This window comes from Dama dama, chromosome 7, assembly GCF_033118175.1.
Source record: "Dama dama isolate Ldn47 chromosome 7, ASM3311817v1, whole genome shotgun sequence".
NCBI classification, from domain to species: Eukaryota; Metazoa; Chordata; class Mammalia; order Artiodactyla; family Cervidae; genus Dama; species Dama dama.
In genome coordinates this window covers 13061324-13306636 of record NC_083687.1, presented here as the reverse complement: position 1 = coordinate 13306636, position 245313 = coordinate 13061324, and the positions used below count along the sequence as shown (strand labels likewise).

Genomic DNA, 245313 nt, shown 5'->3' with positions numbered 1-245313 from the left:
AACCAGTGCCCTTCCACCTTACATTCCCATTTAGTGTACCATGGACATCAGGCCACGTGTGACCCTGAGATCCTGTGTGGGCACCAGCATGACCAAGATGGTATGATTTAGTAGACATCACAGAAAGGCAGGGATATGTCGTCATCGGTCATGACACTGAGGGTAAAGGGCTATGAAAGCAGACTGCCAGGCCTCAGAGCCCAGCTTCAGCACTTAGCAGCAGTATGATGAACTTGTTCCTTAGTCTCTCTGTGCCTCAGTTTCCTCAAAATGAGGGCAATGGGCCTTACCTCATAAGGCTGTTGTGAAGATCAAATGAGCTGGAGCAAGTATTTAGAACAGGGACGGGCCTTTAGGAAACAGCTGTCCTTCGCACCGGTGGTCCTCAGAGCCACTGCACACCTCTCCTGCCTCTTCACCCCAACATTTCAGCAGCCTGAAGTTGCACATCGCTTCCTCCCACCAGGCTAAACTCCGAGAGCAAAAGCCCTTGTCTTATTCCTCTCTGGGAGCCCCCTCAGCACCTTATGCAATTCTTTGAGAGGTTATTACTGAATAAATCAAATTAAAAATTGTTCTCTGTCAGGAAAAGATTGAGATCCATTTGCAGAAATAGCTTTACCAACCCAAGCTTTAGCTGGTACAGCAGCAAAGCCTTTCCACTAAGCCCTGTGGAAGTCCTCAGCTTGATTTATTTTTGGATTGCGTCTCCAGAATATGTCAAAATAGCTTTCCCTGCACACGGGAAACGATTCCTACCCCCAGATCCTCGAGCCAATCCGAGCTGTCACTGTGGCCCTTCTGGCACTACAATTCTTGCAACGTGTGGAGGAGGAGACATTGGGAAGCACATTTGTGTAAGTGGCAGGGTTTACTGCCTACAAAGCACTTCATGGCCTTAGAGCCCTGTTGCCTATAGAGTAGATTACTATTCATGTCGCTACCAGGACAGGAGATTGTCCAGCAACATTTTTAATTTTTTTAACAGATAAAAGAGGGGAGGGGAAAAAGGAAGCAAAATGTGTAGGGGAAGAAAACAGGGTCTCACGCTAAGGCTGGCTTGGTCTGATTTTGAAAAAGGGCCCTTATTTGTTCGAGTAAGTAATTCATGATTCCTAACTGCATCCCTAAAACCACAGAGAGCCAGTTTATGGACAGTGAGCTGTAGGGCTTTTGTGTGACCATTGGACAAATCACTTTACCTCTGAGACTTGTTTTCTCATTAATCAGGTGAAGATCAGAATGAGGCCCCTATTAACCCTAAGTTTCTAAATCTAGGTCATTCGGAGAAGATTCCTTCCACTGCCAACTTTCCATTGAGCATGCTGTTTTGGAAATTTGCCACTAGAGGCCAGTGTGAATACAATTTAGCCTTACAGTCTCTTTAGAAGGCAGAAGCCTACCAATGGCTTTCAGGATTGATTCTAAGCCAGGCCAGCCACCCCTTCGATGTGGAAAACCAGTGACTGCTGGGACTGCATGGGGCCAGGATTGAGATGTCAGCCTGGCACTAACAGGCCTGGGAAGGCTCTCTCTCCTGTCTACAGGACTAGATGGAGGAGAAGTCCACCATGCATAGGAACGGAGAATGAACCCCGGTGGCCAGGGCCTGGTTCTGTGATACGCCTCATGGTAAAGAGCCAGGTCCTTCTTAGCCACTTAATATCCCTCAGCAAGTAGCTTTGGAGCCCTCTTTTAGGCCCAGCAATAGCAAATGTTTTCATAAAGGCAACCAGAAGGAACCTTAGAAGAAAAGGAGAGGTTATTGTTGCCGTTTCTCTGTTCCATGGTCTGTGGAAGCTGCTTATGTGTATTTTTCTCTTAATCCCCAAAACCAGCCTCTGAGGTTGGCATTCAGGATGCCCATTTGCAGATGAGCCAACTGAGAGCCAAAGACAAGTAGAAACCTTGGACAGAATGAAAGGACGCACAGAATAATGGACCCAGGTGGCATGGTTAGTGAAGGGCAGGGCTAGGTCTTGAATCTGAGAACTTCTGATGCGAAGTTCAGCCCTTTTATCTCTACGTTTGACATACAGAGGAGGAAGATGAGGTGCAGAAAAAAAGAACGATCTAGGTGCAGGGCACAGGTGAGGACCCGAATCTCCTGCCTTGCAGGCTGTCCTGTCCATCTGCTCCATCCTAGAGCATCCTCAGGTCAAGTTGGCTGGGAAGCCCCAGCCTTAGCCATCTTCTCGAAGGCCCTTCCGAGCAGAGCCTGCCGCAGTCCTGCCGAGGTTCAGCAGGAGGAGGCGAGGGAGGGAGGGAAGGAGCACAAATGACCCTAATCAGTGTGTTTATTGGATCATAACTGTATTAGCCTCACCACTCAGCTAATCTCATAGAAATCACTTTCCTCTCTGTGAGGATCTGGCCACAGCTCCATTAAAAGCTGCTGGCCTGAGTACCTGCGAGGGAACTCTCATACAGCAGAGGCAGTGGGAAGGAGGGAGAAGCAGTATTTCTCCTTCCTCCTTAGGCTGATGGGGAAAATGGCCATTTCACAGCCACTGTGTAAGGAAAGCCCCCGAAGAAAAGGAAATCCAAGACTCACAGTTGTCCTTTTGGCAATACTCACCTCTAAGAGAAAACGTTCCCCCTTGTGCCTCCCCTTCTCAAAAGCACTTGTGGTAGTTGTGTAAGACAGAAGACGGTAAGGAACTCGTGTTTGGGGAACGTGCCACCTGCTTTACACGTATTACTCCACTTAATCCTCTCCAAAGGCCTGTGAACAAGACATCATGATGTCCGCTTCAGAGATGAAGGCTCCGTGTTGATTGACTGGGTCTTGGCAGGGCTGAGCTTCGGGCTTTGGGTCTGCTGTCTCCCTTGGTCATACCCGAAACTCCCCCAGGAATGGTTTCCTTACCATTCTGTGCCCCCGTCTTCTCTCCAGTTCAGACGACATGGAAGCTGGTTATTTCAAGCCAGATTGTTGCGTGACCTTGGCAAGCGTCTTCCATCTGTAGGATGAGAGAGCCAGACTTGGTTTCTCACCATGCCGTGGCCTAAACTTGGGCAGTTTTATGATGGTATTTCCTTCTAGCACATCCTCAGCTAATTGGAATCTCATACCAGTTTGGAAGGGATGGGCGGAATGGGTATTATTATCCCCTTTTTTTTAAGCTGGGAGAACCCAAGAAGCAGAGATAGGATGAGGGGTTCAAGGTCACAACGTGAATGGTCGGAGTGGAGACAACCCTGCGTGCCCCCTTGCCCCCAGGCAGGCGGCCAGGCGGGCCCTGAGAGGCCGTCAGCAGCCGCTTCCAAAGCCTGACGCCTGAGCCTCAGCCCGGCTCCTGATAGGCTTATCGGAGAACAGGGGACACATACTTCCCGTAATCAGGGCAAATTTTCTTAGCCAGGGGTGGAGGAGGAGGCAAGATGCGAAGTGTGTCTGACGAGCAAGGCCCAGAGTTAATAGAACTCGGGGAGGGGAAATCGCAGCAGGCAGCTGGAGACGCAAGCAGGCGTGCCCCCCGGGGCAGCGCCACTGGGACTTCAGCTTCCACACAAAGCCAAGCTCCTGGCATTTCGTGCATGTTTCCTTTTTCTTCCGCAGCCAGGCAGGCAGATACAAGCAGTTTGGCATGAAAATGAATTTAGAGCATTTTTTTAAAAAAAGTTTCACCCTTGGTGGCTTTTCAGACTGCCCCAGTGCAGGTCCAGCCAGGGGACGTGCTGAAAGAGCAGCAGGGTAGGGAAAAATCCGAGGGTGGGGGTGGGATGACAGCCCCCCTCCCTACCCATCTGCCTGAGTCCTGAGGCCTATGCAGACCCTCAAGCAACCACGCCAGGGGGAGAAATGGGAGGCCGGTTGGGGAATAGACTCAATCAAGGCTTTCAATCCAGCTGTTTTATCCCGCCCCCCCGGGCCAATCAGGCCCTTCAAGTGTGTTGGTGGGAGGCTGGGACTTCAGAAAGTGACATAGGCTGCTTTTAGGCTTCTGAAGATTCAAATGCGAGAATTCATTCTCCATTTCCCAAGATGCGCAAATAAGAGGAAATGGCTGAGATCAAATGAAGAGAGAATTCAGGAGGCCCAAGAGCAGACTGGCTGACTCAGAAGTAATATGTTCACGTGTAATTAAATCCAGCAAAAAAGAAGAGAGGGAGGCTGAGGCTGGGAAAGGCCAGGCTATGGAGGACCAAGATCCAAGGACCGAGGCCTTCAGGGTACACCCCCTGTTAAGTAGAGAAGAGAGAAAAATCTACCTAAGAGAAATGTTTTGGAGGTTCAAAGGAAGGAGAAACTTGGTGACCTTGGGTGAATCCAGGCTGGCTTCCTGGAAGTGATGATACCTGACAGATGGGTAGAATATGGGCCTGGTAGAGAGGAAATGGCAGAAAGAAAGGCCAGGGCCAACCACGTGGCTGCTTCTGGTTGGGTGTAAAAAGCTGATGGTGGGGGTAGGAGATGGAAGTTTACCTTGGCCCTTATCACAGAAGGCCCAGAAATGGCACAATTGCATTTATAAAGTCAAGGGGACCCATCCTTTCTTGAAGGAACTAAGGTAAGAGAAGAAAAGATCTAGGAGTTCATTCTAATCTGAACTCCTGTTAGTTTTTACCTCCAGTTGCTACTTGTTGGCAAAACAACCTCGGCCAATTTCTTTCCCTCCCTAGGACTCAGCCTCCAAATCTGTAAAATCAAAGTGAGTTGCATTATCTTTCAAGTCCTTTGTAGCACTGAGGTTTCCAATACCACAATAAAGAGCTAAGTACTGGGTTATATGTTGGAGGGGAGGATCGAGGAGGGCAGATAGTGACGTGCCGTGATGTCTGTGCTGAACAGGGTGAAAAGTAAAAGGGACAAGGCTCTGAGCACAGATCACATCGCGCCAGACTAGGCCCCACGGCCACACAGGGGGCCACGTTGCAGACACCGAGACTCCTCGACAAGCCCCGAGTGAAGGCTGGAAGGAGTCGGCCTGGTGTCAGGCGAAGACGGGGCTGGGTTTGCATCCTGTCATCGGCCACTTGTCATGTGAACCTGGGCAAGTTAAGACCCATATTCTATAGATTCCTAGAACGTAACTCAAAAACAAGTGCTCCAGCTCTACTGGACAGAGCTTCTGAGGAGACTGGATCTCCCTCCTATCTCTCTCCCTGGTAGTGAACTAGCCCGGCTCGTGGCACAGAGTTTATCAAATGGGACAACAGCGTCGTAGAGTTACTGTGAGGATTCAGTGTGTGATGGGTGTTAAATTCATATTGCTGTGCTTATTACATGGTAGGTTCTTGGTTCTCTGTGCTAGTGGTCACGGAGCCCAGAGAGTCTCAGTCTGATAGTTGTCAATGCAACAACTGAATTCATAATAGATGCTCGATAAATGCGGGATGGGTGAAGGCTAGGTGTGAGATGTATGTGGTGGTAGCCCTGTTTGGGACTGCTCAGTAGAAGCCAAGGGTCCTCATTGAAGGAGTCAGTGTTTCAGAGGGGAGAGATGAACTTACGAACTTTTCATATAGTCATATTGAGGAGCGGATAGATGGGCCCCAGGGTGAGCAGCTGGGGTTCGTTCCCTGTGGACAGAAACTCCAGCAGGAGCGAGAGAGGAGGCTAGGTCCTGCCCCAGGAAAGGATAAGAGACCACGTATTTCTCATTCTTGAAATCAAGGAGACCTTCCTGACTATAAAGCTCGTTGGAGGTCAAAAGGGGAGTGATATCAGCTACCCATAGGCCTCTTCATTGGAATCCATCTTGACTAAGACATGCCCACGCGCACATGGGAAGTTTCTGAGATTTACCAAATATGGACTCAGAACCAGGCAAATCAAAATGATCGGTCAAAGGAAACCCAGAAGAAATGCCCCATGGAAGTGATTCAAACTACCACGAGGTCACAACACTGTCGGAGCCTGCCCACCTGTCTATCCACATAGACTCTTTTCCTCCTAATAAACACTTTACTTGTTTCACTACTTTCTGTCTCCAGGTGGAAATTCCTTTCTGCACAGCTGATGGGCCAAGGCCTTGCCACTGGCCACTGGTCAAACAGCTAGGATATAGCCTCTCACTGCTGCTACCCAACCCCCATCTCTGGCTGGGAACCAAAACCCTACTTCAAGCTGCTGCAGGCCAAGTCCAGCTGAGATCAGTATGATCAACTAAGCACCTGTTATGTGCTAGGCACTATTTAGGAGCTGGGAGTGTAACCACAAACAAGGCAAGGTTCTTGCTGGTATAAAACTTGTATTTTAGTGGGGAAAACAGAGAAGGATACTGCTCTGAGGAAAAATAAAGGAAGATCGGGGGCAAAGAGAAACAAGGCACTGTGTTAGGTATAATGGCCAGGAAATCCCCCTGCAGACGGGGCATTTGGGCAGAGACCTGAGTGCCCCAGGGCCAAGTGTGCTAGGCTGGGGACTTCCCTGGTGGCCCAGGGACTAAGACTCCGAGCTCTCAATGCAGGGGGCCTAGGTTCAATCCCTGGTCAGGGTACTAGGTCCACATGCTGCAACTGAGACCCAGGGCAGTCAAACATAATTTTTTTTCTTTTTAAAGTATTCTAGGCTGAGTGAACAGCAGTATAAAGGCCCTGAGACAGGAGCCTGCAGGTCAATAAGGAGGCCAGTATGGCTGGAGTGAAGACTGTGATGGAAAGAAAGATGAGCTGAAGTCAGAGAGATCACAGGCCTTTTGGTCCACAGCCCACAGCCCATCAAGTCTTCTTACCACAGAGGGAGATGGAGCCCAGGGCAAGGTCTCAAATAGGAGTGACACAGCCTGACTCTGGTGTCAAGTGGATCTCCTGCTGCTGTGAAGATTCTAGTAGCTAGACGGGGAGGCCTCCCTCACTTAGAAAAGCAGGAGGGGCTGGAAGGAAGAGTACAAGAGACACCCAGGGGTGGGGGTGGGGGCACAGCTGGGATCCGAGGGGCTAGGAAAAGCAGCTGAACCAGCAGCAGGAGCGCCCTGGGGCTTCCCATTGCCCAGATGACTGAGCTAGTGGTGTGAGGAGAGGCAGAAAGGAGGGGCGGGGTGGGGCTCTTGGTTGGGATGGTGGGGCAGCTCCAGGAGGAATGGGGGCTGGAGGTGCAGAGAGCTCTGTGGCCAGCTTGCACCCCTGCCTTCAGCCCCACAGAACAGGGCTGCTCCCAGACCTTCTCAGGCAGGTCCGCCTTGCACTTGGGCGTCTGACCTCACTGTTCCTACTGGAGTGTCTTATTGAGGGAAGAGGCGGATGACCTTGATTCCTTTAGTCCTTTAGACTCAAGTCCTTGAATCCTTCTCTAAACGTTTTAGTGAAAGAAGGGGTTTAATCTAGATGATCTCCAATCAAGCCCCTTCTAGCATTTCTAGGAATGGATGGAATCAGACACTGCATCTCCCTTACCTCTACTGCCAAGGTGGTTTCAAGTTCCCGCCAAGCCCTCTGTCTTTCCCTGTCTCTCCGGGACTCCCATGCACCATGGTGCAGGGTCTTCACTTCCCAAGGGCACCCAGCCAAGGGAATAAGCAGAGGCTCAAATCCAGTCCACACTCTGTTCCACGAGCCATGTGCCCTGGCTGGCTCAGGACGGCATTTACCCAAAGGCCTTTGTCCAGCTTGTTCTAAGATGCAGTATGGACAGCCCTCACTCCCTGTCCCATGCATGTGCCTTCTTCTGCTCCTTTGTGTTCTTTTCCTCTTATCATCCCCAGCCTTGTACAGGGCGGATCTGAGGGCAGTGTTTACATGATGGGGTGTGGGGGCGGGGGGAGGCAGACGGGCAGCAGCTGCCTTCTCTGCGAGCCCTGCCTCCTAAGCCCCATGGTGCTTTTCCTCTCCTTATCAATGCTGCGGGTTGCCTCTCGAAATTGCTCTGCCATCATTAACACTGCAGATTAGGTCAGATGAGAGAGTGTTTGCAGTCTTGGATGGCAAAGGCAAAACGCTGATGCTGATTATTCCACATCTTCTGGGCATGGCCCATTCCGTGCTCACAGTCTGTAATCAGAGGGACAAGGGCTGGCTACGTGGTGGGGTGGGCAGGGTGGTGGTTGGCTCTAATCCGGCTGCCAGGCCCAGACAGCAAGACTGCAGCCCCTTCTGTCCTGCCGGCTGGCTTCTCTGAACTCCACAGGTGACTTCAATTACTTGCCACCACTATCATAGCCCTAGAAGGAGAAATGACCTCTCCAGTGGCAACGCCCAGAGGCTGCTTTTGAACCATCAGCAATTCATTTGTGCAAGGACTGTGAGCATTTTGCCCCAGGCCTGATCAGCGAGTTTTGTATTCTGGGGTCACTGGTTAACCATGGAGCTAAGGGGTGTCTTTCAGACTCCCCCTCCTCCAGGGTCCCGTCCTGAAAAGCCTCAGTGCCCAGAGGAGGCCAAGGCCCATGGCCTTGCATCATGGCCCCTCACCTCCTGGCCTCACATTCTATCTCTGCCACCTTCATCCTGCGCTCCAGGGTCTCCAAACACAGCTCTCTGGCCCTTAATCTTGCTGGTCCCCTGCCAGAAGCACCTGCTCAGCCTTGTCCTGCAGGCAGAAGTTCATCTTCTGTAGCAGCTGCCTTCCTGTCTGTACCCTCACCTTTACCATTTCAGCGCGCTCCAGCCCCACCTCCTGCTGTCTCTGCCTGCTGCTTTCTCTGGCTTCTGGAAGCTGCACTGCCGCTCTCCGCTGGTCAGGTTAGACGTGCCAGGCAATGAGCACTCTCCAGAGGCCGCACTCAGCCACTGAGCCTGTGACTGATGAAAGCTGGTGTGTCCACACACCCACCCCCGCTCCCTCACCCCTCTGGTGGGCTGAGCGTGAGGTGTGTGCTGCAGCGCCTTGGTGGGAGTGAGCCTAGTTGCCCGCAGGGATAACCGGTTTGATAAACCACCCTCATTGGCTGCCTGCCCCTCCTCACCTCCACACTCCCCACGTGGCATTTCCTTCATCTCCCAAATAAACTACTCACATTTCAAGCTTTCTCTCAGGGTCAGCTTCTAAGGGAAGCGAACAGGCATCATCTCCAATGTCCATCTCAGTATCACCTCGTTTTTGCAGTTTCTTCTGAGCCTCCCTTGCACCCACTCCTGGGGAAGAACTAGTGGCCACTCTTCTTTGTGGCCCTGGCCCTTTATGTCTACCTCATCAGCACTGCTCTTGCTGCGCCGTGATTTATTTTCTGCATGTCTTGGGGTCCCCACTGGCCTGGGAACTCTCTGGGGACAAATACTATGTCCTTTTCATCACCTTTTTATTCTCTGAGACTGAGATGGCGCCTGACACTAAAGAAGTTGCCCAATATAATTTTTTCCCCCAAAGAGCCACGATGGAAATGCAATAACTAAGAGAGAGTAAAAGAAAAATAAACACCATATCTTAATGCATATATGTGGAATCTAGAAAAATGGTACAGATGAAACTATTTGAGGGGCAGGAACAGAGACATAGATGCAGAGAACAGGCATGTGGACACAGTGGGGGACGGGAGGGTGGGATGAACTGGGAGATTGGGATTGACATACACAGACTACTGTGTATAAAACAGATCGCTAGTGGGAAGCTGTTGTATAGCAGAGAGCTCGGCTCAGCGCTCTGTGATGACCTAGAGGGATGGGATAGGGGAGGTGGGGTGGGAGGGAGGCCCAAGAAGGAGGGGATATATGTACACATAAAAATGATTCATTTCGATGTACAGCAGAAACTAGGGCTTCCCGGGTGGCTAAGTGGTAAAGAATCTGCCTCCGATGCAGAAGACACGGAAGACATGGGTTCGATCCCTGGGTCAGGAAGATCCCCTGGAGGAGGGCATGGCAACCCACTCCAGTATTCTTGCCTGGAGAATCCCATGGACAGAGGAGCCTGGAGGGCTACATTCCATAGGGTCGCAGAGTCGGACACGACTGAGCACGCATGAACGCACAGCAGAAAGTAACACAACAGTGTAAAGCAATTATATTCCAATTTTTAAAAAGTATTTTAAAAAGAAATAAATCAGTGAATAAAACAGGGAAAAAAAACAAAACAAAAAGAGGGAATGGAGAGAAACAAATTCCAGAATCTTTCTAGAACGAGACACAGGGGCTGCTATGCTCAATGCTGTAACATTACAAGGTTATATGGTAGAACTTCAGTCTCATCATTCACCTGCTCAACAATCTGCAATGACATCCACTGTTGTCCTCCTCAACTGGACCCAATCTCCCGGATGGCTGTTTTTTAAAAATATTTATTTATTTATTTGGCTGCACTGGGTCTTAGTTGCAGCATGTGAACTCTTTAGTTGTGGCATGTGGGATCTAGCTCCTTGACCAAGGACTGAACCCCGGATCCCTTACATTGGGAGCATAGAATCTTAGCTGCTAAACCACCAGGGAATTCCTATGGATGGTTTTTAAGACCCTTCAGCACCTGGCTCCATCCTAAGAGACAATCAAGACTTCTGCTCAGAGTCAGGCTTTGGTCTCAACGGCCAGGGTTCAAATTCTCACTCTGCCAGTTCCCAGCTGGGTGATTGTAGGAAAGTTACTTAACTCCCCTGAAATAATAATATCTCACACCTATACTTATTTTGAGAATTTATAATCATGCACAGTTCTTGTAAGTATATTAAAACCATTGAATTGTATACTTTAAAATGGTGAAATTTTATAGTACACAAATAGTATTAAAAAAAATTAATCATGGTGTCTGGCCCAGGGTAGGCTCTTTGAAAACAAAATGGTGGTTATTATTGTTACCAAGGAAGTTTCCCAAGGGAACCTAGCACCTGGTCAGACGCAGAGTGGGTACTCTGTAGACACTGGTAGAACCAATGGATAACATATTTCACAAGTATGTTTGGAGCATGTCTAGGACAGCTATGTGGTGGAAAGCAGGGAGTGGAGGACACAGAGATTGCAAGCCCAGTTCTGCATCTCTTGGGAAAGGAGGCCCAACTTATTCTTGGTGGAGACAGGGTCTTAAGCCCAAACCAGAGAAAGGGACCTTTCCATCCCGCAGCAACCCACCACCCTGGGCATCTCCTCTTTGTTCTTGCTGTCGGGTCCCAGGTCACAGAACCTAGCCCAGCTGATTCTGAGCCATGGGTAAACGGAAAACACTTAACCCAGGCTGACGAATGTGTTCTTATATTTATCTTTGACTCTGGCTGTATCCGAGGTTCTGGGAATTGACTTCAAACAGAATCTCCGAGCGTGGGTTAAGGCCCAGCTGCCACAGCCAGGCCTTGAGGGCGCGGCTTTCCCAGAGCCGGTCTCAGGCTCTCATCCCCCCAGGACCCTTCCCCGGCGGAGAGGCGCGTCCGCTCCAAATGCCGGGGCCATGGGGAAGAGGAGGTTCTAGCTCAGTAAAGCTGAGATTCAGGCTGAGGAGGGGCCGCGGGAGATTTCCTAGGTTAGAGTCTCTCTGAGAAGCGTTGGAGAGACGCCACAGCGCTGCAAACCCAGGCCCACCCAGGAGGGCTAAACCGGGGCAGAGTGGAGCCGCAAGGGGCCAGGCTGGGAGCGGGGCCTCCAGAGAGAGGTCTCAACTCTCTCCTCGCTCCCCTGACTGCGATCAGAGCCCGGCACACAGCAGGCGCCTACCTGATGCAGGTTGCAGAGAAGCCCTGGGAGCTCGGGCCGCCCTCTGCCTGCTTGGAGGAAGCTTCTAGACCCGGGGGCTGGCTAAGCCGTGTGGTCACGACGGGCCGGGGGTGGGGAGGGCGCTGTCGCGTGGCTTAGGTGGCCGACTCCGCGTGGCCAGGCCCGGCGGGGGCAGAGGCGGATGGGGGAGCGCCCGGGTACCCACGCTGCCTAGGCCTAGGGACCCTCACTGAGGCGGCCCCTCCGGGCACTGGGGTCGGCCCCACACGCTTCCCCAGGGGATGTAAAATCTGTTTCTGGACTGAGACCCGCCCCCTCCCCCGCGTTGGGGCGCACCCTCAGCAGAGACCCCCCCCCAAACCTCTGGGGGAGATGCTGTCTATGGGCATAGGCCCCTCCCCACCCCCGCTCCGCAGAGACCCTTCCCAAACAGATGTTCCTAGGTTCAGACACCCCTCTGGCTCCCCGGATACCGAGACCCTCCGGGAGGTGGGGAGTGGAGCGCGGGCGCAGACGAAGACGCGCACGGCCGAGACAATCTCTAGCCGTCACCCCCCAGGCTCCCAGCATCTGGAACCGCGTCCCCACGCCCGCCACACGCACACACACACAGATTCACACGCTCGCACACACACACTCGCGCGCAGACCCCGCCCGCGGCCCCGCCCCGGCCCCTGCGGGCGCCCCCTCCGGCGCTCGCGGACCCCGTAAGCGGCCCGCCCCGGGTGGCGGGAGGCGGCGGCTTCGGGCAGATTTGATTTTCCCGCAGCCCGGGCGCCCCGGAGCCAGAGCCCGAGCCGAGGAGGTGGCGCTCGGAGCCGCGTCCCCAGCCTCGCCGCCGCCCGCGCGGAGACCCAGCGAGTGGCGCCGCAGCCCGGGCGCTCCGGGCTCGCTCCGCGCTGCCTGAGTCCCGCCGCCCCCGCAGCCCGAGCTCCACTCGACCCCCCACACCCCCTCTCCCTCTCCTGCACCCCTTCTGCCCCCACCCCGAGCTCCCCGCCCCTTTCCCGGTGCTCTCTCCACCACTCCGCGCGTCCCTCCCGGCGCCCTCGCCTCGCGCCCCTCCGCCTCTCTCCGCTGCGCCCCAGCTCCCTGAGCGCTTTGCCCCTCAACACTGGGTCCCCAGCCTCCTCGCGGCGTCACCCGCACCCCCTCCTCTCTCCTCGGCCCCCGCTCCCTCCGCCCCCTTCCCTCTCTCACTTCCCACGCCCCCTCTTCGCTCTCCTCTCCCCTCCCTTTGCCGCCCAGCCCCGGCTCCGGAGTTGGGGGGAGAGCCCAGGGTTTCCGTTGCTCCGGAGGAGGCGTGAATCGCGCAGGGATTGACTAATTTGGGGTGGGGGGCGCGGTGGGCTATGGAACAGCCCGAGGACATGGCGTCGCTGAGCGAGTTCGACTCCTTAGCGGGCAGCATCCCGGCCACCAAGGTGGAGATCACCGTGTCCTGCAGGTGAGCCGCCCACTGTCCGGGTCCCCCTGCCCCGCCCCTGGAGCCGGAGCCCCGTCTACCTCCGTGCGCCCCCTTCCAGAGCGTGCTCGTCTCCAGGACGCCCCTCTGCCTGTCGGGCGAGAGCCCCTGCCCAGCCACGGGTGGCGAAGGCGGAATGGGAAGCCAGGCTCGGGGTCTTATCCGGGAAAGTTTGCACTCCGGGCTGATGTTGCGAGGAGATAAGAAGACACGGGGGTAGGGATCCGGGAGCCCGAGGGGGGAGAGGGAGGTAGTGAACGAACACAGCAGGGTCTTCACGCCGTCTATTTCTGATCGTCCCCTCCCCAAGTGGGGAAGAGAGGATTTGCCTCATCCCTCCCAGGCGTGCCCAGCCGCTGCCTTCTGCGCCCTCCTTCCCTGTCTTCTCCCCGCTCCTTTGTCCCAACACACCCACCCTCTCCTCCCTCCTTTCCTCCCCCCCACCCCCGCCCCCGCTTCTAGACCCCAGGATCCTAAAGCCTTTCTTCACCTCCAACAGCAAAACCGACTCTTGGGAAAGGATCAGATTGGCTCACTCATGCTGAGCTGTGGATGACTGATAACAACTCGAAGTGGCACCATTAAAAAAACAATAACTGGGGTACAAAATCTTAAGCCAAAGGACTAGGACACTGAGTGTGGAAGTTTAGAGTCCAGCAGGGGAGGGAGAGGAGAGTTTTTGTGGGCTCCCACCCCTAAATCCTCAGCCAGGTCACACAGGCTTTGGGAGTCACCTGGGGTGGGGGCCATCGGAGCTGGGTCTCCCCCAGGTTCTTCCATTTGAGAGGAAGGCTGCCCCAAGCAGTGAGGGCACAGGTGGGCTAGGGGGGATTCTCCCCTAGTGCAGTCACCCTGAGACTGGCCTAGGGTCACTGCCTTGCGGGGGCTGTGAGGAGCACTGTGGTCGGTGCAGACCCCACCTCTGCAGGAGATGCCATTCCCCTGCCCAGAGTGACCAACAGCATCTTTGGGGTCCCGGGTGTGCACTTGTCCCAAATTGCCTGCCCCATCCTCTTCCAGGCCTCTCTTTGGTCGGATGTTTCACCCATTTTTGTGGCACCCCCCCCCCAACCCTGTATTCCCAAGTTGTGGCCCTGGGGAGGTGTATGTAGATGAACCAGAGGAGCTGGGCTGGGGTGTGAAAGAGGAAGGATTCGGGGAACAGGAATGGGGGTTAGGGGAGTAGGAGTGAGAGCTGATGCGGTGGAACATTGCTGTCCCCTAGTGTTAAGGCCCTTCTGGGGGCTCCTGTGATAACTCGCACCTTTCTGCCCCATGGTCCCACACAGTTTTGTCAGAATCATCTCCCAAGACCATTTGCATCTTGTCATTACTCTGCTGGAGACTCCTGATGGCCTGTTACTTGGGTCTCAGCTCCTCAGCCGTCCACAGCTGCCCCAGCCCACCCTCGCCTCCCCTGTGGGCACATGGCCTGACACTCCTTCCCAGCTCAGCCTTCAATCATGCCTTTGTCAGAGCTGTCTCAGGGTCCTTTTCACCCCAGAACCTCTGAATGGCACCTTCTCCATCAGATCTCACGCGGTTTTCATCTCTGCCAGTTTATGTCCCCGCCCCCCATCCTGAAAAGCATGGCCTCATGCTCCCCACTTCCAGCCATCCTTCTCACCCATGGGACACCCAACTCAAATCACTGCCTCAGGCGTCCACTGAGTCCTGAGCACTCAGCCTGGGCCAGGGGGTCTCTCATATACTAAGCCCAAAACCTCTGAAGACATCTCAGGTGTATAGACTTCATTCCTCTTCCCCTAAAGTAACTGTTTTTTTTTTCTTTCTTTCTCTCTCTTTTTTCTTTGTGGAAGTGGGAGTCCCCACTCTGACTCTGATTCATGAACCATCTCCTTCCAGGGCAGGGAGAGGAGGCAGAGGGCAGAGGGCACCGTGGCTTTGGATGAGACACCTTAAGATGGAATCTCCTCCACCACCTGGGGCAAACTTTTAGCCTCGATTTCTCCCATTTGTCAAGTGCAAACCACCTGCAGCCCTAAGAGGTTCCATATTCTTTGAGAAACCTTACTTGCCAAGGTAGTCACATGCTTGGAAGCACGGCTGGCACGTAGCAGATCCTCAATAAATCCTGTTGGAAGAATTAACTTACAGGAGTAGAGGATCATGAAGGATCCAGCATGCTGCTTTCCATTTGCTTCACATACAGTAGGTGCTCATTAAATAGCTACAATGATTACTGTAAGGCAGTAGCACTTGGCCCCTCCTGTTTACTCTCTGAAAGTCGAGGTATCCAAAGACTCAAACCTTTGGCCTAGGTGGTACCCAGGGATGCAGTTGAGTTCCTGGGGGATGTGGTTCTGGGATCAACCCTGATGCTTATTCCTTTTCATAGGATATCAGGCTGGGGAGGGCATGACCCAGGACCTGCTCTGCCACCCTCCCCGAAGCCAGAGGGTGGGGAAAATGGGGTTCTGGTAGGAAGGGGTGAAGGGAGGAATCACCTGGAACAGAGAGGAGGCAAGAGCACAATGTGGGTGGGCTTGAAATCGTCAATCCATCTCTTTGCCTCAACCAAGTCCAACTATCCAGTTTCTAGAACAGATTGAGAGAGGGAGAGAGAAGAAAGGAAAAGGAGGAGGAGGGGGAGGAGGGAGAGCTGCACCGAATGGCTTTCTCCAGCATATTCTATATCCCATGGCCACCAATTACTGGAAGTCCTGGCCTCTCCCGTTGCATTCCATGGTCAGCGTTGACTGAGCCCCAGGGGAGGAGGAGGTTATGGGATGCCCCTGCCCTGAGCATCTAGGTGACAGCTGCTGTGGGCAGGGAATAGTAGGGCAGGCAAAGGTGTTGATGGACTGAGTTCCAGAGGGCTTCAGAGCAGGCATCTCAGGATGAGGGGGCCAGTGTTTCAACGGAACTGGAAACTGTCCTGGGAGCTGGTTCCCTTCCCTCTCTGCTTCTTAGGAAGGCCCCTGCCACCCCTGCAGCCCTCGGAGGTCTCTGCTGTTGCCTGAGGGAGGAACTGACCCTGCACCATGCCTATCCTAGGACACTGCTAGCTGAGCCGCGCTGCTTGGCACGGGGACACGTGTAAGCCCCAGCCCAGGACCACAGTGGATGCCCACCCAAGCCTCTGCTGCAGGCAGATGACACTGTGGGGTGGACATGTTTCGGCCCCTGATTCTTCGTGTTGGTACTTCCTGGGCTAATCTATAGTCTGTGTATGTGTGTTTTTGTTAGTCACTCAGTCTTGTCCAACTGTTTGTGACCCCATGGACTGTAGCCCACCAGGCCCCTCTGTCCGTGGAATTCTCCAGGCAGGAATACTGGAGTGGGTTGCCATTCTCTTCTCCAGGGCATCTTTCCTACCCAGGGATTGAACCCAGTTCTGCATTGCAGGCAGGTTCTTTACTGTCTACTCCCAAATAACTGTTTTGACTGATTTTGGAAATGGTGTTGTTTAGTTGTTCATTCACATCGACCGTTTGTGACCCCATGGACTGCAGCGTGGTCCCAAGGCTTCCCTGTCCATCACCATCTCTCGGAGCTTGCTCAAACTCATGTCCACTAAGTCAGTGATGCCATCTAACCATTTCATCCTCTGTCACTCCCTTCTCCTTCTTTGGTAAACTCAGGGTCAAAGATTTTAAAGCCTCTTTTTATCTGGCTTAGTGCTTAAGACCATGAGTCTGTGGGGTCTGTCTGCCTGGGTTCAATCCCTGTGATCCTGGGTAAAGTACTTAATTTGGGCCATGGTTTCCTCATCTGTAAAGGAAGTGTAATAATCCTTATCACAGTAGAAGGATTCAATGGATTAATCCAGGAATAGTAATTTATGTGCCTGTTATTTGACACCTGAAAATAAATAAAAATCTGTCTCTATAGCTGGTTTGTGTGGGTCTTGGAGATCTGATCCATCTAGGAAGTTCTATTTCCCCCACTCCCAGCTTTATTGACATATATTTGACAAACGGTGTGCATTTAGAGACTCTGAGGAGTTGTTTTGGGAATAATGGTTTGTGAAACCGGATTCCAGCAGACATCGTAGAAAGTGTGAGCCAGGAGCTTCTCCCTCCTCTGATGGTCTGTTTCAGACCTTCCCTGACTTTAGCAGTCTCCCTGCAGACCCAATCAAAACTTACCTGTCAAAAACAACATAAAAACCTCATCTGTCCAGTGCCCTGTTCCCAAGGCCCCCACTATTTCTCTATGCCTCGTCTGATGCAGGGATCCAGACCAGCGTGTTGGTTAGAAAGGGCAATTTGCATTTTTTATGTAACAGAAACCTGTGCACTTCCCCGGGGTCTTGCTGGCAGAAGCAATGCACAGTTCTACATGGCAGGGTTCCTGACACCAGCAGGAGAGGCAAAGAGGGGACAGCCTAGAGGCGGCTGGTGGCTTAGCCCTGCTGGGGTTGCCCAAGCAGCTGCCCACGCCCCTGCAGCAGACGTGGGGCTGGTGGGCAGCTGTTGCCTCTGCCCCAGAGATGTTGTTTTCTGCTGTCTGTTCAGGTTGGCATTTTGCTCCCCTAGGGCTAGAGAGGCAGCCTAGCTCCAGAGCGGTGCCCTCAGCCTCTCAGAAGGGGTGTAAATGGGCTCAGAACGCTGTCTTCTGACAGGCAGGGTGAGGGTGGTTTTGGGGAAGGAGGGGGCCTGGGGGCAGTGTGGGAGCTGTCAGAGCCAGTGCTGGGGAAGAGATGTAACCAGCCACTGAATATGTCAAGATACCATTTAGAGGAGCCAGGGGAATAATAACGGTGGGATTTATTGAGTGCTTACTACATGCTAGGCACTTAACATCTGTATTAAGCTGAACCACATGCAGTTGCCTAGACTCAACTGTTTTTAACCTACCCAAATAGCAATTTGGTCCAAACTCAGATGATTTTTATTAGTTTTCAATTGCTGCGTAACAAATCACCACAATCCTAGGGCTTAAAACAACGGCCGTTTATTATCTTACCGTTTCTGTAGGGTCAGCAGCTCAGATACAGCACAGCTGGCTTCTCTGCTCTGGGTCTCTCCAGGCTGAAATCGAGGTGTGTGCAGGGGCTATGATCTCATCTGAGACTTGGGGTCCAAGCCAAGCTCTTTTAAGTTGTTGGCAGAGTTTAATTCCTTGCAGCTATAAGATGAAAGTCCTGTGTACATTTTGGTTATCGGACTGGGGCTCTTAGCTCCTACAGGCCACACTCGGATCCTAGCCATGTGGGCCTCTCATAGCATGGCAGCCTGCTTCTTCAAAACCAGTGGGATAAATCTCTCCAGAGTCTGTGACTTAATGTAAAGTAACAGGAGTGAGTATCCTATCATATTCCCACTCACACTCAAGGGGAAGGGATTGTGCAGGCTTTTATAGCAGGCGTGGGAATCTTGGGGACCATCTTGAATTTCTACCTACCACAATGACTGCATCTTTTTTAACCTTACAACCATCCTGTGAACTGGATAATAGTATTTTCCCTTTTCGCTGATTAGGAGATCAGGGCTCAGGTTCAGGAACCAGCCCAAGGCTGTGCGGTTAGTGTGTTTTAGAAAAAGGGATCCAAATCCAGTTTCCTCAGACTTCAAAACCTTGAGAGCTTCTTCACGTTGAGGATTAGGGTGTCCAATGATGAGGATTGCAGTAGGGCCCGGGTTCCAACCATTGTAGATGCAACCAAGAAGTAGGTACTCTATCTCCAGAGATGAAAGAGGCGTTCTTGCTCAGTGATGCCTTTGATTCTAAGAGGCAAACCCAGAGGAATCTCTAGGGAGCAGAGGCCAGAGAGAGTCACAGAATGGCAGCTGGCTTTCCACGGCATCCAGACTATAAAGTAGCAACTTATCATCTGTCCTCTCCCAGCCCCCTGTTCTCTCTGCTTAGACTTAAGGCCATCTCTAGAGATGACCTACCACTGGGGAGAAAGAGTGGAGAGGAGGTGAGGGGAATAGGTGGAACAAGCTTTGGGGCACAGAGGAATCAGGTTTAGTTAGGAATGCTTTGGCTATAAGTAACAGGAATTCTGATAGTGGATCAAACCCAAAATACCTTTATTTTTCTCAAATCACAAGGAATCTGTAGGAAGGTCTTCTCAGTTCTGGTTTGTCTGCTCACTTTGCCTAAGCACCCAACTGCCCTTCTATCTTGTCATCATCCAAAAGGTGGACCTTGTTGTTACGGAATAATTGCCTCTGTTCTAGGCATCACAACAGCATCCAAAGACAGGAAGCAAGACATAGGGCCAAAGACCTCTCTTTGAAAAGTTCTTTTTTAATCTAGAAAGCACAATCCTTCTCAAAAATGTCTCAGCAGACTTTCCCTTCTATCTCAGTGGCCAGAGCCAGGTTTCATGTCCACCCCTAGACCAGTATATTAGTCAGTTTGGGCTGGCGTAACAAAATACCATAGACTGGGTGGCTTAAACAAGAGAAATTTGTTTCTCACAGTTTTCAAGGATAGAAGTCCAAGATCAGGTTGTCACATTCTGGTGAGGACTCTCTTCCTGGCTTCAGATGGCCACCTTCTCATTGTTCTCACATGGCAGAAAGAGAAAGTGAGAGCTAGAGCAAGCTCTTCTTATAAGGGCACTAATCCCATCATGAAGGACCCACCCTCATGACCTCAAACGACACCAATTACCTCCTAAGACCTCGTCTCAAATACCAGCACATTGAGGGGTGGTGTTTCAGTGTATACCTTTTTGGGGTTACACAATCAGTCAACAGCAACAAGGGACAGGAGCCTACCTTCTCTGACTTCAGGGCAGCTGCATCAGATACCTGAACCTGTGTGGATTCTGTTAGGAAGGAAGTGAGGAATATTTGTAGATTGGACAGCCGTGGCCTCTGCAACAAGGAGGAGGCTTTCCAAGTGACCCATAGGTTCCCTGAGATCCTTGAGGCTAAAAGGGGCCTAGAGTTTGGGGTCCTCAGATTTTCCTGTGTTTAGTAGACAACCAGTGTTAAGTGACTGGGGACTGATTTTCCAAGCATAGCTTGGCTGGACTCTTGACAACGTCTTTTTCTGCCAGTTTCCTGGTCAAGACAAAAAGACTTTAGGGTGATTCCAAAATATTGCAAGGTGCCTCTGTCCCCTAATATCTCCTCTGTCTCCCCACAGTCCCCTCTGCTGGCCTTGCATAGTGCCTGAAGCTCCCAATAGGAGAAATTTTAAGACTTGATGAATGGGATAGGAGGGGGCATAAGGAAGTACTGCCTACATTTCTATTGTAAGCTACTGGCTTCACAACTTCACAGGACAGGTATGTGACTGCATGCACTGATGAGGAAACTGAGGTTAAGTAAGTAGCTTGTTCAGGGTCACAGAATTACCATGTGGCAGTGTGGAGATTCTAGTTTGAATGGATCTGAGGCAGAGCTCAGGCTCTTTTCCTCGGTCACGCAGCTTAGGAGGGACAATTATTACAATAATTAATAATAACAAAAATGCAAATAGCTCCAGGAAGGAGAGCTCTCTAAGCCATGTGAAAATTGCTTTTTAGACCTTGGCGAGGTTGCTTGGCACGGAGACAGTGCACGGGCGTGTGGAACAGGATCTGAAAGGGGAGATGGGCGAGTGCCAGGGGCTGGGTGCCAAGGTCCCTCTCCTCCCCAGCTCCCTCCTTGCCTTTCCTGAGATTACTTCTGCCTGTTAGGACAGGGAGCAGAGCAGGGAGAGATGGAAAGCCCTCCACTTCTCTTCAGCTGTTCCTTTGCGAGCAGCCCTGATGAAGCTAGGGGACGGGAAATCGGGGAGTGAGGCTGTGAGGGTCACTGCTGGCTGGGGTGGGGATTTGAGAGACCCTGGGTTTTGGTAACACAGGCACCCCCGCCTCCCCATAGCACCTCTGAAGGGGCTCCAGCTTCAGAGTTCAATCTCAGTGCTCCAGCTAAGCTGGGGGACACTGGCACACCTCAGCCCCAGCTATCTTCCCTATAAAAGGAGACAATGTCTGCCTCCCTGCATTGCTACGTAGAGTGAATAGGGTGTCACAGGTTAAGTACCCAACAAAGGATTTGGTGCAGATTATATCCATGACTGGGCTTCCCTGGTAGCTCAACTGGTAAAGAATCTGCCTGCAATGCAGGAGACCCCGGTTTGGTACCTGGATCAGAAAGATCCCCTGGAGAAGGGATAGGCTACCCACTCCAGTATTCTTGGTCTTTCCTGGTGGCTCAGATGGGAAAGAAGCTGCCTGCAATGCGGGCGACTTGGGTTCGATCTCTGGGTTGGGAAGGCCCCCTGGAGGAGGGCATGGCCACTCCAGTATTCTTGTCTGGAGAATCCCCATAGACAGAGGAGCCTAGTGGGCTACAGTTCATGGGGTCGCAGAGTCAGATACAACTGAGAGACTAAGCACACACACATATCCATGGGTAACGTGGCCCTCTCGCACCGGCTGCCTACTGGGGGTTGACCAGATGTTTGGTGTTGAATTGTTCAATAGAGAAATAGGGTGCTTCTAGCAGGCCTCTCCAGCTCTGGGGTCTCTCCAGCCTCTTTAGGATTCCTGTTTCTCCCTGATAGTGACTCACTTGCCCCAGTCTGCTCTCCTCCGTGAAGGAGATGGGCAGTGATGGGCCGAGGACATGCAGGTGCTCACGGTCCTGATCAAGCCCAGCATTTAGGGAACAGAGAGGGGAGAACACAGGGAATCCCTACAAGACACCTTATCCTCCATAGGGCTTTTGTGAGCACTTATTGTATGCCTGTGTATTAAACAGCACAGACATCACTTTGCCCACAAAGGTCCATGTGGTCAAAGGATCCAGTAGTCATGTATGGATATAAGAGTTGGACCATAAAGAAGGCTGAACACAGAAGAATTGGTGCTTTCAAATTGTGGTGTTGGAGAAGACTCTTGAGAGTCCCTTGGACTGCAAGGAGATCCAACCAGTCCATCCTAAAGGAAATCAGTCCTGGGTGTTCATTGGAAGGACTGATGCTGAAGCTGAAGCTCCAGTGCTTCAGCCACCTGATGCAAAGAGCCGACTCATTGGAAAACACCCTGATGCTGGGAAAGATTGAGGGCATGAGGAGAAGGGGATGACAGAGGACAAGATGGTTGGATGGACATGAGTTTGAGCAAACTCCGGGAGATGGTGAAGATCAGGGGAGCCTGTTGTGCTGCTGTCCATTGGGGTTGTGAAGAGTCAGACATGACTGAGTGACTGAACAACAATAACATTGTATGCCAGGCACTGAACTGCAAATTACTGTGTGCCGGACACTGTCCTGTGTTGCATATATGAACTCTATTAATTCTCAGAAAACTCATAGGAGAGACGGACTGTGATTTCTCCCACTTTACAGATGGGGATACAGAGGCACAGGCAGACTAAGTGAGGTCCTAGGTAACACAGAAAGAGCTGGGTTCTGGACCCAGGATTGAAGATGCAAGTTATGTGCTCATCACCACCAGCTTTTTGCCAGAGATTGCAGGGATGCTTAGGGAGGCTGTTGGAAAGAAGCTAAACCATATTTCCCTGGCCTTTTGAACCTCATGAACCTCTTTGGGAATGTGATGAAAACTCTCCAAAAGAAGGATGTGTCCATACGGATCAATATGCCATATTTTGCTAATAGTTTAAAGGGATTCATGGACCTCAATTAGGGACCTACAGTCAAGAAAAGCTGAGATACATCCTCTTGGAGTGTTTCCTTCTATTCTGTATCAAGAGTTATTGCTAGTAAATCCATGGAGCATGTATGGGCTTTGTCTGCATGCATGCCTAGTCGCTCAGTTGTGTCTGACTCTTTGTGACCCTATGGACTATAGCCTGCCAGGCTCCCCTGTCCATGGGGATTCTCCAAGCAAGAATACTGGAGTGGGTTACCATTTCCTCCTCCAGTAGAGCTTCCTGATCCAGGGATCAAACCTACATCTCCTGGGTCTCTTGCATTGGCAGGCCGATTCTTTACCACTGAGGCACCTGGGAAGCCCGTAGTAGACTTTGCTTAAAGACTGAAGATGTGATAATCAGTTCTCCCAGCAATTTAGCTCAGAGGAAATGTGACCACCCCCTCAGACTGGGGCTCCCTGAGGGCAGGGCTGTGTCTCCCCTCAGACTGGGGCTCCCTGAGGGCAGGACTGTGTCTCCCCTCAGACTGGGGCTCCCTGAGACAGGACCGTGTCTCCTCTCAGACTGGGACTTTCTGAGGCGGGGCTGTGTCTCCCCTCAGACTGGGGCTCCCTGAGGGAGGGCCGTGTCTCCTCTCAGACTGGGGCTCCCTGAGGATCTGGCTCTGTATCCTCTCAGATCTGATCTGCCTGAGGCTGTGCTTCCTCTCAAATTCAGGCTGGGTGAAGCAAGACTGTTTCCCCTCCGATGGGGCTTCCTGAGGGCAGGGCTGTGTCCCCCTCTCAGATTGTAGCTTCCTGGCGGCATTGCTGTTTTTCCTCAGACTGAGACTCCCTGTGTCTCTTCCTCTTTCTGACTAGAGAGCCTCACCTTCTGTTCTGACTCTTTTAAGCCCCTCCTCAGGAAGGTGTCCCCCTCAGGCTCCGTCCTTTAGTACTTGGCGGGAATTCTCATTTTGGCTTTTCCAGTGTTTTCTGTCTTTGCTTGGGTCTTCTCCCCTCACTGCCCAGTGCATGGTCATTCTTCCTGCAACTGTTTCAGAAATTATTCTGAGGGGAGAGCAGTGAGGAAAAGAGCGTTGGCCTCGGCTCCTTGACCTTGATTTAAGGAACAAAAGAAGCCAAGCTTTAGGTTACAGCTTGGACAGCTGAAGTATTTTATGCTTTTGGGGAAAAAACACATATTTTGCCTGTTGGAAAGAAAGTCTCTGTGAGTTCTCCAATGACTGGAGAAAAGCACTTGTGGTCTGGTGTCTTTGTGTTCTTGCAGTTTGAGCCCTGCTTCATGGTAGAAGATCTGGTTTTTTTAGCCCATGGCTCCTTGCTTCCCCTGCGCCTGTAGGCAAGTCAGTCACCATGTCTGAGCCTTGGGCTCTCAGCGCATCAGCCCCATGGGAAACCGGGAGTGTATGTGATGGGATGGGCTTCCTTGGACCTCTGAGTGTAGAAGTGGCTTGTGTCGCTCCTCCTGCCCCTCCTTCGTCATCAAGTGAACCTGAGCGCGCACCAGGAGAGTGACCGCTGTGCTCAGCACCAGGCCGACGATGTCTCAACTGTCTGATGAGCCTCATCATGTCCCAGGGCGTCACAGCAGTTCTAAAGGCGGAGCTATTTATAACTCCATTTTACAGATGGGGAAACAGAGGCACAAGGAAGGCAAGTGACTTGTTCAGAGGGGGGATGTGAACCCAGCTCGTGTGACTGCAGCCCACACACTTAACCCTCAGACTCTGCAGCTAAGTGGAAGTACAGGGGCCGGCCCTGAGCGTGACCCTGTGGGGAGACAAGAGCCTCGCTCACCCGTCTGGCCATTCCTTTTGGTTTTCCTTCACCCACCCGACTTGCCAGGGCCCTACTCTGAGTCCAGTGCTGGGTTGGCCTGGAGCAGAGCTGGGGTCCCTGCCCATGTGAGAGACAGTGTGTGTGTGTGTGTGCCAAGGGACTTCAGTCGTGTCCAACTCTCAGTGGTCCTTCGGAGCGTGGGAGACAGAGGCACCCTGATTTTGCAGTCCAGGGTGTGCCGAGTATGGTCATGGGTCCTACAAGCCAGAGAATGGCACAGTACAGGCCAGAGAACGTTCCAAGGAAATAGTTGCCGGTCAGTGTCTGCCCAGGGAAGGCAGAGTTTAGAACGAATAGGAATGCTTCTGGAAGGAGGGTGAGGATAATCTCAACAGAACAGAGGGAAGCAGGTGTGCATTATCCTCAGGACCATGGCCAGGATGACCCTGAGTCTCAGTGAGAGTCCACGGTCACTGGGCAGGGAGCCACCAAAGCTAGGTGGCTGGCTTCTATTTCTTAGTCCAACTGGGTGCACTCACCAGGAGAATCCCCATCGCCCAGGCAGGCCCCATCTGCTTCTCTTGGAAGATGAAACTCCATATCTGTGTCTCTTTCTCTCACTTTCTCTTTCTTTCATGTGCTCTCTCTCTCTCTCTCTCTCTCTCTCTCTCTCTAACACACACACACACACACACACACACACACATGCCCATATCTAGGCTGGAATCCAGAGTTTCACTCTCTCTCTCACCTAGACATGACTGAACCTGAGTTCCAGAACTAAACTTGAAGGATACCTAGAAGTCAGTTGCCTTCTCTCTGAGTCTCACATTCCTGATTTATAAAGGAATTAGAAAAGGTGACCTCTGAGGTCCCTTCTAGCTTGGACATTCGAGGACTTTATGTAATTACAGAACTTCATTATAGAATTCAAAGATACCTGGTGCACTGGGAGGACCCGGGGGAATCGGGTGGAGAGGGAGGTGGGAGCAGGGATCGGGATGGGGAATACGCGTAAATCCATGGCTGATTCATATCAATGTATGACAAAACCCACTGAAATGTTGTGAAGTGATTGGCCTCCAACTAATAAAAAAAAAAAAAGAATTCAAAGATAAACCTCAGCACTTGCTTGAGAAGAGAAGTTCCCCTACTTCCCCACCCCCCAATCTTCTTTATGACTTTCCGGCTTCTCACCGTGCCTCAGTTCCACCGCTGCAGAGTCATCTTTGGACTTTAGGCATTTTGTATAATTCCAGACCAACACTCCTGCTCTGATTCTAGCACAGGGAGGAGGGGAGGGTCCACCTGGGAACAGACCAGCCCACCTCAGTGTGGATGAGCACGTATATATACAGGTGGTGTCTTCCCTGTGGCTCCTGCTGCCTGCTTTTCAGAGCCGCCTGTATGTGTCGTTTCAGCTGATGCTCACTGCAGAGGGCTGGGAGGTTTATCAGATGGTTTCCAAAGTGACCGCTGCTGGGAGCAGGTCTGGTAGAGGGGCAGTGGGGGCCAATAGAGGGGTTCTGTGCCTTTGGGGTCCCGGAGGGCTAGCAGGGTAGCTACCTTTGGGGAGAGGCCCCTGAGTGAGGAGACTGGAGCAGAGGATGGGAATCTGTCGGGAACCAGAGCTGAAATGATGGGCCTGCACAGTCTGGGCCTCCCTGGAAGCAGAGCATGCTGTGTGCTGTCACTAGGAGGCTGCTGCGTCTGTCTGTCTGTCTGTCTGTGGGTTGGTCTCGGGGTCCCACCTCAGAGTGGGGGGTGGGGCTGGCTGTGGGTCAAGGTGTCCAGACAGGATGTCTCTGCTGATGGCTTCAGTTTTGGTGACTTGGGGGAAGGTCTCCTTCTAGACCTCTCTGGCTCTACCACTGCTGGCCACGCCCTGTCCCTCCCTGGGTCTCAGTCTCCCCTTCCTCAGGGAGAAGATAATCCTGAAGGTTTATCTGTGATCTGTGATCTGATCACAGATCACAGATAAACTGATAACAGATAATCCGGCTCTGATACTGGGAGTTGGCTGGCAGGAAGCCACACAGCCCAGTGTCTGGTTTCTCCTCTCTGGGGAAAGGGTACAAGGGGCCTGTTGGGGGGAGTGGGGCATGGGAGTGGAGAAGGGGGATGACAAGAGCCCCGGACATCTGAGAGGGAGGTGGGACATGGATGAGGTGGTTGGCACGGGCAGAGCGTGACTCTAGGGCAGTGTAGGAAGGAGTCAGTAGCACCAACAGGTGGGCGGCAGCGGGGGTGGGGGGCGGCTCACAGGAAGCCCCTTCAACAAGGAAGCCCTTGTCCAAGTCAACAAGCGTCTTCAAGGAGCAGGTCTCCCGGCGGGCCCCTCTGGGGAGCTGTGTGGGACACAGAGCAATCCCCGGGGGGTGGCGGGGAGTGAGGAAACTGGGCATTGATGCCGCAACTCCTGCCCATCTTTCGCTGCCCCGGGGAGTGTCAACTCCCTGGTTATTTGCAACCCTGTCCACCTGGGAGAGCCCTTGGAAGAGAAGCAGGAGGAAACTGTGGATGTGGACGGGGACTCTGAGGGTTGAGGAGGGAGGGAAGGCCGAGCATCAGCAACCTTCAAAGCTGGTACTCGCTGCTGTACAGATGAGGAAACCGGCCCAGAGAGGTGGAGTCACTTCCCAGCCGGAGACCAGGTTTCCATCGGGCCATGTTGTTTCCTACACAAGGACAGCAGCAGGTCACTGTGCAGTGAGGGACACGGACATGCAGGCTTGCCCAATTGCCCCTGTTAGATGGGATCCTGCCTCCCTGGCACTGACCTTGCAAGACCCCCAGAGGATTGGGAGCTAATATTTGCCCAGCACTGAGCGCAGTGCCTGGGGCTCAGTGAGTGGGAGCTGTGATCGAACAGAGGCAGGGTGAGAGGGGGATCAACACCTGTCTCTCTGCCCCCAAACACTGTGTCCATTTTTTTTTTTCATTTATTTTTATTAGTTGGAGGCTAATTACTTTACAATATTGCAGTGGTTTTTGCCATACACTGACATGAATCAGCCATGGATTTACATGTGTTCCCCATCCTGAACCCCCCTCCCGCCTCCCTCCCCATCCCATTCCTCTGGGTCATCCGAGTGTACCAGCCCTGAGCACTTGTCTCATGCATCCAACCTGGACTGGCGATCTGTTTCACACTTGATAATATACATGTTTCGATGCTACATCATCTTTTTTTGTTGTTGACCATGCCACATTGCTGGCAGGAGCTTCGTTCCCCAACCAGGGACTGAACCCTGGCGATGAGAGCACCACGGAATTCCCTGTTGTGTCCATCATCTTACTGCATGACTTCAAGTCTGATTGTTAGGGCCATGTGTGCGCTCTGGCCTTGATCACCGAGGGACCCTGTTCAAATGAGTCTGCATCTCCTGGGAGGTGTCATTAATTAATCCTTAGGCACAGGGGAGATGATTGAGTCAACTGCCTCTAAGTAGAGCCCTGGGAGAATGGAACAGTGAATGGAGAAGTTTTGATGGCTTGATCTCGTTTTATTTTTTCAGAGACAGAGAAGTGGTAAAAGGAGAATTTCTAGAACAGAAATTTTAGAACATTGGGCAGGTTGGGATTTGACCCAAGAGCAAGGTGCTGTGCACGCTCTGGTACCGGGGTCCACAGGAGTGCGTGGGGGTGGGGGTGAGAGGTAGGGAGCAGCAAGCACCCTAGGAAGGCTGAGCTGAGCAACCTCATGGGCCCACCCAGCTCTAATGAGCCCTACTAAACCATGCAGGGGCAGCCTCCTGCTTCCTGTTTGCCTGAAGCCAAGCCCGAGGCTGCCTCTGGGTCTCAGTAACAGCCTGAATCCCCTGAGATCCCGGGGCTGTGCTAACTTCTGCTCTCTCCCCCTCTTTCAGGAACCTTTTGGACAAAGACATGTTCTCCAAGTCTGACCCACGTAAGTCCTGCTCTGACAGTAGTAACAGTAGCAACAATAAAAACTGCATTATGTTTGGTTTATTTTGTTCTTTTCCATGATATTTTATTATAAGATAGTGAATATACTTCCCTGTGCCCTACAGTAAGACCTTGTTATTCATCTCTTTTATATATAGTAGTAATCCCAAACTCCTGATTTATCCCTCCCCTGATTTACCTTTCCCCTTTGGTAACCATAAATTTGTTTTCTGTGTCTGTAAGTCTATTTCGGTTTTGTAAATAAATTCATGTGTATAATTTTTTAGATTCCATGTATAAATATTATCATATGATATATGTCTTTCTCTGTTTGGCTTACTTCTCTCAGTAGGACCATCTCTGTGTTGCTGCAGATGGCAAACTTTCATTCTTTTTTATGGCTGAGTCATAGTCCATTGAATATATGTACCACATCTTCTGTACCCATTCCCCGTCCATGGACATTTAGGTTGTATCCATGTCTTGGCTATTGTAAATAGTGCTATAGTACATGTACTAGGGTGCATGTATCTTTTCAAATTAGAGTTTTCTCCAGATATATTCCCAAGAATGGGATTGCAGGATCTTACATCAACTCTGTTTTTAGTTTTTTAAGAAACCTCCATACAGTTTTCCATGGCGGCTGCACCAATTTACATTCCTACCAACAGTGTGGGAAGGTTCCCTTTTCTCCACAACTTCTCCAGCACTTGGTACTTGTAGACTTCTTTGTGATGTCCATTCTGACTGGTGTGAGGTGACACCCTCACTGTAGTTTTGATTTGCATTTCTCCGATACTAAGCAATGTTGAGCGTCTTTCCCATTGGCCATCTGTATGTCTTCTGTGGAGAAATGTCTATCTAGACCTTCTGCTCAGTTTTTGATTGGGTTGCTTGTTTGTTTTGTTATTGAGCTGCACGAGCTGCCTGTATATTTTGGAAATTATGCCCTGTTGGGTCACACTGTTTGCAAGTATTTTCTCCCAGTCCATAGGTTGCCTTTTTGTTTTGTTTATGGCTTCCTTTGTGAACAATGGCATTAAGACTACTACAGTGGCCGACACGGGGGCCAGTACTGAGTGCTTACTGTGTATGAGGCACTGTTCCCGTACATCAAGGCTGTCTGACGTTTCATCAACGCTGTCTGCAGAAAGAGAATTGATAGGGCGGGAGGGTGTGAAGCCTCAACACAACCAAGCGGGTGGGGAGGACTCAGGGTGTTTGGGGCCAGAAGGTCTCAGTCCCAGGGAAACCTGTGAATTTAAGAGCCCCAAATGTCTGTGGCCTAGGGGCATGAGCACTGGTTTTGGAGCCCAGGGTTCTAGCTCTAAGCAATGCCGCTCAAGTATATGACCTCAGACAGGTCATTGGCCTCCTCTGATCCTCAGTTTCCCCATCAGGAAAGAGGGACTGATGGTAACAATAGGCCTCATGAGGCCGCCTTGGGCTCTAAAGGGACAGACAAGTCTCAGATGCTCCCTCCTGCCACATCTCTGCCGCTCAGTCCTCCTTCAGGCCCACCTGTCCACCTGCCTCACACTTCACACTTGCTCTGGCCTAGACTCGAGTGGCCCTGACCCTCCTCCCAGACCCCCATATTCTAGGCCCTCTACTCCAAGCTGACCTCGCCCCCAGCCAGACCCAACAAGGCTAACCAAGACAGTGTCCTGAGATGCTTGACCCCCCAGAGCCCTCCCCGCCTGGGGCGCACATCTTCCTCTTGGCCTGGAGCGTTAACCCTCTTTTCTCTCCTCTCCTCACAGTATGTGTCATGTATACTCAAGGGATGGAGAACAAGCAGTGGCGGGAGGTAGGTACAGCCCCTTTCCCACCCTGGAAACGCCAGCCTGTCCCTGATGGTCTGTCTGTCTGTTCATCTAACTCCGGAGTCCTCCCACCTGATGACTGATTACCAACTCCAGCGTCTCAGCTCCCGAGGATAGTAAGGCATGCAGAGTCTTATCCCTGCTGATGCAAGCAGAGACTGAAGGGGGTGAGAAAGTTCCTGTCCTCAGGGAGCCCCGGTCTGAGCAGGGAGACAAGGAGTTCTGGCCCACCAGGGTCGTGGCCTGAGGCGTGGGTACGGTATCTAGCACCATTTGGCTGCCACAATGACTTTCCTGTGGTTTTTGACTAACATGAGTGAGCGTGGCTTTAGTTAGGTGACTCCCCTCTGCTTTGAATCAACTCCCAACTCCTTAGTCTGGCTTCCAAGCTCTGCCATAACCCAGGATGACCACGTTTCCAGCCTTGTTTCAATTACATTGTCCCACCAGAGTCCATATGTCTTCTGTCCCTGGTGACAGGGGGTCTAAGGAGAGGGCAGACTTGAAGGACTTACTGTCAAGAGTCACAGAGACTTTTAGTGGGTGGGGGCTAGATACCTTTAGTCTGTTCCTCACCCAAAAGCCAGAGGAATCCTATTAAAACCCAAGACAAACCCTGTCCCTCTTCCAGTCGGAGCCCTCCAGCAGCTCTTGCAAAACCGCAGTCTCTGTGGTGGCCCACCAAGCCCCGTGGAGTCTGACTTCCTTGAGCTGTCTGACCCATCCCCTGCTGCCCATCCCCTCCATCACTCCACTCCAGCCCCGCCTGCCTCCTCCTGCCTCAGGGTCTTTGCACTTGCTGTTCCCTCTCTCGGGATGCTCTTTTCCCAAATGTTCATGTGGCCTCTTCACAATTCCCTTAAATCTTGACTCAGACATCACCCCATCAAGGCCTTCCCTTGGCTACCCACTCTAACATTTCAACCTCTCTAGCACATATGCCCTTTCCTGCTTAATTTTGCCTCCCTGCCACTTTCCTCCCCGCCCAACACCCCACAGCATGTGTGATCTCAGTTCCCCGAACAGGGATCAAACCCACACCTCCTGCATTGGAAGCTCAGGGTCTTAACTTCTGGACCCCCAGGGAAGTCCTGCCTCCCTATCACTTTTCACTCTAAACCATAAAATCAGTGAAAGTAAAAGTGAAGTTACTCAGTCGTGTCCAACTCTTTGTGACCCCATCATGGACTGCAGCCTACCAGGCTCCTCTGTCCATGGAATTTTCCAGGCAAGAATACTGGAGTGGGCTGCCATTTCCTTCTCCAGGAGATCTTCCTGACCCAGGGATTGAACCCGGGTCTCCCGCTTTGTAGGCAGACGCTTTACTATCTGAGCCACCTCTAGTAGGTGTTAACAAATGGTTATTGGATGAGTGACTGGATTAGGAAAAAGAGACGGGTGACACAGGCCAGCAAGGATGTGGCAGCTTTTGTCCCATTCCTAACTCTGCTTCCTTCTTCCCTGGCACCTTCCATGCCAGCTGGTTTTTAGGTGCAGAGAATAAAAGGGGGAACAGGGTCAAGGGAAGGGTCCTGGTAGCCCCTGGCTCCTGTCTGAACAAAGAAGGGGCAGACCTCCTTACTCTTGGAGAAGAGGGTCTGGCCAAACAAGGATGATGTGAAAGTCTGGGAGGTGAAGAATGTTGTTTTCTGCCATGGTTGAGGAGGTGGGGGTGAATTTATCTGGAGGTGGTTTTCCGTGGTCTTTGTATTGTGCACTCTGAGCTCGCTCCTGCTGATCAGAACAGGATCCAGGATGGCGTGAGAGGGAGTTTGACCTTGGCAGCCCCACCTGTGCCCTTCACGCGACAGGGAGGGAGGAGGCCCGGAGCTCTGAATAGACTTGGCTTGGGGTCTCCACTGAGAGAGGCAGGTGCTCTATCTAATGGGACAGAGGCAGCTTCAAAGAGCAGAGCGACACAGGTCTGGCCCCCGGGGCCTGCCGAGAGGGGAGGAAGGGAATGGTGCACGAGAAGAAGAAGTCAAAAAGCCAAGAGCCCGCAGGGGTAGGGGTCCCCGGTGACTTCGTGAGAATGAGGGACTGCCAGGCCCGTAAAGGTTCAGTAATTCAGACTCTTAGTCATGAACCTTTGGTAGAAGTCCTGAACTCTGGAGGAAGTCATGAACCGCTTCCTCGTTGGTGGACTGGCCAGAACATCACCTGTCCTCCTCCCTGCTCCTCCCTCCTTCAGATTTGGCAGAAGCAAGTGGCTGAAGCAGGTAAATTTTATCCATAAAATGTATGGGCAATATTTCCCCAGGGACTGGGCTATTGTTGACTTTTTTGCCCTCTCCAAGACTCTAAACCAGTTAAAGTCTAAAGCAGATTGCAGGGGAAATGTTTGGCCTAAATGAACTCATTACTTTTGAGGCCTTTTGGCAGAGCTTCACAGAGAGCAGGAGTGTCCTAACATCTCGGTGATTCATTCAAGAAAGTCCGGAAGGGCCTCTTCAGAAGGGCGCTGCTCCATGAACCCTTAATTACACTCTGTAATGAGGCTTGTCTCATTTGGGTCAGGGTCCCCAGTTGTCCATGTTGCATCTTTTTTTATTTTTGGCCATGCTTGGGGCATGCAGGATAGTAATTCCCCAGCCAGGGACTGAACCCATGCACTGGAAGCATGGAGTCTTAACCATTGGACCGACAGGATTGAACCGATAGGGAAGTGCCCACATTGCATCTTGTTATCACACACACCACAGGGTGACACGGAGGAAAGGAGACAGGCCTTGGAGTCAGATACACCTATGCATTCACTCCTGGCTCCAGCCCTTTCTGGAACAAATTTCTTAGCCTCTGTGTTTCCACACATGGAGATATTACGGGGATAACACCGAGCTCACAGGCCTGTGATGAGGGAAGGGCAAAGTGGATATAACGTGCCTGCTCTGTAAATATTATTCTACAGCATCGGCCAGATTGTTGGGCCTTACTGGTCCATCTTCAGTCAATATTTACAATAGGAAGCATCCATGAGGTGCTGAGGGAAAGAGGGAGACAGGCCAAAAGAAGAGTTTCACCGAAAACACAGATGGAACAGGGAGTTTTCAGCCTGGAAGGGGAGATCCCCGTGCATGAATAATGCGGAAGGAGGATGTGATGCGAGGTATTGATGAGAACAGAACGGGAGCTCAGAGGAGAGAATGTTACAGCCAGGCTGTCATTCGGGTTTTTGATGGAATTGGAACCTGAACACGTCACCTGTCTAAGGGGTGCTTGATGGGGAGCAGAGGAGACTGTGGGTTGGAAGGAACTTTGGGACTCAGCAGGTTCACCCTCCTCGTCCTGTAGCGGACGGGGACTGGCCTCGGCTGTTGGAATCGGGGTGCTCCACCCCAGCGCAGCGGGAGCGTCCACTTGGGGGAGCTGAGTCAAGCTGGGTTTCAGTGAAGCCGGGAGACATGGTGCTTGCAAGGGCCCAGCAACAAAGATGGAGGTGAAAGCACAGGCTTGGAGGGGACAGGAGTAAGCAGGCCAGTCTAGGTGTTGGGTAGTTGAGACATATGATAAAAGGCTATTTATAAAGGAGTGTGTGGGGCTCAAGGAAACCAAGGAGGGCTGGTGAATCGCAGAGGCTGGCAACAGTGGGACCTCTCCAGGCCTGAGGCGGTAAGGGGAGGGTGGGGGTGGTTCCTGGAACCCCAGGGGAGCTTCTCTGCAGGGGCAGGGCCCTCAGTGAAGGTGCGAGGTCAGCCCGGCCACCCTCACTCTCCCCACCTTCTGCCCTCCTGCCTTCACCTCCCTTTGGTGGAACCTCCTGGGAGACTTGGGGCTGCTGATCCAGTCCAGATAGGTTGGCCTCCCAGGCACAGAGCAGGGTGGGGAAGGGCTGGAAGTGCATCCAGAGGGACAGACAGACTGTCCGGACAGACAGCGAGCGAAGAGGGTGTTGGGGGTAAGATACAGGAAGAGACAGCTGAAGGGAGCTCATGACCCTCATACTGAGGACTGCTGGGCTCATAGGGTCAGAATGTCAGAGAGGAGGCTGATCCTGTTTATAAGATCCATCAGGCCCATGTCCAGCCTTCAGGGGCGATGGTGGCAGAGCTCTGTTGCATGGGCTACCCTGGGACACAGGCTTCAAGCCACTTCTAGAGAAGGGACGTTTCCCTCAAACACATCAAAGGCCCTACTGCTTTGCCTGATTCTTTGTGTGACCTGCAGAGGAAAATATCGGGAATAGAGAGGTTAAAGAATAATCCAGACCCACCTCTATGGAACGGCCCCTGCTATGGAAGACTGCTTTCCCTGGTAAACACAAACCCATTCCCATGGCTCCACATTTCAGTGCAAAATGTCCCTGCGTGAGCTTGGATCTTGGCCGAGAGATACTCGTCCCATGGCTGGAGGGTGTCAAGTGCGGGCACAGCAGTTTCTCCAGGCAGGGTCCAGACCTCCCTGTCTGCATAAGGCCGCAGAAGGATGAAAGCTGCTCTCACAGCCCCTGGCTGTTGAGTTCCAGCTGATTTTAACTGTTTGGGTCATTTTAATGCCTTCTGAGAAAGCTCCATCTTCCCAGCGCCTAAATCTGTCACTGCACTTTATGAAAATTGACTCAAGATGTAATTTTAGCCCAGGAAATTGAGCACTATTTGCATCAAGGCTTGCTGGGGCCTTCTGCATGTCCCAGGAGGGGCAGGATGGCCAGGCAGGAGGAGTCCCAGAAATGCTCTCACTCAGGAAGAGGGGGCTGTGCGCGGGTCCGCATTTGAAGAGTGTAGGGGTGATCCCTGCCCCTCCCTTGCCAGGTGGCTGCCCAGGTTGGGGCCCCTGGGAAAGGAGGAGATGGGTATCATGGAATCTGAGGGTGTCCCCCGATGATTGACCCACACCACCTGCAGGGCATGCGGCCCCAGCCACCACACCCACGCGGCCCTGCCTAAGCGCTCAGTCTATTTTTGAGCAACCTCAGCCTGTTAAACATCTTAACGCCAGCTGGGAATGACAGTTCATCTCTGAATGTTCAGGATGATCTACTTCAGAGAATCTTGACATGAGCCTCCACATAACTTTGACTCAACCTGCTGTGTGCTGGGGGATGGATGCTGGGGACACAGAAAGGGAACCAGACACTGTCTACGGCCAGAGCTCCCTTTCAATTCAGGGAGGTAACAAAAGCCACAATAACAGGCGTAGTAGCGCTAATAGCAAACACTTAGCTAACAGAGAGGGACCCTGGCACTGATCTAAGCATTTACCGTAGTAACTCATTTAATCCTCACCACAACCCCATGATAGAGGTAGCTGCAGCATCATTGTTATTATTATTATTGGCCCCATTTAACAGAGGAGGAAACTGAAGCACAGAGAGATTAATGTGAAAGGAGTTTCTGAACATGACGTCAGAACTATAATAGAATTATATATAAAGGGCAAAATTCCACTCGTTCCTAATTCCATACTCGTTGTGCAAAATACGTTGGTTTTCCTCTTCCACGTGTTCTTTCAGTGTTTGAGGACAGCTCACAGGGCCCTGTTGGTCAGCTTTGGGGCAGACTTAGAATGTGACCCTTTCTCTCAAAGTTGTTCTTTATGTCTCTTGTCCCTTTGCCAATCTGGGCACACTTTCTGGAACACATGTCTGTTTGTCAGTGTTCTTTCCAAAGTGTGTGTCCTGCCCTGTTCCCTTCTCTAGCTCAGAGCACCGTGGGTGGGCTCTCTCCTCACCGGGTCTTGGACTAGATGATCATGCATTCTGTGGGTCTGTGTCCAAGGTTTACGTGTCTGTCGACACTGTCTAGAATTCCACTGGCCTCTTTGACAGATGTCTTTGACTTATTTCATATTGAGTTTTGGGGCTCCTATATCTTTCTCACACGGGCTGCTATCCGAACAGAATTCCTCTAGCTCAGATTTGGCAAATGTGTTTTTGAATCTAGATGTGAGGTTTTACAGTTATCTCTGTTATGTGTCATTTGGCAGATCCAATCTGTTGTTATGGTCTTTGACGATCACGTTGAATTATGGTTGTGCGTTCAGCATCTTGGTTCTGCCTTCTGGTCCTGCATCAGCTGCAGTCATTTGTCCATGTAAGTGATAGGGGTTGAGTGAAACGGAGTGCTATGCCCCTCTGCTCGAGACCATTTCCCAGATTGATCTGGTCCCTGATCTGGTCTCTGATCTGGTCATGATCAGGACATCATGAATAACAGTCAAATGGCTTGTCAGATGACACCCTGAACTTGATGTCCAAAACCCTACATTCCCACCCCAATTCTGAGATTTGCTATGTGACCTGGGTGAGGTATTTGTCTTCTCTGTGTCTCATCTTACTCATGTGTAGAATGGGGTTAGGAGATCTTCTTGGGAGGACTAAGATAATGTTTGTGAAATATCAATGGTAGAATATCATTGCCCAGCTTGGGCACCTGGCCCTTCATAGTGGGAACAGCCACACTTAGAGACCATGGGAATCAAACCAACGTGCCCCCCAGCACCTAGAACTCACGAGTGACAGCCAACATTCTGTAATATGTAAGCTTCCTGGGAAACTCAAGTCCCCACCTCAGAGGCTGTGGGACCTCACTGGCTCCAAGGAATGAGGGTTTCCTGGGGGAGGGGGCTTCCCAACCCTGCAAGTGAGGGTCCCTCATCAGGAGGGGCTCTTTGAGGGAAGGCCAGACACCGAGATGTCATCTCTGTGTCACGTGCAGAGCACTGCAGCATGGCGTACCAGCCACCAGGATGGGGACCGCTGGTGGCATAGGAGCTCCGCTCCCAGCCTCGAGGGTGCCTTTGTCCCCTGCTGGTGTTTAGCTGGGGTGTCTTTTCAGCCTGCCCCTGAAACCCTGCCCCTCTGTATGCCTCATCCCCCCTTCCAGACCCTGATCATCCTCCCCGGCTCTGGCCCCAAAGGTCACCCCCAGGTTCATCCCCAAAGTCTCCTTTTTCGCTCCTCCTGAAGAGAATAGGCTTTCTCCTGGCCTCCAGTCTCTCTGAATCACAGCTCAGGAATCCACCCATTTCCCAAGGCCCTGAGACAAGACATCAACCTCTTAGCCTGGGGTTAGAGCCTCTTCCACTTGGACTCCCCTAAAAATGGCCATAAGATAGGAGCTACCATGGATTCAGCCCTTGCAGTGTGCTCTGCTGGCTCATCCCTAACGCTGCAGCCACCGAGAGGAGATGTGATTGGCCCAGATCACAGAGAGGAACTGAGGCGGGGCAAGGGGAAGCAACATGTGCATGGCCATGCACTTCATCGGTGTTGGGCTGGGACTCAGTCTGTTATGAAGCCACCTAACTTTGGTTGGCTGTCCACAGCTGCCGGGCCTTTGGGGGAGATACCTGTCCCCACGGTCAGGGCTGGGTCAGGCACATCTCTGTTTCTGCTCAGCCTTGACGCTGGGCCTATGTAACCATGAAATCAGGACCCAGGCTGATTCTCCACGTGATTGAACCGTGCATGCATGCTAAGTCACTTCAGTCACGTCCAACTCTCTGCTACACTATGGACTGTAGCCCGCTCCTCTGTCCAAGGAATTTCCCAAGCAAGAATACTGGAGTTGGTTGCCACGTCCTCCTCCAGGGGATCTTCCTGATCCAGGGATCCAACCTGTGACTCTTAACGTCTCCTGCATTGGCAGGTGAGTTCTTTTACCACTAGCGCCACCTGGGAAGCCCAGATTGAATCATTGAATCATAGATTTGCAATTTGAAAATATTGGCAGTTTCACATGGTCTGACAGTTAAGGTTAGGCTCTAACCTAATATTAGCACACACCTAGTCACACACCTGTCCTTACAAGCTCAGAGAAGTCCCAGGGCCTGCATCTAACCTGAGAGGCTTCTCGAGGCAGGCTGAGGGGATGCTCCAGGGTTGGTGATGATCAGACCATGGCAGCCTCCGTCTGTGGGAGAACCTGGGGTATCCCAGACCCACTTCCAAGGCATGAGGTCACATTGGTCTCTGTCAAGTTTTGCTCCCTGCTCGTTCAAGCACTTAAATGTTTGTACAGACCTTCTAACCATCCAGTTGTCTCTCTACACCTTCCCGTTGGCTGTGAAAAATCATTGCTAACACCCCTCTGTAAATATGGCTCTCCAGTGCCCAGGAGATAGTGTATTAAAGGTGAGACCTCCTAATAAGGGTCTTTCCAATGTAACTCTCACTTGTAGGATGGATGAAACTCATTAAAAAATAATTTAAAATCATGTGATATAGGCAATAGAAAAAACCCTATGCTGTTTGACTCCAAGCTTTTCCCTCCTACCTAAGGGCCTGGTACACACTTTCTTAGGGAAGAAACTGTCCTTTGCTCTGACCCTCTTTCTGCAGCCAGCATTCAGAGCTCCCAGTCTGGTGTACTGCCCACTGTCACTCTGTTCCTCCAGAGGTAATTTTCCACCATTCCCTTGCCTTTATCCAACTCTGATCCACCTTCAGCTCTCTCTGAGCTCCCTAGACACCCTTATCCTAGCAGCCAAGATTGCTCCCTGATAACTGATGATTTAAGCTACTCAAAGAATCAATCGAGATGTACAGAAAGTCTGTGTAACAATAGGCCTCCTTTACTGGGTGCCTGCCGTGTACCCCTCATCTCAGACTCATCATCTCTAATCCTTGTAACAACTTTGCAGGCAGGTACAGAGTATGCGCAGACCATGTAGTGGGGGTGGGGTCCTGGGCAGTTCTAGGAGCCAGACAAACCTGGGTTTGTTTCAGGACCCTGATGCTTAGAGCTCTGTGGACAGAACCAGACACTTATCCTCTCTGAACTTCAGATTGCTGCTGCTGCTAAGTCATGTCAGTCGTGTCCGACCCTGTGTGACCCCATAGATGGCAGCCCACCAGGCTCCCGTCCCTGGGATTCTCCAGGCAAGAACCCTAGAGTGGCTTGCAATTTCCTTCTCCAGTGCATGAAAGTGAAAAGTGAAAGTGAAGAGTGTCCCACTCTTCTCGACCCCATGGACTGTAGCCTACCATGCTTCTCCATCCATGGGATTTCCCAAGCAAGAGTACTGGAGTGGGTTGCCATTGCCTTCTCCAAACCTCAGATTACTCACATGTAAAAGGGCAACTAGCAATACTCACCTGCTCGATTGTCTAAGGATTTGAGATAACACAGGGTAAGTTGGGGGCTTCTCTGGTAGCTCAGCTGGTAAAGAATCCACCTGCAGTGCCGGAGACCCCAGTTTGATTCCAGAAGGTCCCCTGAAGAAGGGATAGACTACCCCCTCCAGTATTCTTGCCTGGAGAATCCCCGTGGACAGAGAAGCCTGGCGGGCTGCAGTCCATGGGGTCACAAAGAGTCAGACATAGCTGACTAAGCCCCACACAGTACAGCAGAGGGTAAGTGGAGAAGCCAAGTAGGCACTTGGTAAAAGATAGCTCTTGATCATAGATCACTGACGGGCTCTGGGTGCCGGGCAATGTACCAGGCAGTTTATATACGTTCTCTGAGGTGATCCTTTCTAAAGAGAGCAGTGTGGAAGCCAAGAGAAGGGAAGTCACTCACATAAGATACTGTGGTAACCTCCAGGGTGCAGAGGGGTAGCAGGGAGGTCCCTGCTCTCAGAGGCCTTACAGGAAGCTCTGTCCCTGGTGTGCCGGATGATTGCAGGGGGAAGGACAGAAGCAGGAAGACAGTTTGCAGTGCTGTGGAACTCCTGGAATGAGAGTGGGTGGAGAACTGACATGTCCACAAAAAGATTGAAAAGCCTCCTTTTATTGATCTTGATGAGGGTGTTGGATCAGATCCTCTCGAGGCCCCAGGTTTCAGACTACAACTAGTCCAAGAGTCTCCCAAGGAGTTTAGACAGGAATTCTCAGCACTTCACAGCAGGGAGAGACCCAGGGGGGCTTCCAGGGAGAGAGGACACCATACCTGGGACTCAAAGGATGGTGGGCGGTAGAAAGGGCATTCCAGGAATGGGGTCTGACAAAAGCAAAGCCTGGGGCTGTGAATTGCCTGCATGCATTGACATGATGGCTGTGACTCAGTCTGACTGAGGCCCAGGGTGTGCTGGAAAGACGTTAGCAATCAGCTCAAGAGGAAAGGAGCTTGGGATGGGAGGGTGGCGCCTGCTGGGAGTCCTGTTGGGGGTCTGCGGTCTTAAATGTAATCACAGTTTCCAAAGTGAGCAGTCAGGGAACAGGCATTTATGGAGCACCTCCTATATCCCACACACTAGTCCAGGCACGTGGTGGAGGGCAAGACAGGCAGAGTCCCTGCACTGGAGAGGATTAGGATGGTCAGCAAAGAAATTGATTTCAGGTACTGATTGATAAGTGCTGTGAAAAAGGTAAGACAGTGTAATGAGATAGAGAGTGACTGGAAGAAGAAAGCTGCTTTAGTTAGAGGGGTGTCAGGCAAGGCCCTGCTGAGTTGAGCGTTGAGTGGTACCATGCCTAAGTCTGGGGGTGGGAGGTTCCAGACAGAGGGAACAACACGTGCAGAGGCCCTAAGGTGGGAACAGTCTCTCTCTACTCAAAGGACAAAAGAAAGCCGGTACCGTTCGAGTGGCGTGAACAATAAAAGCCATGGGCCATATGGTCACAGAGCTTGAATGGGCAGATTCTGTAGGGCTTTGTAGGTCATGTAGGAGTTCAGACACTGCTCTTAGTGCAGTGGGAAGCTATTTGAGGGTTTTGAGCAGGAGAGTGATGTAGCCTGGTTTGTGTTTCAGAAGGACAGCTGTGTCCCTGGTGTGCAGGATGATTGCAGGGGAAAGGACAGAAGCAGGAAGACAGTTTGCAGTGTTGTGGAACTCCTGGGATGAGATGGGGTGGGCACCAGCAGCAGGGATCAGGCTGATTCATGGCCAAGAGTTTAAAAGTGAAATGAAATGACGCTCCACCCGCTAGGCTGTGAGCCCAGTTTGGGATCCCTGCTGACCAACACAGGACCTGGCCCTCATCCTAAAATGTAGACCTTTATCAAAAGATGGAAAGTAACAATGGACCATTATTATTGCTAAAGCCCAGAGCAAGAGACAAGCCTCTCAAGGAGGTGGACTACCAGGCCAGCATGGGGTTGGTTTTCCAGACTCTCCCCTTTTTGCAGTCTGCCTCTGCAAAGAAAGGTTGCTCTTGGGAACTTCCCTGGTTGGTCCAGTGGTTAGGACTCCACACTCCCAATACAGGGGGCCTGGATTCCATCCCTGGTCAGGGAACTAGATCCCACGTGCCACAGCTGAGACCCGGTGCAGCCAAATAAATAAATAAAGGTCACTCCTGAGCCTTGGGATCCTTGGGCAGTCTTTGGTGGTTTTTGTTCTTGAATTTCCAGCTGAATTTCGAGGGCCTTGACCCCCTGCCATCAGGAGCAGGCAGTCCAGGACCTAGGCCTTGCTTCTGGGAGGGACCAGGTGGAGCCAGAGATACCTTCTCCCAGTCTTAGGTGCCTGCTCCCAGTCTTAGGCTTTAGAACCTGCTTTATTACCGTGTCCCTTGAAATCCTGACTTTTCCACTTCTAACCTCTCTGAGCCTTAGTTTTTTTCATCAGCAAAATGGGACTCTGGGACCCCGATGCCTGCTCATTTGGCTGTGATGGGACGAAATGACAGAATCACTCAGCTCAGTGCCTTGTTGTGCTCAATACTTTAGTTTTTGAATGAATCCATTTTATTTTTGTCTGCACTGGGTCTTCGTGTTGTGCGGGGGCTTTCTCTGGTTGCGGAGAACAGGGGCTACTCTTCATTGCAGTGCTTGGGCTTCTCATTGCAGTGGCTTCTCTTGTTGCGGAGCACCTGCTCTAGGCGTCTGGGCTTCGATAGTGCGGCGCACGGGCTTAGTTGCTCCGTGGTTTGTGGGATCTTCCCAAACCAGTGATTGAACCTGTGTCCTCTGCATTGGCAGGTGGATTCTTATCCACTGTACCACCAGGGAAGTCCCATGCTCAACACTTTAAGTATGATGATGATGATGATGAACCACAGTCAGGCTAAGCTGTGGGGTGGCTCTGTCCCCGGTCCTGCTGATCCTCAACAGGAGGATGACTGACATTCCTACTGCCTTGTGCAGTCCCCACATTACCGCACCCTGTTATCCCCCGTGGCCCTCACCACATCCCTGATGAGGAAGCTGAGACATGGAGGGGGCCCCTGCTTCACCCAGAGACTGCTAAAAATTGGCAGCGCTGGGGCGTGCTGTGGTCTTCTGAGTCCGAGGCCATGCTCCTCTCATCTGCCCAGGCCACCAACTTTCAAAACGGGCTTTTCTAGCTCTAGGCTTTGATGCGGCGCCTCCGGGGCCGACTGTGAAATTTGTGAGTGGCTCCTGCTGCCCCTTCCCCCGTTCAGCCAGAGGTGTTTGTTAGTTCTATGTTACACATTAGACAGGAGCCTAAGCTTCCATTTAGAGAAAGGAGTCAGCCTTTCTAGTAAACCCCGAGGATCTAGGCCAGGTCCCTTGGTAGCTGAGAAATCTATTTACTCTTTGGCGTTAGCGTCCAGGCACACTTTACAGCGCTGCAGCTGAGCTGCTGAGAGCGTGGGGCTCTGAAGTCAAGGTAACCGGGTCCAAATCGAGGCCACCACCTTCCCAGCGGGGGCTCTTAGGCCACTGCTTAGGCTCATAAGCCTGCTGTGGGGATTAAAGGAGTTGATTCATATAAAGTGCCTAGCACGTAGAAAATGCTCAATAATGGCTCTTTCTGTAAGAAGCCGTGAGTGAGACACCACTGATGATATCATTTCACTGACGGCGGATCAGGAAAGAACCACTGCCGCAGTCACTGCAGGGGTCTTGATGTCATTTGATAGGAACCATAGACATTTTGGGGTGTGCTAAGAAACAGGTGCTGTTATGGCAGGCTTTCTCAGGCTCCCCCGCTCCCCCCAAAGTGCTATAGCCAGACCCAAGACCCAGCGGCCCAGGCAGGACCCGGAGGACAAGCCAGCGGAGGGTGTTTCACCAGCAGCTTGGCAGCCAGGCTTATTGGTGAAAGGGCCATTCCACCAGGAGCTGGGACAACTTAACAGATTATCTGGAACAATGACTAATTAGGAACTAAGCTTTTTGGCAGGATGTCTTTTATTATAAAGCTTGGTAAAATTTCACAGGCCACTGCCGGTGTCTGGGGCCAGAACGGGGAACCTTCTTCTTTCAGGCCTGATCACCAGGAAGGCCGTTGGAGCCCCAGGTCCCCTGTCTCTGCCCTTGACCTTTCTCACCTAGAGGCCTTGCCAAAGCAGGAAGTGGCCTGGGAGGCCATAGAAGTCGAGGTTGGCTCTGGGTGACTTTAGGTAAGACTCTTGCTCTCTCTGGGCCTGGTTCTCCTCACTCTCCGAGGCGGAGGTGGCCACAGAATCTTGGGCCCCTCCCATGAGAGAACCTGAGAGAAATTTCCAGGCCCGAGATGGTGGCAGACCTGGCTGGGGGCCAGGTTCTGTGTGCCCCATCCCTCAGCCCGTGCCCTCCTTCCTGATGCCCAGACCTCCGGCCATTCTCCCCAGCCCTGGGTGCCCACCCAGTCCCGTGTTTGCAGTGCCAAGCAGGTTCCCTTGGCCCATTTCTGTTTGAATCAGATGGCTTTCTGGCCTCTAATTTTAATCCCGGTGAACATGATTCATGAGGGTCCTGCAGTGAAACTTTTAGAATCCCCCATTAAGGAGACATCAGTCATGTATGAGAACTATAGGGGGACTCCAGCTGGTGGGTGGGCAGCTTGGTGGTAGAGAGCGGTCTGTCAGCTCCCACCTCCCTCTGTCCTGGCCAGCATAGCCACTGGGGGCCTCGCAGCTGAGGGGAGGTCTCCAAAGCTTCATTCAGCTGTAATTTGTAGAAAGGCAAGAGCTGTGTAAGTTCGGGGTCATTAGGTTGTTCGGGCTTGCAGAGCCACCCACTCATTCCTGAGGCAAGGGCTGGTGGTGAGTGAACACTGCAGGACCCAGTGCCTCGGTCACCCATGGGGGCCCTGGCCCTCTCTTCCAACCCCCTGGAGCTCAGTTTCTTCATCTGTAAAATGGGGATGATAATAAAGTCATCTCCCTGGGGGTCGGTGGGGGTGTGAAATGAGATCGTGGATGTCTGGAAGTCTTCTGAAGATGAGAAGCCATGATGAAAAGATTTGATGGAAGGAAGAGACCTGAGGTGGGGGGTGGACAGGGGGTGTCCACAGGCTTCCGGGACACAAGGGCACTGCTCAGAGCCAGAGCTCCACCTGGCCTGGGCTCCTGTCACCGCCCTTTTCCTAATCAGCTGTGTGACCTCCATCAGAGCACGGCATGCCCCCTCCCCTGCCTCTCTTCTCGTTGGTGGAGAGGATTTGGCTCCTTCTGGCCCTAAAATCTTCAGTTCTAAGTCAACTTGTTGCGTGTGCCGTGTGCTCAGTCTTGTCTGATTCTTTGCAACCCCATTGGACTGTAGCCTAGCAGGCTCCTCTGTCCATGGAATTTTCCAGGCAAGAATACTGGAGTGGGTTGCCATTTCCTCTTCCAGAGGACCTTCCCCACCCAGGAATCAAACCTGCGTCTCCTGCATTGCAGGCAGATTCTTCACCTGCTAAGCCATCGGTTCAAGCTGTTAATCAGTGAATGTTTACAGAAATCACAGGAAGGACCAGGACTATGGTGTGTGTGTGTGTGTTTGTGTGTGTGAGTATAGGGGTTAGAGGTAGGGTTGGAGTTGAGCAGAGGAATAGCTCGGGGGCATTCACCTGTACTACTCAGCCCCACAAGAAGAGTTAACCAGATGGAAGGGACAGTAAGCACTGAAGATGTTCAGAGGTTTCGTGCATACTAAGTCGCTTCAGTTGTGTTCAACTCTTTGTGACTCTATCGACTGTAGCCCACCAGGCTCCTCTGCCCATGGGGTTATCCAGGCAAGGATATTGGAGTGGGTTGCCATGCCCTCCTCCAGGAGATCTTCCCGACCCAGGGATTGAACCTGCATCTCTTATATCTCCTGCTTTGGCAGGCAGGTTCTTTACCACTAGCGCCACCTGGGAAACCAGTTCAGTGGTTGGGCTGGAGCAAAGACTGGATAGGACATAGTCCTAGCCTGATTCACAGGCTATTAACCTCTTATTGGTGAGTGACTGGACCAACTCCTAATTGACTAGGAGCCAGAGTGCCTGGGTTTGAATCCTCTCCTTCCAGACATTTGCTGTGTGACCTTGGGCAAGTCTCTCAGTCTCTATGAACCTTATCTTATGTCTAAAATGAAGGTGATAATAGTACTGCCTCATAGAGTTATTATGAACATTCATTACAGGCGGATCCTTTACCCCTGAGCCACCGAGGAAGCCCAGTATTATGAACATTAGATGAGTTAATATGTGGAAAACACTTAGCACCTGGCACCTGGTAGGGCTTGGTGATATCAGTATTGAAACCAACTGGGCGGCAGGTACTCCAGGCAGCCTTTCATGCACATTTCCTTCTAGCCTTGCCCTGGAGAAGGAAGGAGGCTCTGTTTTATCAATGGGGAAGTGTGCTCTCTGAGGGGTTACCCACGTGGTCTCACATAGATAATAAGTAACAGAACCCTGGCCAGTGTGGGGCTCCTGGGCTACTGGCTTGGCTACCCCTCTACACGCCCTGGCTGTAGTCTCCAGAGCCCGCTCCCCCGCCCCCAACCAGGGTCATCTGCATGGAGCTGACTGACAAATTGGGAGACATCCCTGAGCTGCTTCGGAGAAGGCAATGGCACCCCACTCCAGTACTCTTGCCTGGAAAATCCCATGGACGGAGGAGCCTGGTAGGCTCCATGGGGTCGCTAAGAGTCAGACAAGGCTGAGCGACTTCACTTTCACTTTTCACTTTCATGCATTGGAGAAGGGAATGTCAACCCACTCCAGTGTTCTTGCCTGGAGAATCCCAGGGACGGGGGAGCCTGGTGGGCTGCCGTCTATGGGGTCGCACAGGGTCGGACACGACTGAAGCGACTTAGCAGCAGCAGCAGCAGCCTGAGCTGCTTGCTGTCACTGCCCCAACAGAGACTTGTGAGGGAGAAGAAAGGGACCAGGTTTTAGAAATCTGGAAGCAACAGAGAGAGCCTCTCCCCAGGCTGGCTTATTTCTGCATCTCTAGTGTCTGAGCTGGGGATGAGTGGGCCAAGGACACCCCTCTCTCCCTCCACACCCACTAGCAGCGTCCTTGCCCAAGCCTCCTGCCTTCCCTTTTCTATCAGTGAGCAGAGTGGATTTTCTTTTCTTTTTTTTTTTTTAATATTTCTTTATTTTTGGCAGTCTTGGGTCTTAGCTGCAGCCAGAAGCTTCACTCTGGTTATTGGTCCTGCAACTTGCGGGATCTTAGTTCCTGACCAGGGATCAGACCCGAATCCCCTGCATTCCAGATTATTAACCACAGGACCACCAGGGAAGTTCCCAGACTGAATTTTCTTCTCTAGGCCTGGGTGGCTAAGCAAATTTTACACATCCTACTGCCTTTTTTTCTAATTAAGGCCTGGGGGGCATTGCTAGGTGTTGAGGGGAGCCCACTGGAAGGGCAGAGGCTGGATCTCAATGGAGCAGCTGGTTTGTAAGCACAAAGGGCCAGCACCGCATTTTCCCCTCAGCCTCACCCTGTATGTAGATGTTTGGAGAGAAACCACATAGAACTGGGGCCTCCAGGGGACTCAAGCACAGAGGACCCCTTTAGATGGAGGACTGAAACCTCAGGTGTGGAGGGTGAGTAGGAAGTGTTAGTGGTTAGGGCCAGGAGCGTCTCAGAGACAGGGCTGAGTTCAGAGACTTGGGAGACATACCTGGGTGGCTTGGCCACCAGGGTGTGGGATTTATAAAGAACCGGAGCGTGGACTCATACATTTACAGAGGATGTTTTATGCCTCGGGGTCTCTTCTAAGTATGTCGTTGTTGTTCAGTCGCCCTGTTGTGTCTGACTCTTTGTGACCCCATGGACTGCAGCACACCAGGCCTCTCTGTCCCTCACCATCTCCCAAAATTTGCCCAACTTCATGTCCATTGCATCGGTGATGCCATCCAGCCATCTCATCCTCTGACGCCCTCTTCTCCTCCTGAAGTATATTACATACACTAAATCATTTAATAATGCTCCAACAACCCTATAATGTATGGGTAAATGGTCATTTCCATTTTATGGAAGAGGAAATTGAGGCTCAGAGAGGTGAAGCTGTTGCAGGAGGTGGGACCCCTTTCAGGGCCTGAGAGTGGGCTTTTTTCTAACACTCAGAAATGAATTGTTCCAGAAAACACATGTGCTGACAAAGCAAAAGACTTTATTGGGAAGGGGCGCAACAGGTTAAGGGAACCCAGGAGAACTACTCTGCCACGGGTTCACAGTCTTAGGTTTTATGGAAAGTGAAAGTGAAAGTCGCTCAGTTGTGTCCAACTCTTTGTGACCCCTTGGACTGTACAGTCCGTGGAATTCTCCAGGCCAGAACACTGGAGTGGGTAGCCATTCCCTTCTCCAGGGGATCTTCCTAACCCAGGGATCGAACCCAGGTCTCACACACTGCAGGCGGATTCTTTACCAGCTGAGCCCCCAGGGAAACCCAGGTTCTATGGCAATGGGATTAATTTCTGGGTTCTCTGACCAATCATCTTGCCGGGCCCGTGTTTGGTCTGACTCAGGGTCCTTTCTGGTGATGCGCGCATCTCTCAGCCAATATTCTGGGAGGATCCCAGCGCAAAGGATTCTGGGAGGTTGGTAGGACATATTATAGGCTGGCATCTCCTCACTCTTTTTGGCCCCTCTCAAATTTTCCCGATGGGTTTTTCAGCTGCAGCTCCCTGTTCCTTATCAGGACCTCCTATTGTGAGGCAGCTCATGCAAGTGGTTATCATTGTGCCTGACCAATGTGATCAATTTTGGTCAGCGGTTCCCTAACAAAGGAATTTGACCAAGTCACACAACCAGTGAATAGCTGAGCCAGGATTTGAACCCAGGAAGTCTCGCCTCACACTGCTTTATTAACTACTTTATTGCCTTCTGTAGGAAACCCTAAGATCTGTCTTCAAAGCTTGAATCAGTGGTTTTTAAAGCTTTCTGAAGACATGCTTCCCTTTGAGAAATTGATGAAAACCATGGGTTCTCTCCCCAGAAAATGAGGACATGTACAGACATTTGCATTTAATTTCAGAGCATCACAGCCCCCTCAGAGCTGGTTCTAATCTGGCAGTTGCCCTTCCCTGCTGGGCTTTCAGGCACCTGTGTGGATGGGGCCAGGATGTCTACTTTCTACAAAGTAAAGGCTGTGATGGGAGCTTTGGTCCCTGAGAGTCCCCACAGAGTCTCACAGGTGGGATGGCATCCCATCTGGGATGGGCTGTGCTGGGATCCTGCATCCCAGAGGGCTGTCACGGACCTTGGGTATCTAGGCTGCATGGCAGGAATCACAGACTTTACTGGTGACGTTAATGTTAACGGTGTCTGAGAAGAATGGGGTGAAGGTGGGGACTGTTCTTGGTTTATGGTCCGTTAAAGTTGGAAATTGTATGAGTGTGTGAATGTGTTTGTGAGAGAGAAAATTTGTCACTCAGGCGCCCAGCAGGAAGGAGAATTCTAGTCAACTGGTTTCACTGAAGATATTTAATGGATTTCTTTCAAAGGTGTGGGTGAGGTTGGGGACACCCACAAGGGACGGTGTAGCACTCCGGGCCTGGCAAAGACAGGGAGCTGTTCCCACCCAGGCTTGAAGGGGCAGTGGGAGGAGACAGTGTTACTGTTAGGGGAAGCACACTGATTGAAACCACCTACCCTGGCCAGGCACCGTAGTAACTATTTGCATGAGCTGTTTTAGGACAGGAGCTCCTGGTAAGGAACAGGGAACTAATAAGCCTCCACCAACCGGAAGAGTTCGGGAAAGGTCAAAAGGAGACACCACCTGTCTGATCACCTCCCAGAATCCTTCTCTCTGGCATCCATCTTGGCTGAACAAGGGTGCACCACCAGGAAGGACTCTGAGTCAGAATGATTGGCTAAGGACAACCCGGAAACTAATCCCACCACCGTAAAACCCGAGACTGCAAGCCAGTTCTGCAGAGCTGTTCTGCTGGGTCCCCTTACCCTCCTGCTCTCCACCCGGGTGCCCTTCCCAATAAAATCTCTTGCGTTGTCAGCATGTGTCTCCTCGGACAATTCATTTCCGAGCGTTAGACAAGAGCCCAGTTTCGGGCCTGGAAGGGGTCCCCCTTCCTGCAACACCAGGACAGTGTGGTGGTGCAGCTCCCCACCCGCCCCCAAAAATCTCCACTTCTCTGTGTCGCACAACCCTTGAGAACCACTTAATTTAGTCCTCAGAGAAGTTCCAAGTCTGCCTCCCCCCTTTGAGGGTCTCACTGGAATTTATGATGTGTAATTAATGCTGCTTAATTGATTTTCTTGAGGCTTAGTCATAGGGGCTTTAGGACCCCTTGGGAGCATCTTTGGTAACATGTCAGGAGCTTTTCCCACTGGGTTTGGTTGCCAGGGACAAGAAGTAAGCTTTTCAGAGGGTGAATACCCTGAATTTCCAGGCTTATTTCTCGTTTGTGCTTTTTCTTTCTTCCCTCTGGGAGGCTGTCCCCGTCAGTGGGGTCAAAGTCCCCTCACCACCCAACCATTCAGCCTCTTCCCCAGTTTCACACCCCAGCCTGCTCAGTCCTGCACTTGCCACCTACCCAACAATTCTCTAGGGTATTAGAGAATCACTTGCTAAAACAAAGAAGATTTCGAGCTTCCCAGCAGCTTTGTTAGTCAGAGAATTCCTGTGGCCCCCAGTGTTTGGTGTTCTGTTCCCCAGACTATAAGCAATGTCAGGCCCCCTCCCATCCTTAGAGACCAGGTATGGACAAAGGGCTTCAGAATGGGCTTCAGAGGCACAGATCCTTCCTGGGAGCTAGAAGAAGGATGTTCTGGGAGCTGGCTGACTTGGCTCTGGATTCTGGGTGATGAGGGGTTAACCTACTCACCCCTCCTACCTCACTCCCCATCCCGCCCCCCACCCCCCAGCAGAGCCAGATCTCATGCCTCTGCCTGCTTCCTTCCCACTTCTAGTTCCCTAGTACCTCATCTCTCCAAGTCCCTTAGGCTTGAAAGTGCTCTAATTCTATGTAGAATGAAATATAGCCAAATTGATTTTTTTTTTTTAAACTATCAGTTCATCTGTATTCTAACCATCATGAATAGGAGTGTAAATTGGGTCTGACAGGGACCCAGTGGTTCCTTGGATTTTTTAAATCCAAGTTTTCACATTTTTTTCTTTGTTAGTAACCCAAGTAATGAAGGCTATAAAACATGTTTAGTAAGTGTCTGGGTTGAAGATTCCATACGCGGTTTGTGACATGAATATGTTAATTACTCCCGGTCCTGGTAATTCATCACTGCCCAGCCAGGCTCCCTTGCCCCATTTCCTGCTTTAGGAGATACTAGGTGCCCTTGGAGTCCTCCTCCCTGTCCTGTTTCCAGGGGAACTCCATTTTCTTCTCTGGTAGAGATCAATCTCTAGGGAATTCCCCTCTATTGAAGCCTCGAGTGCCGTTTTTAAAAGCAGCGCTGTCATCTTCCCTAATGGGTGTTTTCCTTGGAGTCTCTGCCAGGAGTGGAAGGAGGAGGCAGGCTGCACAAAGGCATACTTGCTCTTTCTGGGCTGGGATTTTTATATAAAATCCTGCCGGAGAGTTTTTTTTTTTTTTTTAATGTGTTTGAGAGAGGAAGGCAGTGTATTGAGGAGGAGGTAGGTCCCTTTCTTAAAAGAGGATTCTCTGGAACCTGGGTGTTTTCCTGGAATAGTCTACATTCTAGAAAGCTATTAGGAGAAATTTTGTTTGCATCTGAAGACAAGAGGTATTAAAAATGAGCAAAGGCAGGAGAGGAAAATTCAGGAACTCTTTTGGAACCAGGTTATACGTTATAAGATTGTTATGGAATTTGATGGGTGGGGCAGGAACCCAGTCTTAATTCAACTCAATGTCCTCCCCAGGACTTGCACACAGGGAGACTTCTCTAAATGCTTATGAAGTAAACCTCATATTTACTTGGCTTTCATAATGCTTGAGGACTCTTGGCAGTTAGATGAAGGAAAAAACATAAGGAGCTTTGGAGTTAGACATAACTTAGATTTAGACCCAGCTCTGCCTAGCTCTGTGACCTTGGGCAAGTTACTTACCTCTGATTTTCAGTTTGCTCACTTGCAAAATCCCTGGAGAAGGAAATGGCAGCCCACTCCCATGTTCTTGCCTGGAGAATCCCACGGACAGAGGAGACTGGTGGGCTACAGTCCATTGGGGTCACAAAGAGTCGGACATGACTGAGTGACTGAGCACACACTTGCAAAATGGGTAACAACTCACGGAGTTTTTGTGAGAATTCAAAGAGATGAGTTCAGTCACTCAGTCATGTCCGACTCTGCGAGCAAATGCGCTACAGCATGCCAGACTTCCCTGTTTTTCACCATCTCCAGGAGTTTGCTCAAACTCACGTCCATCGAGTCGGTGATGCCATCCAACCATCTCATCCTCTGTCGTCCCCTTTTCCTCCTGCCTTCAATCTTTCCCAGCATCAGGGTCTTTTCAAATGAGTCAGTTCTTCACATCAGGTGGCCAAAGTTTTGGAGTTTCAGCTTCAGCATCAGTCCTTCCAATGAATATTCAGAACTGATTTCCTTTAGGATTGACTGGTTGGATCTCCTTGCAGTCCAAGGGACTCTCAAGAGTCTTCTCCAACACCACAGTTCAAAAGCATCAATTCTTCGGTGCTCAGCTTTCTTTATAGTCCAATTCTCACATCCATACATGACTACTGGAAAAATCATAGCTTTGACTAGGCGGACCTTTGTTGGCAGAGTAGTGTCTCTGCTCTTTTATATGCTGTCTAGGTTGGTCATAGCTTTTCTTCCAAGGAGCAAGCGTCTTTTAATTTCATGGCTGCAGTTACCATCTGCAGAGATTTTGGAGCCCCCCAAAATAAAGTCTGTCACTGTTTCCATTGTTTCCCCATCTATTAGCCATGAAGTGACGGGACTGGATGCCATGATCTTAGTTTTCTGAATGTTGAGTTTTAAGCCAGCTTTTTCACTCTCCTCTTTCACTTTCATCAAGAGGCTTATTAGTTCTTCTTCGCTTCCTTCCATAAGGGTGGTGTCATCTGCATGTCTGAGGTTATTGATATTTCTCCTTGCAGTCTTGATTCAGCTTGTGCTTCATCCAGCCCAGCATTTCACATGATGTACTCTGCATAGAAGTTAAATAAGCAGGATGACAATATACAGCCTTGATGTACTTCTTTCCTGATTTGGAATTAGTCTGTTGTTCCATGTCCAGTTCTAACTGTTGCTTCTTGACCTGCATACAGATTTCTCAGGAGCCAGGTAAGGTAGTCGGGTATTCCTATCTTTTGAAGAGTTTTCCACAGTTTGTTTAGCTTCACACAGTCAAAGGCTTTGGTGTAGTCAATGAAGCAGAAGTAGATGTTTTTCTGGAACTCTCTTGCATTTTTGATGATCCAGCGGATGTTGGCAATTTGATCTCTGGTTCCTCTTTCTTTTCTAAATCCAGCTTAAACATCTGGAAGTTCACTGTTCATGTACTGTTTGCAGCCTGGCTTGGAGAATTTTGAGCATTACTTTGCTTGCATGTGAGATGAGTGCAATTGTGAGGTAATTTGAACATTCTTTGGCATTGCGTTTCTTTGGGATTGGAATGAAAACTGACCTTTTCTGGTCCTGTGGCCATTGCTGAGTTTTCCAAATTTGCTGGCATATTGGGTGCAGCACTTTCACAGCATCATCTTTTAGGATTTGAAAAAACTCAACTATAAAGATCCACTTAATCTACTGACTATTCAGTAAGGGGCTCAATAAATGTTAGTTTTCTTCCTTCCTCCTGCATGCATGCTAAGTTGCTTCAGTCCTGTCCCTATGGACTGTAGCCCTCCAGGCTCCTCTGTCCGTGGGATTCTCCAGACAAGAATACTGGAGTTGGTTTCCATGCCCTCCTCCAGGGATCTTCCGACCCAGGGACTGAAACTGCGTCTCTTATGTCTCCTGCATTGTCAGGCAGGTACTTTACCCCTAGTGCCACCTGGGAAGACCCTGTGTTCCTACTGAGAATCTGCGATTCTTAACACCATCTGCAGCTTAAAATTATGTAGGGAACTTTTTAAAAATACAGTTGTTCAGACCCCACCCATTGAGATTTGGATTTAATTGGCCTGTGGTAGGGCGTGAGTATGGGTTTTGTTTTTGTTTTTTTTGACGCTGCCTCAAGCCTTGTGAGATTTTTAGTTCCCCTGGCAGAGATCAAACCCTCACCATTGGCAGTGAAAGCGCAGAGCCCTAACCACTGGACGACCAGGGAATTCCGAGCATGGGTTATTTTGAAAATAATCTCTTGTTAAAGGATACATTTTTTAAAGATAAAATAATGATTCCCACAGAAATATACATTGAACACATAGCAAAATTTTATTCAACTTATTCATTAATGAGGGAACCAGTAAGATGTTATAACTGGTTCAAATCCAACAACACGAACACATACACAATCACGAATGCTGAGATGAATTTACAAATAGATGCAAATCCACTGGGTAATAATCGAATAATCAATTGCATTCCACTGAGGGAAATTCATTTGCATTTCTGTGGATAAGAATCATTTGCATTACGTTATGCTTTCTGTAATTTACAGAGTTGTAAAAAAGCTCAGAGGGTAATGAAAGATGCAGACCTCTATGTAATCACATACCTGGATTGGTATGTGAAACAGGACACCCAGTGATCTGCTTTTTGGTACCTTTCGATGACTCCCATGCTTCCCCAGCCAGAGGAGCGCACCCTGCCTTAGACCTTTGCGTGTAATTCTGTGATGACTGTTTTCACGCTGTCTTGTAGTTATTATTTGTGTCTGAGCTGTCTCACCTATGACAGAGGAGTCCTGAAGTAAAGGATTCATATTCTATTTATCTTTGTAGCCCAGGACTCACCACATTGCCTGGCCTGCTTTGTAAGTGCTTAAAAACAGTTGAATTCATAATTGAATTGAATTGGATAACTCGACAAAACAAGCAGAACAAGTAGTGTTTTTGTTTATTTATTTTCGGTTGCTCTGGGTCTTGTTTCCTGTGCTAACGGCAGCAAGCGGGCTTCTCATTCTGGTGTCTTCTCTTATGGTGCGTGGGCTCTAGAGTGTAGGCTCAGTAACCGTGGCTCACAGGTTTAGTTGCCTCACCCAGACCAAGAATCGAACCCATGTCCCCTGCGTTGGCAGACGGATTCTTTTTTATTTTATTTTAAACCTTTTACTGGGCTATAACCACTTAACAGTGCTGTGATAATTTCAGGAAAATCGCGAAGCGACTCAGCCATACGTATACACGTATGCATTCTCCCCCAAACTCCCCTCCCATTCAGGTTGGGTAGGCTGATTTTCAACCACTGGGCCACCAGGGTAGTCCCAGAACAAGTCGTGTTATTTTCCATCTCCTGATGAGGAAGCTGAGGCCTTGAAAGTCTCTGATCTTGTCACATAATCAGCTTGTGATAAAGTTGGAACTCAAACCCTGTCATCCATTCCCTCCTTCAATCTTACTTCATTCAACAACGAGTAGCTGCTCTCTGCACCAGTCACTGGGAGCAGTGGGCTTCTGCCGTCCTTGCTCTCGGAACCTTACATGTAGGGCAACACGCTAAGAGAACGTGAGCCAGAATGCCTGAAGTCAGCAATTATTAGCCTTGCGACTCTAGACAAATTACTTGGCTTTTCAGTGCTTCCATTTTCTCATCCATAAAATAGGGAAGTGAAGTGAAGTCGCTCAGTCGTGTCCGACCCTTTGCGACCCCATGGACTGTAGCCTACTAGGCTAGGAGCTACTAGGCTCCTCAGTCCATGGGATTTTCCAGGCAAGAGTACTGGAGTGGGTTGCCACTTCCTTCTCCAAAAAAAATAGGGACGCCTACCATAAAAGGATTAATTAAGGGAATACAGTGCAAAGTGTTTACAGCAGCTGCTGGTGCTATAATCATCTGTGAAAGATGAGGAAAACTTGGATCCTCCCGTTGCTTGAGAAGCTCTATTGGGATGAAAACAGTAGATCATGGTTAGGGCATGTGGTGAGTGCAGTCATAGAGATATGAGGCAAACTATCGGAGTTGGAGAGCTGGACTTCTGGGGAGCTGAGTCTTAAGCATTAGCATAGGAAACTACATGGGGTTTCCCACGTGGCTGAGTGGTAAAGAATCCACCTGCCAATGCAGGAGACATAGGAGACTTGTCTTCAATCTCTGGGTTGGGAAGATCCCCTGGAGGAGGAAATGGCAACCCACTCCAGTGTTCTTGCCTGGAAAATTCCATGGACAGAGAAGCCTGGTGGGCTACAGTCCATGGGATCGCAAAGAATCAGACACAACTGAAAGACTAACACACTTTAGCCTCTTAAACAACGGGTTCATGAATCTGGGTTCAGCTTTGTGGAATCCTTTGCCTCAAGGTCTCTCACAAGGCTTCAGTCAAGGGGTTGGCCAGGACCTCAGTTCCTTCAATGCTGGGCTGGGGCAGGATCCCCTTCTAAGTTCACTCAGTGGTTTTTGGCAGGATTCAGATTCTCAGGGGTGGTCCCTTGCCACATGGGCCTCCCCATAGGTCAGCTCACACTATGGCACCTGGCTTCATCACAGTCAGCGAGAGAGAGAGGGAAGGTGCCCCAGACAGAGCCAAAGTCTTTTTTTTTCCTGGCTGTGCTGTGTCTTTGTTGTGGTCCTTGTGGTGTGGGAGCTTCTCTGGTTGTGGATCACAGGCTTAGTTTCCCCCCAGCATGTAGGATCTTAGTTCCCCTACTGAGGATCGAACCTGTGTCCCCTGCATTGGAAGGCAGAATCCTAACCACTGGACCATCAGGGACATCCCACCATAGTCATTTATAACGTAACCTCAGAAGTGACTTGTGCTCTAGTCCAATCGTCATTAGAAGCTCGCCATCGGCTCCAGCCCACGTTCAAGGGGAGAGGATTACACAAGGGCATGAACACCAGAAGGGATCTTCAGAGATCCCACAGCCCCTGTCTCTGCCTTGCGTTTACCACTGGGGCATCAAATCAGTACGCCTAAATCGAAATCAGTCCGAGAAGGAAGGTAGTCATAGAGGTAGTCATAGAGGTAGCACGAATTCAGTGGTGGCTCACAGAGGGTTGTCTGGTTGGAGGAATCAGGACGGTTTCCTGGAGGAGGCGGCATTAACAATGGACCTTGAAAGAGTGAAGGACTTGCCATTGGCCGATAAGGGGAAGCCAGGTGGAGGACACAGCATAGGCAAAGGCAGGGAGGTGGGCAAGTGAGGGGCCTGCTCAGATGTCCAGATATCAAAACCATCCCACTTGGGAATTCCCTGGCCATCCAGTGGTTGGGACTCTGTGGTTTCATTGCTAAAGATCCCAGTTTGATCCCTGATTGGGGAACTAAGATCCCACAAGCCAAAAAAAACCCACAAAAAAAAACAAAAAAACACTACCTCACTTGAGTGGAACCTATGTAAAGAAAGGGAGAGTTAAAGGGATGGCAGTGGCAATTAGAACCAGAGGTAGATGGCTTCCGCTGTTAGATGAGGGAGCTCTCTCCTTGACTAGGGGATGGGGGGGTGCAGGGGCTGGACAAGGCGTGGTTTCCATTAATACCGGGTTCAGGACTGAGGGGCTGTCCCTCCAGCCTGGCTGCGAGACCCACGCCCTTTCTCCTCTTGCAGTTTGGACGCACCGAGGTCATCGACAACACACTCAATCCCGACTTTGTGCGCAAGTTCATCGTGGATTACTTCTTCGAGGAGAAGCAGAACCTCCGTTTTGACCTGTAAGTAGAAGATGGTGCTGAGGTTGGAGCTGGGGAGGGAACCACGGTGGGGAGGTGGGGCTCCAGGACCTGTTGTTGGGGCAGTGGTTTTCTCACTCGGGAAGGTAGGAGAGCTGTCACATCAGAGGAAGCCCAGGGTTGACCTGGGAGAAAAGGGACTCTTAGCTGAAGTCCAGCCCCACGCACATCAGGAGATGGAAGAGAGGTGGGGAGAGGGAACAAAGGCACCCCGCTTTGGTCTAGTGTGGAAGCGCACTGGGCAATTACCTGATTCTGGGGCGGGTGGTTGAGGAAGATCTTGGGGGCAACTCCAGTTCTACCCCCAGGGAGCCCAAGTCCCCAGTGAACTCTCCCTCTGTCAAAGCTGGTTCTGGGGGCGGTGTCCCCTCCAGTTTCCCCTCCTGCAGGGGTTACCCGGCTGACCGGACTCAAAGCATCTGTGTGTTCATCACAAGGATGCCTAGTGCCCCCCTCTCCTGAGGTTAAGGGTGACAGTGGGGTTTTAGTCTGGTGAGTAGGTGGAGGAGTGTTTTGTTGTTTTGTTCAGGATGTAGGGTGGTTAGGAAGGACTGTGCCCCCAGAGAATTGTGGATGGAATGGGGAAAGGGGTTGGCAAAGAGTGAGCAAAGGGAAAAAATGCAGTAAAAGGAGACGAACGTGGAGGGAGCAATAGGAGGACTTGAGGGCCAGGGCAGTCAATGCAACCCATTGCAGAGAAGTCAGCTTCCCAGATGACACTACTGGTAAAGACCCTGCCTGCCGATGCAGGAGACACAAGAGACACAGGTTCAATCCCTGGGTTTGGAAGATCTTATGGAAGAGGGCACGGCACCCCGTTCCAGTATTCTTGCCCGGAGAATCCCATGGACAGAGGAGGCCTGGCAGGCTACAGTCCATGGAGTTGCAAAGAGTCAGACACTACTGAGTGACTAACACATACACAACTTATATATGGGCTTCCCTGGTTGCTCAGTGGTAAAGAATCCACCTGCCAATGCAAGAGATGTGGGTTCGATCCCTGGGTCAGGAAGATCCCCTGGAGAAGGAAATGCCAACCCACACCAGTATTCTTGCCTGGGAAATCCCATGGACAGAGGAACCTGGAGGACTGCAGTCCATGGGGTCGCAAAGAGTTGGACATGACTTATTGGATAAACAACAACAACATAACTTATATGCAGTGAAGTGCCCAAATCCTAAGAACTCTACCCCATGATGCATTCTGATATCCATTTATCACCCAGATCAAAAGACACACTAGGTCTAGCACTTTAGAAGGCTCCCATTTGTGTCTCCCTTTTATTACTCCCAGGAATGTCCACTGCATTAGTGCTTGGTTTGGGGAGAGCATGGGTTCTGGCTCACCTCAAGAAGCCAGACAGTTCAGGGCAGGCTGCCCCAGCTGCCTTCACCGTCTCTCTGTGTTCCCTGCAGGTATGATGTTGACTCCAAGAGTCCTGATTTATCCAAACACGTGAGTTCTGCCAGTGCCTGCCCAGCAATTCTGAAAGTCTCCTAAATGCCAAACTCTGAGTTGGCCTTGGGTTTCACTATGACACAGAGTGTGTGTCTGACGCTATATCCTGTCAATTCAGAGCCCCCATATATCCAGGGGTGGGGTGATGGGGGAGGTAGGATGACTGTGAGCCTAGTGGTTGACAGTGGTCTTTTTTGCACCCTGGATGTGCAGGATTTCCTGGGCCAGGCCTTCTGCACCCTTGGAGAGATTGTGGGGTCCCCTGGGAGCCGCCTGGAGAAGTCCCTCACGTAAGTATACAGGGAAGTGGAGCCTGTCTGGGTTGCTTCCTCGGCGATGGTCCAACTTCCTGTTCATCCTTGCTGAGGGTTGGCTCAGGGGAGGGGCACGCCGTCAGCCAGTCATCATGGGCAGTCGGAAATACGGAGACTGAAAGAGCCTTGCCCTTGCAGGACTTTTAACCCAATTATCTTGGAGGGACCTCGGCTCACTTATTAGAGCCTCACATTCTTTAGAATGGCCCGAGACATCATCTAGTCCTCACCCACCCCCGACCCCATCATTATACAGGGGAAGAAACTGAAGCCCAGAGAGGGAAGTGATTTGCCCAAGGCCACATAGCTAGGAAGTAGAAGAGCTAGGATTTGAACCTAGGGATCTGCTTACATTGAGTAGTCTTCAGATTGTTCCAATGACAAAGCCCTCCCCATCCCACCCTGCCCCTGCATCATAGGGTTTTCAGTGCTTTAGGGGGAAACTATTACACTGAACAGGCTCCGCCATGAGGAGTCCCAAGGCTTCTCACAGTGGAGCCTGGGGGTGGCTTCAGGGACCAGCCAGGTTGGCCAGGCCGTGGGGTGACCTCTCTTGTCCTTGTTCCTCGGGAAGCCCCAGGAGCAGGGACCAGGCAAGAGAGGCCTGCCAACGGGGACATGTGTCTAGGTCACAGGGCAGGGTGGGCAGAAAAGCACACCCCGCCCCCCCCCCCCCCCCCCCGCTTCTGCCAATTTCACACTGGACGCTGTCCCCTCACCATGATCAATAACTGCAGAATGTGTTATTGGGGGGAGGGAACTGGTCTCTTTCCCAGGCCCTGTCTCTAACCCCCAATAACTGTGTGGAAACTTCAGAGGCCCCAGAAAGTCCTCCTGTCCCCCAAATGGTCTCCTCCTCTGGCTTCACAGAATATAGTGATAAATAGCTATCATTTCTTGAGCCTAGGGAGTAATCCCATGTTTGAGGGCTCTGAAGCTTATAGAATTTGGGTCCCAGGAGTGAATGTGTGTCTGCCCCTCTTAGCTCCCAACTGCTTGGGTCAAAAGCACATGAGTTATTTGGGTCTGTTTCCTGTGTTGCCCCCTGGCCTTCCAGGGGTGGGGGGCACACCTTCCGGCGGCGGGGGGATGGAGAAAGACTTTGGATTGGGGAGGAGCCAGTGGGAGGAGCTTTAAAGGTCAAACAGGATCTAAAGTGTGGAGATGCAGGGTGCTGGTGAAGGAGGGGACCTACTTCCCCCACTGAAGCTTTCCCATGTCCAAGTCTAGTTGCTCCTCTGGCTAGACCTATGAATGGCTTCCTTTCAAGGGGTGTCTGTTCTGGGCCAGACAGTGTTTCGTCTCTGTGACCTCACGAGGTCAGTCTCCCCATTTCCCAGCCCGCACACCGAGCCTCAGAGAGGCTGCGCGGAGGTTCTCAAACTGAAGCAGGCATCAGCATCCCCTGGAGAGCGGATTTCGCACAGACCGCTGGGCTCCAACCCAGGTCCAGGTGATGGCGCGAGCATTTCCATGTCTGACACAGCCCCAGGGGAGGTGATGCGGCTTGTCTGGGAACCACACTCTGAGAACCTCTGAGGTGAAGTTGCCCAGAGCGTCACCTTGTTAGGTTTGGGAAGAATACCTCTCCTTCCCCTGGCCTGTGGCTCTTGGACCTGTTCTGATGTTTGATCCAGAACAGAAACCGGTCTCCAAGAATCTCGATGATGCCGAGAGCTCTGGCCTCTCAGGACGGGGATACTCAGCTCACAGCATGCTCTTTCTCTCTCCACAGAATAGGAGCGTTCAGCCTGAATTCCAGGACAGGCAAGCCCATGCCGGCTGTGTCCAACGGGTAGGCCACCAGACACCTCTGGCCCTGGAGTCCTCACATTCAGCCAGCTCTGCAGAAGGGGGCCTCAGGGTCCTGGTCCCGTCCCCGCTCCCACCACTGTGCCTTCTTCAGTCCTGCTCAGGGGCACGGACAGGGTCCTGGGTCCCTCCTGAAGGACCCAGACACTTGGGGCCACTCACTCTGCAGCTGGCCTTCCCCCCACCCCGGCTAGAGCTCCAGCATCCCCAGCCCCAGGGGTCAGAGGACTTTGGGGAGCAGGGTGGGGCTGAGAGGTAGGGGCTGTTTCTGGGCATCAGCAAGGACTGGGCCCTCTTCCTTCCTGTCCTCTCCCCAGGCCCGCTTTCTCCCCCTCCCATCTCTCAGCTTTCTCCTCCCTTGTCTTTATCTCCCCTCTTCTCCAGTGCTTCCACTGCTGGACATCAGCCTCCTCACAGAGTAGATTCTGCTAAACCCTCACTTTCCACACTTGCTCACCAGCTGTGGTGGGCTAGCCATGTTGCCCCAGCCCCCACCCTGCTTTTGGCTGGCCTCCTGCAAATATGGCCACGAAGACCCTCCCACTCCTTCCCTTTCCTCTCCTGGTTGGAGAGAGGGTCCACACCTGGCAGGGGGTAGGGGGACAAGGGTAGGGAGCATCTGCTCGGGGGACCCACCTGGAGGGGCCACTGGCCTTTGCTGAGGGCTCCTAGAAGTTGGGGTCTCAGTAGCTGGATTGTCCATCAGATTAGTGGGATGTAGGAAAGGGGCCTTCACAAGACCTAGGGATGCTCACAGCCCTGGAAGGGTATGGATGCTAATTTACAAGAAGAGTAGAGAAGCAGCAATTGGAGAGGGAGCAGGAGTCAGAGAGAGAAGCAGAAAGGGAGAGCAAGTGGGAAGGGAGGGAGAGAGAGAAAGGCTAGGAAGGTGGGAGCTGACTGGGGCTGGAGAGCGTGGAAGGAGAGATCGGAAATAGACGAGGGGCTAAGAGGCAAGGAGCGGAGCAGATGGAGAAACATTGGACAGAGGAGGCTGGTGTGAGCATTCTATCTCCCTGGTCAAACAGATCAATCTTTACCAGCAGGCAGGGCTGGATGGGGGTGGCGGGGCTTTGGGTTACTCAGCTGGCTGCCTAAGTCTAGGGGGGACAGGCTGGCCACCTGGCTGGAGCAGGGGCCACTCCAGCTGCAGCCCTGCTCTGGCCGCTGCATCTGGGGGGATCCGGGCTATCTCATCAGCCCCCTGCAGAGGGCCAGCTCCCCTGCCTCCCCTGCCTCCTCTGTTTGAGAATCTCTCCCTTCGAGAGCTGGCACTGAAGAGAGCTCCATCAGTGGTTCTCAGAAATGTGTTCCGCAGCCAGCATGTTGTGGCCCTGAGGCTGGCTCGAGTGTGGGCTGCATTTCATCAGCTTTGCAGAGTTGTAAAAGGAGCCAGGCGGGGAGAGAAATGGTGCTCTTGAGGGCCTCCTCCGTGTCAGGCACGGTGTGTGTGCATATTATTTTGTAAAATGGATGCTACAGTCACACCCATTTTATGGGCTAGGAAACTGAGACTCAGAGAGGTGCAGTAATGAGCCCAAAGTCACACAGCTACTGGACAGCTGCCATTTTCTTCTCCCTCCCAGGGGCCCTGGCTGCCCTGGGACCTCCCCCCAGCTGGGGTTAGTCCTAAACATCGGAATGGGGTGGGCTGGTACCTGGGTGGGGTGGGGTCCCTCCTGACCAAAGGAAGAGATCATGGTAGAACCCCACCCTGGGAACTTGCTCCCCTAGAGAGGATTCTCTGGGGGAGGGGGGCCAACTTCACGTCCTGGCCGCCCACCTCCTAGAGGAGCTCAGGGTTGGCTGAGATCTCTCTCCCCCAGAGAGACCCCAGCCAAGAAGTTGCAGGGGAGGGAGCCATGGGAGACGGCCTGGCAAGCTGCCACCCAGAGTACACCCGTCCTCCTGTTTCACTGCCTCTTATTGCTCTCCTTCCTCCAATGGATCAGAGTGGCTCAGGGCTGGGATGTGCCGGGACTCTGGGGATCAGCTGGGTGCAGGGTGGGGTGGCTAGCCCACGAGGTCTTTTGCCCACAGAAGTGGTCTCTGGATGGAAAGTTTGAGAACCACTGGTCTGGAAGCCTCCGGGTGAGTCTGGATGCTTTTCTAGGACTTTCAATGCAGACAGTACCCTTCTTGGTGGGCTCTTGGGGAGCAGGGGGTGGGGCAACTCCAGGCCTGGGGGCCTGGCCCAGGAAGCAGCACCCTAGGTCACAGGAGACTCTGTCTTCTTAGGGGCTTCGGAGCAGATCTGCTGGATGGTGGTGGGGAGGCGAGGGGAGGATGAAGAGGGCTGATTCAGGGAGAGCTCAGGTTTGTGGCTCTGTCTTTGTCTGACTTTCCATTCTCTCATCTTCTCCTCTCTCAGCGGTGTCCCAGGGAAGAAATGTGGCACCATCATCCTGTCCGCTGAGGAGCTCAGCAACTGCAGGGTGAGTGGCAGAGGGACTGTAGGACAAGACCTGGGGATGGGGTGGGGATGGGGCGGTGACGGAGGGCAGGCTGGCCTCCCTGGGACCCTGGGACCACAGGGTGTCCTTGGAGGCACTGGGGGAGGGCGGGGCTCTTCAGTCTACCTTGGCTGTCACAGAAGTCCACGGCTTTGGAGCTGGAAGATGTCTCCCCTTTTCAGAGCTGAGCTGACTGAGGCACAGAGAGAGGAAAAAGCTCGCCCACGGTCAGCCGCTGAGCTGGGCTGGGAGCCCTGGTCCACTCCCCGTCACGGCCACGCTCGCTTGTCCTTGAGCCAAGACTGCCTTGGCACCAACACTGGCAGTGGAGAGGCTTTTTCAGTCTGGGAGGCTGGGCGCTTAGCATTTAGTTGTCATTTTTCACTTTTAGCTCTGGAGTAGGGTGATGCCCCTACATGGGGCTGAGGGGGTGAGAGCATGTGGTTGGTGTGTGTGCATGTGTGTGTGTGTGTGTGTGTGTGTATATGTTGGGAAGCCAGAGTCTGCAGTCCTACGCAGCCCTTGGTTTTGCTTCTTCTGTGGGACTGCAGAGAAGCAGGAGGTAGGGACAAGTGGGGGTAGCTGGGGGTAGCCAGGATCTTTAATAACGAGGCTATAGTGTCCCAAACTCTGCATTCAGGGGCTTCCAGTTGGAGAATAAGACACAGAATTGATATTCTTTGGGAAGTACAGCACTGACTAGATCAGCTCAAACACAGTTGCTCTATCTGCTTTCTGTTTGTCTGTTTACCTCGGTGGGTCTGGTGGACCTTGACCCCAGGACTAAACCTCCCCCACAGGTACACCCAGCAGAGGGCGGGGCGTGCAGTAGGTGATCACAGAGGCTGTTTGGTGAATCTGTAAATGAATGAACAGGAAGCCCAAACCAAACATTTAGGGCGTGTGGATATAACTGCTACACCTGTATATGCTGGCGATCTGGGCACTATTGGAGTCCCCACAAGGGAGAGAGTCAGTTCAGTCGCTCAGTCGTGTCCGACTCTCTGCGACCCCATGGACTGCAGCAGAGCAGGGTTCCCTGTCCATCACCAACTCCCAGAGCCTGCTCAAACTCATGTCCATCGAGTCAGTGATGCCATCCAACCATCTCATCCTCCGTCATCCCCTTCTCCTCCTGCCTTCAATCTTGCCCAGCATCAGGGGCTTTTCCAATGAGTCAATCCTTCGCATCAGGTGGCCAAAGTAGTGGAGTTTCAGGGAGAGAACATAGCCGATATGTAGACTAGAGCTCTATTCAAGCTTCCTGAGCCTCAGTTTCTCCACCTGTATGCTGGGGCTGATAGACTTGCTGTGAAGATTAAAGGAGATTGTGATGGTGGCTGTGCCCAAGGGGCTCTCCTCCTAGTGGGTGTCTGGGGAAGACTGAACCTGAATTCCCTGAAGTCTAAATCCAGTTTGCCCTCAGGCTTCTAACTCAGTCAGTGGCTTTCTCCCTGGTTTATAATTAGACAAAGTAATACAAACGAAAGTGCTTTGGAAATTCTAAAGCTCTAGACGGTCGGTGCTGGGTGCTGCTATTGGTCTAGTTTTCCGGGATTGGTAAACAGTGTGTGTTTAGGCTCTCCTCCTCCCCCACTCCGCCCTCCCCCTCAGCTTCCACGGATGGCAGCAGCTTCTTTGATTTAAGCAGTTTCAGAGCAAATGGGGGTGGGGGGCTCCCTCCCTTCCTCTTGAGATTGTCAGCTCCTTTTCTTTGGGGGCATCTTTGGCTGAGTTCTGTCTTTCCCTAGAATACTTGCAAGGAAAAAGAGACTAATTCCCAGCATCTGGCTGAATTAAAATAATTACATCTGATCGGCTTTGCTTCTGTCATCCCAGCATTCAGTAGGAGGATCAAAGGAAGAGGGTGGAGTCTGAGAGATGGTTTTTCACCAGAGCTGGGCTTCCTGCTCAAATGAATATATTCTCCTGGAGCAGACAAACCCTCCCTTCATCCATGGGGATGGTGTGGGCGGGCAGGGACCAGAGAAGGATTAGAGTTGACTCCAGAGGGTCACCAGCATGCTTTGATGGGTTATAGAAAAGCCCTTCTCATCGAGAATTTAAATACCAAGAAAGTTCCAACAATCAGAATTTGACCCCAGATATTATTTGGTGATACCTGATGTTGACAAGGCTGAGCTTAATCTCCTGAAGGGCCTCCGAATCACCAAAGAATTCATTATGGTCAGCAGTAAAACAGTGATTATTGCTTGTAATACTGACCAATATTTGCATAGTCCTCACAGTTGATTAAGACTCTCATGTTGACAGTCTATTTGATCATTCACCATGGGACTCAGGGGCCTTCCCTGATGGCTTAGACAGTAAAGAATCTGCCTGCAATGCAGGATACAGGGGTTCTATCCCTGGGTCTGGACGATCCCCTGGAGAAGGGCATGGCAACCCACTTCAGCATTCTTGCCTGGAAAATCCTATGGACAAAGGAGCCTGGCAGGCTACAGTCCAAGGGATCACAACTGAACAACTAACACTTTCACCTTCATGGGACTCAGGGCTGGGTATGTGTGAGTGACCCAGTGTCCAGATGCAGAGAAGTTGGAGTGGCCTGCCTAAGACTGCAGGATTCTAACCCAAGCCTGGGGTCTGGGAGTGTTTCCCTCACCCAGTGAAGTTCTGAACCTTCATGGCACATGGAACAGCTATGGGCTTTGTCAGGCCAGTAGCCTTTAGTAGGCCTGATGAGTGGCTGGACTTCTAGAGAGAGGCAGGAGGGTGTTGTGGGTGTGGGTGGTGACTAGCTCCTAGGCTTCCCCTTCCCAGACCCCTAGCTGCGCCTGGGCCTGCCAGGCAGCCAGACAGCCTCGCTCTGGAGCCAGGAGTCCCTGACCAGATGCGCATTCTCAAGGCCATCCAGTCAGGTCCCTGCACACATTGGCAAGAATGTGACTCACCTCTCACCAGTCAAGGAAGTCAAAGCTTCACCTGGTAGCTATCCCTCCCCATCCCCTTCTAGGTATCAGCAGCCTGGCAAATAGATGGGGAGACAATAGAAACAGTGACAGACTTTATTTTCTTGGGCTCCAGACTCACTGCAGATGGTGACTGCAGCCATGAAATTAAAAGACGCTTGCTCCTTGGAAGAAAAGCTATGACCAACCTAGACAGCATATTAAAAAGCAGAGACATTACTTTGCTGACAAAGGTCTATATAGTCAAAGCTATGATTTTTCCAGTAGTCAGGTATGGATGTGAGAGGTGGACCATAAAGAAGGCTGAACACCAAAGAATGAATAGTTTTGAGCTGTGGTGTTGGAAAAGACTCTTGAGAGTCCCTTGGACTGCAAGGAGATCAAACCAGTCAATCCTAAAGGAAATCAATCCTGAATATTCATTAGAAGTACTGATGCTGAAACTGAAGCTCCAATACTTTGGCCACGTGATGCGAAGAGCTGACTCAGAAAAAACCCTCATGCTGGGAAAGATTGGGGGCAGGAGGAGAAGGGGACGACAGAGGATGAGATGGTTGGATGGCATCACCAACTCAATGGACATGAGTTTGAGCCAGCTCCGGGAGATGGTGAAGGACAGGATAGACTGGTGTGCTGCAGTACGTGGGGTCACAAAGTCGTGGGGACACGACTGAGCGACTGAACAACAACAACGCCTGCTCATGTTTTCATTCATTTCATTTCATTAAATATGCTCAGTTCATGCCCTCCCAAAGTTTTCAATTTTGTATGAAAGACAGAAATTGCCAGCCAGCAATCACTGTAAAGTAGGGTCATCACTCCTGTCAGACCCACTGCCTCTTTTTTATGACAAATATTTTACAGCACTCTTTACTATCCTGAAGGAAAATTCTTGGACATACCACATAATATGCCAAAATACATACAGGTGAGGCAATGAGCCCTTGCAACTACCTAGAGGAAGATCAGTCCAGACAAAGAATACCAAAGCTCTTGTAAAGGAAGGAGCAGGAAAACAATAGTGAGTGACATCAGAGAGGCAAGGGTGTGGGTGAATGTGGGGGCCAGATGGTGTGGGACTTTGTGGATGGGGAGCTTAGCTTTGAACCCTGATAAAGTCAGAACTCTCATTGTTCTAAAGACAAACTTCAGAGAGAGCCCAGTGTCTCCATATGGGAGTCTTGGGAAGATTCCAGGAGAAGGAAGGAGAAAGATAGGAAGAAAGAGGTAAGGTGAAGTGGGGGAAGTGGTGAAGGTTTCCTGAGACCCAAAATATGCAGGTTGATCTTTGGGAAAGATTTTGTGTGTGTGTGTGTGTGGTCAGCACAGCTATGTGTCCTGCATGGTGAATAATCAGCATTCAGATATCACCCTTTTATGTTTTATTTTTTTAAAGGAAGAGCAGGTACTTATTTATTTTTGGTTGCACTTAGTCTTCGTTGCTGTGCGTGGGCTTTCTCTTCTTGCAGGGGCTACTCTAGTTGCAGTGTGCCAGCTTCTCATTGCGGTGCTTCTCTTGTTGCAAAGTACAGGCTCTATGGCATGTGGACTTTAGTGAGTAGTTAGGCATTCAGGCTCAGTAGTTGTGGGACATGGACTTCATTGCTCCATGGCCTGTGGGATCTCCCCGGACCAGGAATCAAACCCATGTCCTCTGCATTGGCAGGCAGATTCCTATCCACCGTACCACCAGGCAAGTCCCAGACATCACACTTTTAAAAAGTTAGTTTGCAATATTTTGGTCTTAGAAATCATCTTTCTCGTTAACAACAAGAACAACAAGCAGAGTGAAAGAAAACAAAACAAAAACATTTTTCCTGATGCTGAAAAAATAACATGTTCCCGACTGTTGAAAATACAAAGACTAGATTCATCACCAAGAGATAATCACTGTTGACATTTTGAAGCCTTTCCTCCAAGGCTTTTTTTCTGTGTGTCCAAGTATATAGCTTTTTCTTATAATTAGTAGAATATGATATCCAGATTTATTTTCCCATGTCATTATTCTTAGAAGACATATTTAATAGCTATATATCAATTCTCTGTTGTATGGATGGGCCATAATTTATTAAATCTATTCTGTTAAAGGAAAACAATATAATTAATACCTTGAACATCCTCATAGCTGACTTGTTCCATTTTTCTTTGAACTTTAGTTGATGGAGTTTGGTTAGTATCCTAGACACACAGGCTCAATGAGTGGGAGGAAAAATGGTCAATCTGCAATTCTTCGCCTGTGAATGACCACATCAACAGATACACAACTGATTGGCTTGCTTGAGAAGCCAGTCATTAAGACAGCAGAGAAAAACCAGCTTGACCTCAATGTGGTTATTCAGTCGATGTTTAGAGACAGGCCCAGCTCCTAGACCAGCTTGAATACTCGCCATCTGCATGAGAATAAACTGTAGCCTCTGGAGTCTTCACCACCATCCCTAATGCCTACCCCCAGGTCTCCTGCTTCTGCAGGCTTACCCAGGCAAGCAGGGGCTCTGGGGCTGGGCTCCTCTGTGAATGCAAGAGCCCTTCCAGAGGTCACTGGTCACAGAATCACCCCCAACTCTGAGTCATGTCCACCCCTGTGGGAGTGCTACGTCTCAGAGTTGTGGATAATGATTAATTTTCTTACCTATTTAAATTTAATTTTTAGTTTATACTGGGATATAGTTGATTTGCAATGTTGTGTTAGTTTCGGGTGTATATGTGTGTGTATGCATGCTCAGTCACGTACAACTCTGCAACCCCATGGACTGTAGCCCGCCAGGCTCCTCTGTACATGGAATTCTCCAGGCAAGAATACTGGAGTGGGTTGCCATCACAGCAATTCAGTGATACATTTACATATATTCATTCTTTTTTCAGATTCTTTTCCCTTAGAGGTTCTTTCTTTTCAGTGTCTTCATTTTTCTGAATAAAAAAGACAGTGCACTAATTCCAGGAAATTTGGGAAACATTGCAAATATTAAGGAGAAGACCATAAATGTCACTATGTTCCACATCTATTTAAAAGTGTTTCTCAGGGTACAGAATGTGAGCAGTAGGGCAAAGCGATTAAGAACCTGGGCTCTGGATCCAGACCAAATGTCATTGCTTACTAGCTCTGTGACCCTGGGCAAGTTGCTTGACCTTTCCGTGCCTCAGTTTCTTCATTTTAAATGGCTTTATTTTATTTAAAATAGATTTTTGATATTTTAGGTATCATGGATTTTTTTTTGCATTGGTTTTGGTTTTTTTTTTTTTAATATCGCATTAAAATCTTTATTTTGATTACTGAGATTTTTGGAGTCGCTAAAATTTTGCACTGGCCTTATCCTGGCTCTCACCCTGGGAGCTGCCAGCAAGACTCAACCAGAGTAACCTTCCATTCTCCCCTCCTGGCTGTGGCTACCCTCTCCCAGCCTTCAGCCCACCCGCTGACCTCTGGCCTACAAGGCCCTCTCCTGGGTCAGGGAGGGCTACCATGTTAGAGTGGGCCAGGCCACCACCCCAGAGAGAAAGGCTGTTTGCGCTCTGGTCTCCCCAGCAGCCTGATTAACATGCGGAAAGATGCAAATTGAAGCAATCCTGCTGTTACAGAAGAACTTAATATGTTTTTTAAAAAGATGGGGTGAAAAGGCAGAAATTGCAGAAAATTATATATTGCCGGAGCTGTTTTACCATCCCTGCAGTTGATTCCAGAGATGCTTCTGGTTTGGGAAAGGCATTTTATGTGCTCAGGGACCCCCCCTCTCTCTGACTGAGAATGTCAAACCGCAGGATCTTTGACCCTTGGCCAGATTTTACTGCTCCCTAATCCTGCTTGCCCAGTACATTTTATTGCCTCTTCTGGAGTCACATGTATATCAAGGGCTGATTCATTTATTAACCCTTATTTAAGAGGAATAGTCAAAGCATAGTAAATACGACTATTACCATAAACCATGTGAAAGCGTGAAAGTGTTAGTCGGTCGTGTCTGACTCTTTACAATTCCATGGACTGTAGGCCACCAGGCTCCTCTATCCATGGATTCTCCAGGCAAGAATGCTGGAGTGGGTAGCCATTCCCTTCTCCAGGGGATCTTTCCAATCCAGGGGCTGAACCTGAGTCTCCGGCATTGGAGGCAGAGTCTTTACTGTCTGAGCTACCAGAGAAGCCCAACAACCCATATCCCACACCACGTTCAAAAGCAAGTCCCTCAGCAGCTCCAAGTTCCTTGTCTCAAGGGCTCCCCATGGGCTGCGCACCCCTTAGGGAGGAAGGGTGCCTTGGTTACAGCCTAGAAAGTTTCTGAAGTTCTGTCTTATGCCCATGGATTTGAATGGCCCCATACTGTTTATCATAATGGGCTTTTGGCAAATGTTACTGGGTCTAGACGGTGTTAGGGAGGACAGATCAAGTTGAACAACCAAATAAACCTGTATCAACGCCTCACACATATTTGCTGTGGGGGTGTGGTAGGGGAACGAGGTGTGGCTCACTGATGGATTTTTCCAGTTAGATGAATTTCAGAGCCAATCTTTTATCTTTTTTTTTTTTTTTTACTAGTTTGCACAGAGGAGACTTCTAAAATGGATTTCACACTTCTCTGACTTCTCAAACTGAGACTGCAGAACATAATTAAACTTATCTTGATGATTCGGGGTCATCATTTGGAATCTCAGTTATTAATCTTGAGAGCCAGACTGTCTGGTTTCAATCTGAGCTTCTCTTATTAAGCTTTGTGGCTTCAGGAAAGAGCATTAACCTCTCTGTGCCTCAGTTTCCTTAGCTTTAAAATGGCAATAACCATTGTATTTATCATAAACACTAGCTGGCAATTTCATGTGGGTCAGCCTAGGAGTAAATGGCACTCAGAAAGTGTTGGCTTCAATTCTTTTATTTATTTAATTTTTTAAAATTTTATTTATTCATTTATTTTTGGCTGCGCATGGACTTGTCTCTAGTTGTGGCGAGCAGGGTCTGCTCGCTAGTTGTGGTGTGCAGGCCTCTCATTGCCGTGGCTTCTCTTGGAGCACGGGCTCTAGGGCGTGTGGGCTTCAGGAGTTGTGGTTCCCGGACTCTAGAGCACAGGCTCAATAGCTGTGGCACATAAGCTTAGTTACTCCACAGTACGTGGGATCTTCCCGGATCAGGGATTGAACCTGTGTCTCCCACTTTGGCAGGGGGATTCTTCACCGCTAGGGCAGCCCCTCAAATTTGAATTAGATGTAGTGGCTTTACAATGCTGTGTTATTTTCTGCTGTGGCTCTGATTCTTTTAGCTGTCCTATGCTAGGCTCTGTGGACTGGTACTTAACATATATTATCTCCCTTGGTCTTCCAAACAGTCTCAAGGAGAAGTCTCCATTTTTCCAGAGGAGAATACCAAGACTTAGGTGAAATTGCTTGCCCCACGCAGCTCAGCTGGCAAATGGCGAGGGTGGGGTGGGGGTATAATCAGGTACTGTGGCTCCCTTGTGCTGTTTTCTGTGTCAGGCGCTGTGCTGGGACCATGGCCCTCCCAGTGGAGCCCTAAATGATCCTGGAAGTTGTGGTCTATTAAGTTCTGCATTAATACTTTTCTGATATTTCTACTCCCCTTCCTGATCTTGCAGGGCCCCCCATGGGGTTTCCTAGGCAGGAAAAATAAAAGCCTGTTCCTCTGGCTTTTGTGGCATCTGTTTTGGTTGTTTTAAATATATGTATGCATTTTATTGGGCTTCCCTGGTGGCTCAGGCAGTAAAGAATCTGCCAGCAATGCAGGAGACCTGAGTTCGAACTCTGAGTCGGGAAGATCCCCTGGAGAAGGGAATGGCAACCCATTCCTGTGTTCTTGCATGGAGAATTCCATGGACAGTGGAACCTGGTGGGCTGCAGTCCATCAGGTTGCAAAGAGTCAGACACAACTGAGTAACTAAAACACACAAAATGCATTTTATAGTCAGCCAGTATAGATTGTCATGTGTAGCTCATCTGTGTTCATTCAGGTGAGGGTGTCACACAGGTGACCTCCAGCTGTGGGAGAGGTCACAGTGATAACCACCAAGCTATGTCCTAGGGAGGCTGGAGGGACCCTGGATTCCCAAACTGTCCCCTGAGCACCAGCCTTCCCCAGCTGCCACCCCATATGATCCCTGTGGCATTGGCACCAAAACCTAAGCTGTCCAGCTTTAAAGGACAGTGGTGGTCATCCTGTCCACCACATCGCCTTTTAGATGAAGAAACAGGAAGAGGGCTTGAAGAATTGCTGGGACTCCCTAGAACTCAGAGCTCTGTGTACCTTGGTGGGGCTCCTCCTCAGCATAGTATGGTCCTCTCTGTTTTCTGATATTACTAATGGTTCCATCCAGGGGGAGGAGCCAGGACCCACTTGATGGGCATGTGATCTGTTCACTGGGGCTTCCCAGGTGGCGCTGTTGTAAAGAACCCACCTGCCAATGCAGAAGATGTAAGGGACCTGGGTTCGATCCCGGGGTCGGGAAGATTCCCTGGAGGAGAACATGGCAATCTACTCCAATATTCTTGTCTGGAGAATCCCATGGACAGAGGAGCCTGGTGGGCTACAGTCCATAGGGTTGTAAAGAGTTGGACAGGACTGAAGTGACTTAGCATGCATGCATGATCTGTTCAGCCACACAAGACCTACTCTTGGCTTAATGCTCTGCTGTCACAGTCTTGAAATCTCTTAATACTCTTTGAAAAAAGGACCTCACCTTTTCCCTTGGCACTGGGTCCCACAAATTATACAGCCAGTGCACAGTGTGGGGGGGGGTGAGGGTAGCCCACCAGGTCCTATGCTGCCTCCTTTTCCTAGGCCTTGGGATGGAGCTCCCCAGGAAAGCATTTAGATGCCCCCCGCCCACCCCCACCCACCAATCTAGCATGAGATGCGATTGGAAATTTCTCCTGGGTAGAGCTAATAACTGTTAGAAGTGAACTTCAGTTCAGTCACTCAGTTGTGCCTGACTCTTTGCGACCCCATGGACTGCAGCATGCCAGGCTTCTCTGTCCATCACCAACTCCCGGAGCTTGCTCAAACTCATGGCCATCGAGTTGTTGATGCTATCCAACCATCTCATCCTCTGTCCTCCCCTTCTCCTGCCCTCAATCTTTCCCAGCATCAGGGTCTTTTCAGATGAACCAGTTCTTCACATTAGGTGGCCAAAGTATTGGAGTTTCAGCTTCAGCATCAGTCCTTCCAATGAATATTCAGGACTGATCGTCTTTAGGATGGATTGGTTTGATCTCCTTGCAGTCCAAGGGACTCTCAAGAGTCTTCTCCAACACCACAGTTCAAAAGCATCAATTCTTCAGTGCTCAGCTTTCTTTATAGTCTAGCTCCCACACCCATACATGACTACTGGAAAAATCATAGCTTTGACTAGACAGAACTTTGTCGGCAAAGTAATGTCTCAGCTTTTTAATATGCTGTCTAGGTTGGTCATAGCTTTTCTTCCAAGGGACAAGCATCTTTTAATTTCATGGCTGCAGTCACCATCTGCAGAGATTTTGGAGCCCCCCAAAATAAAGTCTGTCACTGTTTCCACTGTCTCCCCAGCTATTTGCCATGAAGTGATGGGACCAGATGCCCCAATCTTAGTTTTTTGAATGTTGAGTATTAAGCCAGCTTTTTCACTCTCCTCTTTCACTTTCATCAAGAGGCTCTTTAGTTCTTCACTTTCTGCCATAAAGGTGGTGTATCTGAGGTTATTGATATTTCTCCTGGCAATCTTGATTCAGCTTGTGCTTCCTCCAGCCTGGCATTTCACATGATGTACTCTGCGTACAAGTTAAATAAGCAGGATGACAATACTTTCCCAATTTGGAACCAGTCTGTTGTTCCGTGTCCGGTTCTAACTATTGCTTCTTGACTTGCATACAGATTTCTCAGGAGGCAGGTCAGGTAGTCTGGTATTCCCATCTTTTGAAGAATTTTCCAATTTATTTTTATCCACATAGTCAAAGGCTTTGGTATAGTCAATAAAGCAGAAGTAGATGTTTTTCTGGAAGTCTCTTGCTTTTTTGATGATCCAAGGGATGTTGGCAATTTGATCTCTGGTTCCTCTGCCTTTTACTTATTAGCATGTGAGATAAGTGCAATTGTGTGGTAGTTTGAACATTCCTTGGCATTGCCTTTCTTTGGGATTGAAATGAAAATTGGCCTTTTCCAGTCCCGTGGCCACTACTGAGTTTTCCAAATTTGCTGGCATATTGAGTGCAGCACTTTCACAGCATCACCTTTTAGGATTAGGATTTAGCTCAACTGGAATTCCAACACCTCCACTAGCTTTGTTTGTAGAGATGCTTCCTAAGGCCCACTTGACTTCGCATTCCAGGATGTCTGGCTCTAGGTGAGTGATCACACCATCATGATTATCTGGGTCATGAAGATCTTTTTTGTATAGTTCTTCTGTGTATTCTTGCCCCCTCTTCTTAATATCTTCTGCTTCTGTTAGGTCCATACCATTTCTGCCCTTTATTGTGCCCATCTTTGCTCCCTTAGAAGGCTAAAGATATTTCTGGGAGGGTGTGAGGGACAGCCCTGAAGGCCAAGTGCCTTCATTACCACCACTGAGTCATCTTGAATGACCTTTAAAAGTCTCAGTTTCCTCATCTGTAAAATGGGGAGACTAGAGGAGTTACTTCATATATGTGTGTAAAGAGGGCTCAGCACAGCACCTGGCATCGACTAAGTGCTCAATAAGTCAGCCATTCTCTATTCCAGGTCTGAAGTCCTCATTTCTCAGGAGGCTCTCAGATTCCCAGAGTGTCTAAGCCTTGGAAGCCCCCAGTCCTGTCCCCTTGTCCCTCTCAGGTGGTCAGTGCTGAGGGACATGATAAAAGCTGCCATTACCTGGGCGCCTCTGGATGCTGTGCCTGGGCACTGCCCTCAGGGCCTACCTTCAGAGGACCCTTCAGCCCAGGCTAACTAGAGCCCAGCCCTGCCCTGAGTCAAAAGAAATCAGTGATTCTAAAGATTAGGGAAGCAGGCCTCAGGAAGGGGCCCGCTCTGTGCTGGAAGAGGCATGACTCTGAAATCATGTTGCCTTCATACGTGTTGAATTTCTGCTCTGCCAGTTGCCAGCTGTTGATCTTGGGCAGGTTACCTAGCTTCTGCAACCTCGAGCATCCTTATTTGTAAAATGAGGATTATTATGAAAAGGATGATTCTGAGGGCTAAATATTCTAAGGCTGTAAAGCACTGAGCCAAGGGCTGGCCCACACAGATGGTAACTAATAGATGTTTGTGGAATGAATGAATGAATGAATAAGCTAGTGGTTGGAACTCGGTTTGCTGTGGTCAGATGCCCTTGAGGGAAGGCTTGTGAGCTGGTAGAGGTGGGCGTGGGGCAGGGACAAGAACCACACGCAGACAGGGGCAGGGAGGGAGAGGGGAGAAATATCCAAATCATCATAACTCACACACACAGTACTCGTGTGTGCTGTATGCTCCTCAACATTGTCCTCAGTTAACTCATTTCATCCTCCGACAAGCCTACGAGGTGGTCTTTCCTGCACCCCCATTTTACAGATGAGGAGACTGAGCCCAGACAGCGTGAGTAACTTGAGCTAGATCACACAGCTAGTAAGGGATGGAGTGGAAGCAGGCAGCCTGGCTCCAGAGGCCGTGTTCTTAACCAACATACCGTATCCACCGTCCCAAGCTTTTTTTCTTTTTTTACAAATGTATTTATTCATGACTGTGTTGGGTGTGGGTTGCTCTGGGCTTTCTCTAGTTGGGGAGAGTGGGGACTACTCTCTAGTTGCAGTGGGCAGGCTTCTCATTGCAGTGGCTTCTGCTGTTGTGGAGCATGGGCTCTAGGGTGCATGGGCTCAGTAGGTATGGCGCATGGGGCTTAGTTACCCCATGGCATATGGGATCTTCCTGGACCAGGGATTGAACCCATGTCCCCTGCATTGGCAGGTGGATTCTTAACCACTGGACTACCAGGGAAGTCCCCCACCCCAAGCTTTGACCATGTCCTTTGAGCTGTGAGAGGTGGCATCTTCATCTCTGCCACCGCTCTGGTCCTCATTTGGCTGTGGGACTGATCTCCAGAGACCCTCTTCCCAACTCAGAAGAAACGGGCAACATGAGAGAGTGGGTATTTCCCGACAGGCCCGGCCCTTGAGCACAGCCCAGGCCCCAGGGACCATCACCAGAACCCTAAACTCTGGCCACTTGGCACCTGACTTGTTGGGATGCAGAGCTTTCAGGCTGAAGAGCCCACATGGGGATGGGCAAAGAGGAGGATGCAGGGGCATCTGTTGGCCACAGCGAGCGGAGGGGCCTGGAGCCGTGTGAGAGGAGGCGCCCAGGAGCCTCACGGGGCCTGGGTACCTGCCACGTGCTCTTGGGCTGAGGGTTGGGTTGGCCAGGGCCGTTAACTCATCAGAGGAGTCAGAAACCCGGGGCTCTGTTTGGTAAACTTGTGGGGCTCGCTCCCTGCTCTGAGCTATAAGATGAGGGAGCGGGGGTCATGGTCTAGCTGTACCCGCCTCAGAATTAGGTGGGTCTTGTGTCCATCAGTGCATGTGGAAGGCATGCTTAAACTCGGGAACCACGCAATCCTGTGAGGTAATGAGGCGATGTGGACCGTGAGGGCTCTGGGGCTGGGTGGCCGAGCTCAGAGTGGCTCGGGTTAGTCATTCAGCTCTCTGTGAGCCACTCGGTACAACAGTGATGGCACCACGTGTGTGAGCCTTGACCGGGTGGGTGACGTGCCTGCAACGTGCTCTCCTTCAGCCCTCTCACCACAGCCCTCTGCGCTGTGCGCGGTAATCAGCCCCATGTCACAGAGGGGAAACTGAGGCTCCGAGAGGTCACCTCCTCATCTGGTCACACAGCAGCGAAGTGGCGGAGCCAGGACTCTAACTGCGGCAGCCGGCTCCACGGCCCAGCTGCTCCACCAAACCTGCTGGCTAGGGCTGTCTGAAGACAAAATGGGACCCTTGAAAGTGTGAGCTCAGGGCCTGGCACCTTGTGCCAGGCAAATGTGAACTGCTGCTGTCCTTTCTAACTGGCTTGGTGCCTGGAATCCCCAGGCCTCACAGCCCTGTTCTCCTTCCTCCCCACCAGGACGTCGCCACAATGCAATTCTGTGCCAACAAGCTGGACAAGAAGGATTTCTTTGGGAAGTCTGACCCCTTCTTGGTGTTCTACAGAAGCAACGAGGATGGAACGTGAGTTCTCCAGTAACACTTCACCCCCCACTTCCAGGGGCACAGGTTGGGTGAGGGTGCTGAACGGGGATGACTTGCTGGGCCGGCTGGCTTGGGGCCCCTGCTCTGGGTAGACATCAAGGGGCCCCAGGAGCTCCAGGGGCTCCTGGCTGCACAGATGGGGCTCGTAGGGGACAGATGGCAAGCCCTCAGTGACATTCTGAGGGTCTTAGTGATGGCAAGTGCTGAGCATGTCAGAGATGGAGGCAAAAACAAGCGAGAACTCGGGGTCCCTCTGACAGTCCACTCCTTCTTCAACATCGATCAGTCCCCATCCCTAAACCTAGTCTTCACCCATCCACAGCCCTCTGACACCCCAAGACACATGTCCCCCCACTTCTTCCTCCTCAGCATGGCAAATCTGCACCCATCTCCCCACCTGGCCCCACACTCTGCCACAGGCTTCATTCAAACCCCCTCCCATCTTTGAAACCAACTCCCCCCTCCCCAATCTCCTTCTCTCCTCTCGTTCATCTGGAAGCCACCCACAGTGTGATGGAAAGACACACGACTCGTTAGCCAATGTAGGTCACCGATGCACACAGAGGCACAGATTCTAGGTTGAGGGTCTGGGGACCTGAGTCCTCTCCACCAACCGGCTGTGTGACCCCAGGCAAGTGTGCCCCCTCTCTGGGCCTGTTTTCTCATCAGTGAAATGATCTGGTTGGACGAGGCGGTCTCCACGGTCTCTTTAAGCATCATAGCTCTGGGAGGCTGTGGCCACTTATGGCTGGGATTCTGCAGAATGAGGAAGCCATGGGGCCAGGGAGGTTAATTAGAGAAGCGCTGCTGGAGAGGGGAACTGGGGAGCAGGTTTTGAAGGAGAGAAAGAAAATGGGTCCATGAGGGTTGGGGGTTGGGAGGGGAGGGGAGGCTCAGGGAAGAATAACAGTCTAGAGAAAATGTGTGTGCAGAACTAGTGTACCCTGAGCAGAGGGCAGGGAGGCCTTGCTAAGGCCCCTAGAATCTGAAATTCTGGGTGGGTACGGGTGTGTGTTGGGGGGCAGGGCAGCAGCAGAGAGGAGGTGTTTCGCTTCAAGGGAAAAACGGATTTTTAAACCTGAACGTACAAAACAAGGGAAATTTGGTACGATCATTTGCATAACAAAAGGATTCTTTGTCTCACCAGAGGACTCCTAGCAGAATTTCTTTAAATAATCCTTGTTGACTTTGACTTGACTTGAGGGAGGGAGGAACTGGTCGGAGTGATGTCCTGGGCGCCCATGGAAATGTCCACGCGGCTCCCCTCGGGTGGGGCCGCGCCAGGGCTCATCTCAGAGGGGAGGGCCGGCTGGCCGGCAGCGGGGAGGGGCTCGGGCTTTGGAGCAGGCGAAGGGTGTGTTGCAGGGTGTCTGCCCGTGATTAATCCGGCAGCGCGGTGTGTAGGATGGATGGGGAGGGGGCGGGGGCTGGGAGAGACTCGTGACTGACACGGTGAGCAGGTGGGAGGTGCTGAGACCGGCGAGCTGCGCCGTGGAGACCGGCAGGGGCGGAGGCGGGAGGGGAGGATGGGGCGAGCGGCCGGTGCAAGGCCTGGCCTGGCAGAACGGGGGTGGGGGCTGCAGCCACACCCAGCCCGGTCGAGGAACTGCGGGGGACCCAGAATGTTGGAAACAGCAGAGGGGTTGGCCCCTCGGATGGGGCCGGCGATGGGGGGTTATTTGAGGGCGGGTTCGGGTCTCTCTGGGGGTGGGGGCAATCCAGGGCAGCTGGAGAAACTGATCCAGAGGGAGTGAAATGTCACGCCTGCCATCCCAGGAGGGAAAAGGGCAGGAAACATCCACGGAGCACCCCCTGTGCTCCCGGCCCTGTACATACCTTGCCTTCCTCAATCAGAATCACTACTCTGGGAGCAGGAGTGTGATGACGGACAGCCAGGCTCCGCCAGTGGCTGCCAGTCATCAGCTGTGTAACTTTAGGCGAGTGTCTGAGCTGATGGAACTTTCTGGGATGGTGGAAATATTCTGTATCTCACTGTCCCGCATGGTCGCCACCATGTATAGCTGCTGAGCCCCTTGAAAGGGACTAGAGCGGCTGAGAAACTGATTTTTTTTTTTTAATTTCATTTCAGTTAATTTAATGTAAATAGCCACGTGTGGCTAGTGGCTGCCATTCTGGGCAGTGCTACCCTCTGCGGTTCAGTTTCTTGGCGATGGGGAAAATCCTAACACTTCCCTCCCAAGGAAGCCATGAGGATTAAATGAGTTAATTCGGGTTATTAGAGCAGGGCCTGGCGGCATTCGTTACGGCTCTTTGGGGGGAGCTCAGTCACTTTCCTGGGGCTGCCCAGCTGGAGGCAGCCACGCTGGGACCCCAGCTGGCATCTGTCTGAGGCTGTTAGTTCTCACCGCCCACCCCCGCACCCCACCTAGGGATCGTGTGTGTTGAAATGAATTGAACTGAGCTGGGAGATGACTGCGGGGACCATTTCGGCCCCAGGGCCTCGCCCCCCCACCCCGGCGGCAAGTACATCAGGGGATCAGGGGCCTGTGGATTTAGCGATGGAAGGGGGGAGGTTGGGGGAGCCTAAAGAAAGTGGTTTCAGGCAGGAGTCTGAAGGGGAAAGCAGACCACACAGGGAGCAGGAAGAAAGACATATAGGGAGGGCGTGAGGCTTAAGAGCGTAGCCGACTTGCTCAGGCAGTTTGGCCGGCCTGGGCGGGGAGCTCGAGAAGGCAGGCGTTCCAAAGAGGTGAGGAGGCTGGGAGGGTCCACAGTAGGTCTGGTGTCTGTTCAGGCGGGAAGTGAGGGCTTTTGCGGGGTGTGAACCTCCCCCGGCCCTCCCGGCGCTGCCAGTTGCTGCTCCAGCGTCTCCCTTCTGGCCACTCCCCTCATCCCGCCGCACCCCAGCCAGGCTCCTCTTCCTGCCCGACCTGCTGCCCCAGCCCCGGGCAGAGGTGGCCCCTCCTCCCCGTCCCCATCCCTCTCATCACCAGCTCCGGGGTGTGGGGAGGTCTCCCACATGAACCTCACACTCCAGCGGGTGGGCGAGAAGGAACACAGAAGAGAAATGCTGAGCTGTGGTGACAGGAATGACATTTTGACTTGAAGGTTGCCAGAGAAGAAGTGGCACAGGGCTGTGTGCTTAAGGGCGGGGCCCAGGCACCTTCCCCGGTGACCTTTACAAGCCAGGAGGTAGCTGGGGTGGGTGCTGGGGACTCTCAGGGGCACAGACCCCGCCCTAAGCTCCACTCGGGCTCCCGGCTGCCCCTCCACGGGGGCTTCCAGGGCAGAGCCCCATCAGGCATGGAGTGGGGAGTGGGCCGGGCGCTGGATGGGCACCCAGCTGGGATGAAGCCAATTCTGCACTTTCAATTTGCAAAGCAAGCTCCTGGATTCAGACTAGAAGAACCTAGAGGGTCTTAGAGATCATCTCAGCCAGGGGCTTTAATTTCACTGGCTTGAAATGCCAGTGAAAGCTATGGAAACTCTCATTTGAGAAATACATTTATTTGTTAGTTCATTCCAAAAAAATATTACATGAACACCTGACTAAGGGCCAGGTGCGCTTCTGAGAGCTAGAGTTATACCAGGGAACAAAGAAGACAAAGCCTTGACCTTATGGAGCTTACATTTTGGTTTCAGACTGTAAAAGAAATGAGAAAGACCCTGTCAAATGTCAAATGGTGACAGATGGGATGAAAATAGCATATAGAAAGGGACTGCTGCTGCTGCTGCTGAGTCCATCAGTCGTGTCCGACTCTGTGCGACCCCATGGACGGCAGCCCACCAGGCTCCCGTTCCTGGGACTCTCCAGGCAAGAATACTGGAGTGGGATGCCATTTCCTTCTCCAATGCATGAAAGTGAAAAGTGAAAGTGAAGTCACTCAGTCGTGTCCGACTCTTAGCGACCCCATAGACTGCAGCCTACCAGGCTCCTCCATCCATGGGATTTCCCAGGCAAGAGTACTGGAGTGGGGTGCCATTGCCTTCTCCATAGAAAGGGACTAGGAGCTGTCAAAATCAGGGGACCAGGGGGCTATAAATTTTAGATGATGGTGCTCTGGGCAGGTACTTATGTCACAGAGATGACATTTGAGCAAACACCTGAAGGAAGCGATCAGATGAGTCAGGAACATGGGAATCTGGGTGAGAGTCATCCCGGCAGGGGACAGCAAGCACGTGAACCTCAGACACTCAGTTCCACCGATGATTTCAAGGGTTCACAGGTTCCTAAAGCTCACCCCCAGATCCTTCCATGGGTTTCGGATAAAGAAAGTCTGATAGTGGCCAACTCCCTGGGATCACAGGTGAGGAAACAGAGGCCCAGAGGGGAACAGGCTTGTTCAAGGTCACCCAGAGAGCAGCAGGGGCCAGAACCACATCTCCTGACACTCCTGCCTGGTGCAGGAATCCTCTCTGCAGCGTTTTCAAGAGATGGCTGTCTAACTTCTGCTTGGATGCTGCTAGTGACGGGCAGCTTATCACCTCACGGAGACATTCTTTCTACTGTGTGGCAACTGCCGAGATGAGCCCGCCAGCCCCTCTGGTGTCAGGACTGATGGCCTTCCTTCTCTCCTCTGCCAGGTTCACCATCTGCCACAAGACGGAGGTCATGAAGAACACCCTAAATCCAGTCTGGCAAACTTTCTCCATTCCCGTGAGAGCCCTCTGCAACGGGGACTATGATCGGTGAGATGAGAAAATGTCCCTCTCCCCAAGCCCAGGTGCGGGACGCACAGTCATGTGGATGAGGGCCAGCCCATTGGTAGGAGCAGACCTCCTGGAGCTGCATGCTGGTGGCCCTGCGCAGGGTGGGCCTGGGAGTCCCTCTGCCTCCCTGGGCAGTGTCTGCTTTTCATCTCTTCACAGCCCTTCCCTCCCCACGCCCGGCCTCTTTCCTCCCAATCTGAGTTCCCACTGGTGAAATCCCTCCCAGGCTGGGGGTGGGGGCTGGAAGGTACCAGGGATTTCTGGGAAGCCAGGGTGTTGGGGCGCGGGGCCTGGAGCTCAGTGGCTGATCTTTTCACTGTGCCCCAGATGACAGATCTAATTGCAGGCTGAGGTGGCCTGGTCCCCACCGGCCCCAACTCCTGGCTGAGGGTCTCTGGGGAGTCAGGATCCTAGGATATGCTCTGCCAGACAAGTTGCCATAAGTGGGGGTTAGAATGCAGTGCAAAGAGCTTGTGGGATTTTTTTTTGATCCTTCAAAGCCTACTCATAATACACGTCCTCACTGTTTGAGTGCAGATTGCTGAGTGTGGATGCCAGATACCTACTTTCTAATCCTGGCTCTGTGACAAAAAGGCACTGTCAACCGGGCAGACTCTGGCCTGTCTGAGCCTCAGTTTCCTCATCTGTAAATTGGGTATTTAAACATCCACCTACCTTGTAGGGCTGTTATGAAGCTCACATGATACAAGCTATATAATAAGGCTCTGGTTTGGAGACCTGGGTTCAACTCCTGGGTCAGGAAGCTCCCCTGGAGAAGAAAATGGCAACCCACTCCAGTATTCTTGCCTGGAGAATCCCATGGACAGAGGAGCGGCAGGCTAGAGTTCATGGGATCACAAGAGTCAGACGCTACTTAGTGCTGTCTTTCTTTCTTTCTTGCATAAAATGCTTCCCTGGTGGCTCAGCGGTCAAGTATCCACCTGTCAATGCAGGAGACACAGATTTGATCCCTGGGTCGGGAAGATTCCCTGGAGAAGGACATGGCAACCCACTCCAGTGTTCTTGCCTGGGAATTCTCAAAGACAGGGGAGCCTGGCAAGCTACAGTCTATGGGGTTGCAAGAGAGTCAGACATGACTTAGCGACTAACAACAATGCATAAAACACCATTCAGCATTTCATCCACAAATGTTTATTGACTCCCTGCCATGTGACAGGCACTGCTTTAGATGCTGGGAAGTCAGCAGGAAAACAGAACACACAGTCTTCACCCTTCACCCAACCTCTCGGAGTTTACATGCTAGTGGGGGAGGCAGACATTAATCCAATAATCACACAAAGAAACGTATAATTACAAATTGTGGTAAGTGCAGCGGGTGGGGGAGAGGGGTTTGTGGGATGGAGCTGTAACATGGAATTGGTCCGTATTTAGTCACAGGAACCCAGCCTGGTTTCCTGGTGATTGCTAGAGCTGGTGGGCGAGCTGGTAGGGGCTCCTTGGTCAGGACTGCCCAGGTGGCCCTGAGGGAGCTGGGCCTCTTCTGGCCCCTCCGACAGGAACACTCGGCTGTCAGAACAGACACCTCAGGGCACCCCGACTGGTGGCATTGGTGTGGGTTCCCCAGTATTCTGTTCCCAGTGGCTACTGACAGGGTATGTGCGGTGGGTGAGGGGACAGGAGTGAGCAGATGGTTGGCCTCCAGGCACCCCTGTCTCCCTCCCTCTAAGACTGCTGATCCAGGAGGTGAAGCAGCTGCTTTTTCCTGCCTCTCGGCTGGGACAAAACGGCCACAATTTATTCCGCAGGTGGTCATGGAGCACCTACTGTGTGCTGGGCCGCTGTGTGGCATTCAAGGGAATGTAGCCACGTTTCCGGCTTCCCAGGTGGCTCAGTGGTAGAGAATCCTCCTGCCAAGCAGAAGAGGCAGGTTTGATCCCTGGGTCAGGGAGATTCCTGGAGAAGGAACTGGCAGCACACTCCAGTATTCTTGCCTGGGAACTCCCATGGACAGAGGAGCCTGGCGGGCTACAGTCCTTGGGGTTGCAAAAGAGTCAGGCATGACTTAGCGACTAACAGCAGCAGCCACATGTCCATTTTCAGGGGGATGATAGCCTGGCCACAAAGAGCACACATGTGCACACATGTATTTTATTTTAGTAGTATTATTTTGGCCGCCCTGCATAACATGTGGGATCTTAGTTCCCTGACCAGGGATCGAACCTACACCCTCTGCAGTGGAATCATGGAGTCTTAACCCCTGGACCGCCTGGGAAGCCCCTTGCACACATGTATTTGAAATAGCTAAATAGCTATGCAAGATGAGGCTGGAAACAAAAAGAGGCATTTCAGTCAAACAAACTCCTGTGTCTCGCCAAATCCTGGGCCTTCTAGGGTGGTGGGGAATTGGGGGGGTTGAAGCAATAGGGTCTAAAGGAGGCTCAGGGGAGGTTGGAAGGTTGAGGAGGGGTCAGTTCCTGGGGACCAGAGCTGTAGGAAAAATGGTTGGGATAGAGAGGAAAGGAGGGGGACATTCAAGGTTGGGGATGGAAGGCTGTGGCAGGTCAAGTCTCAGGGGTGTAGAAGGAATAGGGATTTCTGAGCCCACTGCCTAGAGGTTTTGGGGGGGGGGGTCCAGCTGACCCCCCACAGCCCTGCATCCCGAGAAAGGACTCCTAGGGGCCTCAGAATCCAGCCTTGTCAGGGTCAGCCAGGAGGACAGCCTGGCTTAGAGGCCTGGGTTCACTCTTCAGTCATGGGAGGAGGTGAGGGGTGATGGGGAGGTGCAGGTCACGAGGAAAGTCCAGGTGGGCTCCCATCCCCCCATCCCATGCTGAGTCCTGGACTGGCTTCCCACCCCCGAGATGGCCACGCAGCTTGGGCCCTCCTCCAAAGCCAGGAACAGACTGACTGTGGTGTGACTGACGGGGGTGTGAATGTCATCCTGGCCTTCTGAGCCCTAGGGACACCTACATACCCAGTAGCCACTCAGGAGCTGCTAGAATTTAGGAGGCCCCGCTGGGCAGGAGAGGGTGGGCCTTGTGCTGGAAAGCAAGGCCCCTTTCCACGCCTTCCAGGCTACCTCTTCCAGCCTCACGGGACACATCGGCTTTAATCCAGGAGCCCTGTCTTCTAAGCCAGCCAGATACCGGGCACCGTCTTGGGTGCCATGGATACCCTGAGCTATCAGATCCAAGCCTCCTTCTGAGGTTGCTCCCAGGCCAGGGTGGGAGACAGGCGGGTCATAATCATAGCAGCAAAGGCTCCTATAACACTTTCTAGGTAATTGATATATGTGAACTAATTTAATCCTCCCAACAATTAGTAACCTCTTCTGAAAAAGGTACAAATACCACCCACATCTCACTGGTAAGGAGACTGAGGCCCAGCGAGGTTAAGTAACTCACCCAGGGTCTTACTGCCAGTCAGTGGTCTTACTGCTAGTCAAGGGTCATATCAGGAGCTGGAACCCAGCAGGCTGACTCTAGAATCTGTGTTCTTTTTTTTTTTTTTTCTCTTTTTACTGATTTTATTTTATTTTTTTAAATTATAGAACTTTTATTTTACTTTTTCCACTTCTGCAAAAGGACTTTTTTTTCCCCATTTATTTTTATTAGTTGGAGGCTAATTACTTTACAATATTGCAGTGGTTTTTGCCATACACTGACATGAATCAGCCATTGATTTACATGTGTTCCCCATCCTGAACCCCCGCTCCCACCTCCCTCCCCAAGAATCTGTGTTCTTAAACTCCAGCGCTCTGCTGACAAATGGTCAAGACATGGGGCGAGTGTGGTGGGTTTGGAGAACAGCTCTCGGAGAGCTTTGCCTGCAGGCTGAGGCAGTTCTGCTTTGAGTCTGGAGGTCGAAGGAAGACTCCAAAGGCCTGACATCTACCTGGATGTGGGAGTGAAAGAGACAAAGAGGTTATCAGGGTTTGGAGCTTGGAGGATGAGGGATGGTACCACTGATGGAAATGGGAAGTGTGACAGGGAGCCAGGGTATGTGGCTGTGGGACAGGGACAGTGGGGTTCTACTCAGGGGAGAGGAGAACAGGATCTGGGGGTCCCCAGGAAGGGGCTGGTAGAGGTGCCCAAGGCTCCAGGGGAAAGGCACAGGTCAGGAACAGGAGAAAGAAGAGGGGATGTCAGAGAGAAAAGAGGGGTCCGGAGGCGGGCAGTCATAGCCACGTGAGAGATGAGAAGAGGGTTCAAACAGAAGTATCAGCTGCTCTTGTAAAAAAGAGGGTCTGGGGTGAGAACAAGGGATGTGCTGAGAAAGGGTAGTTTTCTTGGGATGATGGAGGTGGAAGCCAATTAATCTTTTTAAGATTTACTGAGTCTTTAGGACACGGGCCAAATTGTGTCCTAATTGGTTGAAATACAGTATCTTATTTTATGAGTTTAAATTTCACAATAACCGTAGAAGGTGGTACTACTGAGGTGCCCATTTCACAGATGGGGTAATGGAGGACTACAGATTCTGTAACTTTCCGGGGCAAGGAGAAGGTCGTTTCTCTTCTCCAGAAGTCACCTCTGGTCTGACCCTGTGATTTGGGGTTCCCCTAGTTTGGGGTCCCTCCAACTTTAATGTATTTCCAGTCCACATAAGGCCAAACCCAAGCAACCCAGCTGAGCAGAACTGGAGTCTGAGGAAATAGCATCCAGATCAGAACGAATCTAGCCCTCCAGTAGGGGGATGAAGGCTCTTTTCCTGCCTTCTGCAGTCACCCTGCTCTGTCCTTGAATATTCCGTGACTTGAGGATTTGTCTCTGCGCGACCAAATTCCTCTAGGTTGGGCTGCTCTCACTCACACCCTCATGGTGAATGAGTAGCTTTTATAAGAGTGATCAGGGTGCTGGGTTTTCACCTGGAGAGAGGAGAGGATTCCCAGGAGCCAGAGAAACTCTGGCCCCCTGGACTGAACGAGTTGAGCCCCACTGCACACCTGGGAGGGGCCGGGCGCAGTACGACGGCCTCAGTTAGGAGTGTCTGATCCCAGCTCACATGGGTGCCCCTGCATCCAGACAGAGGAGGCAGAGTGGTTGCCCACTGCCCCTGCTCTCACGTCTCCCTGCCTGCCTGGGCCGAGAGGCTCGATGCTTCTCTTCCTCTCCAGAGCACCTCAGAGTAATGGACTGGCTCAGTTAGTTTAGGGTGAACCCCGCAGGGCCTGTCTGCCCTGGGAACTTGTAAGCATCAGGGAAGCGTACTTTCTCCTGCCTGGGAGAGGCAGAGGTTCTTTAGGAGCAGATCCGCGGTTCAGCTCGGAGGAAGCTACAGACAGAGGTGCTTGGTGTGCTGGGAGGGAAGCCGGGCATCTCTGCCAGTGTCCCCCATCCTTGCAGGCCTGCTGAGGCTCGCACACACCGCGCTCTGTCATCCCTGCCCCACACATTCAGAGACCCACAGGACACCAGCTCCCAGCCCCGAGGCCTGGTGTCACTACTGACCAGCTCTGGGGAAAGCCACTCCCTTTGGAATTTTTTAAAAAACATTTATTTATCTGGGTGCACTGGTTTTAGTTGTGGCTTACAGGATCTTCGATCTTCATTGCAGCAGGCTGGATCTTTCGTTGCAGCCTGTGGGATCTAGTTCCTTGACCAGGGATTGAACCCAGGCCCTCTGCATTTGAGCACAGTCTTAGCCACTGAACCACCAGGGAAGTCTCTCCCTTTGGGATTTTGTGGAAGGAGGGTCTTGTTACTCTTGCCTACTTCACGAAGTTTTAGGACATCTTAGTCAGTCAACAGGTATTTAATAAGATGTGTATTACCTAACCGGAGAAGGCAATGGCACCCCACTCCAGTACTTTTGCCTGGAAAATCCCATGGACGGAGGAGCCTGGTGGGCTGCAGTCCGTGGGGTCGCTAAGAGTCGGACATGACTGAGCGGCTTCACCTTCACTTTTCACTTGCATGCATTGGAGAAGGAAATGGCAACCCACTCCAGTGTTCTTGCCTGGAGAATCCCAGGGACGGGGCAGCCTGGTGGGCTGCCATCTGTGGGTCGCACAGAGTCGAAAACGACTGAAGCGACTTAGCAGCAGCAGCAGCAGCATATTACCTAACGGGCGTTCCTGGTGGCTCAGCAGTAAAGAATGCACGTACAGTATGGGAGCTGCAGGAGACATGGGTTCGATCCTTGGGTCAGGAAGATCCCCTGGAGGAGGGTATAGCATCCCACTCCAGTATTCCTGCCTGGAAAATCCCATGGACAGAAGAAACTGGCGAGCTACAGACCGCAGGGTAGCAAAGAGTCGGACACGACTGAAGCGACTTTGCACATATGCACGCATATTACCTAATAGATACCAGGCACTGTTCTGGAGGCCGAAGATACAGCAGTGTACAAAAGGAACAAAAACCCATGGCCTTGTGGAGCTGACATTTATATGCTGAATGAGGATTGTTTGGGAGACGGGAGTTTAGAAAAAAGGCTTGAACGTTTTAGATGGAACAAACATGTGTCCAGTGCCAACTGTGTGAACAATGTGGTTGCCTTCTGATGGCAATCGTAAAGTGGGTGTGATTATCCCATTTCACAGAGGAGGAGTCTCCAGGGCTTCCCCAGTGGCTCAGCAGTGAAGAACCTGCCTGCGACACAGGAGATGCAGGAGACACGGGTTCGATCCCTGATTCGGGAAGATCCCCTGGAGGAGGGCATGGCAAACCATTCCAGTATTCTTGCCTGGAGAATCCCAGGGACAGAGGAGCCTGGCAGGCTAGTCTAGTGGGTCACACAGAGTCGGACACGACTACAGCACCTGTGCAAGTGTGCAAAACAGTCTCTGAGGGTGAAGCCAGTTGCCCAGGGCCACACAGCTAAGGGCCTGGAAAAGCTGGGATTGCCACCCAGGGCTGCCTGCTCCGGAGACCACTGTCTCCCCTTTCTGCCTCACTGCCTCCCAGGCGAGGTGCTCTGTGTTCTGAGCCTTTTTATGCCAAATACATGTTCATTGTGTGAGGTCATTTCGTTGTCCCACACCCTGGAGCCCCTTCTCCTGGGTGATGACCCCAGAAGTCTCAACCTGACATGAGCCCTGGCTGGGCCAGTGCTCAGGGATTGGGAGCCAAGACGTGTAACCTAGGAGTGGCACACGGGGTGACCTGGGGCTGCCCAGCCAGGGCTGGACGGTGACAGAGCTGTTAGTAAGTAGTCAAAGCTGTGTCCGGCTTCTGCCACTGCCTCCCCCATCTCTGGGCACCTCCTTCTTCCCTGGTTCTGGAGGTTGCAGCATCCAGGCTCCTGTGACATCACCCCCACCACCACCCCTCGCAGCCATCCCTGGATCCTTGATTGCTCAGGAATCTCACCCTCAGTGGTCTCAATCTCAGCTGCAACTTCCCATTCCCTGAGGAGCTTTTAACAATTCCCTGCACAGGGTGCACCCCCGGGCCAATTGATTCTGAATCTCTGGGGTGAGGCCTCACCATCAGGATTGCTAAAGCTCCCCCATGGGATCCGATGTGTAACCAAGTTTGAAAAATAGTCATTTCATCTAGAGAGGTTAGAGGCTCTGGCAGCACATTAGAATCAGCCAAGGGACTTGTAAAAACTACCCGTGCCGGAGTCCTTTCCGTACCAATTGAACATGCTTTCTGGCGATGGGATTTTTAAAAAACCTCCCCGGTGATTTTTTTGGATCTCTAAGGCTGTGGCTATGGGTAGGGTCCTTCCACAGCCTCTGAGCATGGGGCTGTCCCTGATCTGGTCACCTGAGGGATTAGTGTTGGTGATCCAAGGGGAGGGACTCTTTGCTGAGGTCCCTGCAGACCTGGAGGGGGAGGCTCTGGGGAAGGACTGGAAGACATTGGGGAGCAGAGTCCTGGCTCAGACCCTCACCAGCTGTGTGACCCTGGACAAGTCACTGGGTGTCCTTAGGGCTCAGTTTCCCCAACTGAAAGCCAGTGGCTGGAGGTCATGTCTCCAGAAAATGCATTGCAGTAGCACTTGTGGAGACTTTCAACCTAGATTCCTGGGCCCTGCCCAGAACTGCCAAGAATTGGACCTGGGGGTGGGGGGTGGTCTGTGTGTCTGAAAAGCTCCCTGGTGATCTGCCAGGTAGCCAGACTAGGATGCTGCCAAGGTCACTTTCAGCCTCGTCATTCTAGGAATCAGAAGTTGCAGAGCCCGGGTACCCAGGCTCAGGTGCCCCTCATTTAAGTAAACTCCATGTGAAAAACTATCCCAAGTGTGGCCTGAATGCTAAAGTGGAGAGAAGGAGGCATTTTTGGAGACCCAGTGCATGCCAGGCGCCTTTACCAACCTGTCCCCGCAGGTGTGCTGTGTGGTCCTTAGTTGTTGCTTAGTCGCTAAGTCCTGCCTGACTCTTGCGACCCCATGGACTGTGGCCCGCCAGGCTCCTCCATCCATGGGATTTCCCAGGCAAGAATACTGGAGTGGTTGCCATTTCCTTCTCCAGGGGATCTTCCTCACCCAGGACTCAAACATGCATCTTCTGCTTGGCAGGCGGATTTTTTTACCACTGAGCCACTGGAGAAGCCCCAGGGCCCCTTACTGTGCCTCCTTCAAAATGATTTCGTGGCTCAGTGAGGTTAAGTGACATCTCCAGGTCCCACTGCTCAGGGCCCAGCATCCCAGTCCACACCCCAGCCACTTTCCACTCCTTCCAGACCACCAGGCCATCTTCAGAGTCCTAGGGGTTCTTTTTTCTTCCCATAATAATTCATCTCAGAGAGATGTAGTGTTTTGTTTTTCACAGGCATTCAAAGGATTTCTCTAATTGGTGGGCTTCTGTGCCCTCGCCATTTCACATTTTGGTAACAAAAAATCCAGTTGCTGCCCATCCTCTGGGGCACCTTCCATTTTCAGAACTGTTTCTATGCCAATGCGGGAGAATCCACACCCACCCCCAGGCCCAAAGGAGGCTCATCTGAAGGCAGACAGCGCCTCCTTCTGGGAGCTCCGGAACCCCAAGGCCAACTCCCTGCAGCCCTGAGGAGCTGGGCTGCGGCCACGGGCGGGATGATGAGATATTCATAGAACACCAGCCCAGGCAGCCGCCTCTGCCTGCCCTATTTAGAACTGAAGGCTGGAGACCCCGGTGCCCCCCATGCCTCTCCCACCTCCCCAGACCCTGACCCCGCAGAGGGACCCAGGCGTCTGCCCCGTCCCTGGGCATCCCTGGAGGACGGCTGGCACCAAGGGTTAACCTGCAACCCTCCACCACCCTCCTCCGCCTCTGGTCTGCTAGCCTGCTGCCATGGAAACGGGCTAAAAATAAAATGGGCTCCCAAAGCCCAGCATGGAGCTCAGGAGTCAAAACAAACTAATTAAAGCAGCCAGGCTAAAATGTGAAGATAATTACGCCCTCACTCGGGAGCCAGTCTGGCATGGAAAAGCTCGGAGGGCCATCCCCAAGTCAGGGCCCCTGAGCCCACCCCTGATGGGCTGCAGGGTCGGGGGGGTTCCCCACCACTGAGACTCCTCGGACCCCAGCGTCCCACGACACAGTCTTGTGACTCCGCCCCCGGAGAGCCCACCCTGCTTAGGTCTTGGGTCTAGGGAACACCACACTCCCGTTATGACAGTCCCACCCTGATAGACTTAGAGTAGGGCTTCATGCTGGGACCTGTGCCTCCTTTGGGGTGGCCAAGGGGAAGGTGGAGTCTGAGAACTAGAGTCTGAGATTGCTTCTCTACATCTGGCCTGAAATTCAGGGAAGTCTCTATGCAGTTTTGGGGCTGCAGAATTGCTCCTTTGTCTCCTGGGTCTCTCCACCACGGGCCCTGGGAGCCTGCTGGGTGTTCCTATATCCTCTTTTGGCCCAAGAGCAGGAGAAGGGCCCCATCCTCAGGCCACGCAGGTGCTGGGTGAAGTCCATCCCACCACGGGCTCTTTGCCTTACAGGACCATCAAGGTGGAGGTGTACGACTGGGATCGAGACGGCAGGTAAGCTGCAGAAGGACAGCAGGTGAGCTGGGAGGGGGCCGCCCCTGGGAGGAGGGCGGGTCTTGCTCTCGAGGAGAGAGCTCTGCCCAGGCCCCCAACACATGGCAGCTCTGGGGTGAGGGGCCTGGGTTTTCCTCATCCCTGCCCAGCTCCGCTGAGGCACCAGAAGGCCAGTGTCCTACAGGACGTGGCGCAAGGGGAGTAAGAGGCCTCTTTTCCTCAAATAGTTGTCTAGTGGCCAGCTCAACGTCTAAAGTCTCCCCCACACTTGGGAGAATTTAGGATTTTCTGAAATGTGCATGCTCTAAGGTACAGACAGATGTTAGTGACCTCCTAAGCGTTGGTGATCACATTCTCTGTGTGAGGCTAAGCATTGTGGGGTGATCTAAGTGCAGAAGACAAGCTGGCCCTCAGAGACTTCCTGAAATCCAGCAGGGAGGCCCTTGACTCCTCAGAAGAGCTCTTTGCAGGGAGCAGGGCCTGAGGGAGCAGGATTTGGGGGAGGTAAGCTTTGACGCAGACGAATGGGCCCAGGAGCCAGAAGGCAGAGTCCGAGGAGAACTGAGTCCAGCACTGGGAAGGGCCAGGGTCTTCCTCTTCTGTGCATCTAAGTGCCCCCAAGGAGCCGGTATTCCTGGGAATCCATAGACAGGACCAGAATAGGCCTCTCACAACTTTAGTAGAACCCTTACCCGCTCTTGCCAGTTGAACCGGATCCAAGCATGCCATCCCTCCTGACTTTTGTGAGCCCTGCCTCCTGTGGTGCTACAGGGGCTGAGCAGAGGGGCTTTAAGCCCTGCAGTCTCCACTGGTGCCTCTAAGTCTGGGACGTGGACAGGGGATGCCGTGGAGAGAGGTGCACACGCAGCTCTAAATCAGGCCCCAGCTTCTTCCAAGGAGCTCACCTTTCCAACATCTTCTGATAGAGAAGCTCCAGCACCAACACTACCTCTGCCAACTCACCCTGGCCCCTCCTCTCTCCACTCTAACCACATCACAGGCAAGTGGGCCTCAGGCTTCCACCCAGCACTCACCTCATCATCTTGCCCTGGGGTTCCCCATGCTTCACCTTTGCCAGGGAAGCTGGAAGTGGCTTGAAAAAGCTGGCTTAAAATGCAAGACTCAAAAAACTAAGATCATGGCATCCAGTCCCATCACTTCATGGCAAACAGATGGGGAAAAATGGTAACAGTGACAGATTTCATTTTTCTTGGGCTCCAAAATCACTGCAGATGGTGACTGCAGCCATGAAATTAAAAGACACTTGCTCCTTGGAAGAAAAGCTATGACAAACCTAGACAGTGTACTCAAGAACAGAGACATCACTTTGCTGACAAAGGTCCATATAGTCAAAGCTATGGTTTTTCCAGTAGTCATGTGCAGATGTGAGAATTGGACCATAAAGAAGGCCGAGTGCCGAGAAATTAATGCTTTCAAACTGTGGTGCTGAAGAAGACTCCTGAGAGTCCCTTGGACTGCAAGGAGAACAAACCAGTCCATCCTAAAGGAAGTCAACCCTGAATATTCATTGGAAGGACTGATGCTGAAGCTGAAGCTCCAATACTTTGGCCACCTGACGCGAAGAGCGAAGTCATTGAAAAGACCCTGATTCTGGGACAGATCGAGGGCAGGAGGAGAAGGGGGCGGCAGAGGATGAGATGGTTGGATGGCATCACCGACTCAATGGACATGAGTTTGAGGAAATTCTGGGAGAAGTGAAGCCCAGGGAGACCTGGCGTGCTGCGGTCCACGGGGTCGCAAAGAGTCAGAGATGATGGAGAGGCTGAACAACAACTGGAGGTGGCCACCAGATGCCATTGGGTCCCACCGTTGAGGAGCTCAAAATCTGAAGGCTGAAAGCTGTAAATAGTAGAAAAAACACAGTGTGGACTCAAGGTATCACACTCCAGCAGGTGCTTCCGGCCAGCATGTTCACCACTGCCCGGCTATGGGACAGTGATGGTGAAAGGCAGCCACCCACAGGAGGGAGGGGAGTTCCACTTTGTACAAGGTTCTGCTGCACTTCACATCAACACACACTTGTGGGGCAGAGATGCAGAAGATGTAAACACTGCAGAAAACACTTCAAGCTGCCTGGACTGACCTAGTGCTAAATGTCTTTTCAAAACATGTTATTGGAAAAATGTCAAGTGCACAGAAAAGTCAAGAGAAGAGTTTAATGAACACTTTAAGCCTATCACCTGACTCTGACAAGTGTTCCACGTGGCTTTATCTGTGTTTTGCTGATGTAGTTTAAGTTATAGACATCATGGCACTTTTACCTCTGGATATCTCATTGGGAATGTCTGAAAAATAAGGGCATTTTTCTACCTAACTACACACGTCATTATAGCACCAGACACATTGAACAATAATTCTTGAATATGATCTAATATTCATTTCATATTCAAATGTCCCCAGTTGTCTCCAGAATACCTTCTATTGCTCGTTTGTTCAAGTAGGAATTCAAGTATGAGAAGTAGGTCCCATTCTCCAGGACCCAGCTATTTGCTGGGTTACAACTGGGTTTTGGGCCCCATGGGTGACACCCGGCTCTTCCCAGGGCCCCACCGTCTTTGCTGGCATGGAGCCCTGGAGCAGAGGCACGGGGCAGAGCTGGAGCCCAGGGTAGGGACGTGAGGGGTGGCGGGATGGGTGTGAGCAGCTGTGCACATCCTGGGCCTCGTGTCTGCATTCTCAGCAGCACCCTTCCCTTGCAGCCATGACTTCATTGGGGAGTTCACCACCAGCTACCGGGAGCTGGCCCGCGGGCAGAGCCAGTTCAACATCTATGAGGTGAGGTGGGCTTTGCTCTGACGATATGTAGCTCCCACAGTCTCTGAGGCCTACAGGGAGCCCTGGCTGGGGTCTTTGCCTCTTCTCCTGTGAGGTGGGTGTTATTGTCCTATTTCATAGTTCAAGAGACTGAATCTCCGAGAAGTGAGGGGACTTGACCCAAGTCCAGAAAGTGGCAGAAGAGGCCAACGATCTAAGTTTATCTGACTCCAGATCATTGAGTTATATTCCACACCCTCAGCCCCAAAGTGGAGAAGGCAATGGCTCCCCACTCCAGTACTCTTGCCTGGAAAATCCCATGGACAGAGGAGCCTGGTAGGCTGCAGTCCATGAGGTCGCTAAGAGTCGGACACGACTGAGCGACTTCACTTTCACTTTTCCCTTTCATGTGCTGGAGAAGGAAATGGCAACCCACTCCAGTGTTCTTGCCTGGAGAATCCCAGGGACGGGGGAGCCTGGTGGGCTGCCGTCTGTGGGGTCGCACAGAGTCAGACACGACTGAAGTGACTTAGCAGCAGCAGCAGCAGCCCCAAAGAGAGCTCTTCCAACCAGGCAAGGGGATAGAAGTGCAGGTGGGGCAGGAGTTAGGGCACGGTATCAGCTGGTTCCTGGCTCCAGACCCGAGGTCCTGAGTCCTCCCTTTCATCAGAGCAGTTGCAGGGCCTGCAGAATGTCTTTCCTGTCCTAGAAGGAAAGAGAGGGACAGGAGACAGGGCGCCTCCATCTAGACTGGGGAACCTTGGACAAGACGCCCAGTCTCTTGGCAGATAAGAGCGTCTGCCCTCAGGACAGTCTCTGCACTGAGCCTCTGCCTGTGTGTGCTCTTCTGTCGGGATATGCTCCCAACCTCACAGATCCAGTTCAGGCCCTGCTCCTCTGGTGGCCTGTTTGCTGGCACAGAAGTGAGGCGACTCCATGGACGGCATAGTTCTTGCCAGACCCACTGAACTGCAGATGCTTGTAACCCTAGTTTACGGCCCAGGGTTCCTATCCCAGGTCTACCACGTATAAGCTGGATGACCCTGGTTGAGTTCCTGCCCCCCTCTGTCATGCACAGTGAGAATTAAATTACTAGAACCACGCCTGGCCCCTGGTGCGCATTACGTCAGTGCTATCTCCTAGTATCATCTGTCGAGCGCCTGGGTGCCAGGAGATTTACATTTCACAACCGTCCTACGAGCTGGCCCTGTCCTCACATCACTCAGCGAGTGAAGTCGCAGAGCTGGCTTTGACTCCCATCCCCAAATCTGAGTCCCTCCTTGCGTTACTCCCTCAACCTGTATCTCTGTCCCGAGTGGACAGGTCTTGTGTTCCAGCTGGACCGAAGCGCCCCAAGGGCAGACTCAGTGATAGCCCTTTCTGTTGCCCTATTCACGTTGGCCTGGGTCCTCCTAGGCACACAGTAGGTGCTTATTATACACCCACACTGAATTCAACAAGGCTATTTGTGAGAATGGAACGTGGATGAATTGCTTTGTGAGAGCTCTGACACTCGCAGTTAATTGCTTTGTTTTCTGCAAGGACAAAGGACGGAGCTGTCTCTCTTCTCTCGCCCACACAGCGGGCTCTGTCTTTCTCTGGACTCTCTCTTTTTTTAATTTATTTATTTTTGGCCCTGCTGGGTCTTTGTTGCTGTGTGGGCTTTTATCTAGTTGTGGCGAGCGGGGGCTCCTCTCTAGTTGTGGCGCACTGGCTTCTCAGCACGTGGGCTCTAGAGCGCAGTTGTGACGCAGGAGTTTAATTGCTCTGCAGCATGTGGGGTCTTCCTGGATCAGGGATCGAACCCGTGTCTCCTGCACTGGCAGCCAGATTCTTTACCCCTGAGCCACCAGGGAAGCCCTCCTCCAGACTCTTATTTAGTCATTTTTTTTGGCCATACCACATGGCACGTGGGATCTCAGTTTCCCAACCAGGGATTAAACCCCACCCCCTGCATTGGAAGTACAGAATCAACCACTGGACCACCAGGGAAGTCCCTAGAGTCTTCTAAGAAAATTTTTAGGGAAGGGGAGGGGAGGGGTCAGATCTCTTGGAGTCTGACCTTCTAAGGGTGCTTGACAGGCCCAGATGAGGCCATGATCTCTCAGGCTTAAAGCAGGAAAGGTTAGATCGACTTGTTTTCTCTGTCGTTGAGCCCTGCTCCCTTGCGAACAATGAGAGAAACTGCAGCGCTGGCAAACCAAAGTGCTGTCTGCACATGTTGGAAGCGCCGTCAGGTAGAAAAGGAATTAGATTCTGGCTGCTGAGGGGCAGGCCTGGCACTGTGGAGGGTGTCTCTGGGAGGCCGGTTTGGGCTCAGGAAGGCCTTTCTAGTGTCTGAAGTGCCTGAAGAGAGGATAGGCTTCTGCCAGGAAAGACCCTCATCTCAGGCCCTGGCGTCAGCCTGGGTGTCCGCCGCACATGCCCAGCTGTTTCTGGCCGCTCCTCAGACTCAGCCTCCTAAACTGAATGTGCTGGCCAGAGTCCTTGCCACCCTCCTCTCCTCGGGCCAGCCGGTTCCCCCACCTGTGCCATCATCACAGGGACCACGGCCCTTGGGGAGGCATCCCTGATGCCTCCTGCCCCGCATCCCACACCCAGTCCACGATTGAATCCTGCTTCTCCTGCCACCTGAATATTCTGAGGTTTGTCCCCTTCCTTCCCGTCCACCCCCACCGTCACCACCTCCCCTGTGGGGGGCGGGGGGCTTTGTGCCAGCCGCCTCTTGGCCTTTCCGCTTCGACTCAGTAGCCCAAAGCTGCCTACAAAATGGTAATTGACCACGTTGCTGCCCTGCTTACTACCTGGCTATTTATTTCACCCGCTGTCTCAGCCTGGTTCACCCAGGGGAGCGGGGGAACCCTCCATCCCAAATGATGTCCGACAGGGCCCTTTACCTGCAAGGTGAGGCCGAGCTCCTTCACACGAGAGTCATGCCCCTGCGACTTGCAGACTCTGTGCAGCTGAGCAGGGGGGCGTGTATGAGCGGCCGTATACATCACGGCTCTAGGAGCCCCCGGGGTCTGGCCCGCTCCGCGTCCCTCTGCCCACCCTCGCTTTCTGCCCCATTATGCCACCCGAGGCTCTCTGCACTTCCATACTGGCTCAGGCCCTGCGGCTCCATTTGTGCTGGTGCCTCCGCGGGGGGCTCCTTTTGCACTTCTTCACCTGGTTGGGTCTCTACCGGGCCTCAGAGACGGCCTGTGATGCTCCTCCCGCAGGAAGGCCCTACCTGCACACCCACCAAGTCTGAAGAGGGTGCTCCTGTTCCCTCCTCCCCCACTGAAAACAGGCCTGTTACCCGTTTATCATACTAAGTGCGTGTGTGTGTGCTAAGCTGCTTCAGCCGTGTCTGACTCTTTGCAACCCCATGGACCGTAGCTCACCAGGCTCTTCTGTCCATGGGATTCTCCAGGCAAGAATACTGGAGTAGGCTGCCATTTCCTGCTCCAGGGGAATCTTCCTGACCCAGGGATTGAACCCACATCTCTTAGGTCTTCTGCATTGGCAGGCAGGTTCTTTACCCTTGCGCCACCTGGGAAGACCTTATCATACTTCCTACCTCCCCACACCCTCCCCGGCCTCCCCAAGATCATGACATCCTCAGGGGTGGGGGCGATGTCTCACTCACCGTTGTATCCAGAGCCCGCATAGCTCCTAGTCCTGGGAGCCACTCAGTGCCCCCTTTGCACAGGAGGGTAGACCCCATACCAGCCCTGGGGACCCTGGAGACGCTGGGGATGTGAGGAGAGGGAGAGGAGAAGGCTTCCATCTCCAACCCAGGAGTGGGGAGGTTGCTGGCCCCTAGGGGGTGCTGGTCCCCTGCATGGCGTTTGGGTGCAGCCGCTTAGGGCTGGAGAGGCTGGTACACGGGGAGGCAGGGAGGGGCTGTGCATGCCCAGTGGTGCTGGAAACCCCAGAACAAACAGGATGTTTTCTCAGTGCCCACTTCACAGGAAGATCTGAGAACAAAACAGTGCTTTAATATTAAAACAGTTATAATTAGAGAGTGCAAATGTGGAATACAGGCTAATTTAAAGATAACAGAGATGACTTCAAAGACATGTGCTTGTGGCCAGGTCTTTTGGCGACGCCCAGACCCCCAGGAGTCCATGTTCATTCCCCTCTGGTGGGAGAGCTGCTCTGGAGTAGACATTTGAGATGCGGTAAATTCTAGAAGCGCCACAGCCTCATGGGACAGACTGGGAGACCCAGGCATAGTGTAGTCTTGGGGCTGCGACGTGCCCCCGTCTCAGCAGCCTGCCTGGTGACTGTTGTCCTCGAATACGTCAGGCAGCACCAGATCCTCCGCGTGGCCTCCAGGCCTGGGGCGGTTCTGAGGCTGTTCTGGGGTTTCTCCCCAGAGACTTCTCTCCCCGGTTTCCACCTGCTCGGCTGGCCATACCTCCCACCTGAAGGTCCCACCTGTGCCTAAACTCCAGCTCTTTCTTCCTTCTGTGTCTCCCTAGCCACCCTTGACTTCCTCCTTCTCTTCTGCCCCAGGGCCACACCCAGCCCTCGACTGCTCAGAAACGCTCCTTCTTACCTGGTAACTGGGTTTTGTTTTGTTTTGTTTTTCTCGGCAGGTGGTAAACCCAAAAAAGAAAATGAAGAAAAAGAAATATGTGAATTCGGGCACAGTGAGTAGCCACCCCCTCTCTGATGCGGATGTAGACTTCCTGAGCCCCGAGCTAGGTCTGGTGGCCAGAGTCACGTGTGTCTGTTTGCTTTACTGCAGGGCGGGGGAACCAGACCTGGGGGCTGGGGGTGGGGAGGGGTGGGGCTGACGGAGCAATGGGGGTTGGGGGGGCGGGTCCTGTGATACAGGATGAAAAATCCCAGACAGAAACTCCCGTGGGGGGCTCTTCCTGCAGGAAGGAAAAGGACTTGAACTTATTGGGCTCTTACTCTGGGAAATTCCCTGTTGGGGTGCTTTTCACAGGTTGTTTCCTTAAGAGGCAGGCATTATCATCCCCTCGTCACAAGAGCGGAAACCAAGGCCGCAGGCAGGGAAGTGACTCAGCCAAGGTCACAGAGCTGGAAGGTGGTAGGCAAGGCAGTGAGCACAACAATTAAATCTGCAGGCTGCAGCTGCTGTGGACACGGCCCCTCCTTAACCGAGACCACCCTGGGATCACACTGGCCCAGCGGCTTCTGGGGGCTGATCTTCAGAACATTCCTGCATTTCTTCAACAAATATTTACTGTGTGCTCCCACGTGCCAGCCACTGATTGGGGCATGAGGGAATAAGACTGATGCAAACCCCTGCCCGCCTGGTGCTTATTGTCTAGTTGGGGGATGGGGGACAGAAAACAAATGCACCCACAAGTACCTGTGTGTGTCAGGTGGTTGGGAGTGCTGTGGGAAAAAGTATAGTGAAGTGTGGAATCTAGAAAAATGATGTAGATGATCTTATTTGCAAAGCAGAAATAGAGACACAGATGTAGAAAACAAACGGATACCAAGGGGGAAGGGGTGGGTGGGATGAATTGGAAAATTGGGGTTCACATATAAAATACATACACTGTTGACACTATGCATAAAATAAATAACTAATGAGAACCAACTATATAACACAGGTCAGTGTTCGATGGTAACCTGAATGGGAAGGAAGCTGAAAAAGAGGGGATTTGTGTAAACATACAGCTGGTTCACTTTGTTCTACAGGAAAAACTAACACAACACTGTAAAACAACCATGCTCCAATAAAAATTAATTTAAAAAGTATAGTGAGATAAATCAATAGAGAATGCAAGGGCCAAAACCTGCTATTTTATATAAAATAGTCAAGGAAAGTTCCTCTGAGAAGATTTAAGCAGAGATTTAAGCAAGGTGAAGGAGTTAAGGATATCAAGGAAAAAGAGTTCTAGTTGTAGGGATTAGCATGTGCAAAGGCCCTGAGGTAGAGTCCACCAATCAATGTCTTAGCAGTGCAAACATACCCAAGTCTGTACCCTTCATTTGTTCCTCCCGCTCTAGAGGGCCACCGCCTCATCAGCGAATACAGCCAAATACAGCCATTTGAGTCAGACCAACGGCAACTCCAGACCAGACGAGGTCACAGACAGGGGCCCCCAGGATTCCTCCAAGGAACCTTATTTTCTCCATCTGTAAAATGGGTCTAATACATCATCCCTACATTGTTGAAGGCACAGGGTGGCTGTGGCAGACATGGGAGATGCAGGACTATAAATTGGACTCTGCTGACCACCGCTTCTCTGATTATAACTGCTTCACGTGCAGTCTTGGAGTAATATTTCCTTTGTCCAAAGTTGCAGGGTTTCTCAGTGGGAATGTTGTCAGCATTTGGGGCAGAATAATTCTTTGTCTTACAAGACATCCCTGTATGTGGTGGGATGCTTAGCCTCCCTAGCTCATAGCTAGCAGTAGAACCCCAGTCATTGTGAGACCCCAGAACTCTCCCTCATGTTCCCAAATGCCCCTTGAGAGGGCAGCACCTTCCCCAGCTAAGAAATATTAGATGTACAGCTTAAAAAAAAAAAAGATATGAAACCCACTGATCTCATCCAGCTTTCTTGCTTTAGCGATAAAGAAACAGACCGAAAGAGGGGACATGATTTGTCTCAGGTCACACAGTGACCTGAGGGGCAGGACTAGGCCCAGGTCTCCTGGCTTACCTTTGATCCAGCATTTCCCAATCTTTACCATTAAAAAAAAAAAAAATCACTCAGGGTTCAGGATCCCTATTAATATACAGATGCCCAGGCCAGTTCCCTAGGGTTCCATTTTAGGAAACCCAGGCTGGGAGCCCAGGAATCTATATTTAGTGCTTCTCATACCTTACTTGCTATGTGCAGGATTTCCTGGGGATCTTGCTGAAATGCCAAGAGTCTGCATTTCTACCCAGCATCAGTGGGATGCTGATGCTGATGCTGCTGTTCTGAGTACCAAGTCCCTGGGTCAATCCACATGACCTGCCAGGCTCAGCAATTAACTGCTTCATTCCAGGGCCTGAAGTGGAACTCAACCCTGTCTGCATGTTAAACTCAAGTGAGAAGCTAAAAATAAACCAGGGCCGTATCCCTCCTCCAGAAACCCTGATGATATTGGTTTGGGGTCTTCAGTCTAGCCGCAAGATGTTTTAAAAACTCCCCCTGGAGTCTAATGATCATAGAGGAGAGGCCACTGCCACAGTCCACTCCTAGAGACTGGGGGAGCTTTGTCCATCCACAGCGAATGGGGGTCTCCAAGGCCCCACTCAGTACTCACGGACTCTCTGTTATTTGGGCTAATGGCTCATCCTCTTGGTCAAGGGGAAGCTCTACCTGGTCTCCCCACCGAGCTAATAAAGATGACTGAATCTGTACCAGTAGGGGGTGCTACAAATCCTAGAGTGGAATTCTCTGACACTGGTAAACTGCCCCCCCACCCGCCCCCCGCCCCATTCTTGCCTCATTTAATTGACTTTGCCAAGATTGAAGGCAGGAGAAGGGGACGACAGAGGATGAGATGGTTGGATGGCATTACCAACTCGATGGACGTGAGTTTGAGCAAGCTCTGGGAGTTGTTGATGGACAGGGAAGCCTGGTGTGCTGCAGTCCATGGGGTCGCAAAGAATAACAGACACAACCGAGCAATTGAACTGAACTGAACTGCCAAGCTTTCATTTGTCTCCACGATCCTAAATCATTATCATAACCCACTGCCAGGTAGTTGCCTGTCTTGGGAAAGCTGATGCCAAAGCTGCCAGGGGCATAGGTCAAGCAGCATCTGCTGAGGCAAGGGGGCCTCAGGTGCTCAGTCACCTCCAGGAAAGGGACAGGCTGCTTAGGAGGGGCTTGGGTCTGAGAGGGTAGAGATCAGGCGATGCGAGAGGGATGAGGTGGGACAAGTAAGGTTTAAAACAAGTGCAAACCAAAGAAGCATATTTCGAGATTAATGCATGTGTGTGTGTGCTCAGTCCTGTCCAACTCTGCGACCTCATGGACTGTAGCCCACCAGGCTCTTCTGTCCATGGAATTTTCCAAACAAGAACACTGGAGTGGGTTGCCATTGCCTACTCCAGGGGATCTTCCCTACCCAGGGATCAAACCCTGGTCTCCTACATTGGCAGGCGGATTCTTTACCACTGAGCCAACAGGGAAGCCCTTCAGGATGAATAGGTAGTGGATTCACATGGAAGCATGAAGCTTGTCTGCACTGACAGATCTTAGGCCTGTGTCAGGAGGACCCCCCTCTCCCTCCGCACCCATGTCTACTTACAGAAAACTCAGTTCCTTGGCTTGAGCCCCTGTTCTCCAGTGACAGAGACAGGGCCCCTCCAGGATGCAGTTTGGCATCAAGCTCAAGAGCACAGGGTCTGGGGCCAGACAGATCTGAGTTCCCATCTTACTTGGTCACATCCTGGCAGTGTCCTTGGACATACTGCTTCACTTCTTTGAGCCTCAGTTTCCTGGGCTGGAGAATGGAGATAATAGTAGTACTTCGTAGAGTTGTCGTGGGCACTGTTTGCAATGATGTGGGCAAACCTGGCACACGCTGGGGGCTCCATCACCATCAGCAAAGCTCCCTGCACCCCCTCCCCACTCAGTGCTCCCCGCTGACCAAGCCTCTTTTTGTTTTCAAGGTCACGCTGCTTTCCTTTGCTGTGGAGTCAGAGTGCACGTTTCTCGACTACATCAAAGGAGGGTGAGAAGAGATGCAGCCTGGTTTCTTTGGCCTCGGCGGGAGGGAAGGGGCCCCCACACACGGACCTGAGCCAAGCTGACCCCACCTGGCCTCTCTGAGGCCCTGGCCAGAGCCTGGGATTCTGGGCTCTGAGCAGACCTCTCGTGTCTGGGCACAGACGACTCCCCCAGAGCCCTGCAGGGCCCTGAAGTGGCTGCAGAGGGCGCTCCTGAGCACGGAGGCCCGCTTGGGTCGTGGGAGGTCTATGTGCTGAGAGGGGACCTGCAGGGGGTAGGGACTCTGTGAGCCTCCCTGACAAAGAGAACTAAGGGCTTAGGGAGGTGGAAAAGCCCTGATCTAGGCATCAGGAGGCCAAGGCCCTAGGCCCCTCTTTGCTGTGAACTGGCTGGGTTACTTTGGGCACATCACTTTCACTCCCTGGGCATCCATCTCCCCCGCTAGCACGGAGTGGTTGGAATTAAGTGAATTCTAAGGTTCCTTCCCGCTCTGAGCTTCTGATACCTATGGTCTGTCTGGGAGGCGGTGATTAACCTGCCCACTGTCATTGGGGACCTACCAGGGACAGGAGAAACTGGGACAGAGGCCAGGGGATGGTCTGACACAAGTTTAAGGAACAGAGAGAACCAGAGGGGTTGGCCTCTGGCCAAGGCAAGCAGAGAAACCTGGAGACTCCAGCCAAACAGCTCATGAGGAGAGAGCCTGACGGTGCAGTGAGGTCCTGGCCCAGCACGCTCCCTGCCAGGACAGGTGCCAGGGCAGGGGTGTGGGTAGCCGAGAGCCCACAGGTGCAGGCAGGTGAGTGAATACACCTGTCTGGAAAGAGACAGGCGGGGCCGTTGCCAAAGGTTCATCCCAGCCAAGCAGGCGCTCGGCTGCCTGGTTCTCAGGGCAGAGGGAGGAGTCAGGCCCTGGGAAGCCACACTTACTCTCCCATGACGTGCCTCCCTGATGCCTTGGGCCTGCAGCCCACAGGCTTGCAGCTCTCCTTGTCCCCGCTGAGCACACGCCCTTCCCGCAGCCCCCCAGAGGCCTCCCCGTCCCTCCCCCACGTCAGCTCCAGCCCCTGCCCTTGCTCCTTCCCCCATCCAAACTGCTCTGCACTCTATCCTATTAAAAAACCACCCCCGATATCCCATGGTAATTTTCAAGCAACCCTCATCCTGTTTATCCTTCCCATTTGCATGCATGCACGCTAAGTCACTTCAGTCGTCCCCGACTCTCTGCGACCCTATGGACTGTAGCCCGCCAGGCTCCTCTGTCCGTGGGCATCAGGCCCCCAATTTGCAGGACACAGGGGGCTAGGGAAGATGATAATCTCCATTTTACACAAGATGTCCGAGGCCACACTGCCTAAGTCAGCGGCGGGGTTCATCCCGTCACCACACACTGTGTTTCTTCCATAGTAATGAATCCGCCGAGCTTCCCCCTTGTAGCTCAGTTGGTAAAGAATCTGCTTGCAGTGCAGGAGACCTGGGTTCAATTCTTGGGTTGGGAAGATCCCCTGGAGAAGAAAATGGCAATCCACTCCAGTATCCTTCCCATGGACAATCCCATGGACAGAGGAGCCTGGCAGACTACAGTCCATGGAGTCGCAAAGAGTCAGGCATGACTGAGCGACTAAACCACCACCACCAGTGAATCCACCTCATAGCTACCAGGTGGGATGTGAGAGAGATGGATGAGTCCAAGGGCTGGGTGCTGTGAGGTCTCCTCGTCTTGCTGAGAGGGTGATCACAGAGGCAAGCCCTGGCCCTCCTCCTCTCCTCTCTTCACACTCCGGAGAGCCTGGGTGAGGAAGCAGGCTCTAGGGAGCTAGAGGCCGGCACGCGTGTCCAGGTAGGCAGCTGATGGAGGCGTTTGTCCAGGGATTCTCTCTTCCCTCACCCATCTGGACCAGGAGGAAGGCTCTGGGCGCCTCTGTCCCCATATCAGAGTCAGAGATGGAGCTGCTTGCTAAGCAGCCTGTTCTTGCCCTTAGGCAGGAGAGGAGAGCCTGCAGGGAGTCACTTTTTGACAAAAGTACCTGCTTTTCAGTCCCTTCCTTCCCTGAGCCATTTCAGAACCCAGAGCAGGCAAGACCACTTAAGGAGTGAAAAGGCCCGCCTCTCCCCTCACCCCCCCTCCTTTTTTTTTTTTTAAATGGGGACCATTTTATAAAGTCTTTATTGAATTTGTTACAACATTCAGTTCAGTTCAGTCGCTCAGTCATGTCTGAGTCTTTGCGACCCCATGGACTGCAGCACGCCAGGCTTCCCTGTCCATCATCAACTCCCGGAGCTTACTCAACTCATGTCCATCAAGTCAGTGATGCCATCCAACCATTTCATCCTCTGTCGTCCCCTTCTCCTCCTGCCTTCAGTCTTTCCCAGCATCAGGGTCTTTTCCAATGAGTCAGTTCTTCGCATGAGGTGGCCAAAGTTTTGGATCAGCATCAGCATCAGTCTTTCCAATGAACACCCAGGACTGATTCCTTTAGGATGGACTGGTTGGATCTCCTTGCAGTCTAAGGGACTCTCAAGAGTTACAACAATGCTTGTTTTATATTTTGGTTTTTTTGGCCACGAGGCATGTGGGATCTTAGCATCCCAACCAGGCTTTGAACTCTCACCCCCCTGCATTGGAAGGTGCAGTCTTAACCACTGGATCACCAGGGAAGTCCCTCCTCTCATCCTTTATTTGGAAGAACCAGGCTGACAGGGTCCCTCAGCTGTAGTCCTGCAGGCCAGAACCACCTCTTGCCACCTTGCGGCTCCTTCTCCCTCAGAGCTTGGAGTCTACTGAATGCTCTGGCCGAGGGCAGCAGACAAGGGGGAAGGCGTGTGGGGAGGACTGTCTCTGGCCAGCAGACCCTGGGTGGGGTCTCCTGCTCACCATGTCCTTCCCCCTTCCCGGAGATGGAAGGGTCCCTGAGCAGCAGCTCAGCTGATCAAGCGGAGCGGGAGCCGTGGTTTCTGATGGGGACTGCCTGCTCAGTGCAGGCGAGGTGAGCCCTGCATGCACGCTAAGTCACTTCAGCCATGTGGACTCTGTGTGACCCCATGGACTGTAGCCCGCCAGGCTCCTCTGGCCATGGGATTCTCCAAGCAAGAATACTGGAGTGGGCTGCCATGCCCTCCTCCAGGGGGTCTTCCTGACCCAGTGAGCACCCGGGTCTCTTATGTCTCCTGCATTGGCAGGCGGATTCTTTACCTTAGCGCCACCTGGGAAGCCCAAGGTGAACCTCACCGTATATCATCCATGGTCACAACTCAGAATAGAGTTTTCCCAGGTGTGATCCTAGAGCCCCCTCCTCAGAATCGCTGCTTGAAGGCAGGGGATGTGTGTTGATTCTGGGGCCCCATCTCAGACCAACTCCCTCCCTGGGAGGAGGCCCTGGGACAGTCTTTGTAAACAAGCTCCCCTGGTGACGCTCTACTCACTGCGTGAGAATCACAAGACTAGACTTTATCAGGGATTCGTGTCTTGTCAGCTTTGTTTTGTCAGCATCTGGCACGGAACCTAAAACAGCCAAACCCTCAGAAAGTTTTAACCCTGAATATGAATCCTCAAAACCTAATTTTTTTTTATTATGGAAAAATTCCAAACACAGGCAAAAGTGGGGAGACGGTGTGATGAGCCCCCAAGTAACCTCCATCCAGATTCAACAGTTACCAACTCACAGCTGCTCTTGTTCCACACACTCACCGTTCCACCCGATTATTTTGAAGCAAATCCAGACATCATGTCTCATCCCCTAATTACTTCGGGATGTGTCTCTAAAATAGAAAAGGACTCTCTCTTTGTAAAATATAACCACAATACCAAAATCACACCTAAAAAACGAGTCGTTCCTTAATGCCAACTGTCTAGTCAGTATTCAAATTTCTCCAGTTGTCTTATAATGTTTTTGAATTGGCTTATCTGAATGCAAAATCAAGGCAAGGTCCATATATTACGATTGGTTGCTTTGTCTCATAATTATCTTGTGTTTTGGTCACGCCGCTCCTTGTGGGATCTTCATTCCCCGACCAGGGATTAAACTGGGGTGCCCTCAGCAGAGAAGGGGCCCAGTTCTAACCACTGGACCACCAGGGAATTCCTCATTATCTATCTTTTCGTCTAGTGGTTTCCCCAAGTGCCTGAAGGGCTTGCTAAAACAAATTCCTGCGCCCTACCAAGGGATTCTGGTTTAGTAGGTCCACTGGGGGCCTGAGACTCCTCACAGATTCCCATGTGATCCTGATGCTGCTGGCCCAGGGGGGATCTTCCAGTAAAGCTCCTACAGAATTTCCCACAGGCTCCCCCTGTACCCCCACAGTGTCACTTAACATATTCCTCTGTCCCCCGTGTTTCCTGTAAACCACTGGTAGATAGTTCTGGAAGCTCAGCTGGACTCCAGTTCCATTTTTTTGGCAAGACAGCTTCATGGGTGTTATTTTGTTCTTCCCTAAGGAGATGCACAATGCCTATTTATCTTTTTTTTTTTTTTTTTGCCAGGTTAAACAGTAAGGCTAAATCAGCTTTAACCCTGAATCTGACTCCAAATTTGAGCCAGAAATACAGGGAAACCCTACTTCACTGGCCTCCAGTGGGCCCAGGGGCAGGGTTTGGAGAGGAAATACGTAATCGTAGCCATGTGCCCAGCAGAACGTAAACATGTTTGGAGAGCTGTCCCTCTGCCTCACTCTTCTGATGCTCACAGCAGTCCTTTGGGGGAGGGTGGGGCTGACGCTACTCTTCCAGTTTTCCTGGAGGAGGCAAATGCTTCACCCAGGCTGCATACATGGCCTGCAACAGGGCTGGGGCGGAAGCTGGGTTCCTCTCTCCGGTCCAGTATGCTTGACCCTCCCCACAGCCCTGCCTTTGGCCAGCTAACTCCCCTGTTGTCCTCCTTCTAGGACCCAGATCAACTTCACGGTGGCCATTGATTTCACAGCCTCCAATGGTGAGTAGGGGGCATGGGCCGAGGGGCTGGATGAGATCTGGGGGCCCGGAAAGGGGGACTGTGGTAGTTGTCCCTCACTGGACACCAGGTCTTCCGTACTGTCCGGCCTTATCCTCCCAAAGAGGAGGAACTCGGGCCTGGAGAACCAAAGATACAGCCAGGGTGGCAAAGGTATTCCCTGATTGGATCGTGGTTACTCACAAAGCCGGGCTCTGGGCCTACATACCCTGAGCCACAGCCTTGCTCTTGAGGACACCCAGTCTCCCTGGGGGAATAGGAGAGCGATGCTGTGGGGAGCTCTGGAGCAGAGGTGTTTCCTCACAGGATCAAACTGCGCAGCCCCTGTGCAGTCCAGGGCTTCCCAGGTGGCATCAGTGATAAAGAACCCGCTTGTCAATGCAGGAGATGTAAGAGATGCAGGTTCAATTCCTGGGTTGAGAAGCTTCCCTGGAGGAGGGCATGGCAACCCCCTCCAAGTATTCTTACCTGGAGAATCCCACGGACAGAGGAGCCTGGCAGGCTCCATGGGGTCGCAAAGCGTCAGACGCGACTGAAGCGACCAGACACGAGCAGGCGCACCGTTTGCAGAGAGGCGGAGGCGGGACTGAGCCTGCGGTCCGCAGGGAGGCGGGGACAGCTGGGAGCGCCAGTCCTCACCTTCGCTCGGGCTGCCCCAGCTTCCTTCCTTCTCTGGCCTTCTCCAGGGTGACCAGGTGGCTGGGAGCGATCAGTGCCTAACTTGACACTGTTAGAGCCATCCTTCCTTGGATTCTGGACCCGCATTAAGCCCTGCTCAATCAGAAGTTCCTTGGGTCTGGCAGTCCGCAGGCGTGTCAGAAACCTCTCTCTGCAGGCCCTACCATGGCAGAGTGCTGAGATGTCAGAGCTGGGGGGCGGCCAGGGGGTGCGGTGCTTAGTATTCATAACAATGAGGAGAGTTAGAGTAACATCTGTTTAATCCTCACAGTGGTCCAGTGAGGTGGGGACTATTATCAGTACAGTATAGTGTTAGTCGATCAGCTGTGTCTGACTCTTTGCAATCCCATGGACCGTAGCTCGCCAGGCTCCTCTGTCCACGGGATTCTCCGAGCAAGATTACTATAGTGGGTTGCCACTCCCTTCTCCAGGGGATCTTCTTGACCTCGGGATTGAACCCAGGTCACCTGCATTCCAGGCAGATTCTTTACCATCTGGGCCACCAGGGAAGCCTGGGGACTATTATTACCCCCATTCCACTGCTGGGGAGACTGAGGCCGAGTGGTTAAGCATTCGTATCCAAGATCACACAGCAGGAAGTAGAAAGAGGATTAATACTTGGCAGCCTGTGCTGTACTACTCTCCTTAATAAACAAGTAACTAAAATATGGGCCATATCAGTGGCGACAAGGGCTATGGAGAACAAAGCCGGGAAGAGGGGTGGGACCTGTAGCTTTCAACAGGCCCCAGGGAAGACCACAGCAGACAGGAAGCGGGAGGGAGCAAGACGTGCGCACATCTGTGGAAGTGTCCAGAGCGGAGGGAACAGCCTTTGCCAAGGCCCTGGCATGGTAGGGCCTCCTGGGATGGTAGGAGATGCAGAGAGGCGTCACTGGAGGCCAGCTCCAGTGGGGCTGTGTGGGCCCTCGAAAGGACTTCAGGTTCAGCTCTGGGTGAAATGGGAACATCGGGGCATTTTGAGCAGAGAAGAGGTGTGATTAGGTGAGTTTTGATGTAGATTCAGCCTGGCGGGTGTGCCAGGGCAGAGACATGGAGATCAGGCTGCTGCAGTCCTACAAGCAAGAGGCTAGATACACAGAGGAGGGACTCGGGCTACATTCGGAGAGTTTTGCAGCCATGGTTTGCTCGAGGATTGAATGCTCAGTAAGGGAAGGAAAGGGGTGCCCTTGGACACCCCCTTCTGCATTTCGAGCCCGGTGACTTGGCGTGTCCGGGCCATCGAGTGTCCCCGCTTGTCCCCACTTCGCAGGGAACCCCTCACAGTCAACATCGCTGCACTACATGAGCCCCTACCAGCTGAACGCCTACGCGCTGGCGCTGACCGCCGTCGGGGAGATCATCCAGCACTACGACAGCGACAAGATGTTCCCCGCCCTCGGCTTCGGGGCCAAGCTGCCTCCGGACGGCAGGGTGTCCCACGAGTTCCCGCTGGTAGGAGACCCCGGGAGAAAGGGCTGTCGCCTGGGGTGGGGGGCCTTGCCCATCCTGCCCGCCTGGAGACTTGAGCTGCGGGCTTTGTGGGGCAGGCTGCCTGCGGGGGCTTGGAGCGGGGACTTGTATCGGAGCTCAGATCAGAAACCCACTCCCCACCTCGGTCACAAGCATCTCCCTTGTGAAGCCACCCTCAGTGGGCTCTGCCCTCCTTTTCCTAGCAAGACCCTGGTGGAGGTGGAGTGGGGTCGTGGCTGAACTATTCCCCAGGACCTCAGAAATGAGGATAAAAAGGGTGTGCATTGGATTTGAACAACTGCAGGTAATTCTAGGATGGGAGGATGTGTCTGAGCAGATACAGGGAGTAGGACAAGGAGCCAGTCTGGACACTGCTCACCCGGAGCTCGTGCTGCCCTTCATGGTGGGCCTGGGGGCTCTCTCCCCAGCCCCCACCCCCGAGTCCCCACCAGAGAGAAGTCTAGGAGGGCCCAGGCCTGCAGGCCTCCTCCATCCTGGCTCAGCCCCCCGCCCCCTGTGCTCCCAGAACGGCAACCAGGAGAACCCCTCGTGTTGTGGCATCGATGGCATCCTGGAGGCCTATCACCACAGCCTGCGCACGGTGCAGCTCTACGGCCCCACCAACTTCGCCCCCGTGGTCACGCACGTGGCCAGGTGAGCCCAGGTCACTGGACAGCCCTCCCTGCTGCTCACAAGGGGCTTCCTTCCATCCCCGCGCTCTCAGGAAGGCGGGAGCGCGCGTCTCTTCCCACGGATTTACTTTTGGGGTGCCCTGACCCTAAAAGGGCCCCCCTCCCACCGAAGAGCTGTCCCACCAGTGTTCAGGGTCCTTTCGGGGGGGACGGCACGCCCAGAGTCCCAGCAAACAGACTGCTTCCCCCCCGCCCTGCCCCAGGAACGCGGCCGCAGTGCAGGACGGCTCCCAGTACTCGGTGCTGCTCATCATCACAGATGGGGTCATCTCGGACATGGCGCAGACCAAGGAGGCGATCGTCAACGTGAGCAGGGGGTGGGGACAGAGGCTGGGGAAACCTGGGGGTACACCTCCCTGCCCCCTTTAGGGAGACCTGTGGGGCATGCCCTCTCTGGGACCACTCCTGGTTTGTCGCTGTAGAGCCTGGACGGCCAACAGCAGGGTTTGGGGGGTGGAGGGGGTTCTGGCTGATGAAGGATCTCACTGGCGAACTCTGCACCCACCTCTTCACACTGGGTGGTCCGCTCCCGCCAGACTCCTATGGCTCTCTCGTTAACTCACCTCTGGGGCTGCTGCCGCAGACCCCAGCCCGACTTGGCCAGGTAGAAGGCCTGGGAACATGGAACCCTGCACGGGGTGGTCTCCCTGCACAGGGGCTCCGGCCACAGCTGGCCCTCCCTCCGGGCCCACGTAAAAGCTGTCCCACATGTTGGAGGTCCAGAGGCAGAGGAGAGGACGGGGTGTCTCGCAGAAGCAGACCTGTGACCCGCCTCCCTCTGCCTCCCTCCTTCTTCATCCCGCGTCCTCTCTGGTGTCCCCATTCCTTTGGTCGGTGTTCTCTTCCCCGCCTCCTCCCTCTTTTTTCTATGCTTCTCTCTGTGAGTCTCGATCCTTCTCTTCTCCTTTTCTTCCCTAACCTCCTCCCTTTCTGCTGTTGGCCCACCCCTTCCCACCCCTCCCCATGATCTCCCCTTCCTTTTAACTGGCCTCTTGGCTGGGCCCCTGCCCCTCCCACCCCCCCTCCACCTCCTGTGTTGTCTCCCACGTTGCCTCCCAGGCCGCCAAACTCCCCATGTCCATCATCATCATCGGCGTGGGCCAGGCAGAGTTCGATGGTGAGTCCCCACCGCCCCCCACGTGTTTCCCCAGAGGCTTCAGGCCCCTGGGAGTGACCCCTCCCAAAGGAGGGAGGACTCACCCCAGTCTGTGCGAGACTGACTGTCTGGGTGAGCAGGCAGGGTGTGAGTGCGTTTGTTTGCACAGGGAGGGGTGTGTCAAGGTGCGTACCCCACGCCCACACCCCAAGGCTGTGGGGAGGAGGCCCCGAGTCACTCCTCCAGCCTCCACCCTGGGAGTCTGCGGGGGGCAGGGGAGGGGTGCCTGGGACTGGGCTCCTCCTGTCTCCCGGCTTCAGCTTGCTCATCTCTGACGCGGGGGGCCTGCCACACTCAGGTGCCCTCCAGTTAGCTCCCCCACCCCTTGTGTCTACCCGCTCTCCCCAACAGCCATGGTGGAGCTAGATGGCGATGATGTGCGGATCTCCTCGCGGGGAAAGCTGGCCGAGCGGGACATTGTCCAGGTGAAGCCCAGACCTTGGCTTTCCCCACAGAAAACACAAGAGCCCCCCTAGCCAGGCTGACCTCACTCCCCCTTCTGGGGGCTTCTCTGGAAAGGGGCCCTGGAGGGAGGCATTGGTAGTCCTAGAATGGCTTGGCCATCATAGAAGGAGATAGGAGTCAGTTGTGGGGCTGGACGCCCCCCACCACCATGTCTGAGACTCACCCCTAGTGTGGTGTTACCCCAGCTGGAACGCTCACGCCCAGCCCTCCGAGCCACCAGGCCTGCAGCATCTCCTGTAGAACACAGAGGCCTAGTTTCTCGCACCTTCTGTTGCTTTCTGCCAGGCTGCCTTGCTAAGTGAGATGGCAAACCCCGTGAAGGTGGAGGCGGTGTCTAAAGGGCTGCTGCAGCCCTTTTCAAGAATGAGTGTTGCCTGGTTCACTGAATCAGCGCCAACCTCTCCGTGGATAATGCCAAATGTAACAGCAGACAGGTCTTTGTCCTCGGGGAATCCCTGTCCAGTCAAGCCTCAGAATGAGCCTCAGTAAGCACACACCCCTCTGTGACTCTGCTGCAGACTGAGTCCCTGGTGCTTAGGAGATTCAGAATAAAAAAATCCCTGACAGTCTCCATACTGCACCTGCCCCATTAAAAAATTCAGACGGGGGAGGGGTCATTCCAGATGTGGAGACTAACGTTGGGGGGCTAGAAACTGAAGAAGGGCAGTCTGGGAGGTGTGTGCAAAGGCCTGGAGGCAGGAGTGAGCCTGAGGCTCAGGAGTGAGCCTGAGGCTTGGGAGCGGCGGTGGGGTGGGGGATGAGGGGCAGACATCTCCTGGGAGGCAGCCATAGGAGTGGAACTGTAGGTGTTGGGCCAGAAAGGGAACCCAAAGAGACAGAAAGGGCTCTGCTGCAGAGGTGGGAGGAGACCCGCAGGGTCCATTTCCCAGAAACCAGGGGTGTCTTCTAAGTGCCTCAGCTTGGTGCTGAGACTTAATCAGAGATTAAGGAATCTTGTTTAGTTGGCATATCCTGGCATGAACAGGTGTTCAAGAAGGTATTTGTTAAGTGAATGAAAGAATAATGACTATGATACAGCTCTTTAGAGAATCACTATGCTGAAGGTTTGAGTCAAGCTGGGCAGAGGCTGGGGAGGAGTGGGACAGGAGCCCAGGCCTGGAGATTTGGGGGATGGGGGGCTGGTGTCCAGAGGGAGACCCGGCCTCACCCTGCCTCCCCCTGCTGGACAGTTCGTGCCCTTCAGGGACTACGTGGATCGCACGGGCAACCACGTGCTGAGCATGGCGCGCCTGGCCCGCGACGTGCTGGCCGAGATCCCCGACCAGCTGGTGTCCTACATGAAGGCGCAGGGCATCCGCCCGCGCTCCCCGCCCACGGCCACGGCTCGCTCTCCCCCACAGTCGCCGGCCCGCACACCCCCAGCTTCCCCGCTGCACACGCACATCTGAGCGCGTCGTCTGCTCAGATGGCTGGGGCTTAGGCCAGTAGAAAGGTGGGCGGGGCGCCCAGACCCTGCTGCGGTCCACCCCGCCCAGCCTATGGAACACGTGTGCCTGGGAGGGTGGCGGGGCGCGGCTTCTGGAGACTCCTCCCACACTGCCCCACACCCCGAAGTCTGGAGGTACAGGTGATGGAGGTGGGGATCTGGGCCCCTCCTTCTCTTCTTTCACGGACTCCTGGTTCTGGACCAGCCAGGAAGATGTTAATCAGGACCATCGGGGTCCCCCTCAGCCCACCTGGGTAATCTTCCTCTGCTCCTTTATCACCCTGAGCCTGGTCTGAGCCTCCCACCACCAGGTCCCCTGCTCCTGTGGTGTCTACTCCTATACCAGCCCCCTGACCCCCACCTCAGTATCTATCCTGTCCCTGTTTCCAATGAACCCCATGAGGCTGCTGGGCTTTAAGGAATGCCCGAACATGTGACCCCTTCCCTGGGACCCTTGCATGCAGTGGGAGTACTGCAGACCCATGAAAGAGATGCCGTGGTAGTGGATGGAGGCTGCCTGGTGGGCGAGGAATGGAAGCTTATCAGGCACAGAGTCCTTTCTGGTGCCTCTCCAGCCCAGTATGACACTGGTTCTAGACAGAAATCCACAGACCTCTCCTGGTCTGGGCCCACAGGCACCTTTGCAGTTGGCTTCTGGCCTCAGACATCCCCTTCTCTCCCCAGAGGCTGCCCAAGGTCCTTGGGGTGCAATCCTCTACCGCCCACCTGGAGGCTTGGGCAAGAAGCAGCCTGGCTCCAGCACTCTTGACACTGCCCCTCTATCCCATGGGGATGGGGGATCCCTGGGTTCAACCCTGCCTCCAGCCCCTGCTGACTGCAGGAACCCAAGCAAGGCCTTTCTATCTTCTGGGTCTCAGTTTCCACATCTGTAAGGCAAGAGGGTTGACCAGATGGCCCTGGGTTTACCTTTAGCTCTGATGGCCTGAGAGTTCACAGTCATCCCATGTCTAGCTTCCCCCATCCCACTCCTCACTAGTGCTGCCCTTTAAGGCCGTCTTGGCTCTAGGGTCACCCTGTTCCACCCCATCACCCCAAATCCACCCTAGTCCCTCAGCCTTGGGCTCCTGGCCTCTGAGCCAAAGCCCTTGCCCCTGTTGTGGGAAAGGTGAGGAAAATGATGTCATGCCTGGGCCCCCCCAGCTGCCCAGCCTTTACCCACCTGGGGAACAGGTCATGCATGCCAGTCCCTCCTGCTGCATGGGGCTCCTCTGCCCACTGAACCTCCCATGCCTGGTGGAGACCAGGCCACACCGTGTCTGTTGCAGATACTGCTTCCCTTCCCATCATGCATGATGGTGGTGTTTCTATGCTGTCTGGTCCTGTGCCCGTCTCTGAGACAGTCTCTGTGTGGAATTTGCCTTAAACTGAAGTAAATTTAATTCTTTTACTAAAGTTCTTTGTTTTCCTTTGTCTTACGAAAAATAGCGCAGATGTTGCTGTGTGAGGGTCCAGGTTCTCCTCGCTCCCTTTTTTCCCCTCTTTTGTTCAACAAAAATTTGCTGAACAACTACTGCGTGCCAGTGCTAGGCACTGAGGATGCAGCAGTGAACGAAACACGGGGGCCCTGTCTCCATGCTGAGCTCACAGCAGACACACAACAGGACAGGGGAAGCACAATAAACATATAAACAAAAGGTAAATAACAATTTCCAGTGGTGATAAGTGTCACAAAGGAAAATAAGAGATTAAGAGGATAGAGAGTGACATGGTGACATTTTAGATGAGGTGGTCGGGGAGGGGGCCTCTCTGAGGAGATGACGGTTAGATGAACCCTAAGGAAATGAGAGAGAGAGGCATGCTGGTATCTGAGGCAAGAAGGCTTCAAGGAGCAGGAGCAGCAAATACAAAGGCCCTGGGGTGTGTTTCAAGGACAGTAGGAAGCCAGTGGGTTGAACCTGCGGTGAGGAGGAGAGAGTAGGGGTTTCCTTGGTGCTCCAGTGGTTAAGACTCCACACTTCCACTGCAGGGGGCACAGGTTCAATCTCTGGTCAGGGAACTAAGCTCCTGCATGCCACAGGGGGCAGCCAAAAACAAGGAGGGGAGAGTGCAGGAGATGGGGTTGGGGGTGAAGAATCTGGAATGTGCAGGGCCTTGTAGGTCACAGTAAGGTCTTCAGTGTTACTCTGAGTCAATCAGGGAGCCACTAAGGGGTGAGAGAGGTGAGCAACATGATCAGATTATTCTGAGTGACTTTATTGCATTTGCTCACTCATCTCTCAGCAAGTGTTGAGTGAGCATTAGTGCCAGGCCCTGCTCAGGTTTGGAGACCTTGCTCACACACAGTCGCACCCTACACAGGCCTCTAACCCCCGCTCTGGAGAAATAAGCAGTAAATACTACCGCCCTAGGGTATCAATACGAAACCAGTGGGAAGGGCCAGGATCTGTGAGTACCAAAGTGGGACTCTTGGGGCAGCCTAGACCACTGGTCCCCAACCTTTTGGGCACCAGGGACCGGTTTCCTGGAAGACAGTTTTTCCACAGGGTTGTGGGGATGGTTTTGGGATAATTCGAGCACATTACGTTCATTATGCTGCCGCTGATCTGACAGGAGGCCAAGCTCAAGGGCTAATGAGAGCGATGGGGAGCGGCTGTAAATAGAGATGAAGCTTTGTTGGCTCACCCACTGCTAACCTCCAGCTGTGTAGCCCTGTTCCTAACAGGCCATGGATTAGTACCAGTCAGTGGCCCGGGGGTTAGGGACCCCCGGCCTAGACAACTCACAGATCATGTGCCCAGGATGAGTTACTGCTCTTGTGTGACAGGGCTGCCTCTCCTCCCTTGCGGGACTGTCATATGGCCAGAATAGCATGCAGATGTGCACATATGAAGCATGTGACATGCACAGGACCTGTTGCGCTCAATGTGCAATAAACACCACCTTCCTCCTCATGGCTCTTCACATATAAACTCCTGTGGCATTGAGGGCCCAGGATCACAGGGAAAAGGGATCTCTCCCTTCTCTGGGCGAGTTTGCTCTCGGATTAGCCCTCCAGGCAGCCATTCCCAACCTGCACATCACAAGACACTGGTACTAATTACACCAAAGTTTGGGACTTACTTGCTTCTGACGATTTTATATTAAATAGAGCTGATTCACTGCTATCCTTATAATTAGATGCCCCTCTGATTTGCATTCCGATCCGCTTTGAGTGGGAACCGGGTGGGGTCACAGCTCTAGAAGAAGGAAGTTCCCATAACCAGTGGCCTGATTTCCCTCACCTTGGGCACCCGTGGGAAAGGGTTGGGAGGGGAAGACCGCCTGGCAGGGGAATTGAGGCTCAGAGCCACCGCCCCAGGGCACCAAGAGCGTCTTCATTGTGCTCAACACAGTAGCTTCTCTCCTGGGTTCTTTCCCAATGATGAGTTCCACGGAACACTGGTTCCCTGGCAAGGGTTTTGGGAAGCTGCTGGCTCCAAGCCCCTCTCAGAGAGTCCCAGGGGCCATTAGAGTGTTCGAGGCTCTGATTAGTCCTATGGCAAAGAGACTATATTTCCTACACTTTTTGACCATGGTGCGTGTGCATGTGTGTGTGTGTGTGTGTTTAGCTGTAACACCATCATCAAGCAAAACATGCTGTCTTGGGAATTTCAGTACAGACACATCTCCCTGGTTCCCAGGCCAACACAAAAGCCTGAAGCTTTTCCCCAGGAGGCCTGAAGGAGGGCATGGAGTTGGGGAACTTCTCAGAGGGGATGGGGTAACAGAGGTGAAGCCATTTGGTTCTGGAGAGAAGGAAGGGCCTCAAAAGGCGTCCCTGCCCCGGCCACATCAGGAGGAGAAAGCACAGAGAAGAAAGGAGGGTGTTGAGGAATTCACAGACTCATGGCTCCACTTTGACTTGACTTCATTGGGATCCTGTATTGTGCTGAGAAGCGTGTGTGTGGCAGAGCTGCGGGAGGGCAGGCGGAGAAGGGAGAGGAGACTGAAGGGCCCCCTTCCCCAGACTGTGAGCCCCGACTCAGCCTGCCCATTCAATCCCCAGGCCTTCAGGACTGAGGACCCCAGGCCATCAGCCCCCAGATCATTCTGCTCCTCACTTCTCAGCCTTTAGAAGCCCCTTTCCCACTCTCATTTCAAATGCCCCTGACTTAACAAAAATAAGATGACGCTAATGATCGTAATGACCCATACTCATTTACTAACCACCAGGCATTCTTTCAAGCACTGTATATTCAGGAAGTTTATCTTCATAACAACTTGTGAAAAGGGTACTATCAGGATTCTACTTTCCAGGCATAGAGAGGTTAAGTGACTTTTCAGATCATACAACTAGAAAGTCATGGAGCCTATAGGTATCCCTCTGAGCCCCGGGGTGAAATGGGTGCCTAGTTGATCTAGTTGCCATTTAACTTCTGTGTCACCTTTGCTGGGCTACCTTCTGTCTCTGGATCTTCGTCTCCCCGCTGGTAAAATGGAGGGGGTGGGATCTAATGTCGCCAGGGGTCTTCCCATCTGTCTTGAATTTCAGCCTTCCCATCAGCCTAACCTCTCAGACCCCCACCAAGCCCCAGAGGCTTCCCGGGGCCCCATCACAGCCAGGCTGGACACTCACCATCACCACCCCAGCCCCGCCCACAGCCCTGGGATGCCTGGCTGCCAGTGGCCTGCGAAAGAGGTCCCTGAGCCTGGCACGGAAGGGGCGAGAGAGGTAGAAGCAGAGGATGGGGCTGACGGCACAATTGGAGTAGGCCAGGAGAGTGCAGAGACTGGAGGCCATGTAAGCCACGGGCGTGGCGGGCAGGTCCCCCACAGCCGCCACGTAGCCCAGCACGGAGCAGGGCCCCCACATCAGCATGAAGACCACAAGCACTATGAGGATGAGCCTGGTGTTCTCCTGGTGCTCCCGGACGCTCTCCCCCTCGGGGCCCCGGGGCTGCGTCCACAGGAGCCAGCCCATGTGGCCGAAAGAGCAGCCCAGCCCCAGCACGCAAGGCAGGAAGGCCAGGGCTCCCAGCAGCGTGAAGTAGCAGGAGGTCTGGGCAGGGTTCAGAAGCAAGAGGCAGGCCCAGGCCCCCTCCTCCACGACCGCTCGCTGGAACAGCCAGGTAGGCAGCGAGGCCGTGAGGCCCAGGGCCCACATGGCCCCACAGAGCAGCCCGCGGGCGCCCGGGCCGGACGGGAGGGCCAGGTCGGGCCGGGCCACGGCCACGTGGCGGAGGAGCGCCGTGGCCACCATGCTGTAGAAGGTGCAGAACATAGTGGCGCTGTTGGCGGCCTGGCTGGTGGTGCAGACGGTGGGGCCCAGCCACCAGTCCAGCCGCAGGAAGCTCAGCAGGAGCGCCGGCACCACGCAGGCCAGGAAGAGCAGGTCGGACAGCGTGACGTTCACCGTGAGGCTGTTGGTCAAGGAGAGGAGCGGGCGGGGCGCGCCCGGGCCCCGGCCCACCACCAGCAGCATCAGCCCGTTGGCCAGCAACCCCACCAGCAGGATGAGGCCACAGACCCCCGCAAAGACGAGTCGGAGCGGTCGCTCGGCTGTGGCTGTGAGCCCGGCGGTGGACGTGGCGTTGGCCTCCATTCTCCTGCTCCAGACACACGAGGACGGCGTAGAAACCAGAGCGCGGGCCGCCTCCCTCTTTCCCTGCTGAGCGCCCTCCTTTCGCAGACCCCTGCACGCGGTCGGTGCCCTGGGCCTGCCGCAGCCCCTCCAGACCTCTCAGCAACCTGGTGGGATGGGCTCTGTCAGTGCCCTGGGTTCAAATCCCGACTCTGCTACTTGGGAGCGCCACGGTCTGGTGTGGAGCCCCTGTGACTTGTAGTTCTCAGCCTCGACTGTAAGGAATCGAGGAAATAAAGGAAGTAAAACGGCCGTCATCAGTAACCGGCACTCAAGGATGAGATTGAGGTCATTTTCATTTTCGTCATAACTGCTGTATTTCTAAAATTTTGCAGGGAGTACAAATTGAATCTGATAAATAAATATTTGTATATTATTATATATGTTTATTATATACTATAATATACTATGTTTATTATTATACTATATATAGTAATATTATATATAATATCAGTAGTAATATATATTGCTATGATATATATCTATATACTATATATACTATATATCATAGTAATATATTACAATATATTATATATAATATATATTATATTATATATTGCTATATACTATAGTAATATAGCATATATTATAGTATATATTATATGCTTAGTATACTACATATATGTAGCATGTATACTACATATATGTAGTGTGTATATATACATATATATACACTAGTGTAGTATACATACCAGTATACTATACTTAGTATAGTATATACATATGTAGTATAGTGTACATATTTAGTATCAGTTCAGTTCAGTTCAGTTGCTCAGTCATGTCCAGCTCTTTGCGACCCCATGAATCACAGCACGCCAGGCCTCCCTGTCCATCACCAACTCCCGGAGTTTACTCAAACTCATGTCCATCAAGTCAGTGATGCCATCCAGCCATCTCATATATTTAGTATACCATATATATTATTACATATTTAGTATAGTATATATATTTACTTAGTATATAAATATATATATGCACTATACATGTTTTGGGGCTTCCCTGGTGGCTCAGAGGGTAAAGTGTCTGCCTGCAATGCAGGAGACCTGGGTTCAATCCCTGGGTCAGGAAGATCCCCAGGAGAAAGAAATGGCAACCCACTCCAGTACTCTTGCCTAGAAAATCCCATGGACAGAGAAGCATGGTAGACTACAGTCCATGGGATTGCAAAGAGTCGGACACGACTGAGCGACTTCACTTTCTTTCATACATGTTTTTAAACAAAACCTCGCCCTGCCTGTGAAGTGAACAAGTTTTGATTTGAAGGTCAAGTGGGAAAGTGAACATGCAAGGGCTTTGAGAAGCTATAAAGCCCCAATCAGTGGTTCCCAGGCATGTTTGCACATTGGGATCAGCTGAGGAGTTTCAAAAAAAAAAAAAAAAAAACACTAATCCTGGGACTTCCCCATGGTCAGTGGTTAAGACTCTGCACTTCCACTGCAGGGGGCACAGGTTCAATCTCTGGTCAGGGAATTTAAGATACCTCATGCCACTTGGTGCAGCCAAAAAAATCTTAATTCATGGGTCACACTCTAAAGACCCGACTTGATTGGTTCGGGCTTTGGCAGTTTTGAAAGAGCGGCTTGGGAACCACTGCCTTCAGTGGTCATGCTGGGCTGCTTACCTGGCAGGGTCGGGGAACCACTGCGCTGCACCTGGTCCATCACCTCTGCTGACGACATGGGAAGTCCCAGAGTGAGAGCACGCAGGCTGAGAGATGGGGTCAAGTCACCCCAGAGCTGGCTCAGGGACTTATGTCTTCATCTTGCATGTCACAGACAGGCCAGGACCCCAGAGCATTAGTGAAAAGAGGCAGCTTACCCCTTCACTCAGAAACTAAACAAATATTTCCTGAGCATTTATCCCGAGCCAGGTACTGGGCCAACAAGCAGCAAAAAGGATGGTTCAGTGGGATCCTGATTCTTGTTTCCATCCCCTTGTCTCCTGCACAGGGAGTGGGGGCTGAAAAGGCCCTCTGCTGCTGGCTCAGAGCCAGGGGTCCCCTGAGTCCCTCCTGCAGAGGCTTTGCTTGTTTTCAGGGCGCCATGGCAGCCGCTTGCCTGAGAAGAGACAGCAGGTGGGGAGGTCTCTATGGATTCTGCTGCCGACACCCCAGGTCTCAGACTCTGGTTCCAGGGGCTGCAGGGGAAGGAGAAACTGAGGGACCCCCTAATACCCTAACTGCCCCGGATGAATGCCACTCTCCAAGCATTTGTCAATGCTTTTTTGTTTCTTCCATCTGGCCAGGCTTGCCTGCTAATGATATGAAATATGATTGGAGAGGAGGGGAGGGAAAGGGCGAAGGGATGGGGAAAAGAAAAGGCTCAAAGGACCTTGCTGCTGCCCTATCTGTAGTCCATAGAAAGGTCCAACTTCAGGGTTAAGCTTATAGACACTAGAGCCTGAGTTTAAAGCCTCCCTCAACCACTTGCTCAGCTACGTGTGTGCACGAGCTTGTTGTTTCATTCGTTTCCAAACCTTTGTGATCCCATGGACTGTAGCCCACCAGGCTCCTCTGTCCATGCGATTCTCCAGGCAAGGGTGCTGGAGTGGGTTGCCATGCCCTCCTCCAGGGTATCTTCCCGACCCAGAGATCCGACCTACGTCTCCTGCATTGCAGACGGATCCTTTTTTTTTATCACTGAGCCACCGGGGAATCCATCTACCATCTACTGGACCTTCTCTGCGTAACTTTCCTCATCTGTAAAATGGGGATAATAACAGACCCCATCTCATGAGGCTGATGTGAGGATTAAATGAGGTAATACGAGTTACGTGCTCAGAAGAGTGCCTAGCGTAGCAAGCGCTTGGTAAATGATGGCTAGTGTTCTGATCCTGCCCACTTTCAGTTCCAAAAAATCTCTCTTTTCTGCCACCCCTGCCCAGACTCCATTTTATCCCCCTGCCCTCCCCTTCTCACTCCAAACGCTGAGACCCATCAACCTAGCCCCAGCCTCTGTTTCTTCATCAGCTTCAAGCTAAGTTGTGACCAGAGCCCCCTTGACGGACATGCCCTGAGAACCCACCCACGCCTGAAAGTTCACTCTGAGGTCTATCCTGAGTCCCTCCTGCTGCCTCCTCACCTGCCTTGTGCTGCTCGGAAGTTGCTGGGCTCTGCTTGCTGACGTGGGGTCCTTTGACACCAGGGCAGATTGGTGACCCCTCCACAGCTGTGCTCTGCCCTGAAGCTGGGTCCAGCCAAAGAAAGCTAAGAGAAGGTTCTGGGCAGACGTGCTGTTCCTTCTAGCACCCCACCTCCAAGGAGCTAGGTGCCCAGGGCAGGGACAGAGCTGAGATGGGAGGGACAGGCAGAGGGGCCATTTCTGTACCAGATTCCCCCAAAGGACAGGGGCACTATCCGCTCTACCACTCCCCCAGGAATCACACCCTGCCGACCTGCCTCATTAACTCGCTGGCCCACAGGACAGAGATGCTGGTGCCTGCCAGATCCCCAGACCCCAGAGAGAAGGCCATGAGCCACAGCAGGACCAGCCCCCCACTCTTAGCCAGGGCCGGGCATCAACTACGCCGGCCCGCATCTTCCTGTCTCCATCTGTCTCTGGCCGTATTTCTCTGAGCATACTAGGGCCTAAAACCTGCTCAGAACAGGAGGAGGGCTGTGGTCTCCCAGGACCCAGGAAGGGAGAAGACACGGAGGCTGAGAAAGGATCAGTGAGTCAGACCAGTAAGAGAACTGGCTGGATACAGGAATCTTCTGCACTGACTAGAGATTGAATGGGATCCACTAAAGGAATCTAATGTAACCTCTGGTGCCTTCTGATACATGAATCTTCTCCACCTCACCTCTTTGCCAAGTGTTCCCTGGCTTCTGCTTGTTTGCTTCTAGTGACAGAGAAGGGGTAAGGATCAAGAGCGGAAACTTCTTTAATATATATAATTAATTTTTACTGGAGTACAGTTGCTTGACAGTGTTGCATTAGTTTCTACTTCACAGCACAATGAATCAGCTATACGTAATCCTATGTCCCCTCCCTTCTGGACTTCCTTCCTATTCAGGTCACTGCCGTGCATTAAGTAGAGTTCCCTGTGCAATACAGTAAGCTTTCATTGGTTATCTATTTGATATGTAGTATCAATAGTGTATATATGGGTGTCAGTCCCAATCTCTCAATTCCTCCCACCACCACCCTTCTCCCTTGGTATCCATATATTTGTTCTCTACATTGGTGTCTCTATTTCTGCTGTCTCTTTCCTCTGTCTCTTGCCCTCCTCTTTCTCCTTCAGTCTCTCTCTCTCTGTACTTCTGTCTCTGGAACTGAATTTGCTTGTCTGTCTACGAAACTGAGGTTTCCTCTGATTCAGAGGAGGAAGTCGCCAGTACCTGAATGATTACCAAGTACCAGATTCAGCGACCTTCCCACTCTGGACCACAGTACTTGGTAAGCATTTCTGTGGTTAACAGTAAGATATGACAGTCAACATTTACAGCAAACACTGATGACAGGAGATAGCACAACACCCGGGGCATCTAAGACTTTCAAAGCATGCTCCCCGAGGGCCCTGAAATCCCCAGCCCCGGGTTATAACGTACAGCCACCTTTCAGGAGGCCAATGTTGTGTAATTCTGGGAACTCTCACAAAAACTCCAAAGAGGAGCCTGTGAATAATCTGAATCCAGTTTCCTGCTGCTCCCCAGGATCCTCCAGCCGCACCCCAGCTGCGCTTTGAGTGTATTCAGAGATTGACAGGTGTATCCTCAAGGCTGAGGTTGGCATCAGAGGCACCATGGCTTGGAGCAAGGGGTGAGGTCCCCAAATGTGAGCCCTTAGAGGCAGACGGTGGGAAAAGAGAGTGAGGTTGGGGCTCAGGGAGATGGGGGGCGGGGGGTGGAACATACCAGGGGCCATCAGCTCTTCCCCAGGAATTAGATTCTGCTTGAAAGAAACCCCCTGTTGTTTGCAAATCAACAGATTGAGAATGACGAGGTTCACCAGCTTTGCCAGGCATGGAACAGTGGGACTGCTTTAATAAACAGAGGACTTTGCAATCAACAGGCCTTTTCAATTAGGAATCAGCACTGAAGCAAGCTCTTTGAAAAGTTTCCCTCCCACCCCTCAAGATTTATTCTTATTTCTGACTACAGAAGGAATACCCAGTCATCGTAGAAGACCTGACAATACAAATACATGTAAAAAGGAAAACACCCCCACACCTTTACCCTATAATTTTATCACCCAGAGATGTTTTGCCAATACTGTGGTGTATTTTCCTTAAGTCATTTTTCTGGGCTTTTCCTTTCTTTAAAGAGTTTTGACTGGCCCTCCCCATCCCCACCAACCTTATTACTCAGAAAAGTCCCTCTCTGGCGTGCAAAGGCCAGCGTTAGTATAGCCTCTGCTCTGGGGTCTGAGTCCTGACCCGAGGAGGGTTTTCCAGAACTTCTGAGCTAGTCGTCTCTGTCATTGCTGTGTCCAGGCAGGTGGGACAGGAGCCAAGGCACAGGAAACCCAGGGAGGTGGCCAGCCGACCCCAGCCAGGCCAGGGCCTCAGGAGCAGCAGCCAGCTCTCTTTGGAGGCTTTTCGGGGGCCACCTCCACCAGTGAGCCCTTCAGGCGCTCCTCTTGCATCTTGAGAGACCTGCGTGAAGATGCCTGGGCATCAGTCCTCTCTCTCACCTGCCAAAGGCAGCTGGGAGGGACCCAAGGGTGCAGCTGGGGCCTGGACCCCCTGAACTTCCTCTCTGCCCCTGCCCTGCATTCCACACGGCATGAAACACCTTTCTGTCTCTTCCCTAGCATTCTCTGCAGCCTACTGTGTGCGGGGGCAAGGGATTCTGATTATGACCATGAAGCCAGCAGGTCTTGCCTTGCGTAGTGTGGGAGACCGAGACGGGAAGGGGCCATCAGGACCCAGGAATGGGGCGGCACACAGATGGACTTCACACCAGATCCGGGAGGGACTTAGGGTGCAAGGAAGCATTGCTGGAGCCAAGACCGAGCACTGGACAAGGGTCCACTTGCAGAACAGAGGGAAGGGTGAGTTCTAGGCAGAGGGCAAAGTCTTAGTGTCAAGAGAGAGCTGGGGGATCAGTGAAGTAAAGCCTCTTCGTTAATTTGTTTATTCACAGTATATTTCCTGTGTGCCTGGCACTGTCCTAAATCACGGACCCTAAGGACTGAATGGCCAGAAAGAAGCCCTGGAGGCAGCAAGGATTCAGGGCTCTGCTGACCAGGAAGCCACAAGTAGGGCTTTTCTTCTAAAGCAAAGGGAAGTCATTAAGCAGTTTCCTGTCCCAGAGAAGACGGGATCAGGTTTGTGGTTCAGCAAGCTGATTCTGAAAGTTGCTTTGTCAGAGAAGGGGCCTAGAGATCATGTCATCTAAAACCCCTCCCACCTCACTCATTTCATTCATTAATTGAACACCGACATATGCCAGGCTCCAGGGGGAGGAAGTGTTAGTCACTCAGTCGTGTCCGACTCTGGGACCCTGTGGACTACAGGCCACCACACTCTTCCGTCCATGAAATTCTCCAGGCAAGAATACTGGAGTGGGTTGCCATTTCCTTCTCTGGGGGATCTTCCCAACCCAGGGATGGAACGGGGAGGAGCTGAACCAAAAAGACCTGGCCCTGCTAGAGCTCCAGCCTGCTGGGGAAGGCAGTCAGCATCAAGAAAACAGACAAACTCTGTAATGACAGCTTGCCAGGAAAGGCTTTGTGGGACTTCCGGGCAATCCAGTGGTTAGGACTCTGAGCTCTCACTCTAAGGGCCTGGATTAGATCCCTGGTCAGGGAATTAAGATCCCTCAAGCTGCTCTTTGCAGCTGAAAAAAAAAAAAAAGAAGAAGAAGAAGGGCTTTGAGGGACACAGAGAAAGAGATTCAGAATAGTGGTGGGAGCAGGTGTGGTCAGGGAGGGTTCCTCTGAGTGGCTGAAGCTTATGACTGAGGGGGTCGGGTGGGGGGCAGGGAGTTGGCACAGGAGCCAACCCGGGCCATTAGGAGACATCTGAATTTTATTCTAAGTGCAGTGGAAGTCACTCGAAGCTTGGGAGGGCACGGAGGCGCAGAGAGGGGAGGGGAGACTTCCTGGAGGTGGGGTCGCTGACAGGACTGGTAGAACTGGACTCAGGAGACTCCTCGAGGGTTCTCACTCCTTCCCCAGGCTTCTGAGCCCTGTGCTTTCTAAGGCGCTTCCTCAGCGGGGCCTCCCCTCCCGTATGAGTCAGCTAAAGGCTGTCCAGAAGATTCTGGGCGGGGAGGAGTAGGGCGGCACTCACCGGGCCAGATGCACCATGGGCTCCAGGATGTTGTGACCCAGCGCAGCGCTGCACTCTCCAAAGGAGACCCCCAGCTCCTGCAGCCAGATAGATGGGGGTACAGATGCTGTGGGGGAGATCCCCGAGAGTCCAGGCGGCAGCCCCCACCACCAAAGACCCGACCATCAGACAGAGTCCCATCCAGTACATCCCCAAGCCAACCCCAACGGGCGAGGCAGCCTGTCTCTGTCTCCCCGTCTCCATGGTCCCCAGCCTTGCCCCTCTGCCCACCGTCTCTCCAATTTGGCTGGCCAAGGTGTCAAAGACGCCACCCAGAAACATCCCACAGCCTTCAGAGTGATGGTGGGAAGCCCATATTCCAATTAGGAGAAATGTCCTTGGGGACATTTTTAAGTTGTTGTCTGTGTCCGCTCAGTTGTGTCTGACTGTTTGTGACCCCATGGACTGCAGCCCACCAGGCTCCTCTGTCTGTGGAATTTTCCAGGCAAGAATACTGGAACGGGGTGCTGTTTCCTCCTCCAGAGGATCTTCCTGACCCAGAGATCAAACCTGTGTCTCTTGCGCCTCCTGCATTGCAGGTGGATTCTTTACCACTGTGCCCCCTGAGAAGCTCTTTAAAGTCATTCATTGTGTGTGTACATATATATATACACACATATATATATTATTTTTTAATTTCAAAAGTATTGAATTGGGGGAAATATTGGGAAATGTAGCATAAAAATCTGTAAGTACAGGGCTTCCCTGGCGGCTCAGTGGTAAAGAATCTGCCTACTAAGGCAGGAGACACAGGTTCCATCCCAGATCTGGGAAGATCCCACAAGCTGTGCAATTAAGCCTGTACGCCGCAACTATAGAGCTTGTGCTCTAGAGTCCGGGAGCCACAGTTACTGAACTCAGGCGCCCTAGAGCACGTGGTTTGCAACAAGACAAACCACTGCAATGAGAAGCCAGCCTACCGCAACTGGAGTGTAGCCCCCACTTGCTGCAACTAGAGAAAGCCCACTCAGCAATGAAGACCCAGCACAGCCAAAAATAAATAAATGAGTAAATACATTTTTTTAGTGAAAAATGTAAGTGCAAATTATAAACCACTTCTGTTAGTGTTTGAATATATATTGAGTTGACCAAAAAATTCTTTAGAAAGAGAACAGAACGAACTTTTTGGCCAATCCAATATTTCCATTCTGTTTTATATGACCCTTTTATTGGGGGTGTGGAGTGTGGGCTAAATATCATTATACTGTTAGGTTAAACTGTATGAAATTGCTGCTCTGATAGATGCCAAACAGTCAAATATCAGCAATCTCATATGATTCAACCTAACCTGTCCCCAGAGACATGGCTATTTTTCTCACTTCACATTATATTCTAAACATTTCCTCCACAACTTTAAATATTTTTCAGAATAGGATTCTTAATGGCGAATGCTAGCTTTTTGCATGAAGCTCCACAAATTAACCACCAAATGTTGCCAAGTGTTTGCTCTCATAAAGAACATTCTCATACAAACATTTTCAATTATACACAGGCTCTATTACGTTCTTCTCTTAGGAATTATTATTTCTAATTCTTTCCTTTGGATAAATTGCTGGAGAAGGAGTTCCTGTCAAGGCGGTGAGCTACTACGTTTAAGAGGAAAAAATTCCCACCAACCATGAGCCACAATGATGACCTCATGGTTAGGAGAAATGAGAGAAGAAATGGGAAGGAAACACGATATGGAAATGTCAAGAGGGGTGGTGTCAGAGGTAGGGCCGGGAATGAGACTATTTCCATCTTAATTATTCTCCAGATTTTCTGGAATGTAGTTCAATTCTACTCAAAAATAAATTGTATCCACACTCCCCTGTCTGGTGGTGGGGCTTTTGATGCAATTTTCCCAGGGAAGAATTTGGGTCTTAAGATAGAATAAATTAGAAGGAATGTTATGTTAATTAGAGACCAGAGATAAGATGAAGATTTGATTGGGAATTTTAAGTGAAGCTTGAAAAGCTTTTTAGTCTGAAGGTAATTTTTACGTAGGTCAGGACACTGTGGGGATTTGCTAATGCAACAGTAAGGTTAAATGTCCTGCCCACAGTTACCATCTCCTGTCTGGGTCTTGGGCCCGGGTGGGTGGAAGGCTGTTAGTCTCTGTTTGAGCAGAGGCAGGAGCAGATTGTTCTCTGTGGCCCAGGCCAGGGTGAGGACCTATTCGCTACCCCCCAGGGAGGGGTCTGCCCAGTCCAGGCTGGGAGAGGGGCTGATGCCCAGTTGCTCACCTGGGCCAGTTGCTGCCCGGCCTCAGTGGACACTTGCCGATCCTCTTCACAGTCCGTCTTGTTTCCCAAGAGAAGGATGACCACGTCGTCAGACTCTGCATCCTGTACACAGAAATATTCCCTCAGCCACACCTGTCCGGCACCTGCTGGGAGCCAGGCCCTGGGTGGATCTGACCCTGCCCTCTAGGAAAAGCTGACCCTGTGCCACTTCCTCCCCTACACACAGAGCCCACTTTCTATATCACACCCACTCCATGCTCTTCCCACCTCTGACATATTCCCTTCCACCTGCAGCAAACCTACCCCTCCTCTCTGCCTACAAACATGTCACCCACTCTCCAAGGCCAACCTCAAAGTCACCTCCCCTAGGAAGCCTTCCTGGGTTGCTCCTGCCCATGCCTGTCTTTTCCTGCCTGTGCTGAATAGCCTAGTGTTAGATTACACAGGTTGCCTTGACTCATCTCCTAACTGTTTCATGGATGATAATAATAATAGCTTCCGTTAACAGAGAGTTTACTATATACCAGGCGCTGTGCTGAAAACAGTTATAGCAGTTAATCCTCACAAATCCTCTATGAGAAAAGTTGGACAATTGAATTCAGAGAGTTTAAGTCACTTTTCCGAGGTTACAGAGTTAGGATGGGGTAGTTGGGATTCAAACCCAGATCTCATCAGAACTCAGAACCCAGTTTCCCTCAAATATTACTTTATTCTGCTTCCTTTGCATCTCTACAACTGGACCAGAAACTTCTAGAGAGAAGACAACATGTCTTTCTTTATATCCCTCTTCTGTGCTAGCACGTACTGTAGAATTTCAGCATATGAATTTCATTCATACATACATCAAATACATACGTGGGGGAAAGGACTAGAGATATATGGACAAAGGAATGCTCATCCAGAAGGACACTAGACTTGCATCATCCCCAGGCGTTAAGAACACATCACAGAGCTTTGGTGTATACGAAAGAAATGGTCACAGGAAGGATACAGGAAAGAGTTTGTTTTGGAGACCACACTATGTGGCTGTGGTTTCTTTGTACTACCATGCTCCCAGCCCATCCAGCCACACGCCCTCAGCAGATGGTCACCCACATGTCGGTTGTGTCCTTTGTAATCCTGGGAGAAAAAAGGAGTGGGAGAGACACGAGCTGCCTCTTGACTGCACACTGGGGCCAGCCCCAGCCGCCGGCAGCTCACCTGGAGACAGTCCAGCCAGTAGCGCACGTGGACGAAGCTCTCCTGGGAGGTAACGTCGTACATGAGCACCACGCCGTCCGCCTTGCGCAGCAGCTGCCGCGTCACGCTGTGGTACCTGCCCAGAGAGTCCGCGCCGGGTGATGCCAGGCACCCTCTCTAGGCCTCAGCTGCCACATCGGCTTCTAACTGCTTCCCAAAGAGGGTGTGCGTGCATTTTCCTTCTTACCGTGTGCTTATTGTTGAATAGGCTAACAGATGGCTCAGATTTCAAAAGGTACCAAAGGGCATCTAATGAAAAGTCTCTCTCAGGCAACTCTACCTTCATCCTGCAGCCATCCAGTCCCCCACCCCAGAGGCAACCAGAGTTACCCATTATTTAAATAGTCTCCCAGGGATATTTCATGCATATATATACTCATACACACACACTTCCCCCATACACACACTGTTTAAACAAATACAGTGTAAAACACTATACTCATGAATGTTCAATACTCTGTTCTTTGCTTTCTGCAGGTAATAAAATGTCTTAGAGATATTTCCCTATTGGTACATAAAGGGTGACTTTCCTGGTGGCTCAGATGGTAAAGAACCTGCCTGCAAGGCAGGAGATCCAGGTTCGATCCCTGGATTGGGAAGATCCTCTGGAGAAGGGAATGGCTTCCCACTCCGATATTCTTGCCTGGAGAATTCCATGGACAGAGGAGCCTGGAGGGCTACAGTCCATGCGGGTCACAAAGATACATAAAGAGGATCCTCCATCTTTTCTCTGGCTTCATTATATTCTAGTGTGTGAAGAGACTCTAATTTATTTAATTGGCCCACTACTGATGGTGCTTAGGAGGCTTCCAATGTTTCATAATATAAACATTATTGCTGTGAACAGTCTTGGTCCTTTTGATAATATAGTATGAGTTTGTCAGTAGAATGAATTTCTAGAAGTAGAACTTCTGGGTCATAGATGATGTCCCTTTTCAGGGGAAACTGCTTAACTGAAAAGTCAAAAGCTAATATTTTCAAAGGATAGGTGAGAGGACTTCCCTGGAGGACCAGTGGCTGGGAGTCCAAGCCTCCACTCCCCTTCAGTGGGTTCGAATCCTGGTTGGGAAACTAAGATCCCGCATGCCACAAGGCGTGGACAAAAAAAAACGATTGGGTAGATGTGCTCTGCAGGCCATGTTGGGACGGCCCTCACAGTTGCCCCGCCAGGGTGAGGGGGCCTCTGGGTGTGCGCTCCTGTCTCCTGCCCTGGGCCTGGACTCATCTCTCCATCCCCTACCTCCTGAGTCCTCATCAGGTCCAAGTTGCATTTGCACTTGGTAGGACTCTGGGTCGGGGCTGGTCTCCACTGCTCTGCAGTGCGATTAGTCTATCGGCCACCAATGTCCACAGTGTCCATTACCTCTCCTGGCCAGCTGTGTCCCAGAGCTGCAGTGCAAAGCGTTTGTTGTCCACCAGCAGGTTTTTGACTCGAAAATCCACTCCTAGGACACAGAGATGAGAGTCAAGCCTACTTTCAAGTTACCATCCAGGACTTGGCGCTGACACCTGCCTGAATATGCACCTGCTCCCAGTACCAGCCATGGGAGGGCGGTGGGAAGTTTTGGCAGCCTGGCTTCCCTTCTGCTCTGCAAAGCCCATCCACACTGAGGGTCCATATCTTCCGAGAAGCCTGCTCTGCCTACCTAGCTCCCACTGCACTCCCACCCTGACAGCTGGTTGACATGAGGCACCCTGCCTTGTATTTACCTCTACGAAAATACCTGTCTTCTCAACTACATGGCAATGTTTATTCCTCAGGCTACTCTGGAAAATCAGTTTCATTCATTTATTTTTTTTATAATACTTCTTGTTTCATTCCTAATTATGGCATGCATCTTTCTTCTCTATTCAGCAGGGCAGACAGGCAACCTGGGAGGGTGAAGGGAGTGCTGGCTTCAAGGAGGACCGGTTGGGCTGTGAGTTGTCCGCCTTCTGCTGCTCTGCTGCCTGCGTGAGTCACTTCACCTCTCTGAGCCTTCCTTCCTCATCTGCAAGGTGGCAATTTAAAAAGACCCATGTCACTGGGTCATTGGCAGGATTAAATGACTTATGTTCAAGGTCTGGTCCAATGTCTAGGGGCTGCTTGGGAAGTGGTCATTTTTATTATCTACTATGAACTCTCATCTTTCTGAACCTCCACCTCCTCAAAATTTCACAGACCAACCCTTCCCTGGGTCATGGTTCTAGACCCCTCCTGTCCCTGGAAATGTGGAAGTACTAGTGAAATCCCCGGGGAGGTTTGGAATCTTTGGGGAGCAACTTCCTGCCAACCCCCAGTTCCCAGGGACACCGAGTGGGATGGGGGTGATGGAGAGAGGCTGTTTTGTCCCTGCTGAGCCCACCATGGGGCTCAGACCAGCTCAGGAAAGAGGCAACTCCTCACATGATCCCTGAGCCGGTAGAGACCTTCCTCAAGGTGACACAGTGACCCCCACAAGATCTCACTTCTGCTCCCGGTGGTGACAAGCCACAGACGCCCCCATCTGTGCTCCCCAGAGGAGACTAGGAGAAGCGGCAGCCGGGAAGTCCTGACCTCAGCAGAAGTCTGTCTGCAGCATGCATTTCTCTTTACTGCCCCCTTTCCTGAAGGTCTAAGGAAGCCCAGGGTCTGCAGAAACTACTGCGGTTACCCAGTCCCACCCTCTGTGATGACATCCAGCCTCTGCATAAACATCCGCGGCATGATCTATAGAGTGACCCTCATGATTATTCTTTGCATTTAGTAACTTCCATTACTCCCACTTTCCGCCTCCCTGCCCATCGCCCACCCTCAGTCTACCCAAGTATCCCCACATGTTACAACTTAAACCACATAAACTGTCAGAAATATAATGTCTTCTGCTTCCCAAGAAATCTGCTATTTTACATGAACAACCCCAGGGAGCGGGCTGCGCTAAGCGCATAAAAGCGTAGAGCCTCTGGGGTGAGGGCCTGTGCTTTGAAAGCAGGTGGCCCCAGGTGTGAACTTTGGTGCCCAGATAGGGCCAAAAAGTTAACCAGGACTTCAGTTCTGTTTTCCTCATGTGTAAAATGGGGATAACTGCAGAGAAACCTCACAAAAATGCGCAGTCAGCTATAATTCAATTGGCTTTGGCTCTGGTCCTCCACCAGCCCTGTTCTCCAGGGCAGACAGGTGAGAAAGCAGGGTGGGAACGGAGGAGGGTGATGCTGAGTGGGGAGATTACGACTGAGGAAGCTGGAATCATCCCCAGTGACAGGTAAGCCCAATGAATGGCAGCCACCAGGAGCACCAAACCGCAGCTAAGTGTGGGACAGATTTGGATTTCAGGGCTTCCCTTGTGGCTCAGCTGGTAAAGAATTGGCCTGCAATGTAGGAGACCTGGGTTCGATCCCTGGGTTGGGAAAATCCCCTGGAGGAGGGAACGGCTCCCCACTCCAGGATTCTGGCTTGGAGAATTCCATGGACTGTATAGTTCATGGGGTCGCAAAGAGTTGGACACGACTGAGCAACTTTCACACACACACTCCTCCCATCTGACTAGTGCGTGCAGGCTTGCCTTGTCTTTTTACAATTACGCAACCTGTATTTTCTCTATTGAATTTTGTGGAAACTTCTCACCACATGATAATGGGAGAGGCTCATAGGTATGAGAGGGCTCTCGTATGGAATAAGGCAAGTGTGCCTGGTGCATTGTAGGTGGTCGGTAACCAGTAGCTTAGGTCAGCAGTCCTCAAACTTTTTGAGACCAGGGACTGGTTTCTTGGAAGACAATGTTTCCATGGACTAGGGGGGCCAGGGCGGGTGGTGGTTTCAGGGTGATTCAAGTGCATTATATTTATCGTGCATTTTATTTCTACTGTTATTACATCAACACCTTAGATCATCAGACATTAGATCCTGGAGGTTGGGGACCCCTGGCTTGCATGATTAATGATGGTAGCCTTGCAGACCTTGTAACCCTGTTCAACACCAGAACAGACCTCCTATGGGTCCCCTATTCCTGACAACACTGCATTTTTAACTGGCTCCCCAGGTGAGGCTTCTCAGGCAGAGAAAAGTTCAAGAACCTGTCCTGGGTGAGGGGGTGAGGGGCTCTCTTAGGTAAAGTTTGAGAACTTTACCCACCGGTCTTGCGCTGGTACCCAGTTAGCGTGCACCTAGACAGACACAAAGACGTGGATCCCTCCGTTTTTACCCCAAGCCAAACATTTCCCATGAGCTCTTTTCTATGGCTTTATACAAGTGGCCACATACCCCAATATTCTTAGGGAGAGGAGGCTTCGTGCTTTAGGACATTTCATTTGCAAAAGCCACTGGACTAGACATTATCAAAAATGTACTTATAATAATAACCACCATAAAAATAGCTAATATTAACTGAGCAGTTAGTATGTGCCAGATAGTATGCGAAGACCTTGATATGTATTAACTAATTCTTACAGCCCTTTCAGAGGTCAGCACTACTGTTGCCCCTGTTATGCTCAGAGGGCTTGAATAATTTGCTCAAGTTCATACCACTAGTAAGTGGCAGAGCTGGGTTCTGAACTCGGGCACCGGTGTTCCTAACTTACCCCACTCTACAAAAACATTCTGTGTAAAATATTCAACTTGTCTGAGGTAGCTTCCTGCCAGAGCCTGGCTGGCTGGCCTAGGGCTGGTCTTGGGCAAATTCAAGCAGCGGGGTCCCTGAGGTGACCTGCCCAGGGGCCATGTGGGTGGAAGCCAGCTTGTTTTCACCATCAGCCAGTGCTGCCACCTAAATTGTAGGTGCTTTGTTAACGTGGCACATTATTAGCTAATCAGATCAATGCGGAGAAAGCAAATTACCTATAATTAGAGATGATTAGTAAAATAGCCAGGTTATGCCCGAATAAAATAACATCTAACGCAGGGCCTGTGGCGAGGGCAGAACCTACAGCTTGCTCGGGGATGGTTCGCTCCGGGCCTGCTCCAGCTCGCCAGCCCGGTCCCCCGGCTCTCCCCTCCCTCCCCTGCCATCCTCCCCAGGCGGCTCTTACCCACAGTTGCTGTCAGCCCAGTGGCAAAGCTGTTCTGGTGCAACAGGTGCAGGAAGGAGGTTTTGCCCACATTCGCGTCTCCCAGGAAGATGACGTGGAAGGCATAATCAGGGTTGGCCAAAGGTTCACTGGCCGCGTGGTCCCCGGGGGGCGGGGTCAACCCCGGGCCTCCAGAGTCCGTTCTTGGATCTTCAGGCCTGTTCTCTGCCCTTGGCTCCCTGGACTTAGAGGGGGCTTGTTCTCCTTCTGCATGGGTAGTTGTAGGCCGGGGCCTGGGTTGGGCTTCCAGCTCAGCCCTGGTGGGAAGGGTTTGTGTGGGCTCTGGGGGCCCTGCTCCATCCCCAGGCTGAGGCCCCATGCGGGCAAAGCCCCTGGATGGTTTCCTGGGAGCCGGGGCTTCTGCTTCAGCCTCAGCCTGCATTCTGTCAGGCGGGCCAGGCGCGGGTTGGGAATCAAGCTGGGGGAGTTCCGAGTGCTCGGGTTTCAGACCGCGAACCTCAATGGTCAGCTCTGATCTGAACTGCTGGTCTCCCTGGTTCCCTGCTTTCCTCTCCTCAGCCCCAGGCTCCTCTTCCAGGCTCCAGGGGAGGAAAGCGGGCAGCCCAGGGACCCGGCTATGAGCCTCCTGCAGCTCCCCTGAATGGCCCTCTTGTGCGTCTGGGTTCGGCTTGCCCTGCTCCCATCCATCCATGGGAGCCGGACCCCCAGGCACCAGGTCCTGGGAGGGCTCACCCAGCCCCACCGAGAGGGCTCCGGCTCCCGAAGATCCCGGTCTTGGCTCAGAGCCAGCAGAATGGGGGTCCGAAACGAGGGCCTCTCTCTGCCGGGGCGGCTTAGGTGGGATCGGCCCAGGGTCAGGGCTCTCGTCATCTGGGTGTGAGGTCTGGAACTGTGCGCTGGGCCCAGCTGAGGTCTGGGGAGTGGGCGAGGTCACTTGAAGAGGGGGCCCATCCTCCAAAGGAACAAGCACCTCGACGGCACCTGCCACCAGGCTCCCTGACTCCCCAGCTGGGACCCCCGGGAGACCCCAGGGGAAGTGGACCCCGGGGCCAAGCCCTGACTCCTCCCTAGGTTCTGGGCTGGGGGGCTCTCCAGTCTGCTCTGGGGGACTTGTATCCATCCCATCTGGGTTCACTCCTTCCTCTTCCTCGGTCCCTGAAGGTGCCCCAGGGGGGCTCCTTGGACAGCCCCCTGGATCTGAAGAGGGCTCCTGAGCAAAGAGAGGAACATGTGTCTCCAAGTGTGAGGTCTGGAACCATGCCTTGGGCCCAGCTGAGGCCTGGGGAGGGGGCGAGGTCACTTCAGGAGGGGCCCCATCCTCCAAAGGAGCAAGCACCTCGAGGGCAGCTGCCACCAAGCTCCCTGACTCCCCAGCTGGGACCCCCGGGAGACCCCAGGGGATGTGGACTCCCGGGCCAAGCTGTGACTCCTCCCTAGGCTCCGGGCTGGGGGGCTGTCCAATCTGCTCTGGGGGGCTCGTGTCTGGCCCATCTGGGTTCGCTCCTTCCTCTTCCTCGGTCCCAGAAAGTGCCCCAGGGGGGCTCCTTGGAGAGCCCCCTGGATCTGAAGAGGGCTCCTGAGCAAAGAGAGGAACATGTGTCTCCAAGTGTGAGGTCTGGAACCATGCCTTGGGCCCAGCTGAGGCCTGGGGAGGGGGCGAGGTCACTTCAGGAGGGGCCCCATCCTCCAAAGGAGCAAGCACCTCGAGGGCAGCTGCCACCAAGCTCCCTGACTCCCCAGCTGGGACCCCCGGGAGACCCCAGGGGATGTGGACTCCCGGGCCAAGCTGTGACTCCTCCCTAGGCTCCGGGCTGGGGGGCTGTCCAATCTGCTCTGGGGGGCTCGTGTCTGGCCCATCTGGGTTCACTCCTTCCTCTTCCTCGGTCCCAGAAAGTGCCCCAGGGGGGCTCCTTGGAGAGCCCCCTGGATCTGAAGAGGGCTCCTGAGCAAAGAGAGGAACATGTGTCTCCAAGTGTGAGGTCTGGAACCATGCCTTGGGCCCAGCTGAGGCCTGGGGAGGGGGCGAGGTCACTTGAGGAGGGGGCCCATCCTCCAAAGGAACAAGCACCTCGACGGCACCTGCCACCAGGCTCCCTGACTCCCCAGCTGGGACCCCCGGGAGACCCCAGGGGAAGTGGACCCCGGGGCCAAGCCCTGACTCCTCCCTAGGTTCTGGGCTGGGGGGCTCTCCAGTCTGCTCTGGGGGGCTCGAGTCTGGCCCATCTGGATTCACTCCTTCCTCTTCCTCGGTCCCTGAAGGTGCCCCAGGGGGGCTCCTTGGAGAGCCCCCAGGATCTGAAGAGGGCTCCTGAGCAAAGAGAGGAACATGTGTCTCCAAGTGTGAGGTCTGGAACCATGCCTTGGGCCCAGCTGAGGCCTGGGGAGGGGGCGAGGTCACTTGAAGAGGGGGCCCATCCTCCAAAGGAACAAGCACCTCGACGGCACCTGCCACCAGGCTCCCTGACTCCCCAGCTGGGACCCCCGGGAGACCCCAGGGGAAGTGGACCCCGGGGCCAAGCCCTGACTCCTCCCTAGGTTCTGGGCTGGGGGGCTCTCCAGTCTGCTCTGGGGGACTTGTATCCATCCCATCTGGGTTCACTCCTTCCTCTTCCTCGGTCCCTGAAGGTGCCCCAGGGGGATTCCTTGGAGAGCCCCCTGGATCTGAAGAGGGCTCCTGAGCAAAGAGAGGAACATGTGTCTCCAAGTGTGAGGTCTGGAACCATGCCTTGGGCCCAGCTGAGGCCTGGGGAGGGGGCGAGGTCACTTCAGGAGGGGCCCCATCCTCCAAAGGAGCAAGCACCTCGAGGGCAGCTGCCACCAAGCTCCCTGACTCCCCAGCTGGGACCCCCGGGAGACCCCAGGGGATGTGGACTCCCGGGCCAAGCTGTGACTCCTCCCTAGGCTCCGGGCTGGGGGGCTGTCCAATCTGCTCTGGGGGGCTCGTGTCTGGCCCATCTGGGTTCACTCCTTCCTCTTCCTCGGTCCCAGAAAGTGCCCCAGGGGGGCTCCTTGGAGAGCCCCCTGGATCTGAAGAGGGCTCCTGAGCAAAGAGAGGAACATGTGTCTCCAAGTGTGAGGTCTGGAACCATGCCTTGGGCCCAGCTGAGGCCTGGGGAGGGGGCGAGGTCACTTGAAGAGGGGGCCCATCCTCCAAAGGAACAAGCACCTTGAGTGCACCTGCCACCAGGCTCCCTGACTCCCCAGCTGGGACCCCCGGGAGACCCCAGGGGATGTGGACTCCCGGGCCAAGCTGTGACTCCTCCCTAGGCTCCGGGCTGGGGGGCTGTCCAATCTGCTCTGGGGGGCTCGTGTCTGGCCCATCTGGGTTCGCTCCTTCCTCTTCCTCGGTCCCTGAAGGTGCCCCAGGGGGGCTCCTTGGAGAGCCCCCTGGATCTGAAGAGGCCTCCTGAGCAAAGAGAGGAACATGTGTCTCCAAGTGTGAGGTCTGGAACCATGCCTTGGGCCCAGCTGAGGCCTGGGGAGGGGGCGAGGTCACTTGAGGAGGGGGCCCATCCTCCAAAGGAACAAGCACCTTGAGTGCACCTGCCACCAGGCTCCCTGACTCCCCAGCTGGGACCCCCGGGAGACCCCAGGGGATGTGGACTCCTGGGCCAAGCTGTGACTCCTCCCTAGGCTCCAGGCTGGGGGGCTGTCCAATCTGCTCTGGGGGGCTCGTGTCTGGCCCATCTGGGTTCGCTCCTTCCTCTTCCTCGGTCCCAGAAGGTGCCCCAGGGGGGCTCCTTGGAGAGCCCCCTGGATCTGAAGAGGGCTCCTGAGCAAACAGAGGAGCGTGTGGCTCCAAGATGGAGATCTGCCTCACCACTCGGGGCGTCGGGGGGCCTGGGGAGGCTTTCGGGGTTGGGGGCGGGCTCCAGCAGAGCTGCAGGGCACTGAGGGGCGTGCTGCCGATGCCGCTGAGGAGCTGGTCCCAGTCATCGTTGTCCCCAAAGAGTCCAGGCAGGGGAGCCTCCTCGCAGGAGACTGCCTGAGCATCTGGAGCCTTCTCCTCACCTGCTCTGGGGACACTAGGAAGGGTGCGGGAAGCTAGGGTCAGGGGAGGGGCAGGTAGATGTCACACCCATCCTGTGTGCATCCTTCATGTTGGGCACACACCTCACAGCTAGCCCTCCCTTCAGTCTTCCCTTCAGCAGGGCTTCTCACCTGGCACTCACTCCCCACCCCTCCCCTCATCCAATCCTGCTCATCCTTCAAGGCCCATGTGGAGCCTCACCTCCTCCAGGAAGCCTTCCTGCCATTCCAGCCCATCCCACTCTGCCAAGGATCCAGCACTGTTCTAGCCTCTATGCGTGTGCGCGTGTGTGTGTGTATGTGTGTGTGCGTGAATCCCAGTCATGTGTCATGTGTGTCCAGGCACATGATTTTCCCCGCTCTGCCCCCTTGTCTAAGAAATGGGCACGACAATCCCAGCCCAGTGGGGTTGTTGTGAGGTTTAAGGAGGGAATCTGTGTGGGACTTCCCTGGTGGCTCAGACGGTAAAGAGTCTGCCTGCAATGCAGGAGATCCTTGTTCGATCCCTGGGTTGGGAAGATCCCCTGGAGAAGGAAATGGCTACCTACTCCAAGTATTCTTGCCCAGAGAATCCCACAGACAGAGGAGCCTGGGGTCGCAGAGAAAGTCAGACATGACTGAGCAACTAACATTCACTTTTCACTTGCACTGTGAGCTCTGAGGCTGAGCAGAGTCTCTGAGAGCTCAAAGCCTTTCTCCCCTCTTGCAGGAAGCCCTCCGTCCGCAGCCCAGCCCAGGGGTGGCAGCTACTTGCCTGAGTTCCTCCTCCATCTGCCAGGACACGCGGCCCCTGGCGGCATCCAGCTGTCCCCTGGTCACCTGCAGCTGCCCCCGCACCTCTTCCAGCCGCCCAGCCAGGTCCCGCTCAGCCTCCCGAAGCTGCCGGTTCTCCGAGCTGGCCTCCTGGTGTGTGCTGCTGAGACGGTGGAGCTGGGCCTCCAGCTGCGGGAGGTGGTGGGTGAGGGGGAGAGAACCCCAGTTGCCCTTCAGGGGAACTAAACAGCCTCCCAAGACCATGGTGGGGCACCGACTCAAGGCTCCTGGAGACCCAGCTTAAAACATAGGATCGGGTGTTACTCCCTCATTGGCCTGATTAGGTCCATTACCTCCCACCTGGGAGAGACATTGGAACTGTCGGGATGGGGAGGGGAGGGGGGAACTGCGTAAGAAGCACAGACGGCCGGCAGCACTGGGACCACACCCTCCTCTGCTCAGCGGTCTTCGACGGCTGCTCATCTCTGAGCCCATGTGGTTGGTAAGGAGCTCCTGGTCCAACGGCCAGTCACAAGACCGGGAGACGGAGAGCTGCTTGACCTTGCCGAATGGAAGGCAAGGCCCTTACAATAACCTCCAGGACACATAGTCTCCCCCGCACCCCACCCCACCCCCGTTACATCTCTGACCGCCTCTCCCACTACCCTGCTCCCTGCCCCCTCAGTCTGTTGCAGCCCCCAGGTCCCTTTATTGGCCCTTGAACATTCACAGCGCATCACGCCCACCTCAGGGCCTTTGCACTTGCTGTGCCCTCTGCCTGGACTGTTCTTCCCTCGGATACCACAGGGCCCACTCCTCACCTCCTTCAGGCCTTTACTCCAAAGTCATCATCTTAAGTGAGGCTTCCTTGACCCCTCCTCTCAAAACCCTCCTATCCTCCTGCCCTGTTTTACTTTATTCTCCTTAGCACTTTCACTATCTAATATGTTATAGACTTTACCTGCTTATTTAGTTTATCATCCATCTCCCCGACTAGGCAATAACTCCACAGGCAAGAGATATGTGTCTGTTATGTTCCCTGGAAGCTAGCACGATGCCTGGCACAGAGTGGCCATAAATAGCGGTTGGATGGAGGAATGAATGGCCCTGGGGGAGAGGCTTCACATCCACAGGGGACAGGACAGAATGGTGCTGTGTTGAAAGTCCAACCTCCTCTATCACCAAAAGGGGCCTGCCTCAGCCTCCAAGGCTCCAAATCCACAAGGGCTTCCCTGGGGGCTCAGCTGGTAAAGAATCCGACTGCAACGCGGGAGACCTGGGTTCGATGCCTGAGTTGGGAAGATCCCCTGGAGAAGGGAAAGGCTACCCACTCCAGTATTCTGGCCTGGAGAATTCCATGGACTGTAGAGTCCACGGGGTCACAAAGAGTCAGACACGATTGAGAGACTTTCACTTCACTTCACTTCACTTTCAGTCTCCGATGGGCAGCTACTAGAGAGGCTCCTGGGAGATCAACCTGTGTCAGGAGGGTGAGACCAGGTAACAGGACCAGCTAGAGAAACAGCGGGGAAGGTTATGGGAACCTGGCCCAGTGATGAAGGGATGCTGGTTGTCCTGGTTACAACACATGGTGATTTTACTAAGGTCAGTGGCCTGCAAGTTTGAGGAAGGAAGGGACAATGGGGCTGGGTCTCAGACCCAAAGACTTAGCCGTAATGCCAACTGGAAGTGATTACAGGTTATGAGACCCGGGGTGTTGGGGTAGCAGGTATTCTAACCAGGAAGCTAGGTCAGGTCCAGAGATAGTAGCGACTATGATGTATTGGACTGGCTAAAAAGTTTGTTCAGGTTTTACCACAAGATGTTAAGAAAAAAACCCAAACACACTTTTTGGCCAAGTCAATATAAAGCATCTATTACATGCCAGGCACCACCTTAGACCCTCAAATACAGTATCTCTAATCATCACGGCAGCCTCCTAAGGCAAAAGTTCTGATCTCCATTTCTCTGATGAGGAAACCAAGGCTCAGAGAGGTTAAAATCCTGCCCAAGGTCACTCAGCTGACAGTGGAGATGAGAGTTGAGCCCCAGCTTATCACCAAGCCTCTCCAATGTTGAGACTTCATTTTTGCCCAGTGCTTCCTGGCTTCGAAGGGCTTTCCCATTTATTACCTCTTTTGACACAACTAGCCGGGGAGCTGCAGTATATGCGGCTATTCCCATTTTACAGATGGAGAAACTAAGGCCAAGACAAGCAAAGCTCTTTCCCAAGATTTGCGTGGCTTTTAACTGGAACAGCAAGAATTTGAGCTTGGACCTTCTGATTCATGCCCCAGGGCTGCCACTGCCCTTACCTGGCCTCATCACAGAAAAAGGGCCAGAGACATTGCTTTCCCGAGGGAGCCAGCTCTGATGCAGGAGCCCAGCAGCCCAGTGAACCCTCCAGAGGTGGGTGTCAGGATACACGAATCCTCAGAAACTGGGCTTCCAGGGGAGCCCTTGTCACTCACCTCCTTCTGGCCCTCGGTCAGCCGCTGCACCTCACGCTCCTTGGCCTCCAGCACCTCCTGCATCTGGGAGCTGAGGGCCAGGCCCCGGGAGTCGCTCTAGGGAGCAGAGAGGTCTCAGCGCCCCCTGTGTGGCTGAGTTCAAGACTCAGCCGGGCTGGGTCGGCCCTCCCCGCGTGCCACCTCCACGCAGGCCTGGGGCGCGTGGTTCAGGATGGGTCCACAAGGATGGGGGTCTCAGGACAACTTCACAGGCCCAGGCAACAAGGAGACAGAGGCCCAGAGAGTGGGAGGAGTGGCCCCGGGGGACCCCCAAGAGCTTGCAGCAGTGAGTACCCCCCATCCCGTCTGTCTGAGCAAACTGTCTCTCCGACAAGGCGATCCGCTCTCAGCGGCCTCCCGCTGCCCCACGCTGGCCAGACCTTGGCTCACTGCGCGGGCAGCAGAGGGGTCCAGGGCTCGGGGAGAGGCCGGCTGGGGCTGGGGGTCTCACCTCGGCCTGCAGCTGCTGCTTCTCCCGCTGTATCTGCTGCTCCATCTCCTCGTAGAGCTGCTGGACCTCGCGGTGGTGGTCAGTGTCCCTCCTGGAAGGGGTGGGGGGGCCAGGCAGCATCCTGCCACCCTGCTGCTGGCAGGGGCGGTCTGGGCCCGCATTTAGAGCCTACCCTACTGCTCAGCTCACTCTGCCAGTGGTCACTGACCCCTGTCACCCTGGGAACTGTCACCCCAGTAACAGCTCCTGACGTTGACATAGGCCCTTGATATGGATCATTTGAGCCCATCCTGCTGACCCCGTAACCATCATCGAGATGTTGGCTCCTGTCTCACAGTCCCCAATCACCCCATCACTCTGTTCCCATTTCCCGCTGTCACCATCCTCCTATCCACTCCCACCCCCAAGCACAGACTCCCTGGCAGGACTGAGCCCATGCCAACCCCAGGATCACCACATGCATGGCAATCTATGTGAGTGGTGCCCTGAAGTTAGGTGCCCCACTGGCCCTGCACCAGGACACACTGGCCCATCCCCTCTTTGGCTAAAGGCCTCACTCTGTCCTTCCCAATAGATTTCCTTAGTTACCCCTTCTTCCAGCTCAGCTCTGCTGATCCAGCTCCCAGGCTCTGCTGTGGACCCCTGGTCTCCATTCTTCTGGAGCTAAGAAAATTCACTTAAGCTTCAACTAAGGGATTCCCCTGGTAGTCCAGTGGTTAAGACGCTGCGTTTCCACTGCAGGGGGTGCGGGTTCAATCCCTGGTCAGGGAACTAAGATCCCACATGCGGCCATTAGCACAGCCAAAAATAAAAAAAGATTCAGCTAACGTAGAGAGCATCCACTGTGTGCCAACCCGGCCCCAACTCACTTCCTCAGAGTCAGCTCCAGAACCTCCTTGTCAGCCCGTGCCTCCTGCAGGCGACTGTTCATCTTGGCCAGAAAGCCCTCCAGGTTGCCTGCCAGCTGGGGCTCCTCCTGCCGCAGCGTTCTCCATAGCTGCCAGATTTCCGCCTGCCTGGGAGGGGAGGACAGCCAGAGATCACCCTCTAGTGGGACCGGGAGGCAGAGGGAAGCCCACTCCTAGGTTCTAATGGCCAAGCTCCAAGAGACTCGGGCAGCTGGGTCACAAAAATCTCCTTACACTCTGCAAGCTGCAGTTCAAGTGCCGCCTCCTCCAGGAACCTCTCCCAATTCTGCCCTTATCCCTTCGTGAACCCCCACATCCCTTTGTCTCTCTACGGTTTGGTGATTCATTGTGGGGCAGGGGGGATCTGGGAGTCTGATGGGCCAGAGCTTCCACCTGCCTTCTCTCTTCTCCCATTCTGTGGCTGCGTGACCTTTAGCAAGTTCCACGACTTCTCTGAACTTATTTGTAAAATGGCCACTGGAGAATGAGGCTCACCCAGTGGAGAGCACCAGCCTGGGGTCTGGCACTGAGTTGGCATTCAATAAATGCTGCTTCACGTGGATTTAATTAAGTCGTGAAGACAGATGCCTGAGGGCTGAGCCCAGGCCAAGCTGCCAAGTAGGTAAATCACTTGCCACCACAGCTGCCCTGCCAGACTGTACCCCAGTCCCACACTGCCTGCCCACAGCGCCTGCCCCACCCTCTGAGAGCTTGTCCTCACAGAGCCCTGTGGGGCAGGGGAACCTGGGAAAACCTGGGCAGATGGGCGAGGGTGATTCCCTTGCTAGTTGTAACAGAGCCAGTGGGACCTGGAGGGGTGTGCCAGGGGTATTTTCAGGCAGGGTCCCTTTCTCTTAGCATGAGTGAACCCCAAAATCCCAGAGCCCAAGACTGTCTCCAAGCCCTCCTGTCTCCAAGCCTGCCCAAATCAGAGCATCACCACACCTGAAATCACTCCACTGGGGGACCCTCTTTTTGGGGAAAAGGCACCCTTGGGAGGTTTGTATCTTTGCGAATGTGGTCCTGGGACTTCCCTGGAAGTCCAGTGGTTAAGACTCTGCACTTCCAATGGAGGAGGCGCAGGTTCGATCCTTGGGGAACCAAGATCCCATATGCCACGCGAAGTGGTCAAAAAAAAGAAAAAAGATTGTGGGGTCCCTTTAGGGAGCTGATCCTTCAACTTACTAATCTTTCTGGGGAGTGACCTTGTAGGGCAGGACAGAGAGGGAGGGCTTGAGTGGGATGGACTCCCAGCGGGTAGGCTTTCTCCACCCGGGGCTTTGTTTAATCCCACAGCAGTTCTTCTGCTCACCCCACAGCCAGGGAAACGCAGGTCAGGGGTTTGGCTACTTGCCTGCAGTCGCACAGCTAACAAGTGGCCAAACCAGGATATCCGCCCAACACTGCCTGGCAGCTCCCATTTGATCCCATGTCTGGGCCAGTTCTTGCCCCCTCTGACAGGCGGTGCCTTCCCCCGCACCTCCAACCCTGCTGGCCTTACTCAGGAAGTGAGTTGCTGGCTCCCAGTTGCTCCATGAAGGCAAAAAATGCCTCCTTCTCCTCACTGTTGGCCTCCTCCACCACGGGGAAGCTGGTGGCTACAGATCCTCGCTTGGAGAGCAGTGGCCTCTTTCTGTGGAGCCTGTGGCTGCTCGAGCTGGAGCCAAAAATGTTCTCTGTGGGACAAAGGGGGACAGGAAGGAGCAGAGTGGGGTTGGGCTCCATCTCTTGACTTCCCACCTTGCCCTGCACCAGCCTTTGGGGAAATGGTTCTATCTACGTCAGTCACATTTATACAGGGCCAGGGTCATACATTCCTCACGTCAACCTTGGGAGTCTACTCACGGTAGACCCTGTGCCCATTCTACACATGAGCGTCTGAGGCCCAGAGAGGCCAAGAGACTTGTTAGAAGTCACACCGCTGCTCCAGGGTGGCCAATACATTCTTTTCACTTGGTCAGGGGATATTCATTGAGCATCGATTATGTGCTGGGGACAAAATGGGCCAAAATATCTGCCCTGGTGGAGCCGACATTCTATGAATACTGAAAAGGACACATGTAATAAATAAATAAATTTTCCAAGTGAGCTAAAGGAAGGAACAGGGTAATTTCCATTGAGAGACTAGACAGCGTCTACTTTAGAGAGGGTGGTCAGGAGGGTCCTGAAGAAGTGACCCTGGAACTGAGATGTGACTAAAAGGAAGGAGCAAGTGATGTGGGTTTCTCGGGAAGCATATTCCAGGTTGCAAGAACAGCACATGCAAAGGCCCTGAGGTAGGAGCTAGATTGGCAGGCTGGAGGAGGTGAGTGGTATTGAGTGAGCCTAAGAGGTTGGAAGGGTCTCAGCAGTGCTGGCCTGTAGGCCCTGGGAAGGGAGTTGAATTTCTTTTGTAGGCCTTGGGAAGTCCCCTGGATAGTGGACACGGCTGGACACAGATGTGAAGATGGCCCCTTGGGGCTACATGGACAACAGTGTTCCGTCTGCTGCACCCCTGATTCCAGGCCCTAATTTCCCCTCCCTACTCCCAGCTTCTCAATCACCAGAGCCAGAGCAACCGTCTCTTGGGAGGGCCCAACCTATAAATGCAGAATCCTGGTCTCCCCTTTCTGTTGTCTCCCAAACTTTTGGAGACTCAGCAGACCCAAGAACTAGGGGTGGCTTTGGCTACGTAAAAGGCTGACATTCCTTTTCAGGGTCTCTACAAGGACACCACTCCTTCCATTCCCTGGACCAAAGGTCTTCCCCATCAAGCTCAGCCGGAATATTGTGCATTTCCAGCTTTGATGTCTCTAGGTCCTTCTAGGCCCGTCTTAAGAAGCCAGTGTTGGAGTTGCCCTGCCTAGCAGGAGCTAAGGGTCTGGGGAGCCTCCACCCACTAAATATCACCCTCTGCTACTCCCTGGGGCCTCATATTCCTTTAACCAAAGCCAAAATATGACCTTCTCCAGGCAGAAACAAGGCCTGTGGTCTCAAGAACAGGGGGTGTCTAACCTCCTGCTCAAAGGAAAGCTTTTACTGGGCAGAAGACAAGGGAGGCACCAGAAAGCAATCCCAGAGGCCTCTCTGGAGGAGAGGAATGCTCAAGGCCCCCCCCCCGCCCCCTCCCAGCAATGATGTGCTCTTGTTGTTGGAAAGGAAGTGAGGTCTCCTGGGCTATAGTCTTAAGTCTCAGCTCTGCCTCGAACCAGGTGGCTTCCCATTCAGGCTTAGTGTTCTCATCTCTACAGTCATCCATATGTCGTCCACACCCAGAAGTGCCCTCTGGGGTGTCGTGAGGGTCCTGAGATGGGTCATCACTGCGTCCTCTCCTGTCTGCTCAGCTTCACCTTGTGCTCGGCACACCCCCCGGGAGGCCCCCCCCAGGACAGACATACTGAGCCCGGAGCTGAACTCTTCAAGGGAGAGGCGTCCCTTCCGCTCCACATCCACCCAGTCAAAGATCATCTCCAGCTCATCCTCGCTGCTCAGGAAGCTGAACTTGGCCGCCTGCAAGGACAGAGGTAAGTTGGCTGCTGATCCTACCAGGGAAGGCTCTGGGCCACTCTCAGAAAAGGAGAGGTGTTTATCTTCAGCCACCCCCACCTCCCCTCTCCCCATTTTCGGAGTCTAACCCTCAACCTTCAAGACCGGCCCTTGAGTCTCTCGGACCCTAGCAGAGCCTTGAACTTCATCCAGTTTTTCTCTTCCTCCATCCAGCGTCAAAACCTACCTCTTCTGAGTCTCATCCTATTAGGACTCTAAAAAAGGACAGTAGCCAATCCTCCCCACAACATGTTTATCACTATTCAAAAATGACCTAAAACTGGAAAGTAAGTTCCCGAAATGGACAGCACACCCTTTCAGTATTCTACAGGGGCCAAGGCCACCCAAGCATCTTCTAGATTCTATGAATGTACTTTGTCTCGTGATACTGATTAGAGATCCCAGACTAAATGAAGTCACATGTTAACTTGTAGATTCTGTTCAAGAGAAGTGTAAATAACTTTTGCCTGATGGAACAAGATAATCCCAAAGATTTATGACCTGTTGTACATTAACCAGCTTTAAGTAATCTACCTTAGCAACCTGATTCTAACATTTCCCTGTTAAGTTATCCCGCTTTTCAAAATGCTCTTTCAACCATTCAGAACATCTCCCATTAATAAATGAGCTAAATAAAATCTCTGGTATAGATTCATTTTATTTTTGTCTGAGGGTCATGATTTTATCTTCTTGGAAATTCTGCTTTAGCAGTTTTGGAGGTTCCATGGAGATGCCACAGTGGACTCAGCCTTCAGAACCCAGTAAGCTGCATTGCTAGAAAAGAGCCCTAAATGGGCTCTGGGAACAGAGGCACTTCTTTTATATATATTTATATATTTATATTTATTTATTTACTTATTTGTTTGGCTGTGCTGAGTCTTAGTTGTGGCATGTGGGATCTAGCTCCCTGACCAGGAATGGAACCCAGGCCCCCTGCACTGGGATCTTAACCCCTGGACCATCAGGGAAGTCCTGGGCACTGCTTTCCTTGGCTCTTGAAGGGAATCCCAAGTGTGATAGAACTTTGTTTGCTGATTCTGTTTCTCCAGTTTTTATGTTTTTGATGTTACAGATTTTCTGCTTTTGGTTTTAGCAGTAGCCACAATGGGGAATTCTGTCTTACGGGCTGACCATTTGGAGATCTCCATGGAATACATGATGGAGACCCAGTGTCTGTCGGTTGAGACACAGTGGAAAATCTGGTTTGCTAATCTTTTGTTGTTGGTGGTGGTGTGTTTGTTTTTCTGTGAATGACCTCAAATCGGTTAAGAATTTTGTGCCCACTGGGGAGGAGAATAGCTCTTTGAAACCTGAACTGGAGAGCTTTTGTGTTTCTGTGTTTACTTTTGAACTGTGGTTGGAGTTGTAGAAAAGAAGCCAGACTGTCTATAATTCAGAAAGGCCCTTAACTCTCATTGTGAGTGTGAGCATTTTTCTATACCTGGGTATTAATGACTTAGAGTACTACGTCCCTTACAGGGGCTCTGGGTGGACTGGTTTGTAGAGACAAATAAGCGTCTATATAAATCTAATGGCCCCCAAAGTCACAGAAAATAAAGAAACCAAACTTCTAAGGCTTTAAATGTGCTGGACTTAAAAAAAAAATTTCCTCTTATGAGAACTAGCTAACTCAAAAAACTTTAAAGGAGCCAGATTCAGATAATTAAGGTGAATCTTTGATCAATTAGATTGGTTTAATAATTTTGGTTTACAAAAGTTAAATAATAGCAGTCTGTGTTTCCCCCAACTTATATTAATATAATACAAGGATACATTCTATGGCAAATTTTATGTTATATATATTCTGTCACAACTTTTTAAAATTGTGCAAGGCATATGTGTGACTATAGAAAGTTGTGTTATGTGTTTTTGTGAGCTTTGCTAGTTTACTAAAATTCTGTCCAAGACAGTTCTCAATTATTTGCCCATCAATTTTTTTTCTGGGAGATAAAAGCTGATTACTTTGTTAAAAGTTATAATCACTACAGTGTTTTACTTGATACTAGAAACAGGAGTGACAGAAAAACAACTGTGTCTGCAAGGAAAATGGGATATGTTTTTGCTCTCCAGGAGATAAAGGAAGTGGTTTTGTTTAAAGTATCTGGCAAAATCTGAATGGATATGGGGGATTGTAGAGGGTTTGTTGAGAGGGAATCTTATTTGCCTTGATTTTATAATACCTGAGTCTGAAAATAGGCTATAAAGTTTATGCTAACATTTTGACAAATTTGGCTCAGTTTTGATGGGTTTATACATAAAGAAATAAAACTTGTGAAACTTTGACTGCCACATGTTATATTCATGCAAAACTAGAATTTGACTCCATCTCTATTAAAATGATAAACTGGTCTTAGAGCTCCAGGCAAGGGTTAAAAGAGGGTTATTACTAGTCTTCTGTGTACGTTGCCCAGATAACTGCTTCCATGTCTCAGCAGAATAATTTTCTCTGCTTTGTTTTGGCTCAATTGTGTTCTAATTTTCATAAAAACAGAAAGCAAAGCCACTTCCCATATAAAAGAGCTAAATAACCTTTCAATAGTATTCCCTTCTTATAGAGTTGGACTTCCCTTGTGGCCCAGCAGTAAAGAATCCTCCTGCCAATGCAGGAGATGCCCTGCAGAAAGATACGGCAGCCCACGCCAGTATTCTCGGCTGGGAAATCTCATGGACAGAGGAATCTGGTGGGCTGCAGTCCAGGGGGTCACAAATAGTCAGACACAACTTAGAGACTAAACAGCAGAAGTGTTGCCTTCTTCTGTTTATCTCAAAATGCTTTATTGTCACTGATTAAATAGGAAACCAAGTACTATTTCTCAGGATCTCGCGATTGTATCTTAATCTAGTGCCCTACCTTCTCTGATATTTCTTTGGGTTTGCCTTTCCAATATCAGATTCTAAATTTAGAAGAAAAAATAAAAATGTCAAGATATCATTCCCTTTATTTGTTAAATACCTCATCACTATTATAAGAGCATCATGGCAAGAACTGTCAGATCAGAAGAGATATCCAGCCTTTCCTAGGCTAAGTTTACATAGGTAAAAAGCCTTTATATAAATATTTCATAAATTGCATGCTTTAGGGAAAGGCCCTAGAGATTTCTCAATGTCTTTGCTATGCAGACTATGTTCTTTAGGGGAAATACTGATCAAACTTCATGAAATAGTTATATACTGTATTCCAACAGAACATGTTACTCTCTTCCATTCTGACACTATTACGTTACTGTAAAAAGCTAGCGGGAAGCTGTTATATAGCACGGGGAGCCCAACTTGGTGCTCTGTGATGTCCTAGAGGGGTGGAATGGGGGGTGGGAGGGAAGCCCAAAAGGGAGGGGATGTATGTATACATTGACTGATTCATGATGTTGTATAGCAGAAACTAATATAACAAGGTAAAGCAACTCTACGCCAATAAAAAAATGCACACACACACACACACACACACACACACACAAACACAAGCTACAGGCTTTCAGTCTCATTACTAAACACATTTCTGCTTTCCTTCCCTTTCCAAACTACCCTGAAGGCTTGGTTACAAACCAGCTCAATTCGTGTCTTCCACAAAGTGCAGCGTCAAAGCCTTAAACAGCCTGTACCAGGTTCTATTAACTACTGCTGCTTCGCTTGGAGATAGGGTTCTAAGCTGACAATAGCTGACCTTCAGACTGAGCCAGTGGATTACAGTTGCTAGAACTCTTTTCAGTCCAGAAGCAGCCAGCTTACCCAAGATCCAGTGGATCAAGAATTAATCACATGGAACTAAATCAATGGTTGAAGAAAACTGAGTTATGGTTATTTGTTGGGAATACAGTTGGTATGATTATTATTATTATTTTGTTCATTTGGCTGGGTTGGATCTTGGTTACGGCATGCGGGATCTTTTATTGCGGCACATGGATTCTCAGGTTATGCTATACAGGCTCAGAAGTTATGACACTCTGGCTTAGTTACCCTTTGGCATATGGGATCTAATTCCCCAACCAGGGATCGAACCTGCATCCCCTGCATTGCAAGGTGGATTCTTAACCACCGGACCACCAAGAAAGTCCCAGTAGTAGTATTTATTGTTTTACTTTTATGGATATTATGAGAAAGTCTTCTCTCTGGCTTCTTGAGCTATCTCTAATTTTCAGTTTAGGAGATTATGCTTTTGTAAACTGAAATTTGGGCTTCCCCGGTGACTTAGATATTAAAGAATCTGCCTGCAATGCAGGAGACCTGGGTTCGATTCCTGGGTCAGGAAGATCCCCTGGAGAAGGGAATGACTACCCACTCCAGTATTCTTGCCTGGAGAATCCCCGTGGACAGAGGAGCCTGGCAGGCTATATAGTCCATGGGGTCACAAAGAGTCAGACACTTTCACTTCACTTTCAAGCTGAAATTTAATATTTTAAGTGGTATCTGAATCTCACTGATCCCTTCCTGATTCAGAAACCAATACTTTCCCTGAATCTCCTTCCTTTCTCTGGTAATATAGTTATTTACACAGGTTCCGTAAGAATCTATCCTTCCTTTTACTGGGATACAGTTGGATAGATCAACTGTTTAACCAGATGTTGATTTAAAGGTTGATTCTCATTTAATCAGGTGTGACAAGTCCACTGTAAGGAGCATTCATGGACACAATGCCTGCAAAACTGGCCTGAAAACGGGTAATATGAATGGTTACTTTGGGGCAGGAGAGCACCCTTAGAAAAATTGAGAACCTCAAAAGAGAAGTCCCTCACATGTGTAGGTGAAAACTAGTGGAGAGAGTCTTATGCTTGGTTTCCATAGAAGTAAGGAAGCCAGCTGGTTTAAGTTTGCCCAAGACTTTCCCAGTTTTAACACTGAAAGTCCCACATCCCAGGTAACCCTCCAGTGCAGGCAAACTGGGACAGAAGGTCACTCTAGATAGAAAAGTCAATTTCAGAGGTTTTAAAATTTCAACTTAAGCTTCTATATGAAAACTTCTGGAGAAAAGCTAAAAATGGCTCAATACTTCAAAATTTCAGACTTGCAGAGCCCAATCAAGGAGACCCACCTGCTTTATTTGCACCCTCACTACACCTACAGAAGTGATCAAGCCAAACCGAATGAGATCAGCCTTTTTTATGCCAAGAGTAAACCTTGGAGATTATTTATGATCACAGGAAATTACTGGACACTTGGAAATAAGGTGAAAAGGTACACAGCACATCCTTTCAATATTATACGGGAGTAAAGACTACCCAAGCCTTGTCTAGACAAGAGGAATGCACTTAGTTCATCTCATTGTTTACCTTTCCTGAAAAGTCCAACATATTGAAGTTACTTGTTAACTTGTAGATTTTGTCCAGGAGTGTTGAAAATAAGTTTTGTCTAGTAGTACAGACAACCCCAAGGATTTGTGGCCTGTTGGACATTAGTCATTTTCAAAAATGAACTCAGCAAACTTATCCTAACACTCTTCTGTCAAATTGCCTATGATGGTGGTGGTTTAGTCCCTAAGTCATGTCCAACTCTTGTGACCCCATGGACTGCCAGGCTCCTCTGTCCATGAGGATTCCCCAGGCAAGAACACTGGAGTGGGTTGCCACTTCCTTCTCCAGGGGATTTTCCCAACCCAGGAATCGAACCCAGGTCTCCTGCATTGCAGGCAGATTCTTTACCCACTGAGCTACAAGGGAAGCCCAAATTGCCTATAAATACTTGCAGCTTCTCAAATGCTCCTTGAGCCTGTCATAACATCATACTGAGTCCCTCACTGATTGATAATAATAATGAATTAGCTAGATCTTTGATAAGTATTGATTTTATATTTACTCAAAAGTCTTTTTTCTTTACCATTTTGAAAATTATATTTTAACATCAGCCATTTGTACTTTTTTGTGGCTCTGAGGGTAGAATATAGATAGGAAGGGTCAGTTTTGATGGAGAAAGGACATGAGCATGGAGCAAAATCAGGAGGAGACAGCAGGTCCAGTGAGATGCCATCAACTCACATAGGACCCTTTGTAGAAAATGAAGAAAAAACAAACAAAAAAATCAGCCAATCTCAGTCTAGGCCACAGCCTAAGATTCCTTATTGGCATGTACAACATTGGCTGATCTGTTTCACTGAAGTTTGCAGACATTAACAGGGTTTTATTCCCAGGGCCCTGACTGCTCCCCAAGATAAACTTCCCTACTCAATGGGCTTAAAATTATACCATCTATAATTTCTTTATTTAACTTAAAACCTTTCCTTTATTAAAATGCAAGTGTTTCTGGAAGAGGGTAACACAGAATACCTTATCAGTCATTCCCACCTTAGTATAAATAAATCCCTAGCCTTTCCTAAAAGCAAATTTGAGATGAGACAAAGGGAAAAGAGCAGGAAAGGTCTGCCTTCTTGGGAAGGGGAGTCTCAGAAGGCAGAAGCAAAGGGATTCAGGGGATGGGATGGGGCCTCGGACTCACCGCCAGATCCTCTCGAGTGACAAAGCCCCTCTCCTCAGCTCCACAGTCCTGGAAGAAGCTCTGCAGTTCTTCAGCGGACTGGGAGGACCAGGACTCTGGCTCGGGGGCCACCGGCACATCCTGGCCATCAGCTGGCTCTCGCATCTGCCGCCGGCGGCTGGAGCCTAGCTTCCGTCCTTTCCGGGTCACTCTGAGTCCACTCTCCATGGTGCTTTGGCCTTGGGGACAGAGCGGTGAGGGGACACTGGGCTGCTGAACACGCTCACTCCCTGCTCCAAACTCTCCCACGACTCCCCATCACCCCTGGAGAAAATCCACTGTGGCCGATGGAGGATCCCGGCCTGATCTGATCTGTGCTGGCCTCTCGGACCTCAGAATCCACACCCCCGACCTGCGGCCTCCAACACATCCCACTCAGGGCCTTTGCCCCTCCTGGTCCCTCGGGCTGGAATGCCCTTCCCGGAGCTATCCACACACCCTCATCTCCTTCAATTCTCTACTCAAGTTGAGTGAGAAGTCTTCTGCAGCCTTTCTAGGTTCTATTTTTTGACTTGGGGGCGGTTACACAGGGCAGTCCAGGATCTCGCTGTCTGAAGGACCAGGAGCAGCTGAGCCATCCCTCCTCCTGCTCCTCCAGCTCCTCTCCTCATCTCTCACCTTCCTGGAGGGACTCCTCCACCCTCCTCTCCCCACTCTCTCAGCCTCAGCTGGCCCCCAGCCTCTTTTTCCTCCTCAACAACATCTCTCCACCCCTTTGACATATGCACCAGGGAATCAGTAGCTCCCCACATGGCTCTTATGGCCTTTCAAGATGTGCCCATCCTTCGCCCCCTTACTTCCACATCCCATCATGGTCCGTGTCAACCTTTCTGAACTACCCACCATTCCTGGAATTCTAGATTCTCCCCCATGCTTCCTTCTTTTGCCCCAAACCTCCCCGATTCCCCCACCCCCTTGCCTAGCTGATACCTCTTCCTCCCTCACCTTAGAGGCTACCTCCTCTGAGATCCTCCCTGAAGCCCCCCTCCATACTTCAAACACATACTTTATGTGACCTGATGATGTTCTGGGCTCACGCATATGAATGTTAAGTTACTCTGTGCCTCTGTCCACACTGCTCCTAGCTCCCCAGCATATTCATCAGTGCTAAGTCGCTTCAGTCAAGTCCGAGTGGGTAGCCATGCCCTCCTCCAGGGGATCTTCCCCCAGGGATCAAACCTGGGTCTCTTAGGTCTCCTGCGTTGGCAGACAGGCTCTTTACCGCTAGCACCACCTGAGAAGTCCCTCCCTAGTACGTAGTAGATGTTCAAGTAAGTGTTGTCCAATTCATTCATTGGGGTACTTTCATCTGTCACTGAAGGTCAGGTAAGTCAGTTGATAAGGATTTTGATGGATAAGGATTTGTCCAGGTGAGGCCTCAAGGTAGGAGAGAAGGAGGCTGGAGTCTGGAAGGAGAAGAGTCAGGTCCTATGCTGGTGGGAGGGAGGGGGCCTGTGGGGGAGTAAGTCACAGGCACATAAAGCTGTATTGAGGGGAGGGGATTGACGTGGACATAGGCAGCTTCGTGCAGGCGGTGAAACTTGAGTCAAGCTCTAAAGGGGGCTGGTAGGATTTAGAAGACTTGAACAGCGTGTGTGAAGGGACCAGGGCAGCAGAACCCCACACCCACTCTGGGCTTTCTTTGTTGGGGTCAGAGGTCACAGACAAGCAGAGTAGAAGGATCAGGAGGCTCTGCCTCAGGGGTAAGTGGCTCACGGCAGGAGTCTGGGGCCGCTGGTCTAGGTTCCCCTTAAGCAAGTTCCTTCACATAGGTTGCACAGGAGCTGAATGAAGCAATTGCTCACTCTTGAGGAGGCCCCAAACTTTTAAGTGAAGTCGAGTCTCTGCCTCTCACTGGCTCCCCATCAGTTATCGCCTTTTTCTCTTCCCTTTTTCTCTTCCCTTTCTCTCCACCTGGTTTGTCTCCATTTCTCTCTGTTTCTGTCTGTCTGTCTCTCTCTCTCTCTTTCACAGGGACTTCAAAGTCTTCTGCAGATGCAGTTTTGAGATTACAGATGTAAGGGACTTCCCTGGTGGTACATTGAATAGGAATTCACCTGCCAACGCAGAGGACACAGGTTCGATCCCTGGTCCAGCACGATCCTACATGTCACGGAGCAACAGAGCCCACACACCACAACTACTGAAGCTCGTGCCCTAGAGCCCGTGCTCCACAGCAAGAGAAGCTACTGCAAAAAGAAGGCTGAGCACCGAAACTAGAGAGGAGCCCCCGCTCACTGCAACTAGAGAAAGTCTGCAGGCAGCAAGGAAAGACTCAGCACAACCAAACATTAAATAAATAAATAATAAACGAATTGGTTTTTATAAAAAAGATTACAGATGTCAAACTGCAGTGGTACACTGGAGTCACGTCTTAGGGACTTGCAGAAAACCAGTTGTGAGTCTCTCTTCCCAACTCAGCAGCTTGAGATCAGCTGCTGTGGAAGTATTTATACCATGGGAATCAGCAAAAGTTACAAATCAGAGTTTCTTCCCCCAAAGAACAGTCACCAGCACATCTCTTCCCAGACCTAGCATGCATTTCAGTGACAACTGTTTACTGAGCACCAGCTGAATGCAGGCAGAGTGGGAAGCGAGCCTGCCGTGGTGTGTGTGGCTCCATTAGGCAAATTAGGAAAAGGGTTCCTTCCTCCCGGCAGATGCAGCCCAGGGCCAGGGCCCAAGGGCTGGCAAGTGGACTGTTGGCTGGAGTCTAGTCACCTCTCCCCCAGCTTTGATCAGGCACCTTTGTGCAGGACACAACCTACATACCCAAGTGGAGCCCCTGGCCCTTTACATATATAGGCATGGACTAACTCCTGGTCTCCCTTGGAGGTACTCACACAGCTTCATGCAGAAGAAGACACAAGATTAATTACAGCACGGTGTGGAAGGGGCAGCAAACCCGTGCGCCAAGAGCTGCAAAGTGCTGTGCAAGTGCCAAGAGCACTGCAAAAGGAGCAACTCCCTCAGCAGTGTCTATCAGGGAGGACTTCCTGGGGGAGGCGACATAATTTAGCAGTGAGTTCCAGGACAGAAGAGATCAGACTTAACCCTGGATCCCCTCATGCTGCCCAGCCTTCTTCTGGGCATGCGTTGGGCCCTCAGTTACTCACTGTTTCCTCTTCTGATTCACACTGTCCCTCAGAATGTGGGATGTTCTACCAGACAACTAGTAGGCTCAAATAATACTGATATTGTAAAAGAAAAAACAAGACAGGGGGACTGTTCTCTATCCAAGAGAATAAAAATAGGGAATTCACTGGCAATCCAGTGGTTAGGACTCTGCATTCTCATTTCCAAGGGCCTAGGTTCGATCTCTAGTCAGGGAACTAAGATCCCACAAGCCATACGGAGCAGCCAAAAAGAAAACAGAGAGAAAGAGAATAAAAATAAATGACACCTAAATATAGAATGTGATTGTTAATTGGATTCTCCTTCAAAAAAAAAAACAGTACAAATAAAGGATATTTTGCAGGCAACCGGGGAAATTTGAATATGGACTTTATATCAGATATTCACTGAGCAATGTGAAATTTCTTAGGTGTGACCCATGTTGTGATCATGTAGAAGAATTTCTGTCTTTAAGGAATCCATGCTGAAGTATATATATAATATATATATATATATATATATATATATATATCTGCATTTCACTTTCAAATGGCTCTGCCTAAATACATAAGCAAATTAAAAGGAAACAAGTGTGTGTGGGTGGGGGGAGGGAGTAAACGGGGCAAATTGTGAGCCATCTGTCCAATAGCTTTCATTGTACTATTTGTTCAACTTTTGTAGATTTGAAAGTTTTCTTAATAAACAGCAGGGGAGATGGGAATTGCCTGTTGTCCAGAGGCTAGCTTTTGAATTGTGATGCTGGAGAAGACACTTGAGAGTTCCTTGGACTTCAAGGAAATCAAACCAGTCAATCCTAAATGAAATCAACCCTGAGTATTCATTGGAAGGACTGCTGCTGAAGCTGAAGCTCCAACACTTTGGCTACTTGATGTGAAGAGCTAACCCATTGGAAAGACCCTGATGCTGGGGAAAATTGAGGGCATGAAGAGAAGTGAATGACGGAGGATGAGATGGTTGGCTAACATCATCGACTCAATGGACACGAATTTGAGTAAACTCCAGGAGATAGTGAAGGACAGGGAAGTCCTTAGGACTGCAAAGAGTTAGACACAAATGAGCGAATGGACAACAACCAGTGGTTAGGACTTTGCACTTTCCCTGTTGAAAGCCCAGATTCAGTCTCTGGTTGAAGATCTGAAATCTCTCAAGCTGAAGGGCAGGGCAAAAAAATAAAAATAAAAACCAGAGGAGGAAAAAACCAAACCAAGAATGAGATTCCAGGAGTTAGAATAGAGAATTTCATCTACATTTTCATCCACAAATCCAACTGTCTTTCTGCTAGTATCAGTATCTTCACAGCCACATCACCTTCCAAGCTCTCCCTGGAGACAATGACGAGATACACACCCCTCCTTGGGCTGCATCTGTCCACACCTGGAAGTCACCATCCATCCTCACTCACCGTCCCCCTAAGAGGGGGTCTCCTTCCTCCATGACCCGACGACCTTCCAATGGGCTGGGCCTTGGGCCTTGTGTGTTGTAATCAAAGAAACACTCACTGAGCGTCAGTACCAGAAAAGGGTCCATCCCCCGCTCTTGATCCATAAATGTGGAAAAAGAGGCCAAGAGAGGCAGCGATTTCCAGTCCCACTGCTCTAGAGTCAGGCAGACTCTGCCTCTTCGAGCCCTGCCACTCACAAGCTATGTGGCCAGGGGGAAGTCACATAACATCTCTGTGCCTTATTCTCCTCACTGGGGCATTAGACTAGTATCTACCACACAGGGTTGCCGTGAAGATGAAATAAGACAATGGAGCTGGAAACACCACTTCCTGTTCCTAGCAGAGCCCAGCTCCTGTTTCACTTTACTTTATTATTTTTTTTAATTAACTTATTTTGGCCTCACTACGTGGCTTGCAGGATCTTAGTTCCCTAGCCAGGGATCGAACCCATGCCCTCTGTAGTGGAAGCTTGGATTCTTAACCTCTGGACCACCAGGGAATTTCCCCAGCTTTACTTTCTCTCAGCGTTTGTCACCTTCCCAGAATAGTCTTTTATTCATTTGTTTTGTAAAATTTGCACCTCCTCTTACTGAATAGAAGACTCTTTTGTTCTCTGCTCTATCTCAAATGCCTAGAACAGTGCCTCACATACAGTCAGCACTCAGCAAATATTTGTTGAATATATAATCAATGTAAAACACTCAGAGCTATGTCCCGAATACGGCATAGGATAACCACTGGATAAAAGTAGCCCATGACATTGGTGGTGATAGCATGGATGCGGGTGAAATTCCATTTGAGTCTCATAAAAATCAGATATTGTACAGATATGATTTTATACCCACTCAACAGATGAGAAAACTGAGAGAGGGAGGCTCCGAAAGGCAGAGACCACCAGCCCAAGCCATGACATCAGAAGCAAATCTGGTACCAGATACCTCTCTCTGGGTTTGTCACAGGACAGACTTGCCCCAAGACCACTTCTTGGAGAAGCATCTCCTTGGTGGGGAGGAGATGCTTCTGTGGATCACAGACGTCAGACGGAGCAGCCGTGATGGGCCAGGGCTTTGAAACAGGGCAGAGGGGGAGGCTTTGCTCTGGCTGTCAGACTTAGAAACTCAAGTTCCACGTGTACTTCTGTTGATGGACATAACACACATAAGGCAGAAAGATAAGATACTTGCTGTGGAAGCTTCTAGAGCTGAAGCCCTGGGGAGGAGAGTCTGCTGTGATGTGGGTGCCACGTCACTGAGGATGTCAGGCTCTCACAAGTGAAGGGAGTCACAATCCTGAAATGGAGTTCCTGTGGCCACATCGCAGGACGTGGGATGCTCTTGGCACCCTGTGGGGGGGGGGGCGGGGTTCCTAGTCGAGCTGCACCCCATTCCCATCAGTCCCCTGACACTGCATAAGAAAGTGGTGCCTACTGGACACCTCACCAGTCCCCACTATGCCTCAGACCTCAGCGTCAACCCTCTGAGCCCATCGAGTCTTCTCTCCCCAGATGGCACTCAGCGGCCCCCTCGCTGTCTGTCAGGAGTCCCGGGGCTGAAAGGCAGCAGGCGCCCTGGGGCCAGCACCGCCTCAACGTACCTGTTACCATCGGTCCGGGACAGGGAGATCCCCCTCACAGCTGAGAACAGTGCCCGAAAAACAGTCTGCTCCAAACAATGGGGACATCCTTCAGTCAGTTCTCAGACGTGTGTACCTGTGCGTACACACAGGCATATGCATGCACACACACACCTCCCTCACAGTCAGACACAACCCTGTCACAACCTCTGGTGTGCACAAAGGTCCCTGCTCACTCAGAGTCACTCGGAGCAAAACCCTGCGAGTCAGCCAGCAGGGGCACCCCTCCGTCAGCGCCCCCTCCTCTGCCACATCCCCCCTTCTTTTCTTTTTCTTTCGGCTGCACTGCAGGGCCCGTGGGATCTTAGTTCCTTGACTGGGAATGGAACCCAGGCCCCCCAACAGAGGAAGCGCAGAGTCCTAACCACTGGACCACCAGGGAAGTCCCCACATTCCCCTCGCTGGTAATCACGGCCTCACACCTGTAACCGTGGGAAACACCATCCTGCCCAGGAGCACATGGGCGTGCACACACACACACACCCAGCACTGCACCCTCTCCCCACCTCACCCGAGAAACCGAATAAAGTTTGAGGCTAGACCTGAGGGCTAATGAATCCTCCCAGAAGTCAGCTCCCCGTTGTAGGATTCGGTTCAGGGAGCAGGGACCACAGGCTTTCCCTCGGGAAGTGGAGAGCCTCGTAAGAGGGTGCTGTGGGGACTGGGGCAGAATTGCAACAGGGCACCTGTGGGTGCCTCAGGGCCTCCGCCAGTTCCATCGTCCTCTCTTCAAAGGGGTGAGGACCTGGGTCTGCGCTTCACTCCACCTCCTTCAGTAACTACAAGTAACAGCGATAGTCACAGAACTCAAGTTGTCCAAGTCAGCAGATCCAAGAGACCCCCTAGTATATTTATCCTCTCTCTTGCCCCCACTAACCTCAAAGAGAAACCAAGGCTCTGAGAAGCCAGGTGACTCGTCCAGGGTCACATGACCATTTAAGGGTAGATAATCTATCCAAGTCTCCTGCCCAAATGCCTTCCACTCGCTGCAGAGAGCTCCAGATTCATGAGAAAAGGCTCAGCCCTTTGCATCTCGTCCCAGAAGCTGGATGGGGAACCACAGCTCCCTCCCCCAACCTCACACCACCAAAGAAAAGAAGCATTGCAACTCCGGGGTAGCTCCCACCTCTCAGAGGCTCCCAGTCGTGCACGCAGCCCCGTACCTCCTGGGCCCGGTAATGAGGCAAAAACTGCCCCCAGGAGACCACGAGCTCTGGAACTGTTAACAGTCTTGCTTCTTGCTTAACCACTCTTTCCGTTCCCTGGCGAGCCAATCTCCTGTGCTAATCTATGGGACTTCCTGTCGAAGTGACCAACTGGTTATCCTTTCACAATCTTGTTTGGTACTCCTGAGGCACCCTAGTCCTCAAATCTTGGAACTGAAGAAAGCTGGAGCTGGTGGAGAGACCCCTGTAATCAGAGGCTCAGAAAAGTAAGGTCACCCAGTTCTCAATGGCAAAGTCAGAACTTGGACCTGAGCCTCTGGTTGCCAGAAGGATGCCTCAACTTATCCCAACCAGAGTGTCCAAGAGCACAGTTACGGCTAAAGCCAAGTGTATACACCATGCCTTACCTCAGATCCTCACCCTCAGACCATGTCTTGGAAATCCAGGGGAGGCCCACACCCAAAGTATCCTTTAGAAAATAGTCTAACCTAATACCAGAATATACTGTTGAACTGCATCCATTAGAACTGCATGGTTCAGTTCAGTTCAGTCGCTCAGTCGTGTCCAACTCTGCGACCCCATGAACCGCAGCATGCCAGGCCTCCCTGTCCATCACCAACTCCTGGAGTTCACCCAGACTCATGTCCATTGAGTCGGTGATGCCATCCAAGCCCAAATGCTCATCCTCTGTCGTCCCCTTCTCCTCCTACCCTCAATCTTTCCCAGCATCAGGGTCTTTTCAAATGAGTCAGCTCTTCACATCAGGTGGCCAAAGTATTGGAGTTTCAGCTTCAACATCAGTCCTTCCAATGAACACCCAGGACTGATCTCCTTTAGGATGGACTGGTTGGATCTCCTTGCAGTCCAAGGGACTCTCAAGAGTCTTCTCCAACACCACAGTTCAAAAGCATCAATTCTTTGGCGCTCAGCTTTCTTTATAGTCCAACTCTGACATCCATACATGACCACTGGAAAAACCATAGCCTTGACTAGACGGACCTTTGTTGGCAAAGTAATGTCTCTGCTCTTTAATATGCTATCTAGGTTGGTCATAACTTTCCTTCCAAGGAGTAAGCGTCTTTTAATTTCATGGCAGCAATCACCATCTGCAGTGATTTTGAAGCCCAAAAAATTAAGTCAGCCACTGTTTCCACTGTCTTCCCATCTATTTCCCATGAAGTGATAGGACTGGATGCCATGATCATGGTTTTCTGAATGTTGTGCTTTAAGCCAACTTTTTCAGTCTCCTCTTTCACTTTCATCAAGAGGCTCTTTAGTTCGTCTTCACTATCTGCCATAAGGGTGGTGTCATCTGCATATCTGAGGTTATTGATATTTTTCCCAGCAATCTTGATTCCAGCTTGTGTTTCTTCCAGCCCAGCGTTTCTCATGATGCACTCTGCATGCAGGTTAATAAGCAGGGTGACAATATACAGCCTTGACGTATTCCTTTTCCTATTTGGAACCAGTCTGTTGTTCCATGTCCAATTCTAACTGTTGCTTCCTGACCTGCATACAGGTTTCTCAAGAGGCAGGTCAGGTGGTCTGGTATTCCCATCTCTTTCAGAATTTTCCACAGTTTATTGTGATCCACACAGTCAAAGGCTTTGGCATAGTCAATAAAGCAGAAATAGATGTTTTCCTGAAACTCTCTTGCTTTTTCGATGATCCAGCAGATGTTGGCAATTTGATCTCTGGTTCCTCTGCCTTTTCTAAAACCAGCCTGAACATCTGGAAGTTCACAGTTCACATATTGCTGAAGCCTGGCTTGGAGAATTTTGAGCATTATTTTACTAGCATATGAGGTGAGTGCAATTGTGCAGTACTGGAGCATGAATATAAATGGATGAACTTATGGGGACAAATAAAGAATAGAATGGAATAGACTCACTTTATACGGGAATTTATTGTATAAAAAAGATAGCATTTCAAATTAGTAGAGAAAAGATGGTTTAGTCAATAAACTGTGAGAAGAATGGCCTAAGTATCTGCCAAAAACAAAGTTGGAGCTCTAACTCTAAAAGAATTCCAAAAAAAATAAAAATAAAAGAATTCCAGATCAAAAGTTCAGGCATGGACTTTCCTGGTGGCTAAGTGCATAAAAATCTGCCTGTTAATGCAGAGGACACAGGTTTGATCACTGGTCTGGAAGATTCCACATGCTGCAGAGCAACTAAGCCCGTGTGCTACAACTACTGAAGCCCGTGCCCTGCAACAAGAGAAGCCACTGCAATGAGAAACCCTCGAACCACAGCAAAGAGTAGCCCCAGCTCACCACAACTAGAGAAAGCTCGAACAAAGCAACGAAGACCCAGGGCAGCCGAAAATAAATAAATAAAGCATTCTGGCTTAAAAAAAAAAAAAATGTAAGCATTTAAGTGCTCACTTCAGCAATACATATACTAAAGTTGGAACGATACGGAGATTAGCATGGTCCCTGCACAAGGATGACATGCAAATTGATGACGTGTTCCATGCTGTTTAATACAGAAAGACAAATAACATATGATATTTCTTATATGTGGAAATCTTTTCTTTTTAAAGGGTACAAATGAACTTTTTTTACAAAACAGAAGTAGAGTCACAGGGATGTAGAAACAAACTTACGGTTACCAGTAGATGAGGTGGGAAGGGATAAATTGGGAGATTGGGGTTGACATATACATACTACTTTATACTAGGGCCTTCCCTGCTGGCTCAGTGGTAAAGAATTCGCCTGTCAATGCAGGAGAAACAGGTTCAATCCCTGGTCTGGGAAGATCCCACATTCCTTGGAGCAACCAAGTGTGTGAGCCACAACTACTGATCTTGTGCTCTAAAGTCCAGGAACCTAAACTACTGAGCCCATGGACCGCAACTACTGAAGCCCAAATGCTCGAGAGCCTGTGCTCCAAAAAAGAAGCCACTGCAATGAGAAGCCCATGCATCGCAACTAGAGAGTAACCCCCACTTGCTGCAACTAGAGAAAAGTCATCAAAGCAATGAAGACCCAGCACAGCCAAATAAATAAATAAAATTATTTTTTTAATTATTTTTTAAAAGGTAGAATAGATAACTAATAAGAAATTGTTGTGGAGCACAGGAAACTCTACTCATTACTCTGTAATGGCTTATATGGGAAAAGAATCTAAATAAAGAGTGAATATATGTGTATTTATAAATCATTTTGCTGTACATCTGAAACTTACACAGCATTGTAAATCAACTATACTCCAATAAAAAAGTTTAAATAGAAAAAAAGAACTGATCAGGTAATTGTTTAATATACTGAAAGTGAGTGGGAAATCAAAAATATCTGGAATTTCACCACTGTTATATTTTGCACCTCTCGCAATGAGTCGGACACGACTGAGTGACTGAACTGAACTGACAAATATACCATTTATATTTTTTAAATTTTAAACATAAAAAAATTCATACAACTATATATTGTTTGCAGTTTGCTTCAAAATAGTCAAAGGATGGAGCAATGGTTGGGGCATAGCTGAAATGAGACTGAAGGTGAACGTGTTAGTCACTCAGTCATGTCTGATTCTTAGGGACCCCATGAACTGTAGCCCACCAGGCTCCTCTGTCCATGGGATTTTCCAGGCAAGAATACTGGAGTGGTTGCATGCCCTCCTTCAGGGGATCTTCCCAAACCAGGGATCAAACCCAGTTCTCCTGCACTGCAGGCGGATTCTCTACCTTCTGAGCCACAAGGGAAACCACTCTACCTTGTTCTGATTGCTGTTGAAGTTGTTGAGAGTACCGCTGGTTCCTTTTTTCTCTCTACTTTTGTGTATGTTTGAACAAATGCCAAAAGAAATTATTGGGTAATTTAAAAAATAACCTTGGAGCATTCAAGGCCTTTCCAGTCATATCACAAAGCGTTAGAAACCACAAAAGAAAAGATTGAGATAGTCCAGTAGATAGAAATTTTTTTAAAGAAAAAAATAAAACAACTGAATGGCAAAAAAAAAAAAAAAGTCACCATTGATAAATCAAAAGGTAAAAAACTATGAAAAAATATTCACATAGCATAGAAAATAAACTAATTTCCTTTTCATTAATATATCATGAGTTCCTATAGATCAATGAAAAACCGGTAATACATGTGAGAAATTGGTGTCATTTATGAATAGACAACTTGTGAGAAATAAAATGGCTTTTAAATACATGAAGAATGTTTATCTTCAATTATGATAAAAGAAATGAAAAATAAAGCTATAATGAGATATCATTTTAAGTTAACCAGTTGATAAAACAAAACAAAAAAGTTTTTGATGCGTTATTAAGGGTATAGAAAAACATTTTCATAAGTTGTAAGGATATATATTGGTACATCTTTCATGAAAAGTAATGTGATAATATCTATCAACATTTAAAATGCAAAAAACTTTTTATTCAGCAATTTCACTTCTAGTCATTTGTCCTACAGGTGATATTACAAAATGATGATATAAAAGGATATTCATTACAGCACTGTCAGTCATAGCAGAAGATTGGAAACAACCTAAATTTCCACCAACAGGAAACTATTAATACTTAATAAGTTCTGATACAGGCATATGATGGAAAATAGAAAGATCCAGGTAAACTTTCAGAAGATATGGAATGACCTTCAGAAGATATTGCTGCATGAAAAAAGTGAATTGCAGAACACTGCGTATAGTATGTTTTGCATGAAGAAGTGCATGTGTGTGGATGACATTTATGCTATATAAATGCACACGCAGTTGCACATGTTTGTAAATGAATAGGATATTTCTAACAGAAAAGACAAGAAGCTGGTAGCAGGTAGGCTGGAAAGAAGTACTGTGATGGACAAACAGGGAGATTTATGTTTCCCTGTTTATTTTGTACCATCTTTAGACAATATCCATTCAAAAATAAATTTAAGAATCATTTGTACATATTCAGAGAGAAAGTGATGAAGGAAATGTGGTAAAATGTTAACATTTAGGGACTGTTGGTGAAGGATTTATGGGAATGATTCTACTATTTTTGCAGCTTTTCTGTATGTCTGAAATGATTTCAAAACAAAAGTTTCCAAGATGAATAAACTTAATTTCTAAAAAAATACATACTCTCACAACCAACCATCATTTTCACTTCCTTCTTAATGTTGAAAAATTAGTACTCAGAGTTTCTATAGCATTATTGAGCTAAACAAAAATTCATTTTTAATACAACAAAAATTTGTTCACAATGTTATTCTTGTAATTTTTATTGGTATATAGTTGATTTACAATGCTGTGTTAGTTTCAGGTGTATAGCGAAGTGATTCAGTTATACAGATATGCATATCCTCTCTCTCTTTATTTTTTTTTAGATTTTTTTCTCATATAGGCTATTACAAAGTATTGAGTAGAGTTCCCTACACTATACAACAGGTTCTTACTACTAGTAATTTCATATATAGTACTGTGTATATGTCAATCCCAATCTCCCAATTTATTCCACCCCGACCCCTGGTAACCATGTTTTCTTTCTGTATCTATGACCCTACTTCTATTTTGTAAATAAGTTCTTTTGTACTCATTTTTTTTTTTGGATTCCACATATTATGCAGTATCATGATATTTGTTTTTCTGGGTCTGACTTACTGCACTCAGTATGACAATCTGTAGGCTCATCCATGTTGCTGCAGATGGCAATACTTTGTTTTTTATGGCTGAGTAATATTCCATTACATATATGTACCATATCTTTATCCATTCCTCTGCTCCCATGTTCTCGCTACTTTAAATAGTGCTGCGGTGAACATTGGGGTGCATGTATCTTTTTGATTTATGGTTTTCTCTGAGCAGTGCTGAGGAGTGGGATTGTTGGGTCATATGGTGGTTCTATTTTTAGTTTTTTAAGGACCCTTCATACTGTTCTCTGCAATGGCTGGACCAATTAACATTCCCACCAATAGTGAGGAGGGTTCCCTTTTCTCCACACTCTCTCCAGCATTTACTGTTTGTAGATTTTTTTGATGATGGCTATTATGACCGGTATCAACACATATTTATTGAGTGTCTAATATGAGCCAGCACTGAGGATACAAAAGTGAAAACAATAGGAAAAATCCATATGTAATGTAATAACTGATAGCAATAAGTGTTATGAGGGAAAGTAAAGCGGAGCAAAGGGATTGAATGGTGGGAGGTATATTTTAGATGGCGTGGCAGGGTGGCAGTCAGAAGTCTGTCCCAGGAGCTGATACTGGCATAGAGTATGTGAGAAAGAAGTTTTGGAAGAAGCATGTTCAGAGAGAGGAAACAGTGAGTGCAAAGGCCCTGAGGCAAGAACTTGCTTTGTGTACACGAGAAGCAGTGAGGAAACCATTGTGGTTGAAGCAGGTAGCGGAGGGCAGAGTGAGATGAGGCCAGAGGTACAAACTGTAGACCCTGCAAGGACACGATTTTTTACTGTAAGTGAGACAGAAGCCACTTGGAGGATGACAAGATCCTGTGTGGGTTTTAAAAGGATCCTTGTGGCTGCTTTCAATGTGGAGAATAAACTGTGTTAGGCAAAGGCAGAACGAAGAGGGAGACGAGTGAGGAGGCTGCTACAATAATCCAGACAAGTGATGGCTGGGACCAGGGGGGCAGCCGCAAGTAACGACGAGAGGTGACAGGACTCCGGATATATTCTGGAAGGATGGCCAGCAGTGCTTGCTTCTGTATTTGGGCAATCACAGGAGATCTGGGACCTTTTTTTTTCCAGCAAGGAATTCTCTGCACTTCTCTGAGAGTAGAGTGAGTTTGGATTTTTAAGATCAAGTCCCCAGGATCTCAAGGCATCCCAAGTCCATTTCCCCCCACCTCACAGCAATGGAAATGAAGGGGCACAGAGACAGCAGGTGGAGGTCCCAGCCCTCTCTGATGGAGCCTGTGTCACAGAGTCGAATCTGGAGGTGGTAAGAGCTTGGCCTGGCCTCCCCTTCACACCGCCCCCAGGGAAGGAACCTGCCCATGAGACAGCTGGCAGAAAGACATAGCCTGATGCTAGGGGGGAAATTAGATGCAGGCCTTTTGGGACACAGTAGAGCTAACTTTAAAATACAATGTCACTGGACTAAGCTCAGAAACTAAATTTTACAAAAACTGAATGAAGGAACAAGGATCAAAGACAATGAGATGGTTTTGTGAATGGGAAATTTCCACGCTCACTAATTTTCCTTTAAAAAATTGTTTATAAGATAAGACTGTTTATTGATTGATTGATTTTTATGTATATTTTCTTAGCTGTGCAGCGTGCAGGATCTTAGTCCTCCAACCAGAGTCTTAAGCACTGGACCTCCAGGGAGTCCCTAATTTTCTTTTTCTTTTTTTAACAACTTTTTATTTTGTATCAGGGTATAGCTGATTAACAATGCTGTGATAGTTTCAAGTGAACAGGGAAGGGAGGGAGTCCCTAATTTTCAATTCCCTAAAGGGCTTCCTTGGTGGCCCAGACGGTAAAGAATCTGCTTTCAATGTGGGAGATCTGGGTCCAATCCCTGGGTCAGGAAGATCCCCTGGAGAAGCAAAGCCCTCCAGTATTCTTGCCTGGAGAAGTCCATGGACAGAGGAGCCTGATGGGCTACAGTCCATGGGGTTGCAGAGTCAGACACGACTGTGTTACTAACACTTTCAAAGATGCTTGAATTCACGTCACAATTTGGTAAACTGTGAAGCAAGATACTCTCTGTTCTGGGGTTCAGTGGTGAGAACTGGTGGTCAAACTGGGAGACCTGGGTCCCCTGTGTCCAGCTCCCAGCTCCAAATTATTTCTAGAATGAACTTAGATGAGCTGGTGATCTCAGGGGAATGGAAAGCCAGGGAACTGGTTTTGAAGTAGCATTTATATAGCACGTTTTACCTAAGACTGAGAAAATCTAAGCAACAACAAAGACCGAGGAGGGACACAGAAGGAAACAGTTGTCCTAGCCTCCTCTGAAGAGCTGTCACGCGGCTGTAGCCCTGGGCGAGGCACTTCCCCTTTCTGGGTTATCGAGCAAGCAATATGACCTGGGTCATCGGCGTGAATATCCTGGCGCCCCACCACTTCCTAGGGGTGTGACCTCAAGCATGTGACGTAAAGGTTCGTCGCCTCAGTTTCTTATCTGTGAAATAGAGGCAATAATAGTGCCCACCTTGGAGGTGTGTCGTAAAGATTTGATGCTATAAACCTTGTAAAGCATTTGGAACTGTGTTTGGCAGACGATAATCAATGTCAGCTGTTGCTACTTTTGTGGTTGATAAAGTGAGACTGAGTTACAGAACTGCCAACTTCTCCATCCTAGCAACTGGCCGGTAGCCTGGTTCACACGCCAGACTGATTGTCAAGGGATGTGGGGCAGTGACGTGGGAGCTGGGATGGGGTGGGGGTGAAGTTGAGGATTGGGGCGAATGCTCAGGTCAAGGAAATTCAAGCCCCAGTGAATTTTAACAAATACTTGTCCAGGACCTATGATGTGCTGGGAACTTTCAAGGTGCCGGGAGACAGCAGTGAATACAAGAAGCAAAGCCCTACCCTCATGGTGCTTGTGTTTTGGTGGGCTCAGTGGGAAGGGCAAAGCTGCAGTGATCTTTGCCAACTTGCTTACCTGGACACTATGCTGGCTGAAGGGTTACCCACTGCTGACACCCCCACCCGCATCCCCAGCCTCAAGTCTGTGTTCACCAGAAGTTTTGGGAAGTAATTCCTGGCAGGGATACAGCATCTCACCTCAAATGCTTGCATCCTTCTGGCTTACTCTGGCATCGCCAAAACTACATCCACCCAAGGAGTAACCTGAACTTGCTCCTGGAGGCTGCCCTCAATTGACAATGGCTAGTGTCCATAGTTAAGTACCCCAGAGGTACCTAGGCAAGTACCCTGAGAGACAAACCTAGGACACGTTCCACACAGTCTCCTCAGACCTCCCAGCTGCACACAGCAGAACTTGCTCACCAATACCTCCACTGGCTTTTTTTTTTTTTTCTTGAAAATGAAAGTCTCTCAGTCGTGTCCGACTCTTTGCGACCCCATGGACCATACAGTCCATGAAATTCCCCAGGCCAGAATACGGGAGTGGGTAGCTGCTCCCTTCTCCAGGGGATCTTCCCAACCCAGGGATCGAACCCGGGTCTCCCGCACTGCAGGCAGACTCTTTACTGCTTGAGTCACCAGGGAAGCGCCCCCTTTTTAAAAAAAAAAAAAAAATTTATTTATTTATTTGGCTGTGCCAGGTCTTAGTTGTGGCATGCAAAATCTAGTTCCCCGACCAGGGCTCAAACCCAGGCTCTCAGCATTGGAAGCGCCAAGTCTTGGCCACTGGACCACCAGGAAATTTCCCCCTCCACTGGCTTTTTCCTTTCTTTTCCTTTCCCACATTCCCCACTATCCATGCTTCCAGAACCACCTCCCAAGTAAACCACTTACATACACACCCATGTCTCAGGCTGCTTTTGGGGGAAAAAAAAAACTAAGAAAGTTGACACCAGAAATGGCAGAAAGTCTTCTGAAAATGGCTCCCTCACCAGTGAGATGACTATGGGGCCTGACGCTGGCAGTAACTAGGGAGATGATGAGTTCCCTGTAGGCTGCAGCCTCCTGCTGACCAAGACCCAGATGTAGGAGGTTAGACCTGGGAGAGATACAGAAAAATACAGGGCTATCCCTGGTGGCTCAGTCAGTAAAGAATCCACCTGCAATGCGGGAGAACTGGCTTCGATCCCTGGGTTGGGAAGATCCCCTGGAGGAAGGCATGGCAACCCTCTCCAGTACTCTTGACTGGAGAATTCCGTGGACAGAGGAGCCTGGCACACTGCAGTCCATGGGGTCGCAAAGAGTTGGACACGACTGAATGACTAAGCACACGCAGATGATAACGATGAGGATTTGGCCCTGACTGACTTCTGTTCACTTCCCTGGAAGTCTTGAAGAAAGAGAATCACAGGCTCAACTCAGGGCAGGCCGTGGGAGACAAGAGACCCCCCCATCAAAGCATTTGAAATGGTCCTCATCTCTTGGGGCCCAAGGGCAGACTATGCTGATAATCAGCCTCAGTTCAGTTCAATTCAGTCGCTCTGTTGTGTCCGACTCTTTACGACCCATGGACTGCAGCACGCCAGGCCTCCCTGTCCTTCACCAACTCCTAGAGCCTACTCAGACTCATGTCCATTGAGCCAGTGATGCCATCCAACCATCTCATCCTCTGTCGTCCCCTTCTCCTCCCACCTTCAATCTTTCCCAGCATCAGGGTCTTTTCAAATGAGTCAACTCTTCGCCTGAGGTGGCCAAAGTATTGGAGTTTCAGCTTCAACATCAGTCCTTCCAATGAACACTCAGGACTGATCCCCTTTAGGATGGACTGGTTGGATTGCCTTGCTATCCAAGGGACTCTCAAGTCTTCTCCAACACCACAGTTCAAAAGCATCAAATCTTTGGTGCTCAGCTTTCTTTATAGTCCAACTCTCACATCCATACATGACTACTGGAAAAACCATAGCTTTGACTAATAATCATAGCTAATAACCATAGCTTTGATAATCAGCCCCAGGGTTTGGTATAAAGGTGGTAGAGCTACAAGAGAGACCATGCCTGGCTGCAGCCAGCAAGGGAAGAGTGGGGCACTGAGTCCTGGAATGGAGGTGTTTAGATGGGTGAATCCTGCACTCCCTGCTTCCCTGAGCCCTCCAGGCCTGCAGAATGCCCCTCCCCTGCTAGAGGAGAACAGTCACCCATCACTTTAAGATCCACCCCACCTCCCCTCTCTGCCTGTAGACAAGAGTCAGCAAATGCTTTAAGGGCAAGAGAGCAAATATTTTAGGTTTGTGGGCTACATGGTGTCTGTTGCAACTACTCATTTCTGCTTTTGTGCTACTTAAAGTACAACAGCCATAGACAACAAGCGAATGGGTGTGTCTATATTGAAGTAAAACTCTATAAAAAAATGGGCAGCTGGTCCCTGGAGCTAGGGTTTGCCAGCCTCATCTCTTAGACCAATAATTGGGTCAGGTCTCAGCATTGCCTGAGTAGAAAAAGTAGAGTTACTGCTACTAGAGGAAAGAACTTGCCAGAATGCCACAGGTCTGACTGATATGTATTGGTAGGAACAGGGCAAACACATGGGATGAGACCTCAGGGGTGTGGGGCTGGGACTGCGGGAGAGGAGGAATACAAGGCAGCCAAAGTGTTTATTGTGCCCTCTCTTGACTCAAGATTAAACATCCCGGGGAAGTCCCTGGTGGCCCGGTGGTTAGGGCTCTGTACTCTCACAGCCCGGGGCCCAGGTCCGATTTCTGGTTGGGGAACCAAGCTCCCGTGAGTCATGAGGCGCTGTTCCCTCTTGGAGTCCAATGGGTTCAAATGAGTCTGTGGCGGCTTCCCAGCCCCTGAATGCAAATTGGGATGGATGTACTCAGCAAGTAGCAGAACGCTCAGATTGGTGAAACCCGTGAAACAAAAGCCATTAGGGAAAGGACTGAGTAGAAGTCTCCTCAGTTACCCCACTGGTCAAGATGGTTAAGTCAGAAGCAGTACCGCATCCCTGGTAGAATTGCAAAGGTTAATCCTACCCTCAGGGACTTAAAGGACACAGTGCTTCCCAATCCACCCCCACCTGCTCCTACGAAAAGCAAACGAAGCACGGTGATTGATAATGGTCACATGACAGCCCTAGTTGCAGCCATCATATCAAAAAGTATGGTATGTTTACTAGAATAGTCTCCATAGCTCTGATGGTAAGAAGCTAATAACATAGCCAATGCATTCTTTCCAATCCATGTCAGGAAAGCACATCAAAAGTCATGACCACGTTCCCCACAGAAATTCAGGAACCTATCGTATTAGTTAAGATTTAAATGGCAGCTGAGCTGAGGCATGCCGGAACATTCCCTCTATGGTTGTCATTTAGTCACTAAGTCATCTCCGAATCTGTGACCCCATAAACTGCAGCACGCCAGCTTCCCTGTCCTACACTATCTCCCGGAGTTTGCTCATACTCATGTCGATTGAGTCGGTGATGCCATCCAACCATCGCATCCTCTGTCATCCCCTTCTCCTCCTGCTTTCAATCTTTCCCAGCATCAAGTCTTTTCCAGTGAGTCAGTTCTTCACATCAGGTGGCCAAAGGATTGGAGCTTCAGCTTCAGCATCAGTCCTTCTAATGAATATTCAGGATTGATTTTCTTTAGGATTGACTGGTTTGATCTCTTTGCTGTCCAAGGGACTCTCAAGAGTCTTCTCCCAACACAATTCAAAAGCATCAGTTCTCTGGCGCTCAGCTTTCTTTACGGTCCAACTCTCACATCTGTGCATGACTACTGGAAAAAACAGCTTTGACTAGACTGACCTTTGTCGGCCAAGTGATGTCTCTGCTTTTTAATACACTGCCTAGGCGCCCTACATGGTTAAAGGACAAATTATCATACCATGGACATCCTACCACTAAGAAGAGGCATAGTGCTGGTGGCCAATAGGGACTTTGGAGGCAGTATACTGATTACTGCTCCAGCTCGTGTATTGGATGACTTTATTGTTTAAGTGGAGTCCAGAGCTAAAGCGGCTCTGCAATAGGTCCTCACTATGGGGAAAACACTTGGGACGTGTGACCCAGCATATCCCATAATACTAGAAATATCCATGGGAGATAAGCAAACAGTGTAAAGTCTCCAAAAGCCCCAAGGGCAGAGCCTCCTCTCAGACCCTTAGGGTTCTGGAGCAAAGCCATGGTCCATATAACAGAGGATTATTCAGCATGTGAAAAGTAGTTCTTGGCTAAACTGCAGGATCCAGAACAAAGAAATGATTATTGTTTTAAGCTACTGAGGCTTAGGGTTGATAAATATAAATAACCAGAAGATTCATGTAAGAGTATTTGTTCTTTTTAATGGCATATAGGATTCCACTATATACAGATACCACAGTTTATATATCTGTTCTTCTGGACATTTAGGTTGTTTCTGGTTAGGCTCTGTTATGAATAATACTGCTATGAAAATATCTTTTGGCACAAATGTGTATTTATTTCTCTTGAGAACAAACCTAAGAATGGAATTCCTAGTCATCAGGTAGGCTTGAGGGGAGGCATCTTGAGAAGATATTGCCAAAGAGTCATTCCAAAGGAGATGAAATAGTTCACACTTCCACCGGGAGCTATGAGTTCCAGTTGCTCTGTATCCTCAAAACACTTGGCACAAATGTGTATTTATTTCTCTTGAGAACAAACCTAAGAATGGAATTCCTAGTCATCAGGTAGGCTTGAGGGGAGGCATCTTGAGAAGATATTGCCAAAGAGTCATTCCAAAGGAGATGAAATAGTTCACACTTCCACCGGGAGCTATGAGTTCCAGTTGCTCTGTATCCTCAAAACACTTGGCATGGTCAGTCTTTTTCATGTTAGTCATTTTGGTAGATGTGTACTGGTATCTTATTGTGATTTTAATTTGCATTTTTTCTGATGAGTCACAATATATTCTTTACTTTTAAAAAAACCACACAAAGAACCCAAAATACTGACCGTGGCAATCTGCAGAGGTGTGATGACTTATTGTTTTGTTATTGTCTGCTTTTTGATTTGTGGTCTTAGTCTTTCTTTTGCTAAACTGTTTTGCTTTTTTTTTTTTTTAAGTGCTTATTTAATTAAAAAAACCTCCACCAACTTCTTCTTATAAATAATACGGTATATTGACCACAACACTAATATTACAAGTCATCAGAAATATTTATTGAGCACCTGCTGTATACTCAGCACTGTGGGAGGGGCTCTGAAGGGCACAGAGAAGTACAGGACGTATTCCCTGCCCTTGAGAGGTTTACAGTCGAGGTGGAGACAGAAGAGACAGGACATCTGGGAACCAGGAGAAAACAGTCCAGGCCAGGATGTTACAGGAGCTGGAAGGTGTCTGGGGTCAGACCCACCACGTGGCTCAGTGCCAGGAAAGACGATGACTCACAGCTCCCAGACCCACATTTGCCCACTTAGCACATCCTATCCACAGCCTCTGCTCCCACCATCTGACTCCTTCAGCTGTTATTCAAAGTGCAATGAAATGGGGGAAGGGGTGGGGCCAATGGAAAAAGTCCTTGGACGAGTTCCAGGGGCTGGTGTCACACTGTCCCTCCTGGAAAAATCTGCTCCTCACCTACCTACCCCTAACACAGAGAGATCCCCATTCAAGGAGGCCTATCTGACCACCCAGGACCCCTACCCCAAGAGCTAAGAGGAGGGGGCGGTCGCTGCTTGAGGTAGAATTGGGGAACCCTATGCCTAGCATGTCCCTTCCCCTTCCAGTCCACTGAGTTGGGGGTTAGGGCCCCCCCAGAGCTGCCACCCAGGGCTGAGAAGATACTAAAGGGAAAGGGCATGGAGGAAGGGAGAGGAGCAGAGACGGACTGAGAGCCCAGCTGGGGAAGAGGGGCCTCTGGGGCTCCTGGAAAAATGCAGGGAACAGGGAAGCCAAATATGAGACTGGCTCCCCTGAAGACGGGGGTGGGGGGAGGGGGGAGGGGGGGGTGGTTTGCTACGGGCCCCTACCTTCCCCATGCCTTCACAAGACAGAGGTGGGAATCAAGGGCCAGGAGGGTGTCCAATCCCCCAGCCCCATTTCCAGGCTGTGCCCACTTCAGGATCACCCTGCCCAACCTTAGAGGGGGCAAGGGGAACCCAAAGTTTTGATGATGCCTCCAACTCTGTTGGGCCCCCTTCAAAGTGCTATCTATTTACTTCTCAGATTATAAGGAATTCAGGACTGAGAATGCAGGAAAGGGGCGGGGGGGCGGGGCGGGACTTCATAACACCCATCAGATGGCAGCGGGGGAGAGAGCCAGGCCCCTCCAGAGAGTGCCACCCAGAGAATGGGGGTCACGTCAGCCTCAGAGGAGCAAGGACGAGGAAAGCAAAGGATGAAGAGGGTTTAAATAATGGTTCATATAATAAAAATACCTAGCACTCTAATAAGCCTATTTTTTCTGCTAATTTTTTTTTTAAATAATTCTAATGCCAGAGGCTGGGGGCGTGGGAAGGGTAACAGTAAGCAGGGTATGTACATGAGGAGGCGTTTAAATTAAAACACAAATAATAATTAAGACGCACAAACTGAAGGACCAAGGCAAAAGGTACAGAAGAGGCCCGCAGTGGTCCCCTTGTTTCCACGAGGACGTGCTTCCGGCAGCGGGGTTAGGGCTTCCTCTTGGAGCAGATCAGCCTGCGTTTGGAGTGGTAGAAATCTGGGGGGAGAGAACAGACGTCAGCCAGGCCAGGAGGAAGAGGGCCCAGCAGAGCCACCCGCCCAGTGCAAACTGCAGAGGGACCCTCCCCAGGGCCAGAGGGACACAAGCCAAGTACGGGGAAGAACTCTGGAAACTTCTAGCCCATCTCCCAGAGGGCTACATACATACAGAACATCCCCCCATGCTTCACAAATGTGATCAATAACAGACCTTCCATCCATGGGCCCGCTTTCTTTAAGCCAAGCTGCCCAAATGCAGTGGCCGCTAACCCTAGGTGGCTGTTTAAATTAACTAACATTAAACTAAAAGAAAAATTCAGTCCCTCATGACAAGCACTCAGCAGCGATATGTGGCCAGTGGTACTGGGCATCTGCTTCTTTGTAGAGCCTGATCTGTCAGAGAGCACTGCTCTGGAGATTCCATTATTTGATCCAGGAAAAGTGTTCTGAATGATCCTTGAGCCATATAAAGGTTAGTTATTATTATTATTGTTGTTAGTTTTGACCCAGGTGCAAATTTGCTGTGGGATTCTTGGCTGTACTGCTCCAAGCTTCTGTTTCCTCACCTATAAAATGAGGATAACACTGGTACGGTGCTCGGAGGATTAAATGAAATGCTTCCAGAAAGACTTTGGTTGGGACTTCCCTGGTGGTCCAGTGGCTAAGACTCCTTGCTCTCAATGGAGGTGGCCCGGGTTCTATCCCTGCTCAGGGAATTAAGGTCCCACAAGCTGTACAGCCAAAATAATAACAGTAATACATTTGTAAAGTAAAAAATAAAAAGACGTTGGCCGAAGGCCTGGCATAGTTAAGTGTTCAACTGCCAGCCTCACTTATTCCATTTTCCTCAAGCACCTGCTGTGAGTCACACACCATCCAAGGTGCTGAGGACTCAGTTATGAACAAGAGAGATACAGATTTCTTTCTTGTGGAGATAGGATCCTATTTGGGGAGATGGACCATATCAAAATACGGGAAGTAACTGTTGATAGTTTAAAAACTGCCAAAAAGAGAAAAATAGGCTGGGAAGTGCAGATGAAGGTGGGTATATATGAAAGGGAAGGCGAGTTAAGTTTGGTTAAGGCAGCCAGGAAATGATCATTCATGTTCTCTCCATGCCAAATTCAGTGTGGGACCTTAGGCAAATCATTCTACCTCTCTGAGTCCTGTTTCTGTGCCTGTAAAAGGATGCCAAGAATGTCCTATGGTGTTAGATCACTATAAGAACTAAAAGAAATCTAGACACTTATCAAAGGGCCTGGCACACAGTCAATGTTCTAAATAAATGTCAGCTAATTGGTCTTGGTAGTAGACTTGCTATGTGACCTCAGGCAAGCCACTTCCCCCCTCTGGGCCTGTTTCCCCGCTCAGAGCGATGAGTAAGCTGGGCCAGACAGGTGAGCCCTTGCACCGTGAGTTCTGGGAGTCCTCACCTGTCATGCTGGTCTGCCGCCGTTTCCGGTCCTGGGAGGGGCCAGGCCCACCGGGAGTCCCCTCGGGCCGCTCAGGGGAGCGAGTCACGAGGGTGCAGGACAGCGACAGGTCCAAGTGGTCCTCCTGAGACGTGCCCTGCAGCAGGGCGGACGAGGGGCTCGGCCGCTTGCCCCCTCCCAGGTCGTCTCGGGGCCCCACGGGCAGGTAGAGCCTGGGCAGGCCGAGGCCCCTCACGCGTTCCCAGGCGAAGTCCCCTTCCAGTGGCGTCTCGGTGACAAAGTCGAAGTTCCACCGCTCTCGGGCCTCCTGCACGCAGCTGGCCATGAGGGCGTCGCAGTCCTGGCGCAGCTGCTCGCTGTCCACTGGACCAAAGAGGCAGCGGCAGGCCTTGCTGCTGCGGGGGATTTGATGCGCGTCCCTGGACGGCTCGGACATGGCACCTGTGGCTGGAACACAAGGGAGACCCGGGGCATGTAAGTGAGACACTCGGGAGGTCGGACGCTCCCTCTCTGGGCTACTGCGTAACCTCAGGCGCAGCCTCCTCATTGGAAAGTGAGGCGAGAGGGGCTCTCGGGTTCCTTCCAGCTGATTTCCCCCACCTTCCTCCCACAGTCTCCCCCGACTGCCACCCACAGAGAGGGCGTGAGGGGCAGAGTCAGTCCGCCTGATACCCCCAGGTCACTGGGGGAGTGGGCAGGTGAAGGGCAAGTTTATGTCAACAAAGGCAAGTTTATTGCAATAGCAGGGATCAGGGTCCTGTTTACCACCAGGTGTTATCAGCTAAAATCAATTTGTTTTTCCCCCCTGAGGTGTCCCTCGTGGGTGTGAATGCCCCAGGTATGTGTGAATTGTCAGAGTCCAGCAGTTTCCTAACTCCAGGCCCGGCCGGGGAGGTCAATCCCCAAGTAAATGGACACCTCCTCAAGCCTCTCAAATCCCTCCGTCTAGATGCTCGTGTGGAATAATGCTCCTCAGTTAGTTAAAACTACCCTGGACTTTGGGGTTAAAAAGCACCTGGCTTCTAGTCCTTGCTCTGCCACTTCCTACCTCAACTTTCAAAGAATCACTTCAAGTCCCCCCGGCCTCAGTTTCTTCATCTGTAAAATGGGACTGCATACGTGCCTAAAGAGCAGGGCTGTAGATGCAGGCTCAAGGAAACGATTGGTGGGCCCCGCCAGGCAAGGCGGATGGAGCAGAGTTGAACGGCTGTGTCTTGGTGGTTAAAGGTGAGGGCTCTGGAACCAGGCCACTTGGGTTGGAATCCAAGCTCTGCTGGGCAACCTTCGACAAGTAGCTTAACTTCTCTGGGTTCTGTTTTCCTCACCTATAAGATGGAGACGTCCATGTGTAGAGCTGTCTCTTGTGTATGTTGGATGAGGGTGTTTGCTATGACTAGTGGGTTCCCTTGGCAAAACTCTGTTAGCCTTTGCCCTGCGTCACTTTGTACTCCAAGGTCAAACTTGCCTGTAACTCCAGGTATCTCCTGACTTCCTACTTTTACATTCCAGTCCCCTATGATGAAAGGGACGTCTATTTTTGGTGTCAGTTCTAGAAAGTGAAGTCACTCAGTCGTGTCCAACTCTTTGTGACCCCATGGACGGTAGCCTACCAGGCTCCTCTGTCCATAGCATTTTCCAGGCAAGAGTACTGGAGTGGGTTGCCATTTCCTTCTCCAAGAGATCTTCTCCACCCAGGAATCAAACCCAGGTCTCCTACATTGTAGGTCAGTTCTAGAAGGAGATAACCATAGCGAATGTCTCAGAGGACAGATGTGAGGATTAGCTAAGCGGTTGTAGATAACGCCCTCAGAGCAGTACCAAGTATAGAGAAAGTGTTTGGAAAATATTATTTCGCTCTGCCTTTAGTTCTGGCTGACTCCTCCCCATCACTCCACCTGGGCCACCGCCTCCTTCAGACAGCAGCTGACAGGTGTTGTGGGCTGAGGGCCTTTCCCAAGGATGTCATCAGGCAGGCAGCCTCGGGGTAAGGAGGAGCTAGGCAGGGCAGGGCGGAGCAATGATTTCTCCCAGGCTGAGCCACATCCTGCCAGGCACGTCAGGTGACCTGAAGTCTAGACAATCTGGAAGCCCCTGCCCCATTCTGCCTGCATCCAAGGAACCCGTTTTGCAGGCAAAGAAAATTAAAGGCACCGGTCTACCTGGTTCCTCACCTCCCACTTTAAGAGAGGGAAAACCGAGGGTGAGCTTGCCCATGACGGGGTGCTGGCACCTCTCTGCCCTGCTCTGGCTTGACTCCAGGGCTGAGCGCCTGCACGACTTTAACAGGGACTGGGTTTTCCTGGGGACAAGTCCTGATCTGCAGGCTCTGAGGGTGAAACCCTGCTGAGAGTCCTCCTGGGGCAGGAAGCCCTCGATCCACACCACATCTACCTGTCCCCACTCCACGTCTCACAGTGAGTCAAGTCAGTCCACAACTCCCAAGTCTCAGCAGACAGGGCAGGGGAGGCACTAGATGACCTCAGACCACGTTTAAAGGGCAGGAGTTTTAAGACTTGCTCCGAACCCACAGGGTTAAACAGATCAATAGTGTCTATTCAAGCTGCCACATAGAAAGGGGTAACATAGCCCAGTGGACAAAGCCCACAGATAACCTTTGCTCCCTCTCTTCAGGGCTAAGGATTGAGATTTATTTATATATTTTAATGTGCCAACGGCTGTTGTAAAAAAGTTTACGGATATTAATTTTCAAAAGAAATGGGTATATCACTCTTTTACAGAAGAGGTAACCAAGGCTCAGAGAAGTTAAGTAACCTTCCCAAGGTCACACAGCTCACCAGTTGCACAGCCAGGATTTAAACCCAGCCCTGAACGCCCTGGGTTCTGCACTCTGGTATCGAACCCTACTCCCGCTCTAACTTTGAGGTTTCTTCACCAGAGAGACCCATCAGAACCACTTCAGGAGCTTTTTCAAAATGTAGATTTGACAGGCCCCTTCTTCCCCAGATCGATTCAATTCAAGGGCTTGACAGTTCTCCAGATGGGCACGCTTGGGGTGCCAGCCAAGAGGGGACACACAGAATGGCTTGAATAGACACTACAGATCTCAGGGCTTCATTGGCAAGAGGAGGAACCCTGCTAGGGTTTTATCAGGCCTTGGACTTCAGCCATATTTTCATTCCCAAATAAACAGTAAGCATTCAGTAAACACTGCAGATCCGATGGGGGCACTCCTTTTAAGAGAGGAGTGGGCAAAGACCTCAGAGTCAGTACTGGAGTAGATTGCATTGGGAAGCAAAGGCCGGTGAAGCCTCATTCCGCGGGAAGGCGGGTTAGCGATTAGCGATATGGCCAGAAGAGGGCGCCGGTCTCCAGGAAATCACGCGCGGAGGGGGAGCTGCGTGGGCAAAGCCTGGGAGGCCGACAGCCAGCTGTGATGAGTCAGTTTCCCGCAAAGCGCTCCCCGCCCGCCAAAACTTCGCTTCCACTCCCGCTGCACGTCACCCTGGGGTGGGGAGGGGGAGTGGGAGGGGGCTCGGGGGCCGCGAACACGTCACGCTGAGCCAGTCAGCCTTCCGAAACGCCCGCCACTATTGGGAAACAGCGCGCTCTCGCGCCGCCTCTTGTGAAACACACGCGCGCACGCGCGTACACACACACACGCACACACACAGCACGCACGCACAGGCGCGCCGAGATCTGGTCCCTCCACCTTATCTCCACGCCCAAAGCAAGGCATGAGTCAGATCCCTGAAAAATAAAAATAGACGGGAGCAACGAAAACAAAACCGCTCTTAAGTCCTCCCCGAAACGCAACGTGGAGGAAGGGGAAGAAGGGAGGGAGCTGCCCGGGCGCCCTAAAGCACCAAACCCAGTTCTACGATTCTTGTCCCTACGGGGAGAGCAAGTGTCCCCCGAGGGCCCCAGACCAGGCGGACGCACTACAGTCCACGCTGGACGGTGGCGTCCGAAGGGCGAATCGCCCTCCTGCTCTGCTCAGCCCTGTCGCCCTTGGAGAGGGAATTCCGGACTGGATTGGGGCCGCCTGGAGCGCCCGAAAGCAGGTGACGGAGGCCCGGAGCAGCGACGCACCCCGAAGCCCTATCCCTCAAACACAGGACCTCTCCTTCCCTTCCCCCACCGCCCCCGTCGGGGGCTGGGTGCCCCCACCGCGCCGCAGAGCACAGCTCGGCTCCGGACGGCGAGTCCGTCCGGCAGACCCAAGGGCAGGCTGGGCCGGGGTTCTCCCGGCAGCGGTGGGAGAGAGGTAGGTTCGGCTTCGGGGCTTCCCTAACTGACAGGCTGCGCAAGCCCACCCAGCGCCCGGCCGCGGCTCCGGGTCCCAGAGGGCGCGCCTCGGGGCGGGGACCGGACACCCGGTCTTGGACCTCCCGGTGTCTCGGTTTCCCTGGGAACACTCTGTGCCAGCCAAATAGGTCACTGTGCTGATGGTGGCGGCGTGGGGGGGACAGAGACCGTGGAGAGAGGCAGGCAAGGCACTTCTGGCGGAGCCACAGTCTCCCAGTCCTGGCGGAGTTCTGATGTCACCCGTCTCGTTCCCCGGGGTCTTCTTGTCACCGTGAGTCACCTCCCAGCTTTCTTTTAAGGAACGTGTCCCGACATGTTCCCAAGGGCCCAGGACACAGCCGGCGCTGACCTCAGCAGCACTGGGGACTCCGACCTCGGTTCTGGGCCGGGATGGCACCGATCGGATCTGAGAACCGCTCGGGAATGAATCCCAAATGAACCTGTTCGACTGGGCTTTCCCCGCCGTTCCCGGAGCCCTGCGCGGACCGGGCTTCGTCCCCACGCAGCGAGCGCGCCGAGCCGGGGTCCCCGGGCGCACCCTCGGCCCGCCGGAGTTTCCAGGGCAGGGATCGCACAGGGGAGATCCCTGGTACTGGGGCGCCTTCTCGGCGCCCGGAGCCTCCGACGCATCCCGGGCCCTGTGCCCACACGCGCACTCGCAGCCCTTGGTGTGCCCCAAACCGAGACCCGCGCGCAGGGCCCCGCGCGCCATTCACCTGTGAACACAGGCAGGACACACGCGCCCCCGGGACACACACCCCCGAGGGGCTCGGACAAACACGCGGACTCGCTGGGCTCGGCTCGGGAGCCTCAGTTCGAGATCCGCTCTGGCCCGCCCCGGCTCCCTCACCTCTTCTGGGGGTTGCTCAGGACGTCTCCGTGAATCAGCGCGCAGCGCCGGGTCTCCCAAGCACAGTCTCCAGCCGCAGCTCACACCTCAGCTGGCGCCGCCGGGCGCCGGGCGCCGGGCTTATAAAGCGGGTGGAGGCGGGCCCGGCCGCTCCGCCCACAGCGGCGCTTCTCCCCCGGCGGGTCCCTGGAGACTCTGCTGCCAACCTCACTGGCTGCAGGAGGGCACTTCCCTCCTTCCCACTCTCCGCGCCTGGCTTTGTGCACTTGACATATTTCCGCGCGAACTGAGTCCCAGTTCTGTTTGGGTATTTTTCCCCCAGTGCGGGGGGTGGGGGTGGGGAGGGCGACTTGGCCCTCCCATCGCCGGGATGGCGGCGCTATTGGGACCCGACGGACTAGCCCCCCGCTCTGACCCACCACCGACTGGCTCTGGGCAAGGATTTACCCCGAGCAGCTGAATAAACCACGAAGAGTGACATTAATAAAGAAAAAAAAAAATCCTTAAATAATTTTTTTTTAAAAGAACACTCCACTTTGTAATTCCCAGAAAAGTCCCACTGTACCACCACGGGTCCCTCACTACACCACCTCTCCCCATCACCGGAGGCACCCAGAGACCCCAACAAAGCATTCTTGGAGGCCAGAACGGATTCAATTCCTTTATTTCACAGAAGAGGATTCAATTCCCCGTATTTCACAGAAGAGGAAACCCACAGAACTAAAGACCGAAGCCCATAGAACTAAAGGGGTGAGAAGTTATTTGTCAAACGCTCCAGGGAAGGACGGAATTGGGGACCCTGCTAAGAAAGGGCTAACCTGGTCTCCAGGGGAACCGGGACACTGAGATAAGCTTCCCACCTCCTCCTCCTCACTGCCTATATCCACCTCACATCCCACCTTAGCAGAAGAAAGCTCTGTGATTGCTGTGGATTTGCAGGCTGGGAAGGGGCGAAGGATTGGGTGGGTGCCGATCGGTGCCGTCCAGGCCCAGAACCGAGGTCGGAGTCCCCAGTTATCTCCTGGGTAATCCCCACCCACCACATACACTGCTGGGAACGGAGGCTCGGAGCTCAGAGGCCTGACTCAGGGTATACAGCACATCAATGGCGATGGTTAGAACACAGACCTTTTGCTTCTCATCCAGAGCTCTCTGCTTATTGCCCTGTTTCAGCAGCTTTAGAATGCAAGACATGCCCAGCACCCATCATTTCCAGGCAATACACTGAGGTGACACTGATGAAGGCAATTCTAGAAAGGCCAACCAGTGCTTCCAAAAGAGGCAAAAGCAAGTGAGGTGCCCTGCTGCTCCCCATCCCCACTTGTACCCCACCTTTGCTTCCTTCCTTCATCTGAAACATTTTTTATTTCTGCTTGTAAGAAAATTGCAGACAACAGAGTGTTAATCTGAACAGAAATCGACTAAAACATAGAATGCAGGCTGAAAGCAGCTCCAATTACTGACATCTAGGGCTGTTCGGCGTCTGGAAATCTCTGCCCAGACATGCCCAGTCTTCTTCCCCCAAAGCAGCTGACCTCAGGGAGGACAGTCCTGCTTCTCCTCTACTGCTGGGACAGGAGCCCGGGGAGGGGTGGGAGGACCCTTTACCAGACCCCCTTGCCTGCCTGATATTGGAGACAGGCCAGAATTGTAGGTGGAAGAACCTCAAACAGGCCAAAACGCCAGGACCAGCCCTCTCCTCTCCCAGTTCCACCCTCCCTACCTCCAACACACCCGTACTCACACCACCCAAAGGCTGGGCTGTCAAATGTCCAGCACAGGACGGGCATATCCTCCTACTGTCTCGAATCCCCTTGGCTTTCAGACATTATAAATAGACTTGACATTGTCTGTTTACTTTGGGGAAAAAAATTTAATGACTGCTTGTATTGAATTAGTTAAAGTTTTAGAGTTCTGAGCTTCACAATGAAATAATTTTTTGTTGTTTTTTTGGGAAGTGATTTTTTTTTTTTATAATTTTTAACTCACCACCATCACCACAACAGAACTCAACAAATATTTATTAAGCACCTACTGGTGTTTAGTACTGTCCAGCACTTTAAAAAAAAAAGTTTCCAAGCATTCACTTGAATGTGTAGCCAGGTTTGCTCTTAAGAGAGGGCTTCTGCCCTAAACAGGCAAAGAAGCAGGTTGATAAAAGCCACACTCAAGATCCAAGTCCCAAAATACACACACACACACACACTGACACACACACACACACACACACACACAGAGGCATGCAGGTACACGGTAGATCCCAGACCAGTCCCAAGGGGTCTGTGGTAAATCACATATTCTGTTCAGAGAAATGCAGACCAAGGTCTCTCCGGGGTTTCTCAGGGTCTCCTCTTGTCTAAAATCCCCCTCTTGTCTAAAAGCAGGCAGCCCCAAAGACAAAACAGCCACCATCTTCTTCTGTGCCAGGGCTCAACATGTCAGGACATGTTCCTGAAGGCCTGAATGCTAGTCGGGCCTGCAGCCCAATGCCCAGGCCTGCTCCCAAGGAAGCAGACGGCTTAGAGATGTAAAGAGCTTCAGCCTGAAGAACGAGAGGACCCAGATTAGCCCCATCCAGGAGGGAAGTGATGATGGAAAGGAAAGTTAGAAAAGCTCTAGCCCGAAGAAGGAGGATGTGAGGAAAGCTCAATGGTGGCCACGGGAGCTACCCAGGAAGGGAGGGGAAGTATTAGGAACAATGTCACTATTTCTCAGAAAAGGCCTGGGGAGTCCCTAACAGGGGCAGAGAGCTTTCAGAGGAATTCACCTCCACACAGGCTCCCAAGAAGTGAGACCCCAGAGAAAAGGCAGAACAGAGACATTATTATATTACTGAGCAGAGGTCCCACTTGCTTTTTTTTTTTTTAAGAATAAGATTGGGGAGCTCCTGCCACCCCATCTCCTGACCTTCCAGGGGCTTTACCCAGCCAGTACAAACATCAGGACTGAACATACGGTGAGGCAGAGGCATCTGTGACAGAATTCATGCCACACAAATACTTCCAGCTTCCCTAAGCTAAAGATTTCATCTTATCTAAGTCTGAAATTTCACCATTAGAAATTCATTTCTTTGGCATTAAGTTCTGCTCTTCATTAAATAAAATCATATAAGCAAAATGCTTAGCATAGTGCCTGGCACATAGAAATCGGTGGGGATACTGAATGTGCAAGTCCTGCAGAGGGTTCTGGGTGGCATAGCACAGTATGAATGAGTTGATCAGATCATTTAGGGACTAGAAGGTGGTAAGGAAATGCTGTGAACACAGGCCACCTGAGGAATGAAGTGCCTTTGTACATATTGTTCACTCTTCCCGGAATGAGTGTCCCTGACCAGTATGCCCCACGTCCACTTCTTTCTCCACCTACTGAACTCCTATGGATCCTTCATGACCCAACCTACATGACCCCTTGGGGTAAGACTTTCTTTCTCTGGCTCCCATAGTTCCTGGTAAGTAGTCCACTCCACTGTGCTTTGCTGGTTTGTCTGATTCATGTGCCTACTGCCTCCTCTGAGCTGGGAATCTAGAGGGGATGAGCCTACATTTTATTCATCTTTGTACCCTCAAGGCCAGGCCGCCTCAACCACGGCGCAGTGAATATTTATGGAAGAGCTATTTTTGGCCTGCACTCTGAGGTTATGCTTCAGTTCCACAGCTTCTGAGCCCTCTCTTTTATTTCATTCATCTATTTACTCATTAATTGATTAAAAATAGTATAATCAATACTCACTGCTCAACTCATGGATTAGAGTATTGTAAATTGCTATTAATACCTTCCTGTGACTTCCTCTCCTGTGCTGACCCCTCCCCGCCCAAAGTAAACACTATCTTGAATTTTATGTTGAACTGTCCTTTGTTTTCAATAATTTTATTACATGTGACTGGAATAGTAATGCTCTTCCATTTTTCTATGGAAAAACTGTAATTTAGGCAGGGTAATGTGACTAGTTCTAGCCAATGAGATGTGAACCTAAGTGACATGTGTATCTTCAGAGCTGAGGTCAAGTGAAATTTTTCAACCTTTCTGTCCTCCATGGCTGTGGCAAAAGTGAGGTCTCATGTCCCAGAGGGTGCCATCTCAGTATGGTAGATCTTCCATCAGTCTAAGTTCCTAAGTGGCTGGCTGTGTGGGGCCAAGCACTCCACCGGCTTGTGTAAGATATGTATGCGACTGGACTTTCCAAGTTAAGAATCCACCTTGCCATGCAAGGGGTGTGGGCTGATCCCTGGTCAGGGAACTAAGATCCCACACGCCGTGGAACAACTAAGCCCGTGCACCAGAACTAGCGAGTACCTGCGTCTCAATGAAAGAGCCCACGTGACGCAATGAAGATTCCGCGTGCAGCAACTAAGATCCAGTGCAGCCAAATAAATACATACATATTTTTAAAGATATGTATGTGAGGAAGACACAATCCATTGTTATATGGAATCACTGAAATGTGAAGCAGCATAACATACCTATGATTTATCCATGTGATAAATCCATCCATCATGATTTATGATTTATGGGTGGTTGTGGCTGTGCAAGTCTGTGGCACACAAACTATAGCTCTGGTTATTCCCACTCTTTTGCAGTTGAATCTGTCTGACTTTATGACTCTTTCAGCAGAATGGGTTATTCTGTGCCTATTCTAGGCCTAAGCCTCAAGAAGGTCCAGCAACTTCTGCTTTTGCTTTCTTGGGGACATTGAGACTCCACCTGAGAAGTCTGATTACTCTGAGACCACCAGGCTGAGAAAAGTCACGTGGAGGCCACATGCAAGATAAGAAGGCTACTTCCACACACACAATAGCTCCAGCTGATCTCCTAGCTGACAGCCAGCATCCACATGCCAACCACATGAGTGGACCATTTTAAAAGTTGATCTTTAGGGCTTCCGTGGTGGCTCAGTGGTCAAGAATCCGCCTGCCAATTCAAGGGACATGGGTTCAAATCCCTGGTCCAGGAAGATCCCGCATAACACAGAGCAACTAAGCTTGTACACCTGTGCTCCAGAGCCCGGGAGCTGCAGCTACTGAGCCAATGTGTCGCAACTACTGAAGCCAGCAAGCCCTGGAGCCTGTGCTCTGCAACAAGAGAAGCCACTGCAGTGAGAAGCCCACGCACTGCAATGAAGAAGAGCCCCTGATCGTTGCAACTACAGAAAAGCCCACACAGTATCAAAGACCCAGTACAGCCAAAATAAATATTAATTAATTAAAACATCGATTTTTCATCCTCAGTTAATCCTCCCCAGTTGAAGTCACATGGAGTAGAGACAAGCCATCCCCAATGAGCCCCTGCTTAAATTGTAGAACTGTGAGCAAATCAATGATTATGGTTGCCACTATGTTTTAACATGGCCTGTTATTCAGCAATATGTTATTAAAACAGGGCTCAATCATTTTCACTGTTATTTCACGTCCAGTGATCCCCATCTCCTTGTCAACGGGCACTTTGGTTGTTTCCAATTTTGTGTTATTATGCATAGGGCTGCTATAATTATTCCTATCCATGTCTTTGGGCCACATGTGCAAGTTATTCTTGGATATACACCCAGGAGTAGAATTGCCCCCACAATCTTCCTGTCAGGAGAAAAAAATGATTAATGTAACACCTGCATTTGGCGTTTGGACCTATCTGTATCTTTCAAGATTCCTGGAAAAAGTCTAAAGCACTGAACACATGTTTGGGATTATCACAGCTTGCATTTTTGTGGAAGAATAAAAAAGGAATCTAAAGGAATGAAGCACTAATGCTGGAATTTCAGATACTGGACACCTGTCAATAAACATTTGGTGACAAGAGGAACTACCCATAGACGCTGAGTTCAGTGCTCAGAGGTGGGCTTTAAAGCCATTAGGACATCCCTCTTCCAGATCCTTTAGCCCAGAATAGCTTTCTGAATGATCCTCCAAACATAGGAATTGGGCATTCTTTCGTGTTTTCTTTCCTAACAAATTATTTTTAAGCCCCTCCCAAGAAAAAGCCCAAGCACACATCCAAGTTCTGAGGACTTGGGTTTGGGTCCTCCAACTGCATAGTCAGATCTAATATCTGACCCCTCACCATCCCCACCTTCCCCCACTTTCCATCCAGGATATGTGCTTTAGGCTCATGTTACAGATGGGGAAATGGAGGGCCCAAGAGGTGCTGGCTTGGCTAAGATGACACAGGCAGAGATTCCAGGGCTCTGGTTGTGGGCCCTCCCTCTCTGCTCCCCCCTCCTATCAGCTGTCTGTCCTTATCTTTGCTCCCCTAGGATGGCGCTGAGTGTTGCACATAGCCAAAATGCTACCAGGGCCACTGTGGAATGTAACAGCTGCAAACCCAATCCCTATATGCTGGTGGCCCCAAGTTCAGAGCTAAGGGGAGATGATGCCTCCCTCTCCCCACCCTCAGTGGTTTTTAACAACCCTGCACCTGCTGTGAGGGATGATGACCTAAGTCTCCTTTTGTGTACAAGCAAATGGCTCAGTGCTGGACTGAGGAAGAAAAGTGGGAGTGTGTGTTAGGATGACCCTGTACTGTGCTGTGCCTAGTTGCTCAATCGTGGCAGATTCTGCAACCCCATGGACTGTAGCCCCCCAGGCTCCTCTGTTCATGGGACTCCCCAGGCAAAACACTGGAGTGGGTTGCCATGCCCTCCTCCAGGGGATCTTCCTGACCCAGGAATCGAACCGGGGTCTCCTGTATTGCAGGCAGATTCTTTACCAGCTGAGCTACCAGGGAAGCCCAGGGTGACACTAGCCATTGTAATAAATGAACTCTCAAATTCCAGTGACAAGCCAATAGTTTATGTCTCACTCACATAATGAATCCAGCTGAGGTGCTCTGGTTGGCAAGGAACTGACCTCCAGGTGTGATGATGGTTCAGGGACTCAGGCCCGTTCCATCCTGCAGCTCCACCATGCCCGAGGGCATCAGGATCTCTGCTTCCAAGCTGGAGGAAGAAGGAAGAACATGAAGAAGGTACATGCCTTTCTTCACACCTGGTTCAGAAGTATCACCCATCGTTTCCTACCCACACTGCATTGGTAAGAACTTGTCATGTGGTCCCATTTAGATGCAAGGGTCTGTGTAGTCCCTGGGGGAGGGCACAGATCTCTGATGACCTGCTAACCGTCTCTGCCACAGCAGAGGAGCAAGGCAGATCAGTACCCCTTCCTCTTCCCACTCCCTTCCCGCAAGAGAGTTTTTTCCTGCTGAGTTTCTGGACCTGACCACAAGGAGAACAGGAACACCTCTGAGCTACATGACCTTGGACCTCAAATCTTCACCTATAAAATGTGTACTTTTTAAAAAATTTTATTTTTTAACTTGGCCTTGCCACGAGGCACATGGGATCTCAGTTCCCCAACCAGGAATCAAATGCCCTGCATTTCAATGCCTCAACCACTGGACCTTCAGGGAAGTTCGAAAATGGGTACTTTCATATCCATGATCTTACAACCTTTGTGAGAGGTTGAAAAAAAAGGTTGGGGGGGGGGGTGGGTAGACATGATGCTCCTCATTTCCCAGAGGAAGAAACCAAGACACAAAGAGACAGTGTGACTTGTATAAAGTCACACAGCAGGACCCAATTTCCCCCTTCTGGTACACAGATTTGGTTTGTTTTGTTTTGACTAGACAACATCAAAGTCTGCTGAGAAATCACTGGATTGAAATGCAGGAAAATTCCCTACTCAGCAAATTCATCTGAAAATCTCCGGGGGACCTAAGAGGATTACTGAGAAAAAGCCTTTTACTGCCTGAAATGCAGGTAGTTTTTAAAAAAATATTTATTTATTTGGCTGCATCAGGTCTTGGTTGTGGCTTGTGGGAACTCTGCTGCAGCAGAAAGCCTTCCCTAACTGAGGTGCACAGGCTTAGTTGCCCTGTGGCATGTGGGATCTCTGTTCCCCAAGTAGGGATCGAACCAGCATCCCCTGCACTGGGAGGCAAATTCTTAACTGCTGGACCACCAGGGAAGTCCCTGTGGGTAGTCCGTGACGGGGACCCAGCCTGGACCTGGTAGGGGAGAAGGGGCCTGCTGTGGTGGGACTTAAGGGAAGGCCTGCTCCTCCTTTATCCCTTTGCAGATACCCGAACTCCATCCTTCAGACCATCCTCCCTCCAGCTCAGGGATTCTCAACATAGGGAATGCAAGAAAAGGGAACCCCCTTTTGAAAAATGTTCACATCCTACAAGTACATGGAATCTCTCTCGAAGACATAAGAAATGATGAGAGTGACTGCCTCCGGGGAGAGAGGCAGGTTTGCTGCGTCACCTACCTCCGTGGGCACCATTAGCACCATCTGAGTCTGTGTGGACAGCGTCCCCTGGAGTTGTGCTGTGTACAACCCTGAATGCAAAATAGGCTTATTCTTCATCATATATTCTTAATAGCTAACTCTATTTAAAATAATAATTAAACACAATTAAAAACCTATTTCCAGGACTTCCCTGGTGGTCCAGTGGTTAAGAATCAACCTTCAAAAGTTAGGGCGAAGATTCCCATCTCTGGTAAGGAACTAAGACCCCACTTACCTAAGCCTGTACTGCAACAAAGATCCCATATGCAGAAACTAAGACCTCCTTGTAGCCAAAAATAAATAAGTAAATATTCTTTTAAAAACTTATTTCCAATTTCTGGCCCCCTTTCTGAACCTACTGAATTAAAATTGTGTGAGGGTCAACCAGCTACACACGGATACAGGGGTTTGAAAAACCTCCCCGGTAGCTGAAACCTCCCAGCCCTCCAGCCTCACAGCTTTGGGAACCCTGATTTAGTCTATCCATGCACAAGGGCCCCTTTCTTACCTCTAGAAGTTCTCTGCAGAACTTCCATCTCAGTTGAGAATCAGAGAACTGGGAATAGTGTCTGTCACTAAGTGGGGATGGGGGGAAAGGCTGAAGGGGCAGGTGGGGTGAGAGCTCAAGGCTTAGTGAGCAGGCCAGCTTTGCCCCCGAGGGCAGTCGGGTCCCCCAAACGCCTGCAGCTCCGAAGCACTCCGGCTATTCCCGCCCCACCCCCACCCCAGTGTATCGCATCAGCATCTTTGGCCGGCACGGCCCCGGCTCGGCCTTGCCCGGGCTTGCCTTTTGTTGCATCATCCGCTGGCCTTGCCGGCTGCCAGGGGAGCAAGCCGCCCACTCACCGCTGGATAAAACCAGCTAATTATATCACCGGGAGACCCAAGGGGGGAGCACGTGGGTATTTTCAGCTGACCCAGCCTGTTTCTACTTGCTTTGCATGATTGTTCTTCTTTCAAAATAATAATAACAACTACCAACCAGGAAAAAAAAAATCGCCTGGGGCTGTGGAGCGTGCTCCTGAAGCTACAGCAAGGGTCCACCTGCTGCTCCAGGAGAGACCTTCTCAGCACTCAGCTCAGAAAAGGACAATCGAGTCTCTTGATTCTCAAATCAGGATTCAACAAACAGCTCTAAGAACAGGATACACTGGAATCAGCAGAATCAGGAAGACAAATATTTCTCTGACAGCATCAATAACATCCTGGACTTGCCTGGTGGCTCAGATGGTAAAGAATAACAGCAGCATAGTAATTTACCTTCTCAAAATTTTTAAAAATTCTATTTGTAGTTTAGTCAAAAGCAGAGAGTTTTGTTTTCCCATGAATTCCTATATTTATTTTCTGAGGAGTTAGTACAGTCCAAAGATACAAAATGATATGCAGTGAAAATTCCCTCCTAACCCTGCCCTCCAGCCATCCATTTCCTTTCCAAAGGCTGCTGCTGGTTGTTTGTATCTCCTTCCAGGGATAGTCTATGAACATCCTGGACTTCCCTGGTGGCTCAGGTAGTAAAGAATCTGCCTGTAATGCAGGAGACCCAGGTTCGATCTCTGGGTCAGGAAGATCCCCTGGAGATGGGCATGGCTACCCACTCCAGTATTCTTGTCTGGAGTCCATGAACAGAGGAGCCCGGTGGGCTGCAGTCCAGGGGATGGCAAAGAGTCGGATCCACGGAGTGAAACACTTTCACTTTCATGAACATCCAGGTCCACAATCTTTCATCCAAAACATTTGGGGACAAATGGGTTTCAAGATGCAGAACTTCTAGGATTTTAGGCAAGTAATGAGGTGCATGTACCATGTATTTGTGACACTTTGCCTCCATTCGAGGGTCCCTCTAGGCTCTGTATAGGATGATCCTTTGTCCCAGTTTCAGCATTATAAGGTCAATGTCCAAGTAATCCCTCAGTCACAGGCAAGCAGGATGATGGGTTACCTTAGGTCTGAGGTATAAGATATTCACACTAACCGGGATAAAAAACAGCTACAAATGGCTCACATCCTTTCAGCTCTGGTTTTGCTACCAATAAATTTGCCACAAACTGAAGGGAAAAAACCCTTGGTTTTCTAAGTTTTTTGAATTTTGAAATTGTGGATGAGGGGTTGTGAACCTGTCAGCAAATATGCACATATTCTTTTCACCCACCCAAATGGACTCGCTTTTTTTTTTTTTTTTGCTGTTTTATGTTAGCGCTGTCCCACACCAGTGAAGAAAATACCTCCCGTTCCTTTGTACTGCTGCATAATACTCTGTCACATGGATGAACATTTAAGCTGTTTCTGTCCAGTCTTTTGCTGTCATAAACACACAGTTTTAGGTGTAGCTAACTACATGGAGGGGGCTGGGAGCAGAGGAGGAGTCAGATCTTCATTCCTACTGCTTATTTGTGACTGCAGGGTTAAGCCCAAGCCTGCTCAGAAGTTGAGGGAGAAACAACAAAACCTGCTGAGGTCTCCCAGATCTCTTGTACCTATCTAACCACATATATCATGGAAAGTCATTCACATTAAGAATGGTTTTCCGGGGCTCAGAGCTTGGAGTGTTAACTCCTCTGAGCCCGCTGGCATAATAAACCTGAGTTCTCCACAAAAAAAAAAAAGAATGGTTTTCCAAGCAAGAAAACAACTTATATTCAGACCTACCGTCAGGGTTCTCCAAAGAAACAGAACCAATCACTCATTCTTTCTCTCTGTCTTTCTATATATATATAAAGAAAGAGAGCTCACAGTCACAGAAGAGATAAAACTGGGGTACATAAAACAACCCCAGAGAGTATGAAGTGTCTTGTGTAGGATAAATTGGGAGTTCTGAGCACCACATGAAAAAGTCCCCTCAAATATAGTCCAGAAGGGGCTTCCCTGGTGGCTTAGCAGTAAAGAATCGCCTGCCAATGCTGTGAACATGGGTTCTATCCCTGGTCCTGGAAGATCCCACATGCTTTAGGAAACTGAGCCTGTTCTCCACAACTACTGAGCCTGCATTCTAGAGCCCACGAGCTGCAACTACTGAAGGCCACACGCCTGGAGCCCACGCTCCACAAGAGAGACCACAGAAGTGAGAAGACGCCCCACAACAGAAAGTAGCCCCCACACTCTGCAAATGGAGATGGGCCACGCATAGCAGCAAAGACCCAGTGAGGCCATAAGTAAATAAATAAATCATATATGTTGCATATGTTTATATATATATATATATATATATATATATATATATATGTATGTTATATGTTATATATATATGTATAATCCAAAAGGCCAGAGAGACACTGGGAGTTCCTGTCAAACATTGAGATAAGCAGGCTTCCCCTCTGGTCAATTTCACTTGTTTTTAAATAAAAACCCAAATCTTTAATAAAATGGGTCAGCACAGCAGTGTTAATAAAGCCTAAATGTAAGAATACAAGCTCTTAATAAAGAATTCAGGTACATTAGGGCTCCTTTCTCCCTGACCTGTGGCCCTGCATCAATTTCATCCTGGTTAAGTCTCCAAATTTAAAATATTTCCCAACTAGACCTGTAATCGTGTTTCTAAACTGCCAACCACCATGGGATCTCAGAGGCTTCTTATTCCACAGGTTCAAAAGGCCTTCCAGCTTCTCCTGTCTGCCAAGGGCTTTGCTCCACCCCAGGATGGAGTCATTCTTCTTGAGACTAAAACAGTACAACAGTACAACTACATTCATTCATTCATTTATTCATGATATTATCAGCCCAAATAATGATGTGTAGAGGATATGGCTGCAAAAGGGGACACAAAATACTGTGAACCAATAACAAAGGAAAAGAGGCTTACATGGGTGAAAATGCTACCCAAGTAAGTCTCTGTGACCAGACCCAGTTAAAGAAAGGGGCTGGATTTCAGCAGATGGGAACTTGAAAGTCTGAATGAGGAACCCCCTTCCTAAAACCAAGGGAGGATCCAGGTGGGGCTTAAGTTTATGCAATGATAGAAGTCTTTTATAATTAAAAAAAAAAAGTCACAGCTATAAATATAGTACTGCCAGGGCCCTTCCCATGCAAATAAAAGTTGTGGAAACCTGCCTTCATTAGCTTACCATAAACCCACATTCTGTGTGGCTAAACAAGGATCAGGGAGGAGATACTGTATTGGCAAGGAGTGGCACCTGGGGCCATAGTTTAAAACGTAAAGGACCAGAATGACCTGGGCTGGAGGAGAATGTGGGGGAGGCAAGAGAGAATGGATAGGGCCATCCTGCTGTGCCCAGAGCAACTTGTCTCATGCACCCTGGACCCCTCCCCTTGCTGGCTCTACACAGGGTGCTCTAATGGATGGCATCCTAATCCCTGCCTCCCCCAATAGTAATAATATGATAATAAGAGGAATAGTAATAATTAGTATTACAGAGGCTCACACTTACTGAGCACTTTCTATGGGCCATGTGCTATCCTCAGTACTGTGTCCATAGTCACTTGGTGAGTTTTCGTAACAACTCTATGAATGAGACACCACTCTTTTCATCCCCATTTTAAAGATTGGGAAACTAAAGCAGAGACAGGGATTAACTCATTTGCTCAAGACAGACAGGGACAGAACAGGGATTTGAACCCAGACAGGCTGGCTCCAGAGGTAAAGCTCTTAACCACTACTAACAATAACAGCTAACACTTAGGTCCTGATTACCCTGTGTCTGCTGTTCTTCTAAGTGATCACATGTATCAGCTCAACTAATCCTTACAGGTACTATTATTATCCCCATTTTACAGATGAGGCAACCGAAACACAGAAAGGTCAAGCCGTTTGCCCAGGTCACACAGTGCGAAGCTGCATAAGAGGGACTTGAACCCAGGCAGTCAGGTTCCAGTGACCACATTCTTGTGCCCTGAGCTGCACCCTTATGCCATGACCGGTTTTAAGGGTAATCTGAGAGCAGTGGCCATGGCTTACATTTCTCTGCATCAAGTGTGGTGCAACACTGTAGAATCTAATAAACACTCAATAAATAGTCAATGAATTTTTCTATCAAATAACCCTTCCTGATATATACAAAAATCATATTTCAAGTCTATTGTAGAAAGTCTGAAAAATACAGAAAGACTCCAAGAAGAAATGCAAGTCATCCTCATGCAACAGAGACAACCACAGTTCACATTTTGGTGTCTTTCCAGCCAGTGTTACAAAATAGGGATCCCACTCTATGCCCTGTTTTGTAACCTCCTTTTTTCTCACTTATCAATACATCACAATCATTTTCCCACGTCTTTACATTTTCTTCTGCAGCTTCCACAGAGCAATCATTTGTGAATGCTCAAGTGACTTGCTCAGGGTGCTGCCAGCAATGAACCGGAATGTCACCCACAAACAGCCCCTTCCCCAGGGGGCTCCTCGTAAACAGTCCTCTCCCATCAACCTCTCTATCCCCTACATATGCCCACCTTATACACTCGACCCCCTCCTACTTCCTGGCATCTCTAGAAATCCCTTTGCCTTCCTTCTTAGACTCAGGGTCTCCTCCTCAGTTCCTGCCAAGGGTGTGTCCCCATTCAACACCCCTTACTTCTGTTTTCCTATTTTCTCCTCTCCAAGTCACCATCACCCTTCTCATACCCTCCCTCAGCCACAATCAAACTTTTGCTATCCTGTGCCCCATTCCCACAGAACTTGCTAGAGACGATCCAGTTCCATCAACAAGCAGGCATTAGGCAATGTCTGTTGCAACGTACCTAGTGACACGGGAGACGATGCCAGTGAAGATGCTAGAGGCTGCAGCGTGGGAGTCCCTCCCAGGCATTCTGAGCAGGAGTCATCAAGATACAATGCCTTTACCTAAAAGGGGGGTTCTCTCTTGGTGTGTGATTTCCAGCCCCCAGACCAGGGCTGTGAAAGATATTTTGAGACAAGGATCTCTTTTGATGTACTTTAAACCCCAACAGGGAGGCGGAGGCCTAATCCACCCTGAGGGTGGGGCGGCCTGGGCACTTTGCCCTAATAGGATGGAATGAAAGACTTTTGAAAGTGGTGGCTCAAGACAGGTGGCTTCTTGATTCTAGCTGCTGTGTCTTAGTCAGGATGGGGGTGGAGGTGGGGGGGACTGTGCAGACCACTGGCAGGAGCCCGATGCCTGAGTGGGATGACCAGGAGGACAGGACTTCTTTCAAACTTGCTCTGCCTGACCTGTGCTGCGTGACCACAAGCAGGTGCCTGTGCTTTTTGGCATCTTGGCATAATAGCACCTACTTTACCTACCTCACAGTTTTGTGTAAGGAGCAAAGGAGGTAAGCTCAGTAAAAAGGGTTTTGCCAAGGGTAAAACCCCCAAGTTAGGTGTGTTTAGGACTCTCTGCCTCTTTCCTTTTTTTGGAAGGTGTTGATAACAACTTTGTTTTTAGGGCATTTCCTCCTTAGCTGCATTCCTTTTGTAGACCAGGGGCAGTAGTGGCTGCAAACAGGAGCCACTCCCGAGCCTCTTTAGATCTGCGCCACTGCGGCCCCTTATCTCTTTGACCCCGAAGCAGCCTGATTTTATCACTGGTACTAATTGAAGGTCCAAGCCTGCTTCATTTGAACAGTGTGTGGGGAGACTACCATCACGGATTCCCCGCTCCCCTCCCTCCCCTCCCCCCTCCCCCCACTCGAGGCATTTCCTGGGACTTAGGACTTTCTGTGCTAAAATCAGACCAGTCCCAAGCACAGGGAGATCTGACTGGGCACCACAGGTGTACCGGGGGTTGGGCGGGTCTGGTGTGAAGTGTATACCTGTCCAGCCTGCTGAGGCGTGGATACGTGTGATTATCCACGTTTGTGCACAAACATGTAGCGTGGATCTGTTGGTACCTTGGGGCTTTGTGTGTTGAGTATATGTTGCTGAGTGTGTGATTATGTGATGTGTGCGTGTCTGTAAGATGTGTGAATTATGCGCAGGGCTTCTATAGTATATTTAACTTGGTGTGGGTAATATAAGCACGTGTGTGACGAACGCGTGTTCTTTTCAGCTAGGGTTTAAGTGTATATTTTGTGTCTGGTGTAGTGTGCCTTGTATGCATGTCATTTGGGTTGTGCTGTGTGTGTGTGAAACTGAACTCCACGCGGGGTTGAGAACGACTCAAAACACGGTGTTTGCAGTCTTCACATGTGGAGGTGTGCACTGTGTATGTGTGTTGTGTGTGCTGCGCTTAGAGTGCCACAGGACGCACACAAGTCTTCGGCAAGCAGAGTGAAGGCTGGGTGTACGCTGGCGGGTCTGCACCTGGTGTAGGGGTCAGACGTGCCGTTCCTGTGTAGCTGAATTGCATGGTGCCCTGCTCATGCTCCGAGAAGCCGCGTTCTCTTCCACGTACGGAGGTGTGATTCCTGTGTGGGCAGAAACCCCGAGGGTGTTGTGTGAGGAGGTGTATCGGTGGCGGCTATGCAGTGTCCACTGTAGATGTTGCTCGTGTGCGGTGGGCGTTAGGCGGTGGCAGGAAGCCAAGGGCACCCCGCGGCCACCTCCGCAGTGAGGAGGAGGATGGGGTTGAATTGCCAGACTTCGCCCGGGTCGGACTCACACTTCCGGGCCCGCACTTCCGGACCCGCCTGCGCGGCATTCTGGGAAGCGGGGCCACGCCCACCGCGCCGGCCACGGGGAAGCGGCTGAGGCGGTTGCGCGAGGCGGTTGCGCGCGCCGCTGGCGGAGCAGTCTCTTTCCTCGCCTGCTGGGGGCTGGGCCTTGAAAGCCGCGTGGAGTTTGTATTGTCCAACTCGCCGGCTCCTGCCGAGCGCCGTGCCCCGCACGTCTGTTTTCTCCTTTAATCGTCACGGCCAGCCTCTGAGGGACCTTCTAATCCCCACCGCACAGGTGAGTTACCTCAGGCTCCAACGAGCCATCCCGGCTCAGGCCCCTGACTCCCCAACTTGCCGCGAGAGACTTTATGACGAGAAAAAGGGCCACGGGATAATGAAACTCCCCGAATAGCGTGAGTTTCCCCCAAAACCTGTCGAAAGATACCAGAAATCTCTCCTCAGACCTTTCTGAATTTCTCGCACTTGCTGGAAAGGGAGGGAATCATGGGTTAGTGCAATGAATACGGAAGTTAGAAGAATGGAGATATTAGATAAGCTTGAATGGTATAATATGATACTTCCCAGAGGGTGTGCAATTAAATAATGAAGTTGATAATTGTCCAAAGTTATATTTAATACCCGTTGTGGAGTGAAGAGTTAACATCAGTTTTTAAGCTCCACGTGGTCATTCTTCAGACGTGCTTCCGGTGGCGTCTTCCTCCTCTCTCTCCTCCAATCCTTCATTCCTTACTCCTCTTTCTTCTGCCATATTTTCCTGTGTATTTGATCTATTAGACTGAATCATATGAAATTACCTTTTATGTAGATCAAAGCTAGTTAAATGTTGGCAATTTCATATGTTCAACCTAATGTATTTTGGAAAGCTTTTTTTTTCTTTTTGGGGCGGCTGGGGGGAGGGGTGTGTCGTGCAGGATCTTAGTTCCCAGACCAGGGATCAAACCCACACTGCCTGCAGTGGAAGCAGGGTATCCTAACCACTGGACAACCAAGAAATTCTTGGAAAGCTCTTTTATATTTTGTAAAATGCAGGGGAATTATTTACGTTTGACTTGAGTTTCAGAAACCCTGTGATTTTCACAGATTGGAGGAACTTACACTTACCTATTATGGCTAAAGGAGTGACATATGGTGTGCTGGAGCTGGCTCTCCAGGTGATTGTTAAATATTCAAGGATTTTGCAAGAGAGTTGTTAAACCATTGGTAGCTTGAAATTGGCCATGGAGGGAATATTTACACCATGGAAACTGGCTTCCCTCCTTGCCCTCCTGGGATCCAGTTTAGCAGAATGCTATTGATTTGATATATCTTAGGCCAGGTGAAATCAGTTCAGAACTACATAGATCCCCAAACAGAAACTGAGACTGAGGAAAGCAACCAAGTTGAGTGGTCGTGGGAGAAAACATTGAAAACTTGGGGATGTGCTGTCACAGTTCATAATAGTTTACTTTAGTTAGTGTTAAGCATTTATCAGCACTATTTGAAGTACTTTATATGTGGTAACTCATTTGATCACCACAGCAACCTTATGACATAGACATCATTGCTATCCCTGTTTTACAGATGGAGAAACTGAGGCTTAGAGAGGCTGAGTAACTTGGTTGAGGTTATACAGATAGTAAGTGGCAGAGTTTGGCTTTGACCGCAAGCTATCTTAACTCAAGAAAACATGCTTTTTAAAAAAAAGAGAAGAAAATATGCTTTTAACTACACTGTCTGTATTATATACATTAGGTTATGCTGCAGTAATAACCCCCAAATTTCAGTGTTTTACAATAAAGATGGTTTATATTTGCTCACATTTTTACATGTTGCCTATTTGTCAGATGTGATTCTGCTTCACACATCTTACTCTAGAACCCAGGCTGAAGGAGCAGCTCCTATCTTGGCCCCAGAGAGAAAAAAACAATTCTAGCACCATGCAGTGATTCTTAAGATTCAAGTAATATGTGGCATACTTCTCGTCACATTTTATTGGTCAGAGCATGTCACGTGGCCAAGCTTGACTCAGGAGGGCTAAGAAATAGAATCCCCCTCTCCCTAAGCACTGCAGATCACATGGCAGCCTTCTGGGTAGTGAATAACTGGGAACTGTTTTAGGTTAGGTTCCCAGAAGCAGACCCTGAGTCAAGGATTAGAGTGCTCTATTAAGGAAGTGTTCCTAGGAGAATCCAGAAAAGGAGTGGAGGAGCAGGACAGGGAAGGAGGCAAAGCTAAGTAAGGGTATAATTTCAGGCCAAGTCCTGGGCTGAGCCTTCTCCAAAGGGGGTTCTGGGTATAAATTATACCTCAGAGTTTATCCCAACTCAAGGCAAGAGAGCTGGACTTTCATATTTCCACAGCTGTGAGTCATCGGTTAAGGACTGCTCTAAGAGCACTTTTTGCTTTCTGAATATGGATGAAGCAGTTCCAGTAGCCCTGGACCAGTCCTTCGGAAAGAATCACGGGTGCATGGCTCTTAGAAACAAAGTCACACAGAATCAGGAGAGCGAACAGAACCTGAAAATAAATTTGAGGAAATGTGGACAGAGCACCAATAATTGACACTAAAGGAATAATAATGCCATCTACCACACTACCTCTGTTTTATTTTGATATCAAAGGTATGACATTTTTTTCTCCTGTAGTTAGTGGCATGTCTTTGATGTCAAAAAGAGGGACCACAGTTTGCTCCTCTTGAAACAAAACGTAATAGGGAATCATCATAGGTTTTTCAATAATCCTGTGTAGTACTTACTGAGCATGTGTGTCTAACACTGAAATTTCTGCAGAGTGAAGAAATCTGTGTATAATACTATGGTGCAGTTCTGTCAGTAACCCAGAGTTAGTGCAGCCTCCATAGGTTAATGGTACAGTCCCTAAGAAGACTGCCCTGTTCCACCTATACCAGCTGCAGGTTCAAGGGTTCCCAGGCCCTGCTTGCTTCTAACCTACAAATTCAGGGGTTCCCATGACCTTTTCAGGTTTCTTAATTTGCTAAGATGATTTATAAAACTTGGGAAAGTGCTAGGCTTTATGATTAGTTTTGTTACAAAGGATACAAGTCAAAATCAGCCACAAATAAAGAGACATATAGGAGGAGCTCTGGGAGAGTCCTAAACCCCCTCCCTTCCCTTCCAGGCCCCCTCCCTGAGGAATCTGGATGTGTCACCTTCACAGGACACTGATACATTCATCAGCCAGAAGACTTAACCAAACTTTTGAGTGTCCAGAGTTTTATTGGGATTTCATTGTAGGTGCATGATTGACTGAACTCAGTCTCCAGCCACCCTCCTCTTCCTGGAGGAAGTTGGGCTAATATCAAGTGACTCAAATCCCCAATCCTTTAATCACATTATTGGTCTTTCTGATGTAACCAGCCCCCATCCTGAGTAACTCATTAACATAAATTCAGGTGTGATCTGAGAGCCCCACCATGGTTAACAGAGACACCCTCTCTCTCAGGAAAATCAGAAAGGGTTCAGAAGCTCCCTCCCCAGAACCTAGGACAAAGACCAGATAAATTCTTTATTATGCAGCATGTATCATCAGATTGGAGAACAATATTTAACTGAGCAGAATTTTTGTAATTCCACAGGTAAACATAAATGTAAAAGCAAATACAGTACACCAAAGACAAAAAATCCTATCCTAAATGCAACCAGGGAAGTAAAACAGATGACCTAAAAAGGAACTGTAGAGTACCAGCGGGCTTATCTTGCACAGCAGTAAAGGCTAGGAGATAATGGAGTGTCTCCAAGAGAATTATAAGGTAGATTGCTCTTATTGAAAGATAAAGCATAAAATAATTATAGGATACTGTAGTGATATTTATCTGACATCCCAGAAGAAAGTTAATCTGTTACTGAAGTTATCCACTTAAAAACCAAAACATTTAAATGATTTCTGATATAAATCATTCCAAAGTATATCACCCCATCCCCCTCCCTTCTTAACTGGTGAGTTCAGCATTGGTGTGCTTTTAGGTAGTGAGACTCCCGGGGGTTACTGAAGTCTTCTACGCTGTTTGTAATCTGTTGCTGATTTAATGTGCATTTGTCTGAATATGGGTCACAGGCTTTCTCCATCCTCCTAATATATATAGTTCATTAGCTATATCTGACAGATTTTATTTTCTGAAAATGAGCACCATGGTACAGTACATCCAGCACATTCTTCTCACTATGTAATGTTGACGTCATGTAGGCTTTCCCCTCTTGAATCTGAGTGTGCCCATGGTGCTATGTAACTTCCAAGGTTATAAAAAGATGATATAGCTTCCACCTCTCGGAGTGCTTGTTCTTGGAACCTAATCACTATGCTACAAGGATGGGGAGAAACGACAGGGAAAGCCCCCATGTAGGTGTCTGATAGAACCCCAGCTGAGGCTCCATTCAGCAGCCAGCACTAATCTCCAGCCTTGTGGATAAATGAGTGAGTGAGCAAGTAAGCTTTCAGGTGAGTCCAGCCCTAGCCTTCAAACCCTAGTTGAGACCAGGTGGAGCAGAAACAAGCTGTCCCTGCGGATCCTGCAAATAATCCAAATTATGAATTTAATAAGCCAAAGAGTGATGGGTTTTTTTTGTTTTTTGTTTGTTTTTAAGAGTGATTGTTTTAAGCTCTAAGTTTGGGATGGTATCATTCACAGCAGTATATAACTGGAAAATTATGTGGCTACTTTTACTCACAGCTTAAAAGTTGTTCCATGTGGCTTGGTTGGAGCCACTTGGGAGCTCTTAACACAGAGGTGTCCTTTGCCAATTTTGAGGAAGTTCAAACCTTGTAAATTATTTTAAGTTTGTTCCTGCTCTAAACAAAACTTCTTTGGTTTCAAGGAAGGAAAAAAGAATCCATTCAGTTTACTTCAGGAAAGGGGGATTTAATGAAGGGACACAGGGGCTTATAGGAACCCAAGAACAGAAACTGCTATACAGCATGGAAACTGCAGCTGTTTTTACATATGTAAAATATATGTATACATAATATATAAACAAATATAGATTTTATATATACAGACATATGATATATGTTTGTAACTTCTACCACTCTCTGCATATATACTATATTCTTTTCTCATTTATATATTCTGATTTCAGAAGTGGTTCATCATAACTTTTCCCCACTTCATACTCCCCTTTCTAATCTCAGTCTTCATAATTCAAATGCTGTTACTGATTCAGTGCCCAGTTTCCATTTCTTAAAAAAAAAATCTGATTAAAACAGCTCCTCTTTGCTAAGTAAGGTCCCACAAAGGACAAGCATCTGGATTAATTATACCTGAACTAGCTTTGGTCAGTTGTCCATCTCAGGGAAGACAGTTGCAGTTTTGAGGTAAGGAGTCCCCCAGAAAGCGTTGGTAGGCATGTAGTGACTGACCTCTCTAGAGCAGCTCCTCATTAAGGCTGTTAACACCCAGCCAGAAAATGAAATCTGAGATGGGTATAAGCATGGGCAGATGAGAGTAGTACATAATCAGGAACTGGCAGCCCAGAGGAGGATCAGGAATGAGGGAGGATGAAGAAGAATTATGTCTGGCAGCAGATGGTGAGACTAGCAGGCCCTGATAACATCTGCAGGTGTCATTTCACACTAGATGGGTCCATGGTGTCCTACACAGAGACCCCAGAGTACAACAGACTCAGTTCAAGTTCTAGGTCAACTAATATAAAAGCTGAGAGACCTCAGGCAAATTAATGTCTTTGAGCCTTGATTTCTTCATCTGTAAAGTGAGAATAATAGCACCGCCTTGCAGGGCAAGGATGGGAATTACTTAACTTGGGCCTCATCGCAGCCACTCACTAAGTGTGAACTCCTTTCTTCCTCCACTTGGAAGTCAGAGCTCCCCTTCCAGGTTATGAAATGTGCTGGGACAAAGATCCTGTGGCTAGAGTTACTCGTTGCTAGAGTTACTCTAGTTACATTCCAGTTACTCCCAACCTCAAAGGAGTTCCCTGCCTCAGGGCTTTACAACTTGCAAAGGTGAAACAAGCCTTTATGGGTCCAAAGCTACCCTGATGGGGCCACCAACGACACCTTTTTCTAAAAATCACCAGATTCCTGGAAATCTAAAGAACAGAAAGACTGTAGCTGGTTTGGAGACATAACCAATAGATGTGAACATTAGAAATCAGTGAATAGAAAATGCACGGCACAATAGCATTGAAGCTCTTGGATAGGCCCTTCTCATTTTAAGAACATAGAGAAATTATGAAACTATCAGGCTGATCTCAGTTCCCTGAAGACTCTCACTCTCCTCAGGTGGTTCAACACTGTACAGTGGCAATCACTGAACTATGTGTGTTGCACGTCCAATGCCCGCACAGAGGCATGGAGCCTGAGGGGAGGGGCTCTGGATCAAGAGTTCCAGGTCTGAGGTCCATTCCCAGCCTTGCTGCTGCCTAACACTGTGTCCTTGGGCAAGTCACTTTCCCTGTCTCATCCTGAATCTCCACACATGTAAAATAAGATGATTGGACCAGTTTCCAAGAGGCCTCAAACTCAAGTAGGAAAGGAGTATCTTAGTGATTAAGAAGAACCCTCAGAATTACCCAAACATTAGTTCAAATCCTGTCTCTCCCACTATTAGCAGTGTGACCCTGAGTAAGTTGTTTAACCTCGATACACCAGTTTCCTTATCTGTAAACTGGGGATAATTACAGTATGAGATTGTTCTGAAGATTGAAGAAGATAAACCATGAGTGCATGCAGCACAACACCTTGTACATAGTAAGTTCTTGATGAATGTTAGATATTATTGTTAGTGATGAGGATTTTTAAATATATTTTTGAAACCATAGCTGTATTAATCATGTTAACCCCTGAGACTCCCCAGGCCAGAATCAATAGATTTCTGGAGTGTCAAAAGAGGAGCAGATACAATTTTGTACAAAAAAGTCATTGCTCTCCTTTAATTAACAAGTTTCCCTTTTTTGGTGATGGTGGGGGCCTCCTTGTAAGGCAGTGATCTTGAAAGACAGGTTATGGGGAGAAAGAAATTATTTTATAAATGTTTTAAGCTCCCACTCCTTTATGTCGGCCTGGAGGACTTGATCATTAAGGAGGTTACTATAATCCAGGCTGTAGAGAACTTAGTATATGGCACAGAGCAGTATTTCTATAATTTCGAGAGAGAGAACAAGACTGATTCCTGGGTCACATCCCAAATTACTTGATGGGTAGGAATCTCCAAGGGTAGGAGTCTCTGAAGGGATGTTTATTTAAGCCGGTGCCCAGTTAACTCTTGTCCAAGAAGTTTAGGAAACCTTGGCAGACAGGATGTGCCCACCCCTGAAGCCCTGGTTTGTTGTGAGAAGGAGAGGGACTGGGGAACCAGTTGATTGCAAGACTGAGAACTGATCCTTCCCCAAGGTACCTAGGAGGAGGAGAAGAGAGAAACGGTCATTTTAATGAGGTGACTGAATATTTATTTGTTAGGTGCAGTTGAAATGGAGGCAGACCAAGATGCCTAATTGACAAGTTGTCCCCTTCCTTCTCAGTTCCCTCTCTATGAGATGTGGACTCATAAGACAAATTAAGTGAGGGGAAGGAAAATAATGTCTTTGTACATCTGAGTGTCCTGTGAATGAATTGCTGCTCTCAATGATGTCAGAACTTTGTCATCAAAACATCATACTATCGTTATCAAGAAGTCTTCATCCAAGAGTTTCTTCAACTTTGAAACCCAGCTTTTATGGGTCTGGGGTCGCCCAGGAGCTAAACCAGGTTAAGGCCCTTTAGGTCTGAGAAGTTCAGGGCAAGAACCAGAACATGCTCTTCTAGTCTTCTGGGAAAGAGTTTGGGAGCAAGAGGCTGGGAATTAAATGTTCCTGGAGGAATCACATAGCCAATAAAGGGTGGGTCCACACAGATGGTTATAAGAGAAGAGGTCAGTGTGCTTCCCTGGCCTTGGCATTCTGGTTTTCTCCAATGGTCACACTTCTCCTGGGCCAAGGGTTCATGTCCCTGGGGCTCTGTCGTCTTTCTGAGAGGGATTTCCTCCTTTTTTCTGGTCACTCTGCCCTAGTACAGATGAAGAATTCTGAAATTCTAAACATCTAATGCCTTTGATTATTAATTGTAGAAATAATTATAATAAACTCAGATTTGAACCATCATTTATACTGTTTTAAAAATCGTAGTAAAGAATTGTAGTAAGAATAAAATCATTTTAACCATTTAAAGTATGCAACTCAACGGTGTGTAGTACACTCAACAATGTTGTGCAACCAACACCACTATCTAGTTCCTGAGTTTCCTCACCTCAAAAGAAACCCTGTACCTATTACATAGTCACTTTCCGTTTGTTCCTAACCCCCAGGTACCGGCAGCCACTAATCTGCCTTCTATCTTTGTGGATTTGCCTGTTCTGGATATTTCATGTAAGTGGAATCATGATATGTGGCCTGTGGCTTCTTTCACTTAGCATAATGATTAAATAGTATTCCATTGTATTTGATATACTACATTTTGTGTATCAATCAGCTGGATATCCTTTATACATTTAAAGTGATTTTTTTTTTTTTAATTATTTATTTTTGGCTGCACTAGGTCTTCATTGCAGTATGGGGACTTCTCACTGCGATGGCTTCTTGTTGCTGAGCATGGGCTCTAGGGCGTGTGGGCTCGGTAGTTGCGCATGGGCTTAGTTGCCCTGTGGCAAGTGGGATCTTCCCAGACCAGGGATCAAACCTGTGTCACCTGCACTGGCAGGCAGATTCTTAACCACTAGACCAACAGGGAAGTCCTAGAGTGCTATTTATATACACCGTATCACCTGATCCTCACCAAAACTCTGGGAGGTGGTCAGGGCAAATATTCATTGAGATTTTCCCCATTTTACAGATGAGACAGAGGCTCATAAAGGTGGAGTTACTTGTCCAAGGTCTCATAGGTGGTCAGTAGCAGAATCAGAACCCAGGTCTCTGAGTTTGGATGAACAAAACCTTTCTTGAGCTGTTTGCTTTGTAATACTAAACAATGTCCTTCCTCCAAGAAGATCATGAGTGGACATATGCTCATCATGGCAAGATAGGTGAGGACTAGGGAGAGTTCAACCCTTCAGTTCAGTTCAGTCACTCAGTCGTGTCGGACTCTTTGCAACCCCATGGACTGCAGCATGCCAGGCCTCCCTGTCCATCACCGACTCCCAGAATTTACTCAAACTCATGTCCATCGAGTCGGTGATGGCATCCAGCCATCTCATCCTCTGTCATCCCCTTTTCCTGCCCTCAATCCCTCCCAGCATCAGGGTCTTTTCCAATGAGTCAACTGTTATCATGAGGTGGCCAAAGTATTGGAGTTTCAGCTTCAGCATCAGTCCTTCCAGTGAACACCCAGGACTGATCTCCTTTAGGATGGACTGGTTGGATCTCCTTGCAGTCCAAGAGACTCTCAAGAGTCTTCAACACCACAGTTCAAAAGCATCAATTCTTCAGTGCTCAGCTTTCTTTATAGTCCAACTCTCACATCCATACATGACTACTGGAAAAACCATAGTTTTTGACTAATAATCATAGGTAATAACCATAGCTTTGATAATCAGCCCCAGGGTTTGGTATAAAGGTGGTAGAGCTACAAGAGAGACCATGCATGGCTGCAGCCAGCAAGGGAAGAGTGGAGCACTGAGTCCTGGAATGGAGGTGTTTAGATGGGTGAATCCTACACTCCCTGCTTGGACAGGCCTAATTTTGTCCGTTGACAAAGTTGATCACTGCCTACAAGGCCTGATCTTACGAGGCTTTTCTGCTCAGACCTCCTTAAGGATTCTTTTTCCATCTCTGCATGAAGCATACATACTTGCTTAAAGTGCTTTACTCTACAGCAGCAAACCTAGCAGTCAGGGCTTCATAAATGTTTGCCAACTAAGTCAGTTTAAGGACTTCAGGTCTCTGATGTTTTACCCTTTCTCCTCAGCAGTGTGTCACCAGTAGCAGTCTTCAGTGCAAATGACCAGGACTTCAGGGAGTAGAATCCTACTATGCTGCAGTGAGAGTTTTATTCCCGCTAATATAACAACAAAACCAAATAATGAAATGTTTGGAAAGCTGAACAAAGCAACAAAAATAATGCATAACCGTACTACCCTAACACAACTGTTATTTTGAAGAATTCTCTTTCCCTAGCTTTCCTTCCTTTCTACCTTCCTTCCATCCATCATGAAAGTAATCCAAAATATTGTAATATTTTAAACATTACCTAATATCTCACATGCAGAGACAACCACTGTGAACACTGTGCCTACTTTCTTTTTTTTAAGATTTATTCATTTATTCAGCTGCACTTGGTCTTAATTGCAGCCTGCAGTATCTTTGGTTGCGGTATTTGGACTCTTGGTTGCTGTGTGTGGGATCAAGTTCCCTGACCAGGGATTGAACCCAGGCCCCCTGCTCTGGGAGTGTGGAATCTTAGTCACTGGGCCATCAGGGAAGTCCCAGAAAGAGACACTTAAAAAAAAAAAAAAAATTTCAGCTGTACCACATGGCATGTGGGATCTTAGTTCCCCAACCAGGGATCCATTCCCCACAGCCTGCATTGGCAAAGCAGTCTTAACCACTGGATCACCAGGGAAATCCCTTCTTCCAGTCTTTTTCAATGCCTTTTCTTCATAATTGCAACTGTACTGAATATTCCATTCTGTTAGTATATATGTTGTTTCTGTTACTAATTTTTTCCTAATAAGTATGTTTACAGAAATTTATGGAAAAAATTAGCAAAAAAAGGAAATAAAAAATTACCCAGAATGTCCCTTCCATGTATGGAAATTTTAACATGCGTTTTTAAAAAAGATTTATTTGTTTTTGCTTGTTTGTTTTTGGCTGTACTTGGTCTTCGTTGCTGTATATGGACTTTCTCTAGTTGCAGCAAACAGGGGCTATTCTTCGCTGCAATAATCGGGCCTCATTGCGGTGGCTTCTCATTGTAGAGCACAGGCTCTAGGTGTGTGGGCTTTCAGTAGTTGCAGCTTGGGGGCTCAGTAGTTGTGGCGCATGGGCCTAGCTGCTCCAAAGCTTGTGGGGATCTTCTTGACCAGGGATCGAACCCATGTCCCTTGCATTGGCAGGTGAATTCATAACCAGTAGATCACCAGGGAAACCCTAACATGGGTTTTTTTACATAGTTGTGACCCTACTGAATACAGTTTTTTTTCTTTTTTCCCACCTATCTTAATCTCATTTCTGCATGTTGCCTCATAGTCTTTATCATTGACTTCATTTTTGTCTTAATTTTTAATACATAACACATTTATATAGTACAGTATTTTAAAAATCAGGATACTATGGAAAGGTTTTTTTCCCACTTATTTTTCATTTGGCCGTTTTTCCTCCGCAGCACCCACTGTGACCTGTTCCTTGTGGACCCTCCTCCTGAAGCGCCCTTCTGTGCATATCTAAAATACATTGTACTTAAATATGTTCTTTCCCCATCTTTTATATAAAAAATAATGAACTATGCACACTCACCTTCTAAAACTCAACAATATATCTTAGAGTTTTTCCTATTCAAACAGAGCTTCCTCATTTTTTTTTTTTATACCACATAGGATTCTGCTTTATGTAGGATAGCATAATGTATCAAACTAGGTCCCATGAGGGGAGAGGCAAGATAGGGGTATGAGTACAAACTATATGTATATAATGTAAATAAGCTACAAGTATTATAGTAAAACAGAGAATATAGCCAATATTTTTTTATAGACAATATTTTATAGCTATAGATAGAATATAAAATAGAAATTAAAATTGTGAGCTACTGTATTGTACACCTGAAATTAACATAATATTGTATATCAACTGTACCTCAGTTTTAAAAAAAATATTTTGTAGAAATTAGGCCCCGTCAATGAATATTCAGGTTATTTTCTCTCTCTTTGTGCGCAGTGCAGCTATGGCTCGGGGTCCCAAGAAGCACCTGAAGCGCGTAGCAGCTCCAAAGCACTGGATGCTGGATAAGCTGACCGGCGTGTTTGCACCTCGTCCATCTACCGGTCCCCACAAGCTGAGGGAATGTCTCCCCCTAATCATTTTCCTGAGAAACAGACTTAAGTATGCCCTAACAGGAGATGAAGTGAAGAAGATTTGCATGCAGCGTTTCATTAAGATCGATGGCAAAGTCCGCACCGATGTAACCTACCCTGCTGGTTTTATGGATGTCATCAGCATTGATAAGATTGGAGAGAATTTTCGTTTGATCTATGACACCAAGGGTCGCTTTGCTGTTCATCGTATTACACCTGAGGAGGCCAAGTATAAGTTGTGCAAAGTGAGAAAGATCTTTGTGGGAACAAAAGGAATCCCTCATCTGGTGACCCACGATGCTCGTACCATCCGTTATCCTGATCCCCTCATCAAGGTGAATGACACCATTCAAATTGATCTGGAGACTGGCAAGATTACTGATTTCATCAAGTTCGACACTGGTAACCTGTGCATGGTGACTGGTGGTGCTAACCTGGGAAGAATTGGCGTGATCACCAACCGGGAGAGACACCCAGGTTCCTTTGATGTAGTTCATGTGAAAGATGCCAATGGCAACAGCTTTGCCACTCGGCTCTCCAACATCTTCGTTATTGGCAAAGGCAACAAGCCGTGGATCTCTCTTCCCCGTGGAAAGGGTATTCGCCTTACCATTGCTGAGGAGAGAGACAAGAGGCTGGCAGCCAAACAGAGCAGTGGATAAAATGATCTCTATGTAACATGATTAGAAGAGTCTTTGTACTTAGTTAAAGATAATAGCACATAAAAAAATAAAGTTGTTTCCAGTCTGCTGCCAATAATACTACTGTGACTAACATTGTGTGTATGTCATTTCAAATGTGTGAGCCTCCATATGTGGAATAAGTTCCTAGAAGTGGAACTGGTGAGTCAAAAAGTGAATGCATTTATTAATTTTGATAGGGCCAAATTGTACTCTGTAGGTTAGCAGCACCAGCATGTGATTTAACCCAGTGTCTAGCCTTAGTTACTTTCTCCATCTTCTGTTGTCCCTGTAACAGAGTTAGGACCAGCCTCAGGTAAAAACCAGTTTTCCTTTCTGGCCACTCATACATAATCTGTAATATATTGAAGGCTACTGGATGACAGACAGTTGCTGTGTGTTGAGAGAGAAATATGTGTAAGACACAGGTGCTGTCCTTGGGAGCTGATCTCAGAGTGAGTTGGGGCTGGGAAGGGAGCACGGAGGAAGGGGTGTGTAAGAAGAGCCCACCGGGCCCTCAGCCTCTGAGGGGGAGGAGCTGGGTGTGGTTTTGCTCTCCTTACCCTGGCTCCTAGCAGAGCAGATGTCAGGCAGCCAGCATTCAATATACATTGAGAGAATAAACGATTAAATACCCAAATGTCTGGTGTGGATGAAAGGGGAAAGGTGCTGGAGCATGGGTGTTGGTCAGGGCAGGCTTCACAGAGGAGAAGAGCATTGGAGGGCCTCTTTGAGAATTTCACCAAGTGAAATTCTAGGCCAGAGAGGCTAAATATTCATTGGCTTCCTGACTCAAAGAACAGTTGGGCAAGGAGAGTAGGGTGACAGGAAGGATCTGGAGACAGATCTGAGTGGGTGGGGTTTGGGGGTCCTTCTGATAAGTGCTGGACAGTAGGTATTTTGAAATAAGGCAGAAGGTCTTTGAGTTAAGACAAAGGGGGAGAGGCTAGTGAAGACTGCCGAGGAAAAGCCCCCCCATTTCCCCACTCCGGTGCAGAGTGCAGCTCCTGTGGGGGACAGTGACCATTCTCCTTACCCTGTCCCAGACCCTGGCACACCCTGGACAATCCAAATTCTGCACCCCGCTGGTGCAGGCTGCACAAAGGATGCCCACCCCTTCCCCATCAACCAGGTTCCAAACCCCAGAAACTAGTCTGATGGCTTGGAAGCTCTGCCTGTGTCTCCAGTAACACAGATCCCTGATTCTCCCTGGGGAGCAAAGCAGTGTAGTTTTAGCTTCTCTAGTTCATTTCCTAGAATTTGAGAACATTTTAAGGATCTGACTCCTACAGAAAATCAAATGCCAGCCCATCCCCCACCAGCCCACCTATTTTACAAGTGAGGTCACTCAGAAGCAGTGCTAGGTCCTGACTTTCTATCCAGTGCTCTCTGTTCTGAACCAGGGGATGGTGGTCAGGATGGTGACACATAGGGCTCTGGGGCTGGAGAGGGGAGCCCAGTGCAGGAGCGGGAAGCAGGGGAGGGGTAGGGGTCAGCTACCTACACCTGTTCCAGTTGCTGTGTTACAAACCCTCTAGGAATTCCAGATAATACATTCATGTCTAAGCTCCCTGCTTGGAAACAGGTTTGCAGCATGGGTTTCAGAAAGTCCTTGGCCCAGGAAAGATAGGTGTGTCGCCGAAAGAAGTGGCCTGGCTAAGGGAGGTGGATGCTGGAACGCCAGGTTCAGGAAACCATCTCGGGTAGAGCTGTTCCACCCCTGCTCTCCCAGGGGCCCCGGACGGCTTCTAATAGTGACTCAGAGCCTGCAGGCAGTGCTCCTGGGAGCCTAGCCAGAGCGGAGTGGCGGCTGGCCTCTGATTCCTAGACAAAGGATGGGAGGCTGCTCCTCCTGACTTCTCGGGACCTTGACTGCTCTCGGGAAGCTGCTTTGAGAATATGCCAGAACTTGATTTTCTCTTCATAAAATCCACAGGGGAGTCTACTTTGGGATTTAGCCTCTAAAATGCTTTTCTGGATACACTTTCAACTCTGGCCCACTCCAGCCAGGGATTCCTGAGGGGTGAGGGGCAAGCACATTCCTTTCTCCTGCAGCGGAAGAGGAAGCAAACAATTCACCTACTAGAGCAGACAGACCTGAATGAAATGATGAAATAAAATGATGAAATAAAAACTGTCTCTTATATCAGTGAGTGGGTACCTTCAGGTTTCTTGCCACCTGGTAGTCCTGATAGAACCCCATGAGAGGTTTTGTGACTCCTCCTTTACAGATGGGGAAAGAGGCCCAGTGAAGTCATGTCACTTACTCTAGGACACAGCAGAGTACCCAAGGCCAGGGCTCCATGACTGTTGGCCTAGACAGTGACGACTCATACTCAGGTCCTTGCCACTACCCCACCTCAGGCCTCCCCTCAACAGCTGATCAGCTTTTCAGTCATAAACTCACTCAAAGAGAAACTGAACAATACTGGTTGAGGGCTGTGTTTTTTCAGATTTAGGGTATTGTGATTCATATTAAGAAATGCATTTTTACACCACGATGCAGTAACCAGGCAGAAATATAATTCACAACACTTAGAATAGTTGGTAATTATTTTCTGTCTACTTACAAATATGTAAAAACAAATGCAAGTTTCATAAAATAATGCTTCCTCCTACTGCCTGTGGAACAGTCTGGCATTTTCTAATTCTCTTGCTATTCCATGTTGGCCTTTTTTGAAAAGTGCTCATGTGATTCACTAAATTGACTCTGACTTGAAGTTTGAGAAGCACTCTGACGGATGGCAGCTGGATCCCCCCCACCCTTGTCTGCAAGCGGGAAGTGGACAGTGAGGCAAGAGATCAGACTTCGTACACTTTGTGCCTGGCATTGAACTGTGTCCTCTGGGGACAGGAAGAGATACACCCACGGGATCCCTCCCTTCAGTCGCTTATAAACAGTGGAACAAGACTTGCCACATGTAAAGCAAAGCTGACACAAATTAAAGGCAGAAAGAAGCAGGGCCTCTTAAGGACTATATTAATCTGTTTAGGGGTGCTGTAACAAAATATCACAGACGGGGTGGCTCAAAGAAATTCACTTCATCACACTCCTGAGGGCAGGAAGTCTAAGATCAGGATGCCAGAAGACTTGCTTTCTCCTGAGGCCTCTCTCCTTGGCTTGCAGAGGGCTGTCTTCTTGCAACCTCTTCACATGGTCCTGCCTCTGCACATGCACCCCCCGGTATCTATGTGCCCTAGTCTCTTCCTATGAAGATACCAGTTAGATTGGACTCTAAGGTACTGGGGGATAGGGCTTCAGCATATGAATTTGGAGCAGGGGCTGTTCAGTCCATAACAAGGACCTACGTGCACAGCACATTCGCTCATGCATCTTCACCCCACAGTGGGCACTAGAGGCCTTATTCCTGTTTTGAAGACATGGAGGCTAGTCCTGGGAGCGGTTGGCAATGGCTTAGAGTCCTCCAGCGGACAATGGCACAGCATTTGAGTTCATGCTCTACCCTCTCACATAGTCTAGACTTCAGACTTCAGTGGGAGAAGATGGCTCTGGGCGGAGTTTTAAAAAGCTGTCCTGCAGGCAGATGGGAGATGAGTGACAGCAGAGAAGGAGGAGGCAGTGCCTGGGCAGGCCCTCATAGCTTTGTCCAGATGGGAGGAAGAGGAGATGGTTCCAGACAAGGACAGTGAGAACTGGAAGGTCCTCCTGAGAACTCAGTCCACACTTCCCATTTCACTGAGGAAATGGGACCGGGAAAGGAGGGAGTGATGCAATGCTTCCACCTTGTGTGTCTTCACGTGAAAGGCTTCTCTTCTCCCTCTACTCAAGGCCAAACAACATTGGCAGTTTCTCTGTTCTCTGCGTAGGGCCCAGTATGCCATTCAGAATAGAGATTCAGGTGTTTAGATATGAAACACGGAGGAAAAGAAACAGTGGGTAAGGGGTCTCAGCTTTATGCCCCTGACCCCCAGTGGTGGTGTGTAAAGGTATACACTACATCAAAGGAAAAAGCAAGCAAATTGCTAATCACACACACTTCTAGAGCATGAGGATGTGTATTACATATACACACATTCCTGCCCCTGACAACACACACAATTTTTCCCCTTTTTAGACTTTTCATTGGAGAGACATCCTTCAGCCAACACTGACTCAGCATCAGAGGGTCTTTTCCCTCTCCAGGCTCCTCTTTCCTCTTCTCCCTGCCTCCACTGGAATTCTCCATGTTCTTCCATGCATCTTCAAATGAGGATTTTGCTAGACAAACCTCTCTTTCTTATTTGCCCAAACAACCCAATCAAAAAAAAAAAAAAAAGGTGTGGAAAACCTAAATAGTCATTTCTCCAAGGAAGACATGCAGATGGTCAACAAACACATGAAAATATACTCAACATCACTAAAAATTAGAGAAATACAAATCAAAACTACAATGAGATATCATTTCATGCCAGTCAGAATGGCCATCATCAAAAAAATCTAGAAACAATAAACGCTGGAGAGGATGTGGAAAAAAGGGAACCCTCTTGCACTGTTGGGGGGAAAGTAAATTGATACAGCCACTATGGAGAACAGTATGGAGATTCCTTTTTATTTTATTTTTTTTTTTTGGAGATTCCTTTTTAAAAAAACTAAATAGAACTACTATATGATCCAGCAATTCCACTCCTGGGCATATACCTGAAGAAAACCATAATTCCAAAAGATACACCCACCCCAGTGTTCACTGCAGCACTATTTACAACAGCCAGGACATGGAAGCAACCTAAATGTCCACCAACAGAGGAATGGATAAAGAAGATTTGGTGTGTATATAAAATAGAATATTACTGAGCCATAAAAGGAACAAAACTGTGCCATTTGCAGAGACTTCAACGGACCTAGAAACTGTTATACAGAGTGAACTAAGCCAGAAAAAAAAAAATTGTACAATATTGCTTATATGTGGAATCTAGAAAAATTATACAGATGAACTTATTTGCAAAGCAGAAATAGAGACGTAAAGAACAAACATACAGATACCAAGTGGGAGGCAGGGGGGGTGGGATGAACTGGGATGTTGGGATTGACATATACACACTACTGTATATAAAATAGATTACCTATTGAGAACCTACTGTGTAACACAGGGAAGTCAGTGCTCTGTGGTGGCCTAAACGGGAAGGAAAACCAAAAAAGAGGAGATGTGTGTATACATATAGCTGATTCACTTTGCCGTACAGCAGAAACACACAATATTGTAAAGCAACTATATTCCAATAAAGTATTTGCCCGGTGTTGGCTGGTAAATATTAAACAACCAACTCTCCAGGGGAAAAACAGATATACCAACAATCTCACAAGAGCTGATTAAAAAAAAAAAAAATGGTAGTAAGCTAACTAGGAAGAGATGAATTTTGAGCATATTTTACTTTTTAAAATAATTATGAATTTATATCATGTATTGTCAACAGGGGTGAAAATTGGTTTTTGGCAGGGGATGAAAAACAGTCTTCCTGTCTTTATATATAAAGCACAAAAATACAATCAGTGCATAAACAGATATGCAATGTATCTGTGATATTAAAATTTTACAGGGAAAGTGGTAGGAGATTAAGGGGAAAATGTCTAAAAAAGCCCTTAGGAGGCTATGAACAAACTGTTGAGAAACACTGAATCATATCATTTGATTTTTAACAACCAGCTCACGGAACTCCTGAATATTTAGTAACTGGCTCTTGCAAGCCTGTCTGAGCTGGTCCCAGCACACCCCCAGACCTGATGGGAACTAAGGAGAGGAGAGAGAAAGAACCCCCTCTGCCACCCAAACAGTATGGCAGGCTGGTGGGAAAGATGGCATCAAGGGGTGTTAAAGCAAAAAGTCTCTGGACCCCCATAAATCAATGGTGGCTGCCCCTCCATCAGCCACTGAGTCTCTGCCCAAGCCTTGGGTCCTGGCCCACGTCATCCCATCAGATGGTTCCCCTGTCCCCCAGGAGCCCCAGGGCCTAGGCAGCATGGCAGGTGGGCGGTGGCATCCCGCAGGGCCCCCTACCTAACAGGGCACAGCAGGGATTTGTGCACACACTCTCATCCTCCCCCAAAGGGAGCTTCAGAGAATTCTAACTGTCTTTGTTCAGGGCCTCTGGTTGGGTGGTTCTGCTGAAAGGTCTCAGGCAGGCATAGGGTGGAGTAGGGGGCGGGGGTGGTGTTCAGGAAGGGAGGGGCTTGCTTTCCCATTGGGAATCAGAGGGGCCTATTCAGTGATGTCCCTCCTCATCAAAAGTTTCCAGTGATGAGGATGACACAGGCTTCAATGCTTGATTAGGCTGCGCCCATGGAAATCTGGAAGGCTTTGGGCACCTTTTCAGAGCTTCCTAAAGCTCTGGGGGAAGGGGTGGGGGCTTGGGGACCTCAGACATGCAGATCCCAACAGATTTCACCATGGGGGCCCCCAGCTGGGCCTTCAGCCTTGCTGTGTCAGTGGCTGGATTGGGGAGGAGAGTGCCCCCCTTGAAGCATTGACGGTGGTTGCTCTAATTGCTTCAATGGAACCCATCCAGAGTCAGCCAAAGGCACTTTGTTTTCTGTAAGCAGGGCGGAGAGGAGGCACTGGGAAACCTAGGAGGAGGCAGTTCCCTTTCTGCCTTCTCTGTCTCTCCCCCTTTCCTGATCTGTTAGGAAGCCAGGGTCTTCCCCACTCATCCCAGAGGTTCTCTGAATCCTCACAAAACCTCTACCTAGCTCCTCAGAATCTCATTTTCCAGAGGCTCAGCTGCCTCCAGAAAGGATCAGGCCTAGCAGTCACCCCAAAGAGCAGCTTTCCTCCCAGCCTTGCCTTTCCCCTTTCCCGTCCTGTAAAATAGGTTTAATCACTGCCTTCTGACCCAGTCGAGGAGGAGGAGTTAACTGGCCTGAGTTGAGGCTCTGGTGACCACTGCCCTTTTGTGCCCCCAGCTGCTCTGCGGCTTCTTTTTACAAAGTTCATTTATATAGTGCTTGTATGCTAAGTTGCTTCAGTTATGTCCATCTTTGCAACGCTATAGACTGTCCAGGCTCCTCTGTCCATGAGATTCTTCAGGCAAGAATACTGGAGTGGGTTGCCAGGTCCTCCTCCAGGGGGTCTTCTCCACCCAGGGATCAAACGCGTCTCTTACCTCTCCTGCATTGTCAGGCAGGTTCTTTACCACTAGCACCACCTGCCCTTCACTATTTCTCCAAAGAATCACTGGGGGTTGCCCCGCTCCCTATCTGACAACACTGTCCCTATCAGCTACTACTTCAGCTTCTACTTTTGGGCCTTTGTCAGACCTCCCCTAGGAGGCCCCTGAGGCCAGCCTATCACTTGGAGCTGAGGGAGGCTGGAATCTGCACTAGCAGAGGGTGGCCAGCCTCCAGCCTGGTCACGGAAGACTTAGCCACAGTGCTCCAAACAGGTGGGCCACATGCCTGGAAGGGCTGCCAAGGTCAGCTGGCCAGAGATCAGGGCAGGACTTCCAGTGCTCACGCTCAGCACGTCCTTTATACACACTGTTCCCTCTGCCTGGAAATCTCTTCTTCATTTGATTAACTCACTCATTTGCCCCAGCCCAACCATCACCTCCTCCAGGAAACAGCTTTCTTCTCATTTCCCACGTTTATGACAAACCTCTGTGATGACAGTTTTCAAAGCCAAGGGATCCTGTGTATTGGACGTAACTTCTTTGGGTGTTAAAATGTTGTTAATCTCTATGTCTCCACTTGAAGTTTCCCAAGAGTAGGTAGAAAGTCTGTTCTTGCTCATCATTGCACCTCCATCTAAAGATTTGCTGAATGAGGGGATGAAATGAGCTACCTGTGAGGCCCTCACCACATAGCATTCCCTATGTTGTCCTGAAATCAACTGTTTATATGTCCGTCTCTCTAGGACCAGAGGTACTGAGGTGATTTGGTGAAGAGCCACTGTGACTGGGTTCATACTCACACTCTGCCGCTTATTAGCTAAATAATAACCTTAGGCAAGTTACTAAATGTCTCTGTACCTCGGTTTCCGCATCTGTAAAGTGAGGGTAATGGTAAGTGAGTTAACACAAGTGAGATGCTTACAGCAGGGTCAGGCAGGTAAATGCCCCAGTGAATGTGGGTGCTGTTACTATATGTCACCCAAACCCTAGGGCCTGGGGCATAATAGGTGTTCAGTAAAGACTTATTGATTGAACCAGCAACGTCCTAAAAAAAGAAAACTGAAGAGATGGGAGAGAGTGAGCCTGAGGTAAGAAATGGAGGGCCTTCAAGGGTAGAGAGAAGTTAGACAATCAGAAACCTAGCTGCCTCAATATTTCCCTACCTAGCAGTGCTTTTTCCCCGTTAGTAGCAGTTCATTCCAAGAGTAACAGCTGATTCCAAATTGCTTTTTTCCACCAGTACTCACAGAACCAGCCTCCAGGTTTGCCCTCAGGGACACCAGGCCCCCCAGCTGACACCCCCTCACCAAAGGTCTGGGATTCAGCTGTAAGGCCTGCCATCCTCCCAGCTTCTGAGTTTTAACAGCTGCAAGCTTTTCCCTTTGTTTCTCCAGCCCCCCACTGCTTCCTGTGGTTGTGACTCACTGATACTTCGACATTCTCTCTTTGCCTTTTTCAATTCTTTAGGTACTTTAATCATGTTTTATATTAGATTCTCTCTGTTGAAATGACTGGTGTGGTTTCTGGCTCCTGACTGGACCCTGACTGATACACTTTTCAGACCCTTGAAACTGAGGCCCAGAGTAATACAGCAGGAGCCGGCACCACAAACCCCTGCTTTGCCTGAATTCTAAGCAGAGATAGCTGCTTCAACCCCTTTCCAGGAATCCTATGGACAAGAGAGGGATATACTGCTCACAGGGATGTCTAATCAGCCCTGGAAAAACTGGGCCAACAGTTAAACCACACAAACAAAACAGCTGCAGCTCCACAGAGAGCTGGCTGCCTGGGATAATGCCAAGACAAACAAGGTGCTCCGGGCCCCACCAGGGCTGCAGGCTTCTTGGGTCTGCATGGATACATCTCAAGAAAAAGGGGTTGAGTCCCCAGAGGCTCTCATTTCTAGACTCCAAGTCTTCCTTCATGCCCTCTTGGATTCTCTAGAATAGGCTGCCCTGTTCTACTTTAGAACCTTCCGGTAAACTGTGGAGCCTTCCAGGGCTTCCTTTCCTGGTGCATGTCAAAGGCAGTGAAATACACATGGGAAGTTTCTAAAAATACTGACGCCTGAGCCCCACCTCAGTGCTGGTCAGAGATTCTGGTCTGGCCCAGCACTGAGCATTACAGCTCTCAAGTGATTCCACCGTGCAGTCAGGATTAAAATCCACCGAGCTAAAAGAATGTATTAGGACAGCAATTCTCAAATTTGAGAATGCATCAGAATTACCTGGAGGGCATGTTAAACCACAGACTGCCAAGCCTCACCCCAGTTTTCCAATCCAGTAGTCCTCAGGCAGGACCCAAGAATGCGCATTTCTTCTAAGTTCCTTGCAGATGCTCCTGGTCTAAGGACCACATTTTGAGAGTCCCTTACTTACGAAGTACAGCCCAGGTTTGAATCTCAGGTTTGCCAGATGTAGTTGACTATCCACCTGTGAAAGTTTTGTGAGGAATGAATGACATAACTTGGCCAAAGAGCCCCACACAGTATGTACTTATGATAATTAGTAGGCAAAGCTACAGAATTCTTTTTATTTATTTATTTATTTTTTTTGGAGGAGGGGTGGGTGGAGCCATGTCACACAGCTTGCAGCATCTTTCTTCCCCGACCAAGGATTGAACCTGGGCCCACAGCAGTCAAAGTGCTGAGTTCTAACCATTGGGCAACCAGGGAATTCCCAATAAGGTGACAGAAATCTTGACTTGCAGCAATGTGACACTGAACCATCATTTTAATCAGAGCCTCAAGTTTCCCCATCTGTAAAATGCAGATAATGATACTCTGGCTCATCCCACTTTACAAGTTGCAGAAGGATCAAAGGAGTTCCTTGATGTCAGTGTCTTGGATACTATAAAGCCCTGTAGGAGAACTTTATTACAAAGTGGTCAGACCAGAACAGCCCCATCTGGGAGCCACAGGTAGGGTTCCCTGCTCACGGAGGACATCTGAAACAGTAGTTCACAGGCTGGTGAGAGACGAATTCCAGTGAGTCCCGGCTGCATTCCTGCCACCCTCAGTATATTCAGACGTCTCAGGGGAAGAGATAGGGGGCTGAGGGTGCAGCCACACCCCACTCAGCAGCATTTCTGCAAAGAAAAGGAATGTGGTGGAAGAGAGCAAATTTGTGTAAAGGTTCCCTCCCCAGGCCTGGCCACACTGTGGCCCTCAGGTGCCTGTACCTCTGCCCACCTGGCTCCAGGGAGCAAAGATGGGCAAAAGCTGCACTCCCAGCAAGACTGTTCTGCTCCGGGTAGGCGCGCGCCCACTTGGTGCCATCTCTGCAGTTCAACTCAACAGACACATATTGTACATCTGCTAGTACAAGGCTAACAGGCTAGTTGGTATTAATGCTTTCTGAATTTTTTTTTTTAAATACATATTTTGGAGGAATGGCCTCACAGGGGCTGAGTTGAAAATAGCTAAGAACCCTTGGCAGTGAGAACTTGAGAAGCCTGTGGGCTTCTACACTGCCAGTAGGGAGGGGCAGGAGGCTTGACTTGACTCAGGGGCCATTTGGCAGAACAGATCAAAAGTCCAAAAACGTGCATTCTCTGACTTGGGGAAGTCTAGGAATCCATCCCAAGATGATATCACAAAATGATCTGATTTTTTTTTTTTTTTTTAGTCTTGGCTCTAATGTGGGTGCCCTAGGGCAAGTCACAGCTTCATTCCTAGAATGGGGTTTTTTGCCTAAAATGCAGTAAGTGCTCACTGATACTAGCATCTTGCTTGGGGGACCCTCAGATACAGAGCCCCAGATAAGAATTTGGGAGGTGAGCCCAGGAATCACGTGGGGCTCTGAAATGGGGAGGGAAGGAAGTCCGTGCAGGGCACATTTATCACGATGTGCACAGACTGAGCTGCCTGAGGAAGCGGAGTCCAGAAGGTGAGGGGGTACCTGGAGGGCTCTATTCCTTTAAGTCTTGCTTTTATTTATTTTTTTAAGTTTTGTGTTTTTTTTTTAAGTTTTGCTTTTAAAATGCTCAAGACTGTCTCCACATTTGAACGTGAGGGAAAAACATTCTCAGGTTTAAGCCACTTATTTTGCTTTTCTGTGATATACAGAAAAGTGTATCTGAGAAAAGTGTAGCTGAGTTTACTAATCCTTATCTGCAGCTGGAGGCCAGTGGCTGTCCCCAGCAAGAAGCTTTCCAGGGGGACCCAGTGTGGAGGCCCAGAAACACAGGCAAATGCTGTGATACTAACATCTCCCTAGGGAAGTGATCTCACCAAGGGACTCTACTCACACAACCCACTCTCCTGGAGCCTAATTTTGTAGTGGAAAAGTTCTCCTAGGTAGGAGTTCATCCCTCCCACCCAAATCCCTAGGGTGTCTGGCACCTCCTTCCTGCTCAGAGGTGTCACGGGACCTCCCCAAACGTGGGCTCCCTGCGCCCAACCCTTCCCAAGCCCTCCTTCACAACTGATCCTTCCCTGTGCCCTTCTCCTTGGTCTCTGGTCTCTTAGGCAACAGCCAGCACATCTGACAAGTGAATCGGTGTTACTGGGTTAATGTGTCACCCTCCAAGTAGCCAGGAGGCTACTTTGACAGGAGCCAGGAGGAGTCGAGGCCCTATGCCCAGAGCCGAGTGACGTGAAGATCACCAGAAAAGCTAGAGGCCACCCTGCTGCTGGCCTCACTTCCTGTGTGCCGCTCCCGTTTCCCCCTTCATCCCATCCCCTCTCTTGGCGCAGTTGACCGTGGTCATAGCTCCTACCTCAGCAAATGCCAGGTCCCCACCCTCCACCGCCATTCTGCTTGAGCTGCCACTCTGAAGGTGAAAGGAGTCAAAACAGAAAGAAAAATAATAAAACTACTGAAAGAGAAGAAACAGCTGGCAGAGTGTTGGAAAAATTCCCAGGCGGGAATCCCCAGCCCTCAAGGGCTCTGACTGGCTGAGGACCTTTTTAAAGGGCAATCTTGAAATGTGTTCTTCACATCGTGGCCGACTCACAGGTGTACCCGACCCCTGGAGGCCCCTCTGCCCCAGAGTGGGGTACCTGCATGAGCTGTGGAGGGTCAGAGCAGAGTTACGGTGGGAGGGAGAGGGGCAGGGCTGAAGGACGCAGCAGGGACGTGGATGCGTGAGAATCCAAGCTCTTCTGGGATTCTGGGGGACATGCAAACCCAGCAGGGGCAGGGGTTGGCAAACCCGCGCAGCCAAGAGGGCGTGCGTGCAGGTGCAGGGAGGGGGCCTCCAGGAGGCTGCGCCGGCAGCAGCAGCCGGGCGGTGGCAGCCAAAATAAAGTTGGCCTCTCTTACCTAAACCCAAGTGAGACTTTATATCCGTTCAGGAAACATGGATGGAAACTGGAAAAGGTTGAAACAGGGATCTGGCTTGTGCTTCTGCAAGTCTGAAGCAGGCATGACAGAGGTTGGCAGGCAGGGAGGCAAAAGCAGTGGTACCACGAACACAAAAGCAAGGCTCCAGCTGTGCACAGAGACCGGCAGACTGGCCACCAGGAGGGGCTGGCATTAGGATTTCTGATGAAGAAATATGAAGGGGCCTGCAGGGTGGGCACAGGGGTGGGGGACAGGGGATGAGGGAGAATAGGAGCGGGTCTGCAACTTACCCGAACGCTGGGTTTGAGTAATGGAGTTTGGAGAGAAAGACCAAGGCTGGACCTGACACAAATCATCACGTCTTCTGGCCAAGTCTGGGAGACCTTTCAAGCCCCCGTGTTTTGGGCTCAGGACTTGACCCACGAGAGAGGCCCCCCTCACACTTTGTGAAATGCAGTTACTGATAATACAAAGAATAATCCACAATAAAAAGGCAGTCAGTCCTCTTTGATGAGAGAATAATTTCTACCAAGTTCATTAATTCCACATAAGCTATGACCTAAGGAATGTCCCGAGCCCTATCTACTGATTCTTCTGTCTTCACTCTTCTCCCTCCAGCCAGTAAGGTTAGAGGGGTTCGCTGCCCGCCCCCAAACCCCAAGTCCTTGCAGCCATGTGCTTCTCCCCATTTGACTCCACACACACACCCACAGCTTCCCCTGTGGTTCAGCTGGTAAAGACTCCACCTGCAATGCGGGAGACCTGGGTTCGATCCCTGGGTGGGGAAGATCCCCTGGAGAAGGAAAAGGCTACCCACTCCAGTATTCTGGTCTAGAGAATTCTATGGACTGTATAGTCCATGGGGTTGCAAAGAGCTGGACACGACTGAGCGACTTTCACTTTCACCGCCCCCAGAGTAATCCTCCAAAGGCACTTGGATACCCACTTTCCCTGCCCAGCATTCATCACCATCCAGACCAGCCCATGTTACCTGGCACCCTGACCTCCCCCGCTTTCTCACTGAGGGGGGTGGAGTAGAGGAATGTCACGGTCAGAGCAGGGGCTCTGAGTCTGAATCTGCCTCCACTCTTGGTGCCAACACTTCCTCATCTGCGGACGAGATATAATAACCATACCTACCTTATGTGGATGTTTTGAGGATTAAATGAGTAAATAAATATAAAGCACTTAAACAAGTGCGAGGTATGTAGTAAGCACTCAATGCATGTGAGCTGTTATTACCTTGGCTATGCACAATGTCCACAGAGGAGGGGTTTTTGTTTTGTTCACCAGCTTCATCCTGCTGACTCGAACAGGGTCGAGCACGTAGTAGACAATGTGTGTTCATTTATTTTCTGTTGTAAACTCTGTTCTAACCTAACTCTTCCCTGTAACACATTTTATACATTCCTACCTCCATGCCTTTGCTCATGCCATTCCCGCCTCTTGAAAGGCCACACCCCATCCAGGGTTATTCCTCCTACTATTTTGAATTGCCAGCCTCCTCCCTGCCCCCTCCCGCCCAGAGGCCTTCCCCAGGCTCAGAACCTGCACAAAACAAGCTCTCAGTAAAAGCCTCAGTGGTTTGTGGCCGGGATTTTTTTTTTTTTTTAACGCTTTGGCTCCAAAACAGAGTTTCCTCACTGACTTGGCACTTAATGTCCACCACCTCCTGGGGTGGGCCCTAAGAAGTGGCGCCCCTCCCCACCAACCAGCGACTATATATGTCACTCATCTTGTGGCTTTGACATTCAGAGAGGGCTTCCCAGGTAAAATTACCTGAATAACTACACATAACTGGACACATAACTACACATAACGTGGTCTCCAAACCACAGTTTCTAGGCTTCCTAATTGGCGAGTTGAGAGACATGGCATCTGTTTGCCCGAGAAACATGAGCCAGGCGGCTTCACATCAACAGCCCGCTTTCCGCCCCGGATGGGGCAACAGCTGCCTTAACTCGGCTGTTTGTGCACTAAAAAAAGAAATTCCATGGTGACCAGTTGACTCAAGCCAGCTCCCAAAGTGAGGAGGTACTTTCAAAATAATCCCTGATGACACCAAACGCTCCCCACCCAGTCCTTAATGAAAAGAAAAAACAAGGGCAAAACTTGAGCAGGAATTTGCATCAGTTGATATTCTAAACCTCCTGGAGTGTGTGGTGTCTGAGCGGGAGTTGCATCTAGAAGGTCGCAGGCCTAACAGCCCCCTCCAGGCAAGCTTGTCCCCCCTCCCTGCCCAGAGACAGGGCACTCTCCTCACTCCCTGAGAAGGATCACAGCGCCATCAGAAGGTCCTCCTCTGAGGCTGGGGGCGGGGAGAGAACAGGAGGTTGACTTGACTAGCAGCATGTCCGGGCCAGACTGTCCACGGGCCTCCCTGGATAGCATGATCATGTGTTCTCCACAACCAGCAGATGCACACTCACCACACATTAGGCCTTCTTCTCAGTGCATTACACACATAGCTCTTTTTTAAAATTAGTTTATTTATATTTATTTTTGGTTGCAGTGGGTCTTCGTTGTGGTACACGGGCTTTCTCCAGTCGCAGAGAGCAGGGGCTTCTATTTGCGGTGTTCAGGGCGTCTCACTGCCCTGGCCTCTCCTGTTGCAGAGCACAGTCTCCATGCACCAGGGCTCCGTTGGTTGGGGCGCATGGTGCTCGGTACTCGTGGCGCCTGGGCTTAGTTGCTCCAAGGCATGTGAAATCTCCCCCAACCAGGGGTCCTGTGGCCCCTGCACCACAGGTGGTCGTGTCCACTGTGCAGCCAGGGACGTCCCACAGTTCTCTCTCAATCCTCACACACAGCCAGGAAGGTAGGCCAAATCACTTCTGCCATTCTACAGGTGGTGAAACTGGAGCCCGGAAGCATTAACTGTCCCACCTGTAACCACTTGAGAATAGCCAGGCTGGTTGGAGCCTGGGCCCATTCTCTGAGTCTAGAGCTAAGTGGACTTTAGTGTGTGCCCTTCCTACCCCTTGAGAGTGCCACCTCTGCACCACCACCCACCCACACTTCATGCCTCCCAGTCACTACTATCCGCGTGAACTTTGCACTCTGCCCCTGTGGACCCAGGAGAAGTGCTTCCTCATAAGAGGACATCGCCCAGTTTTATAGTTTCCTCCTAGACTCTTTGGCAACACCTGAGCCTGCTGCTTCCCTCTTCCCCATCCCCACACTCATAGTCACCCTCACACACTCAGAATTACACTAGTCTCACACACACACTCGACATACACATTCACAGACAGACAGAAGCGGTGATGACATTCACACACACAGTCACTCACCTCTGTGACGGCTAATGGGATGAGAACTACTTTCTAGAAAATCCTGCCTGGCTCTCCTTAAAGCCCTTTGTCCAGCCCCTGGAGCTCCAGGCTTCTGCCTCGTTTCATGTTTCATAAACGAGTCACCCTTGCTCTGAGGGCCACGGTCGCCCACTCTTTCTGTGCCCGCAGGCAAATCTGGATGTCCTCTGGATGGAGTGGAGAACCAGCTTTCTTCCCCGTGCTGCCCCCTTGGGACCCGAGCCCAGAACTGTGGGCTCTGTGCCCCGGGGAGAACCACTTCCCTGGGAGGCTCCAGCATCAGGTGGGCTGTTAGGGGAGGTCTACACCCAACTGTCCCCCGTCTGCAGACGGGCAAGCCGAGTAAACCAAGATGCCCTCTTCCTCCACCCAGTCTTCAAGGGCACAGTCAGCTGGCACGGCAATGGGAGGGTGCGTCCCACAGACCAGTGCGTGCCAGGCTTGAGCTCACAGACGCCCGTGTGACCGGCTCTCACCTCGCTCACTCCACTGAGGGACACTTCCAGGCCTCTGCCTTTGGTAAGGCAGCAGCCCAGGAGGTGTGCCCCCCTTCTCCTCCTTGAGCCCAGAGCCAATGTGTTTCAGGCGGAGTGATTTCATCTCATCTCTTTATTTTACTCAGTTTTATTTTTGGCCCTCTGGTGCAGTGGAGTGAGTCAGTCTTACTCCCTAGATGACGGCTCAGTCATCACTATATGCCTGACTTGTTCTCTCTTGTTTTATGTTATTTCCCTTCACCCTGCGGGCCACTCCCATCCCCCTGCAGCGCAGACAGCCATTCTAGTATATCCTTTTATTTGTACGTATTCTAAGTGCAGGGTTCTGTAGGTGTGTGTTACCGCACAGCGCTGCCTACTACTGCCCTACTCTTTCATTACCCTTTTCCTGACAGTGCTATTTAAAGTGTTTGGGGGGAGGGTTAATAGACACAACGTGTCCCAGAGTGGAAGGGCCTTACACTGAGACTCTCTGTATTAGAGATCATGGAAGTGACTGCACTTTTTCACTGATTTGTGCTTCCTCGAACATAACCTCAGGATTGTGGGTCATGGGCAAAGCTGCCCAGAGGCCTGAATCCTCACCTTAGCTCTGCCAGACTTACTGAGACCCCCTGCAGGTCTTTTACCCTCTGACCTGTGGATTCCTCATCTGTTAAATAGCCCTTAAACTAAGGCCCTTGGAAAGACCCATCTACCTTGAATGGTCTTTGACACTCAGAAAGGTGCTGTCTAGGAGTCACCAGCCCTGGAATTCTTACCCTGAAGCCAGACAGCCTAGGTTCCAGTTCCAGCTTCCCCAGTTGCTGCCATGTAATACCGGGCAGGTTACTTAACCGTGTCTGTTTTTTAACCTGAAGATAGTAAGTAATAATACCTAACTCTCTGAGGGTTGCTGTGAAGATTAAATTAATTAAATTAGGTGAACAGTGCTGGGCACCTACTAAGCATTAATGATTATTGGGGGTTTTTTTTGTTTTAAACTTTATAACAGCCCTATGATCCTATTTTACAGATGACAAGACCAAGGCTCAAGGAGCCAAGTAACATGCCCAGGCTTACATAACAGTATTACTAGGAGCCAAATCTAGGTCTCCCGATGCTGAATGCTATGGTCTTCCCACGAGAAAGCCTTAGGACTTCCATGTGCAACCTGGAGACATTGTGCAAAACCTTCTTGACACCAATCTGAGTAACAAGAGGTGACCCAGCGCCCATTGCGCAGACACTTGTGGCCCTGGCAGTCTTCATTCCTCACTGGCACCCTTTTGCTTTACACTCACCGGCCCTGTCTGACAGAGAAACTGCTTCCTCCAGGGTTTTGTGGGTATCCACGCAGTCTCTGAATCAATGTGAACCACAGTGGCGTCCGTTAATAGCAGACACACACAGCTGAGATGTGCTGGAAGAGCCGGGGCCTAAGGAGTCGGGCCTTGGTTCTAGTCCTGGCTCTGGCATTTCCTCACTCCAGGAGGAAATGTTCCTTCTCTAAACCTCAGTGTCCACATCTGTGCAGTGGGAATAGCAACTGTTAACAAAGCTGTGTGAGGGCTGTTTTGAGAGACTGTTCCGATCTTAATCAAATACGAACACCTGCCTGACCACTGTATGACAGAAAGTTCCTGTTAAAAAATCCTGATGCCAGGATTTCCCTGGTGGTCCAGTGGTTGAGAATCCATCCGCCTGCCGTGGGACAACCAAGCGGGTGTGCTACAGGCTACAGAGCCCAAGTGCTCTGGAGCATGCACGCTGCAGCGAAGACCTGCACGCCGTGTACCCAATGCAGCCAAATTAATACAAAAATTTTTTTAAAAGCCTGATGCAGCCTTGGATGAATTCTCACCCACTGTATGCACATTTAACATTTTTCCTTTACCCTCCAAGAAAACAACTGCCTGGACTTGCCATCCTTACCAAAAAAAAAAAAAAAAATTGTATTCCTTTTTTGGACTTGACAAGTCCTAGAATATAAGTGCTGGAAAAGACCTTGCAGGCCATTTGGTCCCAGTGTAGCAAACTTGGATCTGATTAAGAGCTGCCTCTGCAAAAAAAAAAAAAAGCTGCCTCTGCCTGAAGCGGGGGCATGAGCTGAGTCCAGCTGGAAGGACAATGGGGGCCATTTGTTTACCAGGTGCAGTGGGAAGGCACAGGCTGCCACGTGAGGTACGTGCCACCTGCTGCCCAACTGTCCCCCCCCGCCTACAAACGGCAAACCAGGGAGGTGAAGATCCCGTCTCTGCCCTCAGTTGGCGCAGGAGATAGGTCTGTGTGCCACCTGGACTAGCACAGGGCAGGGCCTACCTCACATGTGATCACTTACAACCACCACACAATTAAGGTTCCTGAACTGATGTCTTTATCTTTTTGGAATTCTTCAAAATTACAGATAGATTTTAGGGAACAATTTGCCCACAATCCACTTGACCTCCTACTCAATGCATAATTTTAACCACTGAAACAAACAGTGCATATTTGTATTACCTTAGGCATTAAAACACTGCAGTTGGTTTCTTTTAGAAAACAATGGAAATATTTGCTGGGAACTCCAAGACAGCTAGCAAACAGGAAAGACCAGAAGAAAGCAAACACAGAGTAAAAAAGCACCCTTTTAAAAGCAAGGGAAGGGACTTCCTTGGGGGTCCAGTGGTTAAGACTCCATGTTTTCAATGCAGGGGATGCAGGTTTGATAGCTGTTCAGGGAACAAAGATCCCACATGCTGTACTGCACAGCTATAAGGTTTAAAAAGTTAATTTAAAAAAAAGGGGGAGGGAGGGAAAAGCCCAGGAGGACAGTACTTATGTGGTTGCAGAGCTAAGGACAGTACCAACCCAGTATCCCTGGGAAAGCAAAACGGAGGAACCTAAAAACCCTGAGTGAGTTATTTACTCACAACCTGCCCACTTCCAGGATTCCAGCACTGAACAGGCTGCAAAACAGGAATTTATCTTCAGTGGAGAATGGTTTTAAGTATCTCAAGTCATCATGAGGGAAATACATCATGGGTGCAGGTTCCCTGTAAACATGGGGGTTCAGGGGCAGGTGTCTGAAACTCACGGGTGGGCACCTCAATGCAGGTCACCTCTGAGGTCCCTCTTGGTCCTGACACGGGTGCTGGGCTTGGACTCACAGGCTGTGGGGTTCAAACCTGGCTTAACCTTCCTACTGTCTGCGTGACCTTGGGAAAGGTACTTCCTCTTTCTGGTTTCAGTTTCCTCATTTGCAAAGTGGGGCCATGATATCACCTCTCTAACACCCCCTAAACACAAATGATGTTGGAGAAGACTCTTCAGAGTCCCTTGGACTGCAAGGAGATCCAACCAGTCAATCTTAAAGGTTTTCAGTCTTGAATATTCATTGGACGTACTGATGTTGGAAGCTGAAAGTTCCAATACTTTGGCCACCTGATGCAAAGAACTGACTCATTGGAAAAGACCCTGATGCTGGGAAAGACTGAAGGTGGGAGGAGAAGACAACAGGAGATGAAAAGGTTGGATGGCATCAAGGACTTGATGGACGTGAGTTTGAATAAACTCCGGGAGTTAGTGATGGACAGGGAGGCCTGGTGTGCTGTAGTCCATGGGGTCACGGAGTTGGACACAACTGAGCGACTGAACTGAAACACAAATAAATGAAGACTCTTTCCACTCCAAGCATACAGAATAAAGAAAATAGGACAGAAAAAAAACTTATGAAAATCCAAAGCTATTGGGTCACTTTCTTGTTTATGTGCTGTCTGCCATATCGTGGATTACCTTTGAATTAAAAGCGAGTAATTAAAGAGGATGGAGTAGAGCTCATGTGAAAAACGCTGAGCTTGGCAACTTTCGGCGCTCCCTCTGTGCCAAGCAGAGTTGTTGAAGCTTTACACGAGTTACCTCAGGTTTTGTCCCAACAAGCCGGGAAGGGAAGCAGTTCTGGCTCCCACTGCTCAGCTGTGGAGACTCGAGTTCCCAAAGGAGTCAAAGGCTTCACTATCACAAGGGGCCACAAATACAGGACAGTATGGTCAAGGTCAGCACTGCAACTCTGGAGAAAGCAGAACCTTCTCCCTCTCCCGCGATGTGACCACAAAGCCTCGGAGAAGCCGTTCCCAGCAGAGCGATACTCTATGAACCTGCTTCCGGAGGACCTGCCTGAGTCAAGGTCAGGTTAATTTATTATTCGATAACAGCCTGTGTCCAGCCAAAGGTTTGAGTGTGTGAACTTACTTTTAAAACATTTGTTTCTGTATAAACATATTGCTTGCTCATGGTATTTTTCTCTTCAGTAGCAAAAGAACGCATTCTCTAAACAAAAACGCTAATATGAATAAGGTTATGATTAAAACAATACCTCCTAATAGTGGTTTATCATGCTTTCCCAAAAAAAAAGAGGACAAATGATGATAAATGGTATTTTTGAAATCCTGGGAGTCAGTAGCCCACCAATTCTCCCATGCTTCAGAGCCACCATGTCGCCAACAAGTCTGCACCCTGGTAACACGGACCACACCCCATGACGCTGCCCCACCCTGATACTGGAACTGAGGTCGATGGGGCAAGGCTCTGAGCTGCCCACGGGGACAGGGAAGACAAGTCCCTTTGTGGCCTGGAAAACCCTCCTTAAAAGAGCCGACACCTTTGTCAAGCTCACAGGTGTCTGCCTGTTGCTCAAGAGTCCGGATCTGGCCACAGCGAGGGAAGGGATGTGGCACAGGCACAAACCGCTGGGTGATCAGACCTGCGCTGACTCCTGGAGCCGGGTATTGTTTGCCCTCCGTCTGAGGCTTTATCTGACAGGGAGATGGGCAAGCAGCCAGGGCCTTCGCAGGTGAGGGGTTGTACAGCCAGGGCAGTGGCATGCTGCCACACCAGATGTCAGTCTCTCAGGAGAACTGGGCCGGGACTCAGGAGGCTGAGCACCCAGAAACGGCCCGAGCTGGGCTCCATGAGTCTCAACAACTCACTCCCCTGTGCCTTTACCTCAGGCTCGACAGGGTAAAAGTGTGGGCAGCATAAGAACGCTCACATGGTGCCTCAGGAGTCTCCCAGACATTTGATCGTATTTAAATATATGTTTGTATGTCTAATGATTTTGTTTAAGTTTTTTAAGAACATAAAACTTACTAACATGCTAAAGTGAATCTGTTTCTAGGTTGTTGTGAGGTAGACTTTCCATCCTGTCACTTCTGGAATTGCAAAATGAGTTGTTAAAAAAAATACTTACTTCTCTGTACAACCAAAACAGGAAAAACTTGGTTCTGAGGTCAATTTAAGACTGCATTCATCAAAACATTTTTTTTCCTATCTTTGTAACTGAATTTATCTACCAGAACTTACAAATCATTTAAATTCTTGTGTATTTTATAGTTATAATAGACAATTTCATTCCAGAAAAAGGTTTGACTAGTTTTCAAGTTTGAAAACCACCAGTCCCTGAACTCCTAAGTTTTCCTGTAGTTCTCACTTTTTACTAATCTCCAATTCTAAACCCTGAATAAATTCACAGGCTCTAAGAAGTTGTCAGTCCACAATAAAACCTTGAAGTTTCCTGCCTTTGCTTTTATGCACATGGCTTTTTTCTTTATACAGCCAGCTTTCTATCCTAATCCCATTCTTCAATACTTAGCTCAAGTACAACCTCTTCTACACGAAACACGTAACATGGGTCTTGGACGTAAGTCTTGATTTCTTCATCTGCAAGATGAGAAACTGCCCTCAAGTGGTGAGGTTTAAGTGAGCTAGTAATATGTATATGTAAAACATTTAGCAAGATGCTGGCAAGAGCTCAACGAATACTAGTTATTATCGCTATTGTCTTTATTACTATCTTTATTGTTATTATTCTAGTGGAAAAAGACACTTTGGAGTCAACGGAGACACAATTCTACTCAACAAGTGTGTGACCTCAGGCAAATTTGGCCCAGTATTCTCAGCAGGGCAGTACTGCCTCCTAGTGGGTGCCAGGGAAACTGAAGCTTTTCTTTTCCTTTTTATAGTTCTCACACTGGCCAGGGAGCATCACTGACATCAGGGGAAAGAGGACAGACACACTCCATGTCTGGCATACAAAGAACTGCCCATGCCCACAGGTCTGAACCAAGCACAGGTAGAAAGTATTAAGTGTCTGCATAAAGCCATTAAAGAAAATGATTAAATGGAATAAAGACATTGTCTAGAACTGCAAGGAGATCCAACCAGTCCATCCTGAAAGACATCAGTCCAGGGTGTTCATTGGAAAGACTGATGTTGAAGCTGAAACTCCAGTACTTTGCCCACCTGATGTGAAGAGCTGACTCATTGGAAAAGACCCCGATGCTGGGAAAGATTGAGGGCAGGAGAAGAGCAGGAGGATGAGATGCTGGATGGCATCATCGACTCAATGGACAAGGGTTTGGGTGGACTTTGGGAGTTGGTGAGGGACAGGGAGGCCTGGCGTGCTGCGGTTCACGGGGTTAGGGTTACAAAGAGTTGGACATGACTGAGCAACTGAACCGAACTAGAAGTGTACTTTACCTTGTGCAATTGGGACTACTTTTTCCTAATTGTTATTCCCTTTCTACCAAAGGATTGTTGTCGTTCAGTCACTGTCATGTCCGACTCCTTGTGACACTATATACTACCTAATACTTTATGTTTAAAAGTGACAGGAACTGGTTGAGCACATTTCATGTATTAATTCTTAAATCCTCATAACTCAATGTGACAGTACTGTATTATTTATTCCACTCGCCTTGCCGCATGTATTTTTTTTTTTGGCCATGTGGCCTGCAGGATATGACCAGGGTTCCCCTCAGTGGAAGCATGAGTCTTAACCACTGGACCACCAGCAAAGTCCCATTGTGTGTTTATTTTCTGACATTATAGTTTTAAGGCCCAACTCATTTGTGAGAATACTGTACTATCTCACTTCTCCAATTCAGTGACCTGTTGTATTTGTTTTGACATGCTACCCCTACACTTCAATTATTTCTCCCTCTCTCCTATCATATTCAAGTTAAGTATGGTCTCATTACTCCCTGGCTGTAGCTTTCATTCTGATTTCTACATGTGTCTTCACTCTTCTTACAGGGCAAGTATGGAATGGCTTCAAGTGGGTTCAAGCATCTGACTTATTTCTTATGTCTTCTGGCAGTCATACCCAACATACACAAATACATTCTACTTTATAAACTGCTCTCCTTTTTATATTATAGTTAAGGCTTCATCTTCTTTTTTATTTTTCTTTTTTAAATAGTGAACACAGAAAATAGATTTCACTTCAGAATAGTGAAGGATCACTATAAAATATATTATATATATATATATGTAATTATATATTATATACCTTATATTTTTTTTATATGTGTGTATATATATACACACACACAAAGGGAGCCCCAAATCTGTTGAGAGAGACCACTCTCCCTCTCTGAGCTTCTTGAGTAAATGAGGTAACCCCAACATCAAGAGTTGATAATGAGGAAAAGCACCATACATGTATGTGCTCAGCACGTAGTATTTCAATTTCAATTTTCTCTCTCATACTTTGCTCAAGTACTAGCAACCAACTTGATCAGTGAACAAAACAGGATTTTCTGGTAAAAACAATCTCATCCAACTGTGAGGCAACACCAAGGCAAGCACCCAGTTTTCAGTGCTGCCTTTCCCAGCAAAGTTAAGTGGCAAGAACAGGGATGTGCCTTTCTCCATACACAGGGAGGCCTAGGAGAACTGGGGTGAGGAGACAAATATACCTAAAAGACTACTGTGGGATAAGAAACAGATCTTAATTCTGATCTTATCATAAGCTCTTTAGACTCACCTATTCAAACTAAATCAGAACATCTGGGGACAGGGCCCAGGTATTAGTTTCAAAAATTCCCCTAGGAGATTCCAGTATGCAGCCAACAGTGGAAAAAACAACTGACAAAGATCAGTGTAATACCCTCTGAAGTGTTTTGTTATCTATCCCCAACTTTACAGATATAAGTGACTTGTCCCAGACACAAAAAAAGATGGAAATCTGAATACAGGCTGGGCTAATTTGAAAACCCACTTCTAAGGATCTAGTATTTAGAATCCACCTTATCCTCCCTACCTATCCTTGTGACTTCAGAAGCCCCTTTTTTGAAATCTGCCTGGACCCCTGTAACCACAAATGTTCCTCTTGACCTTGTAACCCTGAAAGCAACATCCCCTCAAACTGGACAATATATTCAGAAGCAGGTAATGACCAGGGTCAGTGGAAATACTCGTATGCACTGGGGGCACTCTTGCTTGCCCAGCACCGAAGTGGTTGTTTTTCTTTACCAGCTGAGCCACCAGGGAAGCCCTTAGTTTTGCTTAAAAGCCATTCCTTGACTGCTAACTGCATACCAGTGTTAGCCTGCCACATAAGAGCTAATGCTTATTAAGCAGTGTTGTCAGTCTGTGTTGTCATATCTGCATCACATGACTACAGTCTCAAAGGTAATTAATCTATTTTAAGATGAGAAAAATTAAGTGTTAAAAATTATGCAGCTGGCCATTGGGCTTTAAGTAAGGAAGCCAGGATTTAAACCCTGAAGTCCTCAACGTTATGCTGCTCCCTGGAATAGCACTTCAGTAGCTGTTGAGGAAATCCTTGTCCCAGCTCTGCCAGGGTCCCTGCATGACCTTTATCAAATTCACCTTCTCTAATTATAGGACTCCAACTATGAACTCCAAGGCCACTACCAGTTATTCTACACCTGGTATTGCAACCTGGGTTACACACCATGACAGCTCAATCACTCCTTATCCAGCCTTCTCTATACTTCAGTCTCTTCCTCAATAAAGCATGATGAGTACATTACCTTATTACTGACACTCTTTTTAATTATTTCTTCCTGTCACCTGCTTTCAAGTCCCAAAGTTGGCCCTGGTTCAGGAACCCATCTTGGATTATGCACTTACACTCTCTTCCTTCCATTCAACTCTATGAGAATCCAAATCACTTAGTGTTCTTCTAGGTCAGCAAGCTGTGGCTTCTGGAGGCAATTAAATAGCTTTAATCACGAAGTCCACTGTCAAAAAAATCTAAATGATCACTCAAATGTGCCTACTTAACTCGGAGGAGTTTTCCTGAATCTCCCCAACAGCCTTGTTAGCTGTGGAATTCTGGGGTACTCTCCCTCAGACTCCATTATTTTAAAGAAGGAAAACATAATTGGTATAGTTTTCCCTATGAAGTTGCAATTAATAATAATTAAAATGGTCCCTCAAAAAGTTTGTTTACCAGTCCTCACAGGCAATATGCACCAATGTTGGTCTCACATTGCTCTAAGGGTTAACACAGGTGATGTCAAAACTAGGAAACTGCAGCAGCCATAGCAACTATTAACAGCTTTGACACATGCCCATGACACAAGGTTAATAGTCAACATGGACCGATGGAAACAATGTCAACCCATCTATATTAGCACAACCCATCTATATTGACAATGACATCTTAGTCACTAAATTAGGCATCAGGATAAAGCCATCTGTCTCGCCAGGTGGCACACTGGTAAAGAATGCCCACCAACGCAGGAGACACAGGTTTGATCCCTGGGTCAACATCCCCCGGAGAAAGAAATGGCAACCCACTCCAGCATTCTGAAAAATCCCATGGACAGAGAAGCCTGGCAGGCAACAGCCCATGGGGTCGAAGAGTTAAGACACGACTAAGTACACACATAAACCCTGACTGCGTAACAGTTGTACTATTTGCCCAGACGATATGTAAGTTCAGGCAGCACATTTCAGATGGGCATGCCTCAGACATGTAATAAAAAGCTGAAGGACACACAGCACTTCTAGCTGTATGAACACTTGCTCATCACAGTATGCCTAACTTTCTCTAACAAGTTATCTCTAGAAAGGAATCAATTCCCCAGTGTATGTATAATTTACTTTTACTGTAAGGGTATTTTACAACTAGAAAGACAAGTCCTAAACCCTGTTAGTCACATCTGTATTGTTTAGCAGGATGAGGAATGATAAATGAGGAACTTCTTTTTTGCCCTTTTAACAAGGAGACTCACCTCTCAACTGGTTAAGCATTTCATAAGAATAAAGTCATGGACAATGTTTGGCAGATCAGCACTCAAAAAGAAAACTTCCTTTCCTGGAGGATACAGCTGGCCAAGTGAGTAGAGACGGAACCAGAACAAAAAATTTTTTTAAATTTCCTTTCCTGACTATTCCAACTGTCCTCCCCCAGCTTCCACCATCCTGAGAGCTGTTTGACCCTTTCAAAACTATCAGTGTTCACCTACTCCAGTTTTCAAAGTGGGCAGCTTCTATTCCCAACCTCAAACAGCCATACACTGCCAAGTGAAGACTAACCAGGATTGACAGTTAAGTCAACTTCTTATCCCCACTAAACTTTTCATTAGAGCAGTAACACTCCCAACTTCTTAGCCTTTCCACCAGTACTAAAGCTAGACAAGTTATCCTACACTGCTTATTTAGCAATAGGGCTGAAAGAAAATAAAAAATTTGACTGAAATTGGTACAAATTCAGTAAAACACTGTTTTACCTCCAAACAGTTGTGCACTCCACTGCTCCTGTCCTCTAACTTCTACTTTATGATTAAGGTTATTTATACTCATTTCGTCACCTCAGATTCTTTACATTCACTTGTTTTCCACTACTGCTAGGTAAGGGGCTTTTTAAAGTACATGAAATATTTGCCACCTCACTCAAGATCCAAGAGCCTCTCAGAACATTTAAAAGTCCTACAACCAACATCTCTTAAATCATTCTAATCTACGAGTGAATTTATTACTATCTAGTTCAAGGTTTCAACATCCCAATATTGAACAAAGGTCAAGTATTACCTATGCTGTTTTGAGACAGAGCTGGTGTTATGCCTTATCACTGCACCCTACTCCCCATTAAATGCCATCAGTCTGCATGTGGGGAAAGTGTGACATAAAAAGGATTAAATGACAAATCAACATTCCAATTTGTATTTATTTACAAAACACACTTGAGAGTTAACATGGATGGTTTTTCCTAAACTAAAAATAAATTTTCTCATTACAAAAGAAATTCTGGTGCCAAGAGAGCCAGCTGGATTGAGTTAAAAGAAAGTGCCAGCTGCCTAAATTTAAAAGGATGTAGAAATTGTTTTCTGAGGGAGTTCTCTCAAAACTTAGAATGTTTTGTATGTTGATCATTTCCATTCCCCTTTCCAAATGATTGATAGAAACAGCAACCCTACAGCATTCACTAAGTAATTTTCTTCAGTAACTTGCCCCCTTTGCTCCAATTTGAGGTTTGGGGACTTAACAAAAAAAAAAAAAAGCCACTAAAAGAATACTAACGTGCCCCAAATGAAATCTGAGAGTTATACACTGAAATAAAAATGCCAATTCATAAATGAACAGAACTTCAAAAAGAGGGGGAAAGTCACCTACAGCCTACTTTTTCTGGAAGATATAATTTCGCTCTGGAAATAAAGTGAAATATTCTCCATCGCATCTAATCTCCCAACAATGACTAGCAAAGAAGGTAAGTATCAATGTTTCCAGAGGTTTTCACTTCAAGACTAAGTACATACATGTACTAATAGATAAGGCACTATATGGCCACCAACACTTTATGTAAGTAAGAGAACCAAGGGAAAACTTAAAAAAAAAAAAAAAAAGGTAATATTCTACACATGTACTTCATGTGTTAGTCTGGGAAACATTTTGGCTGTTGTCTTGTGCTCCATCCAGGTAGTTAAAAGAACTGGGATACAAAATTATGAAAATACCGTATTATGAATTTCTGCAGTCTCAATAAGCAGTAAGTTGAATAACAAAATTAAGCAGTTAACTAGGTTTATCAAGACAAATTTTCAGTATTTCTTCTCAGAACCTTACAACTATTCTGTATACAGCTGAATTCTTTTGAAGCAGCCAATGAATTTAATAAAGTAGAATGAAGAGAATTTGTGTGAATATATAAAATTGAATCCAACAGTATCAGACTGTTTTGATAAAAATATACTCCAACCCAGTTTTTCTTCAGCTACTTTAATTATAAAGTCTTTCGTGTTCTCAAAAAAAAAAAAAAAAAGAAAGAAAAGAAAACCAAAAGGCAACAGTCTAATACAAAAATATACAACTGGAAGACATTGCCACCAACCAGGTCTGACAACTAAATCACGTTGGGGATTCTGAAAACAAAAGCACATTAATACAAAGTACTAAACCAGTGGTTCTTATATAACCCAGGGATGGAAAAATGAATCAGTAGGCCTGGAAAATACCATTCCTGATAAAGCACTGCAGAAATATGAACCACGACGTGCCAATAAAAAGCAACCAGGACTTTCCACCCAAATATGGGTGAGTCTAACTAAAAAAGGTGGTGATGCCTTCTACTGATCACATTATCTTTTAAGGAACTGTAAAAAACATAGAAATAGTTGGTAAAAGGTATCTATATCTCATAAAATTAAAACTTCTCTTTTTGCTTAAGATATGGAGGTCAAAAGTAACCCACAATGAAATAAGAACCATAGAATTAACTATTCCTGCAAAAATAAAAACTATAATCCTTAGACATGTTCCTTAAGTTATCACCAAGTGTTAACAGTGACCTCTAGTGAACATCTGTTATCATTACATCACAAGTCAGTTTCTGTGACTGCTTTCAGTATAATATTCAACTGAGAATCCAAGACACAACTGGCCAATGGGACTTGTAATTTCAGAAATTAGTTAACTACAGAGAACTTTTTAAAAGCCACAATGTAAATGTAGAATGCAAAGTTTTAATAATTTCTACCTTCTATATTTTTTAACAAGCCATAAAACTGTGCTAAGGCTTCTGGTTAAAGTGATTGCAAATTTGGATCCTAAGGATAAATCAGTTAACTTTATATTGGGTCTGTATTGGCCACTTTGTAGCTATAATCTTTCCTTTTTACAGAAGCCCAATGTAAGACACTGCAAGTTGCATACTGTCAAAAATATTCACGTTCATTATAAGGGCAGTGTAATATTGATGTACTGAATTACTTCCACGAATCAGTAGCTATCTTGCCTTGCTTGATCCCAACAGTTTTTAAGCTCATTATGAAAGGCCAGAAGGCCCAAAGCCTGAGCTCTCAGTAAGTAGGCAGTTTTATAAATGTCTTCTGCCAGCAAGGATCATACTGAACTCCACTGACACCAGTTCTCTGCTGTGATACCCAGGACTCTTCTCCCTTGACACTTTCGTGAAAGGTTAAGAAGGACCACTGGAAATAAACTTGTTTAGGATGAATTTCTTATAAAACATCCTTATAGATTAACACAATGACTTGTCTTTCACGTTAAAGAAAAGTCAGTATAGCACAATTCAAAACTATCTTTAAATAGCACATTTAAGGAAACTAAGCCACAAGACTGTTGCATTATGATTTAATCTAATTGCACAGAAGTTTGTAATTACAACTCCTCTAGATATTTAAGAGGAAGATTATGCATGCCTCCATATTTCAATTCTGCACTGTTACATTTGAACCATGTAGTGAATTTCACATAATGATGGATCAATTTAGAATTCCCATGCAACACCTCAAATTATATAAAATGGAAGCAATTTTTAAAGCTCTGTGGAACATTTTCATGCTAGTGATAAAAGCTTTTTACTGGCAACTTTGGATTATAATGTATCAGGTGGCTATACTTTAAAATGTTGGTCACTGAATAATCATGGACTTTAAACTGGCTTCTGCTCCTAAAAACATATCACTTAGGTGGACACCAGAGAGTCCCTTCACTTCAAAAGCCTCGAATGTTATTTCTTAAAAAATAAGATTTGTGTAACCAACTGCCTTCTGTGGGACAAGAACTATGGTAATAGTGGGTTCAACTATTACAATTATGCTTATATTTTATTTTCAAAAGCACTTTACAAGAAAATATAAGTATGGCTTCCAATAGGAATGTTACACCTGGACTTGGTACCAAGCTCAGATTTTAGTTTTGCAAGGAAAAACAGGCTTTCAGGTTAAACAACAATTTGTAACCAAAACTTTAATCCCAAGGATTCTCACAAAACATATTACAAATGACAGCATGAAAAAAGAATCTTGCACAGTAACTCAGTTCAGCTCTACAATGTACCCTTAAACTGGCAGGACATTTGTTATCTTGAGTATCTCAGATTTCCAAATAAAGAACGTTACAAAGAGCTATGTATTCATATACAGCAATCACAGAAGGAACTTACAACCTAAAGCAAAGGTAAACTAACTTCCTTGAAACTTCTTAGATTCTACACCAACTGGACAACCTTTTGTCCAGTGTGAAGACTAGTGGGATTTTTAAACCTCTAATCTAGTTTAAGGGTGAAGCTTTAATTTTTCCAGCTGGTTTTTGAGTTCACAGCAGTTTAAAAACTGCTTAACTACAGCTGCATACCATATCCCAGCTATGTTGAAAAAAATCTTCCAATTTTTGCCAGTTTTTATTTCCATAATGTTAAACATTGACTTTAGCTGGGCAGGAGTTAAGAGGTTTATTATCAGCCTATGCAAGACTAAAATTCAAAGCAAATTAAATTTTGCTTAAGGGAACATTGTAAAGTAACAATTCTTGATATTACATGCCCCATATGATCCATTTCAAACCATAGAGAATTACACCTTTGTGTCACTGTTCCAACAGACAAACAAATGTGAACAGCTAAAACATTTTAAAAATGCACCAAGCTTATGAAGTCTCAAACAAAACTTGAATTTTCTGTACATACTCCTGTCAAATGAAGTTATTTCCTGTACACCACTCCTCTTGCAAACTTGTCTTCTACTTCCTTTCATTTGACCTAGATCGGCTGAAAAGTAAAAGTTACATCTGTTAACTCAGTTACAGGCAAAACTTAAATCAAAAGATTTTTACAGTAAAGTTATAAACATTTTGTCCTAGTACCTTAAAAGACCTATTTGTTTTTAGTATATTATGTATGCAAGCTCTTAAATGGCTCAGGTCATTAAAGATCTTACCTACGAGACCTAGAGAAAGATCGGGACGGCTTGTGATTTCTCTCCCGGGACAGTGATCTCTCTCTTCTCCTATCTCTAGAAAGGGACCTAAAGTAAGAAGAGAAAGAAAAATAGAGCCATTCAGGATTATACAAGCAATGTCTCAGTAGTTCTTGAAAGCTAAAAGTTCTATATGTTACTTGATTCATCACTAAAGTCAGAGTCTATTGCCATTAACTGAGTCATCTGGGAAACAGCTTACAAATTGCACAAACACTGCCACTTCTGAGAATGTGGCCCCCAAAAGATACTTTACCTGCTCCGGCTGCGGGAGAAGCTTCTCCGTCTTGGAGATCTAAAAGCGGAAAACAGGAAAATTAGGCTAACTGTCAATTAGCATTTATGGCGTGAGGCATTTCCCAACTTTTCAATCTCACTGTTGGGCCCAGTGAATGTGCCGAAGAACTGGCACCCATCGTCCAAAAAATAAAACTTTTTAAAGGAAAACAAAACAAAAAAAGGGCACAGAAGGATTAAGGAACCAAAAGCTCAAGTGAAAAGCAGGTATTCCAATCATGGATTCACTTTAACAAAGAATGCTTCACAGCAGATCTGTCCAATGCAAAACTTCATGTCAAACTAACTTCACTACCCGAACACCACACCAAAATGTAGTCCCACAAGTAGTTCCAAAAACAGTACCATAAACCAGTATTTGGAACCCATGCAAACCTGTAAGTCCATGACAAGACTTAGGTACCAGGTGGATAGTGTAATTTTGTGAAAACGCGCTAGGTGTAAATATTGATGCCATTAAGTGCTACATTAGAACTGCATTTGTGATCGTCACATTTAAGAGTGTGTTTAGACTTATCAAAATTACCTTAGCTTGGCCCACTTCACCCCCAAAATTTAAAAATTTTGAAAACTGTTAGTAAAACCATTTAAAGGTGATAGGATTCAACAAATTTTTGCTAGAAAGGAAAGCTAAATCTGTTAGAGTTATTAAAATTTTTAGTTTGGCATCTCACACATGCAAATAAGTTTCACTTGAAGGTCTAGTTACATTATGAGTTCCCTATCACCCTTAAAAGTTTTATTCAAGCAATATATATGTACGTTACCATTCAATTATGCACAGCCAGCCTTTGATCCAGAAAAAAGAATTACTTTAAGCCGCTTACTCCTTATTTTAACCAGCAGTAAACTGTATAAGCAGGAAAAACTTACTAGTTTTTGGGTTTCAACAAGCTAGAAATGGTGAGGTGAGGCTGCCGGACTGACGGCCAGGAAGAATTTGCTGAAAAGGTTTTGCCAGATGTTGCGTTGGATTTAGTTGGTTGGCGAAGGGGGTGTTGTGGATTTTTCCTGCTTTTTTGTTAGCCGAAGGCTGCTGCTGTAGTTGTTGTGAAGACATTTGGTAAATAAACAGCTGAGCTGATTGGCCAGGAATGTGTGGGCGGTCGAGGTGGCTGCTGCCGATTTGGTTAAGGTTGGAGAGAAGGCTGAGAGAAAACAGCATGCTCGGGAACCAAAGGGCGGTGCAACCTGACGACTGGCCATGCCTGGGTCATGTGAAACGACACCAGCCAAGCTGAATGGGGCGCGCTGGTCACATGACGCTGAAAGGGCTAGTTGACTGGCTAATGCAGACTCAGAGGGTGGTGAGAAGAGACATGATGGTGACTCTGTAACGGGGTTCATTTTTATTAATAGATGGACCAAAAAGCACAAAAAAAAAATGAAAAACAAGCCATCAGTACAACCATCTATTAGCTAACAAATACTCTTTATTATGATGGGCAACAGTGTGTTGTTTTGTTTTTCAAAATAGCAAAAGGGGCAAGATTTTGAACTCCTATCTCCTAGGACTTCACTCACCTGTAAGAGGTAAATTCAGTCCTATAGAAACTATTTTGGAGGTTTGAGGAGATGTGGAGTTAGCATCCAGACAGTATTGCCTGGTCCAAGAATGATGCCATTTTCAATTATAAAAAAAACCTGCATTCTCTCCTATTTGGGTTTGAAGAACAGATGACTGGGATTACTTTAGCCCCCTTTATTGGTCAGTGACTTTAGTTTCAGAATGATTTCTACTTTACCAGTTGTAACAATAAAACAGCTGCCTGTTTGATAAATATTACAATCGTGCTAACAGTAGAAAACACATTTTTGTGAAGAGCTAGAGTTGAATGTTATGTTTGTCATTATGGAGTCAAGAAATGGAAAAAGGCCTAAACTGAAGTATAAGGGAAGACTTGGAAAGATGCAACTAGAAGATGAACTAGAAGACAGATCCAAGATAGAAGTTACTGACTACCAACATGAACAGTGACCTAAAGACAAAAGCCAACACTCAGCACAACTCACATATCCCAAACTACACCCAGCAAACGCTTCATAAAAACCTGATTCTTCAAAGTTAAAACCCACCAACAAACTTTAAGAGAGATACCTGTTCCTATTAGCTACTCCATTACACCAACACCTCTAAACACGCTCTCTCTAAGTACCTGCGTCGAGGTGGAGGACTCCTCCTCCGATAATCATCTCGAGGGCGACGACCCCAAGAAGGAGGTGGGCCACGATTACGACTTCTCTTTTCACCATTCGATAGTTCCACTCTTACTCGGCAGCCACACAGTGTTCTAGGAGGAAAATAAACAGTAAATTCAAAACAGCCAAACTAATTTTGAGAGACATGTATTAAAGGAAAAAAAAAACAAAAACAAAGCCCCCTCTTATAGCTAGCTAGCTTCTTTGCAAAGAATCCAACTGAATGTCTGCAGAATCCTTAATACCAAAGCAAGTTTTAGTTCCTTATCTTTTTCTAGTAAAGAAAACCAACTTCCTTATGTTTTATTGCCGTTAGTCTGATCACTGGGCTCAATGTTAACAATTACAATTTAAGTATGAAAACCTATGGATTCATCCTCCAAGCTAGTTCATCTGAACATCCTGTTTTGACTTCTTCCTTGGGAAGTTGCAGCAAATGTTTACCAATCA

General features: G+C 49.8%; 6 protein-coding genes, 1 long non-coding RNA gene and 1 other non-coding gene across 19 annotated transcripts in view; 3 read left to right on the top strand and 5 right to left on the bottom strand.

Moving 5' to 3' along the window:
* The first annotated feature begins 12567 nt into the window (after nucleotides 1-12567).
* On the top strand, nucleotides 12568-115052 carry CPNE5 (copine 5). Of its 4 annotated transcripts, XM_061146574.1 has the most exons (22): nucleotides 12568-12961; nucleotides 28163-28203; nucleotides 29966-30012; nucleotides 56610-56713; nucleotides 58148-58187; nucleotides 58404-58480; nucleotides 60240-60299; nucleotides 62357-62407; nucleotides 62688-62751; nucleotides 76741-76844; nucleotides 81411-81515; nucleotides 91368-91409; nucleotides 94130-94205; nucleotides 98771-98824; nucleotides 102772-102833; nucleotides 107711-107757; nucleotides 109724-109905; nucleotides 110450-110577; nucleotides 110819-110921; nucleotides 111675-111732; nucleotides 112123-112196; nucleotides 113427-115052. In XM_061146574.1, the coding sequence occupies exons 1-22, from the start codon at nucleotides 12867-12869 to the stop codon at nucleotides 113643-113645; spliced, it is 1833 nt and encodes a 610-aa protein (XP_061002557.1). In that variant the 5' UTR covers nucleotides 12568-12866; the 3' UTR covers nucleotides 113646-115052. The 4 variants fall into 4 exon arrangements, with proteins under 4 accessions (XP_061002557.1, XP_061002558.1, XP_061002559.1 ...); XM_061146575.1 differs by lacking the exon at nucleotides 62357-62407; XM_061146576.1 differs by lacking the exons at nucleotides 12568-12961; nucleotides 28163-28203; nucleotides 29966-30012; ... (9 more) ...; nucleotides 94130-94205; nucleotides 98771-98824 and adding an exon at nucleotides 98171-98733.
* LOC133059456 (uncharacterized) lies at nucleotides 92549-98888 on the bottom strand. The gene is made up of 3 exons (XR_009693561.1): nucleotides 98731-98888; nucleotides 97816-98146; nucleotides 92549-93269 (listed from the first exon to the last, which is right to left on the bottom strand). It is a non-coding gene; the product is annotated as an uncharacterized LOC133059456 (long non-coding RNA).
* A 3144-nt stretch (nucleotides 115053-118196) lies between the features above and the next one.
* Nucleotides 118197-119239, bottom strand: LOC133060003 (galanin receptor type 3-like). Its single transcript, XM_061147778.1, has one exon. The coding sequence runs from the start codon at nucleotides 119223-119225 to the stop codon at nucleotides 118197-118199; it is 1029 nt and encodes a 342-aa protein (XP_061003761.1). The 5' UTR covers nucleotides 119226-119239.
* Nucleotides 119240-123230: 3991 nt separating this feature from the next.
* On the bottom strand, nucleotides 123231-161042 carry RAB44 (RAB44, member RAS oncogene family). Of its 4 annotated transcripts, none has more exons than XM_061146569.1 (14): nucleotides 160959-161042; nucleotides 153586-153803; nucleotides 147015-147126; nucleotides 145139-145313; nucleotides 143599-143745; nucleotides 142730-142820; nucleotides 142240-142335; nucleotides 139770-139957; nucleotides 134987-139011; nucleotides 131367-131448; nucleotides 129965-130079; nucleotides 128765-128866; nucleotides 126501-126577; nucleotides 123231-124859 (listed from the first exon to the last, which is right to left on the bottom strand). In XM_061146569.1, the coding sequence occupies exons 2-14, from the start codon at nucleotides 153790-153792 to the stop codon at nucleotides 124769-124771; spliced, it is 5508 nt and encodes a 1835-aa protein (XP_061002552.1). In that variant the 5' UTR covers nucleotides 153793-153803; nucleotides 160959-161042; the 3' UTR covers nucleotides 123231-124768. The 4 variants fall into 4 exon arrangements, with proteins under 4 accessions (XP_061002552.1, XP_061002553.1, XP_061002556.1 ...); XM_061146570.1 differs by having other exon boundaries at nucleotides 160996-161026; XM_061146573.1 differs by lacking the exons at nucleotides 153586-153803; nucleotides 160959-161042 and adding an exon at nucleotides 147437-147516.
* Nucleotides 161043-163376: 2334 nt separating this feature from the next.
* Nucleotides 163377-163480, top strand: LOC133060027 (U6 spliceosomal RNA). Its single transcript, XR_009693696.1, has one exon. It is a non-coding gene; the product is annotated as a U6 spliceosomal RNA (small nuclear RNA).
* An 11162-nt stretch (nucleotides 163481-174642) lies between these two features.
* Nucleotides 174643-196807, bottom strand: CDKN1A (cyclin dependent kinase inhibitor 1A). Of its 3 annotated transcripts, none has more exons than XM_061146568.1 (4): nucleotides 196679-196807; nucleotides 189511-189642; nucleotides 177602-178048; nucleotides 174643-176166 (listed from the first exon to the last, which is right to left on the bottom strand). In XM_061146568.1, the coding sequence occupies exons 3-4, from the start codon at nucleotides 178035-178037 to the stop codon at nucleotides 176117-176119; spliced, it is 486 nt and encodes a 161-aa protein (XP_061002551.1). In that variant the 5' UTR covers nucleotides 178038-178048; nucleotides 189511-189642; nucleotides 196679-196807; the 3' UTR covers nucleotides 174643-176116. The 3 variants fall into 3 exon arrangements, with proteins under 3 accessions (XP_061002551.1, XP_061002550.1, XP_061002549.1); XM_061146567.1 differs by lacking the exons at nucleotides 189511-189642; nucleotides 196679-196807 and adding exons at nucleotides 178725-178926; nucleotides 182718-182823; XM_061146566.1 differs by lacking the exons at nucleotides 189511-189642; nucleotides 196679-196807 and adding an exon at nucleotides 182718-182846.
* A 250-nt stretch (nucleotides 196808-197057) lies between these two features.
* Nucleotides 197058-211264, top strand: LOC133059451 (small ribosomal subunit protein eS4, X isoform-like). 4 transcript variants are annotated; one of them, XM_061146563.1, is made up of 3 exons: nucleotides 198557-198788; nucleotides 206808-206868; nucleotides 210367-211264. In XM_061146563.1, the coding sequence occupies exon 3, from the start codon at nucleotides 210374-210376 to the stop codon at nucleotides 211163-211165; it is 792 nt and encodes a 263-aa protein (XP_061002546.1). In that variant the 5' UTR covers nucleotides 198557-198788; nucleotides 206808-206868; nucleotides 210367-210373; the 3' UTR covers nucleotides 211166-211264. The 4 variants fall into 4 exon arrangements, with proteins under 4 accessions (XP_061002545.1, XP_061002546.1, XP_061002548.1 ...); XM_061146562.1 differs by lacking the exons at nucleotides 198557-198788; nucleotides 206808-206868 and adding an exon at nucleotides 197058-197230; XM_061146565.1 differs by lacking the exon at nucleotides 206808-206868 and having other exon boundaries at nucleotides 210372-211264.
* A 28087-nt stretch (nucleotides 211265-239351) lies between these two features.
* The window catches only part of SRSF3 (serine and arginine rich splicing factor 3), a 9089-nt gene continuing 3127 nt past the window's right edge, over nucleotides 239352-245313 (bottom strand). The window contains exons 3-6 of the mRNA XM_061146560.1: nucleotides 244821-244955; nucleotides 242624-242662; nucleotides 242329-242415; nucleotides 239352-242159 (exon numbers count right to left, since the gene is read on the bottom strand). Of these exons, the coding sequence (XP_061002543.1) occupies nucleotides 242132-242159; nucleotides 242329-242415; nucleotides 242624-242662; nucleotides 244821-244955 (289 nt within the window). The 3' untranslated portion in view covers nucleotides 239352-242131. The remainder of the gene's footprint in view (nucleotides 242160-242328; nucleotides 242416-242623; nucleotides 242663-244820; nucleotides 244956-245313) is intronic.

Coding starts and splice junctions, on each gene's coding strand:
- LOC133060003 (XM_061147778.1), bottom strand. CDS start 119,225: ATGGAGGCCAACGCCACGTCCACCGCCGGGCTCACAGCCACAGCCGAG.
- CDKN1A (XM_061146568.1), bottom strand. CDS start 178,037: ATGTCCGAGCCGTCCAGGGACGCGCATCAAATCCCCCGCAGCAGCAAG. Junction 176,167..177,601: donor GCGGCAGACCAGCATGACAG/GTGAGGACTCCC, acceptor CTCTCCCCCCAG/ATTTCTACCACTCCAAACGC.
- LOC133059451 (XM_061146562.1), top strand. CDS start 197,073: ATGCCTGAGTGGGATGACCAGGAGGACAGGACTTCTTTCAAACTTGCT. Junction 197,231..210,366: donor TTGTGTAAGGAGCAAAGGAG/GTAAGCTCAGTA, acceptor CTTTGTGCGCAG/TGCAGCTATGGCTCGGGGTC.
- RAB44 (XM_061146569.1), bottom strand. CDS start 153,792: ATGGAGAGTGGACTCAGAGTGACCCGGAAAGGACGGAAGCTAGGCTCC. Junction 145,314..147,014: donor AGAGTTCAGCTCCGGGCTCA/GTATGTCTGTCC, acceptor TTTGTCCCACAG/AGAACATTTTTGGCTCCAGC. Junction 142,821..143,598: donor CTGGAGCTGACTCTGAGGAA/GTGAGTTGGGGC, acceptor CACCCCTTCCAG/GAGGGACACTGACCACCACC.
- CPNE5 (XM_061146574.1), top strand. CDS start 12,867: ATGGAACAGCCCGAGGACATGGCGTCGCTGAGCGAGTTCGACTCCTTA. Junction 58,481..60,239: donor CGCCTGGAGAAGTCCCTCAC/GTAAGTATACAG, acceptor CTCTCTCCACAG/AATAGGAGCGTTCAGCCTGA. Junction 102,834..107,710: donor CTCGACTACATCAAAGGAGG/GTGAGAAGAGAT, acceptor TCCTCCTTCTAG/GACCCAGATCAACTTCACGG.